The sequence below is a fragment of the Melozone crissalis genome, unplaced genomic scaffold, assembly GCF_028551555.1.
Source record: "Melozone crissalis strain CALT ecotype California unplaced genomic scaffold, PUWL_Pcris_2 ptg000027l_1, whole genome shotgun sequence".
NCBI classification, from domain to species: Eukaryota; Metazoa; Chordata; class Aves; order Passeriformes; family Passerellidae; genus Melozone; species Melozone crissalis.
The window spans coordinates 48,200,853-48,489,210 of NW_026535805.1; the positions used below are offsets into that span (position 1 = coordinate 48,200,853).

At 37.6% G+C, this 288,358-nt stretch overlaps 3 protein-coding genes across 3 annotated transcripts; 2 read left to right on the forward strand and 1 right to left on the reverse strand.

Moving 5' to 3' along the window:
• Window positions 1–5,343: 5,343 nt before the first annotated feature.
• Window positions 5,344–133,108, reverse strand: NT5DC1 (5'-nucleotidase domain containing 1). Its single transcript, XM_054279498.1, has 12 exons — window positions 132,923–133,108; window positions 130,935–131,026; window positions 129,256–129,327; window positions 127,608–127,714; window positions 125,897–125,976; window positions 122,116–122,197; window positions 51,640–51,814; window positions 47,096–47,193; window positions 25,409–25,527; window positions 24,458–24,616; window positions 18,310–18,478; window positions 5,344–7,370 (listed from the first exon to the last, which is right to left on the reverse strand). The coding sequence occupies exons 1-12, from the start codon at window positions 133,013–133,015 to the stop codon at window positions 7,252–7,254; spliced, it is 1,365 nt and encodes a 454-aa protein (XP_054135473.1). The 5' UTR covers window positions 133,016–133,108; the 3' UTR covers window positions 5,344–7,251.
• COL10A1 (collagen type X alpha 1 chain) lies at window positions 109,681–116,258 on the forward strand. The gene is made up of 2 exons (XM_054279496.1): window positions 109,681–109,819; window positions 114,364–116,258. Exons 1-2 carry the CDS (start codon window positions 109,681–109,683, stop codon window positions 116,256–116,258), a joined length of 2,034 nt encoding a protein of 677 aa, XP_054135471.1.
• Window positions 133,109–148,114: 15,006 nt separating the features above from the next.
• FRK (fyn related Src family tyrosine kinase) lies at window positions 148,115–193,597 on the forward strand. The gene is made up of 8 exons (XM_054279041.1): window positions 148,115–148,545; window positions 170,173–170,294; window positions 176,966–177,126; window positions 177,747–177,915; window positions 185,426–185,584; window positions 189,300–189,481; window positions 191,369–191,534; window positions 193,404–193,597. Exons 1-8 carry the CDS (start codon window positions 148,115–148,117, stop codon window positions 193,595–193,597), a joined length of 1,584 nt encoding a protein of 527 aa, XP_054135016.1.
• The last annotated feature ends 94,761 nt before the right edge of the window (window positions 193,598–288,358 follow it).

Here is a 288,358-nt window from a genome sequence, read left to right on the forward strand (position 1 = left end):
AAGTTTATGAGGCTGTTGCGTGATTCTTTCAATTTACTACTTGGACATTTGGGGTTCTGGCTCACTGCAGGCAATGGACAGAAATAGTCACAGCTCCAAAACTAGGATGAAAAGAAATTGCCTGAAATCAGCCTTAAGAATCAGAAAACTTCTGATTCTTAGTGCTCATTCCCATCAAATTTTGGAAATTTGGAAATCTAGTCTAAGCTCATCAGGATACCTGTCTGGTTGGGGCACATTCAGTGCCCCAAACAAAGCAGTTTCTCTCCCAGGAAAATCCTTCATCTGCTTCTACATCCACAGACTGGAAATACTTCTCTCTTTCCCACAGATGCAGCCTTTTACTCTTCTACTTCGTAGCAGCCAAACTATCAGTAGGGTAGCTGGAAGGGGAAAACACTAGATGTTTCCTAAACAGCTCTTCTTTGTATGTAAATGGGACTTCTTTCTCTGCTTTACATTTCCTTTCTTTCCCTCTTTCTTGCTCTCACCATGTGTTCAGCCTGATTTAGCCTGAGGCCAACAGAGAGGAAGTCTGACGAAAAAAAGTCCTGCAGATTTCTTAAGGAATGGGAAGCTGCAGCATCAGTGATCAGAGGTAAAATGTTGGTGAGTGGAGACAGATTGATGGTCCTGAGACGTGTCAGGAAGACTAACCATAAAGCAGGTACTTAGGCACTTAAATGGGAAATGCCAAGAAATACCTTGAACCAATAAAAAATTAGTTCCATCATCTGTTCTGTGCCTTTAAACAGCAAAATCCACATTACTGCTTTTACATTGCTGTAGATGTCAACAGGGTTTATCTTCTTCTAGCAGCTGTCCATCTGCCTAACTGGCCTGCTTGCTCTTTAGCTCATATCCCTTCTTTTCTGCACTGATGACCAAAACAGGTTGCAGAGGGGCAACTCTCCAGCAGTGTGGCTTCTTATTTATTTGAATTGGTTGTTACTTTGTGTTTTCAAATGTGTGACCTTTCTCAACATGTATGATGAGTGTCAACTTCTTTCCCTCCAAATTTCTTTGATGTTATAAGCCAAGCAACATCCCCTGGGAGCACAAACTGTTAATGCTCATACCAAGAGGAACCTTCCAAAGTCAGACTTCATCAGTGTTCTCTTACAGCTGACTGCCACAACCTCCCTCTCTGGATGCCAAATATGTCACAGCACTTGTAGAATGCTGTTTTCAGTGAAATGCATTTTAAAGGCTAGAATCCACCAATTTTATGGAGTCACTTGGTATGTGGAAAGCCAAGCAGACAACAAAACAACTGCTGGAATTCGTGAAATTTTTTACAAGCTGCTTATTTATCCCCACCCCAGTTCTAGAGTTTCATGTCTCTCATGTCTCTCTCCTCTTCCTTATGTGCATGAAAAAGGTTTGTCTCAGAGACTGTATTCAAACTTGTCACTGATTCTCCATTTCCCTTTGTAATCTTCTCCCTCTGATTTACTGTGTTCCATTTACTGCAGCCAAGACTCAAGGGTGACATTAAGTCTATTTTCTTAAATTCATGTAATCATATTCAGGTTACTTTTCCCCCCCTCATTTTGTGTATGGATTAATATCAGTAATATACGAGGTATCTCCAAGTCCTGCACAGTAACAGGGGAAAGATTAGAGGAAAGAGGAAAATCCCACACAGTAAATATATTTTGGTAATTATTATTTTCTGAGATATCTGTGAACTCCTTTCCCTGGTACCCTCTAGCCCTGTGTTGCCCTGTTGAACTATTGTTGTCAGCTCATGCTGACCCTCACCATTTTTGTTCTTGGCCTTCATTTATGCTCCATTTTCCATCATCTGTCTACTAATGGTCTAGAGATTTCCCTGCTTACTGCCTATGAGTGCTTAGTTTTTTTAAATTGACCTAAAACTCCACCCCTCCTATGAAATACAGATAATTCCTCATTCCCTTAGTCTCTGAGTTCCCATGTCATGGCATCCTACCCTTTAATTGATGACTGTTCATGTGCATACATTTTCTGGGCAGCTTTGAGGGAGAAAACAGGGATAGAAGAAGTTCACTGCTGCTCTCTCCAACACTGCTATCTCCAACATTGCTGCAGCTGCTTCAACAGCAGCCCTCCAGTAAGCATTTTTGAGGCTTCTGTCAGAATAAGATAAAGAATTTTTTAATCTCTTAATTTAATAACATATTCTTTCTTTTCACAAAATTTACAGTAGCATCTCTTTCTCTGGTTTAATAAAATTTACAGGCTGCTTAGCACCCAGGAGTGCACATTTAATTTTTCATTGCGGGCTGAGGTTACAGGGGATGACATAGAAAGAAACTGAAACTCTCAGGAATTATTTTGAGACAAGGCAAGAAAATAATTGCTATATTCACCTGTACTTTTATTCCTCAGAGATTGTGGAGGCTTTAGAAATTAATCATTTAATATAAATTTATTAGGCACACAGAGTCTCAATTTTTAGAGTTCATTTAGTGTTGTGACAGAACAAGGTCTACTGAAAGTTAATGGGCTTATTTCCTAAAATACACCCTCAAAATATCACTCTCATAAACTTAGAACAAGAACACTTTTTTTTCCTTTTTTTTTTTTCCTGTATACAGTGTAAGGTGGTTTATGATTTTCTTCACTCTTAAAAGGAATGTAAGTTCCTTTTAAGAAGGAATCAAATGGAGAGTTTAAGTGTTTTTACTCAAAATCTAGTAGCCAGTGGAAAGCAGAAATACCTTTCTGGCTGGAGAATCTGCTCTGGCTGGGCTGTTGGAGCTGCTGTTTGTGCTGCTACCATTTTGTGTCTCGCACCCTCTAATTTGCAGAAGGGGCTGGAAGCCATCACATCATTTTGAAGTGGCTGTGATGGTTTCTCACCCCCGTGCAAGCACTTAAAAGTTGTTATGGCCATGTGTGAGAGAGCCACGTGTGCGCTGCGGCAGCGGGAGTGGGAGGCATGAGGGATTTTTAGCACAGTTCTGATTAAATCAGTTTAGCTGCAGCGGGACAGAAGTTAAACGTGCTGCTTCAGATGTTTGCCCTTCTGTGAACTGTGACATCTGGCCAGCTGTGAAACCTCTGTGGTCTTGCCATGGCTGCCACAGAACAGCCGTGGGTACCCGCTTCATACTGGAAAGATTTACCTCACACCTTTGTCCCATATTCAGGAACATGACCAGCCATGCTGGCCACAGTCCTGCAGACAGGAATCCCCAGTTTGCTCTGTAAAGATGCTAGCAGGCTTTTAGGGCTGGAAATCACCGAGTCTGTTTAACTTCCTGGATTCCATCTTATTTTGTCCCTAATCCAGGCTCTATTTTCCAGTTAAACATTTCTATTTATAATGCTTACCAAAAAACAGGATTTGTTTCTTGCACCAGAAACATTCAAAAGAAAACCTCTTTTAATTTTTTTTTTCTTTCCTGTGACTCACCAAGGGGGTTTGATGTTCCACTTAGAATTGCAGAAAACAAAATTACAGGCAACTGGATTTATAATGGGATTTAGCCTTTCCCCTGGGGGTTCTGGGTCAGCTATGTGCTTGCTGGAAGGGCTGGTTTCTGGCCTGTTGTTAACAATAGATGTCTGTGGCTACACCATTTCAGCCATTATACCATTACAGCTGGCACTCTCCACAGAGGTAAGGTTCCTGTAGCTTAGCCATGTGCTTTCCCCCCTAAATCTTATGCCATGAGTCAGCTGAAATGCTATTTACCTCCAGGCATATGTAAAGAAGGAGGCAGATTTTGTTTTAAAATCGCTTAAATATTCTGTAAAACCTGTCTTGCTCCTTCTGTGAGGCTGAGGAGCAGCAGGCTGCCCATTGCCATGCTCCCTTCCCAGGGAACTCCAAAGCTACATCTTCCTGTCAGATCCCTGTGGTGAAGGGTGTGGTTCTTCTACCTGCTTGCACAGAGGTGGCTTTATTTCTAAACCTGACTTTCTGAGAAACTGTGTAAAACTTGTGTAAAACATCAAGTTCATGTATATGTTTTATGCTTACTGTGTTTTTGATCCCCGTGGTGGAAAAAGGGAAGTTCAGATGTCACCTTCCCACTGGTGCCATCTCTGCTAAGTAACATTCTTACACTCTGCTGTTGTTTACCTTGGCTTGATTTAGTGCATACTTGACCACAGGAGGAAAGACTTAAACTAGATTTGGGAATGCTGGTTCCTGGTGCCTGTCATCAGACAAATTTTCCTGGGAATTCCCTTAAGAATTGCTACTGCACGGTCACAGATCTGGGGCTCAGATGAGCTGGAGAGCCCCATCATTCCCATGGGGAAGGGGCAAATCCTGTGTCCAGCAGTGCCCCATGGTCACCACAGACGATCTGCCTGCCTTTGTTTATTTAGCTTCTCACTGGGGATGAAGAAGCCTTCAGTTCCCACAAAGCAGCTCTAGTCAGGAAACCTGCACTGAGCTCTTCTGTGCATCAAAGATTACTGCCCTATCAGTATTAAAGGTGTTAATTTATTAATGTCTTTGGTTGTTTTATGTCTTATGTTGAGCAGATTAAATTTTGTTTTGTTTGAGGCTGTAGCAAAACCTCTCCCTGCACTGCTTTGAGACAAGCTTATCTCCCCTTTCTCATTTTGCTGCTCAGCTATAAAGTAAATTCAGGGAACATTTTTTTTTCAGAAATAAATTCTCTTTATTTTAAAATCCAGACACATGTGCTTTATACCAAAACAGACACCAAAGGAGACTTGGTATTCATCTCTGGTTTTAAGCAAAACTGTGGCTTTCAGGGTTGTCTAACCAGACACGGGGATTTCAAGGAAATTTTACTTTATGTCTCCCTGCCAATGCTCAAGATAGTTTTGCAGGCACTTTGGCAATCTTTTTGTCAATGGCCTCTCACAAGAGAATCCAAAAAATTTCAGAGATTTCCAGGGGTTAAAAAAAACAAAGAAGAGAGACAGAAATAAGGAAAAAGCAATGATAGTGTCTTTACAATGTCATATTAAATATGGCGAGCTCTCTACCAACTTTCTGCCATGTGCATTTCCTCTCCCTATTTCTTCACACCATTTCCAATAGCTTTCCTCTTGCCACAGTACCAACTCCCTGCTCATTCCTTCATTGCCAATCTCTGCTTTGTAATAAGACCTCAATAATTTTCACAGATTCTTGAATAGAAGAGTCTTTAAGAGGAACTCTACTTTTTGGACAACCACATCAGTTATTTTTCCAAGTCTTCCTGCAGCCACAGACTACAGAGGCACATGGAGTCATGCTTACAGCAGCTTTCTGTTATCCTTTTCTTTCTCTGCTACTGTGAGGTGAGGTCCTTCTGGCAGCAAGTGCAAGTGGCTGGTGACCACCTTTGTCTAAGATGGGCACATGCATTTCTTCTGGTGAGCTTTGTGTTCAGGCTGTCCTTAGAATCTGCCACCTTTCCATTAAAAAAAATATTGCTTCTCCACTGAGACACCAGGACCCAAGGACTTAGAAGATTTTTAGCCTGATTTTCCATAGCAATTAAATTAATCTTCTTTTAAAAATCAAGGAAAAAATCCCCAACCTAAAAAAATCAGTTCCAAATTCATAACAACAGAAGTGTGAGGGTACACAATATGGGTTTGCACCATAACTTAGTTAGAAATTATTTGCAGAAGATTACTTGATCCAGGCTAGAATTTCAAATATGCTGTAATCAGGAATCTGAGATTTTAATCTGGGTATCTCTCTCAGTGCTCTCACAGCACTGTCATGAGCCAGATTTACTGCTGAAGACATTGATGCTAATTAAAAGATTTCCAAATAAACTCAAATTTTGCTAACTGTTATCATCTTAAGTAAAATATTTTCACCCTGTATTTTATGAGGTGAATGGTGCTTTCATTTTCATTCCTCATTCACCTTATCTTAAAGGAAGTTTTTCTCCGTTTTGTCCCTGTTTGTTTTATGCTTCCCTTTCAACAAACCAATGCTTAATGCTATTTGGAAATGTTGTTTGCTATTTGGAAATGTTGTTTATTTCTTGCAAGTATAGTGGTCCACAAGAATATAAAAATAACATGTTATGTAAAGGCAGAAAAAAATATGCAGACAGAGGCCAGTATCTTTGAAATGAGTTGGAAAAGTGTTTGTGTCTGATTCTGACAGAGAATATTTTAGCCAGTGAAGCCACAAAGATACAGAGTGAGCTGTGGCGACACAAGCTAAATCCATTCTGGTAATTATTCAGGCCTAACAAAGTGAGTTCTCTTCCTTGGAAACAAGAAAATTAAGTTTCTGCTTATTGTTCTTTAAATTTTGAGGGCAGTTTATCCAAAAATCTACTATCCTAGTGTGGCAAAACTGCTGACTAAACAAATATTTGACATCTTTTTGCATCTGCTATCTGTGTTAGTTACTGAGTTCTTCCTGTCCTAAGTGCTGGAGAACAGGTCTTTGAACCTAAATCCACAGAGAAGAGGATCCTGTTTGTTTAAATAAGCAGGTAAGAATCACATTTGTTCAGTTCATGCCTTGAGTCTTGCTCCCCTTCTGGCTGAGGCTGTAATTAGCAAAGATGGCTGATTGCTACAGCTTTCCTGCCCTTGGGAGGTTTTCCCAGGGAGGTGGAGAATGCAGGTTTGAATCCACTCCATCAGAGAAGGGAAATGTAGGCAGGTTTCCCTCCTTCTGCAGAAGAGCTCTGATGCTTGAGGTATTGCAGGCTAAAAGAGGAAAAGGCATATAGGGAACCTTATGGCTGAAGAGTGGTCAGGCATTTTCAGGAATACCAAGTATGATAAAGGCTTTTTGAATTATCAGTCTGCATGTAGTTGCCTAAATCCCATTCAAATCTCTCTCTGAGTATGATGATCTTTCTCTTTGGGACTCAGACTTTCTTTCGCTCCAAGAACAGCAGGAGATTTAATTCCTCAGAGCTTGCAAAACATTGGTGTATGGTGATAACCTGGGCTGCCCAAGGCAACTGTTAATTGAAATATGGCTGAGGGAGAGAACCTAAAATGTCCTCAAAAATGTAGAACGTAACTCAGGATGAGCTTTTACTCTTACATTTCTCCTGAAGGCTGTGGGCAGTGCATGGAAAAAGCCAACAGCACTTTGTGAAAGGTAGTGGTGATCAGAAGACTTAGAGAGAAGGATGCATCACTCACCTGTTCCAGCTGGACTAGAGAAACAAGTGAAACACAAATCTACACAGGAGTCTGCTTTAATCCATCACTCTATTTTATGAAGCATCACACAGCATTTTCAGCAATTAGCATTTGATAGCAGTTTAAGTAAGGGTCACAGGGTTATCTAAGGAAAAAGCTGAGAACCTATTTTGTCATCACTGAGTCCTCATTTGGCAGCAGTGCTCTTGGAGGGCTTGGGTAGTACCCAGCAGTTGCTGAACTATTTGAGGAAAATCGTGTAAATCTATAATCCAGTGGTAAATCTGCAAGACAGAAACATACCACATCTGATTAGCAACACAGCCTGTATCACATAAAAAACAAGCTTGTCGTGAATAGCAATACTTAAAACCTTGAGCTGTTTGCTCACCGGCACCAGAATTCAATCTGATTGCATGATTACACATTTATTTGACATCTTCAGCTGTTCAAGGGATTGACTTTTAGAGTTTATTCAACAGCAGTAAAGGATATTCAGTTCCTTGACTGCTGAAATAATGTTAGTCAGAGAAAATTATTTAACGAATGCTTAAATATTAATAAAAAATCTTCATTGAGCCTAGATGCAGTTTTTCTCCCAATACACCTTCAAGTTCATTCTTCAATTTGTCCCCCTTCTCTTTTATCTCTATCTTTTAGCTATTTAATTATAGATTAAATTTTATGTTTAAAACAAAGAGTCAGTTCCTTTTTTTGTTTTTCATGGCTATTGAAGCAGGATTCCCCAAAGGCACTCACTCTTAGACCTTCTTGCAGTCCAGTGTAACAACATCATTTTGTATCAAACATTCTTAGAAATCTGCACTTGTAACTTGATGTACTCATCACTTCCAGTCTGTAAAGAACACTGAATGCATTAAAATAGCTCTGAACAGTCAAAGCTTTATTTTCTGTAACTTTTCAAAGGCCTCTGCTGCCAACAGTGACCCACCCACCCTCACAGCCAGAAAACTGATACTTCCTGTGCTCACCTCGTACTCAAAGTTCAAGAAACCAAATTAAAAAACATATAAATAAAACTCAGTTCAAGAAACAATTCCCTTTCCAATAATGAAAAGAAAAACCAACTTCCATCCAAAAAGGGGGGAAGCTCTTTTCCAGGTTGTCTGTTCCGAACCAAAGTAAAGCATAAAAGCTATTACTAGCCTCATCTGTACAATAACTTATGAATTGCAATTTTAAAAATTTAATTTGGAGTAAATTTGGGGAAGTGACATCCTGTCACTACATGCTGCAATTCCCCTCCTGCCCCCCCAAAACAGCTTCTATGAAACAGAAACTACTACAATTTTAGTAGTTTCAGCAAAAACAACAGGAAATCCAGTTCTGTCTTACAAGTGATTCGCAGGCAGGCACCATGACAGCATCCTGGTCTGCAGCTTCAAACTCATACTGAACATAATACAGCAACAAAAGAGTACTTAGATCAAGTTGAAAAATCAGAAAGAGGCTGGAATAAAGTAGGAATAGGAGGAAAGATAATTGGAAAAGAATTAAGTGGGTGATTTTAGCTTGTCAAAGAAGTTAATTTTCTCATTTTGTCTGAGTCAGGGAAATCTCTGGAGCTCATTGTGAGCACGGCAGAACAGGCAGATGTTTTCCTAGTACGCAGAAGGCCCAGTGGATTTACTGGCTGCTGAGTCTATTTATGACACTCAGTTTAACACAAAGGTTTCAAAAATGACAAAATAAATGGAAGAAGAAAGCAAATATTTCCAAATATCTTTACGAGCTATAAAAATCAAATGTCATACAGTTCCTTTTATTAAAAAAAGCTTTTACTAGCTTAATAATCTAGCAGTCTGGAGTTTCTCAAGAGTAGTTTAATCAAAGAGCAGCACAAATGGGGCAGACTTGCTACAGAGTTGATAATTGCTGAGGAAAAGAATCAGCTGGATCAAAATGGTAATTTCATTAGTATTTCTTGGTAAGCTAGCTTTACAGAATCAGCTTAAACACCCAAACCATTCTATATACAATGCAAAAGGCTCCAAAAGAGATTTTTATATATTCACACCCCAATCTATCAATTTAAATGTTGCTTTTTTCTCAGCAAACTGACTTTGGAAGATGATTAGAAAATATCCATATCTATTTCTCAAAAGCATTTAAAAAACCTAAACCATACAGTATTCGATAATAAGGCAAATCTTGGGGAAAAAACAGTTGCTTATTTCCAAGTTCTTGTTTTCCTTGTGGTTTTTTTCCCAGTAAATTCTTCAGGATTTGCTGTTGTGCATGCTCACAGCTGCTGCTGTGGTGGTAGACCTTTGCATCTTGGCACCCACTTGTCACCTGACCTTGATGGAGAGTAATGAATTAGGCAGGGGACGGATATGACAACAAGAGGGCAGTTTTACAGCAAGGCTATAATGAGTCCTAACCTGCACTGATAATGAATTCAGCACAAAATTCATCCAGTATTGCCACTATCACAAAAAACCCTAAGTAGACTTGAACAAACAAGACAGCCTGAGACTGGAAGAAGGAACTAGCTGATTCTACCCAATTTCTTGAGAAATACAGTCCAAGAATTTTTCTATCATTCTTAGGTTATTCTACCCAGACTATTTTTTTTTTCAACCCAAGACAAACAGGATATTCCCTTTAAGAGCCAAAGACTCCTAGAAATCAGACTTGAAGGGTCCCAAGAGGCTCCCTGAGGAATACACAAGGTCCTAAATCTATGGAAATGCCAGTTATTAGATGTATCACCCTGAGTTCCTGTCCCACTCCTTTCTTTGCTCCCACACCAGCCTGAGTGCAAATGAATGATGAATAATGCTTTCCTTGATGGTGACCACTCAGTGGTGCTAGCACTTCCCAATGGCTTGGGAATCCCTCACAGGTTTCATGGCTTAACTTGAGCTCAGAAGAGCTCCTGCCCTGCCCTGCCTCCCTTGCAGGCCTCCAGCAGCCCTGGTGTGAGCAAAACAACAATGATGGCATCTGAACAGCAGCTACTGTCAGTTCCTGTGTTCCAGTTATCCAGATCCAGGTATTAAGTGACATTAAGTAGAACATTGTGTTCTGATGCTTAAGTATACCCATACCCATGCATTTATAGCACAGTTATAACATCCCACTGTCTCATGTGCTGTGCACTTAGTGTAGGCCAGCTAAATCAATGCCACAAGCTTCTATCAGAGGAAGACTTGGAATTCCACCCACAAGCAAGAAAGAGAAACCGCAAGAAGAAGGGAAAATGTAATATTCTCAATGAGTGATCAGGAAAGTATTTGAGTAACTGAATGGAAGACAATTTTAATTTAATCCAGACACAGGCCTGCTTGATAAACTTACTACTCTAATTTTTTAAAATTTCCTTGAACAAACCAATAGATTAAACAAATGAAATCTTAACTAAGCACTTTAGGTGGATGTAATTGTTTTTCAATTAAAAACACAGTCCAAGACTGAAACAGATTTCTTCCAAAACACACAGCAGAAATGTCAGGAATAATTTTTCAGTATTGACCAACAAAAGCAAAGCCAACATTTTTTCACCATGACACCACAGCAGCATCCCTGGGATGAGTGAGAAGCTCTACAGAAAGCAGAACTCCCCCTCCCACCCTGAGGTCTGCTCCCTGCCAGTGAGCAGGGCTGGTGCCAGATGCTGCAGAAGCCTCCTAGTAAACAGCAGGGTTGTGTTCTTAAGTGAATCCAAATATATCCTCCTGATTATCACCAAGGAAAAGACACGAGGAAGAGAACTAAAACCTTGTTAGTGATACCCAAATTTGAAAAAAATCTTTAAACTGCTTAATTGTGTCAAATTTCAGAAAACACCGTCAGAGCTCTATCTTACATCTCATCATCTGGGTGAGGTAATTATAGGAGCAGAGGGCAAACCATCAGCTAGTATAAATTCTTTTCCTCTTACAGGATTTTCCATAATTGACACTGGCTTAGGAGCTTCATCATGAATCTTTCATTGTATTTCAAAATCACTGATGAAAGAAAATATTAATTTCTTAAAGATGAACTTCTAATAATTATTCCTTAGCAATGGAGTAAGCACAATTGCTGCAGGGGAACTCACCAGTTTGTGCCTTGGGGTGACCTGGTTTGCCAGTCTGTGGGTAACCTGTAACAGGTGTTGCTTTTTCTTAAATGCTAAACGTTTTTTATCTCCTGACCCATCTCTATTTTGAAACAGTCAAAGCAGTACTTGCACTAATAGCTCAGGATATGAGACAGCATACTAGAGGCAAAAAGAAAACATCCCAAGGCCACAAGTAGATTTATCTGATAGCAGTTATTTTTAGAAAAACTCCTAAGGTTGATTTTCCTAAACTGGAGGTCGGATGTTTGCTGAAAGAGAGAAGTCAGCATGAGAAAAGCATTCCTTCTGTCATTTACATGAATGTCAGTGCTGCTGTCTGCATACTCCATAACTCAGAAGTTGGAGAGGAGGGAGTATCTGGGTGGTGTCCTATGGGAAAGGGGGGACTCCTCAATCCAGGTTTGCTCCATAGCAGGAGAAAGCTTTTGAGTTTGGATATAGTTGGTGATATGAGCCAGTGCAGTTTACCACAGGCCATGTAGGAATAAAGACTAAAACTATTCTCAGTCAAAGTGCAGGTTTGCTGTTTTACTTGCACAAGAGCTTTTGCCAACACAGGTGTATTGGTTGGAGATCATGCCCGTGGCACTGCCAGCAGACATCTGTGGCCTGAGCTTGGCCTGAGCCAGAGCTTCAGTGCCACTGAGGTTTGGCACCGGTTACTTTTCTGTGGTGTCTAACACAGTGCCATTGGAGAAAACCCAAGTGGCAAACTGCAGGGATACATGCAGCAGCAGCTTCACTACCAGTTTTGCAGATGGACAAGTGCCTGGGGAAATGGAATGACTGTCCCATCGTGGCTGCTGAGATTGCTTGTGGTGTGCAATTTTCCTGTAATTATCTTGGGAATAACAAGTCACATTGCTTTGGGTCTACCCTATGGCCAAGGGACCGCTGACCCCTTCCTGAGCAAAACAGCTGTGCACAAGGCGTGCACTGACTCGCAGCCGAGCCTGATAAGGGTCTGCAGTGAAGGAAAGCCTTAGAAATTCCTTTGCTCTTTTGGGCTTTCATGAGAAAACTCATTATTTCTATGTGAGGGAAATGTTTCTCATTTTTGTTTTCGTTTAAGCAGTGGTTTTTGAAAGTCTTGTAAGAAAATAGACGCGTGTGGTTCTTTGCTTGATCTGGAAAGGATCAGAAGAAAATACTGTAGTATAATATTTTTAAAAATCTAGGTGAAGACTTTAACTAAAAAAAAAATCTTGAGAGAATGCCAAGATCCTACCAGGACGTGTTAGTCTTTCAGGGATCTGTTAATTAATTTCTTGTGTGCGAATGATTCATTCTGGATCTTGGAGCAGGAGGAAGGGCTTCTGAGGTAGGTTTAAGAAGTTAGCCTGGAAACAAGCAATTGTTTGAGCTGACAGGAATTTCTGGTTGATTAAAAAGAAACAAAAAAGAGCTGCATTTTCAGACTGTGAAGGAGCTACATTAAGACAAATGTGGAGATGATACACCCCTTTACTTTCATTTTGAGGTAAACTCACCAAGAGCAACCTTCCTCTCCAAACTCATGGGATGGGTTAATCACATCATGTTCCCCTCTCTTGTAAAAAACAAATGTTTTCTTTCCCCTTCCCTGATTTTTTTTTTTCTGGAGGGGTGACAAACATTGTTTACCTTAAAATAAAAATCTGCACACAAACACACATGTAGTCAAGGCCTACATAGTTTTTTGGGCATGTGTGACCATCTTAATCTATAGGGAATATTTTACACACCAGTCCAGAGTACATAAATGTCCTTCCAGCAATGTTTTTTTTTTCACATGTGAGGTTGCAAGTTATGTTCAATTTCAACGTGGTCAGACAAGTATTTTCAGTACTTGGTGATTTACCTATTTCCACTAGTTTTCACACTCAAAAATTATCAACACTTTGTATTACAACCAGGGTTTATAAAGTGTCAGTCTAAACCCACCCCATAAGCCTGTGATCCGGTCAAAACCCAATTATAGCTTTAGTTACAGCCTGCAAATGAAATTATGCTGCCTGAGTTGAAGGATAACTTTAAAGCAGAATGACTGAGTGGTTCCCCCTCTCTTAATGAGTTGCTCATGAGTTCTCCCTTTAATCTTTTCAAGGTGGCTGTACTTTGACATCTCATAGAGCAGAATAACGATGGCAGGAACATTTCTGTCAGCTATTGGCTAGGAAGTAATCTTTTGGGTTCTGCATGATTTGACACGGTCTTCAGGGGCACAAGTCAATACACCTTTCTGGAGGAGGAAGGAAAGCCTGATCAAACCGCAACACACTGAATACTGTCCTTCCTACACTGAAAATCACTATCAAGTGGTCAAATCCTGTGGTAAAGATGAGGTCTCAGACCATTTGGGAAGTAACTAGGTCCCAAGGACATTTTATAAACTAGTCCTGAGTTATTGAACAATAATTTTTTTTATGGTTAAAATGCTGTTTATTTCAGCTGAAAAAAATAGATGCCCTATTTCTGTTGGTTGTGTTGGGCATGTTTTTACTTTTTACTTCTAAAAGGAGAATATTGAAACTAGTTTCTTGGAACAGATGAATCACATTTACATTATCTGATGTTTTTCAACTGACACATAGATCAAGATGCTGTTTATACACTCAGAACACATCTTCTCTGTATTCAGTTATCTTTATTATCTGTTTTTTTTCCCTTGTATGAAACCTCAGGGCCATAAAACCTCGGAAATGTTACTGTTGTGTATTTACACCAATTTTCCACCCAGTGCAAGAGTACTTTTTTTGCATAAAAACTTTAATTATAAAAATGACCTCTTTGGCCTTGTAGCAGCAACTATTATTTGTAACAGCAAATTCCCAAAGCAGTTTAAATCCTCAAAGCATTTTGATAAACTTAGTGCCTAGATGCTGTTGTATAGATACAGTCTTACACAGAAGTTGTCAAGCAAAAGCACAGTTGTAAGATAAGGCATTAAATATGAAAGGTTACTGCTGACTAGCAATGCATAATATAGATAGTTCTGTGTGTTTAAGGGAATTATATATTATTGTATCATTTGAATAGGAGCACAGTTACTGTCAATCTACTTACAGCAAAGACTGCTGTAATTTAATTCTAAAATAAGTTGGATTTTACTTTAGGTGATGTAATGTCAATGAAAAAACATAGAACTAGGGTGAAAAAGCATAAGGGATTTTTTTTTTTTGTTGTTTCACTTCAGCAACAATTGCAAATGCTGCTGTTCAGGATACAGAAATCAGTATATGGCTGATTAGTGCAGTATATGGCTGATCAGTGATCAGTATGTCACAAGATAAGTGAAATTTATGTCTTCCATGACAACAGTTGATTGCTCCAGGGCATTCACATTTAAAATACATGCGGAGGATGGTGTGTGAAGTTTGCAATTTGTAGTTGATCTCTGCTGACAGACCCGTGTATCTGCGACCTGCACATTGCCAGTTCTGGAGCCCCAGCCACGGCTGCCTTGAGCTTTCCATTGTGCAGATAATTTGCAGCTCTAAGCAGAAACATGAACTTCTTTGTCATGGTTCACTGGCAATTTTATCATTACATTTATACAGCAAGCAGGCTGGCGACTCAAACTCCCGCAGAAAGTGGCAGGGATCTGTAGGCATCTTTAAAGAGACAGCTTTGGTTAATTATTATGGAGGTTTTTTCTCTAGCTCTAGCTAACTGAAATAACAATACGGCATGAAGAAAAACTTAAGCAGCCATATGGGCAAACCCTGATATAATTTCATATTGCATGCAAGATTAAAAAAATGCATTATCCTCATGCATGACACAAGCTTGGTTATCAAATCTCTCCAAAGTGTGAAATGAACTCTGTCTTCATAAAACATTTACAATTGCACCAATTCCTCTCTGAAATGAAATTCTCTTGAGCTGCAACATCACTCAATCTCCTTTTCTTGCTTGCAGTAATTTTTAATCCTATGACAAAATTCACCATTCAGAGGTTATGAGACAAATTTACAACATTAGGTTAAGAATGATGAAATTAGAAAAGAAGTTATGTTCTCCTTATTACAATTTAGAGCCCACTTTCTTGATCTTTTCTTTATAATGACAAAAAAACCTTACAAAAATCTCCTCCATAGCTCTAAAACTCCTCATGGAATTTTTTGAAGTGTAGCTTTTATAAAAATACCAAATATAGTGAGATTGAAAAGCAAAGCATTAGGTTGAAATATGTGTATCATATTTTAATCAAAGAACTGTTAATCAAAAGACCTGTCAGAAATGGTATCTTTGAAATTGTTGAAATTACTGTTGGAATATCCATATGATGCAGGAAATACAATTATTAACATGGGGATCTGGAAATGTGATCATGTGGTCACAGAATAGTGGTCGCTGTCCTTGAAGGTAAAGTTCAGATTATTCAGGTAGGAAAGATAAGAGTAATCGTCCTCTACTTGGCTCGCACCTAACTTCTGAAGTGGAGAAAGATGTTCTGGAAACTGTGGTTTATGCAGAATGTAATTCTTCGGAGAGACCCCTACACCTTTAATTTCCATGTGGGAGCACTAAAGCAACATTCCCACAGTAATGCATCCCAGTTTGGAAAATCTGTCTTATGATATAATTGTGCTTTAAAAATCTGTAAGGGAGCTGTAAATGAGGAGAGATTCATGGCAGAAAAGTGGAGAAACAGATGGATTTGTGAGCGAGGCATGTAGAATGGAAGTAGGGACATCGGCTTCCCCTATTTTATTAACCATGTACTGTCAATATAACACGTATCTGACTTCCAATCCAAACTGATGAAAGTGCACAGAAGGTATTGTAGAAGGTCTCCTTTGAGGAATTTTAACAATAAATGAAATATACTCTTTCATGCACAAAGAAAATGCCAGTGTCTCTTCAGAGAATCTGAGGAGAGTTTAGATGATGAACAGTGTGCAATTCCCGTAACACCCTCCTTGCCAGAGGCGAGATTAAAGTTCAGAACTTCTAAAGCGTCTTTGAACTGGTATTGAGTAAGTGAGTTACTAGTATTCAGTAATGCTGAATAGTCTTTGGAATAATCTTTTTCAATGTGTCACGAGAAGTAAACCAAGCTGTTCTTTATGCACAGACACTCACTGCAGCCAAACAACAAGAATCAATCTTAAAGCCAGCACTGCAGCCATCTGCCACATTTCACCAAATATTTTTGCAGACCACAAGCCGTTGGCATCCTGACTTGTACGTGGCACTTACTACTGCTCACACAGGTGTAGAAAAGCCAGGTCAGACATTGTTGACAGAGAAGCCCTTGTCAACACCCAGCTCACAGGAGGCTGCAGGGCACCTCCAGCGAGGTGGCAGCTTGTGTGGCTGGGTCAGGCTGAGCGAGGTGCTGCCAAGGCTGAGCCAGCCTGAGCTGAGCTCACGCAGTCAGCACATCCTGCCTGGGAGCTGGGCTCATGTGCTCAGCACGGTGGCAGCCTGGCTGCACAACTGGGCTCAGGGGATCTTGAGGAAAGGCCTGAGTTTTTGCAGCTTGGCAGTGGAAAGTCCTCTGCTGGTAATTGAAGCAGATGAATGGGAAAGGAAAAGCTGGAAGAGCATCAAACTCGCATAACCCATTTCAATCTCCTCTAGCAAATAGCTGTAGCTAAGATATGACTTACAGCTGCAGCCAAAAACTTCAGGGCTTGGCAGAGCAGGGATTCTCACAGCTTGCTGTGACAGGAGTCAGACAAGGTATTCAAGAGGAGTCAGGAATTCCTTAACATCCGTAATAATGAACATCTGCTCTTCCACACAAACAAACAAGAAATACCTCTCTCTGTAACAAAGCAGAGATGTTCTCATACCTTCAACTTTGAGTCTGCTGTCCAGTGCACAGCTGCAAGTTTAAAACATTATTTCTCCCCTGTCCTTTTGCACTGGGGTTTGACTTTTACAGACATGACCCCCTGCCCCAGCAGTGGTTCAGTGCAGTGAGGGACAGCACACAGTGTCCCTCCTCATGGAGAAACAGGAGCTTTGCAGGAGCTCCATGGCTGATGGCAGGCAGCTATCCTATCACTAAGTGCCCAGATATGCCTTATGGGCTCACACCCTTTCATCTGTAGCTGGAAAGACTGTCATACATTTGAGGTTGAGAGGCCTTGCTTGTCCTTTAAACTGAGCTGTGGTTGGAGGGGGAGCTGCCTGGGAGGCAAATTTCAGACTGTGGCTGACCATTTTCTCTTGGTCAACACTTCCAAAACAAGACACACACAAGCATGACCCTGGAAAGGGTATTAGATGGGAGTTTTACAGAAATTATCTCTCTGTTGGCATTTTCCTTGGTATGTTTGGGCTTTTGTGTCTTTGGGCTGAAATAGATTGCAAAATGGCAAATATGGGAGGCATAAATAAATTGTGGCATCTATGATTGTTCTGTTTTGAGATATCCATACAATGTAAGTACGTGTGTAAAATATGGTTGCAAAGAAAAGGTCTATCATGTGTCCTGCTGTAGAAGTCACTGCTGGGCAAGCCTGAAATGCTCTCTTGCAACAAACCTTTTATTCCCTGGTCTTCTGCATGAAGCAAGAAACAGATGCTGAATGGAGGGGTTAGTAAAGTAAATGCTTGCTGTGTTCTTCATTCATTTAATAATTAGTTTCTTCCTTTAGGTATGGATATGGACAAAGTTTAGTAATGCAAAATGATAGATGGAGCACATGGGGGTCCTCATCATCACTTTGTAATCCCAGGAACGTACTGTAGCTGCAAAGTTACAGCAAGCTGATAGGGGAAGTGTAACAAGCCAGATCTGTGTTTTTTGTAAGTATAACACTCCCAAGTAACTTTGCATGTTGTTTGTTTCGAATGTATCTCACCACTGAAAGTAGAAACAGCAAATCACAGTGGGGAAGTAGGGACCAGATTCAGGAACTAATCTACAGTCCGGTAAATGTTGCACCCTATCTCTAACAGTGAATCAATTAAACACCTCCTATTTGCAGACACAAACAAAACCCCTGGTGTATCAGGCAACAATTAAAAGCACAAACATCAATCAATGGCCGCTAGTGCTAAGTGTTGCATCATATGAACAGAGTATTTTGAATGTATTTTAGATACATGCAATCTCAAAACCAGGTCTACAGCACTACAAGCTTACTATGAATGCTGCATGTTCACTAGAAAAAAGCCCCAAACATCTTCCTTACCTGCTATTGCTTCCAGACTAGGGATTGCAATAGTGCTGTAGGTGCTAATACATTTACAGGACCACGTGTGAACTAAGGTCTCCTCTGCATTTTCCAGGCCTGGCAATCTGTCCATGAAGAAAGAGCCCCACTGTTTAGATACAAAGTAAGGAACTTTGAGCTGATCTCCCTGAAAAAAAAAAAAATAAATATATTAGCTTAAAAAAAAAAAATCTTTATTTATCCACAAGCATTAGTTTAGGGAACTCTAGTGTTTTTCTGATTGTCTGGGAAGCCTATATTGTATCTCAGGAGCAATGTAGCTTTAAAATATAAAGTCGACAACAATACAATAAGAATCTTCTTCTCATAAGTCCCCAAGTTCCTGTTTATACAATTTATGGATTCCCTAGGACATAAAAAGTTAACTGTAAATAGTTTTTAAACCTTTTAAGAAAGCCCCTTCTATTTTCCCTGTTTTTCTGTTTATGATAGTGTGAATTGCTTGCTGTCCTTCTCTGCTGGAGAGGCTGTGTTACAGCTGGGATCTCCTCCTGGGGGAAAAGGAGCTTCCTCATGCTGGGTGGAGTAACTGCAAAGAATGCACCATGCCACCTGTGTTATCTGTTTCTGAGCTGAGGAATGAGTGAAAACAGAGCCACAGAATCCATGGAGAGACAGCCAGTTGCCTAGAAAATTGTGGAATACTAATTTTTTAAATGTATATTTTCAGACAACAACATCTGTTTTAAAAAAGCCATTAAAGCAGCCTTGGAAAAACTGACTTTTTACAAGTTCATCTTGAAACCTGCTATATACTGCCATGAGCAATCAGAATAAAATGCCAGGACACATCTACAGAAAGATGAAAAAACGGGAAACAAAACTACACTGTAGAAAATCTGTTAAAGTAATTCGTGTGCAAAGTAACATTCAGACTTGCAGAACAGATACAGCAGTTTGTGTGCCTCCAGGTTTGTGAACTTTTCTACTTTATTCTCCATTTAACCTCTCTCTGAACAGTTTTGAGAACCTGCTGGAATCGTTTGTGTTTATGACAGAGGCCTGTATCTTTTGATCACAAGGAAGTGGTTGAGGCAGCCAAACACACCACACCAGTAAACACAGAGCCACACTTCCATCAGTCTGTGCTACAGTTTATCCTCTGAGTTTAAATGGGGGGGGGAAGTACTGATTTCAACAAATGTAGACATTAATTTCTGTATTCTGATGTAAATAAGTTGGAAAAAACCTCCTATCTTTTGTTTCAGAATAAGCATTTAACTTAAGCCCTGGGCTTTTTTGTTTGTTTTTTAATGCCTTGCACAAAGGGACAGCATGTTACTCTCTTTTTTCTCTCACTAAATCTTATTTTTCTATGCCAATCCCAGGACTTTGCATCAGTTATAATTAAGTTTAGATGCTCTGATGAATTAAAATCTGTTTGCCAGCTGGATGACACATGCAGAAAACTCTTAAGGCTGTTACAGCTGTTCAGGTGATTAATCAAAACAACAACCTCACTACTGGCCCACATAAACATTTGTACAAAAGACAGGGTCCTGTTTATTGATAAGAGAGAAGATGTGAGGGTTCTGCTTTCTGAAGTGGATGGTTAGTTCAGTGGACAATTAAAAATGTAACCTGAGGAAATGAACTGATTTTTACAGAAGTTTGATTCTAGAGTGGGATTTTCTTCTTTATTAAGGAGCAGGGAGTTAAATTTTGGATTTACAACCCAAGCCCTTGGTGAAATCAAACCCGGTTAGATATAAGACTTGTCATCACCTAGTGCAGAGCTCCCATCATTTTGCTGCTGGCTTATCTACACATGACAGGGCTGGTCTGGTAGGCTAAATCTCGATTTAAAATTTGGAAAGAGCACTCAAAACTTTGACCACAACCCTAGGAACATCTGACATTGCTCCCCCTTCCATCCCTAACTGATGCCCTGAAAATGTCCTTATCTCACCTGCAACACACATCAGAGCCTGCAACGAAGGACAGACCACACACCATGGATCTGTACATCTGTGAAATGAGGAAAGGGCTCCTCTCACTGTGGCTGCTCACATGCCTGGAGGCACATGCCCAGCAGCAGGGCTGATGAGCTCTGCAAGATGCATCAGCCATTCCTGCAGTCCCCACGCACAGAATTTGCTCTCACAGCAGGACAGCAGATCCTGGAAAGTGCTGGGCAATCCCTCTTTCTCATGCAAATCCCCCAGGCATATGGATTTGCTCTCAGGCATACTGGTCAGACAGCAGCAGGTCAGGTCAGATGTTGATTGTGCCAGTTCAGGGTACAAAGCCTTGAAGAAAACACCTACACTTCAGGGAAATAGGGATGGTATCAGAAATTCCTGAGTCCCAGGGCCTTCCACAAAGTCAAAACACCTGAAGTACGTGCTACCATCTTTGCTTCGCTAACTCTAGACAAATAGGGCCTGTAAGCAGAATTGACAGAATCTGTTAATAGGACCCTTGGGTAGCGCTGATTAGTTAGCTTACAAATGACCTTTCTAAAATACTAATTAGCAGGGAGCCAAGCTCTACATTCTACATTTGGTAAAGGGATGAAAGAATGAAAGATGTAAAGGAGAGAGGAGTGGAAGATCAATAGTATTTTTAAGGGCTTTATTTAGATGCAGATTTGCCATCTATGCCATAGCAAGCACAGAGCCTGAGGAATACATCCAGTATGAGTGATGATACTGATAATTGTATGCTTTGTCCTGAGCTAATAACACACCACTGATTCTTGATGCCACAAAAAAAATTAATGCTCAAAACACTGTTTTTCTGGTGTAATAGTATTTGAGATGTTTCTGTCAGCACAGCTGTGCTGACCACAGTGATGGGATGTCCCTGAATGACACAAATGGACAAACCAGGCACTGGTCTGAATTCTGTTGCACAGAACCTGCTCTCCTACACATCATGCAAATATGAAACATTTCACACATGAATATTGTAGCTAAACTACAACAGGGATCACTATTAGCAAATTTAAAGTAAAATGTGCTGCACTTCAGGGTATTGCCCTAGGAATATGGCTTTAACACACCAGGCTTCACAACAACACCTCAGGTTGTTCCAGAAAGTACTGTTAGATTTGTGCCAAAGATAAACAGGAATAAAGAGACAAACAGAGCCAAAAGGCACAAAGGAAATAGCCTTGTCTATGGTCACACCAAGGGAGTTAATGGAAATACAGGGATTACAGACCTGACTTCTACAACAAACCAGTCAATATTGTAAAAATTACATTTTCCCTTCTACTTACAAAATTATCATGTATATCCACCAATGAATTATTTAATTTCTGCTCCATTCATTCATATAAGCCATTCATTTACACACTGACAGCTCCTCTGTAATAATTTTCTTCGAAATCCTGGGACAAATTCCAGCTTTCCTTTTGAGTTTTCATTGATGGAACTGATCACACATTTAAAGAACAGAATGCAAAACCAAAGCCTCCATCCAAACAAACAAACCCCCAATTCTAGGAGGGAGGCAAATCGTGTTTCAACACAATGCCTTGTATTTTTATTCACCCTGCATGCTGCAATTTACTTAGAAGCCAAATAACTGCATAAATAGTTTTTAGTTTGCTATTCTCTGCTTATTTGGTTATGACTCACATACTTAAAAGAACTGCAGTTGTTACCATAATTTCACAGTTATGTGTATCTGGCTTATATCATGCATTTAATTGAAGGGAAAAGACAAAAACTGCAAATGAAAATGGAAATCACAAGTCTCCCACTTGGTGTGTGAGGAGGTTGTTTTCTTCCCCTCTCACTGTTAGTGATGAAATACCAGTCAAACAACTGGTATTTCAGTCAAAAACCAGATTTTTGTCATTTCTTTCTGAAAGATGCAATTGCCAATTAAAGTAATACTTTCTTACTTTAATAGTATTTTGCAAAGAGTGATAGCATTGAGAGTTGCACCATGTATTAAGTTTTCAGTCCCTCTCTGCACACACAGCATGGCATGGAAAATCTACAGTAGTACTGTATTTTATTGCCAATGAATGCTAAGGCTGATTAACTAGATGAAATCTAATCTGTGACTAACTTTCCAGAAACACCTGACTTTGTACAATCCTTTGAATTGGCTTTTCTCCCTTCTTAACCAAAGGGTTAATGGGAGAAGTTGCTTGGGGAAATGAAAATAAAACTCTCGTAGGTTTGTAAAGGGAGTCCCTTTGAACTAGTCCTGTTAAGTTAGTGGTGCCCAGTCAACTGCAGAGATATGGATGTGACCTGTTGTTCAGACTCCAGTGAGCAGCCTGGTAATGAAATAACACCACTGACCTGCCACGGCCCCCCGGTTCAGGTTCCTTTAATCAACGCAATTCATTTCTCCCTTGCTTGCTCGCTGTCACTGGTAGCGGATGTAAAAGGAACAGGGGCTGTGTGTGGCAGGGGTGGTGTCTCCCTGAGATACTGCAATCTCTTGTCAGGAGTGCTACAGTGTCAGTGAAATGTCAAGCACCTGTCTAAAAGTCTCAATTTGCTGCTTGACAACTGCTGTGATAGAGAAGATGGATCTTGTGAGCAGAGAAGTCGCAACAAGGGAAAACCAAATCATCATTGTGGGCTCAGAAACAAACCAATCCATTACCCTTTGTACTTCCAGGAAAAGAACCACCTTCTGTCTCTCTGTTTAAAAATGTGTGCTTCAAAAGCATATATTGAACATGCTTAAGAAACCTCGTTGAACAAATCCCCCAAACCTTAAGTTTTATGCAGCAATGCAGCAGAATCTCCAGTCAGAGAATGAACAAATTTATGGAGGATTTGAGTTATTTTTAAAGTATTAATTATTTAAATCAAATTGTGTTAACCTGTATGTGTTACTAGCTCTTCTTCCCCTACCTCCTCTTCCTACTGAGAAATACATTCTCTTGATACGATACTAAATTTTTTTTACTTTATTTTTGTTTATTTACAACCCAGGAAAAAGCCTAAACATTAATGATTACATTTCCTTATTTCAGTGACTGAAATGTCTTTGTCTGACTATAGTTTAGAAATCAGGGTAGTGGGGGAAAAGATGAGATATGTCTATTAAAAATAAGATAAAGATATCACATCTATATTGTTTTAGTCCCATTGAAGAGACCCTTTTCTACATTAAAACCAGGAGCTTTTATAGCATTTGGATTAAAACTACACCAAGTATAAATGCACCTCCCAGATCTTTTCTATTGGTAAGTCAACTTTTAATCACAAAGAGTAATTATTTTAAAAGAAAAATAAAGTTTAGAGCGTTACAAGTATTTTTATGCAACTAGAAGAAAATGACCTATTTATTTAGTAGCACATGAAATGAAGAGATACTCCATGAAATGGAGAGTGAAGCCTTCCTGTAGTTCCTACCTACATGGGACATGCTGGAGGTACAGTGCTGCCTCATCACCCATCTCAGTGCTGTTTTCTATCTACTTTGGGAGGAGAGGAAAGGATAAACCATAGTAACCTTCAACCTTCTGTGGGAGAATTAAAGGGTGACAGCAGTGCTAAGGCCCTGCTTCCCAACAGTGATCAACCTGAAAATCATATTATTTATCTGAGGTAACTATCAGTAAGTCTGCACTGGGCCAGATTTTGAAGCTGCCCCTCTTATCTGAGCACAGCTGTCACCAAAATAACAACCTGTGAGGGAAGCAGCAAATTAAAAGTTATTTGTATACAAGGAAAGCACTAGCAAACCATATTTCACATAGAGAGAAAGCAACCTTCAAAACAATGTAATAAAAATTCCTCTGTGTTTACAGGTGGCCACAACACACAGGGAAACGCCATGAACTCAGCAGAGTTCAGACACTGGACTTGTGATAACTGGGCTTGAAATTTTTTCTTGTGGGATGGAGGGATCTTGTTACTAAAAAGGTTCTTGCTAAGGGAGAGCACACACAGCCCCTTTTCTGAGATCCATGGTTTAGCTCCAGGTAGAGGTGCTGTGTCACCCATGCATTGCTGAGCTGGGACAGAACAGCATCCTCCTGGTAAGACAAGGAGGACACATCTGTGGGCGATGCTGATGCTGCCAGCACCCTGGTAAGACAAGCAGGTTCATTCCTAGTGCAGGTGACATGAGGCTTTTTTGTAATTTACTTTATTCTGTTCCAGGTAACTTCTGCAGGAACCCTTACCTCATATTTTCCTTTCTTCTCCAGTGGCTCAGATTCAGCCTTTGCAGGCACTATACCTTTGTCCCCTAGAAGCTCCTCTAAGATGAAGACAGTTTCCCAGTTGCTATAGTGATGAGCTGGGAAAATATCTGAGTGCATACTGTCACCAAAATAAACAACCTGTGAGAGAAGAAGCAAATTAGAAGTTCATTGTATATGAGGAAAACACAAGCAAACTGTATTTCACAGAGAGAGAAAAAGAGCCTTCAAATGACCTAATAAAAATTCCTCCATGTTTACACTTGGTCAAAACATGCAGAGATCCTATTAATGTCAAGTTTGGGGTTTTATCTTCAACCAGCTCCATAAGGGAAATGCTGGCCCCACACACCCTCCTCGCTCTTACCCTCCAGGGGCATTGGAAAAGGAAGCCTAACTGGGACCAGCAAAAGGAAGTGTGAGTTTTTTGGCTGACAGAAATACCCTGACGGGAAGCCACAGGAAGATTACCAGAAAAATACACTAAACTGGAACAAGTTTTAGACTACACTGGAAACAAGACAGAACATTCTTATTGGTGACTCAAAACTCTTCTGTGTCCAGGGAGGCATTTATTCACTATGAAAAAATGTTGTTGCACCATCTTTAGTGGCACTTTTACCTATCCACACCTGTACTTAACATACTCCTAGTTTTTACTGATGCTATCTTTTAATCTTTATGATCTATTTCCTCAGGGGTATTTCCTGATTACAGCCTGATTCTTCCCAAAGCTGCTGAAATGTTTACCCTGCATACAGAAAATTTACATCTAGAAGGATAACATATTCTACTGATAAGAAGACAAATATGCTACTTCCAGTTCTGGGCTGCAGAACCAATCACATCAATAACTATAATGAAAGTTTGTCTGGTGAATTCTTGAGTGAAACAGGGTATTTTCAGAAAGATTTACTCTCACTTGTAACATACCTTGGGGTCCAACTTGCCAGTCATCTTCTTCAGTAGATCATAAAGCTGGATAGCATTACCTTGGGAATACCAACCAGGCTTGTCCAGTGACAGCAGAGCCTCCTGCTCCTCGTCATTTTCTGAAATCACCAAGCCAAATTGCATGCTGTTAGTGAGACCAGCCCATCCTCCTGTACTTGTGAGATGTGTGAGAAGCTGCCTGTGCACAGCTGGTCTATTTTGACATTAAACCAGCTCCAGTGTCTGGCTCCAGGTCTGGTACTGACTGTGGATTCAGTCAAGGTGTTTGGTAGCTGGGGGTAGGCAGATATTTGTGAGAAAAGAAGCAGCTGAGCCTTGTGTGCACTGACTATAGAAGAAGACCTAAGGACCTAAATTCATGGACTTTGCCACCCAAACACTGCAGCAGTGAAGACAGGAGGCCTCACAGACCAGACTGATGGAGCTGCCACGGATGAAGGTGAAACCATGAGATAAAACAAACTGTAAGAGACAGCATGTACCTTACCATGCATAAAAATGACCCACAGTTTTTAAACACTGACATAAACCCAACAAAACAGACTGAAGCAGCTCTTAAGGGCATTCACCAGCCTTAGATCAGCACAAACAATGAGCAGTTCCAGTTATCATACAGTTTTGAAGAAATGATGAGTGGACAAATGATGAGCGTACAACAACCCCAATGTTGCTGATGGTGGTATAACCCAAATTGACATGTACCCACTCTGGCAGTGTCAGCAAATTAGAAAATTCAGTAGAAACTGAATCACCCAGCTCTGCCATGGGCTTTGTCTCTGGCTGGTTCCAAAGCATGGATCTGTCCCAGTGTCCATGTAACATTGTTGCTTTTTCAAATCCCTGTGTTATTGCCAGATGAACTTCAGCTTCGTGCTGGAGCCAAAACAGCAGTCTCAATGAACCGATAAACTACAATTTCATCAGAAGTATTAATATGAATGTCTTTTGTCTATTGAACTGGTGAAACAAAAGGTTGATTTTGTTATTTAGTCTCAACCATGTCTTAATTTTATGCTAGAGACAGAAGAGTTAGAAACCAATACAGTACTTAGATCTGACTTAGGTGTAACATCAGAACTTCAGTTTTTCTCTTGCTTTAGAGAATTTTTCAAAGCACTTAAAATGTGTCAGGAATAAGAGGAAAAAAGCAACTTCCACTTGGTTAGAGACTGCTGAAAGCTGAAATGCAAATTTTGGAGAACAGTGAAATGCTAAGACAGCTTTATGTTTTAAGAGCACTGAAGATGTACATGGAGAAATAAATTGATCTTGGAAAGAAATTAAAAAATAAGCAAAAAGAAGGAAATGGGTATGTGGAGAGAGGAATGAATCCATTCTTTAATATTATGAATCTACAAATTTGGAGAAATGGAGACAAAATGATTCTATATTAAGGCTGTTTTATAAACTAGGAAAAAACAAGGAAATTCAAAGTTGACGTTAACAATTCATGTAAAACTTGTGTGGAAATGTTTTCCTTTGTTCTTCTTCAGGAATGTAACATTAATTACAATAACAATAAATACGTTAGCATCCGTTAATAAAAAATCATAATTTCCTGACTATTAAAACCTTTGATCAAACAACTTCTGAACAAACAAAAGTTGTCATAACAGTAAATTTATTTTATATTCCTGGTATTTTTAGACATATTTGGATGGTTGGCTGAACAAGTAGACATAATCTTCAAATGACATGGACATAGAAAAAGAAACTTATGAAAACAACTCTTTTGAGATGTTATAAAGTTTTTTGAAATTTTTGAGGATTTGTATCGCTATCATTGTCTTTCCATTTCAGTTAATCAGGAACATACTGGACAAAAATTAAGCTTTTATGAGATATTTTCTGAATAATGACATTGTATTTGCAAACAAATGCCCTGTGTATTACAGCAGTTTCAGGAGGCTCCAGTAAAGAGCAAAATCCTGCTTGCTACCTCTATGTAATGGCATGAAGGGAAGTCCTGGCTGCAAAAATTCACTCTAATTACAAGGCAGAAGACCTCTTGCTCTGTGAGAGCTATTACTGTCACCCCTAGCAATGGGATTCATCCCATTTACCTCAAGGCACTTGGAATTTAGGCTTCTAATGCACAGTTACAATCTGAACTAGTTGGCCAGGAACCTGTGGTAGGCAAAAGACGGTGCAACAAGAATTTTCTGGGGTGCCAGCTCTGGAGAAGGAAAGGATTTAATTAAGTGACAAATTTTGCTTTTAGGTAATGAAATAAAGTGCAATTAATTTCCCCTTCAGAAGGAGGCAGGAAACAGCACTGAGATGTCTAGTTCATTATGGGAACACTTTGATTTTGGAAGGAACTTCATAAATTTGAGGAATTAGGAAAGGTCCTTTAAATTATTTGAGTTGTAGGGTCATAGGGGTAACAACTCTGAATGGATAAATCTTGTCTTGAACCATCTCATATGGCTGCTTGTGCTCACACATCAAGGGGCGACTGTCCATTTTTTTATTCTAATCTGGAGTGGAAGGAAATGGATGGTGTTTCAGTTGTGGTGAGTCATAACAGTTTCTAATTTGCTTACATTTGTTCAGCAGCAAAATACAGCTAAGAAAATAATTCTTCAGCACCACCTTTCAAGGCTTTTTGTAGAAGTTCTGCCATGTAAAAAACTGACACACAACAACTTAAAAACCCATCAATGACACCAATGGCTCTGGCCTTGTATCCTTCAGATGGTAGCTACATGACAGCACTACAGAAGTCTGCAAATTTCCTGCAAAAATGTTGCTTAAATATTTATGGTAGTTCCAAACATATATTAGATATTCCAAGCTGAATACTGGCTACACTCAGTCAAGAGTAAAACTGCTGCTGACCTGCTCTCCACTTTGCTGTTATTGATTCTTCAAAGTTCATTCAAAGGTCAGAAATGCTATAAATATTCTTTCAGCAGGAAGAAACATACATAGGTGGGGATGTTTTAGGTCTTATAAGCTAGGAGGAAAAGGAGTTGCCCTGACAATTTCAAACAGACTGGATAACCAAAAAGAATTTCTCTGATGATTTAGATAGTGATTTGCTTCCTTCTGAAGCCTCATACAACACTGCAGACCAGATTCCTGGCTGTAGACTGAAAATCTGCCACATCAAGAAATGTAAAGGTACCAAGCAAGTAAAATTAAAATAATTAAACCCAGAAAATCATTCTGTTAAAACACTTGCCCAAACCTAACTGTGGTTCAGAGCAGTCTTCCTGAAGGGAAGTTACTGTTCCTTTTTAAAAACAAACGAAAGCTTGACTCATGCTGGGGCAATATTAACATCGCTGGGATGGCAATTTCCATATAGCTTTGTCTAACAGCTGGGAAATGGCTTCTGATTCAGAAATATACTTTCATCATCAATAAAAGATAAGTTTTTTTCAGATAAACCAGTTCACTAACAAGACTCAATATCCTTTTTCTTGTGAGAATTTTCTTGCCTACCTCTAAATGTGCATTGCAGCTTTAAAGCATGGCCTGAGGAACATCTGGTTTCATTCTGAATGATTATGCAAAAAGTAATCAGTGAAGCTTATTCTCATTTAAATGACAACTGATAGTAATTTACTTTGGCAAAGAGTCACTTTTTGGGAAAGACTTTGCACAGCTTGCTTAGTGCCATCTGCTCTGTGTCCTCTTATGGGTTACACCTGCTGAGATGGAAAGGCTCTGAACCTGGGGATCTGTCCCCAGCCTGGCTGGTATTTACACTGTTAGACCCCAGGGCATGGGACAGGGTTCTTGGTTGGGAAGCATGAAGTTAAGAGAGATGCTGAGGTGAGGGCAAATTTATGCTTCAACACTTATCCACCTACACTGAGCCACACCTACACCCAGGGTAATTTTCTGCAGCTCACCACCCTGAGGAACCACTCTGTGGGGCCAGGACCCACCAAAGAGCCTGAGGACAGCTCACATCAACCTGACTGGGCAGACACCAGGGCAAGAAAGCAATTCCAGGTGCCCAGAGGCCCTGCCAGCTGAAAGTGTGCTGGGTTTAACTACAATGTACATACAGCTCCACTACATCCCCTCTGCCTTTCTCTGGACAGCCTTTAACCCTTTCCATACAGACCTAGTTAGACTGTCTATTAGGGTTATTTTTACCCCTTTGAGCTGTGCAGTAGTATGAAAAACGTGTGACAATTATGTAGCTGCTCGTGCCTGTAGCTGCTTGTGCCTCTTTTTGCCCATGGGCAGCTCTGGTGGGCTCCCTCTGCCTGCAGGCATCTCATGCAGACAGGCTCATGTTCTGCATGCTGAAGCTCTGGTTACCAGCATGGGGGTTACTGTAAAACAAATTTATTCTATGATCCACAACTATCACACTGATACGCCTCTCTGCAATTTAAAATAATGCCATTTCAGACCCTGAGGGCATTACTAAAAAAGCTGGGTTATGTTCCAGGCTTGCAAACACGGTCTGATTCTGGAGAGCATTTTGAGCTCACTTAAGAAAGACAAACTCCTTTCCAAAAGGGAAATCAGAGCAGGAAATTACATCATTTAACAAGGACAAAGGGACCTGCACAGGTGGGTTCTTCCAGTTGTAAAGGTATAACAAGATGGGATGACATAAACTGTAGAGTTTCCCTGTAGGCATGTTCTCCATGAAGAAAGCAAGCACTTACAAGATTCCTGGAGGTAAAACTTCATACCCTGTGGGTACCCTTCTGAGGGTATCATCCAAAATTCCTGTGTATAGACCAATCGACTTTGCTGTGATTCACTCAGGTATTAGTGTGTGTTTAGCCATCCCTGAATTACTTCTGTGCCCTGGAAGCAGCTGTAAATCCATTTACCTGTGCACCAGCACTTGCCAATCCCCTGTCTGACTGCAGGGAAATGATAAAGAACAAAATATTCCCTTAACTTGATGTGCTGAAAGGAAAGGCTAAGGCTTCCCAAAGAGACTGGTGATTTCAGCCATCTCCATTCTTGGATGTCCAATCTGTTTTGTTGTGGGGTTTTCTGTTTCCCCCCCATCCCAGAAAAAGCCTGAAGATCACCTCCCCTTCTTGCCTTTGCATCATTCTGCCTTTTTTGGGGTGGCTTGTGGTTGATGAGATGGAAGCTGAACTAATTAAAGTAAAAATTCAGCTTTGAAAACTGGAACATGATTTTAAGATTTACATAGGCAGTGATAGATCTTTCTTTTGCTTAGCAATCCCAACATGAGTGTGTCTGGTCATACGGAGGACTAAATAACAGTACTACTAAAACTGGCTTTTCTCTGGAAGAACACCACAGATAAAGCTGAGGAAAAAATAGATACCACCCTGTGGAAAAAAATAAACTATTTCATAATAATTCAAGTGTTGTTTATCACATTACCAACAATTACTTTTCTCAGGAAGGATTTCTGTCCTTCTGCTATTTTGCAAGGCCTAGTAAAACCAAAGTACAAAATATCTGTACTTTGTGTATTTATATTTGTGTGTTTTATATTTGTGTATTCTCAACTTGCCCTGGGCATATATAAAACCCACAGAATCCTCTGAGCAGAAATTTTTTAAAAAAATTATTTTTTTAGTTTTACCAAAACCTTTTACACTTTTATTAAAATGTGCCTTACTGCTTAAATTCTGCCAAGTAACAGGCTATGTAGAGATAAGACTGAAGTTTTACTTGTTTACAAGAAAATCAGTAGTTCCTTTAGAGACGTCAGCAAGTAAGTTTCTCTGAAATTTTACTTGTTTATAAGAAAATCAGTAGTTTCTTTAGAGAAGAATCAGCAAATAAGTTTCTCCTGAAGGTTTTGATTGCTGTGTTACAAGGACTGAAAATAACAGCTCCCTACAGATTAAGTAATTTGTTTTCAAAACTGTCAAAGCATTTACTTTCTGCCTTCCCAGGAACAGTGTGGCTAACAAAGCCTTTCTGTTTAAAACACTGATATGATGAAATACAAGCAAGGCCATCTATTTTTCTCAGAAAAGAAAAATCACTTTTTGGAAAATGACTCTCCTACAAGTTAATTTTTAATTGTAGCTCATGTGCAAATTTGGCAAGAGTTTTATGTAATTTTATTAAATTGCAATTATAAAAAAGAAAACTTATACTCTGCAAGAGTAAGGTAGACATAACTACATAATTTCACTTCTTCATTGCACATATTTTGTAAGGGTTTTCTTGTTCTCTTTTGTTTTTTTTTAAACAGGGATCTTGGAAAGGTACAAAATGGTATGAAAAGAAATAAATTCCCTCTCTAGACTAGTTTTATTCTGAATCTCATTAGTTTTGTAAAAAGATCCAGAGCCTTATAAATGAGGAACTTCCAATATTCAGAAAAATAACCATGTTAAATTAGTACTATAGTCTTCCTAGAGATCCCTATATAATTATGGAGAGAGACAGGCTTTTCCAGAAAGCATTTCCAATAAATTAAGTTAGGAAAGGTAGGTAATTGAGGGAAGAAACCCCTGATATAAACATTCCAGGAATACACAGGTCAGTTCAAGCACCTGTCCATAGCTGGTCTTACCAGGGAGTACATGAGGTGGAAGCAGAACATGGAGGGAAACAGAGAAGATGAGATGAGGGCCATCAGACAGTTCTGACCTAACCTGCCACTTCAGAAAAATGCCTCAATTTCTCAATTAAAATCAAAGTGAGACACACAAACCATCTTCTTTGCACTGTGTAGCATTCCAGTTTATCTGAACTGTTTAAGTCTCTCTAGTAATACCTCCTGAAATAAGGCATACTGAAATTTGCTCTTGGACCATACTTTTCCCCACTGAAAACTGACACTGAAGTGTAATAGGGAAAAAGTCCCTGCCATCATTTACCTTGGCCTTAGACTTAAAAAATCCCCAAACACCAAGGACCAAAAAAAGAACAAAAGTTCTTTAATCCTCAGTTACAGAAAAACTAAGAACTTTTTTCCCTATATCTTAATACATCAGGTATAGAATATATATGGAAACTGGAATAGACAATTTGATCCTGAAGAAATGTATCCCCACAAAGCAATATAGGGATCCTGCTGCAAGGGTCCTTAGCTCTTCATTTTTTCAGTTCCCTAAAATATGTTATTTCAAGGGAATAATGATTGCATAGGAGACATGAGCATGCACACTGATTTACCTGGAATACACAATAGACTTTTTCATTAACTTTTATATGAAAACTATTTATACAACTAGGTTGATTTATCATTCATAAGTAGTTCCATTCTTTTTTCCTCTCTTATTACACTGTCTCAAATCCCTACTTTAATTTTATTGATTTATTATGTCTGAAGTTCCAGCTCCAAATATTGGCTGCCTCTGAAGGGGGGGGGGGGGCAGTTTTATATCAACCTTTTAAGGACTAACTTAAGATTTAAGATTTGAAATGCAGAAAAATATATTTAGGAATTAAAAATAAATAAACAAATAAACCCATGCAGCTCTCTGCCTGTTAGTAACTGTACAAGCATAGCTGCAGAAAGTGGATAATAATCCTTGCTCAGCTTTAGTAATTAAAAGAACCCCACCCAAACCCAGTATTTTTAAGGAAAACTGGATGCCTTAGAGTAATCTTTTTTTTTCTTCTGAAAATAAAAGCTAATATCTGAGACTACTGAGAGAGGGGTTCTGGCTTCTGTTGACCCAAGAATTCTTTTTATCTCATGGTAGCAGAAAAACATTACACATATAAAAATCATACTGATATTAAACCCATTTGAATATCCCTGTCAGGGAAGACACTACCTCAGCATTGCTTCACATATGTATTAAATAATAGGGAGTGGTTTTTTAGGTTATTCATAGTACTTGGCACCTCAAGTAACAATCAAAGAAAAAATATTTAATTAGAATATAATGGCATTAAATAGTTAAGGACCATTTTCGCCCAGAAAATATAGTAACTGCCACTAATAGTCTAAAATCATAGATATGAAAAAATATGAAATATACCCACAATCACCCTGGGTGGTTTTGTTCAGCAGCAAATACACTTTTTTCCTGATATATTTTCTGCCTTATATTTTGTTTCCCTGTGCTCAAGAAATCATTCAAGAGGCACCTAACACTCACTTTAGACTCTCCCCTTGGAGTCATATCTCTGTTCATGTATCATCAATGAATCCTAATGGTGATTTTGCAATTTTTTTGCAATGAGAATGATTTTATTACAGTCTCTACTGCATTTTTTATTATTACTATTCCTTCCAGATAAAAACATTACAAAAGAAGGTAAGGAGAAGGTATGAGTATGTGATGGAAGGCAGAATGACAACAAATTCACTCTTGAGGTCTGGGGACAATTTCATGGCCCTGTGGATCACAGTCATGAATGAATTCAAAGGAGGGACAAAGAATATGACAGGGTAAGAAAAACTGGCAGAGATTTAAGAAGCTGTTTAAGGTCTGCTATGGAGCCAGGTGTGTCAGGTGACACCATAATGAAAACCAACACAAAACCTTGCTCCTGTATCTGTTGAGATACAGTACAACTTCGTATTTAATAAACAAAATGAAAAATGTTAGGAAATTAAAGTTCTAGCAAACAGGAAGAGTTCTTACATGTGAAACAGTCACTGTTAATCTCAGAACAATGTGACTGGGCTGGAGATGGCAAGTAAAACTGGAAACTATTCCTTTCTGGCAAAGTATATTTAGTTATCCTTTGCAGGGAAGACTAACATAAAAAGATTTGTAGTAATGAGTCTTCTGAAGAAGTAAAAAAGAAATGATTCCTTTGACACTTCCTAAGGTACATGGAAGATAGGGAGGAGAGTCCAGGCAGCCAGCATGGCTTCACCAAGGGAAAATTCTGTCTAACCAGCCTGGTGACTCTGTAATGGAATAACCACAACAGTGGATAAGGGAAAAGCTACAAATGTCATTTATCTGGACTCCTGCAAGGGCTTTGACAGGATTCCCCTGCAATATCCTTCTCTCCTGAGACCTCCCTTGGAATACAGCTTCCAGCTCTGGGATCTTCAGCACAGGAAGGACACAGACCTACTGGACTGAGTCCAGAGGAAGGAGACAAAATTGATCAGGGGGATGGAGCACCTCTTCTATGAGGAAAGGCTGAGAGAACTGTGATTGTTCAGCCTGGAGAAGAGAAAGCTTTGGGGGTGACCTAACTGGGGCCTTGAAGGGAACTTCCAGGAAAGATGGGACAAGAATATTTACAAGGACATGTAGTGACATGTAGAATATTTACAAGGACAATGGGAAATGGGTTTAAATTGAGAGTAGCTTTAGATTAGATATTAGAAAAAAAATCTTTACAGTGAGAGTGGTGATGCACTGGGACAGGTTTCCCAGGGAAGTTGTGAATGCCCTCTCCCTGGAGGTATTCAAGGCCATGCTGTACAGGGCTTGGAGTAACCTGGTCTACCTGAAGGTGTCCATTAGGAGGAAGGTTGGAACTAGATGATCCTCAAGGTCCCCTTCTAACCCCAACCAATCTATGATTACCTTTCCAGTTCCTTATCTGTGCATTTTGTGTGGTTTGCAAAACCACTTGGGCATTTATATGAAAATGTGCTTTATCTTGTTTCTCAGAACCAAGGGCATTGTGCCAGATCTCTCTTCACAAGAATTTCACAGATAAAAATCTCTTGCTACTAGTATTCCAGAAAAAATAATAATCTTGGAGCATTCAACCTTAGTCTGGCAGTATCACAGAGGCACCTAGAATCTGTGGACAGTAATAACATATGAAGTGGTTTCACAGCAGATATGAATCAAGTTAGAATGAACATGTTTGCTAATGAAGAGAAAAAGTCCTGGGGTCACTAACTCTACCTAGCAAAACATGCAGCATACATATTGAAGTTTAGGACATCTGGAGCCTAATGTGAATAATAAAGATAGTCTGAAGAACAAAGACAGTGAGAACGAAGATGGTATACAACTTTTGGTTTTGAGCTTTCAGTTTGCAAGAACTAATTCCTTTTGGAACATCAGCTATGGAGGACTTAGGCCCACCTAAACAACGCAGTGTTCCACAACCACTTATCAGCCAAGGAATGTCCATTTTTGTATTTTCTGACCTATTATTTCCCTGTACTTGGTGGGAGAAGCAGAGCTGCTCCTGAACAAGGTGACTCTCTACACACTTGATATTTGCCTCATGTGATAAATCCACATCTGCTGTTTGCTGCAGATCTCTGCCACTTGCCACTTTGCAGTTCTCCTGGTTGCTTCATAAACATTAGGTAAGCTGCCCTATTAAGAAACTGGGAAATTGAGGCAGAGAGCAGCTGTCATATTAAACTGAAGCAGATCTCTAGGGCAGATCTCTGAGCAGCTGATTTCTAGGGCTCTTTTCACTACTTGCTTCCAATAGCAGATCAAAAGACCAAAATGTGCTTTTTGCAAAAAACAATTCTACAGACTAACCTTAATAAAAGCCTGACATTTTGGAGAACACACAAGAGAACTCTAAAGCTCCTTAATCAAAACCAGCACATACAGATTCATGGAAACTATGCTGAAGGGAAGCTTTCTGCATCCGTTGCCAGCTCTTGCTTTGCCAGGAATGTACCATACACAATTTTATTTTTGCTTTACTACAAACTGCCTGGATTTAAATTTCCAAATTGGTTCCCAATCAAATCACAAGGTAACTCTTTATGAGGTTCTCTGTCTACTCATCTATTCTTTTGAATTCTACTGATGAAAAAAATTACACAGAGAAAAAACCTCCTTACTTCTATAATGTATTGTTTATGCACATGTTATTTATGTCAAAGAATGTTTTTTGCCCTGCAAAGTCATACTGGTAAGTCCCCCATTTCACAGGTAATTTTTCTTCCTTCCAGGAATTCTGTTTGGATTTTGACATCATTTTAAGAACTAGAATGTGAAATTATTTCTCACAGGTTTGCACTAAATGTTAGTGGACCAGCAAAGTTTACAAATTTGTACTACTGATCCATCCCTCGGGCACCTCATCTTCCATAGGGTCTGTGCCACTTCTGCATGACCTTTGGGTTCCTTGGGGCTCTTGATCAGCACTGCAGGTCTGTAATTAGCAATGAGCACACTTCAGCTGGGATTCAGTGCAGAAACACAGTGTGAAGGCTCTGCAACAGGAAACACAGCTCTGGGTCAGTGTGCAGTGCAGGCACTGCTGTTTGGGCACTGCAAAGCCCTCCATGGACCAGGACTGCTGGCCCTTCACTGCCTGCAGTGGGAGGTGGCTGAGGATACATGGTAGACAGCCAGAGCAGTTTTGACACACTGGTTTCTCTATCTATTCCTGGTACTTCATTGTTTCAAAACACACCTTTGATTTTTGACGTACGGCAGTACCCTTAAAACATAATTCTGAGTCAATTTTTGTTTCAAGAAGCCTGGTGGGTGTCACTGGGGGAGGGTTAATTTTCTTCCAAGTGGCTGGTATGGGGGCCATGTTTTGGATTTGTGCTGAGCACAGTAACAAAATAAAATGTTTTTGTTACTACTGAGCTTACACAGAGTCAAGGCCTTTTCTGCTTTTAGTACTTCCATGCTGGCAAGGAAAGTTGGAGCTGCCATAGGAATTTGGCAGGAGACACAGCTGGGACAGTGACCCCAACTGACCAAAGGGATATTCCAGACCATTTGACATCATGTTCAGTATATAAAGTGAGGGGAGGAAGAAGGAAGGGAAACACAGAGTGATGGAGTTTGCCTTCTTAAGTCACAGTTACGTGTGATGGGGCACTGCTGTCCTGGGCATGGCTGAACACCTGCCTGCCCATGGGAAGCTGTGAATTGTTTTGTTTTGCCTGAGTGCACAGCTTTTGCTTTAACTTCCAAAAGTTAACTTATTAAACTGCTTAACTTATTAAACTGTCCTTATCTCGACCCATGAGTTTCTGCCTTTTACCTTCTGATTATCTCTCCAATCCTGCTGGTGGGGCAGTGAGTGAGTGGCTTGGCTGCTGGCTGGGTGAAATCTCGACAGCGAGAGGCTTGCAACTCCATACAAAAAAATAGCTTCTTAAAATGATCCATTTCTCTGATACAGATTTGGCAAGTAAAAAAAGACAGGTTTTGAATAAGCTACCAAGGGTGTAACATCCTACTTAGAAACAGCAATAGAGTCTGGTAATAATCTACATAAATTTATAAGCTTTCCAGAGGGACATTTATTATTTCACGGACAAAATAAAATGTATCTGTTTAACCATCTAATAATGAAATTGTACAAAACAAATAAAATGGAAATATGTGTTCTCTTAATGCCAGAACAGCTGCTGAGTTGTGCATGGTTTGCCTCTCTAGTGTTCCTTTCAGTCTTTTGAAATTTCAATTTATTTCTTCCTCCCCAGACATGGACACTATTGTATGTGCTGAGAAATAGAATGAAGGTGAAAAGACAATCATAACCACAATTTCACCCTTCTAGTCTAGAATTGTGGGTATTGAATCAAATTATCTGTCTAAAAAATTGCTACACATTCTTTAGCATTTCTAAGGAAACATAAACATGAGAACTCAAGATATTACTTCAGAATGGCTGCTACTACTGCTGCAACAAACCCGTTGGTGTTATTTGCACCATGCTCTAACCAGCTGAGCAAATCTCAGGGCTAATAAGAGTAGGTTTGGCAAGCCTTGCTCATATATGGAAATATGCATTTGCTTTTCTCTTCCATACAGAACTGGGACTCCACATTCAGTGTAAAATCTTCCATGAATCCCAAGCATTTTTATGCATCATATATTATTATCAGACTATAAATGTAGTCTAAGTTGAGTGCACACTGCTTTGCTTCTACATATTGTCTGTTTTTCTTAGAGAATATGAAGGGAAAGAATCATCTCCTCTTAATAACATTTTCATGTTTTGGAGAAGAATTCCCTTAAGCCAGATAATCTGTTTGCTGAACACAGTTTTGTCTGGAATACAAAGTGGTCATTTAGGCATTTTGGCTTTGGTTTTGAAAACACAGGTTTTAGGTTATGGCAATTTATGTTCTGTGGGCACCCACTGGCAGGAGAGGGTTGGGTTGGCAGGCCCTTAGCTCATTCTGCTGTAAAAAGAAGCTGCATTTTTTAGATTAATTTGGCTTCCTAAGTGTGGCAGTTTCCCTGCCTTATCTCTCTGGTATAATTCAGATCAGACTGTACTAGAGTTCTACTCTCTGCTAGCATTCTGAAATAAAAGATAATAAAGAAACAACACCAGAAGGTGATCACAGAACTATGACAGAGGTTCTTCTGTTGACTTTTAATGACCTTCCAATTACATGGTGTATGTGTGTGTTTCAAGGCATTTGACATGCCTCTCTATGAAGGAAGTTTCTTTCATAAAATGAAGCACAAACATGGCCTGAACCACTGATATGCAGCTGTCGTCTAAAATAAACAACTAATTGAGCTTATCACTTTCAATAATTTGAAATAATTGCTGGATAACTATCAAATAATTTGATTGATTTCAATACAGAACACATAAAGTTCATGGGTCCATTTCCCTTAAATTACAAAGGACATATTAATGAACCATAAAAATTAAATTTAGCAGAATTAATTGAAATAATGTCAATTTTTCCATATGCTAAGTATTTAAAAAGAGCTAAAAGGATTTTCACAATCAAGACTGACGAGTCCTTATTCAAACTCAGTTTTCTTCACTGCTTCTGGATTAGGACACTACATATCTTAGGTGAACATACATATCTGCCAGAGATACAGTGCATGGGAGGTCACTCAAAATCTTGATTCTTTAGCTCAAACAAAAAAGCTAGTGCTTTTGTTTTTCTAACATTTGTTTATCTGGTCTGCCTGTGGGCTCCTAGAAGACAGAAAGTGACTCTTATCACATCCTTACACAACAGCTTAAAGAAAAGGAGTTTGAGTTTTATCCTTCAAGGCCTTGAATATAACATGATGTAATCAACAGCTAGGATTTGGTAGTAGTGTTACTGTAGTAGTTACTGTAGCTCCTTTTAAAAATGAAAATATACTCTCTATACACAAAGAATTCTGTTTTGGAGTACTTGGTAAATATGCTAAACATGTTTTCCAGTTTTAACAAAAGGAATATTGTAGATACCATGCTTTTGAAAGCAGCAGTTTAAACTTTCTTTGAACTAGTTGTCTGTAATATTCTTGTCAGCTCTGTGCCAAACACGCTATTTAATATCAAAAGTAATCAGCTGAAGCAACCCCTGCTGTCTTTATGCAGAAGCAAGTTGCAGTTTTTCACTGTTTTGATTTTTGGATGAATGACTTATTGTTCCTTTTATCCTCAGAAGTACTTTGAACACTATGCAAACATATAAGGACCTTGGCCTGACATATTTACCGTAAGTTTTTTTCTTTTAAAGAAGGATGGGCATTGGAGAATGCATCTCAATAATCAGCAACAGAGAGATGCCTTATTTTAAACACTGTTTAATTTTTTTCTTTAGAAAAGAAAAATTAAATAGGGAGTTGTTTATGAACAGCAGTGAAAATAATGGGGACTATCTTCCTATGAAGTTTTCTTGCGCTGTTGCATTCACTGAAAGTCTCTCAGGGTACAGGGTCTCATGGGTCATTTTCCAGTAGCTGGGTCATTTGTAGCTAGGTTCTCACGGATGGATACTCAGATATCTAATCAAGGGGAAGTCTGTACTGCAGCTTTCTCTGGGTTGGCAGTGATAGGCCCATCTTTTCCTCTCCAGCCCGCTGAGGGTATAATATCTCACAGAATGCTAGGCCAGACTCAAATGTGGTTGAAATTGCAGTATCGATAGAGGTTTGCAGTAAGGGATGGGTGGAAATTCCTACCCACATATACCACGAGATTGCATAATCCTCAATGCTTAGGCAAACAGAGTAAATGTTAAAGAATTGACCTGTGTCCTGGCAGCTCTTCTGGCTAATATGGTTGAGCCAAAGGAGCTCAAGAAGGAGCACCAAACCCAATTTCCATTGGCCAGTTCAGCTGATAACCAGGTACCTCCCATGGCCAGTTTCAGGCATTAGCTGAAATCCCAGCCCTTGGCCCGTGCTCCAGGTTTATAGTGAATTGCTGTAGTCAGGCCAACATGGTGCCCTCCTGGTAGAAACAAAAATAGAGCTTTGCTGCCCAACCTCCAGCTTGTGATGCGCTGTAAAATGCCTGAGTGAAACCCATAATTTGTGTAAATAAATTTGTATAAATGATGTGATGACAATCTGGCCTCACTTCTGAAGCAAGTACCAGTAAAGCCTGTTCAAAAACCAACCCCAAACAAACAGAACAAAACACACTCACTCTACTCTTCCTAAGAAAAGGAATGGCTTCCCAGCTCGGATTGCCAAGAGGAATGTGCTGTAAGGGAAAGTCATTCTTTGGCTTCCACATGGTCTAACTACTACAGAGTCACGACTTGAAGAACTTACACCAGTTTAATCACGCCACTGCAGTAATAGCTACACACACTATCAGTGCAAGCTGCAGTGTCTCCTGCATTTCACAAAAAGTTTATAAATGATGCACTGCCAGTTAGTGATCAATTGTGTGTCCTCAAGTTCTAATTAATTATCTCTGTCATGGAACAAAATTGTACAAAGCATTTGTTTTAATGAGGCAAAGATGATCAAACATGGTAGCCAAGGACTTTGGAAACCATCAGAAAGAAAGAAGCCTGTAACTTTAACAACCTGCTCTGCAAAAGGATGTAAGCATGTGCTGGCTCAACTCTATTTTGCTTTTTGCACCTGTATAAATTTACAGAACTTTGCGCTGAACACATAAAACCCAAAATCCAAACTGTTACCATAGACTATTTTTACCAAAAATGAAATAAAATTTAACTGCTAGAAAAGAGTTTGTTAACCCATCAGGACAGTTAAATGACTCTCATCTTACGTATCCCATGACTTAATTACAAACATTGAGGACATGATAGAAAATGATCCCCTCTGTTCTCAAATTATTCCCAAAGTGTTGATTTTAAACTACATACAGGTACCATCTAGCAAACCTTAAAAAGATTGATTGGTAAGTCCCTTTGATTACAAGGTAACACCTGTTGATTTTTTAAAATGTTTGTCCACAGGACATAAATAAGATCAGGAAACCAGTAGTCTCTGAGACAGCTGTTTACACTGTCAAGGAAAAAAATCTGAAGTGGCTGATATCTTTGTAAAGGATGTACACAAAGTGGAATAGTTTTAGACTAAGATCATTTAAACTAAGGCTAGGAGGTGAAACAGTCATTGAAGAACCCTAACATTGTGGATTTTCTTGAAATAATCTCCGAGCTTCTCCAGTGGATTATGAATATTTGTACGAAAACAAACCTTGGTATAGGAGATTAAATTTCTTTGTATGTGTCTTCCACTGTCAGCCCTACAGACCTGTCCTAGCCTGCTTTTCAGAAAGTGGAGTCAGACATTGATCATGTTCCCAAAGAGGGTGTCACCTGAAGGAAGCACCTTTATAAGGTACTTCCATAATCCTTTTGGTTTCTCATTATAAAAATTAAAAACAGTCAGGTTCTATCACTGAATATGAAGTTAAGTCTATATAATCATCTGTACTAACCAATTGCTTAAAAAGAAACTCCTTTTTCTCAGAAATCATGGATAAAATGAAAATCCCTGGCTGAGATTAGAGTAGGGAATTATTTCTCAGTGGTGGCTTGGGTACACAACAAGATGCTTTATCCCTTTCAATCGTGGACCTCCTCCTGTCAGCTTATTACAGAATCTGTTTCTGATATTAGAGCATTAAGAGACTCTTAATCTTAATGTCATGTACTGCGAGGTACGAAAAGATTGAGTTTTGAAGACTAGAGTACAAAATAACATTACTTGTTAGTTTTAATCATTTTTCTTTCCTAAAAAGCTGGAAATCACATGAAAAACAGTGCCAATACACTTTAAAGAATTGCTAAACAGCACTTCCCTTAAAAAAGAGTAGCATGGCTTTTAAGGGCCATATGGCACTGTGGGATGTTATAACAATATAAAGGCATCTTCCTGCAGAAGAGATATGGGAAATGGTTATGGACTTGATAGCTCTTGAATAATGCAGTGTGCAGCCAGTGCACCCTTTACATGCACTCTGTCACAAGCTCCCAGCAAAAATGCATTATTATGTGGCCTCATGTTACAGAACATATCCACACAGACTGATCTGAACAGACACCATCTCCAGAAGAATGGCAACAAGCACAGCTGCATTAGATACAGGAACACCCTCAGCCAGAGGAGGACAAGATTACACAGGTGCCCTTTGCTGGTGCTGTTGTTATTCTGCTTGTGCCTCCTGAGAGATGTGAGATAAGGCCCTTTGTGGGCATCCCTGCAAAAGGCTTCCTGAGCTCTGAGACCTGTGGGAAGACACTGCTGCATCTCCTGCTGTGGCTGGAGGGCCAGCTGGGAGCCCCAGTCAGCCCAGGACATGGGTACATCATGTTAAGCTACGTTTGAGACACTAGCCTTATTGCAAAAGTCCTCCTTGAGACAACAGTAGAAGTCAAAAAACAAAGACCTGACATTCAGACAACCCCATCAGTGTGAAATCCCTTTCCTCTCTATGCTTCCATGTCCTGCTCTGCTCTTACTCTACCTCCCTCCTCCCATGCCCCCACCAGCTGGATCCCCCAGCCCATCTCTGGCGCAGTCAAACCCAGTTGTTCACAAAAGATGGAACAAGAAAACTCAAGTAGCAGACATGGGATCACCACCTTCTGAAGTCTTGCAGTCCCTAATAACCAAAGGTGGTCTTTATTGCAGAGACATGGTGTTTTATATCCCATCTCCATTATTTCCTTTCTAATTGGTCCTTTCAGCTTTTAGAATTTTCTTGTATTTTTAGAAGGGTGGAGAAGAAGCTTATGCACAGAACTGATAAAATGGCAGTTTCCAGAAAACCATAAAAATTAGAGGACTGAAAGTTTCTTAAATGGGAAGCTACATTCTGCAGCAGAGGCACCTTAAGATGGACAGAAATTCAAGTTCAGAGGAAGGAAGACAGCCTGGAAGTGTAACTGAAAGCAGGCTTTGAAAGTGGTATTCACTGGCACTACATCTGTAGGATTGTTTTCGGCCTGTACAGATACATGCACATGAGGCTATATATAAGTTTTGAAGTGTGTGTTTTACATTCAGGCACTAAACAGTCAGCAATACATTTCCAATTTATGGAAAAAAAAAAACCAAAACAAAACCAAACCAGATCAGAAAAGACAGCTGTGCCTGAGCTGAAAATAAAAGATATATAAGCATTCTTTAAGACCAAGCAGACTTCCCTGTGAATACAGACTTAGAGAAGGCTTCCAGGGAATTAAGGGTTATCTTTAGCATTTCAATTATAATTTTGGATGTATCTGGCAGCGATCAGGACTAGCAGTCAGGCTAGTAATTTGATATGCATTAAAAAGTGATGTGATAAAGGGAAAGCTCTGTTGTCAAATGTCACAGAAATCTTCATGTATTGCAGATTATTATACAATTCACAACTGTCTTTTCTATTTATATTCCTCCAAGCCTTTCATGGAATAAGAAATTATTTTAAGCTGGATGTAGCTGTTGAAAGCAAAGAAAATCCTTCCTTGTCAACATAGGATTTACACAAACATTTTCAACATGATCCTTAGGTCTTGTAGCTCAAGATATTATTAGTACTTTCAAGAACCATGAGAGGAATTTCCCTATGTAAAACAAAATACAACCTCATGAATAACAAGTTAGTTATGGAGTATTTATATTATGGTAGCAAAGTCTGGGGGTATTTTTATGTGCAGCTCTGTTTTCACAAAATATATCCTTTGCTACATAAGTTACCCCTAATCATAAAAACCATTTTGCCAGATGAAAATAAGTGTAGCTGTCCTAAAATCTGTAAAGATACATATAAACTGTTCCTTTACTTAACAGAATGGTACTTTGATAAAAATGATGCAAAATTAAATAAATAATTATTGTGCTTTTCAGTGCCCCAGTCATACAAATCTTTTAGGCTTTCAAACAGTGTTTTGGTTGCTTTAAATGATGCACATCTTGAAATTAAAATGAAATAGTGATGCAATTTTAATTGATCAATTAAAATATTTTTTCATGGTTTCTAAATGGATTAGCTCCAAAATTACTTGTCTGCTGAAAAAAACACTTCCAGAGCTGTTACCCAATATCACATTTCCAGACAATGCCTCCTTTGTCATCTTGTCCTGTTTCTCGTTCTCCTTCAAATGCCTACTGAATACAACTGCCTTTTGAACTAATTCACTGAGAATAATTTATCCTTCTCTTTAGTAAACTTCACAACCTTTCCTTCAAAATCTGGAGCAGAAGTCCTGTTACAGATAAATAATATTTAGCTCCAGCACACAATGCAACACTTGGGATATTTGAAATTAAAAACACATTCCATATTTTGTGCCTTATCCTTAAGTCCATTTATAGCACTATGAAAAATGGTACCATTAGGAATTTATTGCAGCTCAGACTGAATGGTTGGAAGAACATGGCTGAGACTCAGACCTGGAAAAATGGGTAATGACGATAAGCAATTACTTCAGTTTGTTTTCTTCCTAGAAACAACACATTACTTCCCAACACATTTCTTCCTAGAACAAGGTTTTTTTACCCTAAATTACCTTAGCAAAAGTTTAGTCTCTGTGCTTTAAGAAAATATTTACTATGGTGTCTACCTGCAGATTTTTAATTTTTCAAAGGAAAAATATGAAAATTTTGTCCCCCTGATCTGCAGCACAGTGGCCAAACTCTTCTGCCTGAAGTCTGTAGTGCCAACAGGAAGAAAGAAACTAGAAACTGCGATTTTTTAATTTTCAGTGGTTCTGATATGAAAAAAAGCCTTAAAATTCTGAAAACTAGAAAACTGCTCCCTGTCAATGTGTTAGAAGCTACACTGTATACTGTTTCAGCTGCTGTGAGGAACACAGAGGTAGGGCAGCAAAATAAACATTAGAGAAATGTATTATTATTTTGGGAATTTTCTCATATCAATGCTCCTACTTTTATGGCTAAAACTTCATGTACTCTTAAACAAGCTCTACAGTACTTTTAAACATATCTCTAAAAACCTGTCCTATGTGTATAAGTCTTTGCTGTGAATGTTGTGGTTGGTCTTGCAGAAGACAGCAGTTACTGTCTTTGGATACAAACATATTAAGAAAAAAATACACTCTCAGGTTAGTTGTTTCAACAAATTATTTATCTGATTATTACTTTAGCTATGTTCGTGTGCTTCACATTTAGATAGTGAAGTGTCCAGAACAAAAACTACATTTTATTTTGCATTAATAAGGTATTAACATAATGAGTGATTGACTGACATTTGAGCCCCATTGCATTGTCAGGATATAAACTGAATGAAAACCACTAAGTCAATAAGAGGACTCCAGATAATGCTGTTCCTGTTTGAAAGCAGAGAAAGAAACATCTTCATGAAAACTGTTCCTTACAGCTCAATGTGGTGATTATGCCAATGCTACATATTATCAATGGAGAGAGTAACTTGGTCTTCTCCCTCTATTCAGCCCCTTTTTTGCACAAAAAAACCCCCCAACCAAAACAAAAACCCCCTCATCAAAGTATCCTGGAGCTTTTTGGCTGTTGATTAAATTTACTGAAACTGTTCAACAGGTCCAAAAGCTGCTGGCTGGATTTCTGACAGAGGCACACAGCAGGATTTCCTCAGGAAGTCAGGCTAATCAGATTGTTTAAAAGAAATCCAAAGCGAATTTCATTTTATTTTCAATTTGCTTTATACAAAACTAAATCAAATGGTTGCAGAACTAAGCCTCTTTCACCCTTTATGATTTTATTCCCCCTTCTCCTTTCATACAAATAGTTTCAATCTCCCTTCTGAGATTACTTTTTTTTCTCAAACTGTCAGCTTGGCAACTATTTGAACTAATCCTTTAAAAATCACACCTCGGATACTTCTTATTTTCCTATATAAATATGTGAAACATTAAAATATAGTTTCAATATGTATTTTTGCTGCTTGTTTCAGATTTACTGTAGAAGTTACACAAGCAAAATTTCTTTTGGGCTGGAATGGTGCTATTCCTGTTATAAATTAATGATCAACGGCGGTTTAGTGTATGCTGACTTAAGTTATTTTGGCTATAAGATTAATTTTCAGGTAACTTAATCATAAAGATATTTACCAAAATATAGAAAAGTAAACTGTCTTCAGCAATGTTTTATTGTTATTTGTAGTTCAATGAACATTGCTCTTATAAACCTCCTGTGTTACAACCTTAATTACCTAATGGACAACATTGCCAAGTGCTTCAGATTGTTTTAATTAAATTAAGTGAGTACAGGGGTGCTTCCTTTTCACCTGCTCTCTCATTATTTAGCCAAAGTAAACACACTTAATGCTGTCAGATTTCCATCATAAATTCTTTCCTTCAGCTTTACAATTTTATTTGTACAGTTCTCCTAATTTCCTTTAAATTCTTTAAGTATTTCTGCTTTTTTTTTTCCCAGAACTAAATTTTGTTTTCTTTGCATGACCCTGTGAGCACAATGAAGCTTCTTTTTCATTATTGATGAAATATCTGAACCCCAATGTATTTTCAATTACTATCAAAGCTCTGCCTTTTAATTGTCCTCAACACTGTAATTTTTAATTTCTCAATGGTCCTCAGTCTTAACAGAATTTTAGTTCACTTCCCACCCCACTGCCAGTGTTCCGTTGCTTTAATTTTCTTTCTTTTTTTTCCCATAGAAGTAAGCAGATGAGAAGGGACTTACAGCTGCAACTTACCAAGAGTTCGGAAAGGTCTTTGATTTGGTGTATGGGAGAAGAAACCAGGTTTCAAAGCATTTGTGATCAAAATGTCAAAATACTCTTCAAAATCATTCCTAGAAAGTAAAGTAAATGTGATTAATTAAACTCACAAGTTACTTAAAATGTTATGAAATACTCTTTAAGACTTAAGAAAACATCAGAGTATTTCTTTAAGGTACTTGTTTCTGTCACTTTTTTTTTTTTTTTTTGATGCTTGTTCAATGTCTATTATTCTTTTCCTGAGGCTGTCAAAAGAGAGTCAAACCCCCAGTGAGTTATCTTTGAGAACACTCTTTATTTGTAAAAAGATGTTCCTTGATCTCAGGAGAACATGTAACAGATGACATTTTTTTAATCTGAGATGGCAACATATGCATAGACGTGGACCGAAAGTTGTAAAATGAGGGATTTTCTTTTCCAAAAAGAAAATCTAAAGTAATGGGGTAGAAAGTGGCTGAAGAGACTTAAACACAGGTGCTTATTTGTATGTATCCACAGGCCTAAGATGCTCTTGGCAGACCCCATAGATCTAATTTACAGCCAATGGAAACTGGAGTGTAATCTCACATATTCCAAAACTGAAGCACCATTTTGACAGCTGAATTCCTTCTTCAGACTCTGCTGGCTGCTCTCACTACATACCTGCTGGTTACAGGGAGGCTGGACATGTGACTACAAATAAACAGCCACCAGCTTCAAGTCCTCATCTGCCTGCTGAATCCCACCATTAAATACAGAGTTTTCAAAGATCATTTGGTCCATATATACAGATTGTTATCTGGACTGTGGAAATCCCATCAGTTTAAATGGTTTGAATGTCTCAGCATGGTATGTAAGAAAACATTCCTCATCTATGACACACTTTATTTTATTAGAAATATTTCATTGCTTAGCTGACTTCATTGCCTATAAAATCCAAAAAAGTGATAGATACTCTTGAATGGAACAAAGAAATCACAGATGGCAAGTCCAGGATGGACACAGGCATTGAAATGCTATCAGCAGTAGAGGAAGTTTGGTGGAAGCAAACCAGTTAACTATATCACTTTCAAATAAGTCATGATCTTCCATGGGACTGAGATATCTTATCAAAAACTGAATGCTCTCTCTATGAGAGACAGCTTTTGGGCTGTGCTCAAAATTACATTCCAGCCTTAAAATATAAGTCCTTTAAATTTCCTTTCTCTAATGAAATTTCAGCTTTGTCTAATTTTTCTCTACTCATGGCCATATGTAAACCTTTGCCTTTTAAAAAGTACCAGTATCAAATATTACAATGATGTGTTTTTAAAATTTGCTTCCATGTGGAAGATTCCAGATGCTGAGCTAAGAGGCTGGGTTCTTCTGTCCTCAGGTGAAAAGTATCAACAGAGATAAACTTTTCAAATTAGCATCTGATGCAAATAATCCATCTAGTGGTAAATTAAATGCAAAACAAAGCAAGCGTTTCAGGAGCACAACAAAGAACTATTAACAAGTGAGAGGATAAGAAGAAATTCCCTCAAGTTGTACAAGAGCAGGTTTAGATTTGATATTGTGCAAAATTTCTTCGCAGAAAGGGTGGTCAGGTATAAGAGAAGTCTGCCCAGGGTAGCGGTGGATCCACCATCCCTGGAAGTGCTCCAATAATGTGTGGATGTGGCACTTGGTGATACGGGTTAGTGGAGAACACAGAGGTGCTTGGTTCACTCAATGATTTTAAAGGTTTTTTCCAACCTAAATGACTCTGTGATTCTCTGATTTGTGGGAAAAGTGGCAAGTGCTTTGTATAAAAAAATTGAAACAGAACAAACAGACTTTTCAGAAGAATTGGTAACTTTTTGTTACTCTGCTGAAAAACTGCTTTGTGTGAGGAGATGCTGTTATCTGTGGCCTTTTTTGAAACAATATATTCAATCTCATGTACAAAGCTGCTGTTTCTATGAGAGACTTTGTGTTACACTCTTATGTAACATTATACATAAAGCAAATCTGTTCCACCAATCACTGCCTGTGATTGGTACAGTGGCCTGTGGTTACAGTAAGTAGCTTGCACACTGGGCAGGATGTATCTTACACATGTATCGTAACTTCCACCTTCTAAAAACTGCACTCTGAATTCAGATAGTGGTTGACGCCACAGACAGAATCCGTGGAGAAACATCCACATTCTTGAAACGTAATCCATCCCACTTATTTCAGACATAATTCATAACCATGCAGACTGAATTGCCAAGGATAATGTCCAGTGGTTTCTCTCCACTAACCACAGAGGGAAAGGAAATGACCAGCTTCAAAAAGTTACTCACTTTTAGGTGGCTAACATTCCTGAAAAAGTGAAATACAGTTGGCTTCAGTGATTGTGTGATGATTGACTCATCTCGAGGTGTGCTTCTGCCAACATTTAAAGGTTCAACTAACTGGGCAGCATCCTCGTGGTAGGTAAGACTGAAAAGTCACACCATGATGCTGCTGTATGAATGAGCTGGCACTTGCTTTTTAAGGTTTACATGTCTTTTTTACTGATGCCAGCAGTATGTCTGTGCTCTGGCTGGGAAACAGTTGTCATTTTATTTCAAAATGAAGTTTTTTCTTGTACTTCCTCTCCCTACCAAAATGTGTTCTAGTTAAGGACAATTTTGTCAGATGAGCACAGTTGGGATATTTTGCTCATGAAATGGTAAATGATACACTTAAGTATGAATTTCCCAGCACAGCTTTTATGAAGACAATAATTTCTTCACCAAAAAGGAGCTTCTTTAACAAAGTGCAAAAAAGTAAACAGTTACAAGGTAAGGATATTAGGAGTAAGAGGCTAAAACTTTACACGCATCTCTGTTTTTCATATTTATCATTATGGGTTTTTTTATTTCATACTATACAATTTTGGGCTTCTCAGTATCATTTTGATTAACCTACATAATCCTTAATAATCCTTAATAAAGGATTATGTAGGTGCAATTTGTAAGTGTTGATGTCAAGAATAAAAACCAGTTACCCTGGTCAAATAAAGTTAAGGGCAGAGATAATAGGGGTGAACCTGAACTATATTCCAGTACAGCAAAAAGTAGCACAGATACGAAGAGTCTTTATGTCTCATATGAGAGGCATGAAACAAACGAAATCACTAAAAAGTTTAGATTTTCAGGAAAATAACCCCACTTCGCTAAAGTCTAATGGACAGTGGAGTACTCAGTTCTCCAAAAGCTACTTGGAAGCCACACTGCATGAATCACTGGAAAATATGATTGTAATAAATACCATAGAACAATCTACACTTCTGTGGAAAAGAGAGTGACACAGGTGACACAGTATCCTTCTACCAGGATATCTTTTTTGGGTGTTTTGAAAGGTAACTGATCATTTCTGATATCTTGCTTACTGTCTTCCAGCAGGATTTCTACAGCTACCTTCAACAGCTGAACACTATTCACCAAGGAACAGAAAGCCAAAATCATTGTATGTGGCCAAGAATTTACTTTTATACCAAATTTTCATCTATGAAATAACTAGACAGATTTACACAAAAGAGGTAATTCACAGACATCTTGCTCATAAAGGAGAATTGCTTTTTGTCAGGAGGGAGATTTCTCCCTCAAACGAGCAAGTGTAATGTTCATGCAAAGCAGTGAGAACTGGCACAGCTGATGCTTTGTTTTAGCATTTAGCCTAGAGAGTACAAAAGAGAAGTCATACTGGCAGGACTGGTTTTGGAAGGTAGCTCTGTCTTTTACCTTACCCGTGGTTTTCTTACAGTGCTGCTGTATTCATTCTGCTGTTCCCTGGCATATCCTGATAGCCAAGGTAGGGTCACACTGAACTACTTTATTTCTTGGATTAATGATAAACCGTCTTGCTCTGTCACCTCTATTTGCATCACTGATTTATTTTCAGTGGTAATTTATTTTCTAGGTAAGTGATAGTTCTGCTGAATTTCACTGAATTTGACTTGACCAGCCATGTTCTTAACATTATGCTACAAACAGCTACTGTGATCAGCAACTGCAGCCTCCACCAGTTGCCAAGGGCAATAAACTGCCTGCTGTATCTTTTCTGCTGTGAAGAAGCACATTTCTCATGTGCAGCCATCTTTGGAAAACCACTAATGGGAAAAAGTACTGGTAAGATTTTCCTGCAAATTTACTGCGAGGAAATGTAACAGTACTACTAGTTGCATTCACTGCTGGAGAAGCAAGAAAAGAAGTGGCTTAAATAAGACAGTTTAGCAACAGTTTACAATAAAGTTAGGAATCAGATGGTGGATAGGATATTGGCCTAAAAGATAATTCCCTGGCATCTTCAATCCCATCATGATGCCTCCAAAAGGATGCAGGTTGTGAGTGTGCTGTGGGTCAGACACAGCTCACAGGCTCACAGATCGACTACTCCGTCTCTTGTAACGCTCCACTAGAGAGGGGCCCAGTGGAAAACTCGGAACCAAATAATTCATCATACATAAACAAAACTCAAATTAGCTTACCAATAACTCAGGCTTATCTCCAAATTGGGCAGATATAATTTGAAATGGAGTTTGCACTTACCCAAGAACATGTTCACACAGAAGCCTGCAGTAGTCACTGTGAGAACTGGTAATTAACAGCAGAATCTTCCCAGCATTCTTCAGTTGTTTCAGCCACTTTTTTAAAGACTCGGGACATCTTTGTAAATATTTGTCTGGGTGATTTTTCACTTCTGGGAAATACATCCCACAGTCTTCTAAAAAAATGAAAACATAATTATGTTATCCAACCCTGCTCACAAACCACTTAATCCACACAACAAATATCCTTTTATGTGCAAACAACAGAATTAAAATAAGGCAAAGCAAAGTTTAAAATTTTCTCTGGGCTGTAATATAATAGAAACCAAAACCCCCAAACAAACCAAGAAGATTCACTGTAGCAGAAACAAGATTGCATGACTTTCTTATTGTGGAATTTTCATAATTATTTGGTTTGATGTTCTTTTGCTCATAATAGTTAGTAGCAAAGAAATTTCAGATTATAGTTTCATGCAGGAAATAATTATTTCTTTTTGTCTTTGCTCAATTTTTGGATACTCAGTTTGTGATTGTAAAATGAGCTAAATGTTTAGAGAGTAGTAAGGGCCTAAAATTCCAAAGAACACCTGTTCACTTATTTCTGACACTACATTAGCATTGACTGATCAGTAACATCCATTTTATTATTTTTGCATTTTCCTCAAGTAGCACTTTATCTATGAAAGGTTGATCAACTGCCAAAGTCTTGTAGGTATTTGGAATACTAGGAACAGATGCAAAAAACTGCCCTATTCCCTATTCAGCTTCAATAATGCTCTTTTTGCCAAATAAAACAGCAATAGAATTTTGCAAATACACTTGGAATGTAAGATTTTAAAAAGTGTGGAACAACACTAACTTGGCAGTAAAAGTTACCTATTCATTAAAGTCACCAATAAATATTCATCTTGTTATAGCCCATAGCAGCTTTTCCAAAATGTCAAATTAACATTAAATTTCCCTACATATTTCTTCTGTGCTCAAACCCTCTGTAACCAAAACTGTCAAGCTAGTTAAAGGTTTAAAAAGAAATGCAATAATTGTAGAGACAGAAATTATACCAAGTATTTGGCTCTCAGTCTGTGTGTGTTATATTATAATGAACATCATCACAGATTATTTTTCTTCCAGCACTTGTTCTATATGCAACTGTCTGTGGTCAACTTTGCTGAATGATTTAATAAATCCCAGACATTACTTAGCCTTCTGGTATGTGAGTAATGCTGCTCTCTAGTTTGAAAAAATAAGATTTAAACCACTTGAACTTTAGCTATTTAATGGAAGAGAGCATGCATTTTTGAAACAGTAGTATCAAAGAAAGACGGAAAGATCCTGGGCACTAAACATTGTTCCATACACTACACATTCAAACATCTACAGATGGCAGCGAACAAAAGTCTTCCAAAAGAAGATTCAAATTGGCTGTTATCCCTGGAATTAGACAGGAGGCAAAAAATGTATTATTCTGTACTACGACTTGGCAGATTTCTTCCCAAAAAGTAGACTGGTATATCTGAGAAGAGTATCTCAAGCAAAATCTCCCAACTCACAACCAGGCCACTCTTCCAGCTCTTTGCTGTGTTTAGGTCAGGCTGTGTAACAGTGTCTACCAGGGATACAAGCCTGCTCCTGCAGCCAGCATTATGGGATGCCATGACATTTGCCTTGATAGCTAGCCAAGAACAATGATATTTTTGATTAAACAAAGCAGATTTATGAAAGAAGGTTTCCTGTTGTGTTTTTCCCCCTTCTTTCCTGAGGCATGAATATTGTTTGGGATGAGCAATAATTTCTAGGAACAGAATCTGCATTTTTTTTCTCCATATTATTACTAGCAATAATATTTCATATGCTATCCTATGACAATTTTTCTTTTGGTGTTTTGGAAAGTGCACAACATTAGATGAGAAGAAAGGGGCACACACAAACAAAGCAGGCTTAGCACTAGCTCCTACAGCTACAAACAATTAAAATAAAGATGGCAAAGTTCATTTATATAACCAGTGACCTATCACTCTTATCACTCTCAGTTGAAAAGGTCTGTTTTACTCCTGGATGCTCTTTGTTTTTCTGTCCTTATGAAATCCCTTCCACTGTCTGTGACCATTATTTGATGTGCAATTTAAAGCCTTTGAGTTAATTTAATCAAAACTGTCTTATCTCTCCATAATCTGTGCAGTATCTTCTATGTGACAAATCTATTCTATTTGGCCTTTGAGCTGCATCTGCATTGGAAAAGGCCAACAACTCTGGGTTCAATATATGAGCTGAAAGAGAGTCTTATTCCAGCTTTCTATCTAGACCCTGAAGCACAGCTGTTAATTGCAGACAAGCAATGAATCAGTTCTTGACACTGAGATCTGAAATTTGCCTCTGGGCTGTTTGCCATATCAGGCAGAGGCAGCTCAGAAGAATCCTCATTAAAGCATACTCTACTGTAATTAGACCAGCATGGCCCAGGAAAGCAGAGTTTGACTTAATTCCTAACATACTATTGCATGTGGTGAAGACAGTTTCGTGGAATACAAATTCGTACCTGTAAATGAGTTTAATCACCAAAGCTTGCCAGATTTGATTGAAAGCCACATAAAAGCCAAAAATACTTGCTCATTAACCCAGGGCAGAAGCCAATTTTGATGAGTATAACAGAGCCACAGGCACCTTGTTGGCAGAATTGTGGAAGCTTTAACATGTGATGGAGAAATAGCATCATGTCAAGCCTTCAAAATCAAATGGCATGACCAATGAAGCCATTTTCCCCATTATGGCATAGGTTTTACTATGTTTTACTAAAGCAAACAAACAATAAAAATAAGAAGAAAACTCTATTAAACAAAGCACCAGTGAGAAATCAGAAAAGAAATAATTTTATCAGAGACAACAGAGGAAAGCAACAATGAGTGCTTACACAACTGTAATACAGCTCGATTCTTGAAAAACAAAGAAGTAGTTCATCAGAGTAACACTGTTCTGGAGAAATAAGAAATTTCTCTAGCCTGTAAAACCTCCCTGACAATGCTTATGGGCCATCCAAATTGGAAAACACTCTTATAAATGGAAATATAAGCAAACTTTAGAAAAGTTTTGTTGGTCCACAAATTCAGAGATCAAAGTGGGGGACTTGTGGTCACTGCCAGATCTACAACTGATGGTTTGTTATCTGAACATTGCCTAAAATAAAAGCTATACTTTTTTTCCTCTTTGTTTTATGAATATCACTTAACATACAGCTACATGGACATTGACATATATTAACACATATCCATAAATCAGGGAAAGCAAAACATTCACAAAACAACTGTCCCAACTTTCACCTCAAATTCTCTGTTGTTTTCAGTTACCTTCAAGCATGCCAAAGCCTTCATTAGTAACCTCTGGCTCTTTGGCAGTGTGAACACTTACACAAAATACAAAGAAGTATTTAATAAAAAAATTCAGAACAAGAAGCCTGTGACAATCGACATAGCAATTAACATATTTACCCCCTGTCATTTTATGAAAAAACTTAATTCAATGATGTGGAGGAGAAAAGTGAATATCTAAGCATTTCATACACAGCCTTGGAATGCATTATGTATATGTCACCATGGAACAAATGCAATTTTTTCAATTTCCATTCCTGTTATTAAACAACATGAAGTTTATCACAAATCTCTGAAATACAGCCTGCTTTAGCAAATCAGCAACTAGACTGTGAAGGGATTTATAATAATCTTCCAAATATACTTTCAAAAACAATTACTGCTTTTGCAGTCCACCTTTCAGAAGGTCCTTTCAGAAAAATAAAAGTATCCTTTCAAGAAAAAATAATACATTTTAAGCTGAAGATGGAAATAGAAGCAATTAAAATGAATTGTCTAGAACCACCACATATGAAGGTCCTGCCAGAGCCTCTTATCAGATCAACATCCTGGTGTATTTTCAAAGCAATATCATTTCCTCTGTCTATATTATCAGAGGTTCTTTTTGTGTCCAGTTTTTGGAGTTAATTTTTTCTTGTTTTATCTGACATTTTAATTTGACAGTTAATCTAATTTTTAATCTGACATTTATCTGACATTGTGTTGACTTGTAATTTAACTGTGTGAGAGCTGTGATAGCAAGTGTGATGGGAATTATGTAGCTGGAAATGCTGGAAATGCAGAACCCCCAGACCATACTGAGAGAGAGGCTGCACAATGCTTGTCATGTCTTCCAGCACAGATAATAATCCAGTCCTTAAGCCAATGACCCTTCTCTACTATAGTCACAAAATTACTTTATTGAAGTATGCAGTTTGATATTTGTGAAAAAAAAAAAAAAATTCTGTATTTCTCTTGTGCTGTGCATTACACTGCTTCTCCCCAGCAGGGTCAGTTCACACCCACCTGGCCCTGGACCAATTTGGATTCAATGCCAGTAAATCTGCACTGCCAGGACATTGCAGTTTTCATCCCTTAACTGCTATTTGGATTATAAAGTGGGCAAATGTTCAAGGGGCACCTTTCTGGCAAGGTCTTAGTCCAGAACTAAAACACAGGAACAGTGTATTTCTCAGCATTGTCACTGTTTCTGAGGGGAACTTACTTGATTAAATTAAAAATAATTCATCTGCTATTTATACAATTTAGCTAAGCAGAAAAGTATGAAGCTAAAAATATATCACTAGAATTCAGCCAAGAAAAATAAACTTTACACTACCAATTTGTAGCTTGTATTTAGTGGCTTTAACAACTAACAATCTCTTACAATGAAAGCAGTATTTGGAAATGTAACTTTTCTCTCTTTTAAATTCAAGGGCAATATGATAGCTAAGCTATTAATACACATAACCAAATTCTCTGCAGCTCTGCCATGAGAAAGAACTTCTAGTTCTTCCCTAATTTTTGTCTTAATGCTGGCTTGCACATAACAGTTATTAATTTGATTAACAGAGCAGAGCTGCAATAAATGTTACAAGCAGCGATGATACAGACAAAAATATTCACTGGTTATTCCTATGCACTGTGGCCTTACAGCACTTCATGTTTTTAGAGTGAACAGAAACACTTCTTTGACCATTGTTGCTGTCTTCCCCTCCTGTCTAAATAAACTAATACAACAACTATCATAAACATTCAACAGAAACACAAGAAAAGTTACTTCATCACAGAAGATTCTGCAAAAGAATTTAAATTTCATCAAATGAAAGCAAGTAGAAGAGAAAGGGGGTGATGGTTAAAATTACATTAGGCAAGTTGTCTTTTACTGCCTTTTATTTAGGCTGAAGTGTGTTCTAGTAGGAGCAGCAGAAGCAAAATGGGAGACAGAGGGAAGGAAATGTTTACAAAAAGCAAGATAAGAAAAGATAATGGTGACGCAGGAATGACTGGACAAAATATGGTTACATTCTGGAGGCCTGGGATGAGGCAGATATCAGGAACAGAGAGCAGCAGGAAGAGATAAATCATCCTCTCCTTCCCCCAGGAGATAAAAACTTTTAAAAACAGAATAAAAGGATGACAGTCCTGGAAGATGGGAGGTTAGGAAGAGGCAAATATCATAAGAGCAAAAATGAAGAGTGACAGATATCAAATATTTTGAACTTTCATGTTTTCTACAATTGTCTCAATTCTTTAGAAAGATTGAGAAATTCTTTAGAAACACAGTGCCATTTCTTAAAAGGCCAAAGGGTTAAACATCCTGGTCCAGTTCAGGCAGGAAGAACACCAGCTATTTGCATTTCTTCATTTATTAGGAGCAGACATGAAAACAGGATACTAAGTTTGGAGACAAAGGAGATTTTAATTTTATGGTACCAGATCTCTCATTCTCACCTGAAAAAAAGAGTGAAGCAGCATTTCTATGATAAAAGAGGGGGGGAAAGGAGCATGGGTGAATTGGCCATTGGAAACCAGAAATTCAGAATAACACCTCAGTGAGTTTCTGCCTGTCACAAAGCTGAACTTTGCAACCCAATGAATCTCTGCTTGTTGTAGCTAAGAACTAGCTTATGTGCCAGACATATGAGTAGCTGCTTACACACCAGTATCTTTCAAGTTGCTCCTGCATATACAAAGGAAACAGAAATGTGACAGAAAAGGGAGAAAAACCCCTGAAAATCAGACAGAAGAGAGGAGGTAGGAAATATGAGGAGAAATAAAAATCAAACCAGTACTAAGGACAGGTTTCATTCTATTAATAATGCACAGTTTTAAATAGGGAACATATATTAGGATGTCAAATCAAATTAGAGAAAAAGCTTTTCCTCCTGTGTTCTCAGGAAAGTAGCTATTTCTATGATCACAGTGTAAGCCCTCTGCATGTGGCACTTGAGTTCTGAACTAATCACATAGTACCAGTTGAACTACAGGATCAACTGGGTCTTCATTTGCCTCTTTTGCCTGTGTATCTGTCAAAGATGTTTACAGCCCACGTAACATTAACATTCTCAATATTTTTAGCAACATCCAGCTCTGGCCAGGCAGAAATAGATCACATTTTCTAAAATAATAAACTATTTTCCAGTGATGACAACTCTGTGCTCACTTTGATTAATTTCAAGGGGGTGACCATAAGGTAAGGGTCCGTGGTGGGCTAGGAAAAACATGACTACTTGGATTAATAGTGGCTGCAGTGCTATATAAACACTTAATACACTGAAGGAAATATTGTAGCAGAACACACACAAAACATCACCTCTGCAAATATTTCATGGGTCATTTCCTCTTCTACTTACTTTTTACTCCTGTGGCCTATGAGAAATTTACTACAAGATTTAAAATGCTTTGGTATCTAAAGATAGGTCTCCAATGAAAAAGGGTCTGGTTGACTAAAAATTTTCCTAGGGAAGCTAAGAGCTGATGTTGTTTCTTCTGGCCTAATATTATAAGGCAGGAACCACCACTCTCCCTCCTTTCTGAGTTGAGGTTCCCATGACAAAGGCAGTCAGGATAGCACAGGACCTCTAGCTATATTTAAAGGGAAGTCCTAATGTCTAAATTAGAAGCTACTACTGCTCTGACATTTCTTAGCTGAACATCACCCCCTTCTTCCCCCTGTGTAGCAGGGAGTAGAACCAAAGACCTCTGATGGACAACCCAGAACCTCAAGGCTGTGCAAGGTTTAAGGGCTGGCCCTAATCAAAGTCAGCTTCAAGGGGAGGCTGTATAATTTCTTGAAAACTTGTCAAACAACTTTTCCCCAAAAACTTTTCAAGCAAACTTAAAAAGTACCACTTCCTGATACCCCTACCATTTGCTATCAAGAAGAACCCCATTCAATCTGCCCCTAATCTTCACCCTCCTGCTTGCTAGCTCTGCCTCATCTCCCACCACACCGGCAGTGTCCTGGACACAGAACAATCAAGACTCAATGCCACAGCCAGATGCTGGCATGGCTTTTACATCTAGTGTTATTCCTACTTCTTACTGAGGTCCATGGACACTGAAAGAGAAATCCAGGCTATTTTCACATGCTTTCTGTTCTTACTGGTGCTCCCAAAAGGCTGATTTCACTGCTCCCACAGCCAGAGTAAGCCCCACTCTGCAGTCCTTGCATCGTGTCATCCCAAGCTTGCAAATGCCTTCCTTTAGAAAAGAGTAAGAACACAAATAAAAGAAGTTATGAGAAGCACAGGTATGTGGCAAAGTCTGCAGGCTGACTTCACTGTGACTCCTGACACATGACACTTGTAAGGAAGTTGTCTTGATGTAGGTAGTTTGAATGACCTTCCACAGTTTTATATACACAAGTCTTGGAGAGAGTATTTCTTTCTTTCCTTGTTTTTTTCTTTTCCTTCTGCTTTTATGTTAATATTTATATCAATTTATATTTATTTGTAGCAATGTTTCCCCAACACAGGAAGGATGTACTTTGGAGGTAGAACAGGATCTGTTGCTATATTTTAGAGGAAATTATTTATTTCTCCAAAGAATTCATTTCCTTGCTTTACATTATCATGCTAGTTAGAAGCATAACAGAGCAGAATGATCAAACAACATGAAACCAATCAATTTCTGATGACATTCTCACAACCCATGGGCTGAACACTAAACTTGTGCAGAGGTAACTATCCTTTGCTGGACAAACATTCAGTTAAATTAGTCTGATTCCCCAGATCCTCCCTACAACTAAAGTGAACAATCTGCAGGAAAAATCTGCTTTGTTCTATTGTCAAATTCTGATAGGATTTATGCAACACACTTATTTATGCTTGGAAGTAAAAGACTGAAAGCTGGCATAGGGATTGCTCAAGGCAACACAACTCACATTTTTTCCTCCTGTTAAAGATTTACATGGATCATTTGTTATATAAGTATTACCATAGTATTAGTAGTTACAGGAGGACAACCTACCAGTGGTAAATTACCAAAAAAATCCTGGAAATCTCCATCCTCACCTGTACTTTGACTGCTGAAGTTACTGATCCTTATACACATATTTATCATACAAACTTGCCATAGAAGTATATTCGATATTTTTCTTTTACATACATTACAACTATTTGCTCCCAACACCAACTTTCCCAACAAATTTTTCATACTTCAATAGATGCCTGTTAAACTCTACCTGTTGTCAATCAATTCACATACCTTTAAAATACATCCCCTGGTAAAGACATCCTAAAAAAATCACAAAACAATTTAGGATGGAAGGAGGAAATTGTTTTGTTCAACTGAATGCAGCTAAGTAGGTGGGGAATGGAATCTGTTCAGGATGCTGCTGCAGTCTAATGTGGCAGGAAATAAAATATTCAATTGTGAATCTGATGAAGGTTACTTGAGTCCATTAGCTTGTGTAAAATGTGCTTTTATGCTTGGTGTGGAGATGAAGCGCATAATGAAGAAATAAAATACAGTAGATAGATATCTTACAATGACACACAGACTACAGCTGCTGATAAACTAAAAATCCTACTCAGCTGCCCTGCTCCACCAAGAAGACATTACAGGTAATCCCTGCTTTTGAGATCTCAAATCAAAATAGCTCTGGACAAGAGGTTAAACTCTTTTTGAAGCTTTGAATGGACCAGCTACTTGGAGGCACTTCTTGCAGTAAGAAAGAAGTTTAAGTTCTCAGAAATGTTTTTCCTGGAAGCAGCAGCATCATGTACCTCTTATATTTGCACATGTAGATATTAACACAGAGATACATATATATGTATACTAAAGAAAACCAATATTTTTCTTAAAACATGAAATAATCCTTTTCTGTCTCCCAAGACATTGGGCATTGACAAGAACAAATGGTATAAATTCCAACTTCCAGGTCTACAGCTGCAAACTTTCCAAATGGGTACAGATGGACCAAGAACTGTAAGCAGACTCATTTAACTTCTACATAACATTCCTATACAGACGCCACATGCAGTCTTCAAGAACAATCTGATTAGCAGTGGGAACCTGCAAGCAACAAGTACCACAAGAATGGGGTAGGGAGAAGAACTCTGTGTAAATTGGGGAATTTAAAATGGTATCAGAAAAACCTGTCAGAAAACAAGACATCACAGAAGAGTGTGACCAGGGGAGATTCGTGACAGGCTATTCTCCTTTCATGTTTATGGCTACCCTGCGTATACACAAAGTTACCAGCCACGTGCTTTCTGTGATCTCATTACTTTTACAACTCAAAAGTAGCGTTCAACAATTACTACTCCAACTGTAGGTGATGTACCACCTGCTGTTATGCTTACCATCACATTTTAATACATAAAATGAAAGCCTTACTCTTCTTGCCTGGGACCTCACCCTAGCCATCCTGTTAATACAACCCTCCAATCACACACATACAAAGTGCTTTTCATGGTTCTTGCCTACACAGCTGCATAGATCTGGCTGCAGAAGAGTATTTTCAGTTCCTGTGTATTAAATATTAACAGGAAGATGTACCAAGAAGGGCCATCGGGATAAGGTTCAAGGAGCTGAAATGACAAGGAGTCAGGGTACATTCGGACTGCACAGTGAAACGCGGTATAAAGGCGTTCACTGATCGCTAAGAAGCCGGCACAGCTGGAGGAAGCAAGGCTTCCACGTGTGCGCATTTGTTCTCCATCTCATCCGGCCACACGGCTGCGGAAAGAGAGAGAGCAATTTCCCGGAGCAGGAGCTCATCGCTCCCGGCGCTCCTCCCGCCCCCGGTCCATCGGTCCGGTGGTGCCATCTAGCGAGGGGCGCCCGCCACCGGCACCGCGGAGGCGGCCGCACCGCAAAGCGCCGCAAGCTCCCTGCCCTGGTTTAGACACCACGGCTGTGCAGAGCGCAAGTCCCAGCTATTCATTCCCCCCCGTTTCTCTAGTTATTGAAACCTTCTTAAATTTCAAGGCAAAACTTTTAAAGTTTTGAAGAAGTGAAACGTGGAGTTCCACAGCCACAAATGGCAGTGGTGCTCAAACAGCAAGTGTGATAGGTCAGGGCATGGGTGTGGGAGGAAGGCTTCATGGAAAACACTGGGTGATTTGACAGCTTAAACATAAATCTAAGAGGGGAATAATAACAGTCTTCAAGCATGTAGAAAGCTCATACTTGAGGCAAAAAAATAAAAAAAGGAACAATCTTTCCTCTGAGGCACATGTCAATGAGTAAAGAAGCAATAATCTTACACTTCTGTAAACCTAGATCAGAAATGATGAGAAGGTTTCTGATTTGAGTGGTACTGACACATGGAAAAAGCTGCCAAGGAAGTTGTATGATCTTTGTCAGTGCAGGTCTTTAAAAACAGGCTAGAAAGCCATCTGTTAAAACACCTAATCCACCTTTATGGCAGTGGTGTGCCAAAAGCAAGTTATTTTCTACAGTTCCTTAAAGGACTGTGATTATATATTACCAATGAATATGCATCCTCATGTCCATGCATTGCTTTAATGAGTCATGCTAGTGTTCACCTTTATCAATGTGATATGGATAATGACACTTATGGTCACATCAGGACAATTTACGAGCAGGCAGTAAGAGGAATGAATTCAGCAAAGAGCAGCAGCACAGCTCTGTTAATCACAGTTTTTGCTAACCTGAACAAGAAGTCTGAAACTTATCCAAACAAAAGAGATATAGCCAGCTGACTTCATGCTACTTTCATTGCAGACCATCTCTTTCCCATTTGTACCAGCTCATTTGCCACAGGAAGGTTGAGAGGAGCACTCCCTAATGCTATTTTCATGAACACAAAGACTCCATTATTTTATGGCCAAGCCATCAGCTTGAGAACAAAGGAAAAAAGCTGCTTTCCAGAAATTTAACAAGATGTACGGCCTCCATTAACAATGCTTTAAAAATGGCACAATTAAATGAAATTATTTTATGCAAGGCTTGTGTGCTGAGTTCCTCACTCTCTTATGGAGAATGGAAAAGAAGAAATTAGTTAAAATTATACCTAAAGTACTGAAAAGGTTATTGCTGGTCAAGCTGTCAGCAAGAATTTTGGAGTTTATAGTCTAGAGAAATCTATTTAAGTTATGAAGAAAATTTTTCTGAGTGCTTTGTTTGTGATTCTGTATTCCTATCTCTCCTGGTTTGATTCTTAACCCATTTTAAAATTATCCAAACAACACAACAAACAGATGAGAACTTTTGGCTTTCTGAGGCCATTTTTGTATGGATCTGTGCAGCTACTAGCAAGAAATTGTGGAAATTAAAGGCAATTTATATATTTGATATAAAATAATAGAATCATAGAATGGTTTAGGTTGGAAGACACTTTAAAGATCATGTAGTTCCAAATCTCCCTCAAAATATTTAAGTGACTACAGAGTATCTCTTACAATTATCGTGTATTTACAGAGTGTATCCCAAAATGCTGTGGCTGTTTCTGTCAATGCAAACTTTACAGGAATCGGTGTTTCAGGTTTCTTGCAGGCTGGCAGAGCTGGCAGAGGGCGGCTGGGAACCCACCCTGCTCAGGACAGCAGTGGGCACTCCTGGGCACGCTGCTCTCCTGGGTGGGCAGGCTGTGGGGCAGGAGGGTTTCCATGCGCCTACACCACCAACAACCTTACTCCAAGTTTCTTCCTCCTCACTACAACTTTAATTAAACAAAACTTTAAAATTTAATGAGAAAAAGCAGAAAGCAAGTGCCTGGTTACCACTTGAACCCTTGCTAGGCTTCAAGGAAGGAGGTCCTGCCATTCAAATTCCACTTACATGGGGCTTAGCCAAACAGGATGGAGTATTTACGAAAGCAAAGACTGCATGAACAATTTGTATTTGTATATTTAAAATGTTTGTAGAGGCAGTTTCCACAGAACAACAAAAGTCTTCCCTGAATATTTATGAAGAAACCAGATGACACACAAACAGTTCTTTTGTTTTCCAGCTTGTGGGACTGGTTATTAAGTTCCAAGAAAAGAGACATATAAGGAGACCCACTTCTCCTTTAGTCTTTAAATTACCATTCCTGCCAAAGCCACTGACATATGCACACCATGTTTGCATTCAGCACCTTACATTCTGCAAAAATCAGACAACATCCTCATTCATTTATTTTTTGGACAGACACCCAAACATTAATGCGCAATTATTCTGTTAATATAATTTGTTGTATGTGCTTTCTTTTATTACTACCCTTCTACTGGAAGAAGTTATTTGAATATGGAAATGTCTTGAATGAATGCTGGTTTTAGACAGTTTATAGTGATATAAGACATAAACTATGTTTTTTTCATTAAAACACTCCTATCAGGACTAATGTTAAATTATATCAGCAATAGTGGCTACATCACTGCTGCTTTTTAAAAGGAATTTCTCTGCGGTATAAGGACTCAAGATAAACAAAAAGAAAGACAAATAAAGGTAATATTTTATTTTTCCTTTTTAAGTGCAAATTTTCAGACATTAGAAACCATTTGAGTCTGGCAATAGCATAGCAGATATATGCCTGAGAGATATGTTGCCTCGAGAATTTTCTCATATCTGTATTCATTATGAAAAATTGCTATAAAACAAAATGCAATTTGCATATATTACACATGCACATGTAAGATGTATTTGTAGAGAAAGATAAATATACTTATATGGAAAATGACATTATTACCATTATAGTAATAAGTTTATGGGCTAGTGCATAGAATCAAACAGTAACTATACTTAAAGAAATTTTAAATTATACATAAAGACTTCAATATTCTTTAGAGAAAGGACTATAAAGTCTTATGTGCTCATTTAATTGTTAGGCATTTGAATCACTTATGACTTTCTCCATATGTACCGTCATTCTTCTACAGAAATGCATAGCTAGAAAGTATGAATACACCATCACATGCTGTTATGAAAAGAAAGAGTTTATAATAAGAGTTTTCTTGGAATTTTTATTATACCTCATGCTCTTTCATGATTAGCTCACCAGAAACATTGGGGTAATAAAAGTCCTTGGTTGTTATTTGACCATGGCTGACTGTGCACTACAGCAAGATATTTTATAGCTTGATAGAAGTATGCCTCTTAAGGATTTGTTCAGAGATCCATGACGAAATTCACACTGACTTCAGTGGCAAAAGGGTTTACAAAGATCTTACTCTCCTCAATGTAAGAAACAGAGCATCAGCAAATATTAATTTATTCACTCAAAAGACAAGCTGATTTTGCTCCTACTCCTACTCTCATTTTAATTTCTGTTGCAGATGATTACAAGAGATCAAATAAGTAAATCTAAGCACCTGGCAGATGACAACATGTACCTGCTTTCTTTACTCCCTCATTGAGTGTTTTATTTCACTGTGGGGACTGGTTTAATGAACACATATACAATCAGTCACTCCATCTCACCTGACAGGCAGTAACTTTTTATGCCACTTGCAAGCTCAGCAACATGCCCTGCAACATGCCAATCTAAAAACACCTTTCACAATGCTCACCTGGGAAGTTTAAACTCTTCCTTTCCAGCTTGTTTAAAATATCCTTTGCTTGAGCCAAACAAAATGGATATAAAGAAGACTGCAGGAGTCCTAGACTGGGAAAAGTACTCTGGCTTATTAAGTGCAGACAGCTAAACCAAACAGGTGGCAGCATTTCCCCACAGTGCAGTAAGAAGCTTGTCTGAGTGACTTACAATCTTAGGCATGCAAGAAACACTTCAGATGCTATGTACAGATTTTGGCTACATGGTATGAGCCTCATATTTTATCCAGTCAATCTTATTTGAGTTTTAAGAACAAGTCCAAGTTCTAATACAGCCGAACTGGGAATGATTTAAATCAGAAGCATGCTTACATGCCATTTCTTCATTTCTTTTCCTAGCTTGACAGCTACAAATAACTTTACATTCTATTAAAAAAAAAAAAAAAAAGTAACGAGTGCTTTCTACATAAAGCTTCCAAAATTAGACAAACTATTTTTATTTAAATCCATAAAACTAGGGAATGCAATGAAATACTATAGTAAAATGAAAGGGTTATATATAGGGAATATAGGGAAGATGGCATTCAAACCAAGATGGGAAGGTATGTGTGTGGCTCTTTGCATTCACTGCAATGACACCAAGAGTTTCTAAGAAAATACTGACTGAACAAATTTTTTTTTTTTTAAGCAAGATACAGTAAGTTTAAATAATACTTTTACAGATTACAGATGCCCTCATTACTGTAATGTAATTGAATTCTAACTCTGGATTTAAAAGTCACCAAGCACTGGCTCTACTGAAACACCAGAGGGAGCAACTTTCACAGAGGAGTGAATACTTTTATTGCAAACTCCTGGCTACTGTGTTTCATCATTTAGAAGGATACAAAAGAATTCAGTCAGATTACCTGGAATGTGCCCTTCAATGCAAAGCCCTTCAACCTGAGATGAAGTGTGTAACAAGGAGCCCCGAACAGCAGAGAAAGTAAGGATGTGCATCATTTGGGAAGTTGCAGTTTTTATTTGCAAAGCTGAAAAATCTTCTGTTACTGAGTAAGGGACAAAAACTAACAGCCTTGATGTATTCACCTAATAAAGGTTATTTTGGTACTGTTTTTTTTAAAAATTGACTCACACTCCTCCTTCACAGCACAAATCACACTCAGTTGTGACAGACTCCTTTAAAAGACTAAAAAAAAAGAACAATAGATATGATCAAAGTCAAATCTACCATGAAATGAACTGAGTTACTTGGAAAAAACACATTTTCTTGTACTTCATTGGAGACTAAACTAAGCAAGGCTCAAAGAAAAAATAACCCAAATCAGTTGTCTTTCTGATGATTCACATGTGAAAATAGATCTCACTCAGAAGTGACCTTGTTGCTGAGTCTTAAATGGGAACTGAAACTTCACAGCTGCTCTTAAGGACTGATCAAGGGGCAATGTATCTGCACTGTTAATACAGTCTAAAATTTATCAGGGATAAAAATCCTTTTATGCCATTACACTGCGTCCAGTTTGGTCAGAAGACATTGCCAGCCACCATACAGTGAGATCCCAATGGATTTTTTTTCACAGCTGGTGGCCTGTTGTTCGTGGTGCCTTGTTCCTGAGGGACCTCTAAGGTCAGGAGTAGTCTTCACGTTATGATCAGTGCAATTTCTCCTCATAAAGAATTTTTCAGCATGCACATGTCTTAGTCCTTCCTGCTCTCTTCAGTGAATGGTGCTGATCTGGACTGCTAGCAAATCATTTTGTATGCACAGAATGCACAGGAAGGGCTGTTTCAAACCAAAGAAAAGTTTGTGGTGGTTTCAGTGTCTGCTTTCAATCTAAGAACAATGAGTTTCGGAAAAGAGGGAGGAGGAGGAGGAGAGGAGAGAAGAAAGTCATAGGACTAAGCCAGGGAAGCAGAGGGAGAAGGGAAAAAGAGCAGCCTCTTGAATGAGTAGGGTTTGTGGCCACAGAACAGCAACAGCAGCCGAAAGCAAAATTTGTAACAGGTTTTTTTGGAACTGGTCTGATTGGTACCGTTGCAGCAAACCAGCACATATTTCTTTCCCTCCACACATTATGACCCCATGGGAGAAAGGCAACCCAAGGATCCGATCACCACAATTACTACAAAGCACAAAAATCTGGGTGCAAGGAGCAAGCAAAACCTGCCTAAATGACAGACTTCACAACATACCCTCCAGTTGTATTTAAGTAAGTTAAGTCTGTCAAGCAAAAAAAGTATCAGAGATTGCTTTATTGCCCCAGGCCACCTTCGGGCAGCAATAGGAGAGTTTCTAATGCCTACACAAAAAGTATTTTCCTTCTTCTAAAGTACAGGATGAAAAAAGGAAAACTATCACTATTGACTTTTAAAGATTGGAGGGTATATTTGAAAGTAGAAAATAAAACTCTGATTTTGCAAACTCCACAGAGTGTTTTCTCTTCCTTTTGGTAAGCACTGCAATTAGGGAGTTTGTACTTCACCTGACCTAGCAGCTGGATCACTCATCCTTTTTAAGCTCCAAGGAAGAGGCTGTCTGGCACCTCAGCAGGCTACTGAGATCCAGCAGCGCTGTCACTGCCTCCCGACTGGAAACAATCCTTTCCAGCCCTCTCACATACCACACAGGTCTCACAGTTCAACCCTCAAGCTCCCGGAGACCACAAAATATTTGGCAGTGCAAGAGGTCTGTGATCTTTCCTGTTTGGCTTTGCTCAGAGCTCTATAAGGCAAAGAGTTGGTGCAAAGGCACAGGAGGCTTCAAGGGTTTCAGCAGCGCTCTCCCCTTGCATTTTGGTTTCTCTCTCTGTCCATGCAGGCAGCTGGCTGGTATCCTTCAGCCATTTGGAAGTTAGCATGCCTCTGAAATACATATTAGTGCCACATACTGGCTTTCACGCTGGAAGGTGGATGCATGCCATATGGCCAGTGACTGGATATATTTCACACTGTTTTCAAATCTACCAGCAGGACAGTTCAAATCATCTTCTGAGGCTGATGTAAGTTACCAGGGTGATAATTCTGTGTTCAAGTACTCATCTGGCTTCCTGACAGATTTATTTGATTCTTATAATTCTCCAAAAATAGCATACGATCATGTATAAGTTTTTTAAAGTTCTGTCAGAAAATCATCATTATCATTAAAAACTGCACACAAAATTTATGTTCCTTTTAATCTTCAATCCTTTCCTAAGTACTTTGATTTTTTTCAACTTCTTTTTAGAAAGAAACTGATCTCTTTTTCCTGACACTGACAGCACTACAAACTTACAAAGTAGCTGGCACTCCACAGAGTTAGATAAAGTATTCCATCAGTATTCTTTCTTTTACATCCTCATTAAAAATGAGTACAATAATAACACTATACATCCAATTTCAAACAACTTCATCTATTTTACCATAAGAATACAGTTTTAAATTTAGCAAGAAAACTTATATTTAGCAGGAAGGCTTTTACTTAGGAAATCTCAGCTTTAGACTTATAAAGCAGTTTCAGTAACTTCAAGCCAGGTAAATGCAAAAATAAATGTACCTTAAAATATCAATTTGATAAAAAAGATGTATGCAAAAACCACATAATTTATTTTTTTTTAGGGGGGGAGTTGTGTATATTGATTAAATTTTCTCTACCAGTTTTCCTACTTTATTAATGCAGAGACTGAGGCAGATCCAGGCTGGTGATTTAGAACAAGAATTTCATGCAGGTGCTAACTCTGTAAAGGGACTATCACAGAAAGCTTATTGCTAATGATTTACTGGCAGCTAATTGCTTCTGCTTGGGCTAAATAATTAGCAAACTGAAGTGCACTGAATAAATAAGAGTTTTAAAATCCAAGCAAGTCACCTTTTAAGTTGTTTCATGCATCCCAAGAAACCCTGAGACAATCCACTGACAAAACTTACCCAAGGACAACAGAAAATATTTTCCAGTTCATGAGGTCAGGACTAAGTTGTTGGTGATCAAGCAAACCTTTCATTATTAGTTTGTGGAATCTAGTAAGTGTATTTTTTCTTCAGTGGTTTTCTTTTCCAGAACTGGGAAGTACTGGTTTCTTTCCCTCCCTAGCTAATGACTAAGATACGGTGCTATGCTGGGCTGGCCAGAGGCAGGGGAGAAGAAGAATGTGTGCTGTCTCCTTTTCTCTAGACAATTTCAATGTGGCTTGAAAGCAAGTCCTGTCCAGGTCAGCTTTAATAAGAAAGAGAATTCTCGCCAGGGATTGTGGTTACCCTCAAGACTTCATATAAAACTCTTGGGAGCACAAATATAAATTCCATTAACAACTTGCTATATTTTAGCTTTCAAAAGCAAAACCCTAGTGTGCTTTGTAACACAGATGAATAGCTAGGATATTGAGAATATTACCAGATTTTTTAATTAATGAAATCTACACCAGCAAGAAATTGGAATACTGTTTGAATCACAAAGGGGTACTAAAGACTCAATATGTCTACTTTTTCTTGATTCTTTTTCTACTACGAAATATAGAACTAAAAATGAATAAATCAACCACTAACACTCTTGTTTTATTAAAATATTTTTTTCTTTTTGTTTTAATTACAATCAGAATGCCCCCTTTTTGTTATTTCTACCAGAAAACTTTATTTAGCTTTCCTTTGAGAAAGAAAATACTACTGCAGTTGAAACACAAGCACCTTTGTCATTCTAATAGCTTCACTAGGTGGTTTATTATCACTATCTCTTTATGCTCCTTGGAATAAGCAGGTAAATTCACAGAAGTATAGTGGCATAAAATCTAAGCACCACAGACAATAATATCAGATCTGTCCTCTGGCAGGTCACCCAATATAATAAAGTTTTGCAGCAGGTCAGGTGTGGACATAATCACTTTTTTTTTTTTTTTTCACATTTCCCAAAGCTCACTACAATAAACTCTTTGTGCTGACATTATGGCTTCATGCTGATTTTATGCTAAATGCAGATCAAACACCTGATGCTTTATAAAGCTGAAGTGATGGGAACCTCAAAGAAAGTCTGCTGGGATGAAGTTAACCTTGATGATGTTTATGGAGAGCAACCCTATCACCACCCTACACCAGTGCTTTATTTAATGTGATATTCTGCACGAGGCCCTAGGTGCCTTAAACCAGCATCAGTTCATCACTGAATGTGAGCACACGCATTCAGATTGAGCTAAAATGAAAGTGTTTGAAGATGCTCATACTCAGACCCTAAGGATGTTTCTAAATGCTCCCTCCCTTCTACAGCTGTCCACCATTACACCAGTTTTGGAGTAGTTACAACGTTCTATTAACTGCAAACACTGTTTCTGTGAAAGCTTTGCTTTGTTTGAGTTTCCATACAGATTACCTCAATTTCTTTCCCTTTGCTGTGGGAACATTTGCAGGTGCAAGTGGAATGCTGGCAAAGTCCTGAAACTGTGGGAGATCACGGAGAAGAGCAGTGCTGAGAATTCCTGTCTGTGCCTCAGGTCTTGCAGGGCACATTTTCATTGCCTTTACCCCAATGCCATGGAAAAGAGCCAAAACTCCCCAAAAGCAGTTAATGCCAGCACTGAGGGGTCCCTTCCAGGATTGTTCCTGAACAGAAGCTCTCCCCTGAGTTACACAGTTCCACACACACAGTTCCAGCTACATAATGTACGGCTACGCTGTAATTGCTGGGTAAGCAAAGAGGGAGAATGAGAAGTTTTTCTCTGGGACATGGAAATTTCCCAGCTCTGCAAGATGAGGACAGGACTCCATCATGAATCACTGGCTGGGTAAAAACCTAGCCTAGTAAAAGGACAGTCCTTAAGGATGAGAGCCACCCCACCTAAGGTTGACAGTCCCTAAATCCGTGCAGGATGGCAAGGCTAATTTTATAGTTGATGGAGACAAACGGGTGTCTCTAGCATGTTGCTCTTCCCACTTGAGTGTACACAGATGTCTAAAATAGACCATGTGAGTCACACGCTACAAATGCCCATTTCTTTCCTTTGCTCCAAAAAAGTAATCTAGACAACAAATGCCTAATTGTCAATATCCAGAGTCCACTTGCATGAAAGCCAGTCTGGCTGGAAGGATGTGATTTGTTCAGCTGGGCTAATTAAACATGAAGATCTCTAAAACAGGACAAACAGCAATGATTAGAATTAATAATAATGAACACGAAAGGACTAAAGGCATAAGATTGTCTGAAAATAAATTATCTACTTTTCTATCCTCTTCCTCCTGTCTTTCATGAAAAATGAACTTTGACTATGCAGATAAAAAGGACATGCCCCAAATCTTGATTGTCTTCTATAAACTTCCATAATCTGGGGAAAATGAGATGTTTTAGCTTGAATATAGCCAGTGTCAGAGGCCATGGAGATAAAAGTAACCCTTGAACTAACATTAATGCTAAGTAAAATTATGTGGGCTTACTCCTTTTACTTGCATTCACTCTGCTCATTAAACTTTGTACTATACCTTTTACTGCAAATACTGCAAATCATTATCTTTTAGATAAAATTAAAATATCTTTAAGATCTGGTTAAACTGAATTAAAAAAAATCCAAACCCAGAGTAACTGGCTGGTCCCAGTCCTAAATCTCAAGATACCTCAGCAGGTAACAACAGCTGTTTCTGCTTCATTCCATAACCTGGATTAAGAAACTGGTGATGTCTGATTGGCATGAAAAGCCTTTTGCAGACATTAAATGGTGCAGCATATTCCCAGTGGGGAACATAATAGCCTCCTTTAACACTTGCAAATGAGAATATTGGCTTCTCTACTTCATTAGTAACTTTCCAAAACCTCATTGACTAAACATTTGAACAAACTAGGTAAATAATTATCTTTCTCTCCAGTTGATACAGAAGCAAAAATATACAGCCAAAAGTCACTGATGGTGAGGTATTTTAATTTCATAAGAAAATATTCAGTTGGGATGGTCTTTGTAACTGTACTGTACTCCCTTATTTACTGAATTATGTTGCTTGGATCATGGTCCAGTCAGTTACAAGAAAGAAATGAAGGAGCTTCAGTCCAAAATGGCATTAATCAATTGCAATTCTTCTTTCCTGTAAAGCCATTGGCTCAACACGACGGCATTTCAAAGTACTAGATGCAGACAGCCAAGGGCTCCATGTAATGGGAGAAGCACATCCACTACTGTGGGGCATGTTTTTACAGGCATTTGCTCTTTTTTCATTTCCACATCCATCTGAAGAACCCAGAACCAATAATTCTGTGATTGTTACTGAGCAATGTGGTGCCACTGCAGTATTATCTTACATTTCCTTTGCAAAATGTCTTTTAGTCTATTACTTTTTAATGATTTAAAATATTCATTTCACATCTTAGTCAAAGTTTTTTGTAAAAGTTGTCCTGTCACAAAGATTAAGGCCTTTTTTTTCCCACTTAAGAAATGATACAGTCACTGGAAACAAGCTTTGACTAACCAGAAGCTCTCTTAAAAATGTGCAAGTAATACAAGTTTATTTTTACTGTGCATAGCTATTCATTTTACCAGGAAAATAAACTACTTGGCAGAGAGGACATACTTGAAACCAACTTTTCAAGAGCTCCCTTGAGATTTATTTGAAAATACAAGTCCTCTCAGACAAAAAAAAAAAAAAAAACAAAAAAACAAAACAAAAAAAAAAACACTGATGAAGGACACCTGAATTTCTTTATATCAAATATTCAGGTATTTATTGGAACTTGAATCTCAATGAAAGGGAAATCCCTTTATATGATGCCTCCAGATCCAAGTGGACAGAAAACAATATTTGAAAAAGCAGAAAGCCTAAAATGACTGGATACAAAAAAACCCCAAAAACCAAAACATCTTAAAATGGCAAAATTAATTGCTCCTTGAAAAAATAAAAAAATGTTCAAGAAAATGTCAACAACTTTTTCACCTACCAGGGAATAAAATCAGCACTAGAGAAGTAGTTGAAACATCACAGTAGAAATCAATGTGAATCCCAAATTAAATGGAAATCTTCAGTCAAGTCAATGTGTGATGTAAGTATATGTCCATAATCACAGTCAAGGAACAAACAAAGTTTAAACAGCTTAATGCACCTGAGCCTACTCACAAGCTCCCTTTTATCTCAGAATTCTGAAAAATGGCCATATAATTATTACCAGACCCAACAGAAAGATTTTTAATGAAGATGTTACTTAGACAGGGCTACAAAATATGCTGAAGTCATAAGAGCATTTGTGCCAACACTGGAGAATAAAAAATGACTCAAAATTTTTTATCCTTTTACACCTCAGGCTCCATATTAATCATATGATGAAATTTGAAGGAAAGAATAATTAAAAGCTTGAAGGTAAATGGACAATAGAATAAAATGTAACATGGCTTTAGGAAAGGCAGGTCATGTCAGACCAGCCTGATTTTTTCCTTTGATAGGACACCCGATTTTCCAGACAAAAGAACTGCACAGAGAGATTAGATTTTATCTAAATTTCAGCAGAACATTTGGTAAGGTGTCACAATGGAGATTACCCGATAAACTGGAAAAAAGAAGGTTAGAAAAAGACTGTGAAGGTGCTGACTAAAGTGACTGTTGCAGAGGAAATGCCAATGAACTGTGCTGAAAGGGAAATCTCTGGGCTAAAAGAGATGACTCCAGTCGAGCTTCTCCAGAAGCAGTCTTGATATTAGTTTTATTTCTAATTTTATTTTTGTGATTTCCCTCCTAAAACAGAAATGAATACAAAAAGTTTGGGGAAAAAAATAAAAATAAAGAAGAGAAGCACTGACAAGGACAAGAACACCATGAAAAGGAAAAAATGGAGCAGAATATTAAACATGGAATGGAAGCGCAAAGCTGAGATAGGATTCAACTCACCCAAGCTATCTAAAAACTTTGTAACTTCCCAGTTCTTTGTATAATCACTAGAAAGATGTGAATAAATCCACTGATATTTTATATTATCTACTTTAGACCCATGTCTAAATGGGATGAATGCAGATTGTCTGGAGATTCTTCCATCTTTCTACAGTCACTCAGAAGGTACACCTGAAATTCTTCCTTAGGTGCCTAACTTTGAACAAAAAAAATATTTCCCCAAGGACTATTGAAAAACTGCTTTTCAGTAGCTCATCAGCCAGAAATCAGGTAAGAGAAAAACATGCAATTTTCTTTTCTGACCCAAGACTCAACAGAACACAAATAACTTCTTCAGACATACTACACAAGATAAATTCAACTGAAGCAGCAGAGAGCTAATACAAGTGTAAAAATACTGTGAAATCTCATCTGAGTCAATATCTGGCTGTCCACATTCTGCAAGAGTCTTTGAGAACACAGCTTGTCTTGCAAGAAAACACTGCAAGAGCAAGAATTATATGAATAATCAAATTCTTCATTAGACCCCCCCACCCCCCCACTGCACAAGGGAGAAGGACAGTTTCATCTTAAAACCCTCAACAGCAGCAGGTTAGAAACTTGCCACAAACAGATTTAGGGTGGAAACTTTCTTGAACATGAGAACAGTGAGGCTGTGGGAGTGCCTTCCAGAAGTGCAACTGAAGGCCAGAAACCTGAGGAGTTCTAAGTGACCTGGACTGTTTTGTGAAACAATTATATGATGCAGGGCCTGAGAAGAAGAGGTGTGCCAGAAGAATCTTGCTAGCTTTATTTTGGCTTGAAAGAAGACCTCAAAAGCTAAATTCCTAACTATAACGTGGAAATGGGTTGAAATTCCCTGAGAACCTTTATTTTACACTTTAACAGCATGAAAAAAATACCTTCCAAGCTATTAAGATATTTTTTACAGTGTACCCTAGTATATTTATACAGTTTTCAAAGGGAAATGACAGATTTGTCAATTCTGATGACAGTAACAGGACCAAATGTCTGAATTCAAAGCTAACATTCCTTTTTATGGGGGTGTGTTAATTTATTAATGTAAAATATTTGGTCGTTGATTTTATTTATTAATTTATCTATTTATTTACTTTTTAAGAAAGAAACAAAGGAAGAGTGATTTGAACAATATAAGTGAGATAAATTTTTCATTTGGTCATATCAAGCAGGTGGACTTTTTATAAAAGAGCTTTTTTCACTTTTTTTTTTTCCTTGAGCTTTTCTGGCATATACACATTCTGCAACAAAGTAAATAATTAGTAAAATAATATATCATAATTAAAATAAGCATAACAACTTGATTTTTTTTGGTAACTTTTTGCAATTTCATATAAAATAGGCTTAGAGTTCATTATGAGATACAGCTACCTAATTTCTGATATCCTTATGCAAGTTTGAAAGACAGTTTGAAGAGTTTAGTAGAAAAACATTTATTTACATAGACACCTGATGGTTTTGTTGCATGCACAGTTTAAATCATCACAGGATTAGTAGAGTCACTGACTGTAAATAATCAGATTTTATTTCTTCCCCTAGGAACTGAAATATCACTTTGTCATTTTGCCATATGCCTGTCACAATTTTAGTAGTATCAAATATCTGAGGATTGAACTTATTCTTCTCTTATAAATATATCTTCTTGTAGCATAGATTTGGGGAAAAATATGCTGAAACAAGCATTTAATGATAAAAATACTGTAACCATAAAATAAATGTATATAAAAAAAGACATTTGTTAGTCTTTAATTCTCAACCTTACATTACTTCACCAAAGAAGAAGCAGACAGTTAATAAAAAGTTATTAATAATATATTACACTTGATTTATCAGCTATTTTTTCATGCATCTTTGAAAAGTCCTTGGAAGCAAATATACATTATCTTGAATTTATAATGGAAATGGAAAAATGAAAAGTTTAAGTAGAATATCCAAAATCATGCTTATCCAAATAAGCTTTCCACAAAAGCAAAAATACAGGTAGAAATCAAGACATCTCTTGGTTTCTCTGTGCTGTTGTAACCAAGAAAAAAAGCTGAAAAAAACCCAGGATTATCAACTGAACTACTCACAGGATATGTACATTTAAGTTAATTATTTTAGCTGTATTGTTCTACAAGCTATTCAACTTGGTCATCAAGAAAAGAATCAGTTGATTTCTATCTTTATCGCAGATCTTGCTTGCCCTGTGCTGCGATGCAGTGACTCCAAGTAGTCAGAGCTATAAGGATGCTGAAGGGACAACCTGCCCTAACTGCAGCCTGAAGCTGTGCTCTCATGCAATAATGCTCCTTCTATTCTCACAACAAAGATTTTTAAGGAACTTAATTACATTTAAGATTGTGAAACTCCTGTGAAATTTCCCAAAGGTCTTCAGTTTACTCTGGGACATGCACACAAGCTACCCTTTTGTTCTCACATGGATTCCATATGTGTTTTCTTGGCAAGTCAGCCTAAACATTTAAAGATAGGAGAACAGACCTCAAATATGTCATCCAAGATTCCTTTGCCAATCCCAAGAGGTGTCAAGGGTCAGAATAATAGTGAAATTATGATCTAAAGCCAGAATTGTATAAAAATGTGGTATCTACATATGATGATGGAGAAGAGCAAAGATTTCAAAGCAGGGCAGAATAGCAGACAGAAGTTCCCTGAAAAATCAGTGTGCAAGAAGCATGCTCTCAGAGACCAATAAACATCAATTTACTATTTTGCAACTAGAGTGCTTTTCCACACTGCATATTAAATAAAAATAACAAAAATGCATCATGTGAACATGGTACTGATTGAAGAGGTAATGACTAATTTTAGAATGAACTTGCTATCTTCCTTTATGCAAATTTATGGAATAATTTTTCATTTTGAAGACATAAAGATCTGATTGTTAGGGACAATCTTACTAAACAGAGAAACAACTACTTAGACAGTCAGTCTTCACTGCTGGGTCTCTGATTGTCATTAGCTATATTATCTACTAAATGTTTCTTTGATAGACAAATTCTTTTAAAATAGAGCCAATGTGAACCTGTATCAGAATATCCTGAGCTGGAAGGGACCCACAAGGATCACCAATTCCAACTTGTAAGTGAATGGCTCATGCAGGAATCAAATGCACAATCTTGGTGTTATTAGCATCCAGCAAACTGAACTACTCTCAGGTTAAATGATGTATGTCAAGCCCTGGTTGTAACATGCCAAGTGGATATGGTTTTATGACTAATTTTTGAAGAAAAGCTGTACATTTTCTAGGAGAGCAGGAAATCATCGCAAGTGTCAATGTGTTCACATTTCATACACACTCAGGAAAAAATATAGTTTGCATAGTTTTAATAAAAATATAAAGGAAAATACAGACTGAACTATACATGCCATTACTATCTCATTCCCGTCTGTCTGCCTATATTTTCTAATTAGTTTCACAATGCTTCAATATCATGCGGTAGATTACTCAAATGCTTTAAGCCTTACCTTTAAATCTCTTTACCATTGACAAAATCAGTTTCAAGCTTGGTGTGCCTTTCCTCCCTCCTGCTTATCTATCTGTATTTCAATGGAGAGTCTCACTGAAATTTCTAGGTTTCTTATGAATGCCAACACATTTACTTTCCAAACTTGTCAAGGGCTTAATGGGAGTCTGGCTGGTAACAGGCACTGGGACCCTTGGGCTAGAACTATTTATTGCCATGGCTGTGAAATGCTCAGCAGCCTGATCAAGAAATGCACAGATTCTTCTCCTGAAATAACAATCTTACTCTTTCAGCTTTTGTATATTTGTCTGAACCTCTCTTAAAAGCTTATCAAACTTAAAAATTCCACGATATTTCCTTATCCAGGTGCTTTCCCTAAGCAAAGCAGATGGTCAGAAACATTTTGCAGCATCATTCCCTCTCTGCAAACTTTGCTACAAGTAGCTTTTATCATTATGTAACTGGAAATGATGAAAAGCAATGCTTGCACCAACCCAAGAGTGTATTTCTTTTATTTTGCTCTTTTCAGATACGTATTGTATATTCTTTCCTTCCTAACCACAAGACTGTACCCAGCCCCTAGATCTGTTTATTTTTTTCAGAATTAATTTGCATTTTTCTATGGCACAAAGAATTAAAAGCCTGCATAGACCAAGCTAAAGCCTGGGATCAGGCTAACCATTTTAAGTTCCAGAACTGTATAAGGACCTAAAATACTTTTTCAAGCTATAATTTATTGTGCATTTATATCCTGGTGCTTGTTTGAAGGGAGGTGGTTGTGTGCAAAGGAAATAAGAACATACAGAAGGGAGGACCATATCTGATGGATGAATGGAATTGCAGTTTTCAAGCATATGGATGAAAGAAGTGTCAGCTAAGTACAGGAAAGTGAAGTTGAGTACAAAATTGCAACCAGAGCTTTAGAGAGACCACAAGTTTTTCCACTTTTGAAGAAACACCCAGTTCTCTTTCCCACAGAAGAGAACATTAAATAATCTTTATTAAGATGTCATTTCAATTTCTGTGCAAAAATAAAGATGCTTTCTTCACTGAAACAAAGAAGATACCAAGAATATTTGCATCATGATTTAGAAATTTAGCAAATCAATATCACTTTGGCCTCATGGCTTTTTGAGATGTTATAAATAAATGTTAACTTTTGGATAATGTTACTGCAAAACAGATAAAAAACTAAATCTTGCTGTACACAGTAAGAAGTTGTAAATATTCTTTTCTCAGACTAACTATAAAAGATAGTCTGAAATGACTTACTGAATAAAACACAGAGCAAAGATGTAATTATTTGATAGTTTTAGACACACAAATTTTTCTCTCTTTATTTAATAGAAGGAGATCCAGAAGACACATGGGTAATTTCTAAGAAAGACCAAATCTGTACTGAAGTTAGTCTACTGAAAAATATTTAAGCATTTGAATGAAATACCATCTACTTGAAATAATTACTATAGATAAAATAAATACAGATGATGGTAAGGGTGAATGACAAAATGATGTACCTCAAGGGCATTCATTTGTGAAAAAAATTCTAGAGGTGGTCTGGCTAATCTATCACATGGTGGTATAAATAGGCATGATGCAAAATATAATTAATGAAGCAAACTTGAAACAAAAGTTCTTAAGCAAGAGCAACAACAACCACTGGCACCTAAAAAATCATATTAATAAGACTTCTTTTTATAATGTAAATCCATAAAATTTATGTAACAGCACAAGCTGCCTCCTGGTGTTAAAGTGCTCTGGTTTTACACTTCAGCAACAATCTAAAAGACATGCTTCTGACATTTGCATTATGCATTTAGGTAATATAATTTTTCAAAGATTCCATTCTTCCTATGCATTTTCTATTCTCATACAGTGCTGCTGTGCCAGTAGGATTGCATAATTCTCTATTCTTGCCTATGAACTCAATGCAAGTCTCTCTGAGGCATGAAGAGGACTTCATCTGCAAGTTCATTCCCCAGTGGAGAAGCAGCCACAGCCGAAAGCAGTGAGCTTCTCAGTTCTCAGCTCCCTTGGGATACTGGAGAGGAAAGTTCCCCAAGATTACAAATATTGCATTGAAGTAGGGTGACAATTTCTAAGAAACAGGCATAAGACAGGCACCAGGAAAACATGAAAGGAGAGGGGGAAAAAGCAATGATTTACTGCAAAGGAATGATGGCTGATCCTGTCCTTATACAAAACATATTAGCTACCCAGCAGTGCTGGGTGAAAGGCCAAGTAAAAGTGCATTCAACTCAAAACAATTCAGAATGGACATAAACTGAATTCAGAATATTTTACACAGAAATTATTTTATGGAAATTCAGAGTTTATTCACTCCTAATTTCTGTCTTTCACAATACTCCTGCAACACTTACCACTCTGGACTGTAGATACTGCAGTCCTAAGCTGGGAATTTAAAGGGATGCATTAAGGAAGTTCAGATACATGGCAAATAAATACATGACAGGAAATGTCACTCTCATTACAAGATTTATCATGAAAATAAAGGTATGCACCCTTTAAATAAAGCAAACACCTGAGGATGAAGTTCTGAAAAAATGATCTTATGTTCCTTCCTCTTAACATGTTCACTACCTTATTTCCATATGTTTTTCTACATGCTCACATATAGTCTGCACACAAATCTATTTTTAAGGCTTTTTAAGGCTTCTGTTGGCTTTCTTATGACTGTCAGCCCTACCACCCATTAAGGCCTCCCAGAGTTTTACAAACATTTATGAACATTCATCAGATTCCTAAGAGATACTGGCATTTTGTTATTCCCATCCTACAAAAATCCCCAGTTGACTGAGGTAGACAGAGCTATGGCACATATATCCACTAATTCTGGCTGCCCCTCTCTCTGACATTTTTACTGTTTTCCAAACTTTTATTAATAAGGAGAAATCCCATTCATTTGTACTATGGCCTTTTGTTTTGCCCTTCCACATGTCAATGAGGAGTTCTTGGACAATGATAAAATGTATAGAAAAAACTGAAGGATCACCTGGAAAGAAGTGGGCCTTATGAAAACCTTGTGCCTCTAAATGTGGAAAAGTTCTGCAGTTTAGGAAAAACTTGTCTTCCTGAACTCAGTGTCAAAAATTCCATTGAAATGAATGGGATCACTGCCCCCAGAGCAGCAGTGCCCTAACACGGGCATTCCCACTGAGTCTTTTCTATGGCACTAAACTAGAATTTTCAGTCAAATGTGAGTTTTAGGTTTAGAGTGGCAACTGACTTGTAATTTGAATGAAGTTAATGTTATCTCAGAAACTGGCTCATCCTTAGAGTGGACAGACTCAAACTGAACTAAATCAGGCCCATTATCAGCTCTTAAAGAATTCATTCCCTATAGCAGGAGGATCAAAAAGTGCAAACTACTCTCATGATTTTGGTTACTTACTTGCCCAAAAGAACCAATAGCAAAAAGTACTTCCCATATCATTACAGATAAAATCCAAGGTCATGCAGCTGACTAAAATTTTGATACCTAAAATACGAAGTATTTTGCACTAAGTTTTGAAAAATGGTTTGAAGTATCTCTGAAGCTAAGGTGCAGGGAACACGACAATTAGTTGTGTATATACATTAATAGAAGTATGTAACTTTTCTGACATTGCATTTTGAAACAACAAAACAATGCCACACATCATGTCATAGTTACCTGTCTCACATCAGAGAAGTATTTAAATGTGACTGTAAAAAAGACAAATCTGTCTCAACCAAGAGACATGATGACAATTAACATCCTGCACTGTCATCTTCAAGGTTTATACTTTTCTCTGTTTCCTCCCAAAGGCTATGGCAGTGACTGAGTTTACTCCAAAGGAAGGTTTTTCACCTTTGATAACAAATAACTGTTTAGGCTAAATGAAGTAAAGTATCAGCATAAGAGATCTTATAAGAACTCAAAAAAGCACAGCACAGTCATCTTTGAGAGTCAGCTACAGGACTATCATAGCCATGAAACCAGTGTTCAGAAGATGGAATTTTCAAATCACCCAAATTCAATACCAGAACTAATAGATTCAGAAGTGGCAATGAAAAGCAGGAAAATACTTTGATTTGAGATTACTCTGTTGGATTCCAGGAAACACTAATACTTTAGACTTACCCTCATTCCTTAATATGGAAAAAAAAAAATCACAGGTATTGCTATTTGACTTTTACATTAACAGAAGCAGAGAAATGGATGACAGACATGAAGGTATTTGTGTAAGACTTTCCAGGAAGCTTGTTTCCCCTTTCTGAAATCTGAGTTTTGCTACAAGAATATGAATAGACTGAAAAACTCAGGAAAATGCTGTAACTTTTTCTCATAAGAAGGAATTTTTATTGGTTACAGAACACAGAGGAATTTGTTCTCTACTCTCAAAAAAAGCCCATCCTGTCAGAGAGACATGTCAAATGAATTTCATGCTCCTCTTTAACACAGATAAATGAGAACATGGAGGTTAAACAAGTGAGAATCCCCAATCCCCTTCCACCTCTCATATGCAGTCCTTTTCTGCTGGGAAACAAAAAATTATTCTCTCCTGGAAGTGAATCAGAAGGCAGACCCATCAGTCAGTAGCCAGTATATGATTCAGCTCAGCTTTTCAATAAGTTAGAAAGTCCAAAAGTCACCAAAAAAGAGTTTTTGAATGAGAGGACTGCTTCCTTCTAACTCTTTTGAATTGCCTGCTAAGCTCTCCTGTGAATCACGCCCGCTGCAAGAGGAGCACATCTGAGTTAAGAAAGCAGGGATTTTCGGTGGCAGCTGGCAAGCAGACACTCCCTCTATCGAGGGACAGCTTTCATTCAACTAAAAGGTAGGACAAACACCAATTCCTGTAGCTGGACACCAGAAAGAAATTAAATCATGATTAAAATACATGGCAATTACAACTCTCCCTTCAACCACAGTGTTTTCTATAAGAAGAAAAATGTTGATTACAGATGCTTCATAAAATATGCTGATTTTTGCTTATATTTTATAATTATGCTAGCAAACATTGAATAATTGAGAAATAAGCACTATTGCAAGTTGGAAAAAGACATTCCATTCAAGTCTTGGAAAATTATACAAAAGGTTAAAATAGCATTAAGTATGCCACTTATGTTAAATTCAGTGCTTGAACTGCAGAATGATTTAGCTGAGCCTTCCAATGCTTTAAATATTCCTCCATGAATTGCACACAATCAGAAAACTATTTCTGCTGTAATTCACTCACACTTGCAAGGCAATGTATTTTGAATAAGGGGTTTTGTCCTACTTGTTAAACCAATTCAAAAAAATACTACTTGGCTCCCAGATTAATCATATGCTAGATTTTTACCAGCCTGATCATTTAACAAATTACTAACAATGAACATTTCCTTTTTGTTCAAAAGACGTGCTTAAAATATTCCAAAGTAGCCTTGTAACACTTAGAGTAGCAGTAGGCAAAACTACTTGAGCTTTACAAAAAAGCGTGAGTTGCAAAAAAGCAGTGAAATTTAGATTGAAAACAAATTCTTAATTTTCTTTCATCTGCTTTGATGTCTGCTTTTCTTGTTTAAATACATTGGAAATATATGTGCATGAAAAAGTGTAAGAATAAGGTTACAAAAATTATAAACTTTATTTGGGGGAAGCAGCTTACCACATGTTTGCAACCGAGGATACATTAAAAACTGTCTCTAACTTTTTTCCTTTAAACAAGATTTGAACAGATAGCTTATGTAAAAGCAGGGTTTTTTTCCCTGGTTTTAGGGGGAGACTATGCTTCAGGTATTTTTCACAGTCTTTTTTAATGAGTAAATTTTACTCCATAATACTACTTTGAACTTAGGCTCTCAGCAGCCACGTGTGGTGTTTGCCTTATTTTACTTAAATTTTAAGACTTCAAAACTGTCCTTTGAAGGGAGAAAAATTAACTTTCAATGACTATTCCAGATGACCCTTACTATGCCAACTATTATTGATGCAATCTATGGATATAGCTAGACTAAGCTGAAATATTTTCAAAGTACTCACCTCAATAAAGTAAAAGTCCTCTTATCAGAGAGTTACTGTGTTAGACATTAATAGAGAAGGGCCCAGATTTGGCATAAGAAGCCACCAATACAACTTCTTTTGTGCCTTATCTTGCAGCTCATATTTTAAACTGCAGGTATGGGCTTATCTTTGCCAAACACCTTCCTCATACCTGAAATTAAATAATGCATGGTGATAACTCGAAGAATTAGCTTGCCCAGTAGTAACCAGTGTATTTCACACCTAAGCTCCTTGCAGATGATTTTTTTTTACTGTGTTGTATCTGTAGTGTATTTACTTAAACACTTTTGACCCAGTTGTACTACAGCTTTTTTTATCAGAAGTTCTCAGATGTATCTTATTCTCATACAGGAACTTACACACCAGGACACACATCAATCAACATGCCCCAAAATACATCTGTAAAGCACTGAAGTTGTCACAGCTATAGCTCTTGATTATGGTTCATAGACTTTCTATATAGGACTAGTGATGACAGATTACCAAGGCTGGGTTTGTTTGTTAACTTTGCAATCTAAGAAAAATCAGAATCATAAAGCTATATGAGTTTTATTTCAATTTAAAAAGTCCCTGGAATTTAAAATATAGGGCTTTATGAAGACAAAAAGTCAGGCCAAAGATATTTCAAATCCATGCATATGTCTGGGAGAGGAAAACTGCCTCTGGTACAAGAAGCTGATGTTGGCTTGGTCTATTTTGCTGCGGAGCCTCCCATCTCTCCAGTCTTCCTCCTCCAAATTCCTCTCCCTGAAGCCTCTGGCTTTAAGTCTTTTGTTCTAGTTCCTCACTAATCTTATCTTCCCAATCCCAGAGTGCCAATGCTTTGCCTCTGAAAGTTCCACTCTCTTAACGCTCTCCCCCAAACTCCCTTGCTTTTCCCACTCTGCATCCAGTTACTTTCTAATCCTTTTGGAATAGACCAGAATGTACTAGACTAGACTAGACTAGTTCAGCTGGACTTACAATGATCATCCACTGCTTTGTCACTTCAGATCTGAACAAAAGTTAAAGCATGTTATTAAGGGCATTGTCCATATGGCCTCTTAAAAACTGACAGGTTTGGGACACTGACCATCTTTCCAGGAAGCTCATTCCAGTACTTGACTAACTTAGTAAAATATGTCCTAATATGAAGTCTGCATCTCCCCTGAGGTGTTACGATGAAATTCTCTCCCACAAAAGCTTGTGACATCCAAGTTCCCACCCAAAATCATTCTTTTCCTCATCTACTTCCAACTCCACACTGCACCTGAAATCTACAAACACCAAACCCCACCTTTCACAAACTGGTCTTGTAGCCCATGACACTGGAATTACACAATATTGCTCAATGTGCTCATTACTTTTTGTGTTTTCACTTCTGTATAACAAAGCAAAACCACCAAAGACACTTCTAGAAAGTGATCAACTCTTCTGAAATTAGGTATATCCCTAACCTTAAGTTGGGCTGATTCAGGGCTAAAGACTGAGTATTAGGGTTTGTGCTTCAGAAAAAATGTACCAGGAATCCCTAAAATCCAAGGTTCAAGCGTTTGTGGTTGGTAAAAGAGATTAATATGGCTTACCATGAAAATTGATAATTCTGCCACTTAAAAATAGCTTGGAAGAAGAAATTATGCATTTTGATAGTTGTGCCCTAAATTACTTTGTGACAAGAATCACAGGAGAATATCCTTAATAATATAAGATAGTGAGAGAGGAATGTACTAGACAATACCGTTTCTCCCAAACACAGTGCTGATTGAGCATTATTTTCCCATAATAGACAGTTACTGAATAAAATTTTTAAAGATTCAGCATATCTTCCATTGGTAGCCTAAAGGATGTCCAAAGAGTATAAGGGCATAAATGAGTCAGAACTTCAGATTTTCATTTATATTTCTATTCTGCCAGGACCTGACTCATTTACAGTGCACTACAGCTTTGAGCTATGCTCTCAGTTTACTTCAAGCTATTATATGAGGATATAATGAATGAAGTCTTCTAATATGTTTATGGAAAGGATTGACATAGTAAAACTAACCTTATGTGGAGCTATGATTATGAATCACCAAATTAACATCACTCTATCAAATATTGTTTGGCTTTGGACATCTTTTTTACATGGCAACATTTTTCATTAAAAAGCTTGCTATCTGGTGTCCCTGTATTTTTATTTTTACAGCCTCTCTTCAAGCTTGGTGACTTTCTGCAAACATATGGGAAATTGCAGATCTCCAGCCTTTTCCTTGTTACACCAAGGAGGAAACAAAGCACAATGGCAATGCTGGGGAAAACAGAAAATATCTAGACCCCAAACTAAGAATATCTGCCTTTTGCAATGACAACCTTTAAACCTGTACTAAGTGATACATTAGGACATAATCTTTTAAGGCTCAGGCTATAAAACCAGGTAGTAATCCTGGGGAGGTAGTAATTCACAAGTACCACTGGTCACAGTTTCCTGCCCCAGCATCAAAGGATATATGGACTATTTGAATAATAGAGGTTGTCACCCCCATAATGCAGCAAAATAGGTGAAAGAAAAGAGTCTACACAGTGGATTCTTTTAACAACAGAATAGTCCAGGGAGAGCAAAACTGCAAGCCATGATCAACCCTAAAGCAGTCAGAACCAAAATGAGCATAAAGTGATTAATTTGTATTTTAGATGATAGCCTGGTGTTAGGAAGTGCAGTAGGCAGTGCTGGAAGTCAATGTGCTTGAGGCACTACCTTGAGCAGCATTGTCTGGTTATTTTGAGGATGGCCACCCAGATGGGTGGCATTAGGGACACTGTAATCCTCTGTTAGGCCACTCTGCAGATGGCAGTGTATGTGCAAATATAATACACAGCAATTAGCAGGGGCTCTTAATTTGGGGTCTAGGGTGAATAGAGATTGATAGCATATTCTACTCTCAAAATGGGCAGTCAATAAGAGTCAGACCCCATTTCATGGAACAGAAGAAAACAAAAAGCCATTAGGTCAAGGTTTTCAATATAATCTATGTAACTGAAATAAGACATTACATCCTTTTTAGTACATTAGCATTTCAGTTACCCAAGTATCAGATTCCTTTCAAAAAGCTGCAAAGAAAAAGACACAATACTGAAGGTAATTAAGCTGGTTTGCTCTTCTGGTAGAAAAAGTGCCCCGATGTTCAAAATCAAAGACATGAAAAATGTATGACTTCTTCCTACAACACACACCTCTCTTCATTCTTGTTTTCCTGTAAGAAACAGTTTGAAATTAACTAGCCTTTATAAATCTGAACCAGACCAGTTTGATTTCCTGCAGAACATCACATTTTAACTCAAGATGCCTCAAACTGCTAAGTAATCTAAAGTTTTCAAATATCTAGAGTGCACTGATATAATCAACCTTTTAATGTTGTAGAAGATAAATTGCAACACAGCTCCTTTTCAGGACTTCAGTTTACCTTTAACCACATGAGGCAACAAATGTCTCTGTTTCATACATAAGATGCAGGTTTAAAAAAATAAAATAAAATAAAATAAAATAAAATGAAATAAAATAAAATAAAATACTGTTCATGGCTAGAGTCAAAGGTCTGAATTAAAAATATGGACTGTAGAGCATTCAAACTGATTTACGGACCTCTTCTTGCTCTGCCCACTCTTTCAACCTAATGCTGATGGAACACCCCTATAATACTTTTACAATTTTCTAGAAAGGAAGAAAACTAAACCAGTAAAAAGGTTTGATTAGTTTTAGCTCTCTTAGCTAGAGCAGATCCCAGAAGAACCTGACAACTGCCACACATGGTGGAAGGAAATGAGGAGAACACAGGAGGGGGACTAAAGGACAGAGCTAGGGCAGAGAAGCTGACCTTTTGGTGGCAAGCAGCCAAGCAGATGAGCTCAGCTGTGAAACTCCGGCTTTGTCCATCAAGATAACTCTCCTAATTCCACATTTACCACAGACTACTAAGTGCATGTACCCACCTTGCTGTTTTGATGCAAGATAATTCATTGCATGGTGTGTTGCAGACTTAAAGCACAGAAATACGGGGATGACAACCAGTGCTATGATTTGGGCTTTACCCACATGTGACTTATCCTTCTGCCTCCAAATTACTTTGAATTAGACTACAGAGGCACATATTACACATAAAATATTAACCTCCAAGTACCTGCCATTGGAAAAACACATAAACCATTCCAATGATTTTAACACTTTGTGAGGAGGAAAAAAAAATTAGGGTTACTGAGTAAGAAAGAAGTATATATCTTGCAGAAATGTAGGGGATACAAATTAGGGGATAGAATTTATAAAAATATGGATTTGATAAAAATGCTGTGTAACACCTGGGAAATTATTTAAAGCCATTGTTTAAAAATAAGAGACAGATGTCAAAATTGGAAGAAAGTTCTTCTCTTGGCATTTTAGATGTTAAGGTTACCTTTTGCAAAAATGTGTTGTAGTGTTACAGATTTCTTAGGTTTATTCCAGTCATTTCTTAGGCCAAATATTATCCTCAAAGTTATTAAATTAGGAAGTAGCATTACATTACAAAGAAAAAGGGATGGAACACTTTTGAAATTTGGAAAGTAACTAGAAAATGCTGCATGTGCTGAAAATATTATCTCCTTTGGCTTCTGTTCTTTTCTTATTAAACGCTTTTCTTGTGAAACGAATTACACTTCTACAATGTCAACTGTGAGCCCCCTTTTCCTAGGAGCTAGGCTAGTACTACTCACAAGAATAGTCACTGGGAAAAAGGGCAAGAAATTGATATTCCAGTAAGCAAAGGGTAAATATTCTATATGCTCTCTTGTCCCATGTAGATGACCTTTTCTGTGCTGGACTGAACACTTACACATGAAATTTCAGGCTGAGTTATTAAAGATAACCATAATGATGTATCTGTGGGAATTCCTCAGAGACATCTTTGGTTTTAAATAGAAATATTAGAATACTTAGCACTCAGGTATGTATTAATTTTTATTCTTTACAAAGACTTCTTCCTTTAAGAGAGGAGTCGGGAGGCAGGAAGAGAAACCCTGTTGTGTTTGTCCCCTGTGCTGACCTAGTATGAACATATTTCTGTTCATTTATCTTACTATAATGAGAAAGAATAATACAAAGGAATATAAGGAATATTTTTATGATGAATATGAATATGTGAATGCTACTGGACAGTGCTGAAGCTGCCTTGATATGATGGCTAGGGTGTGCTGCCATAAGGAACACCTCTTTCCAACCATGGAAATCTTGGTTCACTACACACCACCTTTGTTCAGCTGAAATAAGGACAATAACTTGGACATAAGGTGTTCAAAAGGTCACACAGAGAAATTGTACTGTTAGGCTGAACCAACTTAAAACAAACTTTCATATCATTTATTATGTCTCACAAACACATTGCTCTTCCGATTCTGGAAAAGAGTTAATGCTTCTGCTTTCATCAAAATATTATGTCTGTTGTCCTTTGCACACAAACCTTTGACAATCAAAACCAACGGGAAGTAGGGGCAAACTTCTCATATTTGTAACAACAGCATAAAAATGTTCAACACACAATTCCAACAAGGTGCTATTTTCATTCTATGTAGGTGCTTCATTCATTCTATCTATTGATTACAAAAGATATGCCTTGTTTTCATTTTTCAGTTAAACAAGCATGAACAGACAATGCAATAATTAATGAAATTATGCAATACCGTATATAAATATCCTTATATATGGAAAATGAGAAAAACAAACTTAGATTTTTAAAAAAGGCTGTAATGAACTACACTGCTGATAATAAAAATGATAATCTGGACAAAATTAGGGAAACCAGAAGGAAAAGAGATTAACAAGAGATGAGAGATACATAATGGTGACAAAGATGGATAAAAGGATAAATAGTGCAACTGTTTCACTTGGTTTTCAACACAATGCCTTGTTTCTTTTTATGAGAGGCCTTGTGAAAATCTTATTTTTCTCTATTTCATCACATATTTTTTTAACTTTTAGGTTAAAGCTCAAAATACAATGACAAAAATCCCAACTTATGTGTTAAGATTACAAATGAAAAGCTATTTGCAGATCAGTTGAGCTGCAACTATTTATGGGCTCAATTCTCAAGCAAACAAAAGAAAAAACAACTGCATTCCAGCTGCAGAAAAGCCAGGCTAAATTCAAACTACTGTTAATAATGTCAACATTTTCTCCTTCTTCAGCATTAATATGAATTTTACATTTTTTCAAACTGCTAAATGAACAAAATAGAACTCTAGGTAGGATAAGAAGATAATGATTTCTTTTAAGTATACAAATAATTGATGTATGCCAATGTTGTACTGCTTTCTCAGGTAGAAAGAAGTATGCTTTCTCTACTACCACAGAAAGAAGTTTCATATTTTAATACTTCAGATAGTTCAAATAAATAAGTAGTACTGTTCCTCCTTGGCCACTTTCAAATGTTTTAACAGACCTTCCAACTAAATTGGCACTGTCTGCCTCTCATACCACGCCTGCCTAGAGGTCCTGCAGCCAAAGCAAACACTTGTGTTTAACTAGCAAAAGCCAGTTTGGAAAGAGAAATTTACTAGTTGACCATAGGTTGAAATGGCTAAATCAGTGATGGGAAAATATTTCTTAGTTGTCTGTCACCTTTTCCAGGTTGAAGGTTGCCCTCCTGTCCCTTTCACACTAGAAATTCACATATACACATACATATATGCAACTTTTAGTTTGTTTTTAGTAAAAAAAATGAAGAACATATGAAATTTAGCCACAAAATTCACAGTCTTTCAAAGTAACATTTGTGAAACAAAAGGTTTTCAAGAAAAAACATTAGTTTTTCCAACAAAAGTATTTTGGCATAAGAAGTGATTTTCAAAAAGAGCCCCAAATTTTAAAACATTATTGAGATTAATTTCCATTTGTGAGGGACAGAGGGAATTTAGTTACAGAGAATACAATTGAGCTCTATTCTCATATTGCATTAGCAACATTGTAAACCACTATTTTAGATTTCCCTTAGGCTAATTTGGTAGATTCAATTAATCCATGACAGGGTAAAAACTATGCATAGATTAATTGAAAATCAATAGATTGAACTAGGTATTTAGTTGTAGCAGCACTAAACAAATTGGGCACTCTTTTTGTTTTTTTCCTTTTTTGATCAATACCAACTTTGGGCAAATCCACTGAATTAAGTCAGGCTAGTTTAAAGCACCAAGTTCTAGTCAATGTCACAAGTATCAAAGCTGTGACTGGTCCTCAAACAAGGCACTTATAGTGTTTTCTGATCCTCCACATTTTTTGATGTATAACCACACCTATTTATCTATCTACAATAGCCAGAAAAAGTTAAAGTCTTCAGGAACCATTAGCTTGGTTTTATTTTTTAAAGGAATTCTCATCAAACTCACTTCTATGTCCCAAAATTTGTCTTCTAAAATATCTCTGGTAGATGCCACTACTTCTCCTAACCTATGTTTGGAGGTTCCTCCTGCCATAAATCAGCCCCAAAATAATGCTTCTATCAGTAGACCACCGAATATTTTTCAAAGATAGGTTAAACTGTCTTCTGTGACTCTTGATCTTCTTTGTGGAGAGGAAAAAAAGCACCATCGCACTAACCAAAAAGATAATAATTTTTTGAATCATGTGAGCAGTCTGTGCAATTCTATGGGGCTGTTTGTGTGCTGTAAGCAGAACCTATTCAACTGAATCAGTAATTAGAAGCATGAGTCAGCTTTTGAACTAAAGAAGGTGGCTCTTACACTATTATCTGTACTAGCCTTTTTAGGAGATAAAGACTAACACTATCCAATGTCACTTACACAAATATTTAGCTTTTTGGCATTGTCTGCTGTTTAAAGCAGGTCTTTTGATACACCTACATTTCCAGAATACCAACACAAACTACATCTGTTTAAAGTGATGAAAGACAATAGCTCTGGAGTTCTTTGTGGGAATGAGGCTGTCTAGTCTTTTTTGTTGTTGTTGTTACGTTTTTGTTCTCTTTCTTCTTTTCTGTACATTTGTGTGAATCACAGATTATGGATGTGGTAATTGAGATATAAGGTTAAGGTAAAATTTCTCTAAATATAACAGAAATGTTTATGTTCTGTATAGAAGGGGATCTTTCATACAGAAGTACTCTACTTCAGTCTTTACTGTTTGTAAAAACAGCAGTTGCTCTGATTTCCCAGAAAAAAGTACTTCATCTATAAGTTTAACTACAACAGATGTTCTCTGCTAAAAGGAGCAGAGATTTTCCAATGGGTGTGGAAGGATTTATCTTTCACTTTCTTTAAAATCGCTCCATCACACAGTGAAGTTCTAGGAACGCACTGTAACAGACACCAAAGCTGCTCTCTCCAGAGCCACTGCTTCACAGAATACTCCATAATTGGTTATGCATATTTGTTACAAACCTGAATATTTGCCACATACCAACTGCCATATTTTGCAGTTCAGAAGGAAGAAGTTCTGTTCAAAATCATAAGCACACACAATAGGGTTTCCAGCCTCCTCACTCATCCAGCTCCAAAGCCACTTTCCCCATAGCATCCAACAGAGAACTGCTGCGTGGAAAAGGCTCCTGCCAAATCCTGGTTTTGTGTGCTCTGGCATTTTGATGGAAATAGTTCGGTGTTAAAAAAAATTCTTTTCCTTTTCCAACCATGTTCTTTTTCCACTCTCCTTGTATTTTGCAACAGTACAACTATTTTTTTGCTGTAATTTGATAATTTATTTTTTAGGTGACTAGAACTGGCAGTTCTACACAATCTCTTGGACACAGCAGTGGTATCTATGCAGGCAGGTGCAACCAGACTCTCCTTATACCCTGGTCTGGCTGCACACAAAGATGCATTAGCATGGGTGTTCCCTAGCTAACACATGTATTGTGCTGCACCACTCTAGATGGTCACACAGCCTCCAGTAGAGGCCTGTTTCACATCCATTTGGCTTCTGCAGGACTGCAGAAGTCTGGCACCAGCTGTATAAACACATCCAATGTGCTCAGAGGTTCAAACAGAAAAAAGCAGAATTTGCTTTGCGTAGCTGGCCAGAGGCATAAAATATGCTGAGGAGCACCTTTCTGTAAAGCTGCAGCTTCTAGAGAAAAGACAAGCTCTCAAGAACTCAAATGCAAGCACAATAAATCTTCATGGGGTCAGCTAGACATTAGCAAAGGAAGATGCAATGCAGGACTTGTGAAGAGTTAATAAATGACAGTCAGAGGAAAAGTACAACCTGCTACCACAGACACAAATAGAAATTGGCATCTCAAATTTACTTGTGTACCTTTGGTAAGTCACAGAAAGGGTTTTATACCCACTCTTCTGCTCAAGAAAAAAGGAGCTGCTTTGGTGTCTCTCAGCAGGACTTGCCAGATGCAAGTTCAAGTCATGCATCTGTCAACAGAAACGTTCTGAAGGGCTTCACGTAGGTCATGTAGGCTTTGGACCTGCCAGATTTCCTTTGTTGATTCATATTTGCAGTCACAGCCTTATTTCTACTTTAGCCTTTCCTGTTGAAAAGTCACTTTCTGGCTTGAAAGATACACTTCAGACTAATTTAGCAGACTACCCCAACAGAAACCCTTTGACAAAGGTAGGACTTTTGTCAATATGGATGAAGTTAGCATCCAACAGACTCTACTTACAGATGCAGGGGACCAGTCCAGACATTTGCCCTGGTGAACAGTACAGTCTGTCATTCTGCTCCCCATCATTTCCAAACGAGATGAATGCTGCTCTGATGCATAACATATGAGTTAATTGAGCTCTATATATAAAAGCATCAATTAATATTTCTCAAAATAGAATTACAGCGTTTAAAACTACTTTGGAAAATGGGAATTAAAGACACTTGAAAAAGTAAAGATTTTCATGCACCTGAGGGTATAGTCTTGAGAATAGTTCAAGGAATGTTCCTCCTCTGATAAGCAAACAATGCTTCTTTTTCTTTTGAATTTGCAGACAAAGATGTTAAATAGAATTTTTACAAAGCTTTTCTATAGCATACCCAATTCTGACAGATATCTCTTGGATGTCAATTAGTATAAACGTTGAACTGTTGAATTTTTAAGTCAGGAACTAGTTGCAATCAGAGATTAGAAAAAAAATGGTTAGACATTTTCTATGCAATTTCATAATTTTATCTGAAATAATTTTTACATTACTTTTCAAAAACTAATTTGTATTTCGTAATGAAAATGTATGATTTATATGTATGGCCTGAAAATCGTGTTGGAATTAAATTCTGAAAATTAGGTGATACTTAATTTTTCATCTCCATATATACAAAAGATGTCTTATTGAAAAAGCATATTTTAAACTTTATTTGTTTAAGTCTGTTATCCAAACAGTGTGCCTATGAATATATATGCATGAATTTATGTTTATGAATATATATGCATTAATTTTTTCCATTGGAACATATATGCTGTATCAAAAAGACAGAATAATTTTTAACATATCCAAACAAGAAGGAAGATGACAAGAAATTGACCAAGAGAAGAAGACAGATATGAAAATAAAGCCACTGAAATGAGAAAGGTGTTCTCAAAGTATGAAACTAAGACAGTTCTTTTGGAAGTGTAGGAGAGATTGTGTCTGTAGTAGCCTCTATGACAGTTTCTGATGCTTAGATTCTTCCAAATCAAAACAAGTTAATAAAGCTCATTGCATGCTAAAATGCTATTGTAAATGCCCTCCAATGCAGAGGGAAGAAAAAAAAAAACAAAACAAACAAGAAAAAAAAGGAAAAAAAGAGATGAAAAAGAAACTCCTGACAAACAACTGAAAGATGTGATAACAAGGGGAGTTCTCCTCTGTGGTGTGAAACAGGATCAGGAGCAGTTTGTGAAGTAACTGGAGTAGCCCACAGCTACACAAAGGCCAGGATAGAATGTTATGTCCTTGACAATATGCCTTGGGTAGAAAGAGAAGCTACAGAAGAGGGCAAGCTTCTTTGGCTTCTATTATGACAGTAGGAATGAATTATTGTAATGATCCAGTTTGGCTTTAGACACTGAAAATATTTAAAATTACATTTTGCTCAAGGGAGAATAAGCTGTAGGCACATGTCAAGACTCCAGAGAATTACTGGGAAACCTGGTAGTGATTTCCCAGACAGCAAGAAGACTCTTCAGTCCCAAAGAGTTTAAATGAATTTGAAGAAAACAAGTACTGAGCAACTACAAGAAGGAACTTGAAACAACTGGCATTTCATAAAAATATCCATATTTGTTTCCTTCAGGAAAAAGCTTCTTTCAAGCTCATAGACACAAACAAAAGAGAAGTGCCCTGAATTCCAAACCTGACCTGATGGAGTGGACAGCATTCTTGGGCTGTCACTACAGCAGGATTTCATCACCAGCCTAAGTTCCTCTGCAGCTTCTTGGAGCTAAGAGCCAAGAAGCAGGTTTTTCATCTTGCAACTATACAAATAAAATGAATGAGAAATTTAAAGCTTATTTTTATCCAGCATGCCTAGGCTAGGACTCAAACTCAGATGATCTTCAGTTCTATTGAATAAAAAAACCAGTATTTGCAATGAGACAGATTGAAAATTCTGATCTTTGACAGCATGGCAGAAATTATAACAAAATTAGAAAATCCAAAGCCTTCAGCACGAGTAGACAGTGATTCTCTCTGAAGTTTCAGGATTACTGACTTTGGTCTCAGGTTGCATTTTTAGAGGAATATATTTTAAAGTGACTCAATGGACAGACTATAATTTTTGGTAATAATACTAAATACAGAATTTTGTATATAGTGTTTTTGAAGAGAAATAAAATATGACCTAATTATGTTTTAGCCGATTTTTTCTATTTTAAAGCAGTGATTCTATGTCAACATGGACTGGACAAGTTGCAGCAAGAACATTCTATACAATGCAGCAGTTTCTTGGTACCTAAAGTCTCTGTACTAGCCAGCTTCAAAAATGTATTTACTTTTCTGTTTTGGCCTTACTTTTCAAAAAAGGATTCGCCCTTTCAGAAAAGGACTCACCTATACTGTTTGGCTCCATGGAACCCCTGCTTGATAATGCATGAGCATTATTACCCCACCCATACCATGGTGAATGGCATAGGTAGAGAACAACAGTAAGAATAAGCATCAAATACACTGAGCAGCAGAGAGCAAACCTAAAAATGCATAGAAAAAAACCACTGAAAAACTGAGATAAGCCTTCAGTTCTATACATATTGCTTGCATGTTTTATGTAGGAAGTGTACAGTGTTCACATTTCTAGTTGCAAGCTAAATGTCTTCTCCCTTTACACCCACTTCCACCAGCCCAGAAAGTCTTCAGGAGATGAAGTCCTGCAGCTCTAAAGGGAGTAAACCCACATCCTGATGTGGTATTGGAAAGAGGAAAGAGAATAGCCTGAAAGCAACACAGATTTCCTTTGTTGTTTCCTTATGGTTTGCCATTTTGCAAACTTTGGGAAGCAACTTACAAGAGGTGACAGGCTGAGAAAAAATTTAGCAGTAATAGCAGTAAAGGGGATTGAGGCCATTCTTAAAATACATTATTTTAGTATTATATTCTATTTTCCCCACACCCCAAACTACAAACCTACAACCCAACATCATAATGAAGTCCAAAGAAATAAAACTAATCATCCTATCTTCTACTGCCTAACTTCTTTTAGGAACTATAACAGAAATGTAGTCAGCTATATAATCTTATCATCCTCCACCAATGAAGGTACTTACAAGTGCATTTTAGGAAGGTTTGACTTAGTCCTTTTGGGTCGTTCTGCCTACATTCATCATCATCAGACATTAAGGGCCCAATGCAGAAAGATGCAGGCATTACAGAGCATTCAGTACTGAATAATAATACATATAATAAGTACATAAATGATGGCACAATCAGATACTTAAGAATGGATTTCTAACTGACAGAATATTGAGTGTCAGAATACATCAATCAGTCACTGGAGGAAATAATGAGTTCTTATCTCCAGCCTCATCTGAGGACAGCAGTTAGTTGCCTCTGTAAAAGTGGTATTCAGAGGATGCCTCACCTAGGATGAGGCTATCTGGGGCATGGGCTTAAATGTTGCACTGCCTAAATAGGTAATATTGTGAGTACTTCCAACACCCTCAAAATAGGTAATATTGTGAGTACTTCCAACACCCTCAAAATTTATACCAGAATGTGTGGTGGCTAATAAGGCAGCAGTTTCTACAGGAATCATTTTAACTGATGCGAGACAGGACTCTTTGCAATAGCCACAGCTACTCAAATCCCTTTCAGAGTTATATTCTCCATAATATATATGCCTTTGGCATGCAAGATTCCTGTCATGAGGACACTAAGAAAAGCTGGAAGTATGTGTAATCCAGACAATCCTTAATCCCTGCCTAATCACAATACCCATAATGCAACAAAGTGCAGGGGGAAAAGAACCTAAAACAGCCTTATAAAGAATAAAATAAGCACACATATGCAGCCTTTAAAAACCTAATCTTCTCTCTGTACTTGCATGTTGTAATGACCAACCTCCCCACGGGATGCAAACCAAAAGGTATATTGATATTCTTAAACATTGTCTTCTACAGTTTATTCTGATATACACAGGAGGGTAACAATAACAGTCTAATCAGCTCCAAACCACAGAGAATGCAGAAAGTTTTTCTAAATTTTTGTCATTTAAAATGACAATAACTGAAATTCTGAGCAAACATTCTGTTCTGGACTAAGGAAAACAAATGACAGATCTTGGGAAAACAGAATTAAAAAATACAGTTGTTATGGTCTTTGCCACTGTTTTTCATACTTAAAAAATAAATAAATAGATCCACTGTTCTTCAAAAAGAGCCAGGAACATTGCAGTACTCATCTTTAAAAGGTTCTCCAAGTGCAAACTTAATAAATAATCCGGGATGAAGAAGGAAAGAAATGCCTTTGGAAGGCGATGACAAGCCTGAAGCTAGTTTAGTTGTGAGTTTCAACTTTTCCAAAGCACTAATTTCTTACTCCTAGCATCTGTTTGGCAAGAGGATCTCAGAGGGATACAGTTACCAATAAGGAAACAACAAGTCTCTCAAAAAGACAACAGAGATAACAAGTGATCATGCTTTAAATTATAGTACTATAAAGGGCACATGAAACACCTGTATTCTTGGCCCTTTTTTCCTTGGGAAGATTTCATTTTAATTCATGGCAATTGAGTGATAGTCTAGAACTTTCAATACCAGTTTTTGTAGATCAAACAGCTTTTAATAACAAAATGAAATAAATAGATCTTTAAAAATAAAAAGCAAAGACTGTGAAAATAGTTTTCCTTAAAAAAACCCCAATGTCCTAAATTGTAAAAGCATAAAAGAGTTAAGCATTAAAATAATTACCTGATGTTATATCAGGAAATATATATAATTCATCTTTAGTGTGAACTGTATTTCATCAGGATCGGGTTTTCTGATAAAATACTGTCAAATTTTCACCAGTCCAACTCAATACTTCATTCATGCAATAACTGCAACTTCTTATACCTCAAGCTTTTGCTTTTTCAAAAATATTTGTTTAAAACTGTTTGGTCATCCTTTAATAAAAAGTCAGGAAAAAAGGTTTCTACCCTAGTCCTGTACATACATCTTGCAAAGCAGCTCCAAGGCATGAATTCTTTCCATAGGTTTGGATTTGGGACATAGGGGTACAATGTGCAAAATATCCAATCTGCCACTACCACAAAATTTTATGCAATTATTACAAATTTCTGATTGCATTTGCACAATAAAGGCTTGTTAGAGTTTGGCAGCTAAATGCCCCAAAGAGCTTATCTACACCTTCAGTGTCAAGATCTCACACTTACATAACTGCTTAGTGGAGCACTCTCCAAAAGAAAGACTGTGTTTCTTTTGGAAGAGGCAGTGACAGAACAGAATCACATTTACTTTGTCCTCTGAGCACAAGAACAGAAACTTGAGATGCTTCCTATGTGCCTTCCAGGCACGTGGCATAAATACAGAAGTCAAGGAAAAATGCTGCGCTGTAGGGTATAGGGAGCAGATTAAGCTTTAATGGGCCATAAGCTTGACTGCAGAAACTCAGAAGCTGTTAGACTCTATTTATAAATTCATTTTCTGTTAAATAAAGACTTAGGGCATACATGTCCTTGCAAAAACATCAGAAGCCGCATTTGCATAAACCAGCGCCAAAACTGGAATATTTTACTTCACAGGCCACTGTGCAGTCACCTGAAATGTAATTAGATGCCATCAGGCCTTGATTATAAGCTGATGGTTGAGACTTGGACAGCCTAAAGTCCTTTCCTGAACATTAGTATAACTTGGAAAAATCATGTTTTATTTCAAGCAGACATTTTAGATGTAAGCCATAAAATAATTCCAAACACAAAACGTAGTCTTGCTGATCATCAGTTTTTTGCAGTTGTATGCAAGTATGCAAGCTAACTTCTCCCAACTACTAGACACAAAAAACCACCTGTGTATGAGATGTTATATTTGTCCTTCAGGTAACTTAGGAATGAAGGATTCTAAGGAGCATTTTAACAACTTTGGAGAGAGGCTTCTGCCAGAAGTTTGAACAAATGCCATGAGGCAGTTTGCCCTCAGAACAGCTGGATGGTAGTGCATCCTGCATTATCATTCCATGAAAAATGGTTTAAAAATACTGAAATTTTAACTTGCTGTCTATATCTGCCAAGTCTCAACAGAAACAGGTCCTTTTCATCTATGACTATTTTTGATTTTTCCATATCAAAACGCCAAGATTGGTCACAGACACCAATGGTCTCTGTGTTCCCAAGAGACCATTGAGCCCTGTGAGATTCATAGGTAGCATCACTGCAACAGCTCCTAATCAAATTCTCCAGAAACTTCAGATTGTTTTCTTAAGAGAATATAAATTTTTAGATTGAAGTATTTCTCTCCTTCTAAAAGATGATCCAGTAGAAGTTTAAACATTCCAATCAGTTTTAGAAATAATGTGACATAACTGTGTCCACTATTCCAATTAAGTTTGTAAAACAATCTTGCTTTGTCAATGCAAAATTTTGTCTTATTTTTATTTGGCATTTGGTATCTCTAGAAACTGGTAAAGGTAGTAAAATTATCCTATATTGCTATTAAATAGTTTGTAAGGTTGACCAGAGATTAATTCACATATCAAATAAATTCTGCTCATGCTCTTGGCCAGCTCAGTTTTCCAACAGTGTTGGCACTCCCTATGTGATCAGCCTAAATATACCTTCCCTTAAAGTACCTGCAAGCTATTGGTGCACAAACAAACAAAACCCCCTGTTCTAAACGACTTGAGTGTCTCAGGGATATAGCACTGCAGGAGAGGCTCAGAGGGAAAAGTCTGCCATAGTTCATGTAAACATCCTGTGGTCATCAGCACAGCCAAAGGTGGAATCCAACTATGAAAGCCAATTTTTAAATACAATTTATGTACACAGGACATACCAAAAAAGATCAGGATTTAGACAGGTATAAAAAGGAAACAGGAGAAAAATATTCTAGTATTTTAATTTTGCTTTTACTTACTAATATTTAAGTAAGCAAACACATCCCACCACAGGTCTATAGACACAGGTGGTCTATTTTCTGAAACAATAAGCTCTCTCTGAATGAACTAACATGCATTCTTAGTGAACTAATATTTCAACAGACAAACAGTGTTATGTTTATGTCCTGAAATATGGAGACTGCTTCAAGATTCTCAGCTTTGTTTAAAAATATTTCAAGCTGGTAAATGAAAAGAGTTTCAATCAAAAAATAAAATTCTAAATCTCATTCTTGTAACTTCTACTGAATTTGCAGATGGATCTTCTCTATATAAGGCTTCTTTTTGAATCTACTACATCTAAATCTAATACTGAAGTCTATTGTTAGAAAAATGTGAAGTATCTTTAAAAAAAAGGGAAAGCTGGCATGCAGAATGAGATTAAAAATATGTAAATATAAAGATAGAACCTTGCCTTGTTTCTCGTGCAGCAAGGGATAACCAGACACTAATTGGATAAGCCATGCAATGGCAATAGAATCACTGAATTGAATGTACCAGATTTATTGTTAAATGATGTGATGACACTAGCATAGATGTCACATCAAATAACAGCATTTATTTTAGCCACAGCTTCCCAGATTCCACACTTATTTTTGGTTGAAAACTAATTTAGAGCAACTCTTATTTTCTACTGTTAAAAAGTCCTCCCCCTAATCATCATAAGATACTTTTCCATACTGAAGACAAATACAGTAGCTTTTAAACTGGAATCCATAGCTTTTTGGAGGACAAACCCAAAAGTTCTACAAGACATTTTTCAGAGAGATGTTGCATGAGATAATCATACAATTCACATCACAATTTGGACTATTTGACATGGATAAATGAGTCTTTCCCTCCTTAGCCCATTTCCTATCCCCACTTTTGTTTGCAGCAGAATTACACTGATGGAGTATCTGTGATCTGTGGAGATCACTGTCAATGGGTGCAGAAGTCATTTCATATCACCCTCAGCAGGAGTCCAATTTTAAATTTTGTTTTTTCATCATTCAATGCAGTATCAGCAGGGAAACTGGAAACAGGATGAAGTCTGGTCAGGCTGTCTGTCATGAGTTCAGGAATCTCTATCTTTCCTGGTATCTTCACATGTTTTTGTATCAGTTGTTTGGAAAGTATCTGTTTCACAAATGAGTCTCTTTATATAACTCTCTTTTGGTCCTCAAGGCTTTGAATGCAAAAGACTACTAGTAAAGTTCATAAAAAGAGATCATCCCTCATATTCATGTGGTATTCCTCCTATGGAGGCAGATGTCCTACAAGAAAAATTGAAACTTGTGATTTGAGTCAGGTAATACAGCAAATGTCACCTATAAAACTTTGTAGGTTTTCTGTGACAGGGCTGACACTGCATTAGCACTTCATTAAAAGCAAGTAATTCTGACTCCCCTATGTGACAATACAATGCTTGTAAAAATTCAATTTCAGCTAATTGAAATGAAAACTAGTCTATTACTAATATCAGGAACACTTAGGCTTCGTGGACTCAAGCTTATTTTGAATAAGTGAGAGAGCAAAAAAATTTATACAGAATCATAGAATCATTTAGATTTCACAAGACTTTAGGATCATCTAGCCCAACCATTAACTCAGCACCGTGAGTGAGTCCAACCATGTCCCTAAGCACTACATCTACAGGTCTTTCAATACCTCCAGGAATGGTGACTCCACTCCTTCCCTAGGCAGTCTGTTCCAATGTGTGACAAACTTTTTGTAAAGAAATTTTTTCTAATATCCGATCTAACAATCTCCTGGTGCAATTTGAGGCCATTTCCTCTTATTGTATCACTCTCCACTTAGGAAAAGACACTGGAACCCACTGTAACTTCTTTTCAGGTAGTTGTAGAGAGAAAAAAGGTCCCTCCTGAGGCTCTTTTCTCCAGGCTAAACTAGTTCAACTACTTGTCAACTACTCCTCACAGGACTCGCACCCGCCTTATGCACATGCACCCACCAAAAGAATGTTTCAAAGTTTCAATTTAAATAAATTAAAACAAAACAGCAATATTTAAAATGCAAGACTTAATAAAACAAACAAATCCCTTATTTTTAAAATGAACTCAGACAGCTTTTTATTTGTTCTGGTTGTAAAAGTCTGGATTTCCCCCATTGGCACCTGTCTTTAAACATGGAAGTTTAAAAACAACTTTGTGCCAATTGTCCAAACCACAGCAGGTAGTATAGTCAATGAATGAGACTATTCAGCAGGCTGACTACATGCTCCAGTGGCTACACTTGAAAAAGTAGCTCAGTTACACCTATTTTTGACCAAGTATTTGGAAGATTCCCCTAATTATGGGATACCAAAGGAAGCTGCATGAACTTTTTCACCTTTGGGATAGCAGAAGTTGTTCTCATTCTTTTTTTCCATGGTTTCTACTTTATTTGCTGTGGTTCAGGGCACTCTGACAGAAACCTTGAGTCCAGCAAGCACAGAGGTAGAAAAAGATATTAAATAATCTAATAAAAATCAGTAAAAATATAGAGCACGAATTAAAAAAAAAGGAATAAAAATAGTCCTCACTGGGAAAATATGACTACTTAGCATATTTACATTTCTATGTGAATGTTTTTTTTTAAACAAGAACATCAGGTACTTACTAAAATAGAAAGAAGACTTGCAGCAATTTGTAAAGACTAATGATCTATTTAACATATTTAAAAATAATTTTAAACATACTGTGAGATGACATGGACGTACAGAAACAAGCCTCCATCCTCCATCACTCCCAAGAAAGTCTGACTGATTTTAATCCAAATCAAATTCTTAAAGAAATGTTTTATAAACCATTGCATTGACACAACTGGGAGTGCAATCAACGTTAACCAAAAGGCTGAAAATGAGCATCTTCAGCCAGAATGGACTAGAAACCTCTTCATCTGGTTATGTTTAAGTAGCTCCAGAAAGAGTTTTGTGGAACTCCCTTGTCAAAATCCAAAGCAAAATCTTTGCATTTACTCAGGCTATTTAGTGACCAGGATCCAGGAAATTTTATTTTCCTCAACTGTATAACAAGTTAATGAAATACTTCTGCTCTTTTTCTTCATGCAAGTCCTATCATCAGTTGCATGTTTGCATTTTTAAACAGAACTAGTGAAAATACAAAACTTCATATAATTAAACATTTACACTAATTAATTAGAAAAGCATTTGTGAAAGAAAGGATGAATATTTAATATATAAACCCAGCTTTGTCTTTTTAGTATCTTGAAACTGATCAGTTTTCAATTAAACCCACATATCTGATAGGAGTTACAAATTAATTTATTCATTTAAACAGTATTTGTTGTTTTTACTTTCAGAAGCAAGGGAGGGAGAAATAAAAATGAGGGCAGAATAAGGTCAGGCAACAGGATATCCAAGGAAAACATCTTTTCTAACACCAGTACTTCTCTTTGGTATCTTTTACTCAGTTACCAGAAATTCTCTAAGGTGGGTGAGGATTGTCGTATCTTCATACAATCCTAGCAAACATGGTGATAAACAATGTAGTGCTGTTAGAAAGCAATAACCAGTAATACTGTTTGTCTCAGAGGACTGTTTCATCAAAAATTCATGTCTGTCTCAAAGCTTTCTCTATAAGCTATGCAGAATACATCTTCTCTTGAGGTTTCAACATGGTTATTCAGTGTCCCTGCAAGTTAACTCAGTCAGAATACAACTATAAATATTTAACTGGGTGTCATCTATTTAAATATATTGCTACACTAAATAGAGCTCTTGTGATCAACAGTTACTTGAGCTGAACAGAATAAACTGGTCAGCAGTCAGTTTTGCAGTGCCAGAAAAAATACACACCATCTTTCCATTACTACTTGAAAGGAGGACATTTACTCAACCACAATTACAAGTGTTAAAAGAGTACAAGGACTTAAAGTCTATAAAAAGACTACAACAGGACTGTAGGAGTAACAGAATTTGTTTTGCTTTGTTTGTTTAAAGAGAATTCTTTATTATATCTCAAAATATAGATACAGATAGGGCTGCACAGCCCCACACACTAGCTTAACAAGCCTCTTAATTAAAAAAGACGGCATGCATTCTAAAACTCAAAATAAATCTTATTTATTTTTCAATTAAAAAGGTAAATATTTCCTTCACCAAGATGTTTTCTAGTCCTGTGCAGTCCAAGCAGCTAGCACTGGAATAGAAAATACCCTCCACGTAAATAGAATATAAAAATATTCTATATTCAAATATAAAGCATAACAAACAGCAACAAAACAAAGAAACAACCACCCAGATTTCCCACAGCTATCAAGCTAACAAATTTTCCTTTTACCCATTCCTTTGTGTCCATTTGACTGTGGGCAATAAAAAGCTGGAACCCCTCTGTATTAGCTTGGCCCGTCAGGTTCAGTGGAACACTTTGCTGCTCTGCACTCCCACTGAGGCCTTACCCGGCTGCTATAGTGGGAGGATGAGAACACTTCTCACCACTGTGTGACAGAAAGGGATAGAGGACAGCTTTAAACCATGGAGTTGACATGATTTATAAGTTTCCAAAGTGCCATAAAGCACACCACAAACTAGAAATCCAATTATTCCTTTAATTTCATGGCAGGCTTTCAAACTTCTTGTGGAAACTCTTAAACACCTTTCTTCGAAAACTTAAAATTGGAGACTGGAGAATTCATTCACCAGAGATGGTGCTAGAAGCTGTTAGAGTCCTTTGCTGTTAGAGTCCTTTCCAAAACTACCATATGTTTTGGGTACAAGCATTTTAATAGAAGAAAACTAGTCACAGATGAGGACATTCTTCAAGGTTACTTCAAGCAGGTAAGAAAATTGGACTTGAGCCAGAAGGAGCAAAAGCACTGTGTCCTATTGCTGACAGTGTTTTGATTTAATATCTCTGGTAACAAATTACTCCCCATTTTTCAGTCGACTTCTTAAATTAAAGGAAAAGTCTCCCACCAGCACATTCTTGACTCCTTCTTCTCAATTGAGATTACTAATCCAAATAAAGGGAGTAAACACCCCTCCACAGACCAGGTTCCTTGAGTATAATTTTTTACCATAAACAGTAATTATAATCTATAACAGCAATTTGAAGAAAAAAAGTCAGGATTAAGACTAAAGGCAAATTATTAAAAACAAGACATATTTCAAGTTTAAGTTGTGAGTTATTACTTTCACAGAACTCTGTTATTTGAAACTAAGCTCAGGGTTTGTGCTTAGATGGTTCAAAAATTAAGATCACATACTCCAAGTCAAAACAATAAATATACTCACATTGAGTATCCTCAGCATCAAGAACATAACTGGCCAGTTCCCAGCTACTGCAAGGACCTAGTACAAGCCATTCTGAAGTTTTGCTTCTCAGCTTTCTTTTTTTTTATTGAAGGATGCATGACAGGGAGTGGTTTATTGTTTTATTACAATTTATGTTTAATTAAGATGTTCTATGCCTCTTCCTTGTGAGGAGTTGCTTGTTGTGGGGCTCACTCAAAGTCACTTTGTGAGTAACTTCCAGGGTTGTGGTGGAAGTCAGTTCCCATTTCCCAAATCATGGTGTCACTTCCATGCTACACGTTTCCACTGACTCTGTGGGAGTAAGAGACCAAAGCAAAAAGGGATTTTGGAAAGCATGAGTAAGTGCACGCTTTCCAGCAACATTCAGCTACAATCTGAACACCCAGTCAGCAAATGTCATGAAACACTGCAGACAGCTGCAAATGGCACTGGAGCCTTTGACTTCAGTACCATTCACGTGGCCCATACGGACTATTTGGAGTCTTTATTGCAGTTAAACTTAGGACTTCAGCTATTGCATCGCCATAATGTGACTACCTTTAAATGGGAAGATGCTGCCAGCACACTACTACTACTACAATACTAAAAAGGAAGTTCTGAAGTAGCAGAATGGATCAAATTTTATTCCTGACGATTACTTCCCCTATTTGTGGGAAGGAGGGAGTGAAGACACCTTCGTTTGTAAGCAAAAACAACTTTCTAAACTTCTTACTATAAAAGAAAAGTATCTGAAGGTTTGTATTTTGAGAACAGCTTTGCAAACAACCTTTCTAGTTTACAATGTGCTGATACTGTATATAGAGATACACAAGTGTGTCTGTTGCACATATTTTTGCAAGGGCAAATACATACCACAGCACACCTTTCATATGCACGCGTAGCACTAAATGCATGTTAGTGCTCTGTCAATAAGAAATAGCCACAGGAGCAGGGAAAACATACACAACCTGTGAACTCCAATTCTACCTCAACTTCCCACATGCACAAAAAACAAAACCTCAAGCCAAAGAAGTGAAGTAAGATAGCACAATAGGGTGGAGCTCAGTTTAATCACAAGGACAACAGGTTTGCCTGTATATACCTTTTGACCCCACAATCATCCCTATTTATGCAGACACACATAGAGACTATTCACCTTCCTGCCCAGAAGGAGCTAAGAGGCAGGAAGTGAGGCTGCTGGGCAAATATCAATGTGAATTATTGGTGCTTTTGTAACACAAGTGTGCCTGCTCTGGGGGTATTTATGAATTAGGCAAGAAATTAGCACAAAACTGTTGTGAGCATGAAACTGTCGCCTGCTGTTCTTAACCAAATATTATCAAATTAGCAACAACCACACTTCCCACTGAAGGCTGTATATTTAAATGCTTTAAAAAATCAAAAGCTATTTTTGGATTTATACAAACCAAAAAAGGAGCTGGAGCTGTGTTTTTTCAAGGAGGAAATAAACTTTATGCCCATATATTTGCTACCTCTGTCAAAAGTGGATGACTGGATCCTCATTTGAGTTCATAGAGACTAATTTTTAAAATAGAGAACCTTGAGAAGCCACACAAAAAGCCTGAGGACAGTTTCTTTCTCTGAAAGACTAGAAGAAACTGAATAAATATGTGGGGAGCAAAAATGTAATCTCAGATATGCAAACTCTCTGAAAATCACTGACCAGGTCAGGCATGCAAGCTTAATGGAGAAAGCAGGCTTTAGTCTGAAGACCCCTGCAGCAAAAATAGTTATTTACAAAAACAGTAAAAGAACAGTGTCTTTTAGAGGATGGCTAAGAATAGAAAAAAAGAACTGTTCAACAATACATTGAATAAATTACTGGCACTTATTAGTGTAAGTTAAAACATTAATCCAGTTAGTCCTCTACTAAGCAAAGGTATTAGCACAACTGGAAACAGAACAGACTTGATGGTCCATTGGTCCCTTTCAGTACAGTAACTTGTGTTCTAGGATGTTTGCCATAATACACAAAAGCCAAAAAACTGAAGACTGTGGAATTAAACAAAGACATGGAGCAGGTAAAATTCAGCCCACGTTAACCTGTCATTCCACAGGATAGCCACAGGGTTCAGGGCCACCAGCTCAGTCTTTTGGTTGGAACAGTAACAGGTGTTCCTACTGTACCTACCATGCATGAGAATTGACAGTAATACACATTATTTATTAGTATACCTATAACTCCTACAAAATTGAATACATACATGAATATCAAAGAAATCTGCAATTAGCAGAAGAGTTTCAATACACAGATAATTTATATGTAGGTGTTTTTTCTTAAAGGAAAGTGCACTACATATTTAATTCTACAGTTTCACCCTTAATCAGAAAACTTGTTTCTTGCCTCTTACTTTAACCTTCAGTTTTAAAATATTATTCAGAGTCATAAACAATTCAAGGACTGAGAGTTACTGCCTATTTAGGACTGAACTTCAATAAAGCGATGCTGAATCACTGTAAGATTTATTAAAAAACAGAAGATGTTACAGTCTCTGGGTATAGTCAATTAAGCAAAACAAGTTTAACAAAATCTCTTAAAGAGCTAAAACTATAACCAGGTTTGATCCACCAACACTAAAACCAGCATCAGTTTAAATTTACTAAACTGAAACCCCCAAACATCACCCTGTGTTAACATTTGCAAAGTAAAGCAGGGTGGATTTCAGTACATTTGTTATAACTGGACACAATGAAGTTTTCATTCTGTAAGTAAACTCACATTTCAAGATTTCATAATACAGAAACATTACTTGCATTATGTGTGTAGTAGTATACCTCAAACATGAACACAGAAGTGTAGAGGTATAACACGAAGATAATCTCCTAAAATAACTGCCTAAAAGTAACAGGTTCTCTGACAACTCTGTTATTAATATCTTAATTGATTTGAAATTTCTCACTTGTATCCCATTGGACAATTACTCACATAAATAGTCTTTAGTTACTCACATAAATGGTCTCTACAAACTTTAGTGGGGTTGCTCCTGAAAGTAACAGCTCACCAAAGCTCAAAATGTATAGGTCTTTCCTTAAAACATTTACAGAGAAATTTAAATGAACACTTGGAATTACTAACCTTACTTACTAGTTCATGATTTCTCCCAGTGTTACCTGTATCAATTCTTAAAACAGAGGGGCCAAAAAATTTTAGGAAAAACAAGTTATGAGCAATACAATCTCATAAATAATAAGAAATCCAATAAAATAATGAGAAAAAAACTAACCAAAAAAAAAAAAAAACAAAAAAAAAAACAAAACACCTTAAGAGAATCTAGGATGACTGCCCAAAATAGCTCTCCCCCACCCCTAAGAAACACACTTATACACACACAGGTAATTACTGCTTACAGATTTTGGGGGAGGAGCTAATGTCCAGCAGTCACCCAACTAAGGGGAAAACCAGATAAATACTCAAGGGTGGCACTTGAAATCATCAGCTTCTGCTCACTCACCAGTGGCAGAACTCCTCCTCAGTAGAGGAGGATTCACTCCTCTACCACTCTGCATTGGAGCTCCACAACACTTTGGTATGTCACAATTTTATTTTATTCTCTTTGGTTTTGAAGGTAACTTCTTCAGGATGCCTGTTTTCTGTCTGGGGAGGGAAGAGGGTTGATATTTAAGGGCCAGTGAAAGCCACCCTCATGCCACTGGGGCTCTTTGTAAGGCTACAGGTAAAAACCTTGCTGAGATTTTTGCCACTGATGTTGAAGAAACCAGGACTTCATCCTTCATTTGCTACAGCATTAGACAGAGGTAGTAAGATCATGGAAGTGTTTATTTATTTTCACTAAAAACTTCTCTTCTTTTCAGGAGTTTTGCTATATGGAGCTCCTGAACTTACTTTGGAGGTCTAGTTAAAATAAAACTCTTTCTGAATACTGTTGTCCTGAATAGACTGCCATCCAATCAAAATTATTCTTTTCCTAAGAGTGAGACTATTGCCTCTAATCTATCCATGCAACAGCTCCATCATTCAAGGTGATAGCAATGCTGATTCCCTTTTTCTTAGAGCAGTTTTCAAAACTAGTGAAAGCAGATGGAAGTAAGCACAAAATATTGTTACTTTTAATACCAATAATGTAAGAAAACTCATCTCCAAAACCAGAGCTAAAAAGCTTTTCTTTACAACAAACTTCCTCAACCTTTTCTAACACAGAACAAATCTGGAACGATGCATTTACAAGTATCTTTACTGCTGCTGTTTTGCCTGAACATTGTCCACGGTGGTGATGGATATTTTTCTGAGCGATATCAGAAACAATCCAGCATCAAGGGGCCACATTTTCTACCATACAATGTAAAGAGTCAAGGTAAGTTTACTATTTTTTCAGAATAAACTAACACAATTATTCCTAGAGGTTCAATACATGAACAAAGGCTCTTTGCTTATACTACTGATATTCAAATTTCACTAACAATTTAGGTTTATTGAAATGATTTTATCACTGCAGAAAGAATTTACAGTGACTCTAGAGTTGCCTCCTACTGACAAAGATGCACACCTGCCACACAAATGTTTTACACAATAAACACCAAAGGCATATAGAGAAGAAACAAAGTTCCAGATCTCTGCTTCAAGAGTGGGAGTAACATAGCATGATTGTGTACATAATGATGTACAACATGCTAATTATTAATTTCTTGATTCAGCACTGGGGTTTCTAGAAACAGACCTGTCACCTAAAGCTTACCTACATTCAGGAAGAATTTTTACATATTTTGTCATGTTATCTGTATGCAAAACAGACCTTAGGTGTGAATTTAAATATATACATGATATATATGGGCAAATGAAGACCCATATGAGGCCTAGAAAGACAAAATAAAATTATATATAGTTGTACAAATGTGTCATAAACTTCTATATAGTTTTTTATCAGTGATTTAAGCTTATGCTTTAATTATCAGGATAAGCACATAGTAATATAACAATTCTAGCTTTAGTATATTTTAAAAACCCTCTTCATTGCATAAATCAGTCTTATGGTAGCTTGGACAGGCAATACATAACTGCAACGCTGTATTGTTTCATCTTATTTCTGGTTATGCTCTCTCTCTCTTTAAGATGAACAGGTGGCTATCCCTAATGTTTGAAACTATTTGAGTTCTGTTTTATTTTTCCATACTTAGGCCAACATCTTCTTCAAAAAACTTGAACTCAAAGCTTCTGATCCATAATGACAATTCAAAATAGTCATCACTAAAATTAATAGTGAATCTTCCTTGTAAACATCCTACCTTACCCCCTGAGAATAGTATTATTTTCTTTCAGACATCATCAGGCTATTCAAAATAGTTTTCTTTTTTTGCTGTATCTCATCCACTTTTAGTTGTAGTAATCATACTTGGGCATTAGCAAATAAGCATTAGCAAATAGGCTTCTCTTCACTAGAAAAAGGACATGGGCAAGTCTGGAGAGCAGAATTGCTGCTCAGGACATTGCATCCACATTACCCTCATTTGGGTGTTTTGATTCAGAATAGGTCTGCACACAGATGCTATGGACTGTCTGATCATGAGCAACACACATGGAGCCCAAAGACACTCTGCTTTCATAGCAGCTGGTGGCAGCACTGGCCCCATACCAATCAGCTCCAACCCACATGCTCCAAGAACCCCTGCAGTGAGAAACAAGTGAGAGCAGCATGGCTGGGAACCTTACCCTCAAAATACTCTCCTGGGCTGTACCAAAATATTGTCATAGTTTCATCCCTTGTCTTACTCAGCACAAGGACTTCCTGGAACCCTAAGACTCCTGGATCAAATTTAGGTACACACATATACAACAAAAATTCTCAATGAGTTTTATGCTTCATTTCCTTCCTCCTTAATTTTTCTTGTGTTTTTCCATGACTTTACTCAGAATAATTTACATATTTATACTATTTTTAAGTGAAGTGTAATATTTACTTGGCTATCCTCTACCATACTTCACTCACTTCTCCTAATAGTGGTTCTTCTTTCCCCCTGTAGAGAAAACATTCGGGAAGGGGGGGAAGCAGCAACAAATTAAGCAAGAATCAGGGTAGACAGAAAAGAGTGTGAAAGGGGGAAATTAATTGTCCTGAGCTAAATTCTCACTTTGTATACAAACACAGAATCTAATGTGAGTGAAAATTCATATTTAGAATGAGAATGATTATATCAAAACCTGAGAAGTACAAAATGCTGTCAATTTAGGAAATGTAACAGAAGACTATATACTAGACCTCAATAGCAGGAACAGCCTACATTTTTACAGACATGTGAGTCCAGTCATTCACAAGTGCTTCACAGATTTTTATTTGGTGAGCAAGCATTGCAGAAGGACTGTTATTCTTGAGTCTGGAAAACAAGCATCCCATAGAGAGATTTTAGAAACATTTAAAGAGGGAAGACTGCTGGAGATCATCACTTCTAATCTGAGATGATCTTGGAAGAATAAAACAGGAGCCTACAGAAGCAAATGAATACAGCTTTTTTCTAGTGAGTTGTTCCATTTGCAAGTATCTGAAGTAGCAATGGCAAGCTTTTCATCATAGCTTACTTTTCCAATTTGATCACCAAACACTGACTTCTATAGATATAGCTACCAATAAATGATCTTTTTGTTTTGTATAGCTTTGTCAAAAAGCAGCCTGGAACTGAAAACAGACCACACAATTTCTGTTGGCAACCAAATATCAAGGCTTCATCTAGTTTGGTGAAATTGTTTAAAAAATCTTGGTCTTGACAGCTCTCCAGAACATAGTTTTTTAACCAGTATCTCTTTGGCTTGAAATATTTGAAAAGCCCACGCTGAAAACAATAATTGAATGAAGTCTCACTATTCAGCAATGCTTAAATAAGCCTTTACTGCAGGTTATGTTAAAGTATACATATTTAATTCAATACACATATGGGGTTTGATGGCACTAGAAATGTAAAGCAATTTTGCATCAAGGTATGTGCTGAGACATGTAAAAGAGTAGCCAATCAATACTTCAATGTTCTTGGTATAAATTCTACTTCATTAATAGATTTAGCAGTCCTCTCCTCAGAGGAATAACCATTGTTTTTAGACAGCACAATTAAAATTACGATCTTAATCTAAAAGCAGCACAACTTCAGAACAATACAGCTCACAGAAAATCTCTATAACAACATGAGTGCTGACAATGCCTTTAATATCTTAGGCAAAACTGGCATCTCTGTGAACCTAGGACTGCTATTTGCATCTAAAATATGGTAAAAGTAATAAGGAGATACACTCTGAGCTAAAGTCTGATGCAATTTGCCATCAAAAAAAATTGTCAATACATCACAAATAAATCACCATGCTTGTTTTCTATGTGTAGGATTTTAACAGCTATCTTCCTGTTCACAGCCTTAAGAAGGATGAGACAGGAAGATGTGCAAAATAAGTTGATATGCATTTGTGCTGATTTTATGCATCAGCAGAAAAGAAAATGCACCCTCTGCACTTTCTAGATAAGAACAATTTCCCTGTCAATACAGGAAGAAGGCAACCTTGCAGACACAATAACAGACCAAAATCAAAAGTATTTCATAAGCATACCTCTATTATTTAAAAACTCCCAACAATATGTAGAAGAATAGTTTCCTCCTTCACCTCACTTTTGGTCCAATGAAACTATCCACATATTGGAAAATGCGGTTTATTATCTAAGAGACAGCCAAACAGTCATTGTATATAATATATATATATACATAATGTATATAACATAATATTATACATATGTATATAATAGATACACAAACTTTCATGTGTGTATATATAGGTAACACTGGTCTTTTCATGGGAGACTGAAAGGAAAAATTGTAGCTGATGCAATTGTTGATCAATCTATAATACTTTCTAAATAAGCATTCAATAGAACGTGTTGCCATTATTAAAACAACAGAATTTAGGCTCCTTTTTGTATCCTTCAGTTTTTATTTTTAAAATGACTTCTTAAATTAACACCCATCATAGATATGCCATTTTGTTCTATAATGCTCCGACTTGTAGTGTAAGACCATTGAAGTAGCCTCACAGTATCTGTGTTAAACTTGTTAAACTTAAATGTAATGTCCAACAAATCAGCATGCCAATTTCAACATAAAGCTGAAGGCTCCTCCCAAGCACACACAAACTAAGCAGTAAGCTTGTCTGCTTATTCCTCTATTTGTGACATTTGGTTAAGTGGCTCCACCTGCTGTTTTGGTAACTAAGAAAATGAAGTAGTATTAATAAACTCCATAACAATGCCAGAATTGTGACAGCAGTAAAATGAATTACCAGCTGTGACCTTGCCACTGAGTGAAATTTTCATGACAGACAAAAGTCTGAAATTTTTATGACAGACAATACCTGAAAATTTTCATATATTTACAAAAGAGCTAGTGCCATGGGCCACTTTAGAAAATAGGGGGCAGGGAAGAACAAAATTCTCACTACTTAAATGTAGCAACAAGTTGTTTCCAAAAAGCTGCTGCACCTGCACAGACAGCTTCCTGTGATTTTACTCATCAAGTCTGATGACCTGCTCAATCTGTTACCTCTCTGTCTGGGTTGCTCCTTCCTTACTTAATAGTCTGCATCTACTTGCACAGCATTTTTTAAGTTCTTTGATGGTCCTGAATGTATTGAAGTAAAAAAAAATTCTAGAAGCCTTATATCTCACATTTCCAACAAATTTGCACTTGTTACTTGTAAGGGCTGTGAAACACTTTTACTTTGAATGTCAGGTTCTCGGTGACAAATACAGCAGCTGAAACTTCACTTACATGAAGTTGAAGTTAAATTAACCCTTCATGCATTTAACTACCATGCTACATTGCCTGCAAATATGTTGTAGATGCCCTGGTTGATCTGGTTTCCTCTCTCTCACAGGTGTGCAGGTAAGGGGGGAACAAGGACCCCCCGGTCCCCCAGGCCCTGCTGGACCAAGAGGACAACCAGGTCCTGCAGGAAAGCCAGGGTTTGGAAGTCCAGGTCCCCAAGGGCCTCCTGGTCCCCCAGGACCACCTGGGTTCTCTGCAGTCGGAAAGCCAGGAGTGCCAGGTCTACCAGGAAAGCCAGGAGCAAGAGGACTAAATGGTGAGAAAGGAGAACCTGGACCTCCTGGACTCCCAGGAGCAAGAGGGCCACAAGGGCCGCCCGGCACTCCTGGCCCCGCAGGACTGACTGTCCCTGGCAAGCCAGGACCACAAGGCCCTCCAGGAGCTCAGGGGCCAAGGGGACCCCCTGGTGAGAAGGGTGAGCCAGGTATCCCAGGAATAAATGGACAAAAGGGAGAAAACGGATTCGGAATTCCGGGCCGCCCAGGTGGCAGGGGTCTTCCAGGCCCACAGGGACCCCGGGGCCCCCCTGGTCCTGCTGGGATAGGGAAGCCCGGTGAAAATGGCCTGCCAGGTCAGCCAGGTCTGAAAGGTGACCGAGGTTTTCCAGGTGCACCTGGAGCAGTTGGTCTCCCAGGTCCCCAGGGTCTCCCAGGTGAACCTGGAGAAGTTGGCATTGGCAAGCCTGGGCCAATGGGACCACCAGGAGCAGCAGGTATCCCTGGAGCCAAGGGACATCCTGGACCTGCAGGGTTGCCTGGATCCCCAGGACTCCCAGGCTTTGGAAAGCCAGGATTGCCAGGGATGAAGGGACACAGAGGGCCTGAAGGTCGTCCTGGCCTTCCAGGACCTAAAGGAGACCAAGGTCCAGCTGGTGTGCCAGGAGAACCTGGGCCAGTTGGGCCACCCGGGAACATGGGCCCTCATGGACTTAAAGGTTTGCCCGGTGAGAATGGCCTACCTGGGCCCAAAGGTGACATGGGCCCTGCAGGACACCCAGGATTCCCAGGAGCCAAGGGGGAACGAGGCCTCCCAGGATTAGAGGGAAAACCAGGATACCCAGGTGAGCAGGGTCTTGCTGGTCCTAAGGGACACGCAGGTCTCCCAGGCCCAAAGGGTGATACAGGCCCTGCTGGGCTACCTGGGCTGCCTGGTCCGATGGGTCCACAAGGAGCCAAGGGAGTGCCAGGCACCAACGGTGAGCCAGGCCCCAGAGGGCCTTCAGGAATACCTGGGATCAGAGGTCCCATCGGCCCCCCTGGCGTGCCAGGAGCCCCTGGTGCAAAGGGTGAGCCAGGAGCACCAGGACTGCCGGGCCCAGCAGGCATTTCCACTAAAGGCTTGAGTGGACCCATGGGACCACCTGGACCCCCTGGTCCTAAAGGCAGCAATGGTGAGCCTGGCTTGCCTGGCCCCCCAGGTCCTCCTGGTCCCCCTGGCCAAGCTGTAATCCCACAGATGCCTGAAGGCTATGTAAAAGCAGGAGAGTCTCGGGACCTATCAGGGATATCTTTCATAAAAGGAGGCGTAAACCAAGCTCTGACAGGGATGCCAGTATCTGCTTTCAGCGTCATCCTCTCAAAAGCCTACCCTGCAGCAACAGTCCCCATCAAATTTGATAAAATATTGTACAATAGGCAGCAACACTATGACCCCAGAACAGGAATCTTTACCTGCAGGACCCCTGGACTGTACTATTTCTCCTACCATGTACATGCAAAAGGAACAAATGTTTGGGTTGCACTCTACAAAAATGGTTCCCCACTTATGTACACCTATGATGAGTACAAGAAAGGATACCTTGACCAGGCTTCTGGCAGTGCTGTCATCGATCTCATGGAGAATGACCAAGTATGGCTCCAGCTGCCCAATTCAGAATCTAATGGTCTCTACTCCTCTGATTATGTTCACTCTTCTTTCTCAGGTTTCCTGTTTGCTCATATCTAATATCCCACTTACCCTGTCCTGACACACTCTCCTTCAGACCGTGTTAACCAGGTACTGCTCTGATTTGTCCTTAGCAGCTCATGCAACTTCAATGTTGCAAAAGGAATGGAGGAGGGAGTGAGAAAGTGGAAGAGAGTGGTTCAAGCATAGTAGTATAATATTGTATGTTTTTAGAGAATTGTCATTAAAAATTGTTTTGAATGATGATTAATTGTCTGACTGAATGCAACATAAAAATTTTATGAATTAATATAATGCACAGTCTTTGTCTTTTTTTCCTTTAAAAGGAGAATGAGAATTTCTAACTATCACACCTCATAACACAATAAAGGATGCTAGATCATACTTCACTATACTTAAATTAACTGAAGGCATTTCATTACAAGTAAATGGTCTCAAATTCACCACAGTCACCTCAACAGCTGGACAATACACTTCAGGAACATTCTACATCTAGCTTTATTTTTAAGCTATCCAACAGGAGACAAGAATGACAACTCTAAGAGAGTCCATATCATAATCACAGTTTTCATTTAGTTCTACTGTTCTTATTAATAACTACCTTAGAGAAAGGTGGATTTACAAATTATTACATGTTACTGAAGACCTAAAGTTTCCCAATATGAAAAAGCAACCAGATTTGAAACCTCAAAATCCATTCGGCTTTCTTTAATGCACATTGATGCAACAAACTAGTTCAGTATTTTCAAATCTCCTAACATTCTGTAACATTCAGAGAACAATAAAGCAACATTGACCAAATCCAAACCTTAAAAACATATCCTCACAAGCATGCAGACACACTTACAAAAACAGAACACCTTTACCACCCCAAAACTGGAGATAATTCTTGCCCTGATTTTTTCCTGAAGAGTTCATTCCTTTAAAACACAATAATGTGAGCAATATATTTGACTTTTTTGCTAAATTTATCAGATGATGGCAATAATTAGTCAGTAGATACAACCATATTTACCATACAAACATGTCTCACAAAAAGTTGTCATTTCATCAATTTGTTACGCTACTACGACAAGTTAGCTTAGGAATTATGAAACCTTAACAGTTTGATCACACATTTCTTCCAGTGACAGTTGCCATTCATATGCTTTAAAAGTATCATATACATCAAAACCTTATGAACCCTTAAATCTACCTTTTTCTTTTTAAACAAAAGCTTTTAATCACTTGCACAGGAAGTATGTAGGTCTACCTTTAAAATTTTTGTGATATTACCGTTTCTTCATGAAAGCACAACTTGCAGCTTGTTAGGTTGTGTGCATTTGAAATGAACAATATCCTTAATACTTGAGAATACACTGGAATTAATAAAAAAGCTAGGATACCTTTTGCTTGATGGTTGACCCATCATTAGCAAAACTATATAATATTTTGGAAACTGTAAAGACCTACAATGAAAGTAACTTTAAGAATTTTTTTTTTCTTCCTCTTTTGAAATGCCGCTGGATAAGGAAACCTGTGGTTTAGGCTATAATTTAGTAAAACAATAAAGGAACATTAGTTCAACAGTGTTTCCCAGTATTTAAACATAGCACATCCTGCTGCCCATCCATTCTACCAACTTGGAACTTTTGTTTCAGAAACAAATAGAGGGACTGGAAAATATGACTAGGCAGTAGGTTTCTGGTTCATTAGTTCACATATGAAATCTATGCCAAAGCACATGCTTGAAATTGTTGGAGATGCTTGGTGTTCAGCAGCTCAGGACCACATTGATCTGTGATTCCAATTAACTTAGAAGAAACTGGGCCCAAGCAGCATTCTCAAAAGCATAGTTCACTAACCCTTATCATCCATCCATCCATCCATCCATCCATCCACTTTAAGTCAGGTTTTGTGCTTTATGTCTTTGTTCCTCAAACATGTGGGACTTCAAGTAAGTCTACAGCTTGGAACCTCATGCCTGGTTTTTTAAGTCTTTTCACATTAAGTCTCAGATACTAAGTCACTAAGAAAGCAACTCTTAAAGGTGAAAAGCTAGAGATGATACAGCAAATTGTTGCAAAAGCACAACTTATACTTTGATGTTAGCTTTGGATTTTCAGTTCAGAGGAGACCTTGAGAAGGTCTGTAAGATTTTTGTTTTTTAATATTTTCTCCACAAGAAGATCAGCAATCTATCTAAAGATAAAGCCCATCCAAAACCACTATTTCTTCTGCATCTTGGATATCAAAGGAAAGAAAATCCAACATGAGATTCAAATGAAAACTTAAGAGCCTCTTATAGTACAAAATCACTTCCAAAGAAGTACTGAAATTTCTGAAGCCTTAAGTGATCAAAAACATGAAGCACCCAAACAATCTCTTCTGTATTTACTTGGAAAACACAGCAAATAAATGTAACAAATTTACTTTTCACTTGCTTCTTTGGTGCAGTTTTCACAATTAAGACAAATAAAGGTATCTAACTACTCCTATACTAACATTAGGAACTACTAATATTTTGCACAAGATTGGTTTTCGTTTGGCCAGAAAAGCATCTTTGCTTTTTGTTTCTTATATCTGAAGTTGCATATTAAAGATAAAACATACATATCACAGACATCTAGACTGGTTATGTTCTGCCAAGACCATAAACTTGTGATCAAAAACATGTATCCTAACAAGCCTTGTTATGGGCAATTTACGAAATCTGCTGCCATAGACTTTTCACTTTCAAAATGACATACAATCTTATAAACTGATTGAAAATATTTCAAATATATAATTTTAACTATACAGTCACGGATGCTACAGTTTGTAGAAATGTTAGGAAAATTACAGGGAAAGGCAAATCTTCTGGAGAGAAAGTAGCCTTTAAGATAAGAAATGTTAACAAAATCCTGCTTTAAGAAGTTGTATTTGGCAACATTTCCCTAAAGAAGCCATTGATTTTTCTGTCCAAAAATTCATCAAATCTTTAAATTTTCACAAGGAAAATTTATACAGTACTTCAAGCTCTTACTAATCCTCTAAAGAGCATACTTTGATTCCATAATACATCCACAGAGATTGATAGTGTAAAATACATTGTCCCATGATGTTTTCTTTAAAATTGTTCTGCATAACTATCTATAAAACATCCACTAAATCCAATACATTCAAGGTAATGCTAATCACCTTACAGTCACAAACTATTCCAGTAATAAGAAAAAAGTATTGAGAATAAAATGGATTCTTGAGTAATGTAATGCTTAGCTGGGATATCAATTGCAGAGACCTCTCTTGCAGGTATTACTAGGTAAGAAATGGCCACATTGCAAATATCTCTGTTCATTGCTATCTGACACCAAGCTTTTCTGATAGTATTGTTTCACAGATTTTTCCTTTCTTTCTCTATTTTTGAGTTATTTTTCACAATGGAATGTCTAAAGTAACACAAGACTATTTGGGAACCCACTTCCTTTTTCAAGCCTCAGTTCTTCGCTTCTTTACAAGGAGAAGAGTGGGTTAATACCCTTTATCGAGCTGAGTCAGGACAATCATGCCTATCTGAAAGAGCCATCCAAAAAAAAATCATAGGGCAATTATCTAAGGCAATTACCATAGCTAAGACAATGAAAAGCAAAATCCATCAGACACCTGATTATGATCAAAAAAATCCTGTGAAAAAGAAAAGGGACATAGAGACACAAGGGCATACTGACAACAAATCAAAGTGAACTGCAAACACTCATTGGATTTCAAAAAATAAAGCGGTCAGTCGTTCTGCTCCGCCACTGACAATGGCACCGCGAGGACCGCGTTTCCAGCTGGGAACTTTGCGTCCCCTCAACTGACCATTGAACAAGTTTGCCTTTAAAATTTTACCTTGACTAACTGCTAATGGGCACTACTTTTTTCTGAAGGGTTAAAACCTCTACAGGACATGGAGTTAAGTCAAAAGACTGTGGTTTTCAGGCCAGATTCTGGGCTATGATAGAAACTGCGGCTTCATGGTATGTAGATATTGGGATCCAGGTTTGAGAGTTTCCTCAGGAAGTTATGCAAGATGTGAAATTGAGGAAAAAAAAAACCACTTTGTCAGCAGTGATAAAAGATTAGTGCCCTTATTCTTGTATTACAGAAGGACCCAAAGCAAAAAGAGATGTTCCATAGGAGTATCACTGGTAAGTGATACAGGAAGAAAATATCTCTGGTTCTTCTGACTCCCTGTTCAGTGCTTTAGCTACTGGACTATGTTATTAAATGGAAAATAAAACCGCTGTGAAACCTTGAAACCTTTCAAAGTAATGCATGACAGAGTATATCACTTTCTTGTATTATAATACTCGAGTAGTGCATATAATCTGTATTGTTTCACTTCTGATATCACTGCGCTTTATCTATAACTTTTTCCTCTCACTTACTACACTTTCCTGTATTTTTAACACTCTTATGCATGCATGTGCCTCTGAGAGAAGCTAGAAAGGATAAAGTCATATCGCAAATTTTGTTTGCAGATTCCAGATTTACATACAGAAATAGGTACTTGATTTATGGGTATAAACATATATGTCCAAGTGCACACACAAGCAGACACATATAAATAAAACTGAGCAATTACTTGTATGACTTCAAAGTTTAAGCTTTTCTTTGGATCTCATTAATTTCCAAAGAACACACTTAAAAATGATGCTTTTTGTTGCATGATCCACACCTTTTTTTAAAAAAAGAGCTGCTACAGTTTGAAGAAAAGAATTAACAAAAATTCTAAAGAAATTATTACAGTTGATTAGTGTTGATTTTGTATCAGCAGAAAAGAAAGGATATATTTATTTTGTGTACAAATAAGTTCCCAGGGAAATTCATAACTACCAATCACACTCTAAACTCCAGTGGAAACACAGTAACAAAAACAAACAAAGCAGTTTGGGAATATCTTGCTGGTTTTTACCATTTGCATCCTGCTATCAATTTCCATTTTTGCCTGGAATCTCTCTGAAAAAATTTTGTCAATTACATTTGAAAGGTGAACAGCAAGTGGGACAGATGTGGTGAACAAAACAAGAGTTTTAAGGAAGTCCAAACTACACCTTGGGTCTAATAAATGTTGCAGCATCCAAGGTAATTCTAATAGTAGTACAGAATTCAGAACTGAGCTGCATATAAACATTTTACAAAAAATATTGTTAAAATAATTTCAATTAACTGCATGCACAACCAATGGTTAGCCTTTATTATCAACTTATTATTTTATATGCCTGAGAGTAACTTTGAAGTTATGTCTGTGAAGGAAGGAAAATAATTTCTTGCTGAACAGTATACACACTGAACAGTATACATAGATGCTTTCCTACTCCAATTTATATTACACTATTACAATGTTGGTTTTGGACGTAGAAACAAAAATTATTAAAAAATGGTCCTCTGCAAATGGTAGGAAGTTCAAAACCTCTCTATTGTGTCAATACTACATGAAGAATTCTAATCAAAACTAGAGCACTAAAGATAACCATCAAATATTAGTACTTGAATTTCTTTCCCCAATTCATTTTGGATTTTATATATCACTACAAGATCATAAGGAATAGATTCAAAACACAGTTCGAGGATGTCCACATTACCATATCAAGCACAGTAAGAAACCCTTTGTCCTTCTAAATGGAGTTGAAATAGCAATAAAAATTGAAATGTTGAGTGAAATAGCACATTGGAAATGTTATTAAAGATATCAAAGCAGTGAAATGAAACTGAAATAGTTATGATAAAGATGTTTTATTCCAGAGAAAACATGTGTTTACTATACAACTATTTATAAACTTGAAAAGTAAAAGCTGTGCTGAGTAGCCTACAGTGTACTCGCAAACATATTTGCTCCGGCAAGCACATGTAATATTTTCAGCTGTTATAGTGAGCCTTCAGTGAACCCACTTACCTTTAAAAGCTGATATTTTATAATTATGTTGGATAGCAGCCACCATGTCCTTCCAGAAGTCATATTTTTTCTGACCATCATGCTGTAAGTGTCAAAAGGAACCTAGTCATTATATGAAGTATCAGCTATTACAAGCTTTCATATTGAAACAGTGACAGAAGCGCCATGAACTAACAAAATTATACAGAGTAAGACAGTCTTAAGACAGTAGGATTCAGAACATCAGGATTCAGTAGCTCCCAGATTAACAGCAGGTAACTGCAGACAAGTTATGTCCCTCTTAGAGGGTTATGATGGCAGGAAGAAGGGAAAAGGAGAAATGCTGAATATCTGTGAGGAACTCTAAAACATTACAGCCAAAAGGGGCATCAGCTATAACAGCAATTTACAGAATGAGCATCCCATTCCACTGACATTTGGGGAAAAGAAATGCCCAGGGCTGCAGATACTGAACTTAATTAATTAGCATGTTGACATTATCAATATGCCTGGCATTCATATTACCTTCCACCTTAAGAACTGGCAAATCCCTTTGCTATAATTTAGAGGCAATGCCCTTCTGCCAAGAACCCTACCCCAAACATGGCATAAAATACTTATCCAGAAGCCTGACTGAGCAGCACTTCATGGCATTGTGCTCCGAAGACTGCCAAACCCCAGCTCAGGCAGAAGGACAGGGGAAGGTGATCCATGGTTGTGAACAGTCTTTTGCCATTCTTAGAAAGATTCCCAGGCATAGCAGAGCTCCAGTTGACCTCAGCTTCCCCTTCAGCCTCTCACATGAGAGGGTTGAGGAAAATCTCAACCAGCTGAGCCCCACAGCACTCTCAAACACCACAAATTTTAGTAGTGATGAATGAAACAGATGCAATTACAGAGCTAGCCAGTATTACAGAGCAGAGGATTAGCTACAGAGCCCGTAAGAGGTGCTCAGTTACACAGTAATTTGGCAGCAGTAAAGCAGGTGGTATAGTCTTTGAGTTTATCAGTCATGGAAAGTATTTCTTTAATGCTGTTAGAGGCCTTCCACATCTACATCAGGATAAATTTCAAGGCAACTGCTAGCAGTTTCAGGGCACTGCTGCCCTCTGTGTATTAATACCTGCACTGATACCTGAATAATGAGCCATTTTGTAAGCATTAGGTGTTTTGTGGAGAGGGAAACATTCAGAAACTAAAAAAAACTCCAAGCCCAAACCCTTATCAGTGCCAAACAAAAATGAAAAGTATGTAGCTTATATATACCGAAGTAAACTGCTATTTCAGTCCAAACTTGTCATGGAGGCTTCCAGAGAACAGTCTGCCTTTACTTTTACAATCAGCAAGTCACACAAACAAGGTCTTTTGTGCATAACTGACAAGCATAGTTTGTTTATCATTTATCAGCTCTACAGGTTAAGAGCAGGAAATACGGTGCTGTGGCTTTCAGAAGTTTTTTTTTTAATCCATTCCTACAGCTAACTGCCACAGAAATACATAAAAGAGCTAATAAAGAGAAAAGCTTTCATATGTCAGCTTCAGCTAGCCAAGGGTGCTAACCAAGGGTGATTATTCAAAGCTATGTACAAAAGATACTGGGGACCATCTATCTAGGGGCAATGCAAGTAGCCTAAGCTAGCACTCTTCTCAAGACAGAAAGATTCACCTGCCTTCTCCCCTCACACTCTATGTGGCTGACTTAGCCCTTAGTTTGGAGTTTTGGGGTTTTTTGATTGTTTCTCTTAAAAAAAAATAATCAGTGAACTGAACCAAAAGCTCCTCGGAGTGCTGTTCTGAGGACAGATGGATACTAGTTTAAAACTGGGTATACTTCCTTCAAAACATTTGAACTCAGAGGAGATTAAAATAACTTAAACTAATTTTTTGCAGATCTTCAGCCACTGCATACAAGATATAAAGGAGTACTGACCAATTCCAAAAAGCAGAGAAAACTGTATGCATGGCCATCCAGTACACCATGATTTCGGTGTAATTACAACATGTGATTTTATTAGTTGAACTATCAAGACAAAGCATTGTTTTGTTTAGCTCATCAGTGTGAAGATCAAAGCCACTAAGAAGCTCCCATGCTTTGTCTGAAAACACGCAAGAGTTCTGGCTCTGGACACAGTACAAACAGATACATTTTTAACAGTGCAGGGTAGTCCAGCATCCAACTCATGTCCAAACACATTTTGAACCCAAATGTAGTAATTCTTACGTCTGCTTCCAGTAGAAAGCTTTCCTGAATCCATAATACTGTCTGGAAATGGTAAGAAAATTTCACTTTGTAGGCAGGCTTACAGAACAGGATACAGAAGGCTCTACTTTTAGAAATGAGGAAGAAGAAAATGTGATGCTTTCTAATCCTTAGGATGCAGCATTTTGCAGGCATAAGTTCTGGGCTGGTGAGGCTGACCACCTCCTGCCGTGCATCTTTCTCAAGGGGCTGATGCTAACCTTCCAGGGAATTACTGTAACCCTCCTGCTGAAACAGGGCTGACATCCAATAAAATACTTGAGTACTGCTAGGAGATAAAGAGGTTGCATGACCCACTTCTCGTGGCTCTCTGGAGAAACAACACGGGTTTAATTCCCTCTGGCTGAACACGGCACTGATCCCGGGTCAGCGCTCCAGCCTGTGAACTGGTAACTGGATGTGAAAGCTTACTGCACATATGCTATGAGCTTTCTCTCTTAATAAGTGGGTGATTTCTGCTGAGTCTAAATTAAATATAAAGTAAACACAATACAGGTGTCACAACTGCAACAGGTTTCTAAGCTGTGAACAGCTTAGGGGGAGGAGATTAATCAGGCAGAAAATTAAGAGTCTTACCGAGCACCTGTCCTGCATGCTTCCCTGATAACCTAGTTTTAGCTAACTCTTCATGCAGCACTTGGACTTAGGCAGCAATCTACTCAGCATGCTATTTTGGAGTGAAGGCTAAAGCAGCAAGCCACCTAATATCCAATGAGACCCAGACGCTCATCTCACAGCTTGGATTTTCACTCTGCAGACAAGGTTAAACCCTGACAATTTTCAGGCCAGCAGCGCTTTGGCCAGAAGATTACCTCAGTACTCTTTTAACACCAACACAGTTACCCTATGAGAAGAACCCTCTCCTACCTCCAGCTGCATGCAAGTTAAACATTCAAATCTTCTTTTACACAACAAAACAATTATCACCAAATTACAAAAGCAGAATTTAGGACATTCTATCTACCTAAAAAGCACTGAAAAAGGTTCAAGCAATTTTCTTTTCCACCTTAAGAATTTAATTTGCTGTTTACCAGAGGGAAAAAAAATTAAAAGATACTATGCCAGAGGTGTATTTATATCTGTGTGCACAGATCAATGTACTTAGGACAAAAACAACCTTAAAAAAGGATGAAATGAAGCTTCATTCACTGTTTAACAACTTGCAAATTAGCAAATCATGAAATTCAGGAAACTTCTACTATATTTATTTCAAGTACAATCGAGCATAATTAAAGGTGACTTTAAGAACTACATTGTGCATACCACAGGGTAAACTTGAGGAAACAGCACATTTCCATTAGTATCCTAGTTATTTGTGCCCTCTGGTGGAAGAACTTTTATTTTGAACATGCCATGTAGCTCACAATCATCTTCAGAGACAACTCTAATACAGTAAGTCCAACACAGAATAGTCCAAATGAGAAATAGACCTTGATGCTGTTCAATACCCAATTTGTATTCATTTAATAATGCATGCAAGAGATGTGGTGGTGGAAGAAAAAGATAATGCAATACATACTTTTCAAACAATCCAGTTCTTACCTGATCTAAGCTGTCCACAACCCTTGCACACAAGAGAGCTCCTGGCAGGTCAAAATAATTATCATACAAATAGTATTTAGCTGGAAAAAATAATTTGAAAAATATACTTTAAACACCCCTGTACTGTATGCTTTAATCACAAATAAAAATCACATTTAAGTAATATTATAAGCTCCTATTTGGATTTTACTGGTAATAAGCATTATCTGTTTCACAATCTCTGTTAACAAAGGCTAACTTGTGATTGTCATAAATGGCAACTAAGAGTTGTTTACCTATATGAAGGCAGTGAGATTTCAGTAAGATATTTTAAGATTCTAAAAGCCCTGGTGAAAGACAATGGGGAGAAGCATGAGTTTTAATTCAGGACAGTATCTTTCAACTCTTCCAAAATATCTACTTCCCAAGCAGTGCAACACAAGGAAAGTGTTTAAGAAGTTCACAGACATTTGGAGAGGTCTGACACATCCATGTCCTTTGCACACACATGCTGTGGACAGCTCCTTGGCCCAAGAGGAAGCGTGCTCACATTATTACATCAGTCCTGAAAACAGAACTGTATCAGGAGGCTGCAACTGTCCCCTCAGACTATGGTCATGCTCAACTAACTCTCTTCAAGAAGTGAAATTAACCAGTGATTTCTTTTTCATGATCTTGTCTGTGCTGTCTCAGGTATACTCAAGAACAAGCCAGTAAAATGAGGATTAACATTCACAACAGAGACCAAGTGCGTGTTTCAGTGAAAAAGAAAAGCACATTTCCTATATAACCTCAGGAAAGCTCTCTTTTCCTCTGTTTTGCAAAAGATTACCTGCAGTTTAGAATAAGTATTGCATTAGCAGTCAGCAAAATCTCAAGGAAAGTATCTCCATTACATAACAAAATGCACCTTAAGTGATCACATCCTGTGTGTTACTCTCAACTGCCAAGATCAAACTAAAACAGAGAGGAAACACAGAGCAAGAACACAAACCTAGCCACAGCTCCTTCAAAGTGACTCCTATCTTAAACACAGGAACTGCAAATGCCAGGGAGAAGTTTTGTTTCTAGATTTGTTTTGTTCATTGCACCTGCACCTAGGACTCCACTAATGGGACTGGTGGCAACAAGTCAACAATTCAGAAAAATTTAAGATATGTCCTGAATGAGACAGGATATCTGTAAGCAGGTATTGAGCAATTGTATTGTACATTACTGTTCCTCTTGGGTTCTGAGGTTCTGTCTCCTTATCAAGACAATAATTATTAGTAGTATTATTAGCACATTTATAACAACATTTCACTTTAATTAAAAATTGTTCTCAACCCATGAGATTAACCATACTTTCTGATTCTCCTGTCCACTAGGCCTAGGCAGTGTGGGAGTGAATGAGCAGCTTTGTGGTCCTCTGTTGCTGGCTTGGGTTAAATCATGACACTGGTTTCATCAGTCTACTTCATCAATAGTGTGTGTGCCCATCACTATAACCAAAACATGCCTATAATGTCAGCTCGTTTGTCTTACCATAAAATAGATACCATGAAATAAATTTAAGGTGAATTCTAGTACTAGAAGTTAAAAAACATAAAAACCAAGTATTCCCCAATACATTTACCTGTTCCAGTAATCCCCAGTCCGAGTATTTTTACAAATCTGTGTTAAGAACAAACTGTACGAGGCACTGAAGGGAAAGAGCAATTTCAAAGAAGAAGACATGCTAAAGTATAGCTACCTGTGCGTGAAACCATTCCACTGACTGTATTAAAATGCTTCCACTCCTTCCTTCCATATATCTCCAGGACCTCTTCAGATGTCATGCTCTTTGTACCATGGCTTGCCCTGTTCCATGCATTGTTTATTAAAAAAAACAAACCAAAACAAAACAGAAGAGAGTTGAAAACACCCAAACTACAACTTGTGCAAAGTAACACACTGCAACTGAATTACAGTGCATGCAAGCTGATTAAAACTGATCTCTTTACAGCTTAGAAGTTTCCCAGGACCTACTAAGCTTTTATCATATACGTTCCAGCTCTCAATAAAGGCCTTACTACACAAAGGTCTGGGTGGCTGGGGGCACAGCTGCTGTGCCTCACCTGCTAACACAATCACTCTGTATTGCTCGAATGTTTTCAATTGTGTCAGGACACTCGCTATACTTGAGCTATCAACATACGCTGCACAATAAAGCACAGTGCAGAAAGCCTATACATCATTCTGAAGCCTGGTAACATCACAGAATGCAGGGCAGAACTATAGAAAAGTGCTAGCTTGAGCCCTGCAAGCAGCTTTTTAATACATAAGTACACACTAGCCTTTTTAGGCATTAAAAATTAACTACTTGGACCATCAAATTGGGTCCCACTTTGAAGCAAATGCATGAGAGGCATTTTGAAGCAATGTCAAGAGAGGTAATCCTGTACCAACTCTTCCCTTTAATGAGGTATACCCTGTTATCTTGAATTCTGCATTCAGTACTCCAAAATTCATGCTATTAAATGAATTTTAGGATACAACAGCAATGACTCAAAAGTACTTCTTTCTTCTTTTAATGAGATCTGACTTTCCTTAGCATCTTCAAGCTCATTCAGAGAGCTATCAGAAGAAAAAAAAAAAAAGTAGACTCTGTCTTGCATTCTAAATTACACAGATTTTTGTTCTGGAACAAAATTAGTAGGGAGAAATGGGACTAGGATTGATATATTTTAGATACATTTACTTTTCAGATTTTTGACTCCAAATAGCAGTCTTCTATATTAAACAAAAAAAAAAGGAAGGTAAGAAAGAAGAACTAAGAATTTACTGAAAGTGACAACTGAAAGCAAAGTAGCTTTTAAGCGGAAACCCCCCAGACTTCCGAAAGTGAACGTATCAGCTTCTATGGTTAATTTATCTCAGACTGTTTAAATTATAAGTTGTAAACTTTCAGAATTTTGAATGTCTACAGCACAAAGAAAATAGCCATTTCAGTCATTACTATTAGTCATTAGTACTGCCCCCAAGCCAGGTTATTCTCAATTCTTACCCAGGATTTTAGTAGAAGTGGACAAAGAGTACATCGGTAGCCACCAAAAAAATGAATTTACTTTCAAGATCAATGTGTCCTCAGAGTCTCAGATTTTATTAAAAATGAGGTATTATTTACTACCAGCTAACGTTAAAACATTACCAAAAGATTCCATATGTAACATTAAAAGAAACAAAGCACCCCAATACCAAAGAGTATTTAAACTTTTACATCTAATAAATGAATGCATGCTGAAATAAATATTTTAAATATTTACAAAAGTGAGAGACAGCATTTAGGAAAGACATAAAATGTTAGTATATTTAACAATATAACTTATATTTAACGATATAGATTTTATTGTCAATATTACCTTAAAACTGTTCCATCTTCTGCAAGTTTCAAGAAGTTTCCTTCTTCAATGTCCAACACCAAGCCTTTGCAACTAAGAATAAATTAATTTTAGGGAAGAAACAAAAAATTATTGTTTCAGAGGACTGTCTTCTTATCTATCAGTGATATGCAGTTACAGAAGTTATGGTACTTCTGTAGCTATGATGCTACAGAACACCAAACAAGTCACAACCCTCTCAATATTTCCATGCTTGAACAATCCTCTCTTTATGAAAGTGCACATTATTACAATGAGGACCAGATTTTCCTTACATAGCAAAATTCTACTAAATAAACCCAGTTCCATGTCCAGTAAATTTAGGGAGTCCTATAAAGATTGGTTGGAGGTTTCAGGTCTAAACATATAAAACTAAGAAATGTGATATTTAAGTCACTTCCAATAAAGATTTCTTATTTTGGTGGCAACTCCTCTAGTTGTTACTTGACTGACTACACCAGTTATTACAGAAAAGAGGGGTAGGACATCACTCTAAATGAGGCAACTCAATAAGCTAAGAACACATGAAGCAGACGCATTGCCATGTTAGCCAGCACAAACAAAGGGAAGAGTTGATAGCATTGGAGACACTTGGCAAGAGTTTCTAATTCTCCCTAATAAATCTTATGATCCAAATTTGCTTAGGTTCTTTGAAAAATTAATTCAGAGTTCAGCAGTTAGAATACAAATGAATAAATGAGACTGAGGAAGCAATGGCACCTTCATCCTCTATGAGGCCCCCAAAGGAAAAAACATATTCCATGAAGGCAGCAAGCAGATGCCAACCTTTCATGAATGACTTCTGGGCAAGAAGCAATGACACACTTGCTACCAACACTGTGGACTTGCAGGTCCATGTTAATGAACCTTCTGCTTCAATAAGAGACCAAACCCAAGACATCTAGAGCTGAAAAAAGGATTTCTTGCATCATAGGCCTCAAAATATGATATAGATACATTGCTTGTCTCATGGAAGTTGAAATTAATCTCATTGGAAATTGTCCAGTGAAATATTGAATGGTAAAGAACCATTACACAAGAATATGCACATTATTTGAAAAAAAAAATGTATGTGTATCTAATAGTTATTTGGCCTTCAAGTCTCCACCCCCACGGCCTAGATAATAACTTTATAAAGTAAAATTATCAAGATTCAAGTTAAGTTCCTGCTCAGAGACCACTGAGTTCAGAGCAGGAACTTGGGTTTCAGTCTTTTTCATCATGGCTTTGTGCCTGATGTGCCACCCAAGGGCTACCTCCTGGCAGGTCACCTTTCCGTGCCTGTTGGGATTAATCTGCCTTACACAAACAAAACAACATCTGTTGAGGTAAAAATGACTAAAATCTGATGGTTACTGTTGAATAGAATATAGAAGACAAAGATGATACCTAATTAAAGAGAGTGAGACTAAAATGCTTGTGTCCAGACAGCTGGAAGCACAGACAAAGCAAGCTTAGATGCTCAGTTCCCTCTCCAAAATACCCTGTTAGAAGTATCTCATGACAAATACTTCTTAGAACAAGTATTTGAAACTGTAATTTTGGATTTATCCATTGCACTTGACAATCATAACATTAACTGCCTAATAAATGAAGCTGTTCTCTGAGCTTTGTAAAAAAGTTATAGTGTAAAGGAACGACATTATTTTCAATGTACTCACCAGAAATCTAAGCTGTCTGGAGCTAGAGTCAGCAAATCTTCATCATAACCCTTCTCTGTTACCAGATACTGGGCAAAACTATCATATATTAGCTACAAATGAAAAAAAAACAAACATTGCATTTATTATATTAGTGAAGTGAGATCAAAGCCACTGCTTCCTTGAGGAGCGGCAAGATGCAAGTGTTAATGCTTCCTAAGTGAAATCAAACTATGGAGCTTGGGGCCCTGTCCCACTGCCTCCACTGGGAAATTGTGCCTGAGGTTATTTAGTCATGACTGGAACACATACAAGAGTTCTGGTGCAATGTGTTCACCATGACCCAGATTACAACATTCTACTTTACAGCCCCTGCGCTTCAAGACTGTTGGGAAACCAAGATGGTAAGTACTTAAAGGCTAGTCACTATTTCCCCCTCCCCAGTCATCCTTTTTGCTTTATTTCTTTTTTTTTTTTCAATTTAAAATGTTGTGGTTACTGACATTCAACAAGCGGCTTTTAAACCAGTAAACATTTATCCTTAGGGGTATTTTAAATCTATTTGAAGGAATTAATTTTGAAGAAAATAGGCAACTACTGAATAAACAGTTATTATTTCTAAGTTCAAATGGCCTAGCACGACACTCAGCAATTTATTAATGTACTGTGCGCGTAAAGTTTTACAGGAAGCTCTATGGAGATGCTGCCATGTCCTTAAAGACTATTTAAAAATAGTAATTGCTCTCTTTTTCTTGTGGTCCTTTCATTAAAGCTGTTCCCTGGCCTTTTTTCTTTAATCACAACAGATCTTCTTGGATTTGGATGAATAATGTCTGAGAAAGACAAATTATGGAAGACAATGTTGGAATAGTAAGAACTAACTACATCATCAGCTGGGCCTATGAGCCTTTTAAAGTATTTCCAAGAGATAAGGAGGCATGCAATGGGCATGTGTCAGTCTACCTCTGTCTCCTGTGAGAAGACGAAGAGTGTACTAAGTTTAGTAAAAGTTTTGGGATTTTTTCTCCACTTTGTTCACTGGTTGGTTAGCATTTTTAAAAAACTCTTATAATCGATTGTCTAATGTTTGCCTCCATCATACAGAATTTGTATCAGAAAGAACGTGCTTGTGTATGGCAAGAATAGGGAAAGTAAGCCCAGTGTTACACAGTTTCCACCTGGAAATTTAAGAGCTCGTATATTTTATTGTTACTGTTGAATCCTCTCTTGTAAGCAAGATGCCTCTCCACTTAAGTTCACACATAGCTAAGGGAAGCAATGCACTTTTTCAGCACAGGATGCCTATTAATAAATGGTACAGCTCATAAATATTTGTTTCTATACCAAATTCTGAAATTATCTTGCAATTAGTGTGGGAGTCCTGTGCAGTGCAAAATGTACTGTAAGTGAATGGAGACAAAGAAAGGGGGAGAGTGAGACACCATGAGCATCCACGACACAAGATACCTCCAGAACAGTCCTGACATCAACAGAGAAGGACGAGTCAGTGTAAGATTACCAAGGAGTTGAAAAACGAAAGTGACAAGGGCGGGAACGCACAGCACAGGCAGCAATTTCTCTTCGAAAGAGACCACAGGGCTAAGTCAGAGGTGCCTCTAAACTCGGCGTTTTATTACAAGCACCAGAAAGTTCGCAAAGGTCCAAAGCGCTGCGGGCTCCTCACTCTGCAGCATCTCTGGATTTAGCGGGCGGGCTCTACCTTTTCCTCAGCGCCGCTACGGCCAGGAAAGCAGAACCATTTTCAAGGAACGAGACATGGCTGTCCCCTCCGCTCGGGCAGAGAGGCCTGCTGAGGAAGCGCCCGGCGAGAGATGCACTTGCGATTCTCTTATCCTCCGTGGGTGTCTGAGGTTCCGGGCCGGCCCCGGTCTCGCTGCCCCCGCCGCAGGGCTCCGGCCCCGCTTGCCTTCGGCGGGGCATGCGGCGGCAGCGGGCGGAGCGGGGCCCCTCCCGCGGCTCCCCGGCCGCGCCGCGCCGCCCGCACTCACCCGTGCGCTCTGCGGGAGGTGGTACCGGCAGAGCGTGTGGTCCAGGTCGAAGCCCACCACGTCGCACTCAGCCAGGGAAAAGTGCTGCTGCATCGCCGAGCCGCCGCCACCGCCGCAGGCGGGCGGAGGAGGAGGAGAAAGAGGCGGGAGGAGGAAGGAGCGCGGGCGGCGCTTCCTGCGGAGCCGAGCCGGGCAGAGCCGAGCGGGGCCCGCGGGACACCCTCGGCCCGCTGCGCTCCGCCCCGGCGGGGCCGCCCTCACCTGCGGCACAGCCCCTCGGCCAGCCGGGGATGGAGGGGCGGGCGCACGGAGGGCGGCCGGAGGCGTGTCCAAGCGCTCGGATTCGAAAAACACGCTTCCCGCCGCGGCTTTGTGCGCTCGGGAGCCGGCGTGGGAACGGAGGGCCCCGCTCGCCTGGCAGACCGCGAGTCCTCGGGGAGTGTGTGCGGGGACACGGTGAGCAGGGAGCAGCGGGGAACAGGAGACAGCCCTGGTTAGTGACTGGACAGCCGGTGCCTCACCGCAAGGGCCCTAACGGGGACGATTAGCATATATGAAAGTAGAAAAACTCTACTTACTACTTCGTTATGAATCCTCAGCACGTTTGTGATGACACCAAGCTGTGTTGTGCAGCCGACTCGCTGGGGTGAAGGGATGTCATCCAGCGGGACCTTGACAGGCTTGAGAGGTGGCACTGTGCAAACCTCGTGAAACTGAACCAAGTGCACGGTCCCGCAGCCGGGTCAGGACAATCCCAAGCACAAGTGCAGGCCGGGGGGTGAATGGACAGAAAGCAGCCTTGAGTAGAAGGACCTGGAGGGTATTGGAGAAGAAGCTCAATGTGACCCAGTAATGTGCAATTCCAGCCCAGAAAGCCAACTGTGTCCTGGGATGCATCACAAGAGATGTGGAGAGCAGGGGGAGGGGGGGATTCTGCCCATCTACTCCACTCCTGTTACGTCCAGCTCTGAGGCCTCCAGCATAAGAAAGATGTGCACCTGCTGGAGCAAGTCCCGAGGAGGGTCATGAAGATAATGAAAGGACCGGAGCATCTCTCTTATGAGGACAGGCTGAGAGAACTGCGGTTGTTCAGCCTGGAGAAGAGAAGGCTTCAGGAAGACCTTACAGCAGCCTTCCAGCACCTAAAGGAACTTACATGAAAGCTGGAGAGGGATTTCTACAAAGGCATTTATGATAGGACAAGGGCTTTAAACTGAGGCCAGGTTTGGGTTAGACATAGGGAAGAAATTTTTTCCTATAAGGGTGGTGGGGCACTGGAACAGGTAGCCCAAAGAAGTTGTGGATGCCCCATCCATGAATAGTTGAAGGTTAGGTTGGATGGGGCCCCAGGCAGCCTGATCTAGTGGAAGATTCATGGCAGGAGGGTTGGAACCAGATGATCTTAAAGGTCGTTTCCAGGGCAAGCTGTTTTCTGATTTATGTATCAAAGTCCCTGCAGGGTAAACTGTATACAGTGAACCACTTATGCTGTGCATTTGGCTGTGGAAAATCCACAATTTCATAGGTAATTCCATAGATACCTCTTAATTTATTGGAAGTTTTGGTAATCAAACAAAAAAAATTAAGAACAGTACAGTCTGTGTCCAGAATACATAAACAAATGAGATTTTGCTAAGTAACTGCTGAATAAATAATGCTGTAGTGCAATTAGAAAGAAAGAGCTGTCTGAAAGAAAGTACTACATTTGGGGAAAGGCAAACAACAAACAGATGAAAATTGCATTGAGGTAGTCTTATTCTCAGCGGTTGAACTTAAATGTAGTGAAGGCTGGACTCAGGATGCTAAAACAAATGGGCTTGACAGCCTTGTTTGAAGGACCTCCTTATTCTTCAATTCTTTGCTCTCAGTAGGTCAATGACACCACCAAAACTTTTTGATTCACAAAACATGAAAAATTCTTGTTGATTATAAATACATATATTTTCTTTTAAAATTCTTGTGTGGCTATAAATAGAATAGTATAAAAGGTAATTGAATTGAGAGCAATTGTTAAAAAACATTTAATACAAGTCATCTTTTCCCGTGTTGCCTACCTTTGCACAGCTGTAAATGCTGTGCTTTGTAGATGCTTAAGTTGGAGTTCATAACCGTAGTAGCATGTATCAGAAATTTTGATTATATCAAATTATGATTTTATTTTTGCAGGATCACTCAATGATACTTTGGTATTACAGAGAAAAACACTTTTGAAAATACATTCAAGTAGTTAATAGATACAATTTTATTATATATTAAGAGCTACAAGGTACTTATTCTGCATTGTAGCTCTTAATATACATTATTAGGATTCAGTTTGCTATGTTCAGGTAGACACAGATGAGAGAAATTTCATAGCATGACCTCTCACATGCATTTAAAAATTCTACTGAGAAGTTCAGTATCAGATTAGGAAATAAACTAGACAGGAACATATATAGAAACTAGGAATAAAGTTCAAAACTGCTAGTAGTAGGGCAGGATGAGCATTTAAGGTGCCAGAACAGGATAGAAATGGATTACATGTAATTTTACCAAAGCCCATTGTACGGCAGCAGCTTCTCTCAAGGGTTCTCAGAATCTCCCACAGGCATTAATGTACTTTCTAATGCTGGTGTGTATGTAGATATACGCATACCATGTAATATATACCCACACCATACATTATATGCGTATACACACCATAAATTATGTAGAAATATTGATACATATATGCGCTTTAGACATATGTTAAAGAAACACATATATGCCTAAATACATTTTAAAAAATAGCATGTGTGAAACCTGAGCATACAAAAAAGGCACATCCAGGACCTCACACACAACAGGGACAATAACTATCCAGATGATGCAGCAGCTGAAAAGAGAGCAAAAGGCAATTTACCTTCCTAAAGCTGCTCACTTTAGAAAACACAGAGCAAATTCCTGTCCCACTGAAGTTGATGGCCACAATTTTGATTGACTTCAGAGAGTCCAAAAGGTCACCCACAGTTAGTGGTTCATGCTATTCTCATATAAAGTTTGTCTGCCTTGCTGATTATATCAGTACATCTATCTTATTTCAGTTACTTGTTTTTTTCCCTGAAAAAGATTCAGGTAGCTTCCAAAATAGTGTTTATGTTATACCATTCTTTCTATGCCCATAAAGCATTTTATACAAAAACTCATCAAAAAAACCAACTTAACACACTGAAGTATTGAAACATCTGAATAGATACTGAAAATTACGTATTCATTGATAGAATCATAGGATCTTCTGGATTAAAAGATCATCTAGTCCAACCCTCTGGTCACTGTATTCACTGTCAACTGAATGTAATCTTGAACATCCAGATTTTGTGAATGCTGGACAATTATATTGATAGCAATGATAAGCTATCATAGTATTTACAACACAATAGTACTAATCATACTTATCTTAAACCCCTTTGTGTAGGGAACAATATTCACCCATGGAGGGATTCAGCAAGTTAAATTTCAGATACATGAAGCTGAAGATTAGATCAGAAGTTTGACAACAAAAAATAGAGAAAATATTAATGAAGTAAATTGGTCTTCAGTTCTGGGGAAAGAGAAGACAGAGTGTTATTCTCTCATTTATCTTCAATATTTGCAGCACAAGCCTGGTAATAATCTCAGCCATTTACTTTCTTGTTGTCATCTTATTGCAAGAGTTCCATACCTTCTGGGTGTCATCTTACAGGCAGCTTCTCACAGCACTGACTCCTTCTTCTCTACAGCACAGCCAACAAAATTCAACTTGCTTCTCACCCACCTAACCCACTCTTTTATAGCCCTCATCCTCACTGGACACAGCTGTGGCCTGTTCAGGGCAGGCCTGTTCCTAATCTTTGGTAATTAGTACAGCTGCAACTCCTCAGGGGTGAGATTACCCTCTGCACTATCTTTATTTTCTTATATTCTAACGCCCCCCTTGCTTTCAGCACATATACACCACATTTTATTTCTTTTTCTTTTGTCTTAAAAGTGTTTTGTCTCTCAGTTTCTTCCTTTCAAATGAATTCTTTAAATATACTGATATCCCATTCTAGGGCCTTTCTGAGAGGAGCTGCCTTTGAAAATCTTCTGCAAAAACTGAAATACCTTAATGTGTTTACAGCACTTTTTCCGCACTGTCGTTCAGGTTTGGTAGCACCATGAGACACTCAGAGATGTCCACATAACTGAAGTTGAACTGTTGGGCTATCAGGTCCTAACTGAATTTCTTTTAGGGTGCCTCATGCTTAATTTGTGCATCACAATAATTTCTTTTATGTTGTAAATATGTGATAATTGGCAAATTGGGAAAAATCACAAGTCCTGTCCTAGTAGGGGAAATGACTAACTGGTTACTCCGTACAGAGGTAGAATTGCTTGTGGTGTGGCACACCTGAAGACCAGCATCCCTCAGGCTGGGGCTGCAAGGCTGCTTGGAGGGACATTCCCTCTCCAGCCCTCAACCCCTGATATACAGATCCCCATGGAGCCTGCAGGAGAGAGCAGTGGCTTCTGCACACCCTCAGCACCCTAATGTTTAGCAACCTGCAGGAAACATGTGAAGTGAGTGATTCAGTGGGTCAAAGCCTTTTAGAAATACAAAAAAAGGAGCATTTTGGTTTCCATCTGCTGCATCATGCCTGCTTTCCATGCAGAACAGGCTCCTAACACCATGAAGCTTTAAAGCGCAAGAGCTTACTAATGTAGCCTGGAGAGCAAAGGGGACACAACTGAGTGTGGTAACGTACATAAAGGCATGAGAACTGTGTCGAAATCCTAGCTGTCACGCAGAAGTTGCGGGCCTCTGAGCAGGACAAGCAGTGCAGCTCCTCGCGTTCTTTGTCCTTAAGGGGGCAGCAGTACAATGCATTGGAGCATCCCTCGGAGTTAGCTGGGAATCGTCTGCCCTTAGTCTATTTCACTTCCCTTAAACTTCGTGCGCATTGTCCTAGGACTGTGTGAGTTGACTTTGTCCCAGCTATGAAGTTGCAGCCGTTTGTCTATTTTGGCAAGGGTTATAAGGGTTTTTTCTGTGTAAAAAAAAAAGAGAGGGCCTCTTGTATTGTTACCGAAGAGTATGTAATAGTGATATGTGAAAATAAGTATTTGAACAAATACAGGTCGTTTTCACTTTAGAAAAGGAACACCTTCTTATGCAGAAGTAAGGTCAGAACATTCTAGATTTTTCCCTGTTGATTTTTAAAAAACGTATGCAAATACTTTTGGAGTAACATTAGTCAAACCAAAAAGTGTTGGGTTTGGGGGTTTTTAAAAATATATTTCATTTTAGCACCCTGGTAAGATATGTACTCGGGTTTGTACTTGATTTAGATTTTAACCCATGCAGTTGTTCAGTGCACAGCTATAAGAATGCCTCACAGCCCAGCATCCCAACCCTGAAACATCCTATGATGCTTCAATGGGATTCTTCATGCATTTAAACAGGATTGTTGGATTTGGTTCCGTGATTTTAAGTTTAGGACACTAAGAAGGAAGCATTTGTTTAGGAATCATCACAGGAATAAACTCAGGATATACAGAAGTAGGGTATGACAGAGTGATACTTTGGGAGACATAGGTCTATTAACACTAATTTATTTTAGGGATAACCTTTGTCTCTGCAAGACAGTGAAATCTGTCAAGAATATATTTTCTTCGAAAAACAGTCTCTAGCACTTACTATTTCCTTAGCAGACTTTTAAAAGTTGAATGAAATACTAAATAATTTTCAAGGCATCCCTCTGTGGCACACAGGATGCCTTGTTACTAGGTAGAGAAGCTTGGCGAATTTACTTAAGTATTGATCAGGATTTAATGTTCGATTAAATTCCAGTGACTTCACAAGTTTTTCTGTTTATTGGGATGCTTAGCAGCCTTTTTATATGGTACAAAATATGGACATATCAATTTCGTAGTGGAATTACACACAAACAATTTATAGTGTCCTGCTGGGATTAGGTCATCTGATTACATCTGACACCTCAGTACTATATTCCCTACATTCTATCTGACCAGCATAGAAATGAAAATCAGGATGCTAAAGAGACAAGATTCCCAAAACTAAACCCAGTAGCTCATCTAAAGGTTAAACAGACAGTAATCCACTAGGTGCTCAGAGTCTCTCAAAAGCCTTCTTACTGTCCTTATCATCTCTCTCAGATCTTGTAATCTACCTCAGGCTGTTCCACACAACATGAAAGAAGGAAATGAAAATCAATTTTTTTGTCAGAATGATTAATAACCAAGACTAATTGCTGGACCCTTAGCGGGTATATATTTTAAAACTCTGCATAGTTGTTTAAAGGTACTTTGAAAGATTTTTCTTTTTGACCTGGATGAATGTTACATTTAGTCGAAAGAAACTGCACTAGAAATATGGACTTTTGGGGAAGATATGCTTCCAAAACACACCCTTTTGTATTTAATGGGGAGAGAACAGTGCAGTTTCTATGATCTATGGGACACTGTCTTATTTTTCCTATGTTTGGGATTTTTTCTTCTTCCTTTGGGCCTACTTGTATGTTTACAATGTGAAGTGTAAAATCCAGAAGATTACTCATTTTCAGTTCTCATGTTCCATTCATTCGTGGTGTATTCATGGACAGATAATATAAATTGCTTATGGCTTCAATTTCTTCGTAAGTAAAACAGGAATATGTCTAATTCAGACATTCTGAAGATTTCTGAATTGTCCAAGTAGGTTACAGGCTTGCATTTCAAGCCTGACATTTGCTGGTTATTGCATAAAAAATCTAATGTATTCCAATATGCATTCTGCACAAAAAGAACAGAGCTATTGAACAGCCAGTGGGAAATGCCATAACTATAACACTGCAGACTTGCAGATAACAGAACTAGGAAAGGCCTAAGGAGAGCCATGTTCTGCCCTGGGACAGGATCAATCCGAGTACAGACACCCTTAGAAGTCAACTGTCTGCTTCTTTAAAAGTGCCCCTTTGAAAGAGCCACTGAGGCAATTTCTTCCAGTGTTTACTAGTCCTTACATGCAGAACACAGAGTTTTCTCCCTCCCTTCATTTCATAGCAAAGTCTCTGTTGCTCTAACGCATCTTTTTTCTTTTTTTCTCTGTTGCTCTAATGCATCTTTTCTTTTTTCTCGTGTCCTATTCCTAGCAGATGTGAGAGCCACATGCACCAGACTTCCATCTGTTTGAAGGCCGCTACTATGTTTTCCCACAGACTCTTTTTGTTTAATTGTTTAAGTTCCTTTCTTAAAGGCTGAAGGGTTTTGAGCTGGCTTGTCTTTGATTCTCAATCTGGAGAATTCATCACTCCATTATCAAATTGGTTATTATCAAATTGGTCATTATCAAATTGGTCATTATCAAATTTTTTGGAATACAGGATCAAAAACTGGTCATGTTGCTCTAGTTTTGCTCTTACTACAACTCAGTACAGAAAAATTTGACCCACTGTAACATAAGACAGAAATCTGTGCTTTTAAACTAACATACGAGTTACTTAATTAATTACAATCCTTACCATGTTAGGATTTTCAAGACCAGATTTTATCCTATCACTATGATGAGTAGAGGTCAAATTTTTCCTTCTTTAACTATAAATCCTCTTTCTTAAAGAGCATTTGATCTTCTATTCAATACATATTTTCTTCTGTATGTGTTCATTGCTGATTATAATGAGAGTTATATTTCTTGGGGCTGCAATAACAAAAAGCTAATATTAATGCTTATAAATCTAAAACACAAGAGCTTATTTTGAATATAAATGGGATTTCATGTTTACTGTTCTGCTTCTAGAAGATGTCTAGTAGTGGTCTGATGGAAAGATAAAAATAAGTATGCTGTATTTTGATAAGAAGGAGGTGATGTAGAGGAATATATACGAAACATCAAGAAAAGTCCATCATGCTGATATAACTGTTGAAATATCTGTACTCTGTTTCTATGTGTGTCTGTGAAGCAGGTCAGAGCAATCTCCTCTGTTTTTGGGAAAACTGTATGTCTGCATTTAGATATCTTCATGTTCTTGACAGGGGGAGAGGCAATTCTAATAAGGTTTAAAGCTGTAGAAGCAAAGACAAAGGAATATGTATTTGGGAATCAATTTTCAGAGAAAGAAGGTGACAGAATTCTTCATCAGAAGTCCTTACTGAAAATGAGTATCACCAAGGCTGGTGGCTTCCCATCCCCTTTCCCTGTGTTTATAAAGATCATGTCTTGGATGTTGGGTAATGTTCTTTGTACAGCATCTCATTGTACAGCTGCGAAAGACAAGCAGAAAGAAAAGAGGAGGCAGGAAACTATACAGAAATTTTCTACATCTCTGGAGAGAGAAGAATACTGAAACAAAAGAAAAGGAAGAACAGTAAGAAAATACATATTTGCAAGACAAGTTGCATCAGTTTGTGCAACACATACCTGTCTGCTACTTCCTAACGTAGTTTTGAAGCATATCCCAGCTTTAAAGCTTTCTTTCTACCTATCCTTTACTTTTCATAGGGAAAATATGTAACTGCACATCCTGAGGCTGCTGTGGGGCACCTTTCCTCTGGCTTATAAAGAGTGTCTTACCTTTTAGGTAATGTTCTTTATACGACATCTCACTGTGAAAGGCAGATACAGCAGAAAGAAAGAAACAGGAAGTAGAAAACTATTTAGAAAACATACAAAGAGAGAGGAACACTTAGTCAAGAAGGTGGATGGACCATGCACAGGATTCATATAGTCATAGGAAGTGATTACAGAACCAGTTCTTTTCCTATAGAGAGATTTTAGATATATTTATAATCCTAATGTATGCACAGTTCATGGAAATGAATTTTGTTTAAATATGATCTAGCAGGAGGAATAAAAGTAAGATGGATGAGAGAGGGAGATGCTGATCCCTTGTCCCTGAGATCCAGTAACAGAGGGTGTAGAAATGGTTCAAAGTTGAACCAGAAGAGGTTCCAAATGGATGTTAGGAAGCATTTCTTTACTGAGAGGGTGGTCAAACTGGAATGGTCTTCCTAGAGAGGCAGCTGGCACCTCAAGTTCGTCAGCGTTTAAGAAGTGTTTGGGCATTGTCCTTTAAAACAGGCTTTAACTTTTGGCCAGTCCTGAAGTGGTCAGGCATTACAAGTCACCTTCAGCTGAACTGTTCTGTTCTGCTCTGTTCTATTCTATTCTAAAATTAACAGCTAGTTTTTCTAGTGGTTTTGCATGCCATATTTCAGTAATCTTAAGTCATTAATAAGATGTGTTCCTTTACATGGTATATCAATATATTCTAATAGTAAATTTCAGCTCTCTGTGAGGTGCTGCCTTTTTGAGGTACAGTGAAGGTTAGGAGAGAGTGCTGGTTTTATTTTTGGAAAAAAACCCCAAGCACTTTCACTTGCAGGTGAAACAATGACTACAATATTTTGATACGCTGCTTCTTTATATCCATCTCTCTTTGGACTTCTCTGCTTCTTTTGATGCAATTCCAACTTCAGATATAAATGGTAAATCATGTTCTCAAGTCATCTATGTTGTAGCATACAGACTTTGATAGAGTTATGTGAGAAACGATCTTGACCCATCATAAAATCTTCATAAATAAATACACATTCTAAATTTAAAAACTATTCATAGCAGGGTCAGCTTTGGAATACATTTTCTTAAAAGAATGGCAAAGTCATGCTTGCTGATAATTCTTTGTCATCCACTTGCCATATTTTTTCCCACACAGAGATAAATTTGATTAGAAGTGTTTTTCATGCCTTAGAGAGCTACAGCTCTTTGGTTTAATTCAGAGATACTGCTTCATAGAAAGCAAATTAAGTTACAACTTTTAACACTGTGGGCTGTAAATCATTTAGAATAATGTACAATGAAAGGAAAAATAATGGTTGAGGTCTGGTCCCATTGCAGATAATGGCAAAACTTACATTAAATTTGAGCAAAGTGGGATCTGTTTGTTTGAACAAATGGAGGAAGTCTCTATTCTGTCAATCCTTGACAGAACCTTATTCCTCTCTGTTAATTTGTTGTCAGATGTAGCGTGTTTCAGGCCCAAATTCAGCTAATAAATAAGCAACCCTCATCACCAAAGCACTTGAAAGTATACTTTTAATGTTTTTCTAGGGTAGAGATGGATTACTGGATCAGCCTTTTGGAAATAAATAGCCAGAGTTTTCTCATTACAAATGCAAAAAGATTTCAAGTTGGAAAATGCAGAATCAAATGTAACTCTATGTCTTCATGGATTTATGGTTTAAGATAATAGACAAAACCAGGAAAGTGATTAATCAATAAGAGTAAACAATTTTGTCAAGAGTAAAATTACACACATAATTTATTTTCACTGAAAAAAGGCAACTTGCAAATTAGAGAAACAAAATGGAAGTGCTGATTAAAAGGAATATAAAAAAGCTACAAAGTGGTAGTAATATGTTCCATTTTAATGTGCAAATGGAAAGAAATATGGCTGAAAAGACAGCTGTAATAAAAAAAATCAGTGCTTTATTTCAGTTTGTTACCTTAAAAAAACTACACAACTTTAAAATGGTTAGTCATTTAAATTATTCCCCAAGAACAGATTTAAAGCAATATGCTTTTGGTTTTCTGCTAACTTCTTTAAAGTTCACATTATTTGAATATTTTACTTTGCTGAAAGGTTTGACTTGCTTTATTGTAATGCATTATGAAATTTTTCTAAGCAAGGTAATAATGTCGAATATTTAAACTAGCATACATTAAATGCAGCAGTATAGCTTCTGCCTTGCAAAAGATTATACTGTATAGAAAGTGATGCTACAGGCATCATAGATTATTTAATTACAATTCTTGTATTTTATACCTTAATTTCTAATTTCCTTACATGGAGTCTTTATTTCCTTTTACAGAATTCAAAGCAATTATGAATGAAAATGCCTGTTTCTATTGTGATCTCATTAAGAAAAACCACTGTCTTTTTCAATTTCCAATTTCAACTGACTCATATTTCATTAAAAAATTGTTGATGGATATTGCCTTGGAATATTTTTTTTCTTCAGCAGAACTATTCAGACTACAATTCTCTGCATGACATAGGGGAATGGTTTCAAACACCATGTTATCATCAGTACTGAAGACTGAGTCTCAGTGATGCCACTCCTTGTCTCTAAAATATGAACCAGCATATTTATGTGTTGAAGGAGGCTACATTTTTTTCTGAAACTCCTAAGTTTTTATGTATTCATGCCAATAGTTCCACATAGAGCATATACAAACCAATAAATGTAGGAACTATCTGTAATGCAAGCTCATACTACATAATTTTTGAAGGCATGTAACACAAATAGAACTTCTATCAAAACAAGGCTTTTAAAATATTGTGGATTCAGATCTTATCTGTACTTATTTTATACAACTTAGTCTGATACCTTAATTCATGCAGAGCAGGACCTGATTCTAAGATCACTTCAATTAATGTCAGTGTTGCAGATTAGTTTTGTACTAAGTTTACTAAAGGATGTAATGTTAGCACATTATTCTTCTGTCCATTCAGTCAACTAAGAAAAATATGTTTCACCACTGCGTTTAAACAGGATTGTTTTGTAGAATAAGGCCTAAGGGATATTGACTCTAAGTTAATTAGAATTTGATTTAATGGATTTAGAGGACTTCAAATTAATTGTTTAAGCAGGTGCAAAGCTCCTTGCAAGAGTCTTACTTATACTGGACTTTATAGGCAATATATAGAAAACATAAAATGTAACTTCAAATATCTGTTATCCTCAAACCTATAGCATCAGTGTACACTCTTTTCTTTATGGAACAAGAAAATATACACTAAAAGAAATGGGAAATTACCTAGCATGAAGGGGGAAAGTAGTGCTTGATTGAATAGACTTGCTCTGTTTTCTAAAGTCTAAGTTTATATAGTCCTGTCAGACTCAGCTTTTAAATGATCAATCTTTGTTTCAAGGTGTTGCGTATTTTAAGAAATTACTTACAATATTAGTGTTTGGTGGTTTTTTTTTTTAATATAGGGACCAGAATACTAAATTTCAGTATTCATACTGTAAATGTGCCATTCTGGTTATAATAAATTCATCTTTTTTGCTAGCTATTGCTGGCTGCACAAAGGAGGTGAGACCCTTGCATTCTTCTTAAACCACTTTTGCCAATAAAATTAATATCTCTGATTAAGTCTTTTACAGTCACTCTACCTCCAGTGGCTTATTTTTTTTACAATTTAAATTGTTCTAAACAAATTAAATAAAGTTACAGGAAGCCAAGGAGCAATGCAGAACTCTTTGGCCCGATTTGCAAAAAATGGAAAATATAGTGGGATGCAAGGCAAAAGAAGTAAGTTAAATCAAGGAATAGGTAATGCAAAGATTATTCTGTCAAATTATATGTAATTCAAATGCAGAGGACTTGGACAACAGTTTATATTGAAAAGCCCCTGAATATACGTGATTACCCTCATTTGTTCCAAACTGTGAATATGAAAATCAGGATTATGGGATTTATCAGATTTTATTTTTTTCTGTAAAACCAGCAAGAACATTTTTATTTCATGCTAATTTTCTTTTCTTGCCTATGATAAAATTATATAGTCTCTTAACTAGTAAGAGAATTTCTTTATTTTCAGGAATGCAGTGAATCCTCAATAAAGTCACCAGAATGGGAACAAAGACCCTTGCAGAAGCTGCTGCAGTGTGACCACCACAGCTCACTTACTGTCCTCTCCCACATGGGATAGGAAATCTGCTCAGTGGTTCTCAGCAACTCCAATCTTCTCTCTTATTGAGAAGTCTTTTAAATCTGATTAATGATTTTAATGGCTGCTTTTTAAAGTCGACTTGGTTAATACATAGAACTGGTCCTGAAGACCAGGATGAAAAGAATCTGATTTATATTTATTGATCACTTTCAGAAAAAGTCTTTCTGTTCTTCTAAAGCCAAGCAGGGACACAGATTGAGGGAGAAGATGAATTTAATGCCTGGAACTCTTTGAGATAAGGTAGTCATATACACAACTATTTGTAGGCTTAAGCGCTCTTGTAACTCCAGTTATAAGTACTTATCTGAGTGGTCTCAGTGAATGCAGTGTGATTTCTAATGTGTTTGTATATTGGTTCCTGAGTGTAAAAGTTGGACTTGGTCCTGAAAATGATTGTGCATTGTACAGCTTGATTCTGTATGATGCAAATGGCTTTGTTGTCATGAAGAAGCTATCAGGAAATGAGTTTCCAAAGCTTTGTCAAATTAAAGCCCAAGTTGCCAGAACAAAAAACCATTATAGGAAAATTAAGATCAAATGATGCAAACTGAAAATTGTGAGATTACTTAGTAGTAGTTTCTAATATTTTTTGATTTCAGTAAATGTAATCAACTCTTTAAACTAGACTAATGAAGATGGTTTCTTTATCAATATAGGCTTTTCTTTCCTTTGGATAGTGTTATTCACACCAAGGAAAAGCAAATGTCTCTTGGATATCTGTGTTCTTACTATAATATGGTTAATAACTCCTGGTGAAAAATCATCTCCAGTGATGCTTCAGAAATGAAAGAAGATCATCATAATCTGCCAAATCAGCATACCTTTTTTTTTAAATCAAACTCTAAAGATGATGAAGTTTAGTGGTGACTTGATGTGTATGGTACTTCCTCCTTTATTTAATTTCTTTTGCAGCATTGCAAAAGTGTTTACAAGCAGTTTCTCATTCCTCTTGAGTGTCAGTGGAGATGCACCTGATACTAATATTATCACTTTCAATAGAGATATCTTTTAGTCATCCCACAGTCTCTAGTTGGTCAGTAGCCTACTGCCTCTGCCACTGGTATCCTCACTCAAATGAATGAGAGATATGATGAAAGCAAGTGACTTTGGTTTCTGTTATTTAGGTGCTTTCTTTCTAGTAAAATAAAACCACAGAAGTCAGCTTCCTGACCAAAAAAAAAAACCACAATAAAGGAAAGAAATTATAGGACTCCGTTTTTATAATCACCAGGAAGTTATAGGTCCATGTGTGGGTTTTGATTGATCTCAATAAATAGACGCTGATCTGTAAAAATTTATCTTTTACTGAAATGCCGCCACTATGTGCAGACAGGCTGTCGCTGTATCTTCTGTGCTTCCTGCTCCTGTTCCAGTCATTCCATGTCCTCTGGGCTGTGTTGATTTCCAGGTGTTACAGAGTTTGGGTTGCACTGCTGTGATGTGATGGCCAACACTTCAGCCTGCATTACCACAGCCACACAGTATCCAGACACCCATGCTTGGTCTGTATGCTGGATTAGAGATACTTTAGAAATGGGAATATACTGTCAATGCAGTGTCATTTTTTACAAGCTGACTGGAAAACAGCCATTATTTTTATATAGGGTTGATTTAATCAGCCAGTCACCTAGAGAAATGCTTTTTGGCTAGTGCCTTGGTTTCCTTAAAATGCAGAATAAGGAATGCCTTAAAATATATTGCTTTATTACTGTAAGCCATATATATTTGGTTTTCCTTGTAAAAAGTGCCCATCCCAGCTGAATAAAAAAATAAAATTCAAAAAAAAAGCGCCGTAGTGTTTGTTTGCAGGGCGGGTGCTTGGCAGGGAATGCACCTGGGCGTGAGTGAGGGCAGGAGCCACAGGTGCACTCCTGCCGAGGGCATCTGCCAGTCTCAGGGGAGCGAACTGCGAACCGAAACCAGCACAAACCGGGAGCTAAAGGAAATATTCATTCAAGCTGTCCACGTCAGACTGCTGAGGAAGCAGGCACGTCAGTTTGGTTAATCATTGCCAAGGCAGACATTCACCACTGATCACATGACCAGACCACATCTGAGATAAGAAAACACCCATCCCGAGCAGAAGGAATTGAAAAGCCTTCCTTGTTTACATGTTCTGGCTTTATTGTTTTGCTGTAACAGAAGAGGCTCACACTTTGTTCTCAGAGCTCAGCCCAGCACAGCTGATTTGTTGCTTTCCTTTTTCTGAAGAGGAAGTGAAAAATTCCCTCCATACCTGTGCTGGCACTTGAATGTTTAAGTTTCACTCCCTAACTGGGAGCCGTCTGTAATGAGCTCTCCGTGGGACCCAGAGAGAAGCTTCCAGCTGTGCCAAGAGCTGTTTCATTTTATGCCAAAGGAGAAGGGGGAGAAGAAGTCCGCAAAAAGCTAAGATGTGGATGGTGCAAAAATTGGTCTAAGAATCTTGCAACCAGAAAAATCAAAAGAAAAGCAGAAGCAGAGGAGGCAACAAAGTATCAAGATGGGAAACTTCTTCCGGAAGCACTGTCCCTGTTTGAAGCGTTACCTTCCCTGCTTATTCTGTGGGACAAATGGTGAACAGGAAGACAAAGGGGGCCAGGTCTTTGCCAACATTGCTGTGGTAAAACCTGACCTCCAAGCAGGACAGAAGGACTTAGAGAGTAAGATAAAAGAAAAACCTTTACCTCCACTGCCTGGCCAGGGGCTAGCAAACATTTGCAACTTTGTGGCTCTGTTCGATTATGATGCTCGCACTGAGGATGACTTGAGCTTCCGAGCTGGGGATAAGCTGGAAGTGCTGAAAGCATCCCATGAGGGATGGTGGTACGCCAGGCTCCTCCTGCCAGAGGGGTCAGTCTGTCCTGGCCGCAAGCTCATGGGCTACATCCCTGCCAACTACATTGCTGCTGACCAGAGCATCGAAGCTGAGCCGTGAGTAACCCATGTTGTGTGAAATGAAGCTCTTCTCTGTCACGTTAAATGGGTTTGGGACAGGTCGTGGCCTTTTCTTTTGCTGGGTACTATCCTGCCACACTCAGCCTCTGGTGGTCCTACAGATGGTAGCGCTAGTTGCCATGGACAAGGAAAAGACACTGTGGCCACAGGAAAATAAATTACTGAAGGCAGAGTGTGGAGGGTTTTTATTTTGTTTAAAATACTTTCCTTCTGTGATGTACACTAATCAGTTGTTTAAAAATCACCTGGAAAGATTTTTAAACCTAGTTACTGCTGTGTTGGTTCATTATTTTTATTTCTATAAAAGTGTGTATCAGATGATATCCAGAGAGTAGAAATATATGATCCCTGCTCTGAATATTTGTTCAGCTTAACCAGCTGCAAAGTTACCAGTTAATCAGTTAAAGCAAGCTACCTTTACACCTTTTCATCTTCTTCCAAATGATGGGTGAGTCCCTAGCAGATAAGTTTCAAATGGTTCCTTCTAGACTATGTGCATCTTCTCTGGAGGCAAATCTCTACTCTCAGGACAAAATTAACTGCAGCGAATACTGCAAAGGGCAAAAGTGGATGTAACAACAGACTACAGATGAAGTTATTAAATTTTCACAGAGTTTAATTATCCATCCCATCTTCTTCTGCCCCTTGTAAGCACGCCAGAACTTATTAAATATTCTGAAATAGACCAGGAATCTCACAGAATCAGTTACTTGGCTCCCTAGTAATGATGAGTAAGATCTGAATCAGCCTAGACTGTACAGTTACTTCTGTGTGTTGAAGTCAGAGTCAATGTTTTCTGAAATAGGTCTGATTGCAGTTCCAGAGGTGTATTTTGGAAAAAATTATCACTGTGTAAAGAAATGCCATAAGTGACATTCATTATTAGTCTCAGAATGAATGTTGACTTTAGAGGAATGGTGATGCAGCCTTTCAGTTAAATCTTATTTGGACCTGAAACATCATCTTCGACCTGATCTGCCCACTGTACTGCCACAGGCTAGAAAAATTGGCTCAGATATGATTATACTAGTCTTTTATCAGCTGCAGGATTTTTGCTGGAGGCATTTTAGGGCAACTCTAAGATTAATCTCTAACCTGAGGACCTTAATTTCCAGAGTTTGACCAGCTGCTTCTATTTCTGTATTCAGGCAGACAACATTTTCAATGGTCGTGTTCAAAAAATTTCTTCCAGCTGGAGAAATTAATCTGCAGGGAAGGCATTTTCTGAATCACTAGATAAATGGTGTTAGGCTCTAATTTAGCTCAGGTTGGCCTTTGCTCTCTTTCAAGAGCTAGTTTTCTTAGAAGTCATCAGATTTCTTCATGCTGTTAATACTTTGAAAGTAATTTTTCTCAGTTATACAACATCTCAGCTCCTCATGTCCTTATCTTTCTATATCTAGAGCTTCAAACACAAAGTTAAGTTTGCTGAAGTGCATTGTTGTGTAACCTCTGGTTTTTTATTTGTTACTGAATCAATTGTATTGTTTTTTACTTTTTTTATATACCTTTCTCCCTTAAAGACTAAGCTACAAGAAAAGTTTTTTCTCCATAGATTGTTAGAACACTGGAGAGGAAAATGGAGAGTTTTTCCAGCTTTCAGATGAAGTAATTTCTCCCAAATAAACTTTTTAATTCACAGCAAGATTAATGTGGCTTAGACATGTTGTCTTTTCTCAGATTTCTTTCTAAGTCACTTGGCTTTAGTGATCTTCACATAGGTACAAGCCTGTCAGCCCACACACATATAACAATAGACTAACTGAGGTCAGAAGGGACCTCTTGAAGAGTCATTTGACGAGTCATCCCAACTCAAACATGGCGAAATAAAACTAGACCTCTTTGCTTTGTTAGGCATTTCAGGTTGAGCTGTTCATCCTCAAGATGAGGATTTTTATTGCCTTTTATCAAATTGGAAGATCCCTTGCTACAATTTCCTCAAAGAATTCCCTTTCACCCACCCTGTGTAGTTTACAACTCAGTTATCCTAGTGAAACAGTAAGAACAAAAGTATTGATGGTTTAAAGAGCCACTATTTGTTTTCCCTAAAGATTGCAATTAGAAAAAAGCTTGTTCTAGTATCTCTTTTATTCAATTTAAAGATTAAATCATTCTCTCTACCCAACCTGAGTTTTATCTTCTCTCATCTCTCTATTTTGGTTTTAATTCCCTTTGGTGTTGGCGATTTTTTCAAGGCCATGAAATAGACAGTTGTGGAAATACGCAAAGTTTCTAATGCATCATTGCATCCTGTATGGCAGGATCCTTTGTGGTGCCAGCACAGAACTGACAAAGAATGGAAGGCTTACAGTCTTATGTTCACCTGCCATATATTTATACATGTTCACCTGCCAAAATATTTACCATTTATTTGCAGTGTGGTTTTTATGCTTGTAATATTTGCCAGGCACAGTCGATCAACAGTCTTTGACTTAATTGAATGCACATTTTGTAGCACCAGCCAGCTTCTGTGCATCTGCAGAGACAACAGGAATTTTATTTCCAGGTTGCATCTCCATCTCATTAGATAAAGAAACACTGGCTATTCTGTTCTGAGAAACAGACTTAATTCATGGTGTGACTCTTAGGAAGCTTGGGAAGAAAACCAGACTGATCACATTTTTTAGCAGCTGATTTCAGCATGTTTGTGTAGAAACTATTTTAAAAATTGCATTCATGTGCATGCATGGCTACTCCGTAAAGTCACTGAAACAAAGGAATAGAGAGGCATGAAAGGTTCTACAGTGAGAGATGACAGGGCCACTCCATAAATTTAGGCAATAAATGCTTGAGAGCTGCTTGCAGAGTAGTCAAATTCCTTTTGCTTATTATTTCAGTTTTGCCTGTGACCTTCAAGAGTATTAACAAGCAAATCTATCTGGCCCCCTTTTATCAACATATTGACATGGTCTTTCTTATAGAGACAGTGAGAGATCAGATAGTCCATCTGGCACTGTATTGTCATTGCTGGCAGAGAATAATGCTGGGTCATTGCTTGCTCTCAACAAGTGCTGCAGCAGACCAGTTTGTCTCCTTGCTGAGGTGTCTGTGAATTTTTATCAGGGAGAAAGGCATGCCTTTTTTTCTTACTTTTCCTTGGTAAGAAAGAGAATGAAGTAAAGCAAGAAGGAAAGTAAGAAACTTCTTTAGATAACTCCTTCTTTCTTTCTGGGTGTCTCTGACTGTCTGGTATGACTGAGGTAGAGCTGATAAGGTGGGTCAAGGTCAGGGGGAAAGGGCAGAAAGGATTTGCAGTATCTCATCTGGGAAAAAAAAAAATAAACACTATTCACAACAAAAGCAATTTTCATGTATCCTTGGCTATCTGAACTGAGACAGAATGAGATTTCTTTACTGTGTTGCTCTCCTTTGACTAAAGGTTATTGGTAGAAGTTGTATGTTACAATTGAAGGGGGCATTTTTAATAGTTTGCTAGTATAGTTATATTATATAATAGAACTAAATTATATCAGAATCAAACACTTCTTATTTGTACACAATTTCTTGCTAAGAAAAAAAATGTCATTTTGCTTCCTTCCTTTGGCTTAAGTGATCTCTTTGTAGGTGGCTGACTTGGATGAAATTAGTGGCAGTCTGTGTGAGTAGGGGAAAAAAAAGGTAAATCCATGGCTTGACTTCTGTCTGCTGCAACATTTCAGTCCAAGCATGTGCTGCACAAGATGAAATGCATCCAAGAAGTGCACACCTGCTACAGTGAAGTCTGTTTTGGACAGACTGGGGAAACAAGGCCTTTCATTTTTATATTTACCAGTAAAGCATCTTCTCCTTGCTGAGCTTTTCCAGCACCTGCTGTACTTCTTATACAAAAAACAACCTGTCAGGGGGAGAGGTCATGAAGGAATTGTGTTTAGTGTCTCTGGAGACAGGTGTGTTCTCCTGGCCTCACCTGCGGTAGGGGAGACAAGGCAGTTGGGGGGTGGAAGCATTAATCTGACAAACCATAGTCACATAGTGAGCTTTCTCTTCATGAGGAGATAAATCTGGTACCATGAAAACATTATTTTATATTACATCTGGCCGAAAGCAAACATAAACTATGCTAATGATATATTAACAACTGTGAGAGCATTTGGTGCTTTTCTTCTTTCTGTGTCACAGGTAGCAGTCAAAACCATGAGCCAGACAGATTTTTCATTTCTAAGGTAGTTTGAATGAGGTTGTATTTGCTTCATCCCATGAATTTGGAATGCTCTTCTTTCTGTGTTTAGACATATAACACTTGGAAAACAAAAAATGTTATTGGAGATAGAATCACATAATTTAATTTGCACTTCCAAAAAAGGATGATCAGAAAGAACGACTTGACAAATACCAAAATCTGAATTAAAAGACAGATCTTCTTGGCAAAGCGTGTGACCTTCCTGTCTCTGTGCTCCTTTTCTGTGTCTGTTATTCTGCACTACAAACAGGAGCCATAGTAACATATTCACCTGCTCTTGTGTTATTACTGCCAGTTGTTTAAACTAAACAAGAAAATGACATAGTGCAAATTGTTCTGGACAAGAAATACAGCTCAGCTCTGTAGTTAATTTAATGAAGCAAAATTAAAAGAATACACCTCGCTATTGGAGTAACGTGAATTCTAGTTTTGATAGAGGAAAGATGGATTGTTCTTGGAGGGGGGGTCTCCCCTGCTGTCCTGATGGACCTGTTGTCTGTTTATTGAAAGACAGTTCACAATCATAAAATCATAGAATCACTGAGGTTTAAAAAGACCTCTAAGAGTCCAACCATTAACCCAGCACCACTGTGTTTGCCACTGGCCCTAAGAGCCACATCCACATGCCTTTTGGGCACTTCCAGGGATGGTGATTCCACCACTTCCTCAGGAAGGTTGTTCCAGTGCTTGACAATCTTTTTCATGATTTTTTTTTTTAATAACAACTCGCTTCCTTGGCACAATTTTTCCTTTCTTCTTGTCTTTTATCTGGAGAAGACTGACTCCCACCTCACAACAATCTCCTTCCAGCTAGTTACAGAGAACAAGGTCACTCCTGACCCCTTTTTTATTTAGACTAAACAACCTCAACTCCCTCAGCTGCTGCTCCTCCTTGTGCTCCAGACCCTTCCTGAGCTTCATTGCCCTTCTCTGGACATGCTCCAGTGCCTCAGTGTCCTTCTTGTAATGAGAGAGTTCAAAACTGAACACAGGACTCACCAGGGCTGAGCACAGAGGGACAATCGTTGCCCTGGTCCTGCTGGCCACATCATTGCTGATACAGGCCATGGTGCCATTGGCCATCATTCATTCCATGTATTCTGTCCTGGCTCTGAACCAGGCCATGTTCATGCCAGCATTATTGACACAAGACTGCCGTGATGAGGGAAGCAAATCCATACAAATTCCTAGTAGATTGGGTCAAAGAAGATCATAGCAATTGCTTTTAACTTTTCTCAGTTTTGAAATTATTTATCTCTTATATCTTATGTGGGTATTTCCCAGCTGGCGGAAACTGAGCCCCAGACCTAATCAATGAAACCTCACCAGTCAATTCCACAGTGAGATTTTTAAACAACCAGCTGAAAGCAGAAGTGTCTAGTAGGTTATTTTTGTCAATCTCCATAGTTCCTTCACCTTCTGTTACCTGACTCAGCTTTAACTGTTTCATACATTGACTGAATTTCAGTTACTATATGAGAACAATAAAGCTTTCACTGGGCTGACTTGTTTTAGACTTCCTGCAAAGTCAGACTTTTGGGGTTTTGTTGGTTCACATGGGACATTTTTCAAAGTGGTATTTACAGTCAAAATGGGCTAGACGCTTTTTTAAAAGTGGAACCTTGGATTCTACTGAATACCTCAGAAAACTGAATGTAATCCATTGTGGTTTCTGTGTGCTCCCTCTCTCTTGCTCTCATAGCTCCTTATTGTGGAGCTACAAACTCCTGAGGACACCACCAGAATCACTACTAACCCTTGTACTGAAATAAATGAACTTGTAAAAATTGTTCATTGCTAAATGACTGCACAAAGTTCTAGTAGTTTGTTTGCACATTCTTGGAACCTGCCAAGTACAAAAGTCATTCTTACATTTTTTTTGGTAGAAAAGGTGTCTATCACCAAAATATACATTTAGTATAAAACATTGAAAAGCCAATATGTAAAATTCATATTTTCTTTCAATTGATTTACTTTATCCATGAAAGGGGAGGAGGTGTGATTTGTGTGTTCATAAATGTGTACACACACACAATATAGAGAAAGTTTATAAGACTGATATTTTTAAGATCATGCAATACAGCCCTGTGAGATGAGGTGTGTATTGCTAAGCTAGATCATGGTTTTGATATTTTTTGACTTGGGAGTGCCTTTTTTGCATTTAAACAATTAAATACTGCAAAAAGACCATTAAATTAATTATTTAACTTCTTTAATGATGGTTAATCATTCCAGTGCTGCCTTCAAGCACTTATCAAACTTTGACTTAATTTCTCCTTATTTCTTAAATATTCAAAGGCTATACTGAACACAGAAGTAAATGTTTTACCAAACTGTAAAATGACACATTTTTTCAAGTGCTAGCAATATTTATACATCCATGTGCATATCCACACTCAGAAAATGTGTCTCTGCTCAGAAAAGTGAAAGAGTTATGGCATTGTACATGAGCAGTTCATGAAAACTTGCCTAACTAAGGTCACCCATTTTCTGGCAATGTGGTTTTCTAAATATATATGTCTTTATCTATTCAAATTTTGAGAAATGTCTTGAAGACAAGAAACCTTGTCTTTATTCGGAATTAGTGTGTTATATATTATAATCATTAGCTACTAGTTTTCATTACACTATTATGAAGAATATGGCAATGAATCATGTGAACACCAAAAAAAATGTCCTTAAAACACATCCTGCAAACACAGCTAGTTAGCTTTCCCTAGGGCTTCGTGGCCTTTACAGTGCCTCTTACAGAAAAAAGAAAAAAAAAAAAAAGCCACACACTGGTCATAACAACTTGATAGTCCTGTTTGGTGGGGGTTTTTTCCTGACTCAGTAGGAATAAACATTGTGCATGCTAGCATAGATTAGCTATGTTTGAGCAATGTTGTTGGCAAAAACATTTTCCAGGTATTGTACAATGTTTCCTCAATAACTGTCTTTGATGGCTCTCTGCCCAGGACAATACAGAGCTCTGCATAGCTGAGTGATCTCTGAGCAGGTTTAGAACTGGGAAATAGCAACCAACAGTTCAGCCAGGCTAAGAAATCCTAAAGCTGGGCTCATTTTAAACAAACTAGGTCAGGTATCTCTGTGAAGAATTATTGTTATGTGAAAAGCACTGTTGGTTATAGAAGACTTTCTTTGTGTAAGATTCTATCTGTACTGAAGAGATTAAGACATAAAAACATAAGAGATACCCAACAAGGTCAAACCAAGGGCTTTCTCTAGCCCCGTTGCTTTCAGAAAGGATTGTCTGAAAAGTGCACAAGCCCATCTACTTTCTTTGGTCTCTTACCTTTGTACTTCACCACTGGCTGGAACTGTTGTATAAGCAAAGTCAAGGGAACATCACTGCCACGTCTAATTACAGACCTATTGTCAGTCTGCTTAGCAGAACCATAGGTGTTGACACTGCACAACTCTTTTTTTCTGTTGGCGGGCAAGGACCAAGCTATTAGGACAAAAAAACTACCTCACAAAAAGCCCCCTCATCCTTGTAGAAAGTTTTATATTTCTAAACAAGTGTTTGGCTTTTTTTTTTTTTTCTAGATTGTTGATTGCTTGGTCATGAGTGACACAAACAAAAGACATGCTGAAAATAAATAGGCACAGAAGGAAATGGTAGCATTGCACAGGTCCCTGTGACATTCAGGGACTGCTCCTTTACAGATCTCACCTGTCTGCCCCATCTACACTAATGCCTCTAAGTCAACCCAGGCTGCAGCCATCAATGACTTCACCCTCACAGATTTATCCGTCCATTGTTTTGCTCCCTACCAAAGATGCAGGGCTAAACCCAGAATATGCACTGTTATTATTCTGAAGACATTATGTTTCAACATGAGGCTGTAACAGACACTGCAAAGATTTTGATACTGAGCGACTTTCCAGTGGCATAGTTTAGATAATACAAAATTTACCTGCACTTTAATTTTAAAAGAGGTTAGGAGAGAAAATATGATTCATCAGACTCAGATGCTTTTCTGTAGTAAAATGTTTTTTTCTTTTTCTTGTTTTATGTTTGTTTTGCTCTTTTTCTTGTTTCTTGTCCTTTGTTCTTGTTCTGTTCTTTTTTTGTTTTGTTTTTTTGCTATGCAAGCAAGGTATGCATAGAGAATATAATTTATTGGATTATATTTTTAAAAAAGGACAAAATATTATTACATATTTACTATTCTGTGTAAGAGGAAAAGTAAATTTTCATTTATTTTTTAAACAATAATATATATGATATATTTGAAGGGCCTTCTTTTGTTAAAACTAAAAATAAGAGATTAAACTTCTTTACATAAGAAGTTTGTCCTTCATCAGAATTTTCTTAAATGTTGACATGCAGGTTTTCAATTCATATCTGTGTAAAGAAAACCATGAGTGCTATAAGCAATTAGAATGGAAATTTACAACTTTGCATTTCTCCAGACAGGCTTAGAAATCATCTGGAAATAGATTTTTAGAAGATCAAATAATTGATAGTGAAAAAGTATTCCTTTTCCCTATCACTTAAACCACACAGAAATACATACTTTTTTCATGCTGGTACACTAATCTTAATCAATAAAAACTGGAAAAACAAAGCAGTGATTTAAGTGATAAGTGATAGCTCCATAAAGGATTGCACTAATTGACATTCCACTACTTTTGTGCAGAGTACTCTATAACACTGTACATTATAAATTTATCTGCAGTAATGTCAGTAAGAATTTTTCCTTAGTCTTCTCTAAATAAATTAGATATATTTTTAACTTAATTAATTTTTTTCCTGTATTTATAGAATAAAAATTTTGCAGCACAGCTTTTTAAATCTCACCATAAAAGAAGAGAAAAAAGGAGATTTAAGACTCACATGTGGGAATGAATATGTACCATAAATTTCAGAAATGTTGAGAACTCACCAGCCCCAGTTTTCCTTTTGAAATTACTGATTTTTTCAGTTAGTGGAAGTTTCTGTAAGGGAAGTTTCTGTAAGACAGAAGGAGTCTTTGCTCCTCCAAGAGTGTGTAGTGAAGGGAGCCATACACAAGAACATGCAGACAAACCTGAGGAGCACACGAGGAGGGTGGTGGTGAAGAGGAGGAGTTGCTCAGTTGACCGACAGAGAATGGCATGTGCAGTGTGGGAACATTTCTTTTTCAGGATTATCTGAGGACCTTGCCCACAAGGAAAGGGAGGGAGACAAACACACAGACAGCAAAACTGACAAGTTAATGTTAACAAAGACAATAACCAGAAATAAACTCAGTCACGCTAGCTGATGAGCTAGCCAGAAATGACAGGCAAGCTCAGATTATGCGAATGATAAAGATGTAAACCTGGGGGTTCATGATGTTGTTCTAGAATAACAACTTGATTATAATAATAAGATAATTATTAGTTTTCTGAAAATGTGCAAGGAAAGAAAAGAGAAAATGAGATCTTGTTATTACAGAGCTAAAATGCTTGAAAAATCACCCAGAGATTTCCTGTGATGCCAATATAAATCTTACATGGTGTTGTAATCTCTTGCAAAAGAAATCTGTAAGGGTCTTGGTCTGATAATACACAACTGATGTGGAGTTTCATGTGCTCCAGCTTTACTTATGGAAGTCAAAAGTATCATTGTTGTGTCACCCTTCCCATCTGTCACCCTGAAAAGGTTAGTCTGGAAGGTGGAAGACCCTTTATTTAAGTAATTTGTCCCCCCATGAAAGAACCATTCTGTCCTTTGGCTTAGAGTCACCTGAGGATGCCAGAGTGCACAGTTTCTTTATGAATCCCTCTTGGGACAGAGTGTCCTGGTTGTCCTCCACTGAAAGCTGACCTGGCAGAGGACACAAGTCCCCCAGACTGCTGGCAATAGTCTGAGGTGTGAACCCAACTCCAAGAGAGAGCTCTCCACAAAATGGATGAAGATGTCTGCTCTGCCACCAGTGTCTTGGGCAGGCACGGGGCTATTTGTTTCTCAGGGTTTCTGTATTATTCCTGTACTGAGTTTCTCTGTATGAAAAGAAAATAATTTCTCTGGAAGGATTTTCTCCAGAAAATCAATTGAGGGCTTTTGGAAGCTGGAATGGTTTAAGTGAATGTATGATTGAAAATTTTCTTGTCTATTTGAGTTTCCCATGGTGTTAAATCAATTCATGTTATTTGTGTTCTCTGTACCATGTTAACATTAAGGCTACCTCAAGATTTCCACTTTGTTCCTTGGTTACAAACAGCAGAGTTATTGCTACTTTTACAGCATATTATATCAGTGTGGAAGTACAAATGTATACAGGTACTACTAACATTGGTGCAAGATTTTACAATGCTATTTGAGAGACTCTATGCAGCAGAAATAGGGTCTCAAGAATGCATTTTAAGTTTGGGGTTTTTTTTAAAGAGGTGATTATATGGCTGTATTTCACACCCCAAATCCTAAAGCAATGGATGTTAGACAGTGGTAGCCTTTCATTGACTCCAAATGCAAGTCGTTGTTTCAGAACAAGCCTTAAATGCAACGGAACACTTTTTCAGGTGCAAAACTACAACAGAGAATAAACATTGACAATTGACTTTAATCTCTTAAATATGACTTGTGCAACTAAAACAACACAAAAAGCAATATGATATCACTTTCACCTACTGTTTGTTTTCTCATACAGAAGAACTTCAGAGTAGATTAAATAATACAGCATGCAGGTGACTAACATTGTGGAGAATGAATACAATATTAATGAATATTAATATTCATTAATATATAATGAATTAATGAATACAAATGTTAAAATTAATTACACAATAGCCAAACAGGGAGTCAAAAAATGAGATAAATTTATGGATATTTCCAAAATTTAATGCTATTACATTGTGATTTCTTTTCTGTTGTGCAGTGAACCCAGTATTGGGTGAGCTGTGCTAAATTACATAGCTCATGCCTTTGGCCTTATTATATTATTTCTACAGGAGAAACAGTCACTTCCAGTCATTATTGAGTGCAAGAGTAGCCGAAGGTACAATGATTTGTCATCCTGCAGCAGACTCGAAGCAAGTCAATTTCCACGTTTGCAGTGTGGTCAGCTGCCATTATCAACCACTGAAAAGTGAATGTAGTATTATTCATAATCCCTTACAACAGGTGACAGTACAGTCATGGTCCACCGTGTCCTTGCAGGAAAGGTTTACACACAAAATGTCACAGATTTTAAGACTAATACACAAGTAATCTTGGTGTTTGTGTTGGAAGATAGTAAATTTGCTTTAGACTGGAAGAGGAAATGCCTGCCATTGTGATGGGTTTAAACCAACTTGCTCACTATTGAATTGTTCCTTACCTAAACAATCCCACACAGTTGCTTTATTGTAAAAGCCTGTGGAGCCCTGACAGACCCTTTATTTAGGGTGCTCTATTTAGGATCCTTTATTTAGGGCACAGCTCATTATTTATTATGCTGAAAACAGTGGTGCAACACAAAACAAAGATATTTCTTGGACCAAAACGAAGGGGATGGGCTTTAGGGGCTCAGAGTCCTTTTTGACACATCTGTTGCCCTCTTCACATGAGAAAGTAATCTCCTGCAGTTTCTTCATCTCTGCCCCAGTGATTTGTTAGTGGAGCCTGGGGCTCCTTTTGTGTCTCAGATACACATAAGGTCAGTCTGCCAGGGTATGTGAGAGTTTTACTTTTACAGCCGCTGGGATTGTGTGGAGTAAGCTACTGTTCAGTGTTACAGTTCAGTTGTCAGTGATTAGTAAGTTGAAACCATCTGTTTTTAAAGGCCCTACACAATTAAAGTGTGGCAAATCTGCTCCTTCAGTCTAGAAGTATAAAGACTTTTTCTGGCAATAACCTTCATCTTGCTACAAAGAAATGCTAGCAAAAGTAATGTCTAATGTTGGTGGTAGGTTTAGAGACATCCAGTCTCCAAAATATAACCTCTGTTTATAAATGTTACAATATTTAATCATCTATGCACACTGTAAATTCCAGCAAGATAGTGACTATAATATATTAGAAACATAGGTTTAAATTGCCTTGTTTTAGCTAAAGGTCCCCTTTCACATGGATGAATGTATCACTTGTGTTCTAGTGAACATATTCATTTTCAAATATGAATGGGACGAGAGAAAGGAAAAATGTCTCCTTCCACCTGGAAGAGAGAAGCAAAGAATTCATTTTAGCTTTGTATGAAATCAAAATATGCCCTGAAATAATGTGAAGAGTATTGCTTGGTTTTGTCTTGTGTTCAGATAATGTAATCATTTCTGAACAAAATTAAAAGGAAAAAAAAGTGTAATATTTTGTTGGAACTTCTATTTGAAAATAGAAACAAGAAGCCTTTACATTTTAAAATTATTCAAATGCAGTACTTTCTCAAATTAAACTATAGTATTTTGTTTAGAAAATAGATAGAGAAGTACAATTTAATTCTCTTTTCCTTTTTGCTTCTATGCCTCTTCTCATATCTCCTCTTGTATTCTGCTATTTCCCCAATAAAAATCTCTCAAGTCTAACATAAATGTAGTGTTTCTGGAAAAACACCAACCAGTCAGCTATATCTGCTGACAAGAACACTAAGAAAACGTTATCCAAAAGCCAAGAGCAAAATGGGATCTGTTATTTTCCAAAACTGCATTTCACACTGTAATGGTTATTCAAAGAAAAATCGCAATGTTGATCTCAAAGTGTGGAAAATACAGCAAAACTTAGAGCGTTTTACGACAGACAGTCACTTTCAAACATACAGACTTTTAAAAACATAAACCAGAGTTGCTCTGTTGCTTTGATAGATCTCTGCTGCTTATGTGGTGTAGAAATGAGCCTTTTTTTTACACAACTATTTTATATACATCTATTCACATGTCCTGGGCTTTCTCTGCGGAAAGAAAAACAAACTTATTCTATCCACTGTGAAAAGATTCAGAAGCTCCAAGTCCCACACAGAATGCACACAAGAGTCTTCATTTTAGTTTGTGATAAGTTATTCAACAGCAGGGTTCTGGGCAATGTGCGTGACTCAGTTCTTTCCGTATGAAGCAAATTCATTGTAGGTGCCAAAGGTTAGGTGTGATGCCTGACATAACTGTTCCTGAAAACCAGAATTTCTGGTTTTACTTGGAGGGAATTAGATTCTTATTGAGGTAAATAAGTAATCAGAATTGTGCTGAGTCACTGTACCATAAACAGTTTAAATGTTTTTTTATTTCAATTCCAAGTCAGGCGCTCTCTGCAATGTGTTAAGATCTCAGATGATTTACTTATTAGACAGAGAAAAGTTTTGGTATATTAATGTTTTTTAACAACCTCTCCTGACTCACTTTTTCCTGATAGTACTTTGGTGAATGAGATTTAAAGAAATGACTCCTAGAGAATAAATACATGATGAAAACTAATGTCAAATTATTCTTTTGGCAAGTACAAAAAAGAGTGGTGTGATGAACTAAGAAAGTGACAGAGAAAATATCTGTGTAGAGCAATCCTCACAGTGAGAGTTAGTCTGTGAAATTGTTTCAAGAGATATTCTGTAAAGTTGTTTTCCCAGGTAGGACTGGAATGGCTGCCAAAGGCCAGGCTCCCTGTGGGAGCAGGGTAAGATGAAAACCAGCATTTGCTGAACAGTGCAGCAGCTCAGCAGCAGGCTATAGCCCTTGGGCACTGAATGCAGTCCTCAGCTTCGTCTCTTTTCTCATCAGTGCCTACTAACTCTGACTTTCTTCTCTCAATCTACCCACTTGCTAATTCTATGGTTCTCTCAGCTTTGAATTTCTACTGTCCTGTTTTCTCCCTTCCTCCTGTAACGTCCTGTGACTTCCTTTACCATTAACTTTAAATTACTTTCTTGTAAATTTTGTCCTTCCATGTATCCTTCAGTACCTGAAAGTAAATGACAGTGAGGAACAGACAGAATTAAAAATTATCCCAGGCATGCCTGTAGAAAGAAGTGAGGAGGAAGGGCTCTGTCTGAAAACCAATCTTAGGTTTTCTGGATTCTGCCCAAATAAAGTCTGCAAGCCCTAGAGAAATCCCCGGATTTCCACTGTTTATATTCTCAGGCCATTTATAGGAAGGTTTGTGTTTTTGAAAATGCTCTTGAAAGGAATCTTGCCAGCAAGTGTTCATCTTTATGGTTTATCCAGACTAAAGATTTTTCTGTTTTTTGTTGGTTTTGTCTCATATGTTTTGGAGATTTTTGGTTTTGCTGTTGTTTTGTGGGAGTTCTTTGTTGTTTGTTTTGTTTTGGTTTGTTTGTTTGTTTTGGTTTGTTTTTTTCCCTGGAAACTGTCATCAGGTTCACTGTAGGCTATACAGGGAAAAATTGAATCAGCCAGCACTCATCTCCCACTCTCTCCTTCATGCATACACCTCACCATTTGTAAAGCACATGTTTTTCTTACGTGTGGTACACCTGGAAGGCTTTCATCTATGCAGTGATATTTCCTAATTTCTTGAAAAAGCGGCTCTTGAGGCAATGCTATTACTTCATTAGTCTTATAATTAAAACAGCCTAATATTTTCTATCAGAAGAGTTTGTTTAGTTGCTTTTAAATTTCCAGGCTTGACCTGATTGTGTATGAATTTTCCAGAATTGATACCAGGCACTGATGAGGCACAGGGTGCCTCTTCCTTTGCCTGAAAGCAAAAAATGTGGCTCAGAACAATACAAGAAATCTTTTGTTCATGTGCGTTGGAGAAAGGGCTTGATATTTAGTAGGGAAGATTGGTGCACTAAAAGTGTGTGCTTTTTTGCAATCTAAAAAAACTTTGCGTCAATATAACCAAGGCCTTGAAAATAAAATTATATTTTATATGTAGTAACTGAACTTATTATTAAAATTTGATTATTTCATTCTCTATTTTTAATATTTTGGGAAAACCCAAAAGTGCCAGGAGTCTTCCTGTCAGCATAGAGAGGACTTGCTGGTGGCTCCCTTGGTAAAACTCTGCCCCTTTTTCTGCACTATTCTTTACCCACAACAGACTGCAAACCTGGCATGGATTAAAAGCTGGTTCAGCAGCCTTCTTTGTCCTGCATGGATGAAAGCAGAGAAGAGTGGTGCACACAAGCCTGTTCAGGTTTCCATGTGCTGAGTAAGGCCAGTGGTCACAGGGTGGTCATATGATGAAAGTAATTGAATAAGACCCTGGAGGATCCCTCTGTCTCTGTCTCTTTAGCTTTCCATTCATCTCTCCTTGTCTTCTGTGGCACAGAAGTTAGCATCTATTGCTGTCCAAATAACTGTTAAATTGTGCAAATGTTAAATTCCTGAAAGGCAGGCCCTGGACTTTTCAAGTTGGACATCCAAAATTAGTGGAAAGTACTCACAGTATTTTCATATTGCTTTAGTCCCTTTCTGGGCTGTTTCTCCACTGCAGAAAGTCTATTACAAGGAAAAGAGCCACAAAAAGAATTTAATGAATATTTGTAGAGCATTTGGATATTACAGTAATGAACACTGTAATAGAGGCTGCTAGGAAAGAAGCCATTCATGTAATTTTGTAACTGGCATGGAGAGCAGATGCTAAACAATGTAAATTGTTTAAAACAGTAAATGAACTCTATGCAATGACAAAAAAAAATAGATGGTAACTATTCAGTAGGCAGCATTCATATTAATACTGTAGGGAGCACTGGATATGACCATGTAATTAAAGATGGTATCACAGTGGATCTTCTGAAAATGGCTGAGTGGATGCCATGAAAGCAATATTAATATTGTCATCTCCTAACTTTGAAGTACTTCAGTGTGCAGTTACAGCTTTCTATGACATTAGATTTTGAGGCATCTAAAATGTAAACTTCATATGCTGATGGAGATTTTCTATATTTGTTTTAGCTCTTACACAAGCTTTCTTCATTCCAGAAGCTGGGATATATGTGGTTTCAGTATAGAGAGTATCTGGTGCTTTTTTTTGTTTTGTTTTCACCCAAGAATTTTGCTCTAAATGCAGTAATTCTTTGCTTTTCTCCATCAAAGAAGCCTGTTCTCTTCAGCCTAGTAGTACAGACACTGTTAATACACTTGAGTTAATCTTCTGGAGGGCCAGATAACCTTTTTGTCAGCACCATTTGTTCCCTAATGGAGACTTCTGGTTGAGAACTACAGGAATCTCAACAAACCCTCTCAGCTGTTGACATTTAGCAGACTCAAGAGACTTACCCCAACATGAGAAAGTAAGTCCCAGTTGTAAGCACTTTTGAAAAGCGAGAAGCAAGATGTCCTTATGCCACAAAGTGCTGATCCAGGATAGGATTGTGTTATTCATTTCAACATCTTCAATAAATTTGGAAAATAAATCTTAAGTGACTTATTTGCTATTATTCATTCTGTTTCTCCTTGCTATTTTTCAGCATTTTTTCCCCTTTCCTTCTTCTTCATTGCTGTTGTAATGATCACAGCTTCTATGTGTGGTTGTACCTTACTGCTGACTCAGCCCTCAGGGCTTTTGCTCTTAAGTGAATATTAACAAAATTAGGAGTATGTCATAGACCTCTGCTTTTAGTCTTATCTTACCTCCAATGTCCTGCAACTTGAATGAAAAACTGAAATAATCTCCCCATATCCCAGCTACAGCTACTTATTAAAGGAAATTCAGTGACTTCAGATATGACATTGTAGAGTTAATTCTGACTTTTCTCCTGCACATATTAAATCTAAATAATGGTAAAAGTGGGAAACTGGTGAGCCTTAAAGGAAATGGGTGAAATACTTCTGCATCATTTTCTCTGCTGGTTTTCAGTGGGAATAACAAAAGAGCATTGATGAATCTGCTGAGATTTCCAAGAAAGTTAAAGATTGCAGATGTTATTTCAGGGTCAGTGTTTAGCTTGGTTGTGAGCATCTTACCCACATCACCCGGGGAGTGACATCTCCAAAGAAATATTTTGTCTGGCCCATGAGTGGAGTGCTTTGGCTAAGGCTTAGCACACACCTTATGTAAGAGTCAGGATTTAGCATGTTAGTGGTTTAGGAGAGACCAAGAAGTGAGGTAGAATGTAGGGAGATGTGGGGTCTGTGAAAGGGGTTTCCAAGGAATGGCAGGCTGCCAAAAAATATATTTCCCCTGAGAGTATTTTCATCTGGATCATGACTGGGAATCCTTTTTTTGGGAGGAGATTAGTTCTGTGTATTGGATAGAATTAGATTTGGGACAGAAAAAGCCCATAGTTTCCAGATTAGCTGAGATCTGTAACATCTTCAGTCTCAATCTCAGATAAGTGCATTGCACAGATTTTATCAGAGGGGGATTTTGCATTAATGAGAAGGAAGAAAATTCATTTGCATACTCCTTCTTTTTGTTATGGGGATATATGGGTTTTGTTTTTTTTTTTTTCCCACCAGGACTTTTGTCCTTTTCTAGGCAAGTTACCAGGCAGTGGAAATGTTGCCAGGGATACAGCATTGGAGAACTTTGCCTCCACATTTTTCTTTGCTTTATGTCTTGGCCCATGTTACTTTTCCTTTCTTCTACTGTCCAGCTTGAAAGTTCCTGCCATATCTTCCTGCTATAAGAAGTGTAGAAGTAGGAGTGACTACTTTAATTTTAGCAGATTTGTATGTAGCAAAGCACAGGGGGACAGAAAGCAAAGCCAGGTAAATGAGGCTTTGAAATTTAGATGGAGATCAGCAGTACATTGCACCATGGAAGACAGAAAGCTTCTCAGGAAAGGCAGTGGTGGAGCCAGGTAGCACTACCAACTTCCCTTGAGCCCATGATTCCGTCTTAATTCAAACTGGGCTGAATAGGTTGGCAGGAATGAGTGTAAGGTGATGAGATGTCTGTTTCTTAATAAAATTGCCCTTCAAAGTATAAACACCATCATTCAGCTAGATGAAGATTTCCTTGGTTTTTAGAACGTCTTTAGAGGTCTCAGCAGTGATACTGTCACAGTCAGGGAATATGCCATGACAAAACCTGCTATGATCCGTGATGTGACATGGTGATGATAAATGTGCTAGTGGAACTGATGGCCAAAACAGATGTGATTGCTATGTTCTCAATAGCCACAACAAATCTCACTAGTACTCCAGTACTGAGCATCATCTGCAACAAGTGAGGACTGTGTTTGTTATTGTGACCTATATGGTTATGTTTTTTGGTTCCAAAGTCATCCTATGTGAGGTGGCCAAAATGACCCGGAAGTACCCTGGAATTTTTAATTTTTAAAATGTAACATATTCCCGATAGCAATGAATGATGGTATTAGCAGGGGATTTAGAGGAAGCTGCTAGAAAAAATCCCCAAAAACCAGATCTGGCATCCTACACTTATTAGGGAGTTGTGGTGTTGGATGCAGTGTTGGCCAAGAAAGCATGTTCCTAGGTCTTGCTGACAGAAGAGCACTATTGCTGTGCTAGCCAGACAGCTCCTGCTCGAAATGGAAAGTTGTGCCTAAGTCTGAATGCACTCATTTGTGCCATACCTGGTAATCTATTGATCCAGCACGACAGGCCACCAAAGTGGCCTGGCTGTGAGATGAATTTCAGGCTGATACTGTGTAAGAATTGCTAATTCAAACTTCTCCTGGACTGTCTGGTGCCAAAATATTGCACTGAAGTCAGAGAAGTTACTTAACTAGTTCAGTGGATAGTGTTTCATGTTTAGTTCTTGTTTTCCAAGTGTTCTGTTTTAAAACTTTCATCTGTCTTTGAGCTATAAAATATGAATAGATTTACCGAGGATTGGGTGTTGTTTTGGTCTGAACTTCCTATCCTGCAGAGCAATATCTCGTGGTGAGCAATTACTTTGATTCATTATTACTTTTTAGAGCGCTTTTCCCCCTAAGATACGCACTTTTGGATGAAGTAAAATATTAAGCCTTTTGAAGCAGAAGTTCCACTGCTAGAGATCGAAATAAGCTCTTCACGCTTTATAAAAGGAATTTAAACTTCCATTACACTGAAAATAGTACTTTAAATTCAGATGTGCTTTAGTTAAAAAAAAAAAGTGAATAACAAATTAAATTATTTGCTTTGAAGTGAAGAGATTGTTTTTTTCACATTCAGTATTACTTTTGGTACTGTATAATTATTATTGCAAACCAAATGGCTTTGAACTAAGAATCAAATATTCAAGTGCTATTAAAAGTAATTTTCCCTGTATTTTTCTGAAACATTTTAATCAGATCATATAAAGTCAGGCAAATGAGGTAATATACAATATGTATCCACTTTTCACCCTCTGTAATTGCTTCAGTTACACTTACCTCCTCTAATACTGTTGCTCTAATTATATTATTTTGCAAGTTAGGATATTTTTGACTGCTAGGCTTATCTGGAGTAAGAACCTACATATTATATATCCTCCATATAAATTTTAATGGTAATTTCATATTTATTTAAGTGAAGTTTTTCCAGCCTAATAAAAATAAGCATATAAGCTGAAATGTTTTGAAATCAAATGCTTTGAAATCTCACAATTATCCTAAGTGTGATGTACTTATGTACTTATATTATTTTCCCAAATCATGGTTTATATTGAAGACATGGTTTTACATACACAGAGTAATTAATTTATATATTCAAAATAAACCAACAGTTTCCTCTAGTTGCATAGATTGCATTACTGCTCAAGTTTTTGGCTTTAGAAGTTTGAGTTACTAACACTGTATATTCAAATGCTGAGTCACATAAAGACTGTATTTTGACTGTGGCTATCAAATCCAGTCTTCCTAACAATGCACTGGAACCTCTTTTGGGTTTGGTACAAAATAAAATTTTTTTGGAAAGGTACTATTCTTGTAACCCAAGAAGAAAGGACACAAAAAATTAAACACTTCTTCTTATACACTCTAATGAGGATTAGTCACTTTGGACATGATTGAGTGATAGCTAATATTTCAAGGGGACAAATATTATTTTTTTTTTGTCTCATATAGTTTGTTGGATTTCAGATGTTATTCTCAGAGCGGGTATATTTAGAAATTTCAGAAAGATTCTAATTTAGATTTTAGGGCAGACAGATTTTCTTTGCAACTTGAATACAGTTGAACTCAAGTACTCTTGTACTTGAACTCCTTAGTCAAGGATTTGAACATTTATTGATTACTTAGTTTTCTGCAGTCTAATGAAAGAATTAATTAAATTAATTAGTTGAATTAATGAACACATTTAACTAATTAAAATTACTTCTAACACATTACAGCTTTCTAGTGAGATTACTTTGCTTGCCAAATATGTATCAAGACCTATTTTATCCAAATCATCTTCAACTCAGTGGACAGGAATGTGGTCTGGAAAAATCTGTCTTCAATTTTCTTTTCATTTTCTGTTAATAAAGCATATTCAGCGTGGGTTGGTGCTGTCTGCATTTGCCTCTTTTTATTTCCTCTTTGTTAATACAAACCCATTTTTCAGTCCTCATGCTTGATCAGCTAAGGCATCATCCAATATTCTCATTTATTTCCTCCATTCCTGTTGATGACTACAAGCCTTGCAGATACTAAAATAGTTTGTTGATGACTCTGTCTGTACTTTTCACTAGTAATTTACAAATCAAGTAGGCAACATACTTGTGGTGCATTAATTTATATTTGAAGTTTGTGTAATAGTTTTAGCTGTGATTAATTTAAAAGGAATTCTCCTATGAGCTTGTGGCATCTTTCTGATGCCTATTTATCATCATTTGCTTCAAATAAGAGGTGGAGCTAATCTTGGTAAGAGCTTTGCCTGTTTGCTGGAAGGAAGCTCAACACCACCCCAGCTGAAAATGCTGACTCATCTTTGTCTTATTTATCTTTAAATTAAACTCGGCACAAAGCAGCAAGAGACCTAAATCTTATCTTCAAAGGAGCAAATTAAAATTTTTGCTTGAACAAACCTTTGTGAGCTACAGGATTTAGTGAGGAAAAATGTTTTAAAAACCATAGATCAGAGTAGATTTTCAGAGAACACAGGTGTAGAGATTTTTGTAGTGACTTGAGGGATACACTGGTTTTGTTTGTCAAAAAGCAGCAAAGCTGAAAATTGCCAGTAACTCCTCTGAGGGATTGACGTGGCAGTGGAATGGGGAAGCAGGGTGATTTACATCCTGGAATCTGAGAACCCTTCTGCAGTTTGAGAGATCTTTTGTCTTTTAAGATGTTGGGCTGTTAGCACATACCTGCACCTCTACCTAGTTCAAGTGGCATCAATAGATTTGGCATCAATTTCTGCCCTTGTAGCCTTGGCAAATTTTCTTGGTGATTTTTTCTGGGACAAGGCCTGTCTGTCACTTCTGAATGCTTGTTGCCTTGAAAGCAGTAAGACTTTTCATCAGCAATAAAATCCAGATTTCACTCAAATGTGTGATGTTTTCTAGCAATAAATTTGTTCTCTAGTTCTTGTTGGCTTTTTCCCCCCTACTATTGACATTTAATTAACATAGCACAGATTATCTCTTAGTAAATATGCAGCATGTTTATAAAAGCTAAACTGTCTTCCTGGTATGTTTCACTGAGTGGTAAAATTAATGGTTTTTATTTGTTCAGATGGTTCTTTGGCCCAATCAGACGAGCAGATGCCGAGAGACAACTGTTGTACCCTGTAAACAAGGAAGGAGCTTTCCTAATCCGAGAAAGCGAAAGTCTAAAAGGCGAATACGCACTCTCAGGTATATTCTAGTTTTTCATCTGAAGCAATGTTTTAAAAATTTTTCAGGTGGTCTGGGCTTTTTCTTCTTCAAGAACAATAAACTGTGGGCATGAAAATGAAATTAAATTCATAATAATTGGTTTTTTTCCCAGGAGATATATAAAGAAAACTTGGCAAAAGTAATTTGAGTTTATATTTTATAGACTTGGTTTATCAATATACTCAGAACAGAAATTAACTTTTTTATGCTTAGTACTTACAGCATTCTAGCTGCCTTAGTATATTTTCATGGCCAAAGCATAAAAAATTACATTAAAATTGTACACTACAGCTCTGATTAGTACACAAAACAAAAATAAAAACAAAAGCACGTTGACAGATATTTGAAATTTTAGAAAAGGAGATTTCTGTTAGAACTCACATTTAGGTTTATATTTTTTTTTCAGGGACTAAATCAAGGGAAGGTCTTCAAAGTTATGCTTTAGAATCAGTGATGTTTCATTGAAAATTTCACTGTAAACTTCAGCAAAAAATGATGCATTTTGAAATTTAAGTCCTTTATTTGAATCTGAATGATTATCAAATTAGGACACTTATTCCTTAATAATTTAACTCACATTTAAGAACATCATATTTTTTCATGTTGTAAATATTTGCAATTTTAGATAGTAAATGCGATTGTTCATTGTTTGTTTTCAGTGAACATTTCCCACCAAACTTGTCATACTGTGAGTCACGAGTGTAGTGTTGTCCCTGAGACAACAGGGCTATGCACCTAAATTTCCTGATATGTTCTACCTATATTAATTCCAGAGCCAGGAAAGACTTGTGATGTTTGTGAATAAAACATGAGTAGTCACGTGCAGAATTATGTGAAATGAGAGGCACCTTGTCCATAACAAGATTTTTTCATATTGACTCTTCTTTTGCCTGGATGATTATGTGTCACTCACCTTCTGAACCTACACAGAAACACAGCTTAAGTTGTGAAGAAACATATTCTTGGTTCCATTTTCCCAATTATAACTAAAGTGTGTGTACCTGCAGTGTCTTGTGGTAATGTGAGGAATGCTTTTTATTGCCAAGACAAAGAAATGTGAAATACAGGAGTGTTTATTGAAATAAATGTGATATTTACAGAACTGGGAGAGTTTAATCCACAGTTTTCAGTTTGCCCTCAAGGAAGCTGGTCCTTGCCATGAAGTACTTAAAGGAAAACTACCTTTTAGCAAGGAATCAGACTGCTCCTGAGCTCTTGGTGTGTGCACACTTTTGTCCAAGGATTGTATTACAGCCACAGACCTTTCAAAATGCTTTCTTTACATGTACCAACTTATTGCTGTGTTACATGGTTTCAGCTTCCTTCAAGTTCATCAGTGAGCTGATTTCATCCAAGAACTGGGCTAGGATGGTGTTATGCAGGGAAGGAAAGACAAACCTGTATTATCTTCTTAATGATGACATGTAAATACATGGCACATTACCAAAAGTCAATGAAAAGTCTTTCATTTGTGCACCTGGAGGTGGAAATGCAAATCCTTTTTATTATTCTCTCTCCTTTTAGGAAAGATTTAAAATATTAATTATTTATCCTGCATCCTAACCACTTCTCTAACAGGAAAGTAGAAGTATGTCAGGTAAACTAGAGAAAAATTCAAGAGAATGAAAAATAAATATTAGGCCAGCATTTGTAGTGGTATAAAATCACTCTTTAATGCTGCTGTTTAGTTTTTTCATTACAAATTTTGGACAGAAAATTTATTCCAGCTGATCTAGTATATTTGATTCAATTATGAAAGCTTGTGGTAGACAATTTTTTACGTTTTTTATAAGCTTATTTGAGGAGATTTGATAATGAATGATAAGAGCAAGACATGAAACCAACAGTGTGGGTTTGTTTCATGCTGGTTTGTTTGATTAAGGAAGGTAAAAGTGGCACTGAAGAAAGTAATACACACAGAGACAAGGCTCCAGCTGCAGGAGCCAGCTCTCCTTCATGCACAAATATGGCTTGTCCTCTGAAAATATATGCATGAATATATGTATCATCTCAGATTTATTAAACATTTGTGCTCTTTTAGTTAAAGAAAAAGGATAAACTGAAGCAATCTCTAAACACTACTGGTGGCATCATTTCCCAGTACCACTGTATTCTCTAGTAGCTTCCCAGAGTTGAACATCATTTATCCTTAACATGTTACTTCATCCCAAAGAGCTAAATTATTTGCTGCTTACTGAACCAGCTTAGATGAATGGCATCTATTTGTATTTTGCTCCCAAACTAATAGTATACATCCTGGTCTAGATGTTTTGTGTCCGTAATCTCATTACTTACTCTTGACTCCTTGGAAAGCTAGTGCATTCTAAAGCAAACAATGAAATGTTTGTGTTGTGAGAAGCATTAGTAGGAAAGAAGGTAGTTCAGTTCACCAGGTTCTACGGAGAAGAGAGATTTTCCTGCATCTTTCCTGTTTGTGCCATCAATAGGAACTATGAGACACTAAAGCTGAGGCAGAAGGATGGCTTCTATCTCTGTGGTAGCTGATACACTGACAAGAGAGAAGTCCCAGCCCAATATTTTGGAATGTGTCTCTAATTTCTGTTTCAAATTTTTTTCAGTCCAGAAACATTAGACCTCAAAAGTCCCATATTCTGTAGATCTGATTGGTTTTGCTCTAGCTTTTATTGTTGTTTTGGTTTCATTGCAGAGTAGATGATATTGGCTTGAAGAGAAAACCTGGCTTTCAAAATTAAGATCTCTAAGGAAATATTTTAATTCTTCATCCAGCATGCCATTTAGGTAAAAAAAGAAGCTGAAGAGGAGGATTTTCTTTTTCTGTTACCCAAGAACCCATAAACTGATTTTATGACTTTTGTGCTTGATTTCATACTCATATGGACAATGAGATATATAAGATTTAATGTTAATGGAGACAAGTGATCTCCTTAGTAAAAAAAAAAAAAAATTAAAAAATTCAATCTTTCATGAAAATTACATTTTTTACCTCTAAATTGCCTTGTTGGGAAAACTCTCAATTTGTAAGATTTGGATAATAAATAATTATTTAAATTAAAAACAAAAATTCATGTTCAGAAAGGTTTTTATCATCTGTGAATAGTGAAATGGAAAGTCTCATCAAGCCAGATAGGCCCCTGACATGTGTTACTATAAATTTAGGGTGTTTGACATTTCAAAAATAGGTTTTTCCATTTTAAAAATGCACATGTTGTCGACAGATTTTTATGTTGATAGCTCCAGCATCTGGTGTGAAATGTATTAAATTTTAAACATGTTGGTGCCATCTTAGATGTTGCCTCATTTTAATTAAAAGCCATAATTTACATGTGCTCAGCTTAATTGAGTGTCATTGCCAATGATAGCAGGAGGCTCTGTACTTAGCCCATCACTGAATAATGGTATCTGAAAGACTTATCGCATTAAATAACAATGTAAATGCTTTGTGTTTTCTTCAGCTATTTTTACCATGCTCCTAAAAGAATGTTGTGTGTTTTCCTCTTGGCTTCCAGTGTAGGAAAAACAGGTAGTTGTTTAAGGCAGCAGATTCATAGAACTGGCGAAATCACGGCTGTAACAAAGAGGATTGTCGCAGACATCTTTTCATTAAAATCCTTTCTTAGGATTTTTTCCTGCTGAAGCTGAGAAGTTTCAGCAACAAATGTAAACAATGGTTATCTGCTGCTGTGGAATGCAACAGGTGGATCCGTGAATGATCTCCTGTGGATATTTGGATTTGCTGACCACTCATGGCAGAGCTGCTCTCGCTTTCTGCTGGGACACAGATCTTTGTTAATCATTCTTTTCTATTCTTAGCTTAGCTAGCCTTCTGAGAACTTTTCCTTCTATTCCTTTTTAGTATAGTTATAATGTAGTATATATATCATAAAATAATAAATCAAGCCTTCTGAACATAGAATCAACATTCTCACTTCTCTCTCATCCTCAAAACCCTTGTGACCACTGCCACAAGGATGATCTTGGATCTGCCTCTGCACCCGTTCTGTGCTGGTGAGAGTGATCTCATGAGTCACCTTCCTCTCACATCCACTCTGGGCATGGAGGCAGAGCAAGGTGCCGGTGGCAGTGCTGCATGGCGAGTGCTGGGGGAGGGCTGTTCCCAGGAGCTGTGTTGGGACACGTTGTTTTTGGCAGTAATGGAACATTAGTGTCTCCATGACTCATTTGGTGAAGGTGTGGACTCTGCTGATGCCACCATAAATTTTTGTGCCCTGGGGAAGAAGTAGTAAATTATTTTATTCACATTCTTCAGGTGGCAAAATCGACTTCTGCTTAATCTATCATGTGAAGAAGGATAGCTGGGAGAGGATAATCCTTTTGCTAGACTGAAACCATGTAGAAATCTAATGGGGAGCTGTAATTCTTTTGGAAAGGGCAAGTTGAGGAGAAAACCTCTGCAGTCTTCAAACCCAGTTACTGTCAAGCTGTGTGAGACTGAAATTACAATCCTGTCCTGGTTAGTAGTCTGGCATGGATGTAGAGATGACTGGAAGGGGTTATGGATAGTTTTTTCCTGAGTGATATGTGCTCTGTATAATTTTGGCAGAGGAGCCACACTGTGCTGCAGAACTCCAATTGTGTGCTGCAGGACTTATACAGCCAAACTCAGCCCTAAAATAAAAGTAAACAACCCCCTGTCAAATACTGCACTGATCTCAGCTACTTATTTTGAGACATTATCAGTGCAGAAATTTTCTCCAGCTTCTCCACACAAATCACCACCTGACCTGCATGCTGTCAATCATAAGGCTTTGTAAAAGGCTCATTTAAGAAATTAGAGCGCATCCTTCAAACCAACTCTTGCATTATTAATGTTAGCTACTTCACAAATAATAGTTATAATACTGCTAATAAATAAATCAAGTAGTCAAACTGCTATTACTTGTGATATATAACTGAGACTGGATTAACACAGTCATCCTGTTGGCCTTTTGTTCAATGCATCATAAAGACTAATTAATTTGTCTGGATTAATTTTCCTGTGAACTTTGGAAAAGTCATTACATTTTCAGTCTGTCATTACTGAATTACTCTTTCCTTCATTTTGTTTTAGCACCATTTCCAAATGACACGTCACAAAAGCATTCATAAATTTTAGAGTTAAAAAGTAGTAATTATGGGTGTTAATTCAAAAAGAATATAATTTGAAAAGTGCAATGTAATATGGATTTTGTTTACAAATATTCTCATTCCTGTCCTCATGCAGAGTCGTAAGTTCCCAGATTCCTAAAAAGACTACCTGAGGTGGAGTATTTTGAAAAGCTCCTGTCTGCTCTCTGGTGGTCTTGGATGACAATCGCACAGTACAGTGCAAAAATATTTGATCATCCACAAGAGTATTTAAGGAAGGAGAGATTTCCTCTTTGATTTCATCACTTAGATGGTGAGAGAAATTATTCTTCCTATCAGCTTTACTTATTTCATGCAACCAATCCTATATGCTTTCTACACATACTGTGTAACCACATATTCCTCTGTCATTATAACCAAAGCTATTACCAAGATGCACACAGAGGCACAGTATAAAGAATCTACTTCTAGGTTTATTGTGTAACACTGTTAATGTTAGAGCTAACAGCTGTAGACTTCTTTGGAGCAAAATCAGTTACCCTTCTGTATGTAATATAAACTCTCTACTGCCCATTGAACATGGACAGTGATGTCTAAATAATGGAGGGTCTAGGAAATTACACCCACATAAGTGACTGAATACTTTTTCAGCTCTTCTGAACTGCCCTCTCTGATGATTCTGAGCCTGCTCTTGCTTCTACTGATATTCATTTGTAAAAGTCTCTAAACCAGTGGTCTCCAAACATTTTTGTGTGCGTGTGTCTCTGTGTGTGTGTGTGTGATTTATATACATTTTTGTCTCTCTTAGATCTTGTGCTGGTCTGTGTCTAGCCCCAGCAGGCAGTGTCTAGCCCCAGCAGGCAGTGGCCCAGCCTTTTTTCTGACATATCTAAGGAGTGCTCCAATGGTCACAGGGAGGGACACTGGCTGTCATGATAAGCAGATAACTTACAGGAGGTGAGGAATAGTCTTATTGGTTAAGACACAACAGATTAGAATAAAAAACATTCCAGGGAAGGGAATTAATCAACTACCTGAAACACAGCATTATTCACCTGATTTTTACATATTCCAAACATGCACAAAATTTAGAAAAAACCCTTGGAAGATTTTTTTCTACTTTTCAGAGAACTGTGGCTATGTGGAGGCTATATCTACTTCCTCTAAAGTGCCTGCCAGCCCAGCAGCTGCTATTTGGAATGTCAACACTAAAATAAAGGAGGATAAAGAAAATATTAAAAACTGGCTAAATGATTGCCGTCAGTTAGATGCTTTTGACTGGTTTTGGTGTCTTCAAACATGGGAAACATGAGCTGCCTCACAGAAGATATATTTATGTACTTCTAAATCAGTTCTTTTGGTGGAGAATCTCCAAATCTGAATAGCTGAAGACTGATAGACAAGATGTTTTAAGCTATCTGAACAATGGGCTTTGGTTTGAAAGAGGCTTTTTTATAGCTGTCATATTTGGAAAAACAATTTATTTTAAGGTTCTCATAAATGTATTTAGGAACATTATGGTGGTTTGGGTATTGTACCACTTCAATACTTCCTAGAAATTTAATATATTTAAATCTTTTTAGTTTTTGATGGTACATCTGTGAAGCACTACAGGATCAAAAGGATGGATGAAAGCTTTTTCCTAACCAGAAGGAAAACTTTTAAAACTTTGAATGAGTTGGTCGACTATTACAGCAAGAACAGTGATGGCCTCTGCGTGTTGCTCGGACAACCATGCCTAAAGGTATGGCGTGGATGCTACACTGTGCAAACTAGTTTTTGTGAGCTAACTCATCAGATATCTGTCAGAATGTGTTGACCCCATATCTACTTCCACCATTTCAGAATGTTAATGATCGGCTTGTTTTCAGGAAGTTCTGGGCAGTGTTACAGTTTCATTCTTACGTTTGAAAAATTAATAATAAAGTACCATGCCATTTTGAAAAAAAATCGCCAAGTTTTTGGGTGGGGAGGGAGGGGGGAGGAATATGCCAATCATGATTTATGAATACCTTTTTATAAATACATATGGAAATGAAATCTCCAGCTTCATAAGTCTAGCTGTCCATATGTAATTACTGAGGCAAAACCACAAGGTTCTGGTGACCAACACGTCATTGTTCAAAAACCTTGCTAGAGGGATGATTTCTAATGTTTGCTTTTTATGGGAGGACTTCTTTAGCATATTTCTAATTTCTAACAAAGAGCACCCAGTATGAGGGTTGTATTTTATGTTCTTGGCTCACTTTATCGCATGTGTATATTCTAAGGAAACATTATTTATATCTGTTCCAGCTTTACATGAAATAGTTAACAGTGATTTATATATGTTGTTGACGTCTATTATTTATTTTCTTTTATGAGATACAAACTCCTACTACTTTTGATTTATCTTACCAAACTGTTGATCAGTGGGAGATAGACCGACGATCTCTGAAATTAGTGAAAAAATTAGGATCTGGTCAGTTTGGTGAAGTATGGGAAGGACTGTGGAATAACACCACTCCTGTGGCAATCAAAACATTAAAACCAGGTATGTGAATTATTCTTAAATGTTAATGAGCTATTAGCAAGAGTACTCCTTTACTTTTAAAATGCTGCCTATGTGTAAGAGCCTATCTGTATATATGCATTCATTCTTAAAATCCGCACACCTAGACATGAAGATTAGTAAAGCTCTAGGTCTAGATACTCTTTGGTATTTTGAATGAGAATTTTATACATTTTTCTGTTTCTGGATGAGCTGAATTAATTCAACATCTGTATCACATGAAAAGGCAACCACAACAAGAGTTGTACCTATTTTTTATAGTATTGTTTGTGTGGAAATGAGTTGCTGTAGATTGAATAATCTGTAGGTGAAGTAATTGATTTGCAAGCAGTTTGTCATCTGTAGGGTTTTTCTGGGGATTAGGTGCTATACTACAGTGATTTCTTCCGTCGTATAGAATATTTACTATGCTAAATTTGTACTTAAGGAGTGCTTTAATCCTAGTATTGCTTTTAATTTTTAAAAGTTTTAGATTCACAACATTTATACTCACTATTTGCATGTAATATAAGATTGTGACTAATACAGTTTTTAGCATTTTTCTTAATTATGTTTCATTAACTTCAAGTAATTTGTGCATTCTCAATTGACAACATAAAATATCTGCCAGCAGATGGCAAGAACCACATAGATAAGAGAGGTAACTTGGATGATATACATGTTTTTAAAAAAGAGATAACAATGTGAGCTGTGGTTAATTGAAAAAGCTTGTGTTGGGCACTAATGAACCTGATTCAGGAAGCAGAACAGATTCAGACCTTTGATTCAATATAACATCAATATGCTTGAGCACTGCTTGAATGGTCTACCGAACACGGAGGAATTTAAGCATATGTTTCAAGGCTCTCTTGTATCAGGATATCTTTTGTGGTTTGGGACATGCAAACTGAAAGAAAATAAGCCCCCTTTTTTTTTTTTTTTTTTTTTTTTTCTGCTTAACTGAAAATATGAAATCTATTCAGATTGAAGACCTTCTATAATTCATATGAAAGACAATACTTTTTTCAGTGAACAGGTGCATCTCCCTAGTGACTCAGCAAACAGAAACCAGCTTGAAATCTCTTTTTCACTGGAATAAACAGAAGACTCACTGCAGACTTGTTATCAGGTATAGACTAGGGCAGTATAATGGAAGAAACTCCTTCAACTGTGATTCTTTTTCTAGTATCATAGTTCACCTGGGAAAACGGGCTCGATTAATCAATAATTTTCTATCTCCGTTTTTTCCACTTTAGTCTGACTCTTGCTAAGGTCAACAGCAGTAGTTTCACTGATTGCATGCTGGGTTGTATTGAGTTAGGGCAGACAGAAGCCCCACCTGGATGCAATGCTTGGATAGCAGAGAGTTTGTGACCTAACACTGTGATAAGGAAGCCGAACGTCACACATAGTGCTGCTCAGAATGAAGACTTTGATTCCCAAAGCTGTCTTGATAAATTATGTAGTTAATGTTGAATCTCTTATCACTGTACTTTGTGAACGATCTCATTCTACAAAAACAGTTCAAACAGTCACAAATGTAAGCAATTAACCTTGTAGCATCACTTCTTCAGGGAATAATCCTCTTCTATAAGTTTTTTTCACTATATAGAGAAAGGCATTTGGAGTCTCTTACAGTAATCAGCACATTGGTTTTACATAGCTTGTTCTCATTGTTACTCATGAGGAATAACACTTCACTAATTAAAGACAAACCACAATACCCTCACCCTAATCTGAGTAATAAATGTTTATCTTGGTACTAATAAAATTTCAGCAAAGGGTAGGGTTGGTAATTTCATTCACCATAACATAAAGTTGACAAATGAATGAAAAATATAATACTTAATGAGTAATCAAGAAATAAATAGTGTTGATCACTGAAGCTTCCAATATTCACATAAGCAATGTTTCAGGCTTCAAGTGTAACACACTGTAAAATACACCTCTCCTGTAGCTTGGCTCAAAGATCTAAATCTCCTGTCTTTACACTGGGGCAGGAGGGAGTGTATTTTAAACTACAGATTTTTCACTAAGCTGTTTTACAGTGTAGACTCTCTGGGCATGCAAGTCATCAGAAAAACAGAGGAATGTGTTAAACTCAAAGTGATCTGACAAATATAAGGGGCTGAGATGGAAAGAGTTCTGCTAAAAAGGCTTTACCACCAGAGAAATTGTGAAATGGAACAATGCTCTTATTACCAAGCAGGAGCAGGTTGATCAAGGGCAATCACTTGGTGAACAATAGATAGGAGTATAATGCAATCAGAATGTCATAGATTCATAGGTCTTAAGGCCAGAAAGGATTTCTGTAACTTTGGGGTTTTCTGTTGAGCATTATTTTGCACTGTACATGTGTTCTAGACCATATATAGTCAGAATACTTTACTGTTATATGCCATTACGCATCATCCCTCTGCTGAGATTAGCATTTATATTTAATCAAAACACAGCTTGTTCTTGACTACACAATAATGAGAAGTCCTCTAGTCCTAAGATGAAGGAACTGTAAGAATCTGCACCTAATTTCACATTTGAATTTTCATGATGTCTTCTTTTTAACCTTTGCTATGTCTTGTAATAAAATAAAAGCCTATTTGAATGTATTAGTTGTTCTTTCCATTCATGTTTAACCAATTTTCAGTTGTCTTTAGAAAGGCTAAATGCAGTTTCTTGTTATATAGTGTCCTTCTCATTTCTCAAACAATTTTTTTCTGGACTTAAACTAATCTCTAGCTATTGCTACTAAAAGGCTTAAAATCAATGATGCCAATGGCATCCTAGCCTGAATCAGCAATAGTGAGGCCAGGGAGACCAGGGTGGAGACCATTGTCCCTCTCTGCTCAGTGCTGGTGAGGTTACACCTCAAATCCTATGTCCAGAAAAAGAATTCTCCACAACAAAAGCAAAACACCATAATCACAAAACCAAAGTCAACAATTTGACTTTGCACACAATCCACCCCTTGTCCCTCCAGCACAATTATAAAACTGAAAATATCTGAGATCATTCCACTCTTTGCTCTCAAATATCATTGTCAATGTCTTGCCCATTACCTCTCCTTATTCCTTTTACAATCTGTTGATCAGTGTGACTGTATACAGAAAGCAAAAGTAATGAGATGCTTTCATTCAGATAATTCTCTTATTTGTCCACTGGTTCACTTGTCTCTGCTTTGGAGACATGTGTGATATTTTACCAGCCATAGCCATGAATGTGTGAATGAAAAAACAAAACGTAAGAGCATCTTTGCCTCTGACTTTTGAGCTGTTGACCCATAGTTTTCAAAGAGATGCAGGGATCAGTAGATAGGAAAACAGTCTAGAAACCAGCAGTTACTATTTCTGCTTTTGCCTCTGCATAGCACTATCTTGATGCAGGTCCCTGAACATGTCATTTCACATTTCTGTTTCTATTTCTTCACTGAGACACTGGATTTTTTTTATTTAAGTGGAAATCATTGCAGCAGGGATTTGCACTTTGTCCTATGTTGAGTGTGATGGATTTTCTAGAACCTATTGTCTGGGCTAGCTTGCTTCTCCAGCTGTCAGCAAGTGAAGCAGACATCTATCATCACCAATTAATTGTATCTGATAAAGTTCCTTATGCCTGTTGAAGCTGACGCATACATTTGTCATTATCACATTGTAAAGCATCTCCCAAGCTTCTCTCTGCATGGAAACTGTCCAAGCATGATTTTTTTTTTCAGTAGGTTTTTCCAAAATAGTGTCTGGGTTGGTACTGTCAGTGGAGTTTTTCATAACATTTTAATTTCTCTAATTTTTCATCTCTTTAATACATATGCAGTGTAAAAAGCTTTGCACTCAGAGAAGTACCCCAGTTTCCCTGAAAACAAAAGAGATTTTTTTATTCCATTTAATTCAGTATGTGGTCTTACACCGATATGTAAGTTTATTTCTGTAGGGTGACAAAGCTGCTTGAGAACATCCAGAAACGTATATTATTCATCTGTTAATATGAATAGGCTATTCTAGTTTCTTATGTTGCCAAATTCTTAGTTTTTAAACTTTATTTCTTTATTACTCATAAAATTCTTCAGAAGATCATAGTTATATGCTTAATGCAGTCTCCACATAAATTAATTTTCTATAAACTTATCTTAGAGGTCTAGGTTCTTCTGAAACACAAGGGTACTTTGAAGCAATTTGGGAAGGTTTATTAAAAAGTTACAAACAAAGGGTCTTGTGATGGGTTTATCAAATATTTAAGGGCCATTTACATTTAGGCAAGTAGAATCTGGAAAATAACTAACCTTCCTCTCTAACTCATTTCCAGGTTATCAGTGTTTATTTTAGAATGTGAAGCTTCCTCAGATCTTGAACAAAATATTTTCAAAGATAAGTTAATCAGAACTGATATATCTGTTTTAAGTAGGCTTAAATTACAGGTGATTCCTGGCAAAGCAGCACAACATAGAACATCTCAAAGGAAGAGATTCCAACATTTTGTTCTGGACAATGGCTTTGACATTTAGAAAAACATTTTTCTTTCAAAACATAGATTATCAAGACCATATTTTCTTCAGATCCTGATAAATTTACTCCCAAACTGGTATCTTACACAAAAGAAACCTCCACTTGTTTCAATAAAGGCTTATGTTAACTGATTGTTTTATGACCAAGTCGTTTCTACTTACTGTAACCTGCTTTTTATCTTGTGTTTACCACTAACAGGTGAAAATGTGTATTTCATTAAAAACATGCATATTCAACTACAAGTTAAACCCCCCTCAGTTATTTGAAACTCCATTTGGCCTGTGTTTCCTGCCTCAAAGGGATGTACTGTAAATTCTTTGCCACTATTGTGACAGGCTTTATCCAACTAATTTGTAACAAGCATGTTTGGTTTCTTTCAGAGACAGTTTTTAATTTGCTTATTCAGTTGCTGAGACATATTCTTAGGCAGAACACTCATAAAGACACTTTTAATTTTTTTTCAGTTGGCATCCAATCTTCTTATGAAGTACAATATAAGATCTACAAGGCTGTGGGGGATTGGGGCACTGTCTACTACTTGTGCTATTTAAAGATATAAACTAAGTAAAACTGAAGGTTACATATGCTCTGTAAAACATGCAGGAAATACTTATTGATCTTTTTCTGGTTTGTTATCATTATTGTCACTGTTATTTGCTTTTACAGTGTAGAAAAAGATTTGCAGCTATTCAGCTAATGGAAAACTTCCTTCTTGATCAATTTATTGAAAGTTGTCATATCTGAAAAACATGTTGCTTGGTTTCAGTTTATTGGGAGAAGTTTATAGCATGATTAAATTGAGAAATTCCTTGTAGGCAAACTTTGATGGTGGGAACAAATCAGACTGTCAAATTCTATGGTGTGAAGAAATCCTGTATAATGATCCATAGAGGGTCCATGATTTGGTAGACCCTAAGTGAGCAAGTAGTTCATCGTTTTTAGGATCAACTTGTCAAATCTTGGCACTGATGCTAAATCATAATTCACACTGATGCATTTGCTTCTGGAGGCAGAATGCTTCACACCATGCTGCTGTAGATTTTAGGTTGATTTTTATGACAATGCATATATCTTGAAACAAGTAAGCAAATGGGGTAAAATTTTAACTAAATATAAAAGTGAGTCTAAACCCTATAAAGACAACCCTATAAATTATTTTTTTAAATCTTCAATTGGTGGAAAGTTTGAGTAAATCTGTAAACATTGTACTGTTCTAAACAAGAAAAGGATGTAGAGTAAGCATCACAGATATTTTGGGTTTTCTCCCTGTCACAATCTCTACTTTATCCAGGCCAGATGTGATCATTTACAATTTGTGAAGGCCCCCACTTTCCTCTGACAGTGAATAAAGAAAATGAGTATAGCTTGTACCTGTTGAGGAGATGTATAATTGGCTGCTTGCCATTTATTGATGGAAATCCAAATACTTTCTCCCCTCCTCCTCATGACATCCTATGAAGTCTCACCAAATTGGGCAATATGGGATTGCCAAGGGAAGTATGAGGAAATGGAAGTGAGGAGTACCTGTTCCTTGCAATGTAATCTTTGCTTTCCCAAGTAGCAATGTCAAGTGGCTCTTTTTTCATAAAGTCTATGTCAGGAGCTTTTCTGAATTTTTCCTCTTGTATTGATGTGAGGATAAGAAATCACACATCCTTCTTATGTTTTGGGAAATAGCCTGGGGCATTTTTCAGGAGGTGGCATTTAAGGTAGATGTTGGGTGAACAGGCTGATTTTCTAGTCCTTTTTATTTATTTTAGATTATCAGTTGGAATTTTATTGCTGAGCCATTTAACATCCTCCAAGAATTTCACTTAATTTAAACATCTATGTTTGGAACACAATCAAACTCCCAAATCAACCTTATAGATTACCTAATATTAAAAAAAGCAACCATAAAGACTCTTACTCTTGCAACCTTGGCTTCACAAATTACTTAGTCTGCTTGCTGGGTAAGATGAGTTTGTTTTTAAATATGGCATAGAGCAGAATAAGTTGGGTAACTAGATATTTTCCTCTCCAATCTTAACTGCAATATTTTCTTAATTAAAGTATTTTGATTTGGGAGGAAGGAGACATGTGAGTAGTTAAATAATTTCACATTTGCATGTACAAGCATTTTGAAGGAGATATTATTCACCAGCTTCCTCAAACACCTGGCAATATCTGATCACTACTGGATCATTCATCTAGAAAGCTTTGATTTTTTTATTTGTTCATGTTTTCCTAATCAATCCCCTATTCAGGATACATGACCTTTAATCTTACATTTGCCATGACTAGCTTCCTGTGCCACTTCTGACTGCTTCTTTGACATAGTTTCTGTATTGGTTCACTATATATATGAATAGAACTGGAGATGTTATGATCTTATGTAACACTTAAAAAGTTGGTGTCATTTGCTGCTAAGACACTTTGGTATTTAAGGGATTATAAAATTAATGTTACATCTGTGCATACATTGGTATTACTGATAGGGTTGCTATTGCATGATCATTATAAATAGTTATTTGTTTTTGTATATATAAAATGCACACACCATCTCTGCATATGCTAAACTGATTTCAGTGCTTTCAGGCTTTAATTGGTGAAGCTGAAAATATAGTGCAACAAATTTTTATTGCAGCACTATTTTTCTCTCAGAAATTTTGTGTTCATTACCTAGACACTCTCACCTCAGTTTCTGATCCTTTCATTAACCAGTTGATGGTTTAAAATGTATCCCTTAACATTCTAGCCTTGCTTTTTTTTCCTGTTTGTGGTAGCCCTGGGGGTGGTTGATTTTAGCCTTTATATTTCTGGTGGTTGGGACACATATGTTCTCTGTCCCTACACAACTGGCATGTCTCACTCATTAAATGTTTGTTTCAGCTACACTATCTGTTTTCTGTGGGAACTGTGAAGATTTGAGATGTTAATGTACTTTCAAAACCAGAAAACAATATCAGTTACTTGCTTAAGATTGCTGGTAGAAAGCCCTTTAATAACCTCGGTTTTGTTATATGCTGTTGTTTCAGGTTCAATGGATCCAAAAGACTTTCTGAGGGAAGCACAAATAATGAAGAACTTGAGACATCCAAAGCTTATACAGCTTTATGCTGTCTGCACTTTGGAGGACCCAATTTATATTATTACCGAGCTGATGAGATATGGAAGTCTTTTAGAATACCTTAAAAGTAAGCAAATGACTCTAAACTCATTTTAAGGGTGCTGCAGTTTAGTAAATATACTAACATAAAAGACAGGAGTGCAACATCCTAGTTTAATGTAAAAGCTGCATTATTTGTCATGTGTAGGGGTAAGAAAAGCAGAAAGGTTTATGAATTTTTGACAACCAAAATATTTTTAAAGTAGGAAGGAATCACATCCACAGTCTGATTCTTGCCTTATAATGGCTCATATTTTTTCATCCAGTTCTAGGAGTAGATGGGAACATACACAAAGGAATAAAAATATAAGTATCCAGAAGGATAGGTCATCATATTTGACATGAAATAGAAGCACTTCCACAAAATGTATTTAACAGCTTTGAAAACTATTACTAATCAGGGATAGCTTTTCACTACAAATTTGTCCCTTGCCTATCTCATCAGGGCTTTTATCTCAGTAGCACTTCAAAGTGCTCTTTTGAAGGCAAATAATAATTAAAAATAAAATTATACAGCCTGGAACAGACTAGCATAATGATTGCACTTTTAAGCTCACTCCTGTTACTGAGAAATTCTTGATTCTAGTGTTGCTACCCATTTTCAGTTTAGCAGATGTCTGTGAGATGCTAAATGTCTTTAAAGCTGTAATGATTTCTTGAAGACAAAATGTTTGCCACGGTTGTCATGCTGAATTTCTTCTCTGTTTACAGCCAATAAAGCAAAGCCCTGTGTAATACCACAGACAGCATTTACCATGACACATGCCTTCCCCCATCTTCTCTGCCGAACCATTTTTAAATGAGAGTCTGTCCATGCACAATTACAGCTAAAGAAATCTCTGACACAGAGACAGCCCTACCAGGAGCTGCCCACAACGGATCTGCCATGACCTTGGGCCAGATCATCCACAGTTCTGTAGGCATTTGCTGGCCAGAGGTAGCAAGGCACAAATTTCCTTGAAATCCTCATCTTTGGTGCCTTTGTGTGTAGATTGCAGCTTATCTGATTGAAAGAGCCTGGCACATCAGGAAATGATTGCTGTGCATGGAAACATTTATTGCACTGGAGACATAGCTCAGAGAAAGGCAGGATGAGTCACAGCTGTTGCAGAGGTGAAAATTGGCCTATTAGTGTGCATAGAGTAAACATGTCCAGAGCACATCAGTGCTGCAGCCTCTGTGTGGATCAGCTGCCAGCATGAGCACAGCACTTTGCTCCTTGCCTAAGTGCCCGCCCCTGCAGCTCTTCATCAGAGGCTGTGGAAAGTCAGCTGGTTTCCATGCAGCCACCAAGATATCCATAAAAATGCCCAGTTGAAACCCAGTCTAGTGGTATCCCTCCCTGTCTGATGGCCGATGCACAGGGAGGTGCACAGAACTAAGAGGTGGAGGCAGAGATCCAAGGGTTTTTGATAGGTATTGTGGCCAGAGAAAAGTCATTGCTGTCAGTGAGACTAATAAGAAAAGAGATTTGAAGCTCATATAGAATCACTTCTGTGGCTGGAAGTGATCTATATCAGCTGGAGTGCACAGCTCCTGGTAAGTTTTCTTGAGATTCAGGCTCTGCAGGAAACAGGAAAATATTTTCAGAAGTCTTCTGTCTCTGTGTGCACTATGGGTAAATAAAGCAAACTAGAGTGGAGGAAAGTCCAGAGATATTCTTTGTTCCTATTCCCCTCCTAGAACAGTATGGTATGCTTTTCCAGCTTTAAAAGTCCCTAATATTTTATTCACAGTTACTATCACATTTCCCCATAATGACAGCTACTTAATAATGATGGACATGGGAATTCCCTGTGCACACTGTAAATGTACTTTGGGAGAGTTCTTGATGAGCACTGCTATGCAGAGTTATTGAGCTGCCACCAGTATGAGAAAAATGCACCTGAAAACTTTTCTTTGTTATTGGAAGTGAATGAGATTGTCATAAATGTATGACTGCTTTTATCAATTCTGATGGGCCTAGGGCTTGTTCTGGCAGGTATGCAGTCTTGAAATTCAGTGAATTATTGTGGAGGCAATGCCCTCACTGGAGAAAGTGCTGCTTATTTATTTTTCTCTTTTTTATTGTCAGATATCTGTCAATGAGAATATTTTCCTGTCTTTTCTACATGAGCGATTATGATAGATTGCTTAGAACGGGGTGCAGACCCGAAGACTTCTTTAATATTTTCTCTAATAAATTTTTCATATGAGGTTGAGGGTTTTGTCAAAAAATATTAGTAAAAAAAGACATGGAGGTGCTACATTTTCTCGATCAGTTAAAGAATAATCCATGGGATTATTTATAAATTTATAAATTCAGCAGTAGTGCCTGATTTTGAGTGTGAAAGTTATATAAACATATCTATATCTATAGCTAGCTGGCTAGATATAAACTTAGAGTAGCCTCCCAGTACCTAATGGGAGCCTATAAGAGCCAGGTAGTGACAGGACAAGGGGGAATGTCTTTAAATGGAAACGTGGTAGGTGTACATTAGGTAAAGTAGGATGAAAAAGTTCCATCAAATAAAATGCCAGAACTGGAGAAGGCTATTTAAAACAGTACTAAGACATGCTATCACTGTAAATCAATTAAAAATAATTGAGAGAAAACTGCCAGCTACAAAAGTTTTATTCCTCTAACACAGAGGCAGTAAGTAAAAGTCACCAAGCTGATGACAGAGAGCTGCCAATAAGCCTAGCAGCAAGGATTCAGCTTTTTGATATCAAGGCTCTGAAACAAAGTTGAAATTGTTTTGAGTGTTAGAGGCTACAGAGGTAGAAAACCATGCTTCAGTGCTGCAGTATTTGGGATTGTGTGAAGTGGTCCTTGAATGTAATACTGATTTGGTTTGCAATCAATTACCTCCTGGTTTAAATTTTTTGTATTGAGAAGGTTGGTTAGCTGTTCCCAAAATGCCACAAATTTGCACTCTAATGTGTTATACCCCAATGATTTTTTTTTTTTTTTTTGTTACCCGTTTTACAATTTTTGGCTGCAGCCTTTCATGGCCTGAGACTTTCCTTAATTTGTAGAGGCAAGTTGCTCAGCTCAAAGTTCTTCTCCTATGTTGTTTGAACAATGATCTTCAATTGCCAACTCTCAATTTCTGGAATTTGGTGATGGGAATGGCATGCACATTGCTTCAAAAAGTTCTACTGGGGAAGGAGGCAGCTTGAAATCATCTCAAGGAGTCCTACTCCTGGGTAGCAAAAACAGAGATAACAGCATGAAGCAGTCAAGTGGACTGGAAAGTGAAAATGAGTTATACTTGACAGCAGATGGTATTTTTCCTAGTCAGAATCATTGGAGAACAGGGAACAAGGACAATTTTGTGATTTTCCATCTTTAGTCAGCTCTAGCTACAACCACTGGGTACTGACATAAACTCTTACTCACAGTTCAGAACAGTTTTATGAACCCTTAATATCAGAAAGGTGCATACTATGTTACTATCAGTAGATAAAAGATTTTCTTTTCGGACTGCATCAGCAGCTCCTTCCTGGCCTTGATTAACTCCTGCATGTAGTATCTACTGTTTTAGAGAAGATGGGACAAGCATTATTACTCAGTTATTGGGAAATAAGTAATGCCATTCAGAAATCTCTGTCATTTGTGGGGGCTGTTACTTTATTCTATTGCATGATTTGGTTTATTTGTGTTGACTTTTTTGAAGCAGGCAGGTTTTCAGTTATTTATGTCTGAAATCAGCATCTTGTTGATGTTCTTACGTTGTTCTTGTCATCTCCTTTTTAAACAGAAGATGGAGGCTCTCAAATCTCCCTGACACATCAAATAGACATGGCTGCTCAGGTAGCTTCTGGGATGGCATACCTTGAATCTCAGAACTATATCCATCGGGATCTGGCAGCCAGGAATGTTCTTGTTGGTGAGCACAATGTTTACAAAGTGGCAGACTTCGGACTTGCAAGAGTTTTTAAGGTAGGTTGTGAGAGGCTTAATTGTCCTTGCTTTTAACTCTGGAGAACAAGGTGGAAGAGGCCAACTAAAGAATGAATTGATGGGTTAAGACAAAGGCAAGGCCAGGGAGAAAAGGACCTATAACATGTTCACTTGTATCTTCTACCTGCGTTATCGCATGCGAGGTCGGAAGTTGTCCTGTGCCTTTGCGTCAGTCTGAAGAATCTTGGTGTCTGCTTCCCTCCCAGCCACCCAGGAAGGATCCTGGCAATACCCGGCTTTATCCACAGTGTTTGCAACATGGAGAGGACTGATGGAAAGATTGTACACCTGGGCCTGTAAGGGAAGGCATATAAAAATGTATTGACGTATATTCTCTCCTTGTTCACTTCCCCTCTGCCTCCATGGTGCTTGTGATCACAGGTAGTAGTCATAAAAGGACCTTATTCCTCTCCACAGCTAACAGCAACATTTGTAAAGTTAGCTCTCAGAGCTTTAAGTCTGATGCAAATTCTTTGCCACTGCACTGTTTTGTTTTTTTTCTCTAGTCCTTGAAGGCAAAGAATGCCAAGGGTCACCAGCCAAAGTATCCCTTTGGAAGAGCTATGGTTTAGAAATGAGATTTCCTACCTCTGAAAATTATTTAATCAGTGTTGGAAAGATTTATTTTGCTATATTTTATGGATTTCAATATGAAATCCATAATTTCTGAGGCTGTGCTTGGATTTTATTATTTATTTATGTTCTTGCACTGAGAAGGAAAAACAGAGAAAAAGGTCTTCTACTTCTCATTTTGTTTTTCCATTCCAACAGCAGAAATTGAAGTTTATAACAGAATTTGATTTATTACATACTGAAATATAGAATAATGGCTTAAAAAAGGCATCAGGGGACTTTGAAAATTCTTTTAATTTAATTTTGATTGTTCTAAATATGCATAATTTCATATTACAAGTTCTTTAACATAAAAATATATCTTTTTAAATGAACAATGCTCATAATGCATATGTTTCTTATTTCTAAAGATTAGTGTTATGGTCAAGATACCAGCTGTATAAGTATAGAGATATAAGTCAATAACAACCAGTATTTTCAAAACCATTGAGCATTGCAGCTGGGAAATATGCATTCTGTATTTAAACAATCAAAAAAGCAAAATCTGGTACATGTACATCTGGATTTACATGTGAAAAACTTGACTGAGGCTTTAGGTGTGACTTATGTATACTAAATTATGTGTAGGAATTAAAGAGAGAAGAAATGTTCACAAAATTTAGATGTCCTTGTGATAAACCTTTAAGGACATGGTTCTACAAACTGGCAACTCAACAGTTTTTTTGTTTCTTTCACCTACACTTTACATTAATTAGCTCAGGGGAAACAAATATGTTAATTTGGATCAGTCAGAGTTTATTCTTTCTTCCCCAAAAGAAGCTTAAGCCACTGTTATCAAAGTCAATGACCCTTCAACAACACAATAAATCACAGAAGAAATCTTCTGAAGTTCATTAGCTCTTGCTCTTGCCTTCTCTCTTTACTCTAGACCAGACGTGGAGACATTTGGTCTCTAGTGTCAGCAGGACGCTTACACTGCCACTCCTGACAGACTTTTGATATCTTGCATGCCAGGTCCAGAATTCACAGCAGCAAGTCATAATTAATCAGGAGCCACTCCAATGGTGTGTAAGCTTGAAATGATAAATGCCTTAGAAAAGCCTCTGATGAAGCCTCTGCACTTTTCAACTGCAAAACTGAATCCAATGGTAGACTTCAGAAAATGGGTACCTACCTGAAAAACAAGAGTTTGGTTAAAAGATAAGATTAAGCACATGCTAAGTTTAGTCAGATGCTTAAGTGGTTTGCTGAAGCAGGTCTGAAACCAGGCTTGTTTTGTTTTACCCATGATAGGTAGAAAATGAAAAAATATATGAAGCTAGACCTGAAACAAAACTCCCAGTGAAATGGACAGCCCCGGAGGCAATCCGCTACAACAGATTCAGCATTAAATCAGATGTCTGGTCCTTTGGGATACTTCTGTTTGAAATAATCACCTATGGGCAGATGCCTTATCATGGTAAGTACTTTTACCTAAAGAAATTATGTCTAATTTTTTTCTTGATTTCAGAATAACACAAAAAAAGAAGGTTGAATGCCTGTACTATGGGCATGTTAAAGGGTTAAAATTTTAAAGAGAGGAAGAAGGTTCTTCAGATGAGGTCCATTTAGTGGGGCAGACCTTCTGGCTTCCCTGGGCCTCCTGGCAGCTTTGCAAAGGCTGTGGTTAGCACACATTCAAGCTTCCTCTTGATGGAACCAATCTGCACTTCAGAGGCACCTAAGCCAGCTGGCTATTTTCCTCCATCATCAGATCAAAGATGCCAATTCTTGGAATGTGAAAAAGGGAAGAAATAAAGGAAGGGGTTTTTGTTTCCCAACCTGTCCTTTTGGAATTTTTTTTTAGTATATCCCATGGAAGAATAGATTATGTGTGAAGCACTGAACAAGCACTTCAGAAAGAAGGTGTCTGAAAAATAAATCAGGGTGCTTTTACCCCCCTCCCTCATGTATGATTGTTGCAGTGAAAAGTCTTCATAAAGGAAAGGATCACAAGTATTAAATAATTAAAAAATAAAATGTCACCAATCTCAAAAGTAGATATAGTAGTCTGAGAGCAGCTACTATTTCTAGTACTGTGAGAAATGCTCAAGGAACTGTGGCTCCAATAACACAAGATATCAGTGAGATGATTGACTGTGACTCATTTTGTGCTGGTGAGTAGAACACAAGGGAAGAACTAAAGCAAAAAAAAGTTATGTTGTCTGTACAGGCCTGAGGGGTGGTGCGTTTGCCATAAACTACATTTCACAGGGTCCCAAACTGATATTTTCTGTAAAAGGAAAAATTGATTTTGCTTTTTGATTCCCACCCTCACCTCCTGCAAAATTGTTCTGAAGAAAAAAGAGCCAAGCAAAATATCCTGAAGTCTTTTATAAACTGTAGTTGTGTACATATGGACACATGCACAGATAAATAAATCATTTTAGTATAAAAAATATGTAACACCATAGCTCTGGATATTGTCTGAAAACTCATTCAGTTTTACCTCTTTGTAAAGGCATCTGTATCTTAAGAGCATAAAATGTCATTTTACTATTTTATTACTTGGTACTACTTTCAGGAGTTTGTTCTCAGTAATGAGTTAGAAGAGTTTATGTTGATTTGTGCTGGCAGTGGATAATGTGCAGAGGAAGCACCATCAGAGATCTAGGGAAAAGAAATTAACACAATTCAAGATTTAATTTAAAGAGTAAAAAATTGGAAGAGAACAGGACAGTAGTCTTAGTATATAAAGGTATAGCAAAGATGGGGAAATGAATGGTTTCTTCTCCATGACTGGTGGTGATGGAGTAGAGGGGATAACATTGCCCAGCTGCCCTTGTAGAAATAGGGCTGATTTTAGGGAAAATGTTTCTAAATGTGAGGAAAATTCAGCAGCAGATCAGGTTTTCTTAGGAGACTTTATAGTCACTGAGACTAGAGGCATTTAGGAACTATTCAAGCTAAATAGATGTCTGATAAATTTTGACAAAACCAAATGGTGGATGAAATGCCTCACATGCAGACAAACTTATTTGTGATGCCTTGCAGCTGGCACAGTCAGGGTGAGGTGGTGGGGAAATGCTGGAGTTGGTTTTTAATTGCTGGTAAACATTAAGAGATGAGGCTCTGTCCCTGGAGTCGTTCAAGGCCAGGCTGGAAGGGCTTTGAGTAACCTGTTCTAGTGGAAGGTGTCCCTGCTCAGGGCAGGGGCTTTGAACCCGGTGGTCTTTAGGGTCCTTCCCAACCCAAACCATTCTGTGGTGATTCTGTGCTGAAGAGAGATGAACACACAGCACCCAGAAGCAGATCCGGAGTAGCCTGATGAACTCCTTTTGGCCTGCAGGTATGCCAGGACACCAGGTGATCCAGCTGCTGGACAATGGGTACAGACTTCCTCAGCCGGAGACGTGCCCAGCGCCACTCTACGGGATGATGGAGAAGTGCTGGAATGCAGAGCCTGATGAGCGGCCCACCTTTGACTCCCTCAGTGACCAGCTGGAGAACTACTTCAACAACGAGATCTATTCCTTTACCTAGGCCCAGGCCATGGGACATGAGCCCTCAGGATGCTCCTGAAGGACATGTCCTAGCTAACGTGGCTAGCAGAGGCTGTGGAGTCAGCCTAATCCCAGGTGTGGGGTTATTTGGGGGTCTGAAGAATCCTGGTACACTTCATCCTCTCCCTGATCTTCAAAGACTTTTAAATTTTTTGCTGCTGGCAAGTGTTTTGCAAGACAAAGCATCAGGAAGCTGGAGGGTGGATGTTTCTAAAAATTAGTCTTCTATTTATTTTAAAACAACATGTTGAAAGAACAAACAATTGAAATTAGTCTAGCTAAGTAACTACTGTATCTTTTTGCAATTTCTTTATTGGAATAATTATTTACTGTTAGACTTTTCATTCCTATCAGTTTGTTCTCAGGAAGGAATGTGATGGCTCTACACAGCAGGATCTGTGCTCTCAGAGTCCTTTCATTGTAAAAAATAATAAAAGTAATCCTGTGACTGATGGCTCTGATTTGTTAGAATCCAAATTAATTGCCTTGCTTGGAATTGAAGTACATGTGCTTTTGCTATATCTGAAAATAATGGGAGATATTCATGGGAGATAAGAAATTATTTTGTTTTGTAGATGCACAGGCTGATCTTTTTATATTTTGTCTACTGCACTCCTTTTACAAGAATAAACAAAATTATTATTTTGAATTATTATTAGAAGTTGTTTGTTCTTAAGATTGTTAAATATCTATGAGTTATTGTCCATTCAACTGTGAGGGTTTATTTTATGGCTCTTAATTTTAGGGATATTGGATGAAAGGATACTTTAACATGAACTCAAGACTGTCTCAGTGTTTTAGAGTGACAGTCTTTTTAATCCTGCTTCCCCAAATCACAAACCCTCTCCAGCAGGGCAAGTCTAGGTATTTTGCAGAGTAATTAGTAATCTTTTCTTCTACTTTCTTCAGGTTCAACTTTAATACAGGAGATTTAAGTAACAGATGATCCATTTTATTTTGTTCAATAGAGAAATGGAGCCCAGGTGCTTCTTCCAGCACTCTGTATAGCTGGCTATAGACATTAAAGTTTTTACCCTTTCCCTAACCACGGTACCAGTTCTGCTAAAATCTGGTATCACTGTGACAGTTTTATTTTCTCAGTTGTGAGGCTTACAGAACCAAGTTTTAATTATTTACTTATGATTCATCAGTTAATTATTTAACAATATAATTCAGGAATTAAGAGCTGTATTGTGTTGACATAGTGTGAGGTCAATACAAGTGTGCTACCATTTTCCTCTAATATCAGTAAGATCCATTACTGGATCTGGGTGGCTTTTATTACATCTTTTCCGTATGATTATCTTCACTTTATATTTCAAATCTATTCATCTTGTTTGCTTGCCTTGCTTCTAATTTTTAATTTCCTTTCCCCCTCCTCTTACTTTGGAAGGTAGCACACTGCTCATTTCTTTCATACACACCTCTTTAAGTACTCATTATTCAAAAGCCCTTTCCTTATTTATAATTTTTCTCCTCTTTCTATCTCACTACAGTGGTTTTCCAACACTGTGTCTAAGTTCAACTTAATTTTCTGTGCAGTGTTTCTCTCTACTAATCCTCTTTATACTAATTAAATTTGTAAAGCATAACACAGCTATAATTAATTAGCTGTCATAGCATCCATGTGATTTTTGGAAAGTAATCATCCACTCTGAAAGAAGAAGAGGTTGAACGGCTTTGCCAAACCCATCTGATAAGAATTGGCATGGAAGAGCCTGGGAGATTCCCAGTCAAAGTCTCCTGCTGTCCTCCATCCATGCTTGTTTTGAGACTTGTGCTAACTTCTGGCTCATGGCCTCAACAAGATATTATTTATGGTTATCAAACTTCCATCAATCCATGCATCTCTTGTCTAGCTAGGAGCTGTGTTTAACACTGTTACAGTATGAGGTTAACCAAGCCCACAGAGTGGGTTTCTGTAATAATAATTGGAATGCTCTTATGTGGAAAGATCTCTGCATCAAACTTGTGATCTTCCTGTTTAAGCAGTATTTCTAACACGATTTTTCAGACTTATGACATCAAGGATGTTGCAAATAAAAGCTGAGTTTGCCCAATAAAAAAAAGCCCAAAAACCCAAAAAAAACGCAACAAACCAAACCCCAAAACTGCTGCTAAAAGATCAGCATAGATGTGTGCATTTCAAAGGAGACAAGCTGCTAGGGAAAAAAAAAAAATTGACAGCTAGGAAATAGGAAAGTTTTCAGAGTTCCAAATTACACTAATTTGGTCCAAGCTGCTCTGTGCTGGCCTCTGCCCTTGGGTGGAAGTCAACAGGATATTGCAGAACTCCACTGAAGTGACATCAGTAATTTTGAAGAAATCCCACCTGTACAATGAATATATTCTGAAACCAACATTAAAGGAGCAGAAAGTCTGTTTGTCCAGCTAAAGTGACTTTGTCTCCTTAATTTCTCCTATAGTCAAAGGAGAGAGAGGCTCCTTGAGATGGTGAATCAGTGCCCCAAAACTTCATTTTTCCTCTGAACACCCTTGGCAGGATTCTCTGTGGTTGCTGCTGTGAAGGAATCTGGCAGAGACGAGACCCTTCACTGAGGAGGGTGTGTAATAATCCACCTGCTGCAAACTGCAATCAGCTGTTTCAAGCTCCCTCTACCAAGTGCAGCCTCAGGAGCCACCTGAGGCTGAAAGGAGCAGAAGCTGCAAGTGAGCTGCACCCTGCTGCACTGTGTGAGGAGCAGGCAGCTGCATGTGATGGCCTCCAGGTGATGCAGCCTGGCACACTGGGCTGTTGCTGGCAGGCACCTTTCCCTGCTCTTGTATCCTGCCACTCTTTCTCTCTGCGTGCTTGCACAGCCACAGCTGCTTAATGGAGTTTGGGTCTGCCAGCTGCCTCTCCTGCGTGCTGGCCCAGGGTGGGAGACCTGCAGTGCTGTCTGAAAAGCAGCAGGTAGCTTCACTTTGGTGTGTCTCATTATAGGCACTACAACAAGTAAATTAATTTTGCGTTTGTCTTTGAGGCAGCCCGTGCATGTCTGTCCTCCCCAAGATGCACTGTAGGTGAAAAGGTGTGGTGAATCTTTGACTTCCAAGCCTGAGCTCTGTTTCCATCTCTCTGCTATGTGTCCTGAGACCAGTGCACTTTCTTTTCACAGCAAATTGAAAAGCAAGGAAAAGCATAAAAACAGGCTGTTCATTTTCCTCTTGCTCTAATTACACTAAATCTGGTGCCTGGTAGAGTTCCTTTGCCTCTCTGAACAATCCAGTGGAGGCCAAGCTTGGGAAGCATAGGTGCTGCTCTGAGGTCCATTGGTTTCTTTTTCCGGCCTAATCCATGCACTTGCAATCATTCCCTCATTTTGCCTGTCTGGAAACTGCTGCCATACAAGGGAAATACTTCCATTCTAATATGAGGTCTAATTTTGGATTTTTGTTTTTCCTTGGGCTAGCAGGGAAAAAAGGGAGACAAAATCGCTAAATGCAACAGAATCAGTAAAGCTCTGGAAATAAAAAGTAATAGGGAAAATTAATAATTGGTTTTCAGCTCTTTCCATATATTTGCAGTTGAATGGATCCATTATTAAGAAAGACTGGAGGAAGAAGGCAGCAAAGAGTGATAAACCTTCACAGAGTTCCATTTGCTTACAGGCAATGCAACAAGCAAAACTGTACCTTTTCAAGCCCATTTCCATTTCATGATAATTTTATTTATGTGACAGATAACAATTACAGTCAGAAGTCTTTTCTATGACTTGTTTTAAATTAAACCTCAAGGTTATCATTTCCAGTTATAGTGCACAGCAAGATAGGTTTAACAGATCTCATTCTATTTTTGAGGCCTTTTATGTTCAAGGCTCTGCTAGAACTGTCTATTGCACTTGTTTTTACCTGATGGATCATGGAGGGAAAATAATGGATTCAGTTATGACAAACAGTAATAGCTTTTTTTTTTTTTTTTGAACTGACATAAATTTCTATGTTTAGATAGAATAAAAGGATCAGGAAGAGATAAGTTGAATTTTCTACAATAGACTGGTTCTTGTGAAATTCACTTCACATAAATTGTACTGAGATGTCTTTTATGTAATGTTTTATTTATGTAATTCAGTTATTCTTTGACAACTAAATCATTTTATGTGGTTTTACAAATGATAACTTAAAAATGTCCAGCCGTAAAGAAAGAACCTCTATTTTTCTTAAACTCTCCATTCCTCAGAAAGTTATGGAACAATGCAATTGAGAAGTAAGTATTAGAGAGTCCCTGATGTTTATTTTTTACTTCTATTGAAGAACTCATTTCACTTAATCTGCACTCAACAACATATGCAGGGGTATTAAGCATGATAGGGTAAGAGGGAACCTTGTGTCTCTCATACTGCTTTCTTTTATTGTCCATTGTATGCCATACTTGCTCTCCAAATTACTTGACTATGAGCATAAATTTTCTTTGTGTATTTTTGTAACTTACAGCAAACAAAACACAAAACCAGTCGAGTGCATTATTTTTGTGGTGGTTCAGATTCAGCAAATTATCAGCACAGAGAAATGGAGGACATGATTTATTCAAGTGATTGCTCCTTGTGCTTTCTCTCCCACATGCTTCTGTTTCATGACTTTAAAAATTGCTGTGCCAACACATCCCCTCAGTGCCCCCCAGCCATTGCGACTGGTCAGCTACATGTAGTGTATGGACTTTTGAGCAAATAGAAATGCTACATGTAGGAGCTGCTCCACTGTGCTTGAAGGGGTGTGTCTGGTATATTTTTATGGAAATCTTGGTAGCTTTCATCCTGTTCCAACAATACCTGGGCCAGTGTGTGCCTCAGCCACTGCTGCAAAAGTTTGCTCAGAAGCAAGTTTGTCTAAGCTTGAACAAAATACTGAACTGGGGTCTATAAAAAAAGACTTAATTCTATCCATGCTTACTATTAGCAGGTCTGTGTAATTTATTTTTTAGTCTCAGGCTTCTCAGAAAAGACTAATGTGAAAGAAAAAAAAAAATCAATGGTATATATAAGCAAGCTGGAGAAATAACTGAAAAGTACTTTGGCATTTTAATCTTCATGGCTATATTAGGCTGAAGGAGTCAGTCTGGCCTTAGTTTGGTATAGAGAAAATTAAAATGTATGTTTGAAGAATTCAGTAGCCCAGAAATGAATTTTAGCCAATTTCTGGATCTCAGCATCACTAGAAATGAAAACTGTGATAGAAATTGTACCTTGGATCCCAGCACTATTTTCAACAAAATAAATTCTCCAAAGTTAAGCAAGATATGGAGAAGACAGATACAATGTCTTAATTTCTTTCTCCTTCCCCCATTTATTAACCAATATCATTACAGGAAGATTAGAATTTTCACCGAGTAAAATAACTCTTTAGTTATGCTGGGAGATAAAGAGGTTTTTTCTGTTATTTTTCTAAAGTACAAAAAGAAAAAGTTGAGCTATAAAAATTGTTCCTAAAGGTACCTTAAAAAAAAAGTTTCTAAAGTTTCTATTGTTGGTCACGATGATTTTCATGGTTTTCAACATTATTTTTTTCTCTCACTAATTTTTTCTATCCTTGATATTTAAAAAAACATTTGCTTGGATGTTTTTATGCTATGATCTATTTATTTACATTTGCAAAGAGCAAAACCCACTCATATTCCAGAGTGCTCTATTACTCAGCCAAAGGTTTAAAAATACAGAAATATAAAAAAAGAACATAAAGATTTGGTGGGTTGTTTTTCCTCTGAGGCAGCTTCTTACAAGAAATAGCTGTCTGCTCTGTGTCATCACCAAGGTTTTAGTTGCATAGCCCTCTCAGAAGCCAGAAGAATGATAACTGAACTTGTATGTTCTTCTAGAACTCGTTAGTTCTTGATTAATTTGCACCAAAATAAAAGTTGGAAAACTGTACCTTTCATCATTCCTTTTACGTCATCTTCCAAACATAAACAGCAGTCCTTCAAAGTCAGCAGCGTCACCTGAAGCCACACTCCTACCACAACACTTTGGTAATCACTGTCTCCTCTCCTACCATCAGCATTGGCTGTCTCCTTAGCAAGCTGGCTCTCATCCATGCTATCATCTCTGCCAGATACCAGATCAGTTATGGAAAGAGAGACATGCAGTAACAAGTTAGAAATCCAGAAGTCATCTCTGATTTATTTAACTGTCCTTCTGCCATGCACACAGACATTGGATTACAATAATAACATAGATTCCTATTGCAGCTGACAGACTGCCTTTGGAGCTGATGAGACAGGACTCCAGGCAAATCTTTGGGAACCCTCAACTATGAATGAATAATGTTACTATAGTCAGATTAATAATGTACTCAGTTTGGAAGAGATGAGGTATGAGAGCTGCTACTTTACAAACTTCACCGCATCCTTCCCTGAAAGAGAAACACAGGCCTGCTTCTTTAGGAAAGGGGTGATGGAAAGAGAAATTCATTGATGGAGGGGCACAGGAGATTGTGATGGCTCCCTAAATTCCCGATGCCAGGGTCTTAATATTGATCTGGCATTTTCTTGTGCAAATAGAATTAGAAAATGGACTAAACTTTTGGTGTCTTAGGAAAAAGCAGTGGTACAGGGTGTGACTCTAAGGTGTTAGTAAAGCATAAATTGGTAAACATGGCTGGTGGGAGAGAAGGCTGGCAAGATCTTTTTCTGTCTGTACTGTGACTACAGGACGGTCTGGGTTCTAAGCTGCTTGCCTCAAAGGGCAAACACACACACTGGAGACCAAAACTGAGAGTAAATTTTACCACTGTCAATTACCTTTAAGAAAACTTCTGCCTTACAATCCTGTAAGGCATACACTGGTGACAAACCTTAAGTATTTGTTTGCACACTATGGATATGTGTAGGAATATCCCAACTAGCTTCAGCTGTCTGCCTCCAGTATCTGCTGTCATCTGGCTATGGCATGTGAAAACAGCTGTTCCTGATTTGGATCATTCTGACTTCTGATGTGGATGAAACATCTGATTTCTGAAATAACAGTGGTTTGTGCTAGAGCTCACACACAGGTTTTGTTTTGCAAAGTGCTTATATCCTGCTCAGCTGTTTTTCCATGATCTCTGAGAGATTTTACATGACCCCAGGTTGCAGTAGCAGGAGACCCATTCCTACTGCCAGTGACTTTCTGCATCAGCAGAAGTAGATAATGACCTAGGTAAGTTAGCATAGTTTCTCAAGAGAAAATAAATAAGAGATAAAAAAGGAAGCAGAGAGTTCAGATCAATAAATGAATTGGGGTTTGAATCAGTTATCCATTTAAATCTTCAGGTTTGTATGGATATTTTATTTTACCCGTTAAACTTGGAAGTTTCTAAAATTTGTTGGGTATTTCCCCCCCTCCACCTCAGGAAAAGCAAGTTCTAACCAAAGCCATTACTGTTGTCTAGAGTTTCTAGGTAATTTTAGTTTAGTTTGGCAAGTGAAACTTTTTAGTGTCAAACTGACCAAATTAGACAAATGTTGGAGGCGCTCTCATGCCAAGCTCATTTCCCATCCAGCTCGTAGCTTTATCCCTCTATAGCCCGATAAAGTTACAGATCCCTGGGTGGGGTCACTGGTAAGATGAAACAGCTGCAGGGTGGTCCAACAGCTCTCCCCATCCTGGCGCTGCAGTGGTACAGGATTATATCTCTGCATGTCTTTCTCCTAAAACACTTGCCCTCTCCATTTCAGGACCGTGCAATGTAGTTGTGATTTCCTGTAATCAGTTCTTATGCTAATAAAGGAAGGGTATTTGCTAATCCCTGCCTCATACAGTGATAAGGGGTTTCATATACTTGTGGCTTCTGGAGGTCTGATAAATGCCTATCACATCCTCTCATAGGTCCCAAAACTCTAAAATAATTTTGTTTTCCTTAATCACCCTTAATATAAGAAATGTGGCACCAGCCATCAGTTATCATGTGAAATGATTCTTAAGGCCAGAGATTAAACATCCAGAGAATTAGAGAAGAACCATATTTTATTTCTTTAGTTCTTCATATAACTAAATAGTGAGTTATAAGGAGAAATTACAAAAGATTTATTTAGGATGGGTTTTGGAACATCATTGCGGGAAACATACAATTATAAGTTGTTTATTACAGTAGTTCTTCTTTAGCCTGATCTGTGGAATGATTGTATTCTCAACAGTGAATTCTTAATGTACTTTAGAGCAATATAATTTAAATAGAGTGCAAGTGTCAAATATTGATCTGGCATTGACTTACAACTGATATCTAAATCATAATGGTGCTGTTTCTTAAGGCTACAAACATCCAACCCCTTACTTTATTATCTTTTATATTTTATTAGCAAAATTAAACTTCTGTCCCTCTAAAATGAAAATTTAGAAAATCTACATGAACACATTTCTGTGGCTATGAAAGCAGCTTAGAAACCTTCTGACGCTTCAAAGAAGCTTTTTGAAATTAAGAAATAACAGTTTTCTCTATGATATTCCTATGCTGCAGTCAAAGGTATAACTTCCTTCTCTGTGGCTATAGTAGAGAAAGATTTACATCACAAGGCAACCTGGTACCATTACCAAATAGTTGTAGAAAATTAGAACATATTAGCAGACTTACAGAGAAAGCTGGAAAAATGTATCACCAAGTTAGACTCTGCAATTTTTGGCTGATTTAGCCTCCCTGTTAGCTTGCACTACCTGGTGAAGTTAAATCAAGCAAGTTAGCAGAAGTTTCAATAACTGCAATGAAGATATATATTCTCTGTACTTTTGAGAAACTGATTAGGTGAAGGCTTTATCCCCTGGTCATCCATGCTCAGTGTTTTGGTTTCAAAAATGGAAGATGAAAGTTTAAGAGTCTCCTGAGCGGCATTTTGAGCTAGGTCTCGAAATGCCATTGTTTCTTACCCATCACAGTAGCTCAGTACACTGCAGGTGTCCAGCAAAATGCTGGTTTTACCCTGTGCTACTGCAGATGCTGCTACTGGATTCAGTTAATGGGTGAAGAATGGCCTGTACAAAACACAGACTTACTTTTGATTTACAGTGAAAGCTACTGAAAATAATTTGTCTACCTTAAGTAGGTGAAGGTAGGACTAAAAGACAAGCAAATAGTGAGAATGCCTATGGGGATAAAATGTTCCTGTCTAAAGACCAGCAATGCAGTCAAGAAGAGACACCTGGGATCTTCCTTTGGGTGTTTCCAAGATAATGAGGCTAAAAGGCTGTGTCTCCTTGTGACACATCTGAGTCTAGTAGGATTTAGACATCCTTTGTTTATTTTGGGTAGGAAAAATTTATTTAAAGAAAGCCATCAAGTTGTTTCAAAGGCACAAATTCCTTTGGCATTTTGACTGGCTTTCCTTGTGTTGTTATAGGAGACAGTAGTGCTGAGATAAAATTTACAAAAGGTTTTTTCAAGGTTTATGTGGTGCATGACATCAGCAAGCCTTCAGCACAGTCTGTAGTGAGTTTAGCAATGAGATGTGTAGTTAGAGAACAGTCACTTCTGTCTCTAAGCTCTTTGGCATAGGGCAGAGCTGGGGCAGACCCACATCTCACAGCATCTAACAGCTTACATCGTCCACTTGGGTTCTGCTGTTACGAATAGGGAGCTACAAAATAACAGTGTAGTTCTAGTTGTCATACTTGTGGAAAATGCGACTAAGAAGCTCATTCTTTCAGACCAGGGGTTTTCCAGCCTGACCCTCACCCTGGTGCCTCCTCTGCTTTTTCTCCTGCTCAGTGTTTCACATGAAAAAGGAACACTTTAGCAGTTTTGCAGTCTTTGCCGGTTACAGTTAATTTTTTTTGAGGTGGTGAGTGTGTGATTGTGAGTTTTTATGTGTGTGGTTTGATTTTGCTTTGCTTTGTTTTTAAATTTTCTCCAGCAAAGACATAAAAATTTTAAGTAATAGAACAGTTTGGGAGGCAATTTAAAACCCTGTGTGGAGACCCCAGCATGGTCAAATTGCCTCCTAACCCCAAATTTCACTAAATCATCTTTCAGTTATGATGCCACATATGCTATTGACATGCAGGTATTTTCTCAACTTGGCTTTACCTGCTGTGATCCTTGTAGCTGTGGAAAGCCTTGCTAGTCTTGAACTTGAATTCAACCTTAAACATTTCTGAGAGAATTTCCTTTCCTGTCTTTCCTGATGTGGTGGGGGGATGGGGATGATAGAAGACAAATGCGGCATGTAGAGGCAGACATTTGCTAGCAGTTGCTTACATGATTCCTTCTCTCCCTCCTTCATGGAAGCTTACTGAAGTGCAGGAAAAAAGTAGAGCAGAAACAGACTGGTATAAATTATTCAAGGATGCTGCTGTTTCTGAGAAGAATCCAGAAGGAGTCTGCCTATAAAGCATCAACATGACATTTTTGAATTGTGATAGGTGGGTTAAGAGAAGAAAGCTTAAGAATGGCAGAACGTTAATGTAAGGAAACAGACATTGTTTTAAACTAAGCAAGCCTGCTTTATCACTGAGTTGCAAACAGTTTTCCAGCGATTATGAGTTTGGGAAAAAGGGAGATGGGGATAGAACAGGACATATTAAAATCTTACAGATTCTTTTCAATAGGTTACAAAGGCTCTTTTCAGTACTACTATGGGAAATAAAAAGGAGAGTCCAACTGGGCTTCTTTGCTATTTCACTCCTTTGGCCAAAACTGGGGAGCGATCCACTTGCCCAAATTAAAATGTTGAAAACTCCTTTTTCTTCTGATTGGCAATTTGGAATCTTAACTTGTTTGTGATTAGCCTGATTTCCCTGGAGACTCCAAAGTATAAGAGGTGCAAAGAAGCTGTATTTTTTTATTTAGCTTCAGTAGATAGTAACAACACAATGGTGCCAAATTCCCTTATTTGATAGAGCATTTTTTCAATTGGGAAGCCCTACGGCAATGTCAAATGCTCTCTATTTAATGACATCCCTATATCTTAGAACTAAAATACTATTTTGGACAGACTGAAGGCAATTTTCCAGGTGAATAAAATATCTCCCAGGACTAGAGACAGTGAACAATACCTTATGTTGAATGGAGCAACTATGTAAAATTCATGAATTTGTCACTGTATTTTTTGACTTTGTAGCTTTAGCTCAATATTTCAAATCTTTGACTCCCATGATTTAGCCCTATGGCCTTTCTCTTTTTCCCTATAGGTGATTCAAGCTTTCTGTTCCTAAAGTAGGTGTTCTGAAAAAGCAAAGTGTGCTACCTATACAGAAGCTAGGCATAAAAGTGATGTTCACAAAAGGCCAAACTACAGAAGTAGATTTCCTTCTCTCTCTCTTTCCATATATAATTTGTATATAGTACGATTTCATTTCCCAGCTGAATTTCTTTCTTTACTGTTTTTGTCCCTCTTGGGCTGACTTTTTTTCTCTTCTCTGTCCTGCAGTGTATGATTTTCTTTTTATCTGCTCACCATTCCTTTTTCCCTCAGATACACAATGCCAATAATATTTGAATCAATTTTTTAACAGATGAATACATTTTAAGTAAGGCAAAGTTATCCAGCCCAGGCAAGGACATTTTCCACAGGAAAATGTGTGCTGTTTTCCACCGGAAAATAACATCTTTGTGTAGTTAGCCAAAGGTAAGATTCAGAACTATGTCTTTGATTCAATTTTTATGAAATAGACGCTTCTAAAATGGACCCTAAATTTTGTGGTGTAGATCTGTTTTACCTCCCTCTTGTTATTGAAGGCATGGCCAGAAAATACTGTTTTGTTTTTTTTTTTTTTAATGCCACAAAAGGAAACATCCAACTTTCAGGCCTGCTTACAGCATGAAGGGGCAAATTTGGGGCACTGAATGTCCTTTATGAAAGCAGCAGTCAGACCTGCAGAGCAGGTCCCTGTCCCTACTTAGACAGGCCCATCCTCTCCCGTAAAAGCAAACATCCTTGTTTGGGAATGAGGGGCTATTAACTCACAGGAAATCTAGGCCAGCCCAGGTAATTCTGATCAGAGAAATACTCTCTGATGTTTGCAGCTTGTGCTTGTAACAAATGAGAGGATAGTATTCACCCAAGTATTTTTCTGCCACACAGTTTTATTTCTTTTGTATCCCCCAAGGCATTATCTTCTGCAGCCTTCCCTGCCTGCAGGTGATGGCTGAGAGCACAGAGCAGCGGGTCACCCTGGCAAGAGGCAGCATTTGTGTGAGGCTTTGTGCCAAAACTCTGCTGCTGGAGTGCTCCAACTGCTCACTCTCCATTTTTGTCTTGGCTCAAGCAACAGCCACCTCCTGCCATGTCTGCTACTACAGAGCAAAAACTGGATTCCCACCATTACTGCAGTTCACCAGCCAACTCCTACTACTTCTACCAACTGCAGAATGGGCATGAGCAGTCACATTTACTCAGTGTGCATGCTTCCCTCATGTTAACCCAGACGTGCCTTTGGCTTGCCAATCACTTGGTCCTGTACCTTTAGAAGAATACATGTAATACTCCTCTGTCTCTTGGATGGAGACGAGACTGACAAGATCTCACCTGTAAGCCAGGAAGCTCCAGTGCCTGAATTAAAAACACCAAATCAAAGTGCTAAGACAAAATCTCTTTTGTTCACTAAGTTCGACATGATTCTTGAAGGTAGCAGGCTGAGTAGCCACATGGGAAATCTGTGAGTCTTCAGGCTTTTTCACCCCCAAGGACTGGATGTGAGAGAAAGCACAGCACTAACATGCTGAGTCTTTGGCATGAGCGAGCCAGGAAAAGCAGGGAATGTTTCTTTAGTCCCAGCTGCTGGTTGATTGATGGGAACTGAGTTGGTGATAACTCTGGAGGGAGATGTTTGCCCTGTCTTCCATCTGGAGCTGCTGTGTTATGACTCACGGGAATGGCTATGGAACAGGCTGGGCTGGCAGACCTTCTCCAGCAAATCAGACTGGAAGCTGTGGAAATAGGCAAGTTATCCAGGGGTGCTTGTAGAGAATGCAGTTTGATTTATCTAATGCTGATGGCTTTCATGAAAACACAAAGTGCTGGGAAAGCAGAATGTGTCTCTGTGGTTAAGATGAGGAAACAATTGCAGATGTCATCTTCTAGGTCTCAAAATGATTGTTTTTACAGGGCCAGATTCTGCCCTGGGATCTACTTGATGTATCACTGTAAAGTACTTTATTTTGCATGTAAGGTGGTGCCAGCTGCCAGGGCTTAAATTACAGAGACTCCCATCTCTCCTTAAGCCCAGTGCCCTTCTGTGCCCTTCTGTGAAATTTTCCTTAAAGTTCTGAACCACGTATGTCATTACAAAGCATTGTGTAAGGCAAATGCAGAGGTACTGCTGCCTAAACATGGAATACTTTAGATGATATTCATTAATGAATACCTAAAGCAGGTGTAATATTATTAACTTGCTTCAATTTTGGTTGTCCAGGAAAAACATCAAGCTCAAGAAAATTCAGGAGAAAAGAAAGTGTAGACATTAATTGTGCAATATGGTATAATGGAAAGGGATATCCCATGGAGAATCCCAACTGAGGCATGATGTCTGGGGTGAATGTGCATGTCACAGAGTACTTGGAAAAACACCATTCAATTTCTACAGCTTTCTAAATATGCTGAGGAGAAAAGGTGTTTCCAAATAATAATACAGAAGAAAATCAAAGAGTCTTGTCCAGACCATAGTGCTTTTAATCTTGAAATGCATTGAAATTGGTCTATGTGCAGAATTTCTGCTGTAGGGTAGAAAAGTCTTTCAGCTCTATTCAGAGAAACAAATCCACTCATCCAAAGCACTGGGGATGGGAGGTCAGACTATGGTAGCTCTTATATTAGTACCTGGGTTTGGTTATTTTAGTCAAAGGTGGGTTTTGTTTGCTTTTTAGTGATGTTTAAGACTTTTTAAACTTTGTAACCTACAAGCAAATTGCTGAAAGAATAACATTTCCCACAATGTTTTCTATGTGTTAAAGAAATTTCACTTTGTGTGATGATTAATGTTCAGTGGGTTCAATAGGTAACTACATAACAGTGGAAAAATAATTTTCATTTTTTGATTTAAACATGTAGCTGCTTATGGCAATTCAGACCAGAAAAATGCATGCCATTTTACTTCTTTTATATCTATTTTTCTTTGTGATATTTCATTTTTCCTGAAAACAGACATCCTCCTAAAAAATCCAAAACACTTTGCTGCAACTCATTTTCATACCATAGATTAGAATTTTTCTTAAAAATAAATAAAAAATGGAAGGCCAGGTATTTGAGGCAAAGGAAGTGCTTAATTGAAAACTCTTCTGACCACAAGGTTAATAACCCTTGGTGTCTATCCAAAAGTTCCACCTCTAAGCTCTTTTGCATTCAATGGGAAGTGCCTGGCATACAGAGAAGAAACGTGTGAAGAGAAAGGATTGATCATTTCTTGTCCTGTTAAAGTTGTTGGAGTTCCTCAACATGCTCTCCAGTATTCTGTCCCTCATGGTGCCCTTGAAAATGACACTTTCTTTTTGCTGGTAGGCACAAGTTTGCTGAGCAGGTTGAAGTTAAACATGAAGAGTTTAGTAGTTTTCTCAAGCTGAGACTCTGATGACCTTAGATATTGTTTGTCCCCAAAAGCTAGGCAACAGAACTGCTCAAAACCTCTTCACACACATGCAGATCTGAAATATATATATCAATATGAATTCTTCTATTTTCCTATTTTTTTAATCAATCTGATTAGAGGACTTTTAAAAATGTGCATCCAAATAAAACTTTTTTGTCTTACAACGTCAATATTATTTTTAACACTATTGTGAAATACTAAATTCACTTCAAATGTTAAAATGTTTTATTTCACTAGAAATAGAAACATCTTTACTTTTTATCCTAATGGTTTCAAAATTTGCTCTGAACAAAGAGAGCACTTCTGCTTTTCATTTCAATTATAAGCCAACTAGAAAATCTTAGAATCTCTATAGAAATAGAATGCCATTTTCCTTTAAACAACTTGATTTGCACAGATAGTCTCAAAGAGATTTTCCAATTCCCTTAAAGAAGTTAAAACAGTGAAGTGAATGTTTAGACACCTAAAAATCACATTTTTATGTTATTGGAATCCCAAGACTGTTTGATAATTTGGTCAAATTAATTATCTAGACCTATCTATCTGAAGTATCAAATCTTATATTTCTTTAGAACCATGAATAAACCCATGGGTGTATGTAATTTAAGATGGCATTCTAATTTTTTTTTCATTTTGTGAAAAGTAATGCCATTAAAACAATTAAAGATTTAGAAATCAGCCAGCAAACCTGGATATTTTAACATGAAAATACAGCAAAAATAACAAATTCCACATTAATTACAACAACTTATTAATTAATAACATTTTTGTTAATAAAAATAACAAAAAATAACAAATTCCATGCAGTGGAAACCTGTTGAAATTCTAAATATAACAAAAAAGAAACTGAGTGTAGAGTTTCACTTTTCCCTGAACCTAATATCTCTCCTTTGTCAACTTTTAAAGACTGCAGCAGAAAAATACCTAAATCAATGATGAATGAAGTAGTGTGCAACATAAAAAGGGAAAGATGTGGTTTTTTTTGTCAGAAAGTGTAAAATGTACTGACTTTCTAACATGATTTGGTTTTCATTAAAAAGAATAAATCAATACAAAATCAAATGGAATGGACACACATTTAGAAAATATGTTGCTGACCATGTATTTGTATTTTGCTTCTTACTTTTTAACCATGAATATTTATGAACAAGCTGAGATATCCTTTGGACTTAATCACATCTTTAGGCAGTCATCTCTTTTGGAAGGAGAATTCAATGTTTGTGAGTTGTTTGTAGTCACATTATCAAGTCATCATGAAATGAAAACTGGTTTGTCCACGCTCTATGAGTATTTTGGCAACAATGGACTTAAAGTAGTGAATTTGGTACCTCTTTAACTCTTTGGTGTTGAAGTACCTTGGGGGCATTTTAACATAGTTTTACAAGGATATAAAGGTTCATCAAGAGCTTATTTTAGGATTTTGCTACCAGATGTAGATTAAAGTGTGTGTGCAAAGTTGGATAAAGTCTGTAGATGCAGACATTGCTTTTTATTATGCCAGATAGACAAAATTAGTAACCTTTTGGTGGCTTGTAAAAAGGCTTTTGTACTTTCTCTCCTTTTTTCAGCTATAGTAATTCTAATTACTCCATCAGTAAATATTTATTTGCATGTGCCTAAACACTACTGTTGTCAAAATCTGCTACAGTTGGACTACACTAAACAATCCAAAATCTTAGGATTCAGAATATTGCAGCTGCATTTGCATTGGATGTCACCTCTGGGCTTAAACCCTGGATTTAAATGTTAGATAACTTCCTTACTTGTTTCAAACCTTTCCTAGGCCCTCTCATCTCTCGGTCCCTTTTGGATTAGTATAAAGGAAGTGGATAGCTATTGCTATTTGGTCAGCTGCCCCTAGAGCAGACATGAACTCTGAGGTCAGCTCCAAACCACGGCTGGGCTCTGGAGCCAGCCTTTCCCAGCTGGGCTGCCAGCCTGCCTGTGGCCACAAGACAGCAGCCAAAGCATGGGGGTCTGATTCTGGCTGCACACACGGTGAACACATCAGTTCACATCAGTTCAAGGTCTCCTGACAAGGACAAGGCTTGTAAAAGGTGGTAAAGATGCCAAAGATCAAGGGGCTTCCCTGGCCCTTTTCCCTTTCCAAAGGGTCTGCCTGTCCAGGCTGAAGTCAGGGGCAATCTTTCTACCGTATTTATGTTGAAATCTGTCCAAATTGCCTTAAAAATGTAGGAAAAATGTCATTGCCAACTTTGGGGACTGTCTTATCTCTTAATACATCTTTGACCCTAAGGCTCAGAGCTGCTTTTTGGAAAATCTGTGAACTTTTGCAGATTTATCTAAAGCTGCTGCACAACTCTGATCACCAGGTAAACTATTTGGTCTGTTCTTACTATTTGGAAGCCACAAAATTCATAAAAGGCAGAAAACCAAATTCTGAACTCTCAATGTATATAGTTAGACAATGCTTACCTTTTAATTTGTCTGATACACAAGTTGTGATATTTGTGTTCTGCAACTGCCTGATAAGCCCCTTATTGCTCTTAATGCTTTAGTGGCCTTTTATATATAGATCTTAAGTGTTGTGTGTCTCCAGAAAGATCTAATGGAAACCAGCACACGTGAGCACAAACACGAGAATGGGCTCTCAGAGGAGAGTATCATGAAAATGGAGTGTGGTTTACTGGTTGCATGCCTGGATAAAATGCAGCTCTTTTCCTGCTTCATTCTTTCCTATTTTTCCCTTGGTGGAGGATTTCTAGTTTTATTTCTAGTGTAAGCACAGATAAAATCTATTCAGTAAAATAATAATATTAATAATAATGTACATATTTTCATATGTGTCCCTATTATATAGTCACTTTTCAAAACAAATTTTAAAAGGAAACTGTGGAAACAAAAAAAAAAAAAAAAAAAGGACAGACTCACTGTTTAATAAAGTCAGACTGGTACACCTCCCAAAAATTTGCTTATTATGACATGTAAAGAAGGAAGGATGATTTTCATCTGTTTCTCTTTTTTTTTTTTTTTTTACTAGTTGCTCAACATATATTTTTAGTTCTATAAAAAAAGAATTGTAGCCAATTACCAAAAAGCAATAAATTAGTTAGTTAGATCTGTAAACAACCAAACTGCATTAAAAGTCTTAATCTTAATTTAATGCACAATTTAATTATTTAATGTCCATCCAGATTTTTTTAGGTGCAAGGGGAAGCGGTGAACACATCCATATTATAGTTAAAAATGTGTGAGATTGTGGATTCCATAGGATGCAAAAAATTTGCAGTTCTTTAACTCCTCCTTATTTCCGGGGAAAGGTTAGAAATTACCGTAAGACTAAACAATTTATGACAGAAAGTACTACTGATGGGATGATCTGATTTTGCAATGGACACACCTACACATTTCTCACTGCAATGCAATGCCTCCATGTCCCAGCATCTATCAGGATTAATATCTTTTAGCCCAAACAAACAAGTGTGGTGGTAGTCCTGACTTGTGAAAGAGGAAATGTTTTTAACTTATCCAGGAAAATTTGCGTGCACTGTAGACTCCGTTAAAACTTAATCCTGCTCTTTTATCATGATAGGATCACTGTTGCCCTGGAAAACCTGACTTAGAAATGCTTTTCCTGCAGATTACTGAGACTTTTTCTATTTTTCATAGCTATCTCAGCCCAGAATATAACCAAAACTCAAGCAATCAGCTCATCTGAGTTGAAGAAGATTCAGTTATCTTCAAAAAGAGTACAATGGGAGACTTGAGTCTTCCATAGTTAAGAGGAGTATCTTAGTTACACAGTGACTACCTATAGATGTCAATTTTCTTCCTCCTTCCATTCTATTTTTGACTGAAATTACATCATGCAAAAATCTGTCCTAATAACTAAATTAAAATTTGTGTATTTTTATATGAAGCTTTTATTTCCAATGTAGATATTTTCCAACTAAAACCAAGACAAAACAATTCAAGCAAATAAAACCCACACTCAATTGGAGATTTGCTACCCACTCACCCTGGAACTTTCTACTTGGTGTAGGTTCCAGCTCAATCAGCTCTCAGCTCAATGTAATTTCTTTTCTTCCTTGAATACTAGTCCATCTCCTCAAGTTACTGCAACTCCCCTTTGATGAAGAGCAGCCAGTACTCTGTTTAAGTTCAGAATGGTACCTGTGTTATGTAGTTTATTAGCAACCAAACCTTTGTGATGGCTTAAGAATGACAGTGTTGCCTTTTAATGCAATGCTTGTACAATGTGTCTTCTGAGCCACTCCCGTGGCCAAAACTGACAATATTCTGGAGTCTCACACCTCTCACATAGTGACAGTTCTAGATTTTGGGTGGCAGTTTATACCACCTGAACTGAGCAATGCTGTTTACTGTGAGACAGCCATAGGGACTAACAGAATCAGGAATATGTTTTACTGGTATAATGGCGCTTAAGGGAGTTGTATAAAATGTGTCTGGAGTAAAATTCTATTTTACATATTTATTTTCTTGTACTTGACTTCAACAATGAAAAACATTTCTGTTAGTGCTCTCATTAGCACACATTCTAAACTTCATGCTTTGATTTTCAGACTCAGATGATCAGGATACCTGTAGGCCTGGCTCAATGTCATATAAGAAGTTCTATGTATTCCTTCTCTCATTCTTGCTCAACTTCATTGTGTTACTCAGTGAATATAAATTTAGGACAGTTTTGTTGGAAGGGGATAAAAATGATGCTACACCTCCATCAGCATTTATATATCACCATTAGATCCAGACTTTTATTTGTTATGTCTGTGTTATGCTGAAAGGACCCATGCTATGAAAAAGCAATATTTACAGGTTGGCACAAAGAAGGCAAGTAATTTTGATGGTATCATATGCATCACAATTTTTAATATTTTCAGAGGTAGTTTATTTAATATGATTAAACAGGAAATGTTCAGTGAGAAGAGTTAACCTGATAAGAAGTCACTGCAGTCGGTATTTCATCTTTGACACATGGTTGAAACCAAAATAGACATTTTCAGAGGAGAAGTGAAAGCAGCCCTTTTCTGTCATCATATTATTGCTTGAGATGAAACATCTCCCCTCACCTGAGTTCTGAAAAAGTCTTCTTAATGAATAAATCTCATTATCACCTTCATTTAAATGAAGAAATGGAACAAATTATTAGAGATCACTTGATACTTTTCTGGTGGAACTGTGAATTGAGTTCCTGTGTATACATATCCCAACTTCTGATGCAGATTACACTTCACCTGCCTTTAGATAACAACAGTCTCAATGTTTGCAGTTTGACTAATCATTGCAGCTCCTTTTGTAGTTATTGGAGAGTTAATAAACGTGCTGTCTGTAGGACGCTACATTAACCACGTCACACCAAGCAGAAATGGCATCTAGTGTACATTGTGAGCAACGTAATTCTAAATACCTTTTTGACCTTCTGTACTTTTTCAGCAAAGTACATAGCACTTGAAGGATGTTTCACGGAAAGAGTCAGTGATTCTACTTCTTTTGCATAAAAATATGCAAGAACTATTAATTAAATAATGTTTAATAGAATACATTATGTTTTAATAATACTATTTATTTGGCACATTGTGACATTTGGATTTCCTTCAAGATCTTCTAAATCTCTATCATGATGTGCAAGTATATACCATCAAACTTGATTCTCCTGTACAAAGTACCAACAGCACGTTAACCCTAGCCAAAAATTATGTGACTTGCACAAAACCATAGTGAGCTAATTAAAAAGAACCAGAGTCAGTCTTGATCCTGACTGTAGCAGCCGTGTTTCAATCTGGTAACTAAAATAATCATTACTCTAAAATACAGGCAAGTTTAAAAAATTCTAATTCAGCTTTGACAGTAGAACATTAAAACAAAGGATAATCTATTTACTTTGGTTGATTTTCTTATCATGAAGAACAGATGTGACTATTCATTCCCAGCCAGGCAGGTGTAGTCATCAGAGGCATTGCAGAGTCTTTCATAACTCAAAGGGTTTGTTTCAAAACTGGATTATTTTCACTTATAAGCTTAGAAACATGAACAATCCAAGGAGTGTTTCTCCCTTGCAGTGTTCTCTGGAGGACGCATGATGGAGCCAGTAAGTTCACAAATCTTTCTGCAGAGGATCTGCAGTGAAAGCATGATTATGTATGCTGGCTTCTCTGAAATGTGTCCAGGGACAGAGATGTCAAGGTGCTTTGTCACCAGTGCCATTCATGAATCTTCACAGCAAACAAAACCAATTTAAGAGTATCAGGCAGAGTCTAATGTTTCAGTAAATTTCTTTGGCAAAAATGCCTACTCTGGGGAAGGTGGCTGAACACCTCTGTATTGTTGAGATATTGGCCCAGAAGGTCTTGCCTTGCAAGATCCCAGTCCTTCTCCAGTTCTTCCATTTTTCCCACCTTGGGAAGACCCAACTTCAAGAAAGGTGGATTAGCCTGTATCCTCAAAGTGTAAGCTTGTCTCAGGTGTTAGTTCTGAAGATTTGAAGTACTTCATGAGGAGGATTTGAACAGGACATAATGATGCTGGGTAAACTTGGGTTTAAAGTTTGCCCAGCATCATTAGGGAGAAAACAAAAGCTGGGGTTGTTTTTGAGTCTGTAGTAGTAAGAAAGTATTAGAGAAACCAAGGGACTTTTCTCCTCTTCTTCTTGGCCCTTGGGCTTGGTGGGATAATGGAAGCAGCCTGGATGGCAGAGGCAGAAACAAACCACTTGAGGACTGAAAAAGATGGTTTACCCTTCCCTCTACTCCCTTCATGCTTATGGGCAAGCCATGGGCTTACACAGTCAGTACCAGTGGTTAAACACCTCTGTGTTTGCCTGGGACAGTTCTCTCACCTTTCCAGAAAGTATGGTAAAATCTTCTCTTTTGAGTTTACATGTTAGTGAATCCAGAATATGATTCTGTATTTACCATTAAATGACCGAAAAAAATTTTGAAATATATTTACAAAAATGTCATCACTTCTTTAAAGTGTCCACTGAAATACCTGTTTCTGTTCAAGGTTTTTCTCAGTATACTGAGAGGAAATTCTGAATTTCCACAGTAAAAAACAAACTCTTTATTTTGTCACAGAATGCAAGATTCTTCAGAGGAGGTGAACTAGTTTCTTTTATTTATGTTACCCTACTAGCCCAATTTCATCACAGAGGCATATTCTACCCTAAAAGTAAAGTAAATTAATTTCAGTCCTGCAGCCTTCATCTCCTGTGGATTATCTGAAATTCAGAATTTGAAGGTTCAGAAGCATTTTGAATGATTTAGGGAGATAATGACTCTCTCTTATTTGTAATCTTCAAGTTAAAAAAATACATTAGAAACTAAACATTGAAATTTAAGTAAAGCTGTGGGTCAGATACCAAGGATATCCAACCAGTGGAACCTCAGATGGGGGGGTGAGACAAGCCTTTTGCTATGGTTCCAGAAAAAAAAAACCAAAACAAACAAATAGAAAAAAAGGTGCAAACGCAGAGGCCCAGGATATTTGGAAAAATTAGTTTTTATCTTTTTTTGTGGGTAGTGTGTGTGTCTGCAATGGCTATTCTTGGTAAGATGAATATAAAAAGAATGTTTCAAGCAAAGATAGCAGAGAAATGCACTGGTGTATAAAAACAGTGCTGAGGTGTAGAACATTCTTAATGAAACATTCGTAATGAAGAATCATGTGGGAAATACAACTACTCAAAAGAACACAGGAATAAATTATGCTTGTGAGAGAATGCCTCCTGCAGTCCCAGTACTTCGCTGTATAGTCTGGGAAACCTAGGAGCATGTGATGCATAACTTCTAACCTTTGCACTCCTTTCCCTGTTGGAACTCCCCCAATTTCCCAAGGGAATCAGACATGGATACAAGAAGGATTGTGATGGTACCTTGTTCCCTCAGAACTGCAAAAAGCCAGTTTAGATGCATAGTGGCACATAAACAGAATCTGGAGCTGAATGGAGGATGCTCCTCTGGCTAAAGTGAGATATACCAGAGAATACCTACATCTCTGAATGATGCTCCACACAAAGCTGGTATTGCACAGGCCCACCCTGAACTGTGAATTGAATAAGCACAGCACTACATCTGAGTAAATGTCTATTGTTTTCAGAGTCTGAGCTAATATTGCTGTGCTCTGTTAAAAGATCAGCATAGCCAGACCTAACTTAAGGACCAGGAGAAATGCTGCATTTGAAGTATTCACCCCGACTTTAATTGCTGCTGGTTAGGATGATGTATGAAGTTACTTTAGTCAATAAAGGGAGATTGATGGGAATAATTAAAGGCATCCTAACATGTGTACAGTGGTGTGATAACTGAGGTGAAAAGTTAGCAATACAATGAACAATAGCCAGTAGGTAAAATAAAAGGAGTAGGTCTGGCAAGCTTTGCCAAGAAATGGCGTTTGTGAAAAAAAGATTTCAGGGGAGGCTTGCAACATTCCTTCGCCTCACCCCCAACAAAATCCAGCGTGGTCTGGTAATCAATGCATGACTTTACTATCAGTGTCTATTTCTGAGATCAGTGAAGTGAACAAAGTGGTTATCTGGATCACTTGTTTAAAGTAGGATATACCTCATTAGTTGACCTGCAGCAAAATCTAGCACAAAATAAAAACCAAATCCATAAAGAAAAGTTGGCTATGTCTAGCAATAAGAGAATTCAGATGATCAATTAATAAATTGCATTTTTGAGGGAAATTAGTGGTTGAGGTCATTCTGCAAAGGCAATGGTTTAACACTGCACTATTGAAGAAGTATGATTAATAGTTTCTTTTAATTTCCTTGCTACTACACTATGACAGACTGAGATTATGAGGGATTATAAATTCCTATCACATGGCAAGTAACAGAATTCAAATGTCTGTTTTTCCAGGATTAAATTCACTCTGTTAAAATTCATAATCAGAATCAGCAGGCAGTAATGTGTTACTTGAAAGAATTTTAAGTTCTCTAGTAAGGAAACTAACTCTTTCACGAAAAGGAGAGTATCAAAGCAGATCAGAATATATGAGCACAAAACCATTCCTATCCTATTTGGGGAAAAAAATATACTTATATCCTTTTATGCACATTCCTTTGTGTAAGCTCACTCTCATAAAGAGCGTTGGCATTATTGGGTGAATTTCAATCTTCAGAAACAGAGGAATGAGATTCATGGATACTTGCTATCAAGAGATGCTGAAGTCCAGATTCTGTGATTTATTTATCCATGTATTTCTGTTCAAAATGTGTGAGAACCTTCTCACACATTTAAAGGCCTCTACCTTTATAGAGCACAGACTTAGCTATGCAGTGGTTACAGTGTATTCTGTAATTGTAGTCATTCTTCTCTGTGGTTAAGAATTTAGTGAGAGAGATCAGAGGGTAGAGAAAAAAGAATATATAAGCCATGGCTGATTCAGAAAGAATATCTCAGATGGTTTAGAGAAAAAGAGAGAAAAAGACAGAAACATACGTAAAATATGGCTGTGATACAGAAGGCAATAATCTCTTCCTTGATGTTTGTACGACAAGGAGGGTTTCATTGCAGGTAAGACTTGGATCAGACTGAGAAAAAAATATTCTCACAGTTAAGAATAAGAGCAGACCGCTGAAAACTTATAAACTTCCCATTCCTGGGTGTTTCTGAAACAGACAGGACAAGCTTTCGTGAGGAATGATGTCAGTGCAAATGATCCCACCATTGGCAAGGGGGTAAATGAACCAACCTTTGGATGTTGTTTTCTAGCCTTACTGTCTATAATTGCAATGATTTATAAGGCATAGAGCAGATCAGGTTCTACACTTGTGCCAATTTGCATAGCTGAGAAGTTGGCTTATTGTGTACCTAATTCTTTACCAGCCATTAATTTGAAGTTAATTATCCTTCTGTTCTTACATGTTAGGTTGATTTGCTATACAGAATGTTCTTCATATCCATTCTGGATAGCATTAGTGGAGTGCTTGCAATCTCGTTCCCACTTATTTTTGTTGAACTTCAACATGATGAGGAATTTGTCAGAATAGGCTAAGCTTTAGTCTTTGTGGGTGTGTTTGCTGAAAGGAATATGATTTACAGAAGTTCAGCAGTTATTCTGTTATACTGCTTATGAAGAATACAATTGCTAGATTGCATTTCTTCACCTTAATTAACTTGTCTAACAAAAGATTATATTAAACAGGATGTATTTCTTTCAAGCTCTTAATAACCAGATTGAGCCCTTTTGGTGTAATGACAAAACAGTGTTGAAATGGCAGAATTTTTATTGTCCAGAGTGTTTTTATTAATATGCTTTATCACTTGGTTTCTGCAGTGCATCTGAATGTGTTCTGCATTCTGTATTTTACACTGTTGGGGAGCATTTGTCTGGAGATATACATTTGAATTTGTTCTTGGAGGCTGCTAACATATCTCTGTTGTGCAAGGATGTAAGGAGTATTACTACGTACTTCTTGGTATCCTTAAACCACGTCTCAGCAGATACAACACTGTCAATGAGTAGTAAAATCCCAGGAGAGGTTGGTGTAAATGGCAGAACAGGGACAATTCAGATGTGGCGCATAAGGAAAGAAAGTTAATAGTTCAATTCAAATTGAGATGGGTTTAAATGATCCCTTGTCCTTTTATTTGACTGTGGGTTTTACTCTAGTTTTGGTACACCAATCCAACGTTCCAGAGTATTCTGTATAGTTTTAAAGTAGGACAGTTCTCCAGAACTCTGCTTCAGCTAATGCGAATTTTGTCAAAAATTTTTGAATAGAGCATTGAGGGCTTTCTTCATTTTTAACTTCAAGTACCTACAGGTTAGAATCTATACAATGTTTGGTGCCAGAGATTAATAATCCATAGAAAGGTTATTCTCTGAGTGCTGATTTTTAAGGCAACCTGGACAACTAACTTAGGTTTGGCTTATTACCTAAGTTGAATGAGATAAATGTGAGGGTCAGGATACTAATAGACAACCTGATGTCACTCTTTCCACCCCTCATAGCAGGACGATTAAGAGCAAACTTGTAGCTGTGCTTCAACTGTGCAAAATTATCTGGTACTGGAGAACACAGAGCTTTTCTTCCACATTATTATTGCTATGGATAGAGTTGGGGGACTCTGTCAGGGGGTTGTGGTGGTGATGGTGTTTATGTGACCTCTTTGTTTTTATCTTTCTGTTTTCTTATCATAGACACACCTTACATATCTAGGGCTGCCCTGTCAGGTCAGCAGAACCACCTTTGGATCTGGGAGGAAGAATGAAAGAAGATGAAAAACACTGAAGAACATTCTCAGCTACTCCATGGCAGACACTTCCAATTGGGAAGTGTGCAAATGGCAAAGCAAAACCTCAAAGTACCAGCAGGCTTTTCAGTCACTAGACTCTTTCAGTTAAAAATCAGTATGCTAGTCCAGACAGGGTGGTCAGAAAAGAGACCACAGACCACCAGCCACTAAGTGTACCTACAGTTAAGCCTCTATCCCCATCCATGTCATAGAGCAGCCAGGCTTCCTTTCCTCAGGATGGCCCCTCAGGGAGGCTGCCAGTCCCTCTCCTGAGCCAGCAGGCTTCTATTTAGACACTTTCTGGAGTAGACTCTGTTGACTTACAGGCAGGTCTCTAAAAGGGTGGAACCCCAGGAATGTTTGTCAACTCTCAACCTGCAAGAAAACACCATGCATCCTTACTGGAGTCTGTTCATCCTTTCCCGAGAAGCATGGCTGTCCCATTCTGCAGATGGTGGAAGGAAAGCTTGGAAGGGCTCACAATGCATTGCAGCTCTTAAGCACTGACTAGATGAGGGGAAACAGAAGAAGCAGGAGAAATATGATACACTCTTAGGGCCAAGTCTCATTCCTAAAGCCAGCTTAATATCTTCTCTAGCTTCGCTTGGACTTGAATGTAAGTACATATTTCAGGGACAAGTCATAGATGTTATTGCTTACCTTGAACATGAAGATTGTTAGAATTGATTTGCCAACAATCCCAACATAAAAAAACATACAATAAGATGGTAGAATCTTCTTTACTATGTTGGTATAATCACAACAGAAGAAGCAGGAGAAATATGATACACTCTTAGGGCCAAGTCTCATTCCTAAAGCCAGCTTAATATCTTCTCTAGCTTCGCTTGGACTTGAATGTAAGTACATATTTCAGGGACAAGTCATAGATGTTATTGCTTACCTTGAACATGAAGATTGTTAGAATTGATTTGCCAACAATCCCAACATAAAAAAACATACAATAAGATGGTAGAATCTTCTTTACTATGTTGGTATAATCACAACTCTTTTCTGTTTCAAGGACTAAGTGAGAGTAATCTGTGTTTTCATACTTCTTGTCTTCTCTTTCTGGAGAGGCCACAAGAAAGCCTGAACGTGTATGATTTTAGACCCATTCTAATGGGGGCCCATTCCATGCCTTTAAAAGCATTGCAGCTAAATTGAGTTTGCCCTGTTGAAATAAGGTGTCCTATATGAATATATTCTCCAGATTCAGGCTCCATTTAATCTCAGTAGGCATGAAGGAAGTATGGCCTTTTCATACTCGAAAGAACAAAAAGTCTTGTAAGAAATAGACTGCAAGCAGGAGTTCAATGCCTATTTCAATGCCTATTTTCTTCCTAAAAGCCTTTTAATGCAAGGCCATCATTTCTGCTTTCTTTTGACAACAAGAAAGTGTTTTCTTAGTAATGAAAACAGTAATTTTCTTTTACAGCGGATAACATGTATCTGTTAGCTTAAATCAATACCTGTGAAAACCTGCAGAAATGAAATTCCCCCTACAGCACCTAGGTGGACCTAGCAGCAGCTTTTTGTGAGAGGTGGTAAGGTTCATATGCTGGAAGATAATGGACAAAAGATGTAAGAATAGAAGAAGGATGTAAGATAGGGCAGCTACATTTGACTCATCAGGGGAACGAGAAGGGAAGGGGTATCTGAAAAATCTCTAGGCAGGCATTGGTCATGGTCCAATTATTTTGTATGCTGTGATGTAATAGTGGAATGGCAAACAGATGGCAGAGGTGTTAGTAAGACCTTGGAAATGTCTTTCCTCCTTCCCCTAATAAACAGAATCAGCCTCCCTCAGGGTGATGCAGAAAGGTAAAGGTGGAATGCAAAGAAAAAATGCCTTTTGTTTGATACAGTTTTTGGATCCTCAGCTCCTTTGCATGCATTAGAGTGCTCTGTGTGTTTTGGTTACAAGTGTTTGCTGTGTGGGAACCAGGAGAAAGCAATTATCTTCCCAAGTGAAGCAAGCTTTCCCTCTGGACAACAAAACAAAGCAGGCAGTCTTCCTCACCTTATCAGTATCCATGCAGTGTATTGCAAGAGTAGCATGGGGAAAGATATATGTGAACTCTGAAATATGCAGATGTCTTGCTTTCGCCCTTGCCCTCTAAAACTGGTCTAACTACGTAATTTGTTTTTTTTTTTTTAGAGTCAGAATAGAATCAAAGAATGCTTTCAAACCTCTCTAGCAAATACTGGATCAGAGTCTCTTATCAGCCTTCTGGTGCAATTGACTTCCCTACTTTGGGGATGTGCTGATGTTTAGGATGTCACAGATGAGCAAGAGAAGTATACCATGCAGTATTTGGTGTTTTACACTCCACAGCAATGGACTTCCTGATACAATTGTTGCCCTGCAGTTTCTGTTCATGTCTGGTATAGATGTAATCCAAAGGCTAATACTGGATCAATTAAGGATTCAGTTTAGATGTAGAAGTAGGACTGATGCAATCAGTCTCCCTTTGTTTCAGAACACAGACAAATTGGCTTTTTGCTCTTGGACACTTGTAGCTTCCTGCAGCTGTGAGTCTGGAGTTGTGGAGATACAAAGGTGGAGATGTGATTTCCTGCAAGGGTGCCATTGTGCACGAATACAGTTTAGTGTGCCCGGGATGAGGTGCAAGGCTGGTGCTTGCACTTAAGAGAGGAAGTAATCAGATAATTACCAGGTTATCTACACAACAGGATGTAGTTTTGTGGGAACTGGCTTGCTGTTTTCTCCTACTCTATCTTGTATCTCTCCCCTGTGTTGCTAATATTGCTAGGATGAGCCTGCTGGTACATCAGCATCAGGGATGGACAAGGGGATACACCAGGTTTGTTATTACAATGAAAGAGGTTGTAAAGTACAGCATGACACAGAGGAACCCAGATGTATGTGATTACTACAAGGGTTTAAATGTTACATGTCTGGCACATACCTGGGCTTGGGGATCTAGTATTATCCCTAAAATTCCACACCTGTGTATGCAAATCCCATAGAGGGGGCGGGCATGAACTATCCTAGAGCTACTTTGTGAATGCAGACAGCTGCTCCAGGCTGAGTCTCCATCACTGCTGTCTCAGCAGTGCTCTAGCAGATGAACAGGAATGTGTCCATACAGGCTCTGAGCTGTCTGAGTGCACGTGTGTGCCTGTTTTGCCTTCAGGAGCACATGTTCAACTCCTTTGGCTTCAAAGGAATTAGGTGCTTAAACACTTAGTATAATCAGAACCTTGAGCTCTTTCCTACCACATATGAAATGTGAGTTCAAAAGTGAATTTACTAAGATCATCTGTAGCATAGTGTTTGATATCCTTTTTCCTTGTGTCTTTTCATTGCACCATAGGATTATTTTTTGAGCACTAATGAGGATACTATGCTTTTCTTGAGCTCATTCAAAATTTATTTAGACTACCTGTTTAGAGGTGTTTTATTGAAAAACAAAAAACTAAGTATTTACTCTACTTTAGACATGTTTTTATATATGTCATACTTATTTACAGTACAGAGATAAAAAGGTCTCTTGGAAAAATAAAGATCAAGTAATAGTGGAAAACTTATATGCTTTTTTCATAATTATTTTTGCACCTACAGATAATTTAATATCCTCTCTACCAATACTTTAATTTTCTACATTCAGTGCATCGCATCTTAGATTAATAGTGGCACTGGCCAAAAGAAGGGTGCAATATGTTTTATCTAAATGTCAAATTTGATTTGGGAAAAAGAGTGTGTAGTTACTTACTTGAATTATCCATGGAAAACCTATTGTTGTAGCAACTCAAGCAATCTAAATTGTTAATATTCATATACGAACATAAGATTGCCAGATTAATTCTTTGCTAGCATGTAAGAATGAAAATTGTATATGTTGCTGTCGATAAAAACAATACAAGTGAACTTGCTCTGTTATTAAAAATTGTCAATTGTTATTAATTTTTTTGTGATAAAATAAGGGTTGATTTTAATGAAACTATTTGATTTTTTCCTCTTGGGAAAATATGGGTTGGATTATATTGTCCTAATTATAAATAAAAGAAAATAATTACTAGTAGCATAATCCTTACTTTAACTTTATAGTTTTAATTACTTCTGCTTTTTTCTTTGGGTTATGCAATATGAGCTGTAATTCATTACATCAAGACATTCCAACATCTCTGAAAATGTTGTAAATTAATGCCCATAATGAAAACCTCATGGATACTGTGTAATGGACTTTATTGTAAGAGAAAAGGAAATATATTTGTGGTGTTGGATTTTAACCACCAGGACCACTAGCCTTGAAAAATATGGTAAGAAAACCAGATAAATTTCTTGGAAAATGAGCTACTGATTATACTCATGCTTTGCAAAGGCACCTGTACTGAACTGTCCTTGGGCTGGAAAAATTATAAAGGCTATTTCACAGAACACATTCTTAGCCTAGCCACTGGTAACTGAACACTGAAACAGGAACTGCTGTCGTGTCCACTGTCATAGGTAACTCACTGCACACATGATTTTCATATTTGTGCTTCTAGTCCTTCTCCCTGAAGTGACGGGGCTCCTTTGTTGATATATGGGCAATGACAGCCTGCATGTTGATAATATCATGTTGATACCATGCTGATAATATCAGGGATAAATAAGAATATTCACTTCCTACAGTTCTTTTCTTAAATTTGCATTCCTGATGAAGGACTAAATCCAGCATATATTTTACCTAACTGGTAATATGTTAACCATTGGAAGGATATAAGTGTGATTTTAGAGACATCAAAGCAGAAGTCCTGCATCCCTTTCTGAACAAAAGTGGTTATTCTCAGAACTGCAGAATGGTTGAGGTTGGGACAGACCTCAGAAGGCTCTCTGGTCCTACTCCCCTGCTCAAGTATGGCCACTTATTGCTGGTTGCCCAGGACTGTGTACAGATGGCCTTTAAATATATCCAAGGAGGGCCACAACTTCTATGGAAAAACTGGGCCAATGCTCAGCCACCCCCATAATAAAAGAGTGCATCCTGGTGTTCAGATGGAGCCTCCTTTGTTGCAGTGTGCGCCCATTGGCTCTGGTCTGTCCCTGGGCACCACTGAAATGACCCTGGCTCCACCCTCCTTCCTCCCTCTCTGCAGGTATTTACAGCTAGTGATAGGATCCTCTCTGAGCCTCCTCTTCTCCAGGCTGAACAGTCCCAGTTCTTTCAGCCTTTTCTCCTATACCTTTCATCATCTTAATGGCTCTTCTCTGGACTCTCTCCAGGAGCTCAGTATCTCTCCCAGGCAAAGGACTCCAAAACTGGCCACAGCCGTCCAGGTGCGCACTCACCAGCACAGAACAGAGGGGAAGGATCACCTCCCTTGCCCTGTTGGCAATACTTTGTCCAATGCAAACCGGGATACCACTGTGTCTTTCTGCAGCAAGGACACTTTGCCTGCTCATAGCCAGCTTGGTGTCATCCAGGATCCCCAGGTCCTTTTCCCACAAGTTGCTTTCCAACAGGGTTATCCCCAGCATAAATTGATGTCTGGGACTGTTTGTCTCCAGGTACAAGATTTTGTACTTCTCCTTGTTAAACTGTTTGAGGTTTCTATCAACCCATTTCTTCAGACCGTTGAGATCCTTCTGGATGGCAGGATGACCCTCTAGCACATCATTGCTCCTCCCAGCTTTGTATGCTCATCAAACTGCCCTGTTTTCCAGATCATGGATAAAGATGCTGAATAGTACCAAACCCAGTACTGGTGCATGGATATTTATCCCAGTTTCCATGATCAATTCAGAGATTAACAAAAGTGGTGTCACAGAGACATAAGATAGCCTCAGCACTCATGGGTGCACTCTATCAGGGTCTGGGGAATCCAGGGTCCTTAAAAAAAAAACTATTGTCATTATATTACAAAAGTTTTATTGTCATTACATTGCAAGGGTTCCATATTGTTAGAGTTTTGTACCTCCTTGATGCTTCTTGTAGGCAGCTCCTCCAGGCCCTGCCTCTTCCTTGTCCTCACAGCAGCCAACTGACTCCAGTTCCCTAAACCAACCAATCCACTCTTTTATAACACTCTGCTGATTGGCTACAGCTGCGGCCTGTTAACATCAGGTCTGCTCCTAATCCTTAATAATTGACTCAGTTGCAACCCTTTAGGGGGGTAAGATTATATTCTAGACCACCTTCATTTACCATACTGTATCCCCTTACAAAAACCTACAAATATTTTTGATCTGTGTGTCTGTAGATCATCTCATTTTAGCTTTAAAATGCAATATAATATTAAGCATGCCTGTTTTACCTTTTAATTTGGAACATCTATGTTCTTGTCTCTGTCCCAAACCCACAAAATCTTCCTGGCACTATACCATATGCTCACACATCCCAGAAGTGACCATGAATTGAGCAACATGATGAGAGCAGTGTAAGCTATAAAGTTCTGCTGCTTTATCAGGATTAAGGACAATTATCATGTTCAAGTGGAACTTCAAGAAAAGGACACATAAACAGTATGCTTTGGTTTTCATGCTTCAAAATATCCTCCCTACCCCTCCTCCAGGTACCAAGAGTTCAGTATTTCATCTTAACATCCACATTGCTTACCACAATTATAGATAACACTGTTGACCTTACAGTGTGTTTTAGTGATGAAATTCTGCTTTAATTATTACTATACAAAATTCTTTCATGGTAAAGGCCACTTTCCCTCTGGGTCTGACCTACGGCTCTTTAAGCATTTTTCATATGTGGACAGAAATTACAGGCACAGAAATATAGCTATTTTCCACTTTAGATTCACTAAACCATTAGAAAAATGTCTGAGTTCAACCATAATTTCTTAAGGTTATTTAATGATTTATAGTTTTTCTATTGCTGTGGCTCAACATGCTGTTCTTATTACCTAAAACAGTAAACAGTGTAGTCTGGAAACCACAAAAGCTGAAAGAACAGTGAATTGTAGATGAATGGCTCTACCAGAATCTTTGAGAACAAAGTCATAGGAACATCCCAGAGTTGCCTACAGGCTAGATTTCGGATGTGAAAGCACGGGTAGATAGATCCATCTTAGCATTCTCCTTTGTTGGATTCTCAGGCATATCAGAAATTGTTTTGCTGCTTCTCCTGAAAACTTACATGAACGTTCTTCTCATTTCCGAAAATATTTTTTTTTTAAATTAGACTTCTTAAATAATGAGATTTTAAAATACAGGACGTTGGTCTTTGATTCTGTGGAAGATAAACTTCTTTAGGAAGAGATACTTGTTAGAAAACTGGACTTTCTCTTGTAGAGAATTTTTTTTAATGCTTAACAAACTAATCCATTCATTGAAAAATAATGAAAAATAATTCAAGACCATGGAAGACCTTGACTTTTGTGGATTTGAACTCCTATAGCAGGAAGTCCCTAAGGGAAGAAACTAGCTCTATTACATAGAGTTAATACAATATAAAATATTGTGATAAAAGCCAATAAAATATTAGCACCCAAAACCTCTATTTCTGCATTTTTTTGAAGATTTGACACCTCTATTGCTGAAAAATTTCACTCTCCTCCAGGTCAGAAAATTGTCTATTATGACCTACATATTTATATATTGACCTATATTATGCTACAACTGCATAAAAACACACTGCTGTGCTGTTTCCACATAGGAAATGTCCACAGTGTTTTGAAGGTCACCTGGAAAGGTTTAATGTGTTTTTTAGTCTTTTTCTTAAAAAAAAACCCAAAAATCCATACCAAATCAGCCAATCAACCAAACTTAATGCCTTCTTTCTCATCAGTGCTCCTCCTCTCCTCCCCTTCCCTCCATGTTTCTCATATCTAAATATAGTTCATGGATTTCTGGCTCTCTGGGGTAATCTCTAACAGCTGGACAACTAGACAGAAGAAAAAAAAAAGAAAGAGAAGAACAAGAAAGGGTAAGAGTAATGTTACTTGTGGATCGCTTTCTTCAATAATTGATTATTTTCTGTAGTTTCTGCAGATGTGCTGGTTATTTGACCAGCATGGTGTGTCTGTTGCCATAATAAACTAATTGAGCATTTGGATGGCAATGGCCCATGGCTGTGTGTAGTATGACAAGTTTCACCACCTGGTCTGTCTGCAGTTTCCACTGTGCTCACGTGGGAATTTTGAATCTGCTCAATCTCCATTCATCTGTGACCCTCTTTATGGATTTTCGGCATGTGTGATCCCTGCCCCAGGGGAGACAGTTTGCTTCAGAAAATTGTCCTGTAGGTAAAAGCAATAGGCCATCCATTACCCTCTTCCTTCCACTCTCAGGTTAATGACTATATAAAATAATAAACGGGGTTCCATCTCCAGAGTGTCTGTGTAAGTGATTTTACATTATCTCATGCAGCCCCTCTCTGATTTCTTCTAAAGTGTGTTGCTTCTTTCTAGAATAACTCTAGCAGTGAAAACCATGATTGATTTGACAACCATTAACAGAATGTTTAGTACTAACCTACCTTATCAGAGAGAGAATATGGTGAAAATGGAAAGAGGAAAACAGGAATACATGATGTGAAATTGATTTCCCTTATTTAAAATGTTATTTAATGTAGTTTCTACAAGTTATTAACAAGTAGGCAAGGACTTCAGCTTTGTTTAAAGGGATGAGTGAGAAATAAATAGAACCTTTTCTACCAACTGGAATTAAATTTCACAAGCAAATTGTTTGGTTAGCAAATCACAGAATCATAGAATACTTCTGGTTAGAAAAGCCCTTTAAGATCATTGAGTCCAACCATTAATCTGCCAAGTCTACCATTATACCATGTCCCCAGATGCCACATCCACACATTTTTAGAATTTCTCGAGGGATAACCACTTCCCTGGGCTCAATGCTTCACTATAGTTTTGGTGAAGCAATTTTTCCTAATAGCAATTTTGGCCTCTCCTGGTGCATCTTGAGGCTGTTTCCTCTTGTCTAATCACTTGTCAAATTGGAGAAAAGACTGAGCAGCCCCTTGCTCCAACTTCTATTTAGGCAGTTGTAGAGAATGATTAAGCGGACCATTCTGTGATTCTGTGATCTCATGTGCTGCTAACCTAGGAGTAGACTAAATACTAGGAAAAGCTGCAGCATAATACAGCCCAGCCCTCGAGGAAAAGCCTTGGAAATTCACACCAGAGAAATCAGCATCTATTTTGGTTGTAAATTGCTATATAACTTGTGATACTGTAGAGATTTTATTATATATGAAGATCCATGTTTCGATATTACCAACTTTTAAAAATTTTTCCCAAACAATGAAGAAGAGATCTCAGACTCTGCTTTAAAATGTACCCTCTAAATCCTTCTAAAGTGTTCATTGAACATAACAAAAGAAAAAGCAATCCTACTATCTGTATCTGTAAAAACGCTATCAAATGCCTCCACTTCCACTAGAAACATTTAGTGGGGTAGTCAGTCTGAAAATGAACACTTTAGTGGTGTAAATCTTGATTTATAATGTTAGAAAGAAGTGAGCCAAGAGGGTTGCATTTGAAATGCACTGAAACTAGAGTAAATGCTAGTAAATGCTAGAGTAAATGCTAGTAAATGTTAGAATAAATGCTCTGCTTATCAGTAACTAGTCGCAACTGTATAACCAGCTACAGAGCTGTTGAATGTTTGAGATTCTTTTCATCTTAGTCCCTGATGGAAACCAGAGAGTTCTGCACCTCTTTCTGTGAGCAGAAGGTGTCAAAGTATCTTTTTGCTGTCTTGACCTTCTCTTCTGGTTTAAGCAAGTGCAGCGAGCACAGCTCTAATGCACGGACCCAGTTTGCAGAGTTACAACCCCAATGAATGACTGGAGGTTGAAAACAGACTCTGACCCAAGGAAAAAAAAAAAAGGCCAGATAGCTGTGAGGAATCCAGTGTGAAACAAGTTCCTTTGATTCTCATTACTCCACTCTGTTGCTGCTCATCAATTCCCAGTGTTGCCCTCAGCAGCAGGTTATCTCAGAGCTGGCTGAATGTGCAATCTCTTTGTGGCTCCTGGCACTCTCTGCTCTAGGCTGAGCCCCATAGATGAGGAATAAGGTGCACTGATGGGACTGTCGAACACAAAAGCTCTGTGATGGATCTTCACCGCTCTAAACCTAATAAAACAATTGCTGCAGAGCAAACTTAATTTTCAGTTTCCTTTCTGTTTTCACCATTTAATCATAGCTAAGTAAAAGTGTGTCACATAGTTTTTATTTGTAATCTATTCTTGAATCTATGTGAATTTAATGAAACAATATTTTGGGTTTTGGGGGAAAAAAACCCCCAAAACCCAAATATTTTTTCCCCCTCCTTCTTATTTCTTTCATTTCACCTCTGTTTTTGTCGACCCAGTATTACATCTGTAGTCAATCATTCTTACCAGACCAGCTTGCTAAATTATCCTCTGAATGTCAGAAGAAAGCAGCCTGAAATGATGATTTAAAGGAATGACGCTTACTTGGGTCAAGTAAAACACATAAAACCCAAGGAGGCATTTTCATACTTTCTTTAGCTCCACTTGAATTTCATTTCTCTTTGTAACCTCTTTTGTCATTACTGTCACCCTTCACCAACAAAGCACTGGCAATTAACACTGAGGTAAATTGGTGAGATAACATTTACCTTGGCATTGTCATTATTCTTTGGTTGATACATAGGAAATCACAAGCAAGTGACCAAATGGGCTAAAAGGTTAGAATTTAATGGTCAAAATACAAATAAGTAATGGATAAGAAAATGCCAGGTATTTGGTAACACCTTGTAAATGGGGCTATTTGTTCTATAGAAGAACCAAACAGATTTTGCTTCGTATTTATCTTCATTTGTTGTTAACTGGAACAGGCTGTGAAAATCACAAAGGACACACACTGTCTATATAAATTTAAAAAGCCATTTTTCCCCTTAAAATCTAAGCACCAGTTAAAAAGAGTAAATCGGAACAGATTTAATTGGTATTTATACACACCAACATTAACAATTAGGAAAGCAACAGCAGGGGGAGAAGAACAATTACTGCACCCAGTCTAAATGGTCTATTTGGATGAATTAAAGAAACCAGTCAAACTTAACCAGCTGTTTGCAGAAAGAATTTTTCTTTACTTTCATAAACAAATTTATTTGAATTAAATTAATCCCCATTGACAGTGGGGCAGGATTAGAATTGTTTTCCTCCTATTAGTTTGTGTATATTTTTTGGAAATATCAGATATTAGAAATATTCACAGATTGCTTGCTTGGCATAATGATCATCCAAGTATGATAAAGGATCACAGATTAATAGTATTTTTAGTCATGTAAAATAGCATTTGTCCACAGATTTTGTTGGTATGGATTTCCACACCAGTTAGAGAGATTAGGAGAAAGATTTGCCTCCTCCCTCCTTTCCTTTTAAGATATTATAAGCAAAAGACTAAAGAGTATTTGAAGATGAAGATGCCTTTGATCCTTAATTCTGAAAGTCAATGCAACATACAGAGAGCTTATCTTGCAAACATGAAAATCTCTTCTAGCTGGGAAGGTGAAAAGTAGGAAACTCAACTAATTTTACTGCTCCCTCTTCTCAACCACTTTGACCAGGTGGTTATTGCTGCATTTGTCCTTCACTGTTTGTGACTGATGAGACATGCTGGACATATTTTGTGAGAATTTGACAAGCTGATGCCCATTCCTGGGTTTATGATTCTGGGTGCTGTAGTGATGGATAGCTGACCTGCTGTTAGAAGAGTCAGTGCCATGTGATATGATTTGGGCTTAAGTCTGAGAAGTCTTTATGAAAGCAGCTGATAGTGACTGTTAGAGACAGAGTTTGGAACAGGAATTTCAACTGTGCCTGATTTTTTTCCATGCATATTTTATTTGATTTTAATTAGGACTTTTATTTGAGAGGGCTTGGGGTGGGGCGGGGGTGCTGTAATTTTTTTGCATGGGATAGGTTTAAAATGGGAAAACTTCAGCATGCATAGAACTAAGGAAACATTTACACCAAGACATTATGTTTTCATCACAGAAAAGCTTGATACATGGAAGTGACCTAAGTGTAGACTTCATAGGCAGGAAGAGAGCTAAGACATCCCTGAAATTATTGTTGTGATGTATAGTTTGGAAATAAAAGAGCATGGTAAACATAATTCTTTCAGCAAACTCTGATGGTTAACACCTAGAAATATTTTAATATTTTTGGAGACTTTCTGCATTTCTTAAGCTCAGCAAATTTTAGAAAAGGGATGCAAAGTGTGGCAATGATATTAACTATTTTAAAAATAAATCAACCATATACCCAAACCCATCAGGTGCCAGAAATTTAGTAAACCAGGAAAGCACATGGGGCATCTGTTCAGACCTGCTTAAGAAGGGGCAGCAGCCATGAGGGGAGTAGCATATGAGGTGATACAAGTTACACTGGGAGAAATGCAGAGACACACAGAGCGATGGGGCACTGCTGTGGAAAAACGCAGCCCAGGGTGCACACTTGGCAGGAGGCACTCCAGTCTGAAGGGGCTTTGGCCTTCAGGTAGACCCAAACTGGGGCAAGTACACCCCCAAAAGATTGTTGCCTACAGACTGATACTAAAATGCACAGAGGAGTAGAGAAAATCCAGTAAGGAGCACAAAGGAGCAGGGAAAAGCCATTAGGACATTAAAAGCAGCAGATAGAAACCAATACGCTCCACTCCAACCTTCTGTGCTGCCTGTCACCTTATTGAAGCAATTTGGAGGGACAGTCTGTAAAGGGTGGACAAAACAATGATTTTTTCTTTTTAAATTAATACTGGACTCAGTGAGTACATTGTTTGTGTTTATTGGAAATAAATTAAACTAAAAAAAATTCTCTCAGGTGAGGCTGTTTAGCCTGCTACAGTTTATAGACCTTGTGAAGGCATGAATGTAATAATTGTCTTCTTGGTTGACAGCAGGGAACTTAACCAGTGCTCAAAGAATATGCCAATTATAGTGACATATATTTTTGCGTCAATTTTACCCATTTGTAGACATTCTCCTGGAAAAGTTTCCCAGGTTCAAAATGGAACATGCAATAAAAAAGTTACGGAAGTTTTCTGGAAAAAGTAAGAGAATACTAAAAGAAGATACAAAGCTCTTTGTACAAAGAGTACAAAAATATTGAAAATAAACCAAACCCAGAGGAACAGATGTGATGGAGAGAAAGAGAGAAAATTAATACCTTGCTGAACTGTGCAAGGACATGAAATGTAATAAGCGACATGATACTCAGAGATGTGAAGTCTGAGTATTTAGCATCTCTGAAAATCAAGTCAAAGAGTCCTGCTCAAGGGAGATTTGTTTTGTGTGTTTCTTTTCTATAACAAAGACAGTGAAATTGAAGGGAGGTGAAATACATGAAAATGGGTTTTACAACATCAACACATACAACATGATTGATTCAAAACAGAGTGAAGTATGACAATAAAAGAAATGAGGGTCACTGTGTGAAAGAAATAGAAATAAGTAGTTAGGAAAAACTATTGCTCTTGGGTTCATGAAAAGAGGCTTTGAGTTTTGTGGAATGTATTTTTTCTTCTAGAAGCTTGTTTTTCTTCTGTGATCCTACCAGAAAGAATTGGGTCTTCCATGCAGAATTCTTCTGTTTTGATAGTAGCTAGAACAACTGCTTTATTTTGATTTTTCATTCCTTTTCATAAGCCCCAGACCTTTCAGTGTGGTCACTCAATTTATTTCAATTTCTTCCAAGCATTTATTTTCCGTTTTGTTCATCATCTCAAGCAGCCATGTCTCTTGATTGAGATCTGAGGATTGCTGCCAGAAATAATTCGTGGAGGTAGGGAAACAAGAGTAGTGTCAGTGTGTATCCAAGGAGAGCTACAGAGGTGATGGACTTTCAGCCATTGATTATTAATACAATCAGTATCTCTAAACTGATGTAGGATTTAACAGTTCATCAACCAAAATGCATGACAATGAGGAGAACACTGGTTAATGGGTCATTCCTAATGACCTGCTAATCAAAAAAGCCTCTTCTCCCAGACAATTGACAGTTGGACAAGAGGGGATATTTAGGCTGCACATTAGGAAGAATTTCTTCACAAAAAGGATAATTAGATATTGGAATGGGCTCTCCATGGTGGTGGTGGAGGAGTGCCTGGAGATCCTTCAGGAAAGACCAGTTATGGCACTGAGTGCCATGGTCAGGTTGACGTGGTGGTATTCGGTCACAGGTTGAATCACAACCTAATCAATTCTGTGATTCTGTGATTAATGAATTGTCACTAGCTATTAGGTAAAACTTCACAAAATGTTTCTTCCTATAAAAACATTGCTGTTCCATCATTCTCACATTAAATTACTTATTTTTCTCTCACACATGTTAAAAAGCAAGCTAGATTTGAAGTTTCTGATACATGGCTTGGACTTGAGATAACAAGAGAGGAATGGAGAAGTGTTAATTCTCTTTGAGGAACAGGTCAGCAAGGAATATGCAACTAACATTAATAATGGGTCATATATATTTCTGCACCACAGTCCCACAGTGCTGGGAATGTTTACACTAATGTGTGCAAGAGACACAAGTCATCTGTCTTTTATTGCATAAGAAAAGTTGAAAATATACACTTAAAATAACCACTGGTGGGTCTAAATTGATGAGATTTGTTGGGTTGATTTTCCCAGAAAAAGGAATTGATCAACATGCCCTACTTACTGAACAAGATATGCCAAGGATTTCTCCTTGGTGTCTCACTGTGTCTGGGATCTTTAGTCTTTCATATTCTAAACTTCATTGTTCAAGGTCACTTCTCTGTTTCTCCCTGGACACTGGAGAAAGCCTTCTGCTGGAATACAGTGGTTAGTCCAAATATTTGAGAAATGAGTGACCTGTTTTGAGGCAGGGCCTGAATCTGTGAGGACTCAAATTATTGTGGCTGTTCAGCAAATGGTCAGTGTATAACTGCCCTCAAATGCAATTTTAAATTTTCCTCTAGATTCTTCTTTTGAAATTGCACCCTCTCTCTTGTATCTGGACTGGCTTTAACTTTTGCCACTTTTTTTTTTTTTATTTTATGTTTCACACTTTGAAAGCAGTCTGGATCTGAATTTCTGCCCCTTGGTGTTTCCAAAGTGGACATTTATTAAAAAAACTCAGGAATCTAAAGTTTTCTAAAAAGGCGTTGTTTGATTAATGGTATTAAAAAAACTGTAAAAAAGTTTTAACCTTTTGACTGATTTGGAGAAGAGTGAATCACAGTATACAGGAAGGTATACTGACCAAAGGTTGCAAATGTTACAGAGTGGATTAAGCAAGAATGTGAAATGGATAAGATGCAGAGGTTAATTAGCTGAATTTAGTGCGTCATGCAAGAATATTATTATCTGGTTTGCTTAATATTCTAGTTTTCTTCTCTGATTTTCTTCTTCTCCTCAGTAATTTTAACTGCAAAAGATATAATTTTACTACCCTTAAAACTGGAGTGACACTCTTGATTAAAATAATTTTGACAACAAGGATTTTGAAAGATGCAAATAAAGGTACAACTGCAAAGCAGTAGGTTTTGATTGAAATTCTGTGTGTTTCTTCTGTCTACAGCTTGGTTTGTGAGTGTTGTTTTCCTAACACTGACAGTTCTGTCATATCCTTTGTTATGATAGATGGCCATGTATTCCTTAGCAGTTGTAAGTGCTCAGTGGATGGCAGGTCTAAAAGTAGAAACTATGGAAGGCAACTTTACTTCCTTTTCCAAACAGTTCAGCACAATCTTTATGATGAAGGAGATGAGAGTGTTGCAGCTTGTGCTTGCACTGTCCCTTGCCTCCTTTTTAGGAGACTAAGTGTTCTTATTTTTACCATTCTCTGACTCTGGAAATTCATTTATTCAGGAAGTTTTTCAGAATTGATCCCAGGCAGCCTCACCTAGCAAGTTAAATTAAACATGCCCTGCCTGTACTAATAAAGGGAGAAAGGAAATCTATATTATTTAAGCCAGATAACTTCTTTTGTTCTTTAGAAAGAAATCCACTTCTCAACAAGACTGAAGTACCTCCTTATCTGCTCCCGCTCATGTTTTCTGGAACAGCAGACACAAACCAAGACTGGGAGAGAAGGTCAATATTTTTGAATTTCAAAATGAGAACCACGACGGGCTAGTTTGAAATGAAAGGGACAGAGGATACTGTTTCCTTCATGGCAAGAACAGGATATTAAAGTCTGGGAGATGTCCTGGTTTTGTCCAAGACAAGGTTTATATTTGCTGAAGCCATGAGGGGGCAAGGCTGGGACAAGGAGATTATTCTATACCACATCACATCATTGATGGAGGTGGGGAAAAGGAACTCTTTGGGGGAGAAGAGGTTCCTTCCAGAGTGAGTGTGGCAGAAGGAGCCAGGCGGCTTCTGTGCGAATCATTCCTCTCTAGCCCCCTCTGTCATTAGTATTGTTGCTGTTACTGTTCATTTTCTTATCTCATTGCTGTTTCCAGCAAATTGTTCTGATCCCAACCCATGATGTTTACCTTTTGTGCCTCCAATTTTCCTCTCCATCCTACCACAGGGGAAGGAGGAGGGGAAAGCAGGGGAATGAGTGGAACAGCACATGAAGAATCTTGGTAGGGGCACTGAATAGGGGAGTACCATTCCTAGACCATGACAGCCATGAGAATTCTCAAAAAAAAAAAAAAGGTAAAATTTATTTAAGAATTTTATTGCACCTTTCCACAAATTCCAAGTTCTGTACCATCTTTGAATTAATATCAAAGCTAAACAATCCATTGAAAGAATTGGTGTATTAGAACAATGTAAGATTTATTCATCCTTCCAATTATTATACTCTCTGTGAAGAATCTGCACTACCTGGTTTAAATCTTTCCTGAAGTGGGTCACACAGTGAAGCTGATTGATAAGGAGTTGGAGAATTGAACTTTATGGCCGATCAGCAGACCTCTATCAACTATAGGAAGGGAGGTGTGCCACAAATAGAGCTGTCACTGCAGCAACCTTGCTATTAAATCTTTAAAACTGCCAAATTTATGGCTTAGAAGAAGGGGCATGGGCTGATCCACACATACAGATTGAATATGTAAGGAGAATACTCTGGAACTGCAGTGAGTTGTTGGCAGGAGACTTGAACTCTAGTGAACAAACCTATCTGAGATCAGTGGGGAAAAGTGTGCAGTTGTGCTGCCTTTCATCAGTTTAGTGACAGGCTGAAAAGCACGCTAAATCTAATACAGAAGCATTAATCTCAGTCCTCTTTTTTTTTTGAGAGCATGAAACTGTGAGAACAAAAGGAACAGATATAAGCTGCTTCTTCTTTTGTGCCAAAAAAAGAAAAAAGGAAAAAGTAGAAAAAAACATAAGAAAGGAAAAAACTGCACATAGAATAAAGACATATGCACATGCAAAGGAGTAAAGAAAAGTACTTTTATTCACATCTCATGCCCTCATATACAGGCAAGGGGAGCAGGAACCTTCTGACACTTCGTGATGGAAAACTGGAGCTGGTTGAGGTGTTGTAAACCTATGACCTATTTTGAAGAAACTGCTTAAATCTCCTGTTCACCAGGATGCGGCATTTGCACATGTGTGACTAAGAGATGTGCTTATCAACAGATGTCATCCGTTCAGGATGAGTTTGAAGGCATTAAACTTTTTGGGACAAGGGCACTCTGCTGGCAGTGCAATTCAATTTAGCCGGCATAAATATAAATGCCTATATCTAATCAAGAAAAAATTAGGCAAATATAAATTCTGGTAGTAATCAAAGCCTAACAGAACAGAATATGCAAGCTATTGCTTTAATAATAATACTCTGCCAAAGAACCACTCCTGTGTGTTTCACATTTTCAGCATAGTTTGCTATACCATAAAACTTAGGAAACTTAACTACATTTTAATCCAAATCCTTGCACAACCTCACTGAATCATGTGCATAATTTCTCTTTTTCTCTCTATTTTTGTTTCTGCTCAGTGTTATAGTATTGGCTATGCCTGAACTGCTGAAGGCATCATGTTTCCTGACTCTTAAGACTTTCTCAAGAGATATGGTGTCTTCTTAGAGGAAAGTACCCACATCCATGCCTCATAAATTTTTCCAGTGATGTCCTATTGAGTAATGCCTTTGATCAAAACCTTATCCTTTGTTGTGTATCTTATGTAAGTTATTAAGTATTGACTGATCTCCCTAAGAAACCAGATACAGCTTACATTTCCTTTAGTGGAATGTTTTCTGTGTGTCATTCTGCCATTCTTGTCAATCACTTCTGATTACGACCTATACTTAAATCCTATTGCAGGATCAAATCAAAGATCAAAATTATGTGCTTAGCCCCTACTATATGTAGAAAAATGTACAGATTTTTTATTGGTGTTTGGTAGATGTCAAAGAAGAGATTGGGTAAAGATGGAGATATAATTTATGGTTAGAACCTTGTGGCAAATAGTTTAAAAATCCCTTCCCCATGGACTGAAACCTAAACTTTATCAGGTTAAAATATAGAGAATGAAAAAATATCTGTATTTCGTTTCAGACTAGCTGTTAGTTCAAAATATTTGTGCAGGTTGAGTAAGATGCACAAGCCTTTGTTCTGGCTGATTCAAAACAGGGACTTGAACTTCATTACCTCACATGCCAAGTAAATATCCTATCAACGCTGACCTTTCTGTTTGCTAATGTCATTTTTGTCTCTAATTTTGATCAGTTATTCTATCTTTGCTGAAATTGATATGATCATTCTTGCAAAAGGTTTGAGTTTTAATGAACCTGAACCTTCTAAAGAAAAAAACCCCAACATAATAATTTCACTGGAAATTCCTGAACAACTCTATTTATTAGGGGATGTATTCATTCTACTGGTGCAAATCTGTAGTTACATTTACACAACAAATAAACCAGAAATTGTTCTCTGGCTCTGAGGCTGTCTGCCATGGCAGAGTTTGAATTCACATGGCTGTCCCTTTCTGTAGTGAACAGATTTATCAGCCTGATAGTTTCCAGCCTGATCAACTCTAGAAATACCCTGAGCATACCCAAGGATATTAGTGGTTGGCTCAGGCCAAAACTGGACTATTCATTTAACAGTATGGAAAACTACAGCAAGGAACTCACTTGTGTTTTTAATTCACTAGCATAGATGTAGCCTGTGTTTACAGCCTGGTCCTGTTCTGTGCTAGGTGCTGCCAGTATTAGTTATTGGGTTGGATGTCTACATCAGTGCGTGGGTGAGCAGGTGTGCATCAAATTAAATATTCATAGGCTTATTGAATCTCTTAGCTAAACTGGATTAATTTTTTGTTGAAAAAAATCCATCAAAATCTCTGTAAATCAGGGCAAGTGTTCACTGCTCCTATCAACACAATCTGTAGAATTGTGCAGTCTGAATTTTGAGCAAAAATTTCAGGGTTGATGACAAAAATTTTAGGTAAGACAGTGACGTATCAAGAATAGTAAAAATATCCTTAATGATATTTTAGAGATTGACTAATACATAGGATAAACATATCTGAATTTCTACAACATTTTGTGTATGCCACTGGCACAAACAATAAGAACTGTAGATGACACTTCTGCTAGAGGAGGTTTATGTTGTAAAATTAATCTTGGTGAATTTGTACACAGATAATTAGGAAACAAGCTGAAGGACAGTTGTCCAGTTGGTTCTCCTGAAAAGGAAATTCATGCCTGGATAGACTGCATGTGTTCTTCAATGTTATCTTATGTAATATTCCTATTAAAGGCTTTGGCACACAAGTAGGTGTATACTAATGAAATTTGATAATGACACATGGGTAGGTGGCTGGAATTTATTCTTTTAATACTGAAGCTAGAATATATAATTTTCATTTTATCCCTCTGGGCACATGGGGGAGTATATGTGGGCCCTAGAGAAGGATTTTTTTTTTTTCTCTCACTTTTTGTGCAATTTAACTGGGAGATGGAACTACTGACCTTGGCTGTTGCTGTTGTGAACTGACATCACCTAAAGAATATATTCTTACCATAATGCAATGTTTCTTAATTTATAGTGCTAATTCAGCATCTCTGAGGGCTTTTTATTTAAAGAAACATAAAGTTTGGAATTTTTTAGGTCATTATTTAAAGCAACATAAATAAATGCCTTTTTTTGTTATTTTTTTGTTGTGATGATGCATTTAACATAATAATGGTGTGTTATGAGGGAACTCTAACTGCAGGCTGAAATAAGAATTACTTGAATACAAAATTAATTCATCATTCTCTATGCTAATATGAAAATAGGTAGGAAATGAATTCATAATGGTGCTACTTAATGTGCAACTTTTTCCTCCTTAATTGTCTTTAGAAGGTGAGAGAAGTGTTGCAAATCAAAGTAATATTGGAAATAGTCGGCTGTTAGTTCAGGAGAACAGGCTTTTAAGAATGTTTGTATATCTTGTGTGTGATCGGTATATATTTGAATAGGCACATATTTATAAACATACACAGACAAACCTGCTTGTCACACTGTGATGATCACAGAAATATATACACATACCTCAACAAGGCCATGGATATGGCTGTGGGCCTGCTTCTTGGCTAGTGTAAGCCCCCAACACTATTACCTTCTGCTCTGGGATGAGGATCTATGAGGAAATTCCAGAAATCCATCAGACTGATGCAAAGAGCACACCACTCAAGGTGTACTCTCAAGTTGTGACACACACTGATCTGAGGCTATTTCCATATGAAAAGGGGAATCCTGTCTCACCTGCTTCCACTCCCAGGTCTTCTTCTCACAGTGCTTGTCATGGTGCGACTCACCACTGGTCTGCAAACAACCCCCAAAAAATCCTTTAAAATTAGGCTAAATTCCCTGGAAGCATCCAAAGGTACATTATCCAGAGGCAACCCAAAAGGAGGCTGTGCCTGAGGATGGGCAAATAAACCAGATCATTTCTTTGCTCTCCAACTCACAGTTAGATCAGCTAAAACTGTCTGTAAAACCTTAAAGTTCAAACCATGGGTATCATCTTTGTGTATATCACATCATTTAAGTGTGGGAGTTCTCTTTGAGGACTTTGTTATCCCAGTGCCCACTCACTTTGTCCTTTCACCTGTGTATCACTTAAACCTTAATGAACTAAAACACAGTTTCTTTCCTCAAACTCACCTTTTACATATTGCTTGCTCACAATTGTAAGAATAGGAAACTGAATTATGTTGGATTTAAAATTACATCATTAGCTAAGTTTCACTAAAAATTATTATGACCTGAAGCCAGTGTAATACACTCAAGTAACTAGACATGATGTCAGAATCTTTTCCATTACTGCTCAATTTTTGGGTTTAAATTTGGATGTAGGGGAAAAAGGAGACATGAGAAAGATATTTCCAACTAGTTTTAATATTTATAATGTATTTTTTTCTTCACCAACTCCCAGAAGATCAATTTGGGATCAAAGCTTTTCTTTTCCAAAAATGAACAGGATTTGGTATTTCAGGGTAATTTGAGATCTGTATGCCAAGCACCTTTCACCAAAGGCAAAAAGGGACACTCTTCTTACAGAATACTTTTCTCTGCTCAGCCACAGGACTTCCATGCATATCTCCACTTAACTATGGACTAGAACCACTTCTGCTTTGACTCCATACACCAAGTGAACCAGGAGCTCAGAAGAGCTTTTGTTTATCTTCTTGCCTTTACTTGTTATCAAACTAACATTAGAAAGTAAATATGAATGAGATTAAATATTTGTCTCCTTTGATTATTTCTGTCCAGCTATGTTTGTGGGAATCTGAGTACATAGTCTGTCCTCCCAGATAACTATAATTCATGTTGAGGCAGGTAAAAGGTTTAAACAAGCTGGTACTCGTCCTTGTTTTCTGGCTCATGGCTGCCACCACACGTATGGTGGTCTCCGAGTCCCAAAGTCTCAGAGTCCCAAAGCCTTCTGACATGAGTCAGCTCCAGGACAATTTCAAGTCCTGAATGTTTCATCCAGTAAAAAATAATAAAAAAAAATAATTCTGGTGTAATTTTTTGCAAAGAAATCTCTCTGCATTCAAAGTTCTTTCTGCTTTCTAATACAGGCTTCCCAGGGGAAGGGATGAAGGACTGATGTTGCCCATTTTCTTCTTTTAAATTCACAAAAGAGTCAGTTTCTTTGAAGAAGGAGATGAAGTGTGAAGTAAATTTGGAAATGCTGAGAAGCAGCAGAGCAGTGTTGCTCAAACCTAGGAAAGGGCTGTTTGACCAGAAAAATTCTTATGGTTAAAACCCAGAAAGGGTTAATATTGCTTTTAGAAAATTCAGTCCTAATATAATTGAGAAAATATGGGGTCCTCAGCTTTTCCTCTTATACTGATGCTGTTTCTCTTCTGATGTTCAGAACTTTCCAGAAGAAACTGTCTGTCTCCGTACTCTGCAGCTGGTCATCCCTGAAATTTTCCTTAGCTGTAATAATAGGTCAGTAGAAGTTTGAAAAGTTGCTGTACCAAATTTCTTTTTTAAACAGATATGCAGCTTTTTTTTTTGTTGTTGTTGTTGTTGTTATTTTTTTTTTTTACTTTGGAAGCACAACAGGACTTTATTTTAATTAGTTCTGTACTTCTGAAGAGCTAGTTCTAAGGAAATCTATGGTATACCTTTCCTTTAGCCTTCTCAGAAGATAAGTCCAATACTTTTGTCAAAATATTTATTTGAGAAAAAAAATATTACTACATGTAAAGTTTATGTTTTCTAGAACTGGTAATTAAAACTCTTAAAAATTCAATTAAGAGAATCTGTGTGTCAGCAAGCTCTGAAATCCAGTCTATGGTAAATATAAAAGTTGGGTTTTGAGTGGGCTTTAATTAATTAACTACTTTGGAATTTATTGTGGGGTATTGCCTGACCTCCACACTATACCTTATTTTTGTTTTGTTCATGAATCTTCAGCTGGTCATTTCCTCAGGACTCCTGTTGTCATCAGTGGGGTCTGACCTTACACCAGACGTCAGTGCACACAGGAGGGTGCAATGTGTCCACATAGCAGCAAGGAAGGGTGTTGCAGCGATGGAGAGATTGATACTCTCTCTGAAGACTGCCTGAGCCTTGGAACCAGGGGAACCTTTGTACCAGGATGTTGTTTGGAAATCTCAAAATCTACAACAACAGAAAGCACTGTCTGGCATTTTTAGAAGCACTTTATCTTTGTCGTACCTCTGGATTTTTAAGCCACATAAAAATACTGCCAAATGATCATTAGTAAGCCTGGTCTGAGTAAGCATAATCACCACTTAAATAGAAACAACATGTATGAGTAAATGAGAGACATGAAGTTCATTATTTCACTTTGCAAATCACTAACTCTGGGGAAATTTCCATTTTAATATGTTGTTTGTTTCAATGCAATGACTAAGAGGTTAAGATCACATATATCCTGTAGATAATACAAACAAGCATTTATTTTAACCTCTTGTTTTCTGAACAGAGGCTCATGGGTGTAAGGTTAGTTTTTTTACTTACTTATCTGCTTACGTTGCCAAGTACTTTGGTATTTGTCATACTACTTTTCCTCCTTTTACTGTCTGTATTCCTAATTCCTGCTGAAAATATTTGCTAATAATGGTGTTGTGCATTAATAAGTTGTTTTAATGCAGAGAAAAGAGGTGGTAGAATATGATTTTACCCTTTACCTCTGCATTTTGTAGAAATCTGTATTTTCTCTGGACATATGTTATTTACTACACTGTGAGGTTTACATCAGAAGATCAGTGATCATGCTCAGGTATTAGTAAATAAATAAGGCTGTGAACTTCAAAGGTGCTTTGCATGACATTCAAGACTCCATTTTACCCTAAAATCTCACCCTGCTATTTTGCCAGTGGCTATTGCAGTGATGTTAAAATCTTTAGAGAAAGCATACGCTGGATTTTTAGAGTTCAAACCAGAATTTGTTCTTTATATTTTTCTTCCCTTTTTTCCTTCTATTTTACTGCTCCAGGGTAGAATTACATTAACTTAGCAATGTTGGGAGGAATGGGAATTGTATTAGTTCAGAAAATATCTTCCGTGCTTATGAATAAATAAATAAATAAAGTAAAAAGATTACCTGGAGCACTGGCAGATTGATTCAGCAGCGAGACTGGGGTCAAAGATTTTCACTTGTCTTAATGGTCTTCATTAGGGAATCAGAGCATCCTGTTGAGAAAGACTGGCATGCTTTGGCTCCACCCGTGTCGGACTGCACAGTAAACATGCTAGTGCCTGACTTGTGAATTTCTTGCCACATGGATGAATGTTTGTCACAGTCACTGGGACACAGATGTCACAGCCTAGGGATGGCCTGCTTATCATTCATGTGGTCACTTCTATTACCTCTGGTTGTACTGTGCTGACCTGCTATTAGTGACTCTAATTTAATTTCCCCCATCAGTGTCATGGGTTATTTCTTCCATTACTTTAGAGATTTAATTTACAGGGTAAACTCCATCACTTGAACGAAAGGATTTTTCATGACATGAAGAACAAGTTATTTTTGAAGATTAACATGGTTAGGTCTATTTGTCTTGGTCATCTCTAAGACATGAGGCTTAAACACCAGTGAATGACATTATATTCATATCTCGATGCTATTTCAAAACCAAATAAAATATTGTACCTTTTCTCATACATAAAATATTGTACCTTTTCTCATTTGAGCTATATTGTGACATCTAAAAGGGATTCTGTGCAGTGTTATGAATGAGCAGTTATGTTTTTGTCACAGCTATAAATAAGCTTGTCTGGAGTTGAGCTTGGGATCACACTGGAAAGACTGACACAGCATAGATAGGACAGTCACTGTAGCAGGCAAATATGTTAGCACCTGTATGCTTGTTTTCCCACATATTAATCATTCCAAATACTGAAAAAAACATGAGGAAGCAATCCTAAATATCTAAATATTAAATTCATGCCATTAATATAATGATACACATTTCCTAGACTAAAAAACCCTTGTAATCACTAATTGATTTTTCAGTGTGTTCAAATTCAAGAGCTTGCACCTCTTGGAAAAGTGCAAACCTTGAATGCTTATTTAAAAACATAAATATTTCCTTACACAATCAGTGTAACTACCAGAGCTTAATGTAATTGTATATTTTAGTGAAATAATAACTGTTTGCTAGAAGCTTGTTTTCCTATGTGGCTAAGACAGTTCTTCACAAAAATATTTGCCAGCCTTTTGGGGTTGCTTTTTCAGAAATCCTGAACTAATTTCTGGTGCCTCAGAGAATTTCTATGCCTTTAGAGCCCCCAGTCTGACGGCACAACCCAGGCCCATGAAAACACATCGGGGTCACTGAAAGGAAGAGGGCAGGGCATACAAACCTAAAGAATGAAGGAAAGAATAGATGGGGGAAAGTTGCCTGCTAAGTTCTTCAAGGGCTACATGACTCTGAGGTCAGCAGAGAGGACAATGAAGGGAAAAGGCACCCATGATTACCTTGCTTCCAAGGAGAAGGGACAGTATAGGTAGGTATATGAGAGGGTTGGCTAAAATTTATGCCAGATCATTTGGACGCCTGCCATGGTTTCAGCTGAATCAGCCCAAAGTCTTCAAGAACAGTGGGACATTCTGTAAGGAGTGAATTAAATGATCTTGCACTTGAATGTCTTCACCCACGCTCTGCCAGTCCATTTCACATCAGTTTTCATAAAATGGAGAAGCAGACAGTGAAGAAGTCTAGGCTTTCCTATCACTAAATTATAATTCAGTAAGACGATAATATATATTTAAATGCTGACATATCCAAGTACATATGTATGTATATGTAAGAATGTATGCATTTTTACTTGCAAGAAAGGCAAAAAATTATTTTTTCAAATTCTAACTAGCAATAAACTTGGACTGTATGGCATCCATATGAGTTCCATAGTAGTATTTGCTATTAAAAACTGCTTTGACTAGCAAAGTAGGTCATATTGCTCTTTCTGTTCTCATGAAACTCAGAGGGAATTGAGTTTTCGCTATGAAGACTTGTGAGTATTAATTTATAATTTACTTTATGTAACTATTCTGTGTTATTCAGAAATAAGGTTGTCTTACAAAGATTTTATTTGGAAGCTTTAAAAAGAATTTCAGAGTTTAAATGTGTACTATATTTCTTATTGTGTTGGTCCTACCTCTTGAAGTTTGGTGTTAATTCAGTCAACAGGGATGAAGACATGGATTAGAGCAGAAAAATTGCAACACAGAATTCTTATTGCCAGCTATTTTTTTTTCTATCAATGATCTTTGCTTATCTGTCAAAAAGATGTTCTTCTGTTTATATTGTCATATACTTGTCAGATTTGAAGAAGAACATTTCAACAAGGAACATGCAGCAGGAGGGTATTAAATTATAAGGAAAGTTCCAGTTTTTATGCAAATTAATTTGTTTGTATAAAAGCACAAGAAACAAAAGAGTAAATATCGAGCGGTATGCTTTGTTCAGTGTCATAGCTCCACACAGAGAAATGCAATTGAAATTTTCAGGATATTGTTTTTATTTAGGATCAGGTTTCTTTGCTGCTCACTTTGAGGCACATAAACAACTGGAGAACAGGCAAAATGAAAGGAATAAATCCTCTGTGTTCTGGTACTCCTTCCTTACCTCAACATGTGCAATGAAAATTCTGTCATTTCAGAAATGAAGGATGTGGTTGAGAAGGTACTCCTGACTACTGAGTGATATAAAGGGTACAACTACAACTAGAGAATATGGTTCATGAATATCCTGTATGTTTAACTATTTAAAAATATTTTTCAAACTCTTCAAGCAGTTCTTGCATTTATTTAACTGCCAAAATTGCTTCTAGCTGTACATTCACTTCAAAAGAAATGCATAATCCTCTACTGGAATACCTAGTCAATGCTGCAGTAAACAGCTCTGTTTTCAAGTCGATCTGCAAGTAACTTAGCACAATGAAAGCGGTACTATTCCTTTTGTCTTCTTACTTCAACAATTCAGGGAATTACCTTTATCCTGGTCATATTTCTCTCCCTTTCAAGTGCCTCTGAGGAGAGATGTCACAGGAAAAGCAATATGTGTAAGACGAAAGCCAAACTAGCGAAACTAACACTTTCTGAATGCACAGCATTTGAGTAACAAGTGGGTATTATTTCGAGGTAGTCAGGTCCCCAGATTGAAAATCTAAGTGAGAACTTTACTTCCAGTTACTGCTGACAGAGCAGCCCAGCCCGACTGCAACAAGCTCCTGAGCCTTGGGCGTGACTGAAGCTTACTTGACAAGATCACTGGCTAAGCCCAATGTGCCTGATGGGACTCAGTCACAGTGAAGTGTGACAACGATGCAGAGTGGTGAAGAAATAGGAAAGGTAGCTGAGTCACTATATTTACAAGCCACTAATCCACTCTGGGTATAATTACTTATAAAGCCTGCAGATAAAGCCTGCAGATTTGAACAAAATATTTTGTTGGCTTTTTTTTTTTATTTTTTTTGGGGGGGAGGAATTTATCTTCCTGACTTAATAGTTTCTCTTAAACAGAAATGGAGTTTTCTAATCAAAAATACCAGAGGAGGAAAAGAATAGGTTTATTTTATGGTGTGGAAAAAATTTACTGAGCTGACTGGGTTAGCTGTTATCGACAAAGATCCCTGAGGAATGTATAGCCACATAAATGTAGCCAGTACATTTTGCTCATACGCATCTTCTAGTGCTGACACAAAATACCTCAAAGAAACAGCAACTAAACCTAAGGTTTTGCTAAAAAATACAGATCATTTGCAAAGAAGTATGTTTTAAAGTACGTGATTATATGAGTTTTTAATGTAAGATGAAGTACAATTACACCTGGAGGCCTTTAGGCTATTTCAAATTTTTTAGGAGTTTAAAATTATTATAGATCAGTTTTTTTTGGACACATATTATTCAGCTCCTGAATTCCTGGCTATTTGCATTCCTTGTAAGAAGTGTATACTTGATATTCCTGCCAGAAACATTTGTTTTCTGCAAGAAGGGCCATGGAACACTTTTGGCTTGCCTTCAGCTGTCACCAATCCTTGGCATCGAGCACCAGGATCCTGAGGAATATGGTAAGTGGGAGGTTAGGGGAGAGTTACTGGGTAGCTGAACCTGAACAAAGTAACAGTAGGAACATACATAAATATTTTTTAATATAATTTAAAAATAAAATATATAATTCCCCTCCCATATTTTAACATTGGGAGTCATAAACTTTAGGATATTTTTAATGGAACGGTATGGATAAGGTGCTTATTAATACACTGGAGAGGTAATGAATCAAGGGGCATGATGTGAAAAGAGAGATACAGTTCACTGGGTGAAATGAGTGGGAGTTTTATGGCCAGGGGTGCCTGCTCTGACTGGGAAAAATGGCAGATCTGAGGCAGGAGAAATGGGAATGTGGAGTATTTCATTCCAGGTTAAGCATGTCAAGAACAGCCTGGTCCCTGCATGTGCCCTCTTTCCTGTTAGAAATGCAGTAGCTCAACATGGACTGAAGATTAGAGACTAGATGAAATTCAGTAATGAAAACAGTTGAATGGAGGAGTCAGAATCGATAGAAGAGTGCCTTGCTGATAACCCAGTGAGCTGTCGTAGGAAAAAAAATACCTAACAAGAAAAAATGTTCCCTTGAGTTCTGAAACAGAAACTAGAAGCCATAACAGAAAGATTAAGTCAAGAAAAACCCATAAGATAAGACTGATTCAACCTCTGAAGAACATCTTGCTCCTAATTGGGATCAGGCTCATTGACAGCGTGACCTGCTGGATATAAAACAGTCCTTGACAACTGAAAAAGGACAATCATATATGTTTTAACAGTACTGTTGTACTGCTGGTTATAACATCATTCCATAATAAATTATCTTCTTAAAGAAGACTTCCATAATTGAAAAACAGCCTTACACAGAAAGGGAAACAATCCAGATACAAACATGTGGACAATAATTTTAAAATAATGATATTTTCTTTTAAATTATTGTTAATGGCAAAATAGTTTGTATGTTTAATACTATCCTTCCCGGTGTCATTGGATTCAGAAGGGAATTGTTAATAACAAATTTGTTGTTACAAATTCATGTTCATGTTCTGTTTGTTGATAATGAAATGAAATTACAATGAGATGAGAAACCAAGGTGCAAAATTTGGAGGCAGACTATAAGAGCTAGACATTTAATTTGGAAAATGTTATTTTCCAGCTGCAGGGAAGAGTTACACATTTACTTAGCCAAGGCTGGATATACAGAGAAGACCAACATTTGCTTCAGAAAGTTGCCGGTAGATGGAGGGGCACAATGAAGTGGATAATAGGAGACTCTGAAAGGGAGTGTTTGGAAGAAGCAGAGAAGCAGTCTCATCCAAAAGTTGGTAGCAAGTGGGCTGAATGGAAATTACTGAACATGCAATGCAAGAGTGGGCTTTAAGAGGAGGAAAATACACAAATAGCCTATGCTGTTCCTGGTTTTCTGTGGATTCTACACACTCAGGAAATTGCTACAAAGCACTTCGCTCTGAAGTGGTTGTTTTTGATCACTTTCAATCAACCAGTGATCACAGTGGCAAGAGAGGAAAGGGGTCAGTTAGATTAAGAATTGCAGTAGGATTTATTCCCAGGGAGATGCCACCTGGGGATCTAGTCCTTGTGCATCCATCTGTGATGTTCAACTTTAAAAGAAGTGCTAAAGGTCAGGGCTCTCACTCCTCTGGACTGAAAGGAACTGAACTGCCTTTTGCACCCATAACTCTGAGGGAATGCACACTCTAAGCATGGGAACTGTCTATATGCTGTAATTTAAAATATATTTTCTCTACCCCTACTGGCAGGAGAGAAGTGGGAATAGACTGGAAATAACACTGGATGCACTTATCGTTGCCTCATTATGCAGAGGTAGTGTCTTCCTTCTCAACTTCCCCCTTGGTATCAGACACAAATACAACATGTACTTTGATCTCAAATGTCAATACAGGCCTATTAGACTATGATGGTTTATTCAATATCATTAATTTTTGGACCCTGTCCTTTCAGATTTTATATTTCTACATGGAACAGAAAACTCATTGTTTCCATCGGCCTTTTATTTGGGGTGTTGATAAACTGTATTCGTTTATTTTTGTGAATCTGCTATTATTCATGGATTCTTCCAGATGCATATATAAATGTATGAATATTTTAAATGTATAAGTATTTCATTAACAAGGAGAATTCTGATTGTTATAGAATGTTCCTTTCTCTTTGTCTTCTTTACACTGAAGCGTTCAATTTCTCTGCAATACAGAGAAAATAGAGTTAATCTTGTTTTGAAGCCAGAGACTGGACAAAACAATCAGAACTGGCACCAGTAACTGAACAATTGTGATTGCCAAATGTGACAAAATGCAATAATTGGCCATTATTAGATCACAGGTTTCCTGGCTCTGGAGGTAACAACAGTGGCCAAAAGTGTCTGGTACATTTGGTCAGAAGAGGTTGATGATCCCTCTTATATTCAGATCCTGCTTACATTCGCTGCGATCAGTGAATTTTATTGTTAGGTTATTCACATTTTTTCTCTAGGGGCTGTCTAGTCAGATTGTTTCTAAAGACACTAAATCTTCACAACTGCTTTTTTTACAGTATTAGCACATCTATAATTTACAGAGTATTTAGGAGTGATCGGTATTGATTTTGTGTGGCCAAGCTTTGGTAGTGGGAGGGCTAGAGAAGTGGCTTCTGTGAGAAGCTGCTGGAAGCTTCTCCATGTCCAGCAGAGCCAGGGTCAGCTGGCTCCAAGATGGTGTGCCACTGGCCAGGGCTGGCCCAGAAATGGTGGTAATGACTCTGAAGGAAAAATAAGCTACTGTGCAGTTGTAATTGTGGCCTGAGAGGAGCAGGTTGAGAACATGTGAGAGGAACAGCCCTCCAGACCCCAAGGGCAGTGGAGGAGGTGCTCCAGGCACCAGATCTGAGATTTCCCTGCAGCCTGTGGTGCAGACCATAGTCAAGAAGGATGTTCCCCTGCAGCCCAGGAGGACCACAGGGATGCAGGGATCCATCTGCAGCCCATGGAGGAGACCCCTGCTGCAGCAGGGGAAGGATTCCTCTCCCTCAGCAGGGGAAGAAGCCATGAGTGATGAATTGACTGTAACACCCATTCCCTGTCTCCCTGCATTCCTGGGGTAGGAAGAAGAGCTGGGAAAGAGTAAGGAGTGGGGGAAGGTGTTTTTAAGGTCTTATTTTACTTCTCATGATCCTGCTCTGATTTTGTTAGAAATAAATTCAATCAGTATGACTAACTCTAGCTTGCTTTGCCTGTGGAAGTATTTGGTGAGTGACCGCTCCCTAATCACAACTCATGAAAACTTTGTTACATTTATTCTTCCCTGTCCAGCTGTGGAGTGATAAAGAGGCTTTGGTGCTTGCCTGGCATCCAGCCAGCATTAAACCACTACATGGTGTCACATAACCCATGTCTGCCACCCTTTTGGGAGACACTTTCCTCGTAAATCAGATATGGTAACTTTCTGCAGATGTTGAGTTTGAGACCAATGAGCCGAATTGAGATCTCTGTTCTTATTAGCACTGATTTGTTAATCTGGGTAGTGGTGAAGTTTATCATGGTATGACTGAGGGTAAATGAATTGTGAAACTAAATATATTAATTTTAATATCATAAAGTGCTTGTAATACAAATAACCTGCCACATTATGATTGAAATATATAGATGAACAAGTTTTCGCAGAAGTAATTTTTATTTCTTAGAGCTTGCTCTTCCCCTTCCAGTTTGATGTCAGCTATGTATTATACACCAACCAAATAATCATGAAAATACACATCTGTATGCTTAAATTTAAATATACATATATATGAATTAGATTCTGACACAAAATTTAAGTGTATCTTTAAATTCGGAGACTGAGAAGAGTTCTGTTGACTTCCAGAGACCAAAATTGAGCTTATGCATCAATTCTTGCGCTTTCTTATACCTTCTACTGAATAACCTAGTAATATATTCTCAGATGGAATTTCAGATTAAAGCACTGGACTGTGAGAACAGTCAGCTATTTCAGCTTGGCAACATTTGGGCATAGAAATTTATTCCATGCATCATCTCTGCAAGAAGGAAATTTGACAAGAAAGAAAAAGATTAATTATGAAAAGAAAGCTTTTAAGAATTTCTAGTAGCAAGACTATCTCAAAAAAAGTATGCAGAGTTTGCATGATGCAAGAATGAAATGATTTTATCTCATATTATAGGGAAGAATAATAATTTAGTAGAGTAGCTAGGTAAAAAAAGTAATGAAAGGGAGAAATTGCAGGTTGTGAATACAATGTAATCAGATATTATTAATAAAAAAACCTGTTATCATAAAGATTGCACAAAAACTCTAAGAAAAAAATAAAAATTCTGAGACAACCTAGTTGGTTTTGTATTGTGGGCACAAGGCTCAGTGTCACAAAAAGGTTTGGCTTACAAGGTCAGCAGGTCAGTGGTGGCCTGCCCTGGGGAACAGGACAGGAGAGCAGGGCAGGGTGGCAGACACTGGCTGGGGCCACCCAGGAGCCTGGATCATGAGACGAGTTCATGGTGCCCGGTCCAAGGTCAGGCTGGGGAAGTGGCATCGGTGGCTCAGGGTCCTGAACAATCCTCCAAGGGTGCCTGTGGTGTGCAGCTCAGGCGAGGAGCAGGGCTGGGGCTGAATCCCAGCTCCTGAGTGATGGGAAAGCCCAGCAGCCCAGCTGGAAGACTTCTCCCAGCCCAGCTCTGTTCCTGTGGCTGGACCTCACATTGATACAGCAGCAGAACTGGCTGTGGGCGTGATAGCCAGGCCCCCAGAGAGGTGGAGCGGCTGCTCTTAAGAGTAATTTGAGGCCCTGGGTTAAATGGCCTCACACAGCAAAGCAGATTTAGTCTTTACTGAAAACATTCTCTATAGAGTTTGTTTTATCTGTAAACCCTTGATGTCACACAACTTTCTTACATTTTATTTTATTTTTCCTTCTGTTTATCTTGTATTGAACTAGTCCGGTTAATGATTTCTTCTACATGAAATAGTATTTACCATAAAATAAATTTATTGAAGAACAATAACTGAAGATATTTCAATACTTCAAAGCTAGATGAATGTTTGGACTAAGTGCTTGTGAAAATTTTCCCAATTTATGTTTTTGAAACCCAGAGGCAAAAATAGTTCACACCAGTCCTTACCCAGTCAGGTCCTGTGAGTCTTTCAAAGATATTGTCCCAGCAGTTGGTTTCTGACTGACCCACTACATGTAAATTGATCTTAAAAATTTTCCTGAAAGAGGAAAACAAAGCAAAAAAAGTACTTAGGTGACACAATTGCTTCCTTTTTCAGTTCTTCATCTCTCTGTAGTTATAGATGTATATGTCGTACTAATTCTGATCAATCAGAGAGGGGGATAGGATGAGGCTATGTCCAGTTCAAGAGAGAGCTGAGTCCTGGCTGAGGGAAGGAAACAAAAATTTTGTCGTTTCTTTCCAGTGCTATGATAAACCAACATTTTCAACTTAGTAAATTGCTTTATTCCCAGCCAGTCAAAGTGGAATTTGTAATTTTTATAAAGGGCATGCTTTTTTTGTTCTATTTTTTTTTTTCTTATTGCTGAAAGCACTCTGCGTCCTTGGTTTTTCTAATTTCACAATAGAAGACAGTAAATCCATTAGGTAGGCTGGCATTTAAATGTAGGAAAACAATCTAATTCCTTGCCATAAGAGTTTAAAATTCCACAAGCATATTTTCTCTGGTTTAACTCAAGTTTAGTCACAAATTCAATACTGCAATTTGGCATTCAGCAATATAGCTTGCCTACTGTGTAGTGATTTTCACTTCAAGTCCCACTGACTTCATATCCTTTGTGATATTCTTTAGCTCCCTATTTAAAAAGAGACAAACAAACTTTCATTTGTTTGTATAATAGTGGAAATAAAGCATAATCAAACTTGATTTTCAGAGAAATGCCGTTCAACTCTACACATACAGCAGTTGTCCTTCTGGTGACCCTTTTCTTTCGTGGCTGTGGTTTTGACAGGTGCTTTTGCTTCAGGCCACACAGAGGCTTTACACTATTAACTGTGGTGACATTTTTCTCTCTTGAATTGTTCCAGGAAAAAAAGCTGATGAGAAAGTTCGACTTTCCTTTTGTTTTACTGTGTGTCTTAAGGGCTTAATGTTAGTGCCATGGTGACAACCAAAAAGTTCACATTCACCCCTAATTTTTCAAAGGGATATATGTCTTGGCACAGCTATTTCAATGGGTTATGAAACATGAGAATGGGTGTGTGAACATATGCAGAAATAACCAATGGTAAACAATCAAGCACAGTGGGTTGGAATCACTGTTATTTTTAAGACCCTGCTCTAGATCTATAGGTCAAAGAAATAATCTATCTTCTTTTTATTGGTTTCAAGGGATTCAGAATCAGTTTTTCAGGGTTTTATTAAAGAAACATGGAAGACTCAGATCATGATGACAATATTAGGGTAATTTGGAAAAAGACAGTTTAAAATACATTACCATTTATTGAATCAGACTGGCTTAGGCAGCAGTTCATGAAAGACTTTTACAACATATAGAAATTCACCATTTTACCTCTATTTCTTTATTGTCTTTCCTGACTTATTACCTTTTTTTTTTGGGTCTTTGAGCAATCCCTTTTATTATTCTGAACAGGATAACGACACTGGAAATACTGTAAATCAAAATGTTTGTCTTTGCCACATTCACATCATATGTTATAAAACTTTTGATAGTAGTTGGAAGGTGAGAAAACAATTGCCTGTTGAAAGCATGATATACTCTTGCTTTCAGAATTCAAATTAAATTTTTATGCTATTGGATTTTGCTCACATGAATAAATGAATTCATTAGTCAATAAACACACAAAACAAAACAATTCCCAAACATTCTTTTTCAAGTTACATACAGATTTAAATCAATGTACATGGTATTTCTTAATATTTCTTGGCCTCATGTTATGGAGCTAAATGTTATTTTATGTGTACTTTTATTTGCATTAATGTCTCTAAAGCAGTAGTTGCCTCTTTATTTTTTTTACTTTGAATAAACATATCTTCTTTTTCTTCCTCTGTGTGTATATACATGTGTGCATATATATATATGGACATATAGATACGTGCATGTATCCATTTTGTCTTATTTGTACTATTATTAGGCATCCTAATGAGACTGCTGGTGCTGAATGATTTTTTTTTTTTTTTTTTTTAAGAATCATTCTTGCGCTGAAAATAAGTTACTTGAGACTTCTCTATGGAAAATGGATAATGTGTAGAGAGAATGTCCAGTTCAATGTTTATCTCATTAATCTGGCTCCAAGGAGACCTGGATATGATTCTTTGCTCCACCACAGGTATTTTATTGGACCCTTGGCAAATTGCTACGCTTCTGTATCTCCATTCTTCAAGCTGCCAAATGTTTGAGGATGTGTGTTTAAACCTCTTGGGAGGGGATAGGGTAGGTAAAGAATACGGGCAAGGAGGAAGATTTTGAGGATAAACATCCAAACACAGCAATAATGGAATTATGAAAGACTCTTAAGCCCCTGTTCTCCAAAAAGCCCCCCTCCAAAACCCCAAACAAAACAAAGGCATAACAAAAAGAAAAGAAGAAGATAATCTATTCAAAATTACCTGGGGTGCTATTTTTGGAGGCTGATGCTCCACTGTGGTCTGCCTTGTACCATTAGTGGTGCTAATGTAACTGAAAAAAATGCCATCACTCCATTCATATGGGAGTATCATACCTGTGAAAGGAATATAAAAACCCAAATATTAATTCTTAGTCTGTTTTAGAGACCATAACTTCATTACTTCAGGGTAAACCTCATTAAAAACTTTATCTTCCCCATGCTTCCCTGAAATTTGAATTGAGTGGGATGCTCTGTACTTATATCAATCACTCATAATTTCTGTGTTAAACTCATATGTCTGGATATATTGAACTAACCTCTTCCTAGAAACCATAGGGCTTCAATATCTTTGTTGAGCAGCCCTAAAAACTAAAAAGGCATTCTGCATTATAGGCCACTGACAAGAAGTTTATAATAATATTAGATTTATTTTGTATACTTTTTATATAGACACTTTAGAGAAGCAATCCTCATTTGTCAAAACCTACAAAAAGGCAGGGCTTTTAAATGAGTCTTCCTGTGACAATAAAAGTAGTTACTTCAAGCTCATATTATATTGAAGCAGTATGTCACTTGTTAATAAAGGTATGGCCCATTATACCTTTATTCATATGTTTCAGGTAGTGCTTTTCTCTGTGCCAAACAAAACTTTAGCAGTGTTAGGAACTCATGATCAGAATGGCTCCAAAATATCTCAGAAGATGCAACCAGTCACCTACCATGACAGAGCAGTGTTTTACTTGAACCAATATTTTTACAACACCACACCTAAAGAAACATCCCTGAATCTGTATTTAAGCATTAAATAAATAAGATCTTGTTTACAGAGACACTGATAACCTATTCATAGGAACTATGTTGTTCACACAGAAATTAAAGCAATAGACAAAGCCAAGGCAGAGAAGAAATCTATGATTACAATGATCTTTGAAATTCTTCTTTTTGATGTTTTCTGTGTCTGTTTTTTCTTTCTGGATATTTTCTATGCGTAATAGATATTTTTAAAATTATTTTCATCCTGATCATTCTCATCAAAATAATTTATTTTCAGCAAAACATATGAAGAAAGAAATCTGTTTCAATTCTATGCAATTATCTGAAGATATTTTTTAAAAAATAAACTCCTTGTATATAACTCCTTTTATAAACTCCTTTTATTTTATATGAAGATCCTACGTTAGAATTGAAGTGACAGAAATGTCATTCACAGCAAGAAGGAAAAAAGAATGTCATAACTTAAGCAGACCTCAAAGTAAAGATCAATGCTTAACAAGGAAATAATTTAACTTACCTATGTCACCCTTGACTTTCTCACTGGAAGAACTGGCTTTAACTTGATGAAATCATGAAATTTGTAGGTTAATAGCAAGAAAACTGGCAAGTTCTTCTAACATAACAAAAGGTAAAAATGATTAAGTCAGTAGGCTCTAGGATATTAAAGAGATTAGTAGGCCTTTTAATGGCTGTATGAATTAATTTGCATGAATGATACCTGGGACCTGGAGAAGAATGAAAAGCTCTTAATGCCAGCATAAATGATCTGTATTCTCTTAAATGATCATACATTGAAAAACAAAAGGGAAAATTCTCTGATGCAAATGTCACCTTTACTGAAATTCCCAAGTTCATAGAAAGTCTAATTAAGGTGCTGGCCAAGACAGCACTGCTAATGATTTTCTAAAAGGTCTCATCATTCTTTGAGCGATCACAGGATGATTAAGCAAGGTTGTTTTAAAACAAATAGTCATTCTTCAGATTTTGTACTTGATTCTGGTGCCACTGTGATTACTAATTATAAAGACTCTGTTGCATCTTATTTGCAATCTTGAAAACATAAAGGAGTTTCAACATCATAGCATTTAGCTTTTCCCAGATCATCTAGGTATCTACTTCAGCTTGTGCTCAAAGCTCACCCCATGTTCTTGTCACGGTAAGGTACCTACTTCATCAATTCAAAAACAAAGAGAATGCTGACCCCTTTGGAGTTTCAAGGATCTCTTTGTGCTTTCAGTCATCTAGTAAGATGTTATGCTAATATTGTGATTCACAGGAGGTCTTATTCATTGTCATCTTCACTTGGGAAAAGAGATGGCTTGAAGACTATCACCTGAGAGGAAGGCATCTCTCCCTGCTTCCCCTCCCTTCTGAGGAGAGGTTCATACATGACGTCAGGTGGTACACCATAATCTCCAGGTTCTGGCCATGCTCCTCCCTGGCTGCGGCAAAAATTAACCCTGTCCTGGCCAGAACACAGACAGGTATGAAGGATTCGGGGAGAGCTAAATGAAAGTCGTTGGAGTCAGCACCTTCAGTGGAGGAGATGTCACTTGGCTTAAGAGAAGAGCGGTTGGAGAGAATCAGTTCATCATTTAGAACAAGTAGTCATGTCGGTTAGTGATAGATATTTCGAAACTGCTACTCTGGTTTTTCAGTCTATGGAGATGAAAGCAAGTTACAGAGGCAGGTTTGTCTCAAGTTGAATAAAATGTTCAGAACAGCTGATTCTTCAAAATGTCACTCAGTCCCAGAATTCCCTCAGAATCTTCAGCTTGACATACTTTCCACAGTGAGCTATTTTATTGGTTTGACTAGTCCCGGAGGCTTCAGTGATATAAGCATATTAAAAGATCTGAAAGGAACCTCACAATTGTCAATAGAAGAGGTGAAATTATACATGCCCAGGTAAAACTTTATACAAGACAAATTTGAAAATTTTAATGAAGAAGATTGCTATTGAGGGAATATGGGAGAGAATTGTTTGTAATAGGACTGACTCAAAGTTAAGATATCAGAAGTTAACTCAATAACAGCATTACTATTCAGACAAGTAAGAGATCTATTTACACAATCTTTTTTCTTTTCCTGAATTTTATAGCAGGATCAGATTTCCAGATCCCTCTTCTACTAAGACATAAAATCTGACCATAACTCTTGAGAACTACAGGCTAAAATTGCAATAGGCACTGCAAATTTCACAACCACAAATATGCTTTGAAAGAAAAGATTTAGTTATAGTGAGTATTCTGTGCCTCAGTAAGGGTCTGGCATAGGTCGTCATCATGAAAAAATTTAATTTTTCATATTTCGGTGTTTTTGAAACAATATTAAATGGGTGGGAAAAACATTTTTATGTTTTCTTATGCCAGATCTATCTTTTTACAAGTCCTCATTTGGCAGTTTATGTTTTGGGCCATTTTCAGTCTTCTGTAATAAAAGAATTACAAGAAAAAATTTCTGCAGTAGGGCTTCATGAATCCTAGTCTTTTAATGTCAAGTTTATACTGCTGTGGCTAAAATATCTGTGTTAACCAAATGAGCTTATTTGCTTTTTTTAAATTATTATTACAGTTGTCAGGGAAAAAGCATACTTTTTTGTTGTTGATGTTGTTGTTGTTGAAAACACTGAACACACTTAAACGAAATATTTCAAGTTCTGCTGAAAATGAACAGGGAAAACAGAACTGTTGCAGTTTTGAGCATACTTGAATGATACTTAATGGGAAATGCAGCTCGGTGACTTGTGTTGCCCTTCCTATTTCCTGGCTGGAATTACTAAGTATACTTAATCACTGTTTCTTTTTGATGAAGAAAGAAGCCAAGACCAAGGATTCATGAGAAAATGAGCAGGAACAATCTTAATCCCCAGAGTAGCTGGCAGTCACATTTGAAAAGAACAATTTGAGATTATGTTAAATTATTGCACTACATTTTGAAGTTAAAAACATTGTAATTGCATTTGTTATTCAATGCTAATTATATTTATGTGTTATGAAACATTGCCAATTTTCAGGCAGATCTCATGTGAACTTGTTTTAAACTTTGTTGCCAGAATTTACCTTCCTATGACCTTGAAATTCATTTTTGCAAGCTAAACTTTGTCATTGAAATGGTTGTGAAAATCATCACGACTTGAGCGTGACTTTTCCCAATGGGTTTTTTTACCCCTTACTTTATGAATGCTCATAAAAAAATCAGTTACCTTTTTTTCTCCAGTAGACAAATTACTGTATTAACACTTTTGGTTTCATAAAATGTATAAATTTATGAATCTTAAAATTAAACCAATGAGTTTAAGAAGATTAAAAATAGTCTTTAATTTTAAAGAGGATTGTTACAGATGGATTATACTTCTCTGCATTACCTCCATACTTTGTGTAAAATTCAAGCATCTCTGACTAGACACAGGTATATGTCTAAAAATTCCCTAATTTACTTAGTGGCCTTCCCCTAGGATACTTTTCTAGGTCAAAAGACTGAGAAAATCGGGTTCTTACCATTCTCTGCTCATCTTTTATTTTATTAGATTGCATTCCAGCAGCAGATGCCTTAATGGAATTCAAATACAGTTGATACACAGACTGAACTAACAGACCCATAAAAGGCACTTTCACAGTATGGTGATATCTAACCCAGTGTTATATAAAGGTCAGGCAAACTGGATAGCTTTTATGGAGCTCATTATTTAGTCTTAATATTAAAGAGAACTTAGCATAGAAGACTCTAATGAAGATTTGTAATTAAATGGGAACATCATTCTTAACCTGATTATAATTGCAGGGTTTTATAGCCCTTTTGCAGAAATCAGTCTCTTGTTGATGTAATGCAAGGAGTTTTATAAAAGACATGTCTTTGTTTGCAAATCAGTTATTAAATGTATTATATGGTGTTTTAATCTGTAGTGTTTTCTATAAAATGTAACCTCGCTGAAAAAAAATTAAGTACTTCCCAAACCGTGGCTTAAAACAGTAAGTAAAGGAATAAAAGAATGCAAAATAGTAATTGAATTATAATGTCTCATGCTCAGATTTTATCCTCCAGTCAAATGTAATTTTAACTAAAAAATACCAAGTATGTAACCATCCTCACTGTGCTTATATATCTGAAGTCTCCTTTAATACACCTCCACAGCATTTCAAGTCAACTTTATGTGAAGGGAGTTCAACTGTCATATTAGCACAAGCATAAGTCACTCTCTGCAGTACAATGGCCCTGAATCTGATTAATCTGAATGCTCTTTTTAGGAAACTAGATCATAATAGCTCCCTTGGTGCCATTAATATCTAACTCTTCTAAGATCATGATATCTCAAAGATATTTGGTTCATGGATTATACATCCATTAGGCTGAAACATTTCAGCTAATATATTGTGATCGTGCATTCATCTTGACTTCACCAAGCAGAATATGGCACAGAGTTCAAACTGAATCAGACTGATTACAAAAGAAAAAAGTTGCCTTATAAATCAGTTGAAATTAACTAATAATATAATGAAAGCTGTAATACTTTCAGATTTTTTAAAATCAAGAGTAGCAACTTGGAGTATTTTTTGGATGTTTCTAGCATGAGGCAGATAAGCAAGAATTTCTCTTCTTCAATTCTTTGTGTGCCTGCTTTCCTTTTCTTTCCTGCTTTGGTGATTCTGGACAGATGTCAGGTAAATTTACAATTCTCCAAAGTATTCTGTCACCTTTTCTTATTTTTCACTTCAATTCAACCATATATTCTTTCCCTAAAAGTTCTACAGCTATACAACTCCAAATCCACACAGATAATGTAGATTCCAAGAAAAATCTGTAGTGACTAAAAGTCAAAAATACACCAGTTTGGAACATCTCAGTAGTACTGTAAACATGTCTGCATTTTGAATGTATCATGATATTTAAGATTGTGTGTTCCCTGCATAATGCAAATAGAATTTTGAGAAGTATAGCACTTTTCTCCATTAACAACTTGGACATTTTAATTTAAAAGAGTTAAATTCTGTGAATAAAGACTCATCCCACAAAATCACAGAATCATTCAGGTTGAAAGGGACTTTAGACCTAGTTCTATCTCTGCTAGTTAGGTGGGCTAACTAGACAAGATTGTCTATGACCATTTCCAGCTGGGTTTTGAATGTCTTGATGGAGAGAGAATCCTTAATATTCTCTGAGAAACCAGTTCCAGTGTTTTACCACCCTCACAATAAAAAGTATTCTCTTGTGTGCAGATGCAGTCTGTGCCCATTTCCTTTTGCACTGCCAACAGACACTACAGAGAATAGTCTGGCTACTCTTCTTCCTTCCCTCCCAGCAACAGATTGATAAATCCCCTCTGAATCTGCACATCTCCGTGTTGATCAGTCCCAGCTCTCTCAGCATCTCCTATAAGAGACATTCCAGCCACTTAATCATCTTTGTGGCTCTTTGCTTGACTCACTTTAGTATGTCCATGTCTTTCTTGTAAAGGGAAGTCCAGAACTGGACTCAGCACTTCGGGTGTGGAGCCACCAGTGCTCAGTAGAAATTAAGGAACCCCTTCTCTTGACCTGCTGGTAACATTTTGCCCAATGAAGCCCAAGATGATTTGGGCTTTCTTTGACATGAGGCTTTATTGTTGGTACACGTTTGACTTGGTGTCCTCCATGATGCCAAGGTGCTTTTCGGTGGCTTTCCATCTGGGGAGCTCTAAATATGTGCTGGAGCATGGGATTTTTTGCTTCTCAGGTGAGGACTTTGTATTTTCTTTTGATGAACTTCATGAAGCTCCTGTCTGCCCAATTTTGCAGCCTGTGGCATATCAGTCACACTTCCCATTTTTTAAACACAGGAAAACTTGCTGTCATTATGAGGTGCCCCTTAATCTAAATCACAGAATCATTAAAGTTGGAAAAGACCTCCAAGGTCATTGAGTCCAATTCAAATAATAATGAAGAGTTTAAATAAGATTAGACACAGATCTGTGTACACCACTTTTGCCTCTGATCACCACCTTCTGGGCCCACTGTCCACCAGTGAGACATCAGTCTAATCTATCCTACTTTACCACCTAGATTTCATTAGGTTAATTAGTTTTTCTGTGAGGATGTTATGGGAAATAGTGTTGGAAGCCTTACTGAAACAGATGGAAGCACCACCACTCTCTCCTAATCCACCAAGCTCTTCCCATCATTGTAGAAGGTCGTCAAGTACGCTAAGAAAATTTTCCCATTTATACATCCATGTCAACTACTCCTGATCACTTCCTTATTCTTCATGTATTCTAGTTTCCAGAGTTATTTGCACCATCATGTTCCCAGGGACTGAAATGAAGCTCTTTCCCTACAGTTTCCTATGTTGTTTTCTTGCTTTTCTGGAAGCTATGGGTGACACTTGATCCAGCCTTTCCACACAACAGCCAAGCAGGGAAACCTCAATAACCCAGGCAGAGACACAAGCCTGTGCCTTGGCCCTCCAGGGCATTCCAGGACAACATCAACTCCATGAAACTGGAATGGCACCCATCATTGTGAGCCACTAGGAGAGGCTGTCCTGAGATTACCAACAGAGTGGGCAAGAGGTGTGGGTGGGTCTGTCACTGCTGGTCATACAGGCTCATTTGGGGGACAGCATTTGGGGATTACACAATAATTATGGTATTTTTAGGCAGATTACAAAGCTGAGGAATGGAGGGCTCAGAGTTGACTGAGAAAAAAAAATGAGACAAAATAGAGAGAACAGGATGTGACAGAGAGTTGTTGGTGTAAACAGACAACAAAGTTATATACTTCTTTGTATAGAGAAGCTGTGTCCTGTGCCTGGTGCCTGCAGTTGGTCCTGGCTTCTCATTGAACTTAATTTCTACCAGTTTTCCTGGATGAGGGACTTTTCATGCATGTGTGTTTGTGTGTGTGTGTGTGTGTGTGTCTGTGTGTGTGTGTGTCCGTGTCTGTGTAAGGGGGTCTGAGTGTGGCCAGTGGAGAGGTTTCCAGCTTGTGAGGAACTGTGAATGCTCTGGATTCAGGTTCAGGGAACCATGGGGTGCCAGACAGAATATGTGACCACTGACAGGCTGTCCTGTGAGTTAGGTAAGAGATTTGGGAGCCAAATACTCGGCTCTATATAGAGCAAACAGCTCTATATCTGGCCCAGATACTGTAGAAAGCAGAGTGTCTGTGTGACAGCAACCAGAGTGTCCAGAAGGCCCATGCTGGATAATGGAGAGGTCATGGGATCTGGTGGTCAGCTACTGTTAAGGTCATGAGTCTGGGCTAGCAGCTGGAGAAATCTGTTTGCATGTGTGTGTCAATGGATAAGACAATGTAGGCACTTTCCACTACTCACTTTGCACTGGTTTTGACCAGAGAGGAGAAAGGGATGAAGCCATTGATGATGTCTGTGTTTGTGGTAGCACTGAATGTTTCATTTTGTGTGAGGCTGGCTGCTCCATTGTATATTCCTGTATGTGTGTGTCAGCCTCTTGGGAATACATGTTCAGCCTCAATACTGTCTTGGCCTGGGGATATGGAGCTGTAGCAACCTCATCTCTGTCAGTCTACTGGATCTGGCAATCCTTAACAGAAAGGAAGAGAATAGTTGCTCTCTCTATTCTAACTTAACTGAAAAAATCTGGAGAATGCTGAACTTTTTAAAGGTTTTGTGATTTTTAGACTTAGCAATGCTAACACCCTCATAACATGTATTGCGTACTTATTGACATAATATTGGGTTCCCTAATGAAACTATAAAACACCTTGATGAGAATTTATAAGGATGCTTTAAAGCATAATCCTATCATGACTTTGAAGGTTACTTTGAAAGATAACAAACACTCTGCAAGAACAGCCAAGATTTACAGTTCCAGATATCCACAGTAACTTTGAAGCCTTTGTGACAATAACCTGAGAAATAAAGGCAATCTGCAAGGCTCCTGATATCTCTCAAATATTCTTTAACTTGAGAAGCAAGAACTTATACAAAAAACTCACACCAAACCAACAAACCAAACAGATAAAAACCCCATAAAACACAGCAAAACAGGACAAGATAGTATAAAATGTATGCAACAATTTTAAGATTTAATAGCATACCTTGGAATATCAACAGCAGTTAAAATGGTTTTGACATACAGTGCTAACAAAGTATATTATGGTTTGCAATTCTTCTGTCTTTTGTGGCAATAGCTTGAAGCATGTTCTCAGTCTCAGAAAAAGCAAACAAACACAGCAAAAACAGTTGAGTAGAAGAAGACAGAAGAGAAAGATGATAGCCAAGCTAGATTTTTTAAAGTGCTTACAAAATCAGTATCAAAGTATAGCATGACAGATGAATATAACTACACTTAAAAAAAATCAGTATCTGCATCATTCTTCTGTTAAGTGCCATAAAATATTAACAGAATAATATGTAATTAGTGATAAATGAGGACTGCTGTTTTAAATTGAAGCACTGAGTAAAAATTAAGCCTTTGTAAAACCCCCTTAACATTAAAATGAAGTTCCTTTAATCTTGAAAATTGGCAGCTTTGAGGAATCCTAAAAGTCTGTAGTGTCATCTACAGATTTCATTAAAAGCCATCTCAGAGGGTTGCCCAATTCAACAGTAACTGCTGTGATAGAGCTGAACTCTGTCTTCAGAATTTCTGACAAGTCTGAACCTGAAATACTAGCCTTTATTAATGAAATGGTACTTCACAAGAAGAGCGAATGCCACCACTTATAAACAGTTGAAATTTATCCTTGTTGAAAAGCTGAAACAAAACAGGATCTGTAGGCTTCTTTAGATAACTACACTAATCTTCTTAGGTTCTGTTGCATAACAGCCAATTTAAAAATCTAGTATAATTATTAAAAAATGTAAATTAAAAGTAAAAAAAGGTAATAATTATATTTTTATTATAACAATAATTATGTTCTTAACTAGATCCTATTTTCTTCTTTGCTGATGAACTGAAAATTCTTTCCCTGTCCAGACCCCACTGTGAGAGCTTCTTGGCCAGGTTTCAGAGGTGTTTGCTCAGCCTTTTTATGTGGCTTCAAACATCCAGGTTTCTACTTGCAGGCAGAGAAATCAGAGAGTGGCAGGAAGAGCAGATAGTGAAATTGGTGAGCATGCCTAAGGGATCGTATATCTTTTGGTGCAGTAATTATTACTGGTGTCAAGGGTCAAATATCAAAACTATCTAAGGAGGTTTTCTTATGATCAAAGCTCTGCCTAACCAAAGAAAAAGAGGGGACCTGGAGGAGAAGGCTCTGCTGTTGGGCTGTTCTCCATCTGGGAACTCACAAGTTACCCTGGAGATGAGTTGCTGAGGTTCCTGTAAGGGTATGTGAATGGTGATCTACTCCGGTTCCCTATTGGTATCTAGTCAAGGAAAACAAATTAATTGTAAAGGGAATAATAAGTAAGGAGGGAAATAATAAACAAAAAATGTACAGTGGCGCAAATCTGGTAGGCAAGGGTTAACAGAGGCAGTGCCAGGGGCCTGTTGGGCTGAGAAGAGGGGCTGGCATCAGGGCAATTGATCTTCAGGCCATAAAGTTTATCTACTTCATAGGTTTGCACATGAAGTTTTAGGTGCACTTCTTAACTGCTGTTTAAAGACAAATAAGCAATATTTCATATAAAAAGGAATAGCTTTAAATAGATTTATTTTAGAATTAGTGCAATAAATTTTTAAAAGGTACATACTAATTCTATATTATAACAATTATATAATTTCAATGTTTGCCTTGTGACAATTTCTAGTTTCAAGGCATTTGAGCCAATCTATCACAGAAATTTTCTTTATAGCTTGAAGGGCATCTCTTCAAAATGTAAACATCCTTTGGGACTTCATCCATAAGAAAGTTTTCAAATAGTTTTCACAGCCTTTAAAACATGTCCATAAGTTAGTTGTCAGAACAACCAAAAGAGAATACCTAGAGATTGGACCAGGCATGCACAGAGCTGGTCACAGTACCAAGCAGGGAAAATGGCAATCCTCTCCTTTTCAAATCCTTGTATGACTTCATCTTTGGGGCTTTTGTATTAATCCTTTAGCCTTAAGAAATTCTACCTTTACTACAGAGCAGCTACAAATCCTTAGGCTTTAGTCCTTTATTTACTCACAAAAATATTTCTGCACTAAAATTGTTTGTTGTGTTGTTTGTCAGTCTCTGGAGAGACAAAGTGAGCAAGATTTAGAAATAAATCTCTGTTGAAATATTCATGATGTTGACCATTTATTTAAGTCAGACCAGTGGGGACACTACAATGACTTATGGTTTTAACAATTTGGATATAGCATTTATTAAAAGCTGTATTTAAAGTTCCCTGTGGGACAGTCACTCCTACTGTCTGATTTTATGATTAGGATTTGCATTTATAAGGATTTTACCACATGAAAGAGGTTTCACATGGTTGAACAGTTGATTGTTGTAGGACCTTAAACTCACTTTTCAGCTGAAAAAGGACCACCAACCACCTTTCTTGTAAATCTGTGCTTTCAATTTTTCCTTCCTGTTTTTCTGCCAAATGTAAATGAGCACTACTGATCCAGAAAATAATACAGCATTTTAAAATTAAAGCACTGCAAGGGTTTTGATTTTGGATTGGATAGTTCATGAAAGATATAAAGTGCTTGCTAGCATTTGCTCTTTCCTTACAGCACAATTCTGTGTTCAAATGCTCCATTTTGTCCTCTGGTCTCCTTTACTTGTAAAGCTTGAGATAAAGTTACTTTCCCATTCACACAGATGATTAGATATTTTAGATCTAGTTTTATTTCACAAATAAAACCCTTGCACATCTCTGCAAAAGGAGAAACAGCCTGGACCATAAAGGTGGAACTACACTGCAATTCCTTACTTTCTAGCTCCACCATTTTAGTTCTAGTTTTCATCAGATGCTGATATGTACATTTTAAAGCATGATGGAAACAATGCAGTGAGTTTTGTGCACGTAGCTCTTCTGTTTTTAACAGTTAAGGTTAACTGTGTTATTAGACTGCAGCATAGAAAATCTGTGACTAAATTATTAAGCTGAGTGGTGCAATACAAAAGGATCTGAAGGCAAAACCACTGCTGTTGAGAATCTGACATCTACATTACTTGAGAGCTTTACTGCAGATTTTTCCCTAATCCAAGACTCTGAGTATCCATTATTAACTGCAATCCTGAGTGTCAACTTCCTGTTTTGTTTAATCAGACAAGTAAATGAATTTGCAGGGAGATGATTGAAAAAAATGCCTCAAAAACTCAAAATGCCTCAAAAGCCCTGATCTTACTGTAAATTGTTTGTTTCTATTTATTAGAGAAACCTATCCTATTATGAAGTCTGAAATATGTTTTGTTTAAAATACCCTAAAATTTATGGGAACAGAGCCTTGATCCATGTTTCTGCTCTCATTGTTTCACTAGGTTTTCAATGATCATCTAAGAAATAGCACGTTTGCCTCTCTGCCATCCATTCTTCCTGTTCCAAGGACAGTTTAAAAAAAGGTGAAAAGGAATTAGAGAACATAAGAAACTAAATTGTAAGGATGAATTCTCTTTTTATTAGGATGGACTAATGAATCTGAACTATACCACAGAAAGGTATGTCCCAGGTAGACTGGTGAGGACCCACTAATCCAGAGGATACCTGCAAAACCGGGCTCTGTCACCCTCTGCATTTATCCATAATAAGAGGATGTAATTGAAACCCCCCACAGAATCAATGAGGAAAGGAAGAGCAATTAAGTAGAGTCATTTAGAAAAAACAAATGAGTCTGTTCTTGACCTTCATGTAGCAAGAAAGGGACTGTGTCACAGCTGCAATTTAGCACAGCAGTGTCTTGCAGAAACTAACACAGATTATAGCAGAACATAACTTCAAATGAGAAAATGTGGAACTGGAAAAATTATTCAGTATTAGATAGCACTTGCTGCATGAGCTGCAGCAAGGGAGAGAGAGCCAGGTTAATGGAGAATTTCAGAAAGTAAATGCTTGTGAGATAGTACTCTCATAAAACACAGGATGTTCCAGGGTATGCTGTTGAAGATGATGTAGTAGGATTTCCATACTTTCTAAGAGGAGAGAGTAATTTTCTCTCTGTGAATTGACTTTATGTATCTGTTTCTATTGGTTCAAAAGGTTACCCGTAGGACTTCCTTGTTCCCTATGGGGGAAAAAGGAATGAAAAAAATTTAAGAGATTTTTTCTCCCCTTTTTGTTCTGGGCATTAAGCAACTGTCTTGCAACTTCTGAAAAAACTGAGACAAAAGTTGAGAAAAGGAATGAAGCAGGGTGCCAAGGAAATTGATTGACTGCTTTCCTTCAAAGAAGATATCAGATCCCAGCTAGAGGATGAATCAGTCAATTACTCGCCAAGCAGTATTTGGCTCACTTAATCATGCACTCTTTTTTTTGCTCTACAAGATTTGTAGTTTTTAATCGTCTCTCTATAAGCTACATAGACAAAATGTGTATTTATGGTAAGTTGGATGAGCAATCAATGTATGAAGGTTATCAGGAAAGTTATTATCAGAGGAATCCCTTGAGTTATCACAGTGATGTAAAATAGTTTTTCTGTATACAATGTTGGAAAAATAAACATTTTTCATGTTGCTTTTCCATGTTTGGAAAACATACTTTTTTCAGCTGTTTAGGAACAGCTCTTTTAGGTTACTGGCAGACAGTTTCTCCCCCTTTTCTCTTGCTGTCAGACAGTCTGGGCCATTGATGTGGAAAAATGTTCAATTTCAGCAGTTTTGTCCTCCTGCCAAGTAAGAGGGGGCATTGTTTACCCTCGGCCCACTCCCCTGATACAGCAGCAGAGGCTGTGCAAACTCCGAGTAGCCTTGTAGATGGGCTGAGCAAGAAGAGGTTAGAAGGATGCTCAGAGCATGCTGGTGCTCTTCCAGAGCTTTGTGCCACAGCAGGGCACATGAATGAGGTGAAAAACAGCTGAAGGCAAAGCTGAAGTTTAGCAGCCCCAGTGGAATTTGGGAGTGTAGCAGCGGCTGCTGGGAGAGCTGTTCTTGAAGGCATCCAGAGCCCAAGTGCTTCAAGGCAATGAAACCTTTGCACAGGGAAGGCCAGATACTAAATATTTTTTAACCCTGCACCAAAACATCACCTAGGGCATCACTCGGCTCACTCCCTTCTTGTCACAGACTAATCACACCCTTTATAATGCAAGTATCATCCGCAGTAACCTCCACTTTGGTTTGGAATTGCGTATACTTCAGATTGGTAATAGTGGAAAATATCTTGGCCAGGTTTCCTTGTCTGGCTTCTGCAGCTGACTGTGTTTCAAGAAACAACCTGCTTCTTTAAAGCAACTTTGAAAAAGCTGTTTTCTGAGAATGACTGGTAATAAAAGTGCAGTGGATATAAGAAGGCACAATAAATCATAGGCGTGCAAGTAATAAATTACTATACTGAGCAATCAGCACCCTAAGAACATAATATTCCCAGTTTACACTGTGAGAATAAAATCTCTAAAATATTAAGTCTTGAAATATGAGTTTCTGTTTTCTTTCCTACAATATATTTGAGACAAATCTAACAGCAGATGACATGGGTAAATATGACTATTTCTTGAGATAGAAGAGCAAACCAAACTACAAGAAAAAAAAATGAAAACCACTAAACCAAAGCCAATACAGAGATTTTGATTGATAGGGATATACCCAACTGGTGACAGTGAATGAAAGAGATGATGGGAAATAGAAAAGACTCTAAGAAAAATAAATATGAAAGCTACATAATTATTTGTCATCAAACTTGTCATTGCTTTAGTTTTGTTCTGTTTACTCTACATTCTGTGTGTTACAAACACTACTTTGATGACTTCATCAGGCTCTCACTGGAATGTCTCCCAGCAAAAATCACCAGCATTTCTTGGGTGAAGCCACACCTTGTAGGGTCCAAACCTTGACCATGGGTCCCACAAGGGCCAGAGTGCAGCACTTTTACCAGAAACAATCCTGTAAGAAATTAATATTCTCAAATGTTATATTGTTTTTCCACAGTATAAATCCTGAGTGTAAAAATATATTTCTGTACTGCTCATTTAATATAGGAAGGGAAAGGTGCAAGGCACAGAATGAAGTCTTAAGAATTTTTTAAGTTCACAGAATGATTATTCTGGATTTTCACAGAACTGCATGTATGAATTACTTGGTAAATCTAACGGATTTCACATCAATTGTATAAATTACCCATCTTTTATCTTTTTTTTCTGTTTTTACATTTGGTCATCATTCCTATTTTGGATAATTTTACAATTTTCATGCTTGTTTGACCTTTTACATATCACTTAAAGAATTGTGAAATTATATCATATTATACCCAAAGGAATTGAATTTCATATTCCTTTATTGAACAGCTTACATTTAACACACCCAGAAATGATTTTATCAGCTGAAAAAGTAAGAAAAAAATGAAACTAAAGAATTCAAACTGCACCACCTGTACAAGTTACTTCCCTTTAAAATTATATCTCATGTCAGTGTGGCTACTATAACAATGGCTTTTCTTTTTTTCAGTGAGAAGACTACAAGCAATTTTCTCAGCAGCAAATGTGCTTGGAAGATGGGTGTGACAGATTCAGACCTACAACAATTAAACAGAAATCATGCTTAACACAGTGTTTTTAGATATTTTAAAGCCATCATACTGAATGCCATAAGAATACCCTGCCTATTTCCACTGTCCATTACCCTTGTGTGATGAAGAAGTTTAACTAGGTGCCATTAATAATTTTAACATGTACATTAAAGTCCAAATGTCTCTGTCATGCTCAGGGCTATATATTCAAGAAAAGAATGTCTGAGAAGTATAAAAATAGGAAGATACCTAATTCCTTTTGTTTTATCCTTCTGGTCTCAGTTTCACAGCATGTTTTTGGCAGAGGAATTGTAGATTCAGCCTGTTCAGGCTGCATGATGCTTTACAGCACAAACTCGTACATTTACTTTACTTTAATCCTGCTAAACGTAGATTTAAATCAAGGTTGAAATCTTCCATGATTAGCTTCAGTTCTTAACAGAGCTTTTTAGAAACAGTTCAGTTCCACAAAAACACAGGTTTTTTTCTTTAAATATATAATTAGAAAAGAGTATACGGCTTTGCTTGTTAAATTATTCTTGCTTATTTAATTGAAAATCCTTTGTGACTCCAATGTATTTGGATGTGACTGAGGGAATTTAACACCTTGCATGCTCGGATGGGGTTTCTGCTGGGTAGGTGAAAATGCACCTGCATATGATTAAGCTGCTCAGATCAGACTTCTCAACATAAGTCAAGATCTTTAGAGACACCATTTACATGAAGACCACATCACTTTTCCACCAAATCAACCTGAGGGACAAGCTTGTATGCACATGTGTGACTTCTGTCTTCCTTACAGAGGTACCTTGGTGCCTTTCTGTGACTGAAGTGGGTCTTTGCTGTGGATGCTGCCACTGGGCAAAAGAAATGAAGATTAGGAGATTATCTCACTCTTGGCCTCCTTAGGGTTGAAGCAGACTCAATGAGATAAAAATCAGGCAAAGGCTATATCTTCAGATTGTATAGTTAAGAACTTAATATGATAAAGCTGAAGTTTTGAAAAGGGGGTGTTATTTCTTCAGCTTATTACTTTTCCAGGGTTGCCTATAATCCTTCTTCCCATATATTAGTTTTGATGCAATATGTCTCTGCACAATGGCCATGATGTGAACTAGTTGTGCTCAGACAGGACCTCTCTGGTGTCAGGAAGGAAGTCTATATCTAATAGGTTATTAGAGGATTTGGGCTCAGACTTAGAAATGCAATAATAATGCTGTGACAGATCAGAATACGGGGCAGAATACTCATCATGAAATCAAAAACTGTGTCAGCTATGTATGAGAATTTTTTCTGACATAGTTTACATTTCTCTCTTTATGTGTACTTTACACCTTCAAGCAAATATGCTTTTTATTAATCTTCAATAATTCTGTCTCTATATCTATTTAGCCCTGGTAACAATTCTACATTTTTATATTCCCTACATACTTAATTTTCTTATTTTTATTTGTTTCCCAGGAATTAAGTCAGAAATGAGAAAGCTTGCATAAGCTTATTAGTTTTTCCAGTCTAGCTAAATCTTGTTTTATGGTGTGACCAGATGTTGGAAGACATCGTGATGTGAACAATGGCATAGCACAGGCTTTTTTTTTTTTTTTAAATAACAAGAATGTCTCTTTTTCCCCCTTTTATTTGTAATTTAATATATTTTTTTATTCTTGGCAATAGCCTTAGATACTTGAGCCAATGATTTCTTTGAAAGCAAGTTTCTTCAATCTCTCCTAGGTTTGCAAAATATTCCTCTTTATTTCACTCTATTTTTAGATAATCCTTTTAGGGTCAAGACTGGAAAGGAATAAGATTACTGAAAATTTGAAGAAGCTCTACTTTCATTCTGGGGAACAAGCTGCAATTGTTCGAGAAAGATGGAAGCTGACAGGACCAGCTCTTCTCAAAAGAAAACTCTCAAAAGCATTGTGCCTAGTGCAGAACACAACACCCATCTTTGTTTACTACTTTTCAATGATGAGCCTCACATGAGGCCACACATTTCAGAAGACACATGAATACATACATGAATGGAGATACAGATGATGGAGGTAGGTAAAATTTGAACCTAAGCCCTGGTGCAAGTTTGAGATTCAAGCAGAGACTTTAAGTATTTTATTTTCATTTACTCAAAAGGACACAATAAAACTCAAGTTATGATTGAAAATGGAAGGATATTTTTATACATTAGGCCCCTGCAGTTTGGTGAAGTCAGCTGCTACTTACAATACAGGGCTTTAAAAAATTTTTATTGCAGTAGCAACAGCTCCATGCATAATGGTGGTTTACACTTGAATAAAGAATAATTGCAGATAATGGGTCTGTCAGCATGAGTGGATTAGGGGCCTCAGCAGTGGTTCCATCACCACAGTGAAAATACTAATTTAAAATCTCGTTTCCTTTCCTTTGACCTTATGCCTCATTACTTTAATGGTATTAAGAGTTAATTTCTCTCAGAGTAGTTTATTTATTTATTTATTTATTTATCTATTTATTGTATTACTTTGCTTGGTATATAGGAGCTTTATTTTTTTTCTAAAAAAGGAGCTGTGGCATTTGGCATTTGGCATTTTATCGTTTAGTTCTAGGAAAGCTGTCTGCTTTTTGCCAGTTTGAGGGCTGGCCGTGAGCAGATGGTGGAAGATTTGGGTAGTCACTTGAAGTGAAAAGAAAATACAAAGACTGATGTCAAGACAGCCTCTTTGTAGGAAGGCAAAGAGAAGAAATTCCTACTCTTACCTTTTTGTACTTTGCCTCTTTTATAGGAAGACAACATGAATTGAGCTTTTCTAATGACTATTCCACTCTGTATTCAATTCGTTATTTATAAATACAGCATGCATATTATTGCAATCATGTAGAATTCTATTCTTGTACTTGCAATCTCCTATTTAAAGATATGAACTACTAATCATGTTCTTACTTTCACGTATTGTTGCCATTTGTAGACTTTTTTGCATAGAAATGGAGAAATTAAAGTACACTCAGAGACAGGAAATTCCACAGCACATCCGGTGAGTCCAATTAATGAGTCTTTATAGGGGAAAGGAGAGTTCAAGGCAAGTTTTTTTAACCTCTTCTGAGAAAAAGATGTAGCATGTCCTGGTTTGCCTCATCTGCTGCTGCCCAATTTACCTTCCCAGCAGATTTGTGTGACTGAGTATTGCTGGTGAGGGACCTCTGCCAGCAGGTAAAGAAACCGTGGGAGGAGGTCAGCACACTGATCCTCCTTATCAGAGATAAGGGGGAAGAGTAGCAGATGGATCTCCTCTGAGACCCTGCAGCGTCAAGAGTCTGAACCCCCAGCCACGGTGAAGGAGATAAGTCTGTGCTTATCAGGTTGGAAAATGGGCACTCCCACATGGTCAAGGCTGGGAGCTGGTGGCCCCAGGAGGGCGGCTCCTGCTCCACCTGCAGATTTGCAGCTGCAGAACAGGACCAGACAGGGAGTCTGGAGATGTGTCTAGGGAAGCATCAAAGCCAGCTGAGACTGAGCCTTGCAGCAGCACCTCAACCCATTTATTAAGTTTAACCTGAATTAATTTACATATCTTGCTCATATAACAAATTTCTGAGAGTTTTCTGACATATAGGAACTTCAGATAAATTGATCAGATTATAAAATAGCTAAATGAATACTTGATCAGAAAAGGAAATTTGTTTGTGTTTTGTTTTTTTTTTAAATTATTTAACATCTTTAAATTTAGTTTCCTAATAAAGTCAGCATTAAATTAAGAGGGGTTTTCAGCTGAGTATGAAGTAAAATATACTGAATTAAATGAAACCTAAAGTCAAAGAGAACAGCAATGTAACTCTCTGCTTGTAATGAAAGATAGTGAGCCAAAACAAGCACAAAAATTAAAAAGTCCTTAAAATAAACAAGGAAACTGAACATTTCATTGAGCATTTCAATGGCTTAACTGCTTTCAAAGTTAGGAAGTAAGAAATTTCATTGAAAGAAATTTCTCTGACTCTTCATTCTTTCCTAAGCCCAGACAGTATTTATCTCACTCTTTTAGTGAGGTTCTACCCAAACAAAACACTGCTTCCTATTTCAGTACTCTTCTGTTACTTTGTCAGTAGGAAAGAAGAGAGACAGAAAAACAAAAAAGGATAAAGACAGCAGCAAAGTATTGTAGGAATGAAGGAAACCAGGCCAGAGCAGAAAAAAATGGAATCAAATTTCCAGTCAATGAAATGAAATGGAAACGGGGTATAAGGAAATGTGAATAACCACAGGCAAAATTGTGCTGTCCTTGGTGAAGTCAACCAAAGTTGCTTTTTAGAATGTGATGAATGCTTAAGAACTGTGGGAATCAGTCAACAGATTGTTGGAACACTTGAAACAAAGCTCATGGAGGGAAGTGAAAGAAAAAAAATCTTAAGGAGATCGAAAGAAGCCCGAGGGGGACGTGAGGAAAGATATGTCTAGAGAGACAGTCAGTAAAAGAAAAACAGAAAGAGACAGGCCAGATTCTCAGCAGAGGCTGACAACCCATCTCATGGACTGTTCCTGTCAGACATGTATGTTGATTACATAAATTATTGTAAATAAATTATAGAATCCTGGCAAAGGGAAAAATATATAACATTTAACATCAGTAGGAGGGCAAAAACTATACTACTTATTTGGAGTATTATTTCAGGCCACATTTTATTAGGGGAATTACATATCTTTTCTGATATAAAATTATAACAGGGTGACATTTTTAGTGGGTTTTTTCTTAGTATTAATTAAAATATTTGCTGTGAAAGTATAAAAAAAGAATTTTTTATACTTTTCTTTTTTTATGCTGTTTCTTTTTAATTTATTTCTGATTTACAGGTATATTTTCTGTCCTCTTGACCTGGTAGTTCTACCAGTGACATTTGCAAAATCAGATCTGTTGCTGTGTGACAATTTGCTAATGCCACATACTCAGTAGTCTTTTTCTAAATGCCCTTGTATTTTTCATCAGTTACTTGCTAAGCGTAAGTGGACTTGCAAATTACTATTTAATTTTGCAAATCAGTATGATTCTACTAGATCCAATGGCTTCGTATATATCCATTGTACACCTGTTCGGCCAAGGATGGTTTATGTTAGATATTACTTGGTTTATAAGTTTTCTTGAGAGAAAGCCATAAAATAAAAACATTCTTTAACTGTAGCTGTGAAAGAGGAAAAATTATCTTAAATGAGCAAATGCCTGTTGTGAGTTTATGACCAAAAAAATGCAAACTATCTAAATAAAATAAATATTTTGGAATCTAAAATAACTATGGTTATGGGGGAATACTTGAGGGTGTTCTTAAATCCATTCAAATAAATAATAATACCATCATACAATCATTGAGATGCCTTGCATGAAACATTTTTGCATAAGGACTAATTAGTCATAACTTTTAGAATTGCAGAATCTCTGACAGTCACTGACTTATTTAGGCAAGAGTAAATATGCATTATTGCATCTGACTTCAGGAGCTCAGATGAGACAATGATGTTATTGTTTACCATCTCAAAGGTAGAGTGCTCCTCACCTCATTTCTACAAGTATTCTTGGCTTTTGCCAGCAGCTCTAAGCTGAATTTGGGAACTTGAGATGCCAGAAGTAACTGAACCGATTTTTGTTTTAGAGATCAAGACTTAATTAATCAGTTAGTTAGGATAAATTAACAGTAAGTCATAGTCATGAAGAAATATTCCATGTTTTCTCTGTGTGTGTGCTACTCATGGAGAGGCTGTTGTATGATAAATGTTGTTGTAGAGTGGTAGCTTGGTTGTTAGGTTGGCATTCATGTGACAGTGCTGAGGTTTCAATTATGTACTTGCATCAATCAATCCTTTAGTTTCCAACACTGTTGCCTGCAGTAATGTCACAGCTTTTCTGTCAGACAGGAGAACTTTGCTGGAAATGTTATTCATTACAGCTGCAAATCTGTCACTGCGCCTGGCATGGCTTGTTAATGACAACATTTATTTCAAAGAGTCGTATTTTGCTTTGTTGCTGGAGAGTTGATTTTGTGATCACACAAAATATAATGAAATGCCAAGAAGATGAAGTGAATGAAGTTTGCCAAAAATGCAGCTAAAGTGGTTGAGATCTACTAAAAAAATGCGCACACAAATGCACTCTTTATATTTTGTTGAAAACGTTTAATCACTTGCTAGGAACATAAACATGGGCAGTGGAAAAATGTTGCTTAGAATACAGAAAGTAGAGCAGCAGGCACAAACAGCAAATTTGAGCTTCATTTGGCTTCTCCAATCCATAATACTGGAAAGAAAAAGACTTTTCAATCAATCTTTTAAAACAAATAAACAAATACAGCATCCAGATCTTCTACTGCTAATATTGAGATGTCATCTTTCTCCCTCACCTCTTCTTAAAGAACTGGAACATCTTTCATGTGAAGAGAGGCTGAGACAGCTGGGACTGTTCAGCCTGGAGAAAAAAAGGCTTAGGGGGAAGTAGATAAATCCCTGATGCAAGGGAATGAAGAGGGAGCCAGACACTTGGTAGAAGCCAGTGCCTTCTTGCCACTGACAGGATTGGGCATTGGGCACAAATAACAACAGCAACAAAAACCAAACAGGAAATGTCACCAGAACACAAAATCCACTTCTTTACTGTGAGTATGTTTAACTGCTGGAGCAGGTTCTCCAGAGACACCATAGAGTTTGTAATCATATTGATACTCAAAACTTAAGTTTAAACTTACAGAACATATTCCTGTGCAACTTTGCCAAGCTGACCATCCCTGGGCAGGGAGACTTGGACCAGAAAAACTCAAACCTCAATTATTCTGTGACTTATGCAAGATGTTCACTCGCAATATTTCAAAACACAGATTAACATAGGGTCAATACCTGCTAACTGTTAAACAATACACCAGCAGAGCGTGGATACAGAGAAGCTTATTAATTAAATGAATGAGAAAGAGGGGGTTATCAGCACATTGATGATTGTATCAGTTTCATGTATGTCCCAGTGCTATAGCAAGGACATACCTTCTGCTGCTCCTCACAGTGTTTTCTTTATAATATCTCTGCTGAAATACATGGAAGGACATTTCTCAGGGGACAGAGTCTTGTCAAGTACTCTTGGACCAAACTTCAGACATACACTCAAACTACAGTCTTGCTTTTTGAATTTCTGTCTACCCATCTATTACATATTCCCCAAAAATACCACAAAAATATTAAAAATAAAAAAATTACAACAGATTTAAAAACCTTAAAAAATCAGGTGCAAAGTCTTAGCTACAGACAACTAAAAATGTCTTTTGAATTTTTTTCTCAACACTGTAAAGTTAAAGGAGTTAAATAAGAAGTAAATGATCCAAGATTTACAAAATAAGACAATTAGTAAAATCTCAGTGTATGAGTAACTCCTAGAGGTTGTATTTCTGATTCTTTGTCATAACTGGTAAAAGAAGCCATTTGACTTTAGAAATAAACTTTCTATTACATTACATTAGATTGGACTCATTCTATTTGTCTGTGCAAAGCTGTTTTGTGGAGAGGAATCAATAAAATATAACTGGAATTTATGCTAGGTCTTGCCCTGTGCCTCTACAAAAAAAGTGTAAGGGGAACAGTGACAATAAATTTCATATATGAGTACAAGAAATATGAAAATATTTATATTCTATGTATGTAGAAGGGAATAAATTATTTAAATCTTTTCTACACAGGATAAGAGAATTAAATACAATCAAACCAGTAAAAATTCTTAGTAATTACTTCTTTGTTTAATTTCTTTCATCTCCCTGATACCTCCAAGCAATTTAGGATGTAGCACTATTGATCTCTTTGTCATCTGAGAATGTTTTTTGTGAGCTTCTGAGTTCTCACAGCATTCCTTGTTAAATAAATAAATGTTTATTAAAAAGAACAAGCTGAATAATTGCTTCTTGCTAGTTTACTAGGAGATAAACATGAACTTTTTCTAGACATGCTGATTGTAATCCATCAAACAATGATTAAAGAATAATAATCTTCCTTATTATTAGGGGGAATATTAAAGACTTTCCTGAATTACACTTACAATTCTTGAAGCAAATAATAAAGAAATGTAATTTTCTGTCTTTTTCTTGAAATAGAATTTTGTAGGAAGAAAAGTGAGAGATGGACAAGTGAATGGCCTGTTGCATTCAGCCTCAGAATTTAGCAAACACTTAATTTAAAATTAAAACCTTCTCATTCTATAAAAAAATATAGCCCTATAGTCCACATTTAAAGGAAAAGTAAGTGTAATGGTAATCAAGACATAAACCAAAACTTTTGTGAATGATGCAGTAAGAGCATGGCCATTTTCCAGTAGAGGAAATCCAGAATTCTCCTATGTAGAACATTGACTTTGAACCATGTGGCATTTATATTGGTTTGTATAGTTATTTTTGTAAAGTCTATTTGAGAAGCAACCTTGCTTCTAATAAATATACATCAGACTACACAGTACTTAATCTCAAATTAGAAACTGCATAATTAAAATTACTAAAATGTTAAACAGACCCTCTGAAAACATTGGAACTGATTTTTATCTCAAGTCTCATCTTGATTTGTTTGGAAAGTTCAGTTTAATATGAAGCTTTTTAAAGGATTATAAACAAATATTATACAATCCTTCTGTGTCTATAGCAGCATTGCTTCCTACTCCCTTAGAAGATTTTGCTTGCATTTTGGAGAGGCAGATGACTGGTGATCATAAATGAAGCCCTGTTAACTCAGTAACAACATCCTGTGTTTTAAGGTCCTCTCATGAAGACGTAGAAGGGGACACCTTACACAGTAATGTATTTAGACAATTAACAATTCCACTACTGCAATCATGGATTATGTGGTCCCTACAGCAGGAAATGTGGGGAAGGAACTCTGTAAGCAGTAGCAGTGTTGTTAAATAGTCTGTCCTCTAATATAATTGACCACCTGTAGACCAGACTGGCAGCCACCCTTCACAGAGGAAAAAGACATATGATGCCAGACACCTTGAAAAATGCATAATCTTGTCCATTTTTTTTCCAGCTTTACATCCTCATCCCTTACACTCAGAACAGCCAAATTGCTTCAAAATCATGGCTGCACGCTCTTCTTTTTCCTAGTGTCCTTGTACTACATGTCATCTCCCACAGAACGGGCAGGATTGATCCTTCCCTGGATATTTAAAATGCTTTTCTTAACAAGTTGGTGTTTTGTGCCCTTTAGTAAATTGCCCATTTCTCGAGGAAATTTATTACAAATTGATTTCACATCTTGTGGCTGAGCTTGACCCCTTGTTCAAAGCTGAATCACTGTTCAAATGAGCTCTCCCATTCACTACTAGAAAACGCTAAAGGCATTTTGATAACTCCTTAGATGACTTGGACACTGGAGTTTAAAGTGCTTTTCTAGTGCTTAGGGTATTTTTGTAGACCTGTTCTTTAAAGAGGAAGAGATCTGTTCTTGAAGAACAGATTTGTATTTGCAGATCTATGAACCAATATAGATTTATTCCCCAGAAAATAAAAACTCATCCAACATATCACTTTTACTCTGATTTGCAGCACTGCCAACCTAAGCTTCATTTCCATTCTTTGAACATGTTAAACTGTACACCCAAAAACTTAAAGTTGTAGTTCCCTCTGTGATTGCAAAGATCATAGTTAGCAAGCCACCTTCTTGTTTCCAACAAACACATAGGAACAAATAATTTTCTGGCGTGCTAGCAATTTTTATCAAGTCCTAGGGAACTTTGTGATTCTTATTTCTAAGAAATATATCAAAATGACAAGTATGTTTCTAGTTATTCTATTCCTAGTGTATATAATTTTCTTTTTTGACATATTAGCCCAAGAAAGGTCATCTTCTAAGGGGTCACTTTTTGTCTAACCTGACTTTGTGGGTAGCATAAACACTACAGTAAGTTTAATTTTTAATTTTGGGGAATGAGCTACTCCAGTAAAATGAAAGTACAGATAAAATGGAAATGAAAGAAAACACACACAGTTTACACATCACCTTGATCTCCCTGGTCTTGTTATCTCTACAAAATGTAACTCCACAAAAGTGTTCAAGTATGCCTCTGGTTTGGAAAACCTTCCCTTAAATTACTCAGGACTTCTCTGAAGATTATTGTAGGCAACCTGTATAGCACATTTCCTCAGTGTGTTTTTTCAGGCACTTCATTTTTCCTCAATCCATGACCCCACTTTTTCTGCCCCATATAGAATTTTTTGGCCTGCAAGAATACCCAAACTATCTTTTCTTTAAGATGCAGCCTGCCTGCAAATACAGCCATCTTCTACCCCAGTGATATACCCCTGCAGAAGAAAGATGCTGTAATTCACCTGTATGAAAGTCTTTTATATGTTAACTCCTTCTGGAAGCGTCCTGTTCTGCAATCTGCTGCTCCACCACAGCTTTCCTTCTGAAGCTGACAGAATCCCTGTTTAGTGCAAGAGCCTTGGGCTTGTATGCCTGCCCCAAAGATCCTCTCAGAGTTTTCCTCTAAAGAGTGAACAAGCACAGAGGCATCAGGCCATGCAGTAAGTGAGAGATTCTCTAGTCTGTGACCATATTCAGTGACACTACCTTCACTCTGGCTATCCAGCCACCTGTACATGTTGATTGGCTGGATGGCATTTCCAGAGTTGCACACAACTGCACCGTGGTTTTGTTTATAGGTTATGTTATGCATGATTATGTCCTGTAATTGGCTGTAATTTTAATGAATTGTGTTATAGAGCATGCATTTTCCTTGTTATTGGCTACTTTTATCTAGACTACCAAACATGATTGATGTCACAATCTAATAGCTGTGATCTTGTTTCCTTGTGTTGCAGCTTTCAATTTCTGAGAGCTTGTTGTTTTCACTATGTTTTGAACAATTCTAAATACAAGAGAAAGTCTCAGGAAAAAAAAGAATAAAAGAGAACTAAATTAGAAAAACTGGACTGGAAAAGTATAACTACTCCTTGAAAATGGAAAGTTTATTAAGAGTATCCATTACAATAATGAGAGCTAAATAACCCTAGAATTGGCCACAGAAAACAGAAGAAAGGCTGTGTAGATAATATGAGTGCAATGTACTTTTTCCAGATGGTTAAATCACATCTCCATTTCTCTCTAGAAAAATGGACTTGCTCTTAGAAAATACTATTTACTGTAAGAAAGAATGTAGTGAAGTGTTTTCATACCCAAAAGTTAAAATTTCTTTTCATACCCAAAAGTTAAAATTTCTTTTCATACCCAAAAGTTAAAATTTCTTATGCACAAGAAGCCTACTAAATCACACAAGCCATATGGAAAGAGCAAGACAATGAAAGATCAATAAGAAGCCATCTTCCTCAGATTTTATAAGACTTAATTTAATAGATTATAACAGTGAAACATTAAGCTCCTTGAACATGATTTCGTCAATATCACCCAGATCACAGAAGTTTCCTAAATTAATCTCTGAAATACATATTTTATTTAAAAAAATAGTCTGAATACAAAAGAAATCATTCATGAAAATATTAATCATTTCATGCCACGCTTCCAACACTCAAAGTTCTTACTATTTTAGAAAAAAAGTATTTTGGAACCAATATAGATTTCTCTTGTTTCAAATTGTGGACATGAGATGTTTATATAACAGGTATGGTAAGCAGGAAAAGAAGTAGACAGTTATTTCCTGGCCTCCATCTGTGTATATATCTACAGACAATAATACAACCAACTGCTAAATTAATATTTGAAAAATGAAATAATCATTACTTGCTTGCAGTTTTCTGGCTTTTCTATGATTTTTCTCTAAAACTCCAGTGTATGAACACACATCTTTAGTTATCAATATCAAATCTGAAGGTAGCCAAAAGACAAGACATGATGTCAGAAATTGTATAACTTAATTTCTCTGGTTAATGATTCTGATTGTGTGTTCAGGCGCTGAATCAGTCATTTATATTTTACTCTTTAGATTTTGTCTGTTGTTGAGAAACACTGAAATTTCTCAGAAACCTTTAAGTAGAGCTAGCAATCTTATTCCTAATTATATGACCTGGCTTTTTTTTTATTGATACATATGCTTAAACAGGAATTTATTACAAAACCTCTGTTCTTCAATATCAGTGGCTCGATTTTATTATTTACATACAAATACTACTGTTTGCCAACTTGACCACAAACAATGGTATAGTTTCTCTCAGATGGCTAAAAAAATAAAAAAAAATTAGAATTGAGAATCAATCTTCGTATAAAAGTTATAAACTTTCTATCCTTTACATTTATTTTTAGAGATGTGCTGGCCTGATTTTATTTCATTTACTATTTAATTCATGCTCCATTACTTTTAAATTATATTAATTTTGGGTACCAAGTAAAATTACATAGTTGCTGCAGCATATTAAATTAAAACTAGTGCTTTTATCAGTCTCTTTAGAAATCTAAAAAAACCCCCCTATATTATGTTATTTTGACAAGATCTGATTGATATAAATTAAATTATTATCCTATTTTAGTTTTAAATTAATTAAGCTTCATACCAATTGTTCCATCCTTCTGCCTATAAATGATGCTGTGATGACAGGATTATAATTACTTGAGTCACTATGTAGCCTTTTAAAATACTGGAAGAAAATTAGCTTACTTCAACTACTCTGGAATTTCCTCAGTATTCCAAGATTTATTAGGATTTTGCATTAGTTTCCAAAGATCTTAACATTCAGCTCTGTCCAAATCTTAGTTGTAAAAGTTTAAGTTATTATCCAGTATTTGGGGGTGGGGAAGCACATCTGCCCTAGGGAGTCCTTAAACTTTCCAAGAGTTCTTGCATTTCAAAAATCCTGCACATTAGTTATATATTTTTCCATTGGGGCTTTATTTTTAGATCTATTTCCATAATACTGGTGGTTAGCAAATGATTTTCTAATAAATTAGACTTGCCTTTTAATTTCCAATTTTCTCCTTAATTTAAAATTTCTACTTAATTTAGTACAGTTCTTAGCTATAAATCAGGGTGTTGGTGCATAATTTAGCTCTAACATACCACATTGTTCACAGGGCTGTGACTGCTGCAATGAGTGCCCCTGTTGAGTGAATAGCAATCAGCTTACAAACTAAGGCTGGGGCTTTTTTGTGGGCTCTGCTTGTCAGACTTCACTGAATGCCCCAGCAGTTTGATGCAGCTCTTCTTCCATTGCCTTCATTCCCTCCACAGATGAAAAATTAGTTGAACCTCTAAAGCTGTTGTTGGTTGTCCATATGTATGGTACATCCATAGAAATATATTGGCCAAGAAAAGGGTTAATTTTTTTTTGCAGTAACCATGTAGGGGCAGGGCCTGGAGCTGTGTTGATATGGCCAAGACCCCAGTCTTACTTCATTGCCAGAGATGAGAGAAAGAGATTCCCTCTCTCTCACCTTCTGGAAGAAAAGGCATTCTTTTCCTGCTGCGAGAAAATGCGGCAGACTGAGAGTCTGTCTATCATTGTTTTTCCATTGTCCTGGGCTTAGGAAGCATTTTCCATTTCTATCTTTGTTCTTGCTTTTGGCATTTTTGCTATAACTGTTTCCAGTACATTTTTCTTATCTCAACCCATGACATCTGCCTTTTGTCCCTCATCAGAGAGGGCAGGGGAATGGCCTGTGTTTTAGGAATGGTTTCCCCAACATAACTCACACTTAAGAGAATGGGTTCCTAAACCATGACATCCCACAAGAAGGAGCCCATATATTCACTGTTACATTTTTCTATTCTCTTATTTCTTTTCTCATTGTCATCTTATTGCAAAAGTTCCATACCTTCTAGGTGATCTCTCATGGGCATCTCCTCATGGCACTGGCTCCATCTTCTTCACAACTCAGCCAACAAACTCCAGCTCACTCTCCATTCAGCTAACCCACTCTTTTACAGCACTCATCCTTATTAGACACAAGCTGTGGCCTGTTAAGGGCAGGCCTGTTCCTAATCTTTGGGGATTAGTACAGCTGCAACTCCTCAGGGGTGAGATTACCTTCTGCACTATCTTTATTTTCTTACATTCTATCCCCCCACATTTTCTCAGTACTGGTCATGGTCAGCAGGGAAGATTCATAAAACAGGAGCCATGGCATGTGGCTCAATATTTCTTGGGGTGACTATATTGGCTGTACATGAGGAAAAACAGATGAGATGTTCAGTCATCTACATTGTCAGAAAAATGTTTTTGTTAAACATCACTGGTAATTATGGTGTTGGTCAAAACTGCCCAGGATTTAAGAAAAAGCAAAGTGAAATACAAGCATTTTCTTGTAAATGGAGGAGAACCATAACAAATGTGCTCTGTAAAATTATCCCAGATTCATAGAATCACAGATACACATAGAATCACATATGTTTTGTTGAAAGAGACCATAGTGAACATCTGGTTCTGGCCCCCCTGCTGTAGGCAGGGACACAGCAACAGACCAAGTTGATCAAAGTCCTATTCAAACAATGTAAAAAGAATTAGAATTACTTTTTGGTGAGGATGTAGCTGCTAACATCTTAAATTTTATTTTATTCATGAGGTATTATGTGCAGATGATATTTTCAGAGCTATTTTAGGTGTAAAATACAATCATGGAAAATCCCAGCTGATATTTTTTTTCCTATTCATGGCTATACATGCGCAAGTCCTGAAATTTCTGTTGTGCATGGCATATGCTCTTACCGTTTCTATTTTAAATAGTAATATTTTATCTTTTAAGGCTGGTATATGGTGGAAAGCTCATCAGTCTGAAAAAGAAATCAACCACTCTGTGGTGTTATTGTCTCTGGGACAGTGGAGCAGATTTGTCAATAACTCAAACCCTTCCTGCCATGCATCTTACCCATTTAGAAATTTAGGTATAAACCTTCAATTTTGAGATTATCAGTCCCTATAGACCAGGTTGCAAATTTCTCTGTTGATTGCTTGAAGCTATATTCAACTTCCTTAACTGTGCTTTTATCCAGTGGATACAAAGCTGTTATGATGTTTTGGGACAGAAGAAATTTATATTATTTGTTTGGTAGAGATACAGATATTTTCAATGTCTGACATGAATTTTCTCAGAGATACAAAAGATACTAAGAAGAAAAGATTTTTTTTTTTTTGTTCTGCTGGACAATAGTGAGAACAAATGTCACAAAACCTGACATTAAACATTATTGTTGTGGATAACAAGAAATGTTGTGGAATACATCAGGAGGTGAGAGAAGCAACAAAAAAAGAGTCAAAAAGACACAAAAAGGTAGACTTAATTTTCCTGTTTTTGTTTAAGACTAACTCAAGCTAACCAACTAATACATTTTGCCTTGTTCTGAAAAAAACTCTGTTCAGAATAAGGGGGATATGGGCAACTCTTTTGAATGTACACATGTAAGATCTATTATTCAGCTTGAAACTGGGGGCTTCCAAGGAACATTAAGTGTCCTGTGCATTTTTGCTTTGCCCCTGGAAAGAGCATATCAATTGTCAAGGTCAGCCCAAAGGCAGAACACAGCTTCCCCTCCCTCAGGGGAGTGTCTGTAGGGAAAACCCCCTGCCATATTCTCTTTGACCAGGGGTAACCGAAAGACCTGGGGCCTGATCCAAGCAAAGCACACCAAGCCTGATAAAAAGGCCCCACACAGGCTTTTAATCAAACATTGCATCTCCAGAATGATATGTTGGCTCCATTCATCAGTACTAAATGCCATTTGAAAAAGAAAATAAATGTTGATTTCCATTAGATAAGGAAAACATTCTGGTAGCGTTGACCTTGACAGCATCAGTGTTTCCAAATGAGGCTGTTGAGATGTATCCCATTCCCCTCAGCTTGAATTAGACACGAGTGAATCAAATAAGGTGTGATTAATAGAATTGCCAGTAATATTTGTTCTTGTGAAGAACTGATATTTTAAAAATTTTGTATCTCCTCCTTTTTTTATTTTTTTTTTTTCTGCTTATACTGGAAAGTATCCAAGCTCATACCTTGATCTGAAAATTTAATACATAAAAGGAAAAACAGGAATTTTCCTTGCTGTATTCTCTTAGATATATAGAACTAAAGAAACACCATTGAAACGGCAACAGTTGGAATCTTGTTAATTTTTTGAACTTGCAAGAAGCAATTTTCTTCCAAGTCTCTAAGTTAAATATTGTATTTTCTCAAATTGCCAGGAAAAAGACAGAGAACAGGATCTTATTCATTGCAAAGATGTCAATATGCTTTTCTCCTTTTTATTTTCATTCTTATTATAGAAATTACAATTGCAAAATATAATATTTGTTTTCTTGACAAGTGCCAACGGAACTATTTGAATGCCTAACAGGTTTTGATAAAACTTAAACATTGCAGGAATTTTTTGCACAGATGAGCTTTCATATTTTCTTTACAGTCTCTCACATAGAATTGTTTAACATAATGACAAACTTTTCTAAAGATTATTTTTCTAAAGAGAGTTGATCTACTTAAAATAATATGCTGCTGATTTTATTTGTTTAATGATAATTGCACTTTTTATTGTACAATTTGCACAAGAAAATAGAACATATTTTGAAGGGAAATGAAGTCGAAGTTATTCTGGAGGATGTGTACATGGATTTAATGATATACTTTACTGATCAAGAAGCAAATTCTACAAGTAAGAGTTATAGTGTTACAGTGCAGCTGAATTCCTGCAGTTATGCCTGTCTGAGAGGACAGGTTGAGCCATTGAATGGATAACAAAGACAAGCAATAGACACAGACCCTTATGCTTTGTCAACATGCATTAGCTGAAGCAGTGAAAGGTGATGTAACACAAGAGGAATAAAAAATTGCCATCCGAGCACAAGGCCATATTGCCCATCTCAGAGGCATCTAGCTGCCTGTGGATCTGCCCTGTGTAGCTCCCAGAGAAGGATTAGCAGAGAAATAATGGAGTGCTGCTTATGATTAAGTGCATTATGTACATGTTAGGGGAGAAGGTGGAATATAAATAAGCGTATTCCTTCTTCCCATCACTTGCTGTCAGCAAAAAAGTTTTGGCAAAAGGGATGTTTACTGTGATTTAGCAGCATCAGGAAGCAGGAATTGACCTGATTATAGCAGCAACTCTCAGGCTTCAGCACTTTTGTTAATCATATAAAAGCCTAAAGATGACTTGGGAACTAAATTTAAGCTCCAGGGTTGGAAAGCTCTGACTGGAGAGTCTTAGCTGCAGGAGGAGGATTGAACATGTGAACTGAGGAGGGGCAAGCACCAGACCTAGCACCTGGAGCCAAACCTTCTGTCTGGGGCTGTGATACCTACAGCTCCTGCCAGCTGCCTGTCTGTGTGACCCTCTCCTCACCAGAGCAGCAGCACTGTTGTGCGAGTTCTGGTGCAAGTTGGCTCAAATGAAGCCATTTCTAAAAACTGGCTATCCTTTTGTCTTTCTTCTTTCTAATTACACAGGCCAGTTCTTGAATACATTTTAAGCCTGGTTGTCAGGTATACACTGCTATATCACCATATTCCCTCAAAAATTCCTCAGACGTTAAGGTAATTACTGCATTCTCAGGTAGGTATTACTAGGGAGCATAAATAAGAGAAAATGTTTCGAGGGAAAGATTGCTTAAACACAGGTCTGCCTGTGCTGTGGCAGAACTGAGGTAATCATGGCTCAACACTGTTTGGTGTGGTGCTTGTACAATGAAATATTAGCTTATTGTGCAGTTTATGATGTGACTATGACATTAGAAAAGTACAATTACATTACTACAATAGCATCATTTTTATAATGGCTTTTAACCTCTGATTTCATTCAAGAATTTCCAAGATATTTATTCTATACTTAATGAGATATTTGTGCCTACAATCTCCATGTTGTATTTTATGCACTGGGAACAAGACATTTTCAGAGAGGCACTTGGATTAATTTTCTATCTGTTCAGACAGGGAGAGAAATGTTAACTACTTGAGCTTTTAACCATTTATTATAATGCTATCAGATGAGCTTGGAATATTGGTTATTTGCTTGAAACAGAACTACTTTATTTTTCTTCTTAATGGAGTTTCCAGTTAAATAGTTTTGCTGATCTACATCTCAATATATCTAGACTTATGACTTTAGTCATTTTGACCTGAGCAGAATATTTTACAAGTAATTATTGTCCACATGATATGAATCACCAATTTTTAAGGATAGTTGAGCTATCACATAAAGATGACAATGAGTCAGAGCTGTGTGACTGCTGGCCCCCACCTGAGCTAAGTCTCCATTTCTGAACAAGACAGACCTGTGCTCCCATACTGGCTGGGGAAGGATATGTGATGTTT

Bases quoted from the DNA above. Each gene is read 5' to 3' on its own strand.
- COL10A1 (XM_054279496.1), top strand. From the start codon at position 109,681: ATGCATTTACAAGTATCTTTACTGCTGCTGTTTTGCCTGAACATTGTC. The intron at 109,820-114,363 runs GTAAGTTTACTA...TCTCTCTCACAG, and splicing joins ATACAATGTAAAGAGTCAAG to GTGTGCAGGTAAGGGGGGAA.
- NT5DC1 (XM_054279498.1), bottom strand. From the start codon at position 133,015: ATGCAGCAGCACTTTTCCCTGGCTGAGTGCGACGTGGTGGGCTTCGAC. The intron at 131,027-132,922 runs GTGAGTGCGGGC...TTTCATTTGTAG, and splicing joins ACCTCCCGCAGAGCGCACGG to CTAATATATGATAGTTTTGC. The intron at 18,479-24,457 runs GTAAGGGTTCCT...TTTTTTTTTCAG, and splicing joins AGAAGAAAGGAAAATATGAG to GGAGATCAGCTCAAAGTTCC.
- FRK (XM_054279041.1), top strand. From the start codon at position 148,115: ATGGGAAACTTCTTCCGGAAGCACTGTCCCTGTTTGAAGCGTTACCTT. The intron at 177,916-185,425 runs GTATGTGAATTA...CTGTTGTTTCAG, and splicing joins AATCAAAACATTAAAACCAG to GTTCAATGGATCCAAAAGAC. The intron at 189,482-191,368 runs GTAGGTTGTGAG...TACCCATGATAG, and splicing joins GACTTGCAAGAGTTTTTAAG to GTAGAAAATGAAAAAATATA.